Raw genomic sequence first — 226,308 nt, 5'->3', positions numbered from 1 at the left:
CTGTGGAATCCTGAGGGTTGAAACCCACATCACTTAACATTGCTGAAGCTGACAAACATTGACTTCAGTCATCCATGGACACATAGAAATAAGCCTTATTTACACACCATTCAAAGGACATGATAAAAATGCTAAGAAGGAAACAAAAAGATCAGAACACATCCTCTCCAACAACAAACACCCAGATAAGCAAGAATTAATACCAGGAAAACAATCAAGCAGAAAACAATACCCATATCACGGTATTACCAAGGAGAAAACTATCCTCCCACCAAAACTGGCAAATGAACTACTGTATATAAACATGCAGCTAACTCCACACTCACTAGTATTGATGTTGTTACTTAGTTGGAAAATGAAATATTTACAAGCAAACAACAAAACTCAGAGAGCACCAAGAATTCTACTGTTTGTCTCTGAGCTACATATATTCTGTTCTATTGGCAAATCGGGACGCAATGGCACAGCGGCTTAATGACACTGGAACTACTGGCTAGAAATGGTCTGCACTCCAGCAGTTTGACCCAAGCTCCATGAGACAGAGTGAGCTCCCACCACTCTCTCCCTGGCTCCTGTCCATCCAGGAGTTCAAAAGCATGCAATATTGCAAGTAGATAAATGGGTACCCCTTTGGTGGGAAAAACCTAGCTGTGTTTGTGTGCATGGAGAATGGAAGCCAGTGCCGGACCTGGCTGAACGTGAGGCAACACAACACAAGGCGAGACAAGGCAAGACCGGAAGAGTTAGAAACCCAAGCATTGCTAGTCAGCTGGTATAAGCTAGTTCACCCCCTGCAGTGCACCAAGGAGAGCACCCAAGCGCTAAACAGAATGAACTAGCAATTTAGGCTAGATCATGGGTGTCAAACCCGCGTGTCACATTGCTGTCACGTGACATATCGCGACATTTTTTTCCCTTTGTGGAGCTGGGGAGGGCGTGGCCACCAGCCACGCAGGCCACCAGTCTACCCCTGGGCTAGACACCGCATTGTATGTCATACGCTAAATAAATAATACTTAAATGGCAGTAAAGGAATATTAAAAACTGACTTTGTGCTGCTATCTAGTGATCATCCAGTTATTTGTAGCCAATGATCTGATAGTCAATCAACTCCATTTAGTCAGACATGTTAGGAGAACAGCTAAATCTTGCCTATTTTTTCCAAGATTTCTAAGATCAAAAAACAAATCCAATTAAAACCTCCATCTGTAGCAAAATTCTCATAACCAAACACATTTAAAGTAGGTACCATTGAACACAGAGATATTTACTTCTGAACAAACACATGCTAGAAGCATTACACAACCTTGTACATCAGGGTTGAGAAGCTGCTGAATTTCAACTCTCAGTGACACCCATCATATAACTCATAATCAGTAACTAGGAATTTTCATTCAGCCACATTTGATTCAGATAACTCTGTTCTTGCAGTACAAAAGTATTTAGGCCAAAAGAACAAAAAAATATGAGGGCTATATGTGGCTGCCAGTTCCCATTTTCTCTCTGAATGCAACTATGACTTCAGGATCACTTTGTTCAACCATTCCCAACCTCTTGTTCCCCAGGATATGTTAATTTTCAAGTTCAATACTCTCTGGACAACATAAGAAGCCCAACACACTTGGGGAGTCATCAGATTTGGAAAAGGCAAACTTAGATAAGGAATGTATTGACATACCCATATATTAATTAATTTTTGTAAAGAATTATCCAAAGGCATAGTTAGACTGAATTGAGTACACCCCCTCACATTTTGTAAATGGAATGGAACGGAACGGAACAGAACAGAACAGAACAGAACAGAACAGAACAGAACAGAACAGAACAGAACAGAACAGAATAGAATAGAATAGAATAGAATAGAATAGAATAGAATAGAATAGAATATTGGCCAAGTGTGATTGGACACACAAGGAATTTGTCTTTGGTGCATATGCTCTCAGTGTACATAAAAGGACAAGATATATTCATCAAAAATCATAAGCTACAACACTTAATGATAGTCATAGGGTACAAATAAGCAATCAGGAAACAATCAATATCAATATAAATCTTAAGGATACCAGCAACAAGGTTACAGTCATACAGTCATAAGTGGGAGGAAATGGGTGATAGGAACGGTGAGAAGACTAATAGTAATGAAGACTTAGTAACTAGTTTGACAGTGTTGAGAGAATTATTTGTTTAGCAGAGTGAAAAAACTGTTCTTGTGTCTAGTTGTTCTGGTGTGCAGTACTCTATAGCATCGTTTTGAGGGTAGGAGTTGAAACAATTTATGTCCAGGATACGAGGGATCTGTAAATATTTTCACAGCCCTCTTTTTGACTCATGCAGTATAAAAGGTCCTCAATGGAAGGCAGTTTGGTAGTAATTGTTTTTCCTGCATTCTGCATTACTCATACATACTTTGGGTATAGGACTGTTTACTGCTTGTAATAGTCTTCCTAAGGCAGTAATGCCAGGATTCTCTTCACAGCTCTTTAATACATGAGGCCTACTTGAAAATGGCCACAGAGGGATAATCATCACACTTTCCAAGTGCCCAATTTAAGGTCAGATACCAGAAAGAAGAGCTCTAAATTCCTCAGTTTCCAATTACGGTCATTGCTCTGCTACTTAGAATTCAAAAGCACTGAACCCTTTCTTGATTCTTCTAAGGAGAGTGATTTCTGTTTGCATCAAACATGAATCCCCAATTGGTTCCATTAAAACACAGCAAGCTTTGCATCACTGATAACATATTCAGGAGGCTAAGAAAATAAGACAATGCAGACTAAGGAAATAATCAAGAAGATTGCTGCAACTCCAGCCTCATTCACTCTCCTGCAAACAACAGGTCCACCATAGAGAACCATTGAGTAAGTATTTGATTGGGGTTGGGTTGACATTAAAGGCAGGTCAGGAGGCAATATACCTAGTGCAGAAGAAAAGGAGATCTTGGTTGAGAAAAGAAATACATTGGTGGACGGAAATGGCAAAATGTTTTGGACAAAGCCTGAAACGTTATAAATCAGTAAGACAGAACAAATCCAAAACTAATGGGGAAAGTATCAAAAATGATTTCTTTGCCAAAATATGTTTCATATTGCTTTAAATCAGAGATACAGAATTTCCAGTGGACAAAGGATTATATCTGAACATGGTGTGGCATGGCAGAGGCCACAGTCCAAATATTAAGTATATTGAACCAGAACAAAATAAATTTGATTTAAATTACTATGGTTGTTCCCCATGTGTATCATAGTATACATAGTATCAAATCTTAACTCATAACTCATTGCATTGAACAAGGATATACATTCAATTTTGCAGGTATTAAGATTGTTGGCCAAGCAGGTACAAAGATAGCCTGCGAAATGGGTCCCTTGTCAGTCAACAGGAATGCTGATTTACTACCAGTTTATCAAGTACTTAGGAGCCAAGGAACTTGGCAACAATAGGAAACAAAAGGAAACAATAGCTGGACATCAACACCTCAATCAACAATTTTTTAAAAAGCCACTCATAACCAGGCACCACATAAATACTATGCATAGAATAGCCCAAAGCACATATTCTGGTAAAGGGAAGTTCCCTGAGGATGGGTTCCAGCATGAGTCCAAAAGCTTGGAAGACTAAACCTCTGGTCCTGGTGACTGACTCAGATTGGAATCTGCAAATCTAAGCCTTAGTGATATTTTGGAGAATTTCTGTGAGGTTTTGTCAACCAGCAATTGTCAACCAGCAAAACCAGAGGCTTCAAGATGTACTTTCTTTTAAATGCTTTTAGTACCAAATAGTCATAGAAGTGCATCTTTAAGTTTTCACATCTTCCTGGAAACAGTAATTATAGATTACATATAGGCTATGTTCACAGAATAGAGTTACCCAGTATTCTGAACCATGATTTATCTGATTAGACCAGTTTTCTGAATTGGAATGAGCCATAAATTAATCCCATATGCTAGGTTAAATTGTGCTTATGGTTCAGTGTGTCATGCAAATATAGTCATACATTGCAAACTGCAGTTAAGTTTGATGGGACTTGCTTCCATATCAGTGTTCACCGTGCAATACTTTGGAGATATGTTCACCAAAGGTTGCACAAAATGGAGGTTAAGCGCCTTTTGCAACCACCGAAAGCAGTTGGATCTTTTCCTAAGATCACATGGCAGCTTTAAGGTGTTGCAAACAGGTAGTCCTGAAGCAACCCAAAATGTTGTAAATGTCCTGGTATTCATAGGTCTGCAGACTTGAACAAGTGCAGGCTTCCCGTACCCATAACATCAGAAAGCCTTGTTAAAATGAATGAGTCTTTTCTAAAGTTGCTAGCACTTGTAACATTTCTTCCATCTTCTTGTTCTCAGTTTCCCAGCAACAGCATGAATGCTGAATCCCTGGGTCAACAAACAGCATCAGAGCCAATAAGAAATTGCTCTGGATGCTATAATCAAACCCTACAAACCAAACAATAGTTCAGGTAAGTAAAGGTTAAATGTCACCTTGGGTAGATTGCTTTTAAAACAGCAATGAACTCAGAACTCTTTTGAAAATCCAAATGATTTTGCTTCATCTAAGCAGTGGATAACTTTTTTTCCACTTTTGTATAAATTTATAATGAGTTGTTTGCAAACCATTTGATTGCTTTGAATAATGTTAACTGCTCTAAACCAAAGTGGCTTGATCTCTTTAGAAACCGTCTGTTTATTCTGCACAATCCTTCAATAGAATAGAAGTGTTTCCTATTCGATCAAGATTGATGGGCTCAGCATTCTGTAAGAACAACCAGTTTCTAGGAGCGGCCATAACATGCATACATAGGCATGCATGCATACATGTATACATATTGATACATACATACAATCTCCTTTATTTCAAGGCAACAAATGTTGTTATATGGAGATATTGTTCTAGAGCAAATAATGTATGCTCAGTCTGAACAGAGATGATCTGATCTTAAGTTTCATTGAGCATTAAGTTTAATGCCTAATGACAAGGTTAAAATGTATGTCAGAAAACATTAATTGATGTGCTATAGATTAGTGTGGTGCATATGAATGTAGGAATTTTGGGGCTGCTGATATTTGTATGTTATGCCCAAATGGATGGTAATTATAGAACAGTGATGGCTAACCATTTTGCCATTACTTGCCAAAAGCGGGGGGAGCATGGGGGGGTCACGCATGCTCGTGCCCACACCCATAATTCAATGTGCCCTATCCCCCATGCATGTGCATGTGATCCCCCATGCTCCCCCTGCTTTTGGCACGCGGTGGGTCCGGTAGGCCTGTTTTTTCCTAGAAAGCCTCTGGAGCCTGGGGAGGGCGAAAATGGCCTTCCCCACCGTCCAGAGGCCCTCCAGAGGCTGGAAACAGCCCATTTCCCAACTTCCGGTGGGCCTGGAAGGCCCAAAAATCAGCTGGCCGGCATGCACATGGCGCTGGAGCTGAGCTAGGGCAACGCTCACATGCCCACAGATATGGCTCCATGTGCCACCTGCGGCATGCGTGCCATAGGTTCACCATCACCGTTATAGAAGAACCAGAGTTGAACTTTGGAGAAAACTCTGCAAGTTCTTCAACGAATGTGATCCTGAGGAAAGATTCTGTTAAATGATATGAATGGGTGATGGAATAGAATGGAATGAGATGGGGGAGTTCAGACAAAGTGAAAACATATTCAGATGGTGACTTTTGAATATGCTTAGTAAAAGCCTATTTCATTATAAAACTGTGGTCAAAGCATACTGTAAGCCTATTCATTTGTACATATGGAAAAGAATGTATCAAGAGCAAGATTGACTGAACTGTTTTGATGAAAAATGAGAGAATTAGTAAAGGGAACAATAGTGTTTAAAGCGTCAATGTGGAACAGACTATTATTATCTGGGCTTGTGTGTGAAGAGTGAATCCTGTGGATATGGATAAGGAGAGAAAGGGAAGGGAAGGAAAAGGAAGGGAAGGGAAGGGAAGGGAAGGGAAGGGAAGGAAAGGAAAGGAAAGGAAAGGAAAGGAAAGGAAAGGAAAGGAAAGGAAAGGAAAGGAAAGGAAAGGAAAGGAAAGGAAAGGAAAGGAAAGGAAAGATTTTTTTATGCTCCCTGCAAGCTTCCCACAAGGAAACTCAATAGGAAAGCCAGCAGGAAGTTCAAAATTGCTCTTGGTACCTTTGCTTTTTGCCTCAGCTGTGGTAATTCTGTCTCTCTATTGAGGTACGGAAATAGCTTTGAAACAACGATCCAAGGGGCACAGGTTGTCTAGCTTCTTCTATGATTTCCTTGCCACAGTAGAAAGTGATGCTTCTTTGATGTGCAATGACCTATTCCAGTTCATTTCAGCATACTGATTCCCAGAACATCAATATTCAGTTTGGACATTTCTACTCCGACAACATCAAGTTTGCCTTGCTTTGTGGTTCTGACATGTTATGGCTGTCCAGATAGTTGGCGGTTGTCCAGGTCAGGACAGGAGGAACAAGCTGAAACTCAATCCGAGCAAACTGGAGTCATTATGGGTTCTCAGGTTGGCAGGTTTCCGTTCATTATTAACTCTAAGTTAATAATAATGGGTGGAATCAGCTCACAATTTGGGAGTCCTCTTCAACTTGCAATTTCTGTTCCAGGAGCAGATAGCAATTATGGCTTATTTCACTTGTAATAGGATGAGGGGATGACCTTAGAAGACCAAGAACAGCCTCAGCCAGGACAACAGTCAGAAAAGAGGCATATGGGCATGTCAAACATTCCTTAGCTTCTTGGGCTGTAAAGGTAACAAGGGAGAAATGTACTTTCAGACTTGCAAGATTGATGTCAGCTTTGCAAAATGGTCCAGACAAGAAGCACACCCAGATGAAATAATTCTACTTTACTGTAAAGTTACATGAACAGAATCATGCAAGTCTGAAGTACGTTTCTTCTCTGTCACCTTTACAGCTCAAGAAATAAGTATGAGCCACAGTGGCGCAGTGGTTAGAGTGCAGTACTGCAGGCTATGTCTGCTGACTGCCGTCTGACTGCAATTTGGCAGTTCAAATCTCACCAGGCTCAAGGTTGACTCAGCCTTCCATCCTTCTGAGGTTAGTAAAATGAGGTCCCAGATTGTTGAGGGCAATATACTGGTTCTTTAAACCGCTTAAGAGAGGGCTATAAAGCACTGTGAAGCGGTATATAAGCCTAAGTGCTACTGCTGTATTTGCCAGGCCTACATTTATCCAATTGCCCTGACTGTGGCTCTTTCCCCTGTCTTCCAAGGCCATTCCCACATAGCAATAGCACTTAGACTTATATACCTCTCCATAGTGCTTTAAAACACTCTCTAGGAAGTTTCAATGTCAGCATATTGGCCCCAGCAATCTGGTTTTACTGACCTCGGGAGGATGGAAGGCTGAGTCAATCTTGACCTTGTCAGGATCAAACACCAGGCTGTGGGCAGGGTTAGCCTGCAATAGTGCATTCTAATCACTGTACCATACCATAACAGCACTCTATCTGGAGCTGTTCTTGAAAAGTTAGAAGTTAGCAATTAGTCCAGAATGTAAGCAACTCAGGAAGTTCTGGGTTCATCTATACTTCAATAGATGCCTAAATTGTCACCTTTAAAGCCCTTCATGATTCAAAGCTTGAATATCCACAGAACCACTTTTCCTCTTCAAAATCATCCTGCCCTATGAGTAGGACAGACCAGTGGTGAAATCCAAAAAATTTTACTACCAGTTCTGTGGGCATGGCTTGATGGGTGTGGTGTGGCTTGGTGGGCATGGCAGGAGAAGGATACTGCAAAATCTCCATTCCCACCACACTCCTGGGGGAAGGATATTGCAAAATCTCCATTCCCACCCCACTCTGGGGCCAGCCAGAGGTGGTATTTGCCAGTTCTCCGAACTGCTCAAAATTTCCGCTACCGTTTTCCAGAACCTGTCAGAACCTGCTGGATTTCACCCCTGGGGCAGACTCATTTCATGTCTCCTTAATTGGACTGTCACCCTTGGATGACATGTACGCTTGCCTTTTAAGTCACTGCCCCTCTCTTTTGGAAAAGTACTTTGTCTGATGGGCAATCAGCCCCTTCTCAGATTCAGGAAGCTGATGAAAATCTGATTGATCCATCTGGCTTCTGCTTTGTGGTAGATTTTAAGACTGTATGAGACAAATATCAGGCAGCATGTTTGTCATGTTGCAGACAAAATCTAACTTTCTGACATGCAAGATCCTCTTATGAGCCTATAATTCTATTCCTTAAATACCAAAGGTCAAAATGCACTAAAAAGAAAGTAATCACATCATCCTTGAATTTTGTCTACAGGTCTTTGATATATCCAGACCAGGTAAATTGTAGAATGTATCAGAAACGAGCTATGATTAACTTCAAAGTATTTAAAACATAGGAACATTTGCATTAACAACTTCTGAAGCAAAAAGGAGGAAATATTTAACTCCGTGATAAATTGGTTTTTGTGGTATCATGTTGCCCTGCATATAAGCGGGTCACAAAAAGAGAACCTTTTTCTAGCAGTCTACCTCATGCTTAGTATTGCAAATTGTATTAGAACTATACAGGCTGGAGGCTAGAACTACCATATCTAGGACACAAAACTTCAAAGACTCATTAGATATCAGCAAAGCTTTACCAAAACTATAATTCTTTGCTTCCATCTAGTGGAATTTTTGGATTTTTGCAAGCCAACTCTGAACATCCTAGCACAGGGGTGTCAAACTGGATTTCTTCCAGGGCCGGATCAACATAGTAGTTCTCTCCACGGGCTGGCTGGTGGGGGGGGGCAGGGGAAAGTCGGGACAGATGCCTGCCGGCCCCCTGCCGGCCAAAATGGGTTGCTGGGGGAGCGTACATGGGCACCCCCGTGCCTCCTTTTTGGCCTGGACAGCCTCCTGCAGCACTTTGCCAGCCAAAATGTTTTGGCTGCCAAAGGAACTGCAAGCCAGTCCTTTGCTATTTCCAGGCTGGTTCCGTGGGCCAGATTTAAGCACCCCGCGGGCCAGATCCAGGCTGCGGACCTTGAGTTTGACACCCCTGTTCCTAGCGGAATCAATTTTCAATTTCCCTCCTTAGACCTCAAGTCAGATGAATTGTTTACTCTGCTCAAATGGTGTTTAATTATTTATTTGTAGCAGGACAAAAGAAGTTGTGAAGTTGTAATGTGGGAGTTGGGAGAGAAAAGAGTTCATTTACTATAGGCCCGTGATGGCGAAATTATGGCATGCGTGCCAGAGGTGGCACGCAACGCCCTCTCTGATGGCCCACGAGCCGTCGCCCCAGTTCAGCTCTGCCACGCATGCGTGCCTGCCTCCCACCGGCCAGTTGGTCTTTGGGGCTCTGCCACACATGTGCGGGGGTGGAGCATGGGGGCACACACATATGCATGGGGTGGAGCACATGCATGGGCATTGAATTTTGGGGGTTCGGGGGCATGCACGCGCACATGCACTTTGGGCACTGGGTCAGGAAAAGGTTAGCCATCATTGCTATAGGCTATGAGTACCCAGTCATGCAGAATTATTCCATAATGTGCTAAAAACTGTACAAACCATAGTTTTCAGGACCATGTTTCCCTAAGGACTTCTATCTGTCCTACCAGGTTAGATCGGGCGGGCATGCTTGTGGTTCCTTCCCCCAAATATTATCATCTAATGGGAACTAGGAAGCATGCCTCTTTCATGCCAGCCTTTGCCCTATGGAACATCATGGAATTTCAACATGATTCCATCCTTTATGCCTTCCTTCTATAAGTCTTTAAACACCTGGCTTTTCCTCAAACATTGAGACATTCACTGATGGTACATTAGCATGGGATTGGCACTATGTTTTTGTTACTTTTTAACATTTTATGTTTTAGCTCATGTGTTTAATAGTTTCAAAAGGATTTTATATTTTTTAAATCTTTGATCAGGAGCATCCAAAGTTTGCCGAAAAATGGGCAGCTATTTAAAAAATTAAATATATTTTAAATATTTTAAATAAATAAACAGCTTCTTAAAGATAACAGGAACAATAATGCAACACACTAGATATAACAACGACTGAAAAGAAAATTAGTACAGGGGACAGGAGAATTGAGAAAAAAGAAGGGGGAGATATAAAATATAAAGATCTAACAATTAAAATAGGAAAATATCTTGCAATGTTTATTCCTAAAGTTATTGGCATATAAAATGGAATTACAAACAGATTAAAATGTTTACAGAAACTAAATATTTCAACTACATCAGCTGCAGATTCACAATCCCCACACATAGACATTTTTCTATGGACATGTTATAGCTTGCAACACTACTTGGATAATTCCCAGGTTCCTGGTTGGAATTCAAAGTTCCCAAGAACATCAATCCAAAATGTGATTCTTTTTGTTTGTTTTTTGTTTCTTGATGAAGAAAAACAAAGAATAACAGCAATATTTTATATTGCTTTTGTTAAATAATAGAAGTTGTTCAAACCAATTTAGATAAAAAGAGTACGAATCACATTTGTCTTCATTCCTGAGGACTTGTATTATTTACTTTTTTAAAAAATATAATCTTCAGAAATGAATTGTTCAATAGCAACACAATGTTTAAGCTTATATGTATTTCTCCAGTACAATTCTTCATATTCTTCATTCCTAAATCAACATACAAAAGTGTCTGTTTGTATACTAATATATGCACCCATATATTTCATGTCATTAGATCACGTATTATTTATATATTTATTTATATTAAAAATATGTAAAGGAGATTTTGCACATTTTCCCTTGATAAAGAAAAGCAGAATTTGCAATTTGGCTTGAACAACCGAACTTTGTATTTACATTTTTAAAAAATACCTCTTTCAAACCTATCCTCCCTGCTCTATCATGCCACCTGCTGGCCAGAAACAGCATTCAAAAACTGGGAAATAACTAAAAATCAGAAAGTAGGAGCTTTAGAAGAGGATAGCTATTAAAACAAGGAGAAAGGACATTAAGCTTATAGAACAGTGGTTCTCAACCTGTGGGTCGGGACCCCTTTGGGGGTCGAACGACCCTTTCACAGGGGTCGCCTAAGACCATCAGAAAACACATATTTTCAATGGTTTTAGGAATAATTTTATGGTTGGGGGTCACCACAACATGAGGAACTGTATTAAAGGGTCGCGGCATTAGGAAGGTTGAGAACCACTGTTATAGAAGATAATCTGTGCCTGTACTGACTTGATGTTTCCTTTTAAATAGTTAATAGCCTGTTTTGGAAGAAACATAAAGGCCAACCTGTTAAAATCTTGGGCTCAAAAGACAAAGAACCAGGCCTGAATATATGAAAAGAAAGAAAGAAAGAAAGAAAGAAAGAAAGAAAGAAAGAAAGAAAGAAAGAAAGAAAGAAAGAAAGAAAGAAAGAAAGAAAGAAAGAAAGAAAGAAAGAAAGAAAGAAAGAAAGAAGGAAGGAAGGAAGGAAGGAAGGAAGGAAGGAAGGAAGGAAGGAAGGAAGGAAGGAAGGTGAAATGAAATGAAATGAAATGAAATGAAATGAAATGAAATGAAATGAAATGAAAGTGTTTGTTTATACAGTGACAGCTCTGAAGAACGTCATGACTCCATTAAAGGTCCTTAGGAAGTTGGGCTTAGCCAGTAAAACCATTTCTGATTGATAAAAGCCAGAACATTTTCCTCAATCAGACAAAGAAGTCCCAAAAGAGGCTAATTTTTAATGATCTTATATATTCAGAATAACAGAGTTGGAAGGGGCCATGGAGGTCTTCTGGTCAGAGGTGGAATTCAGCCGGTTCATACCAGTTTGGGTGAATCGGTAGTAGAGATCACGGATGCCCACCAGCCCCGGCTCTATGCCATCCTATTTAGGCACAGTTTTGAGGCCGGGCGCATGCACAGAAGATGCACGCACATGCAGAAGGGTGGGCACATGCACGGAAGATGCACACGTGTGAGAAGTAAGCATGCACACATGTGGCAAACCAGTAGCAACAAAATGTGAAACCTACCACTGCTTCTAGTCCAACCTCCTGCTCAAGCAGGAGACCCTGTGCATTTCAGACAACTGTCTCATCTTAAAAGCCTCCAATGATGGGGCATCCACAACTTCCAAAGGCAAGCCATTCCAATGGTTAATTGTTCTCACTGTTAGGAAATTTCTCCTTAGTTCTAGGTTACTTCTCTCCTTGATTAGTTTCCATCCATTGCTTCTTACCTGGCCTTCTGATGTTTTGGAAAATGGGTTGACACCCTCTTCTTTGTGGCAGCCCCCGAAATACTGCTATCATGTTATCCCTAGTCCTTCTTTTCACTAGACTAGACATACCAAAGTCCTGCAAACGTCATCTATTGTAGCCTCCAGCCCCCTAATCATCTTTGCTGCTCTTTTCTACACTATTTCCAGAGTCTCAACATATAGTGATATGGTTACCAAAACTAGATACAGTATTTTAACTGTGGTCTTAATAAGGTTTTATAAAGCAATACTACCATATTTCCCCCAAAATAAGACCTAACTAGAAAATAAGCCCTAATGCATCTTTTTGAGCAAAAATTAATATAAAATCCAGTCTTATTTTCAGGAAAACGCAGTAGTATTTCATTGAGGGAAGTATTTAAGGAAGGGGTGAGGAATAAAGAGCAAAAGAATCTGCCTAATAATATACAAATGAGAGGCCCAGAAGGTCACTCTCCTACCATCTTCTCTGCAATGAACCGAAAGCTATGAGTTAATTCAAGGAAATGTTCAGTAATTAGTTTAGCTGATACGATTGATTTTGTTTGAAAGTTTGTGTATAATTGTTGCCTTCACTCTTTCGGGGTTATTTTTCTTTTCCTACTAAGCTCCCATTTGTACCTAGCAATCCAGTTCTGTAAGTGAATCTATCATTAATATCTTTATATTCAAAACAGCTTATGTTAGTTCAACAAATCTGCTTTGTAGTTTGGGATCGGCATAAGGTTTGCTCCATTCTGTACTGGTAGCCTTTGGGTTGTGAAATGCAAATACTTCTTTTCAGGATTGAGCTCAATTTGTATGAATTCTAGAAATACTGCAGCTAAGGAACAAAGGTGTGTTCAGTGTTCCAGCCTGACTATGGACTGCTTGCTATAATTAGCCTTGAACTGCCTGTTTATCTCCCCTCCTGATTTGCAACAGAGAGAAAAACTTCACTACTTCTCCTGTTATGATTGACTGAGCCCCGGATAAAGGAAGACATGTTTTGCTCTCACTGGGAAAACTAGACTATACCACAAAGGATACTACCTTTGTATTCTGAAATATTGTACATCAAAGGGGAAAAGGGTAATGATGTACATGCATATTTAAATTTCCTAAGTACACATGCAACTTGATAGTTAAATCTTTGAAGCTTGATCTTGATACTTGAATCAAGATTTTATTCATCAGGCCCATCCCCACCCCAGAAATACAAAAAGAATTGGATGCAGCTGTAGATCTTGATATAGATAATAGGAAATGTTCAGAGGACCGATTGGATACTTTTCCCACTACATCTGTGGCTGAATTGTTCAGTTCCATAAATTGACAACATTGAGCAGTATTTCAGAGGATGGACTAGAAGACCTCCAAAGTTCCTTCAGCCCTATGATTCTATGATTCTCTTCATCCTATATCCAGGTCAAAATCACAGTCTATCAGTCATTTATCAGATATGCAACCTTTACTCCAGTGATCAAGGGTTTGCACTTTCACTCAATAATAATTAGGGAATCTATTTTGCCCTTTACAATATCCAACATCTTAAAAGATCAGTGCGTAAGATGATGCTTTGGTTGAGCCAAAATCTAATAAGATTTTGGAAGCTCTGACTTTGTGAAATAAATGGCAATATATTACGAATGAGCTGCAGGTTTCAATATATAGTGGAGAAAGAGACTGAAAGATTTTAGTTCAAGTTCATCATAAAGAGCAATAGAATGTGTGGCTAAACGTTTTGTGGCATGGTAGCAAAATATGAAGAAGTTGTTGCTTTGAGAAATCCGCACGGGGTACTACTGTATGCATAAGCACAAATACATCAAGTTTAGAGGCAGTCAAAGCTGTGCCATAAATCCAGAAGAACCCTTTCAGCATGTTTAGAAGAATGCGGAATCAAAATCTTTATTATCTCTTATTCTGATATACAACAATTTCACTGGTCTGGCTTTGGAACAACAACAAAAATCACATTTACCCAAAAGAAAAGTTATTTCCATACAATAATTATCTTATACAATTTTCATCATTTATTAATTTGTGTTTATTAAGTAATCATTTGCTGCCAGCTTGAAACTAGAATCACAGAGAATAACTTACATAGTTTTGCTCATTAGCTGAGGACAAAGCCAAGGCAACCTGTTGGGACCACAGCAGAATTCAGAGGTTACATGGACTTCTCTGAACTGTGATTAACATACGTGGAGATGCAACTACAGATACCTTCCTGTGGGTGACCCCTGCATCTTCCTCCCGCACTTGGCATATCTTTACAATAAAAAGACTTTTTTTTTTGTTTCACAGTATACAATGCTACGGGCGTCATTATCACATTGACTGTATAATCAAGGTGGTGATCTGATTTCCATGGGAAGCATTGCTTACCACCTTGCCATCTTAGACAAGAGCACCTGCCATCCATTTTCTTCTCTACCCCTCCCCCTGCAGGTTTGGCATCTTGCTTATGGAGCTTCCATTAATCCATATCTGTATGTATGCATTGCTTATATGTGATCTTCTTTTATCCCTTTCTACCCCAATTCTACAGAGGAATTATTGAGTCTGTCATCTGCACTTCTATAACTGTCTGGTTTGGTTCTGCAACCCAAAAAAGACAGACACAGACTTCAGACGATAATTAGAACTGCAGAAAAAACAATGGCTACCAACCTGCCTTCCATTGAGGACCTTTTATACTGCACGAGTCAAAAAGAGGGCTGTGAAAATATTTACAGACCCCTCACATCCTGGACATAAACTGTTTCAACTCCTACCCTCAAAACGACGCTATAGAGCACTGCACACCAGAACAACTAGACACAAGAACAGTTTTTTCCTGAACGCCATCACTCTGCTAAACAAATAATTCCCTCAACACTGTCAAACTATTTACTAAGTCTGCATTACTATTAATCTTCTCATCTTCTCATCGTTCCCATCACCCATCTCCTCCCTCTTATGACTGTATGACTGTAACCTTGTTCCTTAAGATTTATATTGACTGTTTCCTAATATGATTTGATTGCTTATTTGTACCCTATGACTATCATTAAGTGTTGTACCTTATGATTCTTGACGAATGTATCTTTTCTTTTATATACTCCAAGAGCATATGCACCAAGACAAATTCCTTGTGTGTCCAATCACACTTGGCCAATAACGAATTCTATTCTATTCTATTCTATTCTCTGCATCTTCAGACAGACATGTATAGGCAGTCCTCAACTTGTAACCATCTGTTCAGTAACTGAAAAAATGCTTTATAACTGGTCCTTGCATTCATGACTGTTGCAGCATTCCCACCATCACATCATCAAAATTTGGCCACTCACCAGGCTCAAGGTTGACTCAGCCTTCCATCCTTTCGAGGTAGGTAAAATGAGGACACAGTTTGTGGGGGCAATAAGCTGACTTTGTATAAAAAAGAACACCACTTTTGGGGGGGGGCGAAAGCCGTACTAAGCAGGTATATACAAAAGTATGAAGGCTATTGCTTAACGCATTGTAAGCCGCCCTGAGTCTCCGGAAAAGGGCGGCATATAAATCGAACCAATAAACTATAAATAAATATAATTGTAATTGCACTGTTAACAAATCTAGCAAAATACATGGATTGGGATGAACAGCCCTTCTGAGAGAGAAAGAGAGAGGGTAAATGGAGATGGAAGTGGACAAAAGATTTGTTGTTGTTGTTGTTTGTCTGTATGCAGGACCAATGAAAAGCCTCAAGGATATTCAACTGTTGGCCACTTTGGATGCAGCTAGAAGTAATATTGATTTGCTGAAGTTTAAACTTGGAAAAAATAAGACATCATTGTCATGATTATAAACTTATCAGCAGAAATCGGGGTGAGGGGGAGAGGTAAATATTCCAAATTCATTTAAATACGTGTAAAGCTTCAGAAAGCAGATGAGTTAGCAGTCTGATATTCCTTCAGTCGTTTAGAACTTCAAGACTTTAAACTTTGAAGTGTGGTGGGAAAGAATTGGCAGCTAATATATATTTTTCGATACATAAATGTAAATGGTTTCAGAGTAACCTTTTTATAAATTCACCTTGCCAAGCATGATTTAAAGGCGGGGGGAGTAAGGGCAAACTACGTTCACCATGTTGCCAAGATAACTGCATGGATCCTTCCATGAAGTCATCAGGAATCAAGATTTGTTGGAAGGAACACAAACAAAAAAGTAAAGCTAAAGAGAGAATACATCCCCATCTAGCGGTAGGGATAGGTAGTGCAGTGTTATTTGCATAATTATGATAAGGAATCCCTGAAGAGAACACAGTATTGAAAAATGACCACTATGAAGAAGCAAAATGAGATTTTGCTTAATCATGATTCGCTATTCAGACAGCCAATTTGTAGATCAAGAACTAAGGGCTACACTGAGGAATATCACAAACAATTCAATAACAAGAAATCTCTGCTTTTACAGATAACCTTGACTTATATTGGAGATGAGGCAAGCAAAATTATCAATAATTTTGATTCTACTATTTCAGTACTTCCCAAAGGGGAATCTAAAGACAAATTATCAATAAGTGATAAAGGTCATTAGTCTGATTTTTTGCTAGTAATGGATTAACATTAAGTTCAACACTTATTTTGTGAAGCATAGTAAACCCGTGAAAAATGCAAAAAAAACTTTAAATGAATGTTACCTGATCTGATTAACAGAGGTCCCAGCTAGGTGGCATGAAATAAGATATAATAGAGCTTTTTCCATTCCAATATAAAATAATTAAGGAGAGGATTAATTCAGAAGCAATTTGTGTTTGTCTCCATTTCTTACCCACAGGTCAGGTTAGGTCAGCGTCTATAAAATAGTAAGCAGTGGCTCTCAGAGGTCAGGAATTACAATTGCCTAAGTTAAATTAGAGCGCGTACAACTGAGAGCTTCAGAATCTAATAAAAAGAAGGAACTCTCTCTTATTTGTTCACTCACCATGAGGATCAGACTGACCAAACTAATTTGATCCAGAATCTGAAATTCTAATAACATTCCAACATGCTTTTAGACAGCTTGGATAGTATGCTGCAAAGTCGTTAAAGAAAATGCAATTAAAATTCCTCTTTTTAGTGGATTACAGAGCTTAGACTGATGGTTGTGCAGATACATGTAACTTCTGACTTGCATTCTTATTGGCATTACAATTTATATTTTGGGAAAAGTAGCAAAACAAAGAACAAATCCAGAGGAAACAAGGAAAAGAAGAAAAGAACCCTCAGGCATCCTTACCAAAAGCCTGGGCAAAGAGTCACATCTTTCAGGGCACTTAAAAATATATGAAGGATGAGGACCAGTGGTGGGATTCAACATTTTTTACTACCGGTTCTGTGGGCGTGGCTTGGTGGGCAGGGCAGGGCTTGGTGGGCGTGGCTTGATGGGCGTGGCAGAGGAAGGATACTGTAAAATCTCCATTCCCTCCCCACACCAGGGGAAGGATACTGCAAAATCCCCATTTCCTCCCGATCAGCTGGGACTCAGGAGGCAGAGAATAGATGGGGGCGGGGCCAGTCAGAGGTGGTATTTACCGGTTCTCCGAACTACTCAAAATTTCCATTACCGGTTTTTCAGAACTGGTCAAAACCTGCTGAAACCCACCTCTGATGAGGACCATTTGTATCTCAGGAGGAATTCATTCCAGAGATGCAGCTCGACACACATCCTACTCTGTTCATGAATTGCATATGACCAATACTATTGCAAGGTCTGTCATCTGTATAACACAACATCTAAGAACTCTTAATGTTATTTTTGTATTATTCTGTATACTTTGCTTAACTATCTCCCAAATGCATGTCCAGTTTGAACTCAAAGGGATTACTCCTTGAAGTCTCTGGCTATTTCCAGTGTTCAAATTATTGACTGCCTTGCAGCATTTGTTTTGAAATCTGTAACTGCCCTTTGAGTTTGGAAACCTAGCAGTTTTTGTTCTTTTGGCATACATGTGTTGGAAGGAAAATCCATCTGGTTCAGTTCCAAGCTGGAAGAAAGACACTAGAAACAACATGGAGGCTGATTGGAAAGAAAGGTTTATTGATGAAGCAGAACCACCAGGGTTTGTGGTTTTGGTGCAGCTGACAAAATGGTTGGATGAGTGGATGGATCTTTATAGGTTTCTGTGACTTTGAAGTTTGAACTGTTCGGGGGGAGTGCAATGAAGGGGCTTGTGTTCTAAAAGGGTGTTGGACAATTCCTGTTGTGGCTAATGGCTTTTGTTCTGTGTTGGATCTTAGGTGAGGGGCTGTTTTCTAATTCTACTTTATCCCTTCTCTATGGCAACTTCTTTCCATAAACTACCCTTTCTAATCTTCAAATCCATAAATTACAAGTTCATTTTCCTCTTTTTTCAGCAAAAGATTCATAAGGGGCTTCCAAGTACCATTACATCTTGTAATATTTTTTTTTCAAGTCATGGTCAAAAAGCAGAGGTTCATAATTTGCGATCTTACAAGCTTTGGATATAACTTCCAGAGACCTATCCAAAGTTGCCATTAAATTGTACATTTTAATAAATGATAAATGAGCCTTGGTGGCACAGCAGACTAAAGCACTGTTAAGTAACACCAGCTGCCTGCAATGACTGAGAGTTCAACTCTCACCAGGCTCAAGGTTGACTCAGCCTTCCATCCTTTCGAGGTAGGTAAAATGAGGACCCGGATTGTGGGGGCAATATGCTGACTTTGTACAAAAAGGAACACCGCTGGGGGGGTGGGCGAAAGCCCTACTAAGCAGGTATATACAAAAGTATGAAGGCTATTGCTTAACGCATTGTAAGCCGCCCTGAGTCTCCGGAAAAGGGCGGCATATAAATTGAACCAATAAATAAATAAAATAAATAAATAAATAATCCATATCAATTTCTTTTAAATTAAATTTAGTTTTTAACTTATCAATTCATTTAACTGATTTCTGTCCATTTGTTGATGCTTGGGCCCCCAGCATCTTTAGCAAAAGTTATGTATATAGTATTCGGGGGGGGGGGATACAAAGTAATAGTTATGTTAAATAACTCTGTTTCTTTTTAGCATTTGTTCCTCTCTCATTTCACTAGCACAAAAATATCCCATTTCAGCCTTTCCAAGTCCTGCTTGCCATTTCCACAGCACTATCTCCATTCCTGATTCCATAAGCGCTGATGTTTCCACCTCTGTCTTCTTCCATTTCTGCTTTTCCAATATTACAACGGTATATTCACGATGAAGTTAACAGGGTAACTTCATCTTAGGTAAAGATGTAGAGGGTAACCTTTGGCCATTCGTTCTGTCTCAGCTCAATTACCTCAGAGTGTAGTTGTTGTGGGAAACATAGGAGGAGAAAGGAGTATTAGGTATGCTTGCTGCCTTGAGATGTTTAAAAAATAATAAAAGAGGGAAATAAATAAATAACACTATTTATTAACCCAACAACATTTTTTTAAAAAATTAGATTTATATGCCGCCCTTCTCCAGAGACTCAGGGCGGCTTACACTGCGTTAAGCAATAGCCTTCATACTTTTGTATATTTATACAAAGTCAGCTTATTGCCCCTACAAACTGGGTCCTCAAACTGGGTCCATTGTTTTTGTAAGTATTTTTCTTAAAAATATAAACTGAATGAGTTGAAGTTGTAGGTGGTTACTCAGCTATTTCTCCCCATTTTTAGACAGCAGTAGATAATTTCTGTCTGTATACCTCACCTGTGTCATCACCTGTGTATAAATATAAATTGATGCAGGTGGTCTACTGATCATGCACATTACAATATTTGCAGGCATGAAAGGTTCTGTGTTTACATATGTTACTAATTTATATGATTTCCTGCATAAGGCATCTATGAGGTTCTACTTAGAAGAAATGTAGAATAGATTATCATTTATCATGAACTATGAATAGAAATTTGCACACTAAGAAATTAGATATTGCAAATCTTTTTTTGATGGGCAAATGAAAAGACAAGCTCATTATCATTCTTTAATTCCGTGTAATATAGGACTTGCTTATGAGTGATTGATATATAAATCAGGTTAACCTTTAATTTTCAGGAGCAGGTCTTAAGAATCATTGCAAATGTTCAGACCTTTAAGCATTTTCCCTCTGGATTCAGTGCTGTCCCATATCTGAATGCCATTCTTCTTTACAGCCTATCTGAAATACATTTCCAGATATAAAAGAGACAACATCAAGTAGAAACATTGGGGCCTATGGGGGCCCGGGGGCCCTATTATGACATGTACAAACTAACCTAATCATGTAAATGCCATGAATTATGTATCTGTGTCAAATATCCTGATGCAAGGACATAATTGTGGCATTTGTACAATTACATCATCACATATTTTGGTATTATCAACATTTGCTACAGATATGTCCAATCACAGGGTAATTCCTCATAGATGGAAATATAAAAGCATAGTTAATTGAATTGATTATATAATCATTTATGGAACAAGTATTCCAAGGAAAGGGGATATCTAAGAAATCAGAAGTCAGAAAGTTGAGCACATTCAAGTTCAATCACAAATTGGGTTTCAAATTTTTTTACTACCGGTTCTGTGGGTGTGGCTTGGTGGGCATGGCATGGCTTGGTGGGTGTGGCTTGGTGGGCATGGCAGGGGAAGGATACTATAAAATCTCCATTCCCTCCCCATTCTGGGGGAAAGTTACTACAAAATTTCCTCTCGATCAGCTGGGACTTGGGAGGCAGAGAATAGATGGGGGCGGGGCCAGTCAGAATTTTTCCAAACTACTCAAAATTTCCACTACCGGTGCTCCAGAACTAGTCAGAACCTGCTGAAACCCACCTCTGGCCAGAAGGAAGGAAACTAAAACATTGAATAAGATTCATGCTGAGTGGTGGTGAAAGATGGTTCAAATTAACATCCTGCTAGCCACTATAGAAGCATCATTTTGGCTGCAACACAGACTGATATCTGACAGAAAGGAGAATCAGTTTGTGCCAAAGTCAATGTTTGCTGACTAGAACAATGGCGTCACATGAGCCCAGTTGTTGGAGAAAATGAGACTGAATCCTCTGATTTAAAGAAAACAAAACTTAATAGGTGAAAAATAAAGAAATAACCCCAGTACACAGTCTTAGGTCCTAGTCCTAACCCTAACCCTAACCCTAACCCTAACCCCAGGAGTGGGTTCTACTTACCTTTACGCAGATCAATTATGACATCCGGGCGGGTGGGCGGAGCCTCCCGCCGCTTTTACTACCAGTTCTAAAGAACCGGACACAACCGGGAGCAACCCACCACTGCCCTAATCCTAACCCTAACCTACAACGGGCGACACAGTTTAGGGATTGCAACTATCATATAGTCAGACCATGTATAATTCACACTGGATTTTATTATAAATTTTAGTTGTTATTTATTATTTTATACTAGAAGTTTTAAGTGTATATATACCGAGTGCTTTTATTTGTTCTGATCTAAGACTGTAATAATAAATAGTTGTTGTTGTTGTAGTCTTAGGTCCTAGTCTGGGATTTCTGATGTTCTCCAAACGAATTTGAAAATGAAAAAAAAAAAAAATATGAAAAATTTTCTAGTCATAGCCACCTCAAGGTCACTTTGAACATAATGGAACAGAAGTATCCCCACACTCTACAATAAAAGTTGGAAGGAAATGCCTCATGTTTACATTCTGTTAATCTACTTGTTTGCATATGATACCTCTAAATAATTATGGTCCTGTCCAGGGTAAATCTAAAATTTGTTACTACCGGTTCTGTGGGTGTGGCTTGGTGGGGGGGGTGTAATGTGACTGGGTGGGTGTGGTCAACTTTTTTTTTTCACTTTTAAAAGCATTTTTTCTACAACCTTAAGAGGTTGCAGAAAATAATGCTTTTAAAAACCTCTGACAATCAAGCAACTCAGCTGGGATCATCAGAGGCTTTTAAAGGCATTTTTTTTCCTACAATCTCTTTGGCCAAAGAGGTTGCAAAAAAAGATGCTTTTAGAAGCCTCTGACAATCAGGCAACTCAGCTGGGATCGCCAGAGGCTTTTAGAGGCATTTTTTTTTCTACAACCTCTTCGGCCAAAGAGGTTGTAGAAAAAATGCTTTTAAAATTTTAAAAAACAGCCTCTGATGATTGCGTGACTCAGCTTGGCATGGGGGGGGAGCAGAGATTTTTGCTACCGGTTCTCCGAACCACCCACAGCCATCGTTACCGGATTGGGCGATCCGGTCCGAACCGGGAGCATTTCACCCCTGGTCCTGTCCATACAGCATGTCCACATGTATTCAACAAGCAAAGGGTGATGTAATTATATTAAATGGCTCCTTGCTGATTTTTTTAAAAATGTAGAATGACATTATAGCATAAAGCCTATGCTTGTTCACATTAGGTGAACATGCAGAGTCCCTTTATGTGAATGTGACTTGCAAAAAAAACCCCAATATAAATCTAACTACATACATAGACACACATATTCTCTCTCTCTCCCTCTCTCTCTCACACACACATACACACACACTCCATTAATATCTAGGGATAAGACTCTCTCTCTCCTTCATTCATTGTATTCTCAACATATACTTTCACAGATTTCTACCTAAACATTTAGCTGTAGGTACACTGTTTCCCCAAAAATAAGACATCCCCTGATAATTAGCCCAATCGGGCTTTTGACTGCATGCGCTAAAATAAACCTCCCCCAAAAAATAAGCCCTCCCTGAAAATATTTAAATGTAGAACTGGAAATCAGGTAAAACCGCAAGAGAAGCCCCATCTTGCTCCATGCGCCTCAAAATAATAAGAATTCCCTGAAAATAAGTCCAAGCGCTTATTTTGGGGTTCAAAAAAATATAAGACAGGGTCTTATTTTTGGGAAAACACAGTACTGAGAGATTGCCTTCTATTCCTTCTATTGCCATCGTAAACATGTAGAAGTCTGAATGGCCCAAATACATGCATACGCCCAAACTTATGTGACCAGGAAAGTCCCCAGCAATTCAGAGTCCCCTAAGGTTGAAAAATACCCCTGCCTGACAGCAAGTTTCTGGACACTAAATTATATTTGGATTATAGCTTAATCCATCCTAGTCTCAAGATCTTTCTCAAATCCCTTTATCTATACTATATTTCACCTCAAGCCGTCTCTTCTTCTTTGTCAATTAAATCGAAATAATCAACAGTGGCAGATAGGTGTCAGATTCAGCTGGGTCATCTCTTGAATCCCAGTATATTCCATAGAGATTATTTTAATATACTTTTTTGAATCTTTACAACTAAAAAACTAAGAACTAATTCAAACTGAAAGAAATAAAAGAATTATTAAAAATAGAAAGTGCAGAAAAGAAGGGGAAATAGAAAAAATAGTTAAAAATAAGAGAAAAGGAAAGGAAAAGGAAAAGGAATGTGTTGAAGAAATGATTCCTCCCTTCATAACAATTATACAATAAATAGTTTTAGTAACTTATCATCTTTTCTTAAAATACAACAAATGATGTTTCGTTCTATATGTCATCTCTTATCTATAAGCAAGTTTTTAAAGCTTCATCATTCAGTCCTTATGAATGCATCTTTTTTAACCTTGGTCAAATAAACCAACTTTATATTCCTTCCTTTCACAATCTTTCAATTACTGCCCTAAAACCTGATTTCTTTTCACTTTTTCATTTCTGAAATTCTGACATATCTTATTACAAACTTCTTTCTTGAGAGTCTAACTAAATCGGTGCATCTGTCATAAATCCTTGCCCTGTTAGATGTCCCACCATTCCTAAAATCCTCCCTACAGTGAGGTGCAAAAGCCAAAGAGAAAGGCAGTAGTAGAATTTCTCCTCTTCCTCGGGACTATTTTTTTTAAAGAATTTTCTTCCCATTGTAAGAGCAAGAATTTAGCTACATCAGTTTCATGCCTGGCAAAGTTTTTATGCCATTTTGTAGGAGCATAGCTTGGACTTTCAGCATGTGACCTTTTAGCCTTCCTGATCCATCTCTTCCTGATCAGAATTGCACATTCAGGAACTAAATAACAGCAAAATCTTCCCAGACACAAACCTGTTTGATAAGTTATTTTATTGTCGTCAATTAAGAAATCATGATATGAAGATCTACCCATTAGAGAACACAGCAATTGAGAGATAGAGATACTGATATAGGAATGTCAGCCCCAGCATGTACAGCAGGGGTGAAATCCAGCAGGTTCTAACAGGTTCTGGAAAACCAGTAGCAGAAATTTTGAGCAGTTTGGAGAATCGGTAATGGAAATTTTGAGTAGTTTGGAGAACTGGCAAATACCACCTCTGGCTGGCCCCAGAGTGGGGAGGGAATGGAGATTTTGCAATATCCTTCCCCCAGGAGTGGGGAGGGAATGGGGATTTTGCAGTATCCTTCCCCTGGAGTGGGGTGGGAATGGAGATTTTGCAGTATCCTTCTCTTGCCACGCCCACCAAGCCACGTCCATCAAGCCACACCATGCTCACCAAGCCACGCCCACAGAACCGGTACTAATTGGATTTCACCACTGATGTACAGTAAACGTTATGGTTTTCTTCCTGCCCTTTCAAGTAAATAGACCCTTAGCCATTCCTTGCCCACTCATGAAATTGGGAGTATGTGTTCAGTATTTGTACAACAATTCAGGCGGACACCACCATCACCCTCACCAAACTCAGCATTACAGTGGGATATAAATATAGTCTACCAAATAGATGAGGGATAGCCAAATTTACAAAATAAGCCAATACAAAGCTTTAATGTTTTGCTTGAATCACACTTATGAAATAGATTCACAAATCAAAGCAGAAACTTCTGCTTCTGAGGCTTCTAGGGGCTTTGTAGTATTTTGATACAGATTTGCAGATTTGGTGGCTTTTCTACTGCTTCTCTGGGCTATTACAAATAAGGTACAACATTACAACTTTTCTTTTTTCTTTCAGAACTGACTAGGGTGATAGCTCTCTGATATTGACATGAGTGGCCAGACAATGAGATTTATTATCTCATTAAATTCAGCATCTTCACAGCAGCCAGACTAACGTTCTTTGGGCTTCATTCGGTTTCTACTTTATTCAGCATGATCAGCCAACAGTTTAATTTTGCTTTGCTCTTAAGATGACAAGTTATCCTTCAAATAACTAATTTTTCAATAGATAATGTACCCGTTAGAGTGGATAATACAGATGTTACTAAGTTAACTTCTGTGCAAGACAGAAGACTCAGAGACCCCAACCAATACTCCAAAATAAGATGTGACAGAGGGATTCTTATCAGTGGTGGGTTTCAAAAATTTTTATTACCGGTTCTGTGGGTGTGGCTTGGTGGGTGTGGCATGGCTCTGTGGGTGTGGCTTGGTGGGCATGGCAGGGGAAGGATACTGTAAAATGTCCATTCCCACCCCAATCCAGGGGAAGGTTACTACAAAATCCCCATTTCCTTCCAATCAGCAGGGACTTGGGAGGCAGAGAATAGATGAGGATGGGGCCAGTCAGAATTTTTACTACCGGTTCTCCGAACTACTCAAAATTTCCGCTACCAGTTCTCCAGAACTGGTCAGAATCTGCTGAAACCCACCTCTGATTCTCATTCTCATTTTCAATTCTTTGATTATTTCTTTAATAAGTAATGTTCTAAGGTTATGACAGATGAATTTTCTCTTGGCATCTAGAGAAGAATGGCCTTATCAATGAAATAAAACTTGAATAAGGAATGTTTCAGGAAATATGTTAGACCCATATATATGGACTTAAAAAAATATATATTTCCACAAATAGGGAAATGTGAAAACTGCAATACACTGAGTCCATAAAAGTTTAACTGTTCATTTGGAATCATTTTTTTTGCATCTACTAAAGGTATATCTTTTTTATTTCATTTTAAATTTATTTACTTGAATATGTGATGGAATAGATTTATGAAATTTCACTCTTTAAACCATTTAAAAAGTGGAATATGTCTCATAATGTAATAATAAATCCAAGACAATTATTGTTCTCCAACCTTCACTTTTTAGAGAGTAGTTAATTTTACTATTTTTAAAGGCACCTTCATCGAACAAAAATATTCTTCTCTTTTCTAAAATTATTGTTTCCTTTATCTGTTTAAAACTTTCTTAAATCACAATCTTGTTAAACTTTTTGCTTTTTTGAAAGATAGTTCTCTATCTATCTATCATCTGTCTGCCTGTCTGTCTGTCTGTCTGTCTGTCTGTCTGTCTGTCTGTCTGTCTGTCTATCTTCTTAATGCCATACAGAAGACAGCACACTCAGTCTTCTGTCTTTCCTGCTGGTCATAAGATCTGTCTTAAGTTGTAAATTAATTGTATCTGAAAGTGTTTAAGAAAATGAGGCTTTTGCAGGTCAAATATCCACAAGGCTGTACAGTGGTTTTGACTGCATTAGAAATCCTTCCGCTCTCAAGCCACTCAACCGACAATCAACCATAAGAAATTTGATTTCTGTGGTGTCCTAATAAGGAAACACTATCCAGAGCACAAATGGGTGATCTCTCGAGTTCTTTTCTGGAGAGAATGTTGTTAGCCAGAACTTGCTACTTGGCCATCAGGCTTTGCCACAGTGTTGTTCCTGGTTGCAGAGAGGCTTGCAGGGACTTCTAACTCACCATAAGTCCTCACCCAGAACCCCCTTTTTAGGGAAAGTTATTGAGACAGTAGTTGGCACTCAACTGCAGAGAACCCTAAATAAAGCAGATCATCTGATTCAGGCCAGAGTAAAGTGGTTACACTTAAGACAAAGGTGGTGCAACTGTCCTGCCCCTCATAGACCTCTGAATGGCTCTCAGTATCAGCAATCATGGTAACCCTCTGGCTTTGAATAATGGGAATGGGAGGCACTATCTTACAGTGGTTCTCCTTCCACTCTGGCTAGTTCTAGTCAGCCTTATGAGGAAAGGTCCGGCTGCAGACCTCTACAGCATAGGGTAGGACTCAGGACTCATTTCTCACCTTTCCTCTTTAATTTCTGCATGAAACTTCTGGGTGACATCATTTTTTAGTACAGGATACAATATCATCAGTGAGCTGGTGATAATCAATTATATATCTTTATCCCTGATCAGTCAGGTGATGTTGACCCAGGGCCTGAAGGCTGCAAGGGTCTGGATGGGGAAGAATTGACTCAGACTCAATCCTCTCAAGACAGAGTTGCTTTGGAGTTTCGGCCTCCTAGGGTCCAATGAAATGTCATCTTTAATCCTTGATAGGACAACCTTTCCTCAGACAAAGCTGGTGAGTAATTTGGTCCTCCTGGACTCATGGCTGTTGCTTGAGCAGCAAGTGGCAGTTGTGGCTGGGAGTGGGAACTCTGTGATTTGAAGAGATTCATATGGGTGCACCGACTGCGCCCATTCCTGCACCAGTAGGCCTTGCTCATGTTCATACATGCCTTGGCTGGCCTATTGCAATACATTATATGTGGAGCTGCCCTTGAAAACCACCCAGAAGTTACAACTGTTCCAGAATGCAGTGGCATATGTAGTGTTAGATACCTCTCAGCTTGCCAATCCTATATCACTACACAATCTGCACTGGAAAACAGTCTAGTTTCTAGTGACATTTCAGAGAACTCCAGTTAAAAAATGGCTTTCATGAAGCTATCTTTTTCAATCCTTTTGAATGGTTCGTTATTTATTTATTTATTAGTTAGACTTCTATACCACTTCAAAGTGCTTTACAGCCCTTTCTAAGCGGTTTACAAAGTTAGCATATAGCATATTGCATATTAACATATTGCATTAGCATATTGCCCCCAACAATCTGGGTCCTCATTTTACCTACCTCGGAAGGATGGAAGGCTGAGTCAACCTTGAACCGGTGAGATTTGATCTGCTGATCTGATCAAACTTTGCATTAAAAGCAGTGGTGGGTTGCTACCGATTCGCCCCAGATCGGACGAACCAGTAGTGGCACTGGCAGGAGGCTCCACCCACACACCCGGATGCTTCTGCAAACCGGTAGCGATGGGATTTGAAACCCGCCCCTGATTAAAAGCTAACTAGCTGAAATGTGGGAAGATATACATTTCAGCTAGTTATCTTGTTTGAACATGCTATTTGGGGGTGGGTGAGGGAATAGTTATATGTGAAAAAATGGTGGATGCTAATACATTGTTCTTTGTATATGAAAAAGCCCTGAATTTGGCTGATATTTTCTGCATGATATTTGATTATGTGCCAGCAAGCTGGTATCAGTCTTAGTGATCATATAGATTTTCTTCATGAACATGATATTTAATGTTCAGTAAAACAAATAACTATAGATTGATCACTTAATGATGACAATTTTTATTGCTTGCTTACAAATTCTGAGGTATTAACTAGTTTTATTCAAAATGAATGTGTACACTATATGTTAACAGCACAGAAATTCTTTTTTAAAATGATTTTTTTGCATTCCCCAGATTTAATTGGCTTGAATATATTGGCTTAGTATATTTCAGCTATACAGTTGTATTGGTCTTTAAAAATGGATTTCCCTTGCCAATCCTTTGCAATTTCTAACCTCTCTGCTGTAAACTGTTCAGCATGCTTCCATTATACCTTGTACCCAATAATTGTTTTCAATAATAAAGTTCATCAGCTAGGACTAAATGTATTTATAAGTTAACAGTCCTTTCCCGGCAATATCATTGTGAGAATCACTTGTTTTTATGTATTTTTAACATGATAAAGGAGACACTTCAGAGAACAGATTAAGTGTATCACAGAAGTTCAATGTTGTGGTTATATTTATTTTGCTACAGATTAATTCCTACATTAATTACCGTATTTTTTTTCCTCTTTCAGGGGACAAAATAATTTGGGCAGTCTTGAACCTCTAATCTAGACAGGCAGTGGGTCATCTTAGATCAGCTCTGTCTAGTTTTCCATTCTTTTGGTTATAGCAAAAGAGTTTTCAAAGGCCAATGTTCCTGACATTTTATTTGAAAAGAAGCCACAACAGCCATAAATCTACCATTCTTTAACCTTCGCAAAAAAATTATTTCACAGCCAAAAAAAAAAAAAAAAAGGCAAAAAACCCACTTCCCTGCTAACCCAACCAGCTGCTGTCAGATCAAGAAGTGGTCTTGCAGGAAGAATGGGACCGAGATGAATAAGGAGAGCATTAAGCAAGTTGCAAAGTCTGGGTTTTTCTCTCTCTTCCTGGTTTAAGACTTTTTTTTTCTGCCTTGGAACAGAGGCAGTACTGTCATACACACAGGGGTGAAATCCAGCAGGTTCTGACAGGTTCTGGAGAATCAATAGCAGAAATTTTGAGCAGTTCAGAGAACCAGTAGTGGAAATTTTGAGCAATTCGGAGAACTGGCAAATACCACTTCTGGCTGGCCCCAGAGTAGGGTGGGAATGGAGATTTTGCAATATCCTTCTCCCAGGAGTGGGGAGGGAATGGGGATTTTGCAGTATTCTTCCCCTGGAGTGGGATGGGAATGGAGATTTTGCAGTATCCTTCCCCTGCCACGCCCACCAAGCCACACCATGTCCACCAAGCCACGCCTACAGAACCGGTAGTAAAAAAAATTAGATTTCACCACTGCATACACGGCTCTTCTAAAGGCTTCTGAGACCATATTGGAGGATTAGCCAGCAAGCTGAGCCTAACATTCATTACAGAGATGAAAAGAAGCCAGGAACAGGACTTGTGTTTGTTTGTTAGATTTATAGCTCACTTTTCTCCCACCATGGTGCTTCAAAGTGGCTGATAAAAATAAAACAGCATTAAACTAAGCAGAAATAAATCAAGCCAAAAAGCGTGAAGCATAGCAATAAAGCAGTATGAAACATATCAACCAAAGGAAACAAACAGCAGCCAGCCTGTTAAAAGCTACTGTACATCAATGCACAAATGGACTTAAATGTCTGCCTAAAAAGAAGTATCTTAAAGGGCAAAAAGTCAACAGTGAAGGAACTAATCCAACCTTTTTTGGCCACAATTTCCAAATTCCAGGAACAGCTTCTGAGAATATGCACCGCCTCTGCTACTATTGTATATTCTGCCATTTCTCCAGGAATTTAAGAGAATTTTTTTTTTTTAATTTGATTTATATGCCGCCCTTCTCCGGAGACTCAGGGCGGCTTACAATGCTTTAAGCAATAGCCTTCATTCTTTTGTATATTTTATACAAAGTCAGCTTATTGCCCCCACAAACTGGGTCCTCATTTCACCTACCTTAGAAAGGATGGAAGGCTGAGTCAACCTTGAGCCTTGGAGAGATTCGAACCAGCAGAAATTGCAGGCAGCTGTGTTAATAACAGGGTGCACTAAACCCTTGTACTATCAAGGCTCTTTATATAACATCCCTTCCTATTTTCCCACAAAAACCACCCTGAGAGATAGACTAGGCTGCAAAATAACAACCAGCTGTAAGTTACCCAATGAATTTCTATGGTTGAAACCAGATTGGACCCTGGGTCAGAAATAACCATGGTTGAGTCCCAATCCTAGACTCAGTGGTGGGATTCAGCCAGTTCGCATCACTTCGGGAGAACCGGTTGTTAACTTTCTGAGCAGTTTGGCAAACTGGTTGTTGGAAGAAATCATTAGGGCAGAGAACCGGTTGTTAAATTACTGGAATTCCACCACTGCCTAGACTGACAGTTTCATCACTAACTGCTCTGGTTAGGTTATTGTTATTGGAGAAGTAGAGTTGTGTCTCCTCAGCCTAATGATAGTGATTCCCAGATTCCTGAAGGTCATCTTCAACAGTTTAATATAGATGCTAAATAGCACTAGGAGCAAAATAGTGCCCGGTGTAGCCCACATCGAAACTTCCAGGATCAAAAGAGAAAGTCATCTAGTACTGTTAAACACCACATACACACACAAATCACAGAAGACCCATCCAAGAAATTCATGTGGTCAATGGCATCGATGTAGTGTTGTGACAACAAAGAAAATTACAAGTTGACAACTCAAACTTAATATTCAATCATTATGGAATCACATAACACCCTAGCCCAGGCTTGTCAAATTGGTGGCTCGTGGGCCGGATACAGCCCACACAGGCCAAACCCACCCCAGCTCCGCAAAGGCAAAAAACATTCCAATGCATCATGATACAGTCTGCGATGCGATCAGGTTTGACATCCCTACCCTAGACCAATGCCTGACAAAAAACAACATTAGACACATCTATACATTCTGTATTAAAAGGAGGGTTCAAATTATTATGAGGACAAGTGATTTTTACCCTCAAAGTGCCTTACAAATCTATCACAGCAGATATTTGATAGATGGCAGCAAATTCCTTACTTAAAAGCTTCTGTTGACTTCTTGAGGATGCATGGATCCATCTCTTTTTCACAACTTTTCCTTCCCCCACTATCCGGGCCAATGTCCTCTTGATCTGAGGCAAACACTAAATTACAGATGTTCTTGGCTCTATGGACAATTTAAACAGACTCGTGGTTATTATGAATGATATTAAGTCCTGAACTGGCCCTGTTAAATCAATCAAGATCACCATCCTGGAGTTATTCAATACCATGCTAGAGACTACCACATCTAATTCAGTTAGGAAGATTGCTATATATCAGAATAAGTAGTACACCAACAGTCTATCTTGTTTACCCAACATCAAGTAAAACCCCTTATAATCACTCCAGTTTGTACTGGTAAGTAAGGTATATTCCTGTGGACCATAGTGAATCTGCAGCCTTTATTAAGTCCTCAGCAATGTGCCAATATAAGGTGCAGTAGACAAGAGCTGTCAACTAAGCTTCTTTCAGAGTCTGTGGGATAGCTTCAAAGCCTGGAAGCTTTGAGATATCTGTGGCATCAACTTTATGGCAATCTATTTTGTTTGATGGGATTCTTATTTGGGAAGCTACAACAAAGATATGGATGACTTGATATCACCTTTATAGATTTAAACCAATAAAAATGTCCATTTGGACATTTTAGATGTTTATATATTGGTAGGGATCTCCAAAGTTTCTCAGAAGCTAAGTAGAGTTGGGCCTGGCTAATGCTTGGGTAAACACTTTTAGCTAGCCTGGAAATTTCAAAAACATACTGGAAGAAGACAGTGAGCAATTACTCCTTCTGTATTGCCCACAAATCTGCATAGAGTCAATTAGCAATCAAGGTCAAATCAAGAACAGTTTACATTTTTTTTAGTCCCAGTAATTCTAGAACTCTGTGGTTATTATGTAGTATAGAACCATCATCATCATCTATCAATCAACCTAGTCAACTGACAGTCTTGAAGTTTATGTTATCTTAAAAACCTGCACTAATTCTGAGAATATGTCTCTAAAAAGGATTTGCTTATATTTACATGTCATTCTATTGTTTTCCTTTCCTCCCAAGATGCTACTGAAAAAGTCTTAAAGAAGTACAGAAGAGAACCACTGGTGAAAATTCTGCATCCAACCCTAGCAGAATCTTTCAGCAGATGGTACTGCATTCTGTATGCTCTACTTTGCGGTTTGGTATTTATTTGGAAATATATTCAAGACAGTTTCATAATGAAACCAATGAAAGCAACTGCAAAAGAACTTCAAAAAGAACACAGAAAAAAGAGAAGTATGTAAAACATCTGTAAAGGACTGCAAGTTGGCACTTTGTTATTTTCAAAATGGTCAGAGTTGCAACATTTCAGCATGCAAACTTCCATGCATACGCTAAAACATATATATTCTTACTATGAAAAAGCATATCTATCAATCTCAAATCTCTCTGCTCTGTTGGGGGGGAGGGAGACAAAGACAATAGATCAGGCGTAGGACAATCCATACTGATTGTAATGACGTGATTGAGGGACGTTGCAAAGGTCATAAATGTGGACATTGGTTGTAAAGTTATTTTTTTTAGCATTGTTAATTTTGAGTAATTGCTAAATAAAGCAATCAGTAAGTGAGGCCTACCTCTATATTAAACAAAATGTTTTTAAATTTAAAAAATATTTCATCCTTTTTTTCTGCTTATAAAGTCATGTTTTACTGAAAGCTCTGGAACAATTGAACACATTACATTGTGCTTTTGTAGCTACAGGTTAGATCCAGAGTAAGCTCAATGAAATTAATGACTACCTGTCATATTTATTTCAATGATTCTCTTCTAAGCATTTAATCTATAGTTTAAATTAAGAAAAAGACCAAGAAGGAATCATCCTGAAAATTCATCTAATCCCATTCATGATCATTACTATATGTTTCCTCTTGCATGTAAATGTGCTTCATTTCCAAATGCATAAGAAATTTTGGAAGGAATCTGTGCAGGATTCTTTGTTACTATCTAAACAAGGAATTTGCAGATTTAGTCATTCAAATCTATTCACAATCAGTATTTGTTCCTACTGTTCGTTAAGAATTGAAATATTTGTCAGGGTGACATCAGGGAACTATGATGTGTCTCAAACAACAAGGAAGTAGCAAAGTTCTTTGTTATCTTATAAAATCTTTCTCAATTCTCAGCTATGACTTCCAATTCTCAAACCGTTAATTACTTGGTCCAAAAATGTTTCTCTTGGTTTTTATATGGAACTTGAAGTGACAATTTATGCGAATGGAAACACAAACTTGTCAGGGAGATATTTACTGTAGTATTAAAAGGATGTGAGTGTCTAAGAGCAAAGGAGGGTTTTTTTAAAAAAAATTCTGTCAATATTAAATGCACAAAGAAATCAGAAACAATATGGAAATGCAAAGAACTTTGTTCAAATGAATAAGTGATTCAGAATCATTGTGACAAAATATTAACTCAGTGTGACAGAACTTCCAGGCAGAATAATTTGTTCTGAGCATTCACCACAATTCTGCTGCAAAAATGTAAGAGGAAATGCAATGGACTGTCAGCATCTTCGAGAAATAAAGTACTTGTGTAGCTATGCAGTGTCTACACCAGTGTTTCTCAACCTTAACAACTCTCAAGAGTTCAGCTCCCAGAATTCCCCAGTCAATTTCCTTTTCATAAAGACTGAAGGCAAAGTAGCAAAAAGCTGATGTCCCTTCCCACAATAATTCATTGTATGCTTCATATGATCATTCATTGAGCAGGGTGGAACAAGAAAGTCATAATTATTATTAGTATTATTATGGTTGTTTTGGGCATCTTGCAACAATCAAACAGAGATAACCATAACATGATGATGATGATGATGATGATGATGATGATGATGATGATGCAATATTTTGTAATTGAGTTGAGTCAAAACTTTGGAAGTTGGTTAAAGAGACTCTGGGAACCAGGTAGAAGAGGAAGAATTCAGTGATGTGAGAACCCAAATGTGGGGGCTGTGGGAAGGAAACAAAGAAAACCTCTGACTTAATTGGCTTTCTATTAGTCCACCTGGGAATTTACTCTTATAGTTTTCAAGGTTTTTTTCATGCTAATTAGCACCCAAAATATTTCTAAAATAGTTAGAGTTTTCACTTCTTGGGTTTGCTAACTACATGGGGCTTCACACTCAGACTGGGTGTAAAAAGAAAATTTGAGTAACTCCTTCCTTCCAGCGTTTAAATAGCTCTAATCAGATTTAGGATGATTGGGAAGTTTGCAATAATTCCTCTTTTTATTTGTGGAATGAATAAAAGTTATACTGGAAAACATGCAAAAAGAAGTTGTTGTTGCTCATAACTGTTTCATGTTTCACCAGGAAGTTGAAAGTAAATCTGGAGATCCAGCATTTGGTTCTGAAACTTTTTTCCCATTAATAATGAGAATCTCTATCAGGCTGGTTTCAAAATGAGTAAAGTAAATTGTTTGTTACTTGAAGAGCCAATTTACATTGCATTGGTCTGCAACAGAAAATGAGCAAATGATATGGAAAAGGAGGGACATTCCTGAAACATCATCATCATTCATCGTTATACATTTATGTTCCACAAGTTCTCTGACAGCTAAAGTAGTATAGACCACAGCAACAGCAATAGCAATAGCACTTAGGCTTATATACCACTTCACAGTGCTTTACAACCCTCTCTAAGCGGTTTACAGAGTCAGCATATTGCCCCCAACAATCTGGATCCTCATTTTACCAAGGATGGAAGGCTGAGGCGACCTTGAGCCTGGTGAGATTCAAACTGCCAAATTGCAGGCAGCTGGCAATCAATAGAAGTAGCCTGCAGTACTGCATTCTAATCACTGTGCCACCAGAGCTCATTTGGAGAGTAGGTCAACTGATGTCAATTTAGGTTTCTGTGATTTATTTATTTACTATGTACTAAATTTATATGATGCCCAGCTGCCAGTGACTCTGAATGGTTTACAAATTTTGAAAAAAAAAATCTTTTAAAAATCATTAAAACAAGAAAATAACATGAAAGCAAAAAATAACAAAGATGGCAGAAATAACAGGTCCAAGCGATCCGGTCCAACAAATGGTGGGACAATATTATCTGGACTTTCCCATAAATTCCATAAATCCCTTCTAGTTCCTTCTTGCTAGGAGTTTCCACATCATATGCATCCTTCTCAGACTGTCCTTGCAGATTAAGAGAGCAATGGGGAAACTTTGTGGTAAATTATGCTCAATCATTCAATATTTCTCAACCTTACCTGCATTACAGGATAGTTATAAGGGGAAATGAGATAAGACAGGGGTGTCAAACTCAAGGCCCGGGGGCTAGATCTGGCCTACGGGATGCTTAAATCTGGCCCACATGGTCACCCTGGAAACAGCGAAGGACTGGCCCACGGTGCCTCTGCCAGGAAAAACAGAGCTCCATTTTCCCTGGCAGAGGGCATAGGAGGCCATCACAGCTGAAAACGGAGCTCGCCAGGGCTGCATGAGGCCCTTCTGAGCTCTGTTTTTGTTGACCGGTTTGCAGGAGGCCATCATAGCCAGAAACGGCGCTCAGGAGCCCATTTTCACTGGCAGAGCACTCAGGCCACCAAAGGCGCCCTTGACACAAGTGACATCAATATGGCCATGCCCACCCCGGCCCCCTAAGGCCGTGATGTGGCCCTCAATGAAATAGAGTTTGACACCCCTGAGATAACACAATCTCCATGTATACAAACATCAGCTACTTGGAGGAAGGGTGGTCTTATAAAGAAAGGTAAATAAGAAACATAACATTAAATGTCCTTTGACCAAGCTTCCACTTAACTCCTCAGAAGCCTTCAACTGTCCTTGGGGTGAATCAATTACATACATTGAATTAATGGAGATCAGGTCTGCCCTAGAGTCTCAGCAGAGGCCAACACAGATCACTGCTTGGTTGGTTGGTTTTTTCTTATCTAGCACTGATTGAAGCATTAGACTTCTATGGCTGAATTCAGTATTACCATTTTCACTTTGTCCAGAAGAGTGGAATGGTGTGTGAACTTCACATCAGAAGGGAATTAAAATGGTGGCATTAGCATTCCTTTCTGGATAACTTGTTTCCAAAACAAATTCCTTCTGACAACTCTCCCCTGCAGACCGTGATTGTATAATGTAAATCTCTCTTCCCCAAGATGACCTAAAAAAGATAAAAATCAAGTGAGTGTACAATTATACAAAATAAAGGCATAGTCCCAATATTATCTGTAAGATCACTGTGCAGTAAGACATGCATGTTATTATAAGAAAAGGGTATATAATAAATAAGTCTATGTGTTCAAGAATGTGACAAATAGTTTTCTAATAGGAATCTGTTTTGCTTTGTTACAATGTTGCTGGAAGAACAAGTTTGGAATTTCTTTCTAGGGAATATATAAAAACAAATAAATAAAAACTTAATTAAAAATTAATTTGAAAATATAGATTGGTGTCTTGAAAAGTGATTAAAATATGTCTCTAAGGTCCAATTAACAAATCTTATTTGTGCGGTAGTGATGATTGTCTTTAATAATATGCTAAATTTTAATAGGCCATTTTTCTTTAGTCTCCAATCTGATTTCATAACTGCTTCAGGTCATAAAAATGTCAAACAAATACAGCAACAAAATGTTTAACTCAAGTCAGGAAATAGTTTAGCTTCCTACATTTAAAATGAGCACAGTCTGGAAAAATTTGAGGACTCAGTGTGATTTGTTCCAGAAGAACATGGTGGAAATATTTGACATTCCTAGTATCTTATTTTTCTTAGAAACCTTTCTTCCATGCCCCTTTAAAGCTGAGACTTGATCCAAACTCTGCTTGTTTACAGAAGCATCACACATACTCACACTCACAAACATAGATGTCACTTAGTTTCTGGTCCTAGAATTTCTTTCTCTTGGCCACAGTAGGTGAGGTTACCAGAGGTTACTAGAAGCATCATAGCTTCCCTATCTTGTTTCCTTGGAAAGGTCTCATTTCTCATCCAAGAAGCTTCTTCAGTTTTCATCTAAGAAGTTTCTCCAGAATTGAAGAAGCTTCTTGAATGAGAAGCAAAACATTTTCAAGGGAAAAAAAAAACAAGAACATCCAGCTGCTTTTTGAACAACACCTTTAGGGCTACCAAGCTATGAGCAGGATTATATTTATTTATTTATTTATTCAGTTTCTATAGCCACCTATCTCAATTGTAAATGACGGTTTACAATAGTTATATCTGTTAAGTGGATCCATCACTAGTCTGAAAACACTGTTCAGAGAATGCTCGTCAACAATTCTACATCAAACTGGAATGAACTCCCAAGCGGTGTTGCTTCTTGTATTTTCAACATTATTTCTAATGGTTTGGGTTAAAAGATAGAGGGAATGGTTATCAAATTAGTATATGAAATAAAATTAGATGGGTAATTAAATTATCTATAAGAAGGTTATAGGACTGAAAATAATTACTTTGCTAATAAAATACATGAAAGTGATCTTGAACACTATAACTGATTGCAAGATGATGACCAGAGGAATGGAAAATGTCCTGTAAAAAAGAGATTAAGGATTTGAAAAAGATTATTAAGGAAAGTATGATTATATTCTTCAAGTATCTCAATAGATCTCACTCAGAAGGAAACCATGGTCTGTTTTCCATTTCCATTTCCATTTCCATGAGGACAATAGAAGATGTTTCTATTACATGATGAAGTTACATGATGTTAGAAATAACTACCTTTTTCAAAATATAATCAAGCAGGATAGGGATATTTAATCTGGAAACCTGCACTTTATGACTTTATGAAGCAGATTGAAAAAGAATCAGAGAGCCCTTCAACCCTGGAAACACAAAACCTTTTAAAAATGAAAAAATTATTATGAGAAGGCTAAATTCAGAGGGGTGCCCATTTTTTTTTACTTGCAGTCCATCTAGAACAATTGGAACTGGATATAAATTCAGTTCTCAGTTACCAAATATACAAAAAGAAAAAAGTAACATTGATTAATAGCTGTAGCAAAATGCTTGGAAGGAGACAGTTATCTACTTAGCTGAGCCCCAATTCTAGAAACTAATAATCATTTAAACAAAATATGGCCATATTTTTTATAATACAGAGGGCACTACCTCTTCCCAACTACACAGAAAGCTGGCTGTAGATATCTTGGGTAATTTTAAAGAGCAAATATTCTGTTGCTGGGAGACAGCACACGCTGATATAAAAGATGCAGGATATTGGTGGACTTAATATTGAAGGATTGTGGTTACAGAAGGAAAATAAAGACCAAATTCAATCTAGTCAAACAATTCAAATTTTACTTTATTTTTAAAGCAGATAGAGTAATCATGGCATTATTAATCTTTCTGTAACAGAAGTAAGGGTTTTAAAAGTTACCACTGAATGCTACTTAATTCTGAGATCCATGAAATACAACAGAAAAGGAAATACAATTGAGAAAAGGAAAAGCCCAATAAACCAACTTCAGAAGTGTTTCTCTCTCTTTCTTCATTTCAATTTGTAATCAGTTACAAATCAAGAATTGAAAACAAATGGTCTCTAGTTTGATTCTTATTTTGCCACAGCAACAGATATCTCTGTCTTCATGTTCATATTCTACATTCTTTTTTTAAAAAAAGGAGTCAAAATTTTTAAATCCAACTCCCTAGATATATAAACTGTTTTCTATTTTCTTTTGAAAATGTACTGCTGCTGCTAAACATCTCTGTTCACATGAGTGCAAACTAATGTTTGCAGCAAGTCCCTTCCTCCTCTTTATCCTGGATTTCTAAATGTTCTGGGTTAATCTCAGTCAGGACATTGCAAGAGAATTGTGAAGGAAAGAATGCCCCTTTTTTTGGTAGTATTTAGGCAAGAAACAGAATTGTTATAAAACTAAAGGCTCAAAATATATAATCCAAAAAGTCATAGGATTTTTTAATTTTTCCTTCTGAGTTAAAAACTATACTTAGCTGATACAACTTGACACTAGATCTCGACAAGCCTTTACAGCTGACTCTTTTTCTTAGAAAGCCCCAAAAGGGGATATGTCATGCTTGACAATTTGTTTCTATTTCTATCACAAAATTTCACAGAAAATAACATTATTTATTAGAGCATTGGTCTCTTAACAGTGGATTAGCTTAATAATCATCCAGAGTTGCTTGACATTCAGATGTGTGACACATAAATGTAATAAATATAAATAAATAACCATGAAAAAGCTAGAAAAAAAACATTGGTTAAAATATATGACTCACCAACTGGGCAGTGAGAAAATACTGGGGAAATATCATGAATAAGTTTATAAATGTTTTCATATATTGTCTGTAATAGAATCTTGAATATATGCAAAAGATTTTTGATAAAAGACCCTTGCCTACTTTTATGCACTGAAATCCCACTCCTTAACAAAACTTGCAATTAAGTTTCTAATCTTGCCATCCACTTGCAATCCATGTAGAATTAACCAAAGTAATTATAGCTTCACGTTTGATCCAAGCAAGGGTGGCAGAGATGCAAATGTCATTCAGCATTCTTAGCAATTTCCTCCAAATATAAATCTTTGGAAGGGGTCCTTCCGCAATCCTATTTTATTCTACAGAAGAGTATTCCTGCTAATAGTCACAGAAATATACATACAAAATTGTAATATGTGAATATTTCTTATTGTGTCTACATACAATTATGATCACAAGATAACTATTTTATTAGCAAAAGAGCAGGGACTTGAGCAGGGGGCTGGACTAGAAGACCTCCAAGGTCCCTTTCAGCTTATTCTGTCCTAAAGATTAAAAGCTAACTAGACATAATGGAGAATTACAGGTGCCTCTGATTCATGTTTTGACTTTTCATTCTTTCACTCGTTCAATTTGTATAGTTCTCCATTCCATATTTGTGACTCTGGGGTGCTCACATAATTAAAAACAGCCAAATAGTAAACAACAACAATAGAGAAATCAACAACAAATAACTCTCTTTAAGACCAAATTAAAAACCAAATCAAAAATCAAAAATAAAACCAAGAAACATAAAAAGGAGGCAGGGAAAAGTCATAGATCAATCCATATACTGTAGCCCTCTGGAAGTTTCAAGCCAGGGGTGTCAAACTCGATTTCATTGATGGCCACATCAGGGTTTGACCTCGGGAAGCCCGGGTGAGCATGGCTGGGGTAGGCGTAGCCAGGTTAGGTGTAGCCAGCTCGACGTCACTCGTGTCGGGGGCACCTGTGGTGGTCAAGTACTAAGGCAGGACTTACCTCAGTCCCTCAGATCTGGCCTGTGGGCCTTGAGTTTGACACCCCTGCTCCAAGCCATCCCCAGATCCCCAGACAGGTTGACACAACCATGTCTTTAGAACCTTTTGAAAGGCAAACAGGGTGATGCCAACCTCACTTTGGGGGGGAATGATGCTCCAAAGGGTGAGCGCTGCAATAGAACAGGTTCTCCTTCTGGGTCCTATGAGATGACACTCCTCATTAGATGGGGCCAGTAACATGCCCTTCCTGCCACATTTGATGGAATGAGGATATGTAAATGGGGACAGGCGGTGTCTCAGATAATTTCCACCACAAGTCCCTTGATAATATCTAATAAGTAAATATCTGCGATATTGGGGAAGCATGTTTGGGATTTTGAAACCCTATTCTTTGTACTTTTGGAAGCTACTATGGAATTGAGGTTTGACAGTCAAAAAATGGTCACCTTGGGAAACATATCCAATCAAAAGGACAAATTAGCCAAGCTGTCAAGTAGTGTTTATTTTTGTCTTCTTTCTGGATGTATGGACTTTTTTTTCCAAATAAAAAACTGAAGTCCAGACACTCCATTTTTATTCTCTCAAACAGTTGTTTGAGTCCAGAAATCTTTTTTAGACTTAGACTTAGACTTAGAATCAGGGCCGGATTTAGATGAAAAGAGGCCCTAGGCTATTCCACTTATGAGGCCCTTTCACCAGTGGTGGGATTAAATTTTTTTAACAACAGGTTCTGTGGGCGTGGCTTAGTTGGGGGTGTGGCTTGGCAATCATGTGACTGGGTGGGCGTGGCTAGCTGGTCACGTGACTGTGTAGGCGTGGGTAGCTCATCATGTGACCGGGTGGGCGTGGCTATGTGCATAGACTTTTTTCAGAGGGCTGAAAAAAGTCATTTCTGACTGGGCCTCGCACTTTTGACCGGTCCTCACACTTATGACCATCTTCACATTTATGCCCGTGCAGCTTTCTTAACAACCATGTCACTCATTTCACAACTGCTTCTCTTCACCATGGTGACAAGATAGGGCAAAAACGTAAAATGTGAGGACAGTCGTAAGTTCGAGGACTGGTCAAAAGTGCGAGGACCAGTCAAAAATAACTTTTTCAGCCCTCTGAGTAGTCCATATGCACAAAAGGACTACCCAGAGGGCTGAAAAAAGTCATTTCTGACTGGGCCTCGCACTTTTGACTGGTCCTCACACTTATGACCATCCTCACATTTATGCCCATGCAGCTTTCTTAACAACCATGTCACTCATTTCACAACTGCTTCTCTTCACCATGGTGACAAGATAGGGCAAAAACGTAAAATGTGAGGACAGTCATAAGTTCGAGGACTGGTCAAAAGTGCGAGGATCAGTCAGAAATAACTTTTTCAGCCCTCTGAGTAGTCCATATGCATAAAAGGATACAGCAATAGAGAGGGATGAAGGAAGGGAAGGGAAATTAGAGTAGGAGGGAGGGTAAGAGAGGGAGGAAGAGAGGAGGAGAAGGAGAAAGGAAGAGGAAGTAGGAAGGAGAAGAAGAAGAGGGGGAGGAAGAGAAAGTAAGAAGGAAAGAAAAGAGAGGTGGTAGGTTTGAGGAGAAAGATTGCTGTACAATAAAAAAGATGAAAGGGAAGAAAACCAACCCCAAACAAATATAAAGATATTAAGATAAAGAATGAATTGTTAAACTTTAAAGAATAAAAGAGAACAAATATGAATAAATAACAATAATTAGAAACACACATACAAACATACAATGTATTTTCTTTGAACAGAGTATTTGGCCGGTTCACAAATTTAAACAGTGTTTAGTCATTTCAATTAAATTTACAATTTCTATATTTCCTTTTTGCCATATTTATTCCTCATCTATTTTTGTAAAAAACCAATATTACCCTTCATCCTCATCTCTAATCTTAATCAAATTCAATTTTTCCCTTCTATTCTATATTATACCCCTTCCCATTGTCATCTATTTTTATATCCATCCTCACATTGGTTAATTATGTAATATTAGTTGTTTAATATAAATTCAACATTTTAATATAAATCAATTAGTTATATAACTACCTTTTTTGTATATTAATAAATATGAACATGAATATTCCAATTATTTCCATGCAATCCAATTTCTTACAAATCCATTAATTATATTTACCAATAATAATAAACCAAATAATTTCCCCCATATATTCCTCCAAACCACAACTTAACCATTTCTGCTTTCAGAAATATACAATTAATAGTATCTCAATTATTACAATTCCCTAGTTAAATAGAGCTTTTTTTCTTTTGTGTTTTAAAATCCTGAACTCTCCTCTTTTTCCCTAAATTTCCCATTGTTTGCACCTACCTTTTTTGGTGAGGAAAAAGAAAAGAATTCTGCCTGCCTAATTTTCCAACCTTGCAGCAACAGCAAAGCAGTTTCAGTTTCGTTTCTCAGAATAGCTAGGGGGAAAAAAATCAGCACTCTTTGCAAGGAAGCAGAAGAGCCCTGAGCAAAACAGCTGAGACAAATCAGCTGAGAGCCGGGAGGCCAATTAGCCTATGCTGAAGCTCCATGGGCCAATAAAATTACAAAAAAAAGCACCGAACCCTTTGTTAAATTGCTGGCTCCCCCGCCCCTCGCCCACCACTATTTATTGGCAATTTAACAAAGGGTTCGGCTGCACCACTGGCTCTAGGGCGGCCCTTTGAAGCCGCGCGGCAAGAATTTGAAGTTTTTTTTTCCTCTAGCCATCGGAGGCAGCAATAGATTGGGAGTGGGCGGGGTAAGCGAACGCCCGGCGATCCAACAGAGCAGAGAGTAAGGGTGAGTGAAGGCGTGGAAGCTGCTTTCTCCATCCTGCTCTCTTGCGTCCAGAGCCGGTGGGGAACCACGTGGCAGCCCACGTGGATCCCAGGCAGCGGAACTCAGGCTAGGGAAGGGGTGGGCAATTGTGGCTCTTTTACAACCTGTGGCCTTCAACTCCCAGAATTCCTGAGACAGCCAAGCTGTCTCAGGAATTCTGGAAGTTGAAGGCCACAGGTTGTAAAAGAGCCACAATTGCCTACCCCTGGCTACGGTAGGCTGGCGCCGCGCGGGTGGGAGGCGAGGGGCAGGCGAGCCAGCAATTTAACAAAGGGTTCGGCCGAACCCCTTAGAACCCCCAGAATCCCACCACTGTGTAGGCCCCTCTTGATCTTGAGGCCCTAGGCTGAAGCCTAGTTAGCCTATAGGAAAATCCGGCCCTGCTTAGAATAACTTTATTGTCACTTTGCATGTACCCTAATAGGCATATATTAAAATGAAATTTCATTGCATACAACTTCCAATATACATTACATAAACATTATTATTATTTATTTATTATTTATTAGATTTTTATACCGCCCCCTCTCCCGAAGGACTCGGGGCGGTGAACAGCCAAAGTTAAAAACATACAATATAAACAATTAAAATACGTTTAAAACAGAATTAAATCTAAAATGGCTCCCCAATTTAAAATGCCTTACCCATACCCCTATAAAAAGACGAATTTAAAATTTAAAAATTTAAAATTTCCACATTTAAAAAGGGGGAAGATTTAGGCCAGGCCAGCTTGATAAAATAGAAAAGTCTTAAGCGCACGGCGGAAGGTGCGCAGATCCGGGATCCTACGTATCTCCGGGGGGAGCTCGTTCCAAATCGTAGGTGCCCCCACAGAGAAGGCTCTCCCCCTAGGAGCCGACAGCTGACATTGTTTGGCCGACGGCACCCGGAGGAGCCCCTCTCTATGGGAGCGTACTGGCCGGTGGGAGGCTATTGGTGGTAGCAGGCGGTCCCGTAAATAACCAAGTCCTAAGCCATGGAGCGCTTTAAAGGTGATAACCAGAACCTTGAAGCGCACTCGGAAGACCACCGGGAGCCAGTGCAGCTCGCGCAGGAGAGGTGTCACATGGGAACTCCATGTCGCTCCCATCACCACCCGCGCGGCCGCACTCTGCGCCAGTTGGAGCCTCCGAGTGCACCTCAAGGGGAGCCCCATGTAGAGAGCGTTGCAGTAATCCAGACGAGAAGTAACGAGGGCATGAGTGACTGTGTGTAGGGAGTCCCGATCTAGATAGGGACGCAACTGGCGGATCAGGCGAACCTGATGAAAAATCCTCCCGGACACGGCCGTCACATGCTCTTCTAACGACAGCCGTGAATCCAGGAGGACACCCAAGTTGCGAGCCCTATCCGTGGGGCCACTGATTCACCCCCAATAGTCAGCGATGGCATTAGCTGACTATATCGGGACGTCGGAAACCACAGCCACTCGGTCTTGGATGGGTTGAGCCTGAGCCTGTTCCTCCCCATCCAGATCCGTACGGCCTCCAGGCACTGGGACATCACTTCAAGGGCATCGTTGGGGTGGTCCGGGGTGGAGATGTACAGCTGGGTGTCATCCGCGTACTGATGGTACTTCACCCCAAAACCACGGATGATCTCGCCCAGCGGCTTTACATAAATGTTGAACAAAAGGGGCGAGAGGACCGATCCCTGCGGCACCCCACATATGAGGGGCCTCGGGGTCGACCTCTGCCCCCCTGTCAACACAGACTGCGACCGGTCGGAGAGAAAGGAGGAGAACCACCTTAGTACGGTGCCTCCCACCCCCAACTCTTCCAACCGGTGCAGCATGATACCATGGTCGATGGTATCAAAAGCCGCTGAGAGATCTAACAGGACCAGGACAGAGGAGCAGCCCCTGTCCCGAGCCCTCCAGAGATCATCAACCAACGCGACCAATGCCGTTTCCATGCTGTATCCAGGCCTGAAACCCGACTGGAACGGATCCAGATACGACGCTTCATCCAGGTACTGGGGAAGCTGTCCCGCAACCACACTCTCAACAACCTTCGCCACAAAACGAAGGTTGGAGACTGGACGATAATTAGCCAATATTGCCGGGTCCAGGGAAGGCTTCTTGAGGAGGGGCCTCACCACCGCCTCCTTAAGGGCGGCGGGGAAGACACCCTCACCCAATGAAGCATTTATAATCCCCTGGAGCCAGCCTCGCGTCACCTCCCGGGAAGCCAGCACTAACCAGGAGGGACACGGGTCCAACAAACATGTGGTCGCGTTCAATCTACCCAGAATCCTATCCACGTCATCTGGGGTCACAGGATCAAACTCATCCCAGATAACAGTCTCAAGACCTGCCTCCGTCACTCTCGCTGGATCTACCCAGTCAGAGTCCAGACCTTCCCGAATCTGAGTGATTTTGTCATACAGATACTGAACAAAGTCCTCGGCTCTTCCCTCCAAGGGGTCCTCCCGCGCTTCCTGGTGGAGCAGGGAGCGGGTCACCCTAAACAGGGCGGCCGGGCGATTATCTGATGACGCAATAAGAGCAGCAAAATGCGTACATTTTGCTGCTTTTATCGCCACTAGGTAAGTCCTAATATGGGATCTAACCAGTGTCCGGTCCGATTCAGAAAGACTAGCTCTCCAACTACTCTCTAGGCGTCTTTTGACATGACTAAATAAATAAATAAATACGAAATTAAGCATATTGCCCACATATTTTATATGACATGGAGAAACAACACAGTCTAGTTTGGATGTATACATGTACATGGCAAGAAAAACAAATCTTGCAAGTTTACCAGACGGATGGCAGAGGGAACAAAGCTGTTACAGAATCAGGGAGTCCTGCTAGAAATACTTTGAAATCTCCTCCCAGAGGGGAGCAACAGAAACAGCCCGTGAAGTGGGTGTGTGGGGTCTCTAACAATACTTGGAGCTCTAAGCACATAGCACTTATAAGCAGTATCCTGAATAACAGGAAGCGAGCTTCCTATAATCTTCTCGGCTGTCCTTACCACTCTCTGAATGAACTTTCTCTCTGAGGCACTGCAGCAGGGGTGGGTTCTACTTACTTTTAGTACCGGTTTGCATCGCACCCACACAATTTGGCACAGCAGTCGTGGGTCATCAAGGTGAACAGTAGCGGACTCAAGACACAGCCCTGTGGGGAACCTGTACTCAAGGAGATGGAGTTGGAAACTTTTCTTCCAACTCACACAAATTGGGGCCTATCAATAAGGAAATCCAGTATCCAATTAACATAAAAGAGTATTAAAACCTAATAGGCCCAGTTTATTCACCAAATGCTGAGGTGTTGAATGCCAAATTAAAATCAACAAACAGCATTCACACATGAGTATTCTTCTCCTCCAGGTGCATCAAGCTAAGATGAAGCACATAGGAAGTGCATCATCTATAGAGCGGTTCTTCCAATAGGCAATCTGTAATGAGTCAAATGTAGGAGGAAGGCATGAAACTATATAGTCCAGATATATAGTTTTGGAAATAAAGGTGATACTAAAGGGTGTTGCTGTATGGTTTTGAAATGTGCCATACTGATGTTCTAAATTAAGATTTTAAAAATATTAAAAAGATAGATTAGATCCAAAGGAGCCCATATAATTATGTGCTATTGGTGCATTGAGAACTGTCCTGTCTGCTCTCTCCAGTTCATTGGTTCTTTTTTCCAAAGGAACAAGGAAATGCTGAGTAAGCTCCCTGCTTTGTGAGGTCCAGTGGACAATACAATCTCTGGCAAGAGTTATGTCCAGCCAGTCTCTGCACGTGGAGAGTGAATGGGACACAAGTGTGTCACGCATCATGCAATTTACACAACTAGTATGAGCTTTAAAATTCCCAATTTTTGAAATGCAATGTCTTTTCTGCAACAAGGATAGCAATAGCAATAGCACTTAGACTTATATACCACTTCACAGTGCTTTCCAGCCCTCTCTAAGCGGTTTACAGAGTCAGCATATTGCCCCCAACAATCTGGGTCCTCGTTTTACCCACCTCAGAAGGATGGAAGCCTAAGTCAACCTTGAGCCTAGTGAGATTCGATCTGTCAAACCGCTGGCAGCCAGTGATCAGCAGAAGTAGCCGCAGTACTGCACTCTAACCACTGCACCACCATGGCTTTAGGATGCCTTTGAGGAGGGAGAGCAGAGCCATCCTCTCTTTTGCTTCACATAGCAAAACATCCTGGGTCAGGCTTGAGAAGATCATAGCCCATCCCTTCTTGTCTTTGAGAAGACTATCACAACCAAGCAAAGCGAAGATGTATTTTGCATCCTGTTAAGCTTAATGGGAGGCAGAGGAAAGAACCCTGAGGAGCATTTGTTTTTTTGTGATTGACACACTTTGCCATTAAAATTTCCTGCACTCACTGTTCCTTGTCACAGTGGCTCTTGCCATGCTGAAAGAAGAGCTGGCATGTAGTCTGCATCCCAAATGACCTGCAAGTGTAAACGTTCTTGTTTTGCTTGACTTGTATCTTTCTCGGTTCACAGACCAGCTCACCTAGGTGGGCTTATGTGATTTTTTTTTATTTTTTTTTTTTTGTTCCTTCTAAAATAGTATCTTGTTTATGTAGCTGTTAGGAATCCAGTTCTGGGTGCTTTGAAAGCAGCTCCTTTTGCTAAGGATAAGAAAGTAGGAAAAATAATAATTTTTAAACATTTTAATTATTAATCAAATATGTATAACCTTCAGCTCAGTAAAAACAATTTTGAAAAGAAAGTAAAATTAAAATATGAAAGGAGGTTACATAAACCATAATAGAAATAAACTTGCTGAGCTTAGCTTGCCTCTCTATTTTTCCTTAGAAGAGATTATATAAAGATCACCCTCCGAGAGGACAAGATACCAAAAGATCACCTACAGCTTAAGATTTTAATCAAGTACATTCACATTATATAGTAATGAGAATCTTAACCTAGCCAGTTACCTGGGGAAACCTATGTTTGTGCTCAGATTTCACCTGCTGAAAATGTCATCAAATAAAGCAAATGGGCATTTTTTTCCCCAAAAATAGAAAATGTGAAGACTTTGATACCTAAAGTCTACCAGGAAATGCATTTTGAAAGGCTGGGGAATAAAAGTTTCAAAGGCAGCAAGTGTGGAATAATAGCAAGGTAACCTATTATCAGTTTTTTTTTATTAGTCCAGTGCAATGTGCAGATCTTAAAAGAGGTAAATGCAATATAAAATGAGTGGTTATGCTTGAAAGAAGACTCGCATTATCTGTGGGATGTCCTAAGTCAAACATTTCATACTTTGGCCTTAGATCATGGTATTTCTGATAGTTTCCACCATAGTTTAGAAGGATCCTGGTCTTTCCTTTGGGATGTTCTTCCAAGTCAGAGTTATCTGCAACTTCAGATAATTTTCATCATAGATTAGGGTTAAGGTTAATGTAAATGGGTGTTTTTTAAAAAAGCTTCTAATTCATACTGAAAATAACATCCAGTTTTAAAATAAATAAATAATGGGCAACTTAATCTAAAGGCATCTAACAAGGCAGCCTGTGTGGCATTCTTTAGGCTATCTAAGTACAATTTATATACATTTTTACCTTCATTTCTCAAAAGATACAGGCAATCAAACAAAGCCTGGTGCCCTTTTCAGTTTATAATGTCACCCAAGATTATATCTATGTAACAGATGTAGGCTCATCATTTCAGCTTTTAGTTTACATTAAGGAGCTTCTTCTGAAGCTAACTGATCCCATGTGTATCATACAGATGCTGCAGATTCCCAGCAAAGCCACAAAATAAAGCTTTTTGTCAAATGCCAAGGCAGTCAGATCCTCCTCCTTCTGCGCTAACAGAAATGGGGCCCTGATTTGGAACTTAAATAATTGTGCTGATTAAAAAATGCATCCCCAAAGAAAATGGTGTATGGGAGAAGCTGCATATTAGGATTCAAATCTTCTACAGATTACTAAAGCAACATGATTTTTCGAAAATGCTAACTACGTAAATAACATTATTTAGGGTTTTTTTTTTTTAATTTGATTTATATGCTGCCCTTCTCCGGAGACTCAGGGCGGCTTAAAATGCGTTAAGCAATGGCCTTCATACTTTTGTATATTTATACGAAGTCATCTTATTGCCCCCATAATCTGGGTCCTCATTTTACCTACCTTAGAAAGGATGGAAGGCTGAGTCAACCTTGAGCCTGGTGAGATTTGAACTTGCAGTAATTGCAGGCAGCAGATGTAAGTAGATGTTAATTAGTCTGCTGAGCCACCAGAGCTCCTTGTGATGATGTTTGTGATACAATCATCATGATCATGCTAAAGATTCTTTTTTTTTTCTTTTTAAATTAACATTTTTATTGAGTTATAAAGTAATATAAAATACAAAACTAGAAACTAAATAGGAAAACATTGGGGAGGGAAAGGAGAAGGAGAGGTGAGGAAAGATAAGAAAAAAAGAAAAAGAAGCATTGACTTCTAACTCTCTCTGTTACAGTAAAATAAGGCATTAACATCAAATCACAACTTTTTGCTTTTTCATAATAATATGAACAAGCCATTTCTATAAAGATCTATCAGCCTAATCGGTAAAACTCAAAGTCAGAGTTTCATTCTTCTCCACATCACGAAGTTCAGAAGTGGTCCCCATGTGGAAACAAAAGTACTTATGTTCTTTTCTTTAATCAAAGTGATCAATTTTGCCATTTCAGCCAATTCCATCAACTTCTGCAACCATTTGACCATAGTAGGAACAACAGTCTTGCTGCTGTCAACATATATACTGTAATAACAACATTCCAATTTTTTAATCTAGTTCTTTGTCCATTAAACCCAAAAGGAAAAGTTCTGGTTTCATTTTTATCTCCATTTTCAAAAAAAATTGTATTAAAATATTAATCATACTCCAGATTTTTTTTTTTGTTTTATCACATGTCCACTATGAATGATAAAAGGTCCCCTCTTTTATCACTTCCAGCATTCATTTGACATACCTTTACACATCTTAGATAACTTATATGGTGTTGAATACCAATGATACATGATTTTATTAAAAAATTCTTTTAGATTGTAATTTAATGTAAATTTTAAACCCTTCATCCACATATTTTTCCATTGTTCAAGCATTGTATTGCATCCAAAGTTCCTTGCCCACTGAATCATACAATGTTTTACATGTTCATTTTCCAAATTCAATTTCAATAATATTTTATAGATTTTAGCAATAATATGTTCACCGTTGCCACTTAATGAAATTTCCAATTCATTTTTAACAAAGGCCAAATCCATAACATTTTTAATCCAGTTTAAACCTTTCTTTCAGTTGTTGATAGGTAAACCAGGGGCATACATAACCTTCTGATTCAAGTTCTTCCCTTGGCTTTAATATTGGGTCACCAGACTTGAAAGATAAAATTTTACCATACGTCAGCCAGTCTGGCTTTGCCACCATTTCTTTTCTGAAAAAGGCTTCCTGTGGTGACACCCAAAGAGGCAACATTTATGTTTTTCTGCACACATAAACATTTCCAAAAATTTCAATTAACTGGTGAATTTATTGGCATAAGACATGGTAGCTACTGTGGTAGCACAGTGGTTAGAATGAAGTATTGCAGTCTAATTCTGCCAACTGCCAGCAGTTTGATTCTGACTGGCTCAAGGTTGACTCAGCCTTCCGAGGTCAGTAAAATGAGAATCCCGATTGTTGGGGCAATATGCTGACTCTGTAAAACTGCTTAGAGAGTGCTGTAAAACACTATGAAAGCGGTATACAGGTCAAAGTATTAGATAGATAGATAGATAGATAGATAGATAGATAGATAGATAGATAGATAGATAGACAGATGATAGATGATGGATGAACTATCGGAACTATCAACATCATATCATAAGGTTTTCATAGAGAAACTCAGCCTTCTTTTACTATTTTATTTCTGGAACTGTTGTATTCATACTGTTTTCTCTGATTCCCGAAGATACTTCTTAATGGAAGGAAAAGAGGGGAAGTTCACTAGTAAGCTCTCCAACTCAAAAGATGATGGTGCTTATACTGTACTAGTTGTTGTATTCAACTAACCATGCTAATTGAAGCTTTACGTGACATACAGGTGCCTATTAATAAGGAAGCTAATTACATTTCTGCCAATTTACATAACAAATGTATAGTTTATTTCAAAGTGAAAAATATCCCTCTTCAGACAATTTGGGGACTACAGAGACATTACTTAACCTCTATAAAGAGAAAAAATGAATGATACATGCCTTATCAGGCAACAATTATGACATAAATCTTGCCTTTTATACTCTTATCCTAAATCCTAATCCAAAATGGGACTGAATTCCCACTTGCAATATTTCCTATCATCTTATTCTGCACAGCCAGAATTGAAAGTCCATTTGCAAGGAAGGAAATATTGCCTTTCTTTATTTTATTTTTTTTTAATATAATGCACCTGGTCCTTAAGAAGCACTAAAATAGGACAAATAAGTTATCTTTAAACTAATGCTTGTTCAACCATTCTTTTCCGTTCACTATAATTAGAGCTATCTAGAATTTCCAACAGCCAAAAACAAAAAAGAAAAGACATAACATTTACTTATCAGCTTGGCCTGAGATCTCTAACACTAATTTTAGAAAGCCAGCCGGTTTCTCCTTAGCATTTACGTCAGGTCCTTTTCTAATAACGAGGCTGATTCTCACCGCTCAATGAAATAAACATTAATTCTCAGGTGGTATGAAAGAAATTAAATGTCCAAAGCCCCAAAGTAAGAACGGAAAACAGAATGAAATTAGATCTGAATATATTTGCAGGCACACCCAAATCTCCATATTTGTTCAGTAGTCAGAGTAGGAAGAAGTTGTTCTAAATATTAAATGTAACAAGAGAACTAAAGATCTAAGATACAAAATCTCATTAGGTATGTGAAACCTGGTAATGATAATGATCCAAGAGCTGCATCATATTTAGAGCTGCTAACAGTGATGCGATGATTTGCACAGAATTTTCATTAAAATATTCCAAGAATATGTCTAACAATGTTAGTGACTCCAGCCTGTATGGTGTTGGATAGCCAATAGCGGGCCCAGTATTAGGCAAGCCCATAAGTATCAGTGCAAAAAATGATAACAGAGGCACGCCATTCTGGGCTGTCATTTGATTCACAATGCACCCCAGGTACAATGCACAATATAACAGCCTCAAATGTTATATTATCTCAGGGGTGTCAAACTTGCATTGCCATGGTGGCATCACATGACGTATCGCGACTTTTTTTCCCTTCGCTGAACCGGGTGTTGGCATGGCCAGCATGTGACGCATCCGGTCCGCGGCTACAAGTTTGATAGCATTATCTCATCAAAGCATTTCACAGCCACTATGAATTCAGAAAGAGAGCTCAGTAGGCTTGGTTGCTAAACTATTGATGCATATATTTAAGGTGCTGATTGTCATCTTTAAATCCCTTCATGGCATGGGGCTGGGCAATTTTGGACCACCCCTTCTGAAGGGTTATCTGTCTGTCCCATCAAGGAATAGCTACGTGAACTTCAAGTCTCTTCCCTTAAATATTGTCACCTAGATCCAGCAAATCTTCAGTCTACTAGCCTTCTGGAAGGTTTAAAAAGCTTGATTTTCCCTCAGGTACAAGGAGAAGGTGAAACTGGATTCCAACAATTATGTTTGGGATTTTGTTTTGGAAGTTTTGAGTATTAGTTTTATTTTTGCCTTTGGATTGATTATGGTTTTGTGAGCCATTCAGACACATAAGATAGGCAGTGTACAAGGCTTTTAAATAAAGAAATGAAATATGGTTTTGAATCCTCTAAAGTCAAGGATTCATAAGGGAATAAATAAACTAGTCTTCCATACAGTTGGGACATTGAGTACGAAATTAAACATGAATATATTATATTGCAAAATGAATGTGCACATCATTTTATAATCCGTACAATAATAATATGACATCTGTTAGGCCCATGGGCCATCTCATTGTGACTTCTGGTTTTTATATCTGCTCTGGTATCTTTGAATTTTTCCTTGCGACACTGTATGGAAGCAAACATTTGACTTTGAAGAACACGATGAGTATTGATGCTTTTGAACTTTGGTGTTGGAGAAGTCTCCTGAGAATACCATTGATAGCCAAGAAAATAAACAAATAAATTATGGAACAAAACAATCTAGAGTTCTCACCTGAGGCACAAAGGTCAGATTCAAATTATCATATTTTGGATTTATAGTGCAAAGACTAGCTCTCCTGTCAAGTCTACAAAATTGGGAAAGCTGTTCTTGCTAACATTTAGTTAAAGTTCTGCTGTGGATATATACTGTTAATTTTGCCATTGCTGTGTATTTTTTTTATGATTATGTTTCCAATCAGAAGTGTTATATCTTTCTTCCAACAGTGGGCAATGTTTATTCTCATAGCCCTGAGCATGTACGGCAGTAAACTGTGATATTTTCTGTTTATATTCTGGAATTATACTTAGTAAAATAATTTGTGGTTTCATTTCAAATTTAATTTCCAAAATTCTCTGAATGATGCTACTGTATGCATATCTTTCCAATACTTTTGAGTTTTTGAACATATACCATAATATGTGGTAAAATGTTCCTTCTGTTTCATAGTATTTCCAACATTTGTTACTGTATACACATTGGACACACAAGGAATTTGTTTCCAGTGCATAAACTCACTGTGTACATATAAACAGCAAGTCATAGGTTGTAGATCATAAATTATAATTACAATCATTAATCATAAGTTACAAACACCAATTGATAAATCATAAGAAACCAATAGGAAAAGATAGTAGGAAAGATGAGAGGATGAGAAAAGATGAAAAATGAGACAGTGCAATGGGAATTAAGTGTTCAGCAGAGAGATGGCACAGAGGGGAAAACTATCTTTGGGTCTAGTTGTTTTGGCATGCAATGCTCTACAGCAGCATTCTAAGGTGAGAACTTGTTATAGATTATGTCCAGGATGTGAGGAATTTGTAGATATTTTCTCAGCCCTCTTTCTGGTTCGTGCAGTGTAGAGAACTTCAATGGAAGGCAGGCTGGTTGCAACTGTTTTTTCTGCAGTCCTAACTATACGTTGAAAACCTGTTTGGTTGCTCTGCCAAATCAGACAGTTAATGAGGTACAAGTGACAGACTCAGTGATTCCTCTGTAGAATTATATCAGCAGATCCTTGGGCAATCTGAATTTTCTGAGTTGGTACAGGAAGAACATTCTTTGTTGTGCCTTTTTAATGATGGTTCTAATGTTAGGTGTCCATTTCAAGTCCTTAGAGATAATAGAACCCAGAAACTTGAAGGTCTCTACTTTTGATATTGTGATGCCTAATATTGTAAGAGGAGGTAGAATAGGAGAGCTTCTTCTAAAATATACTATCATCTCTACAGTTTAAAGAGTGTTCAGCTCCAGATTGCTTCGGTTCCACCACAAGGCCGTTGATCTACCTTTTGTCTATATGCAGACTCACCATTGTCTCAAATAAGACCAATTACTGTTGTATCATCTGCAAACTTCAGTATTTTAACCTTTGAGATAGAGTCATTGGTATATAGAGAGAAGAGTGATGGAGAGAGCACACAGCCGTGGGGGGCTCCTGTGCTAATTGAATGGGTATTCAATGTGATTTTCCCTAGCTTTACCTGCTGTTTCAAAAAACACGTTTGCCTGACTACAAATGTTCAGTCTTCAAATTTCTTCCTGTTTATATAGCTTAAGCCTTGTTAAATGCCTATAACTCAATGAGTACTGTGGCTCCTTGAGACTAGCACAGGGGTGTCAAACTCAAAGCCCGAGGGCTGGATGTGGCCAGTGGGATGCTTACATCTGGCCTATGGGGCCACCCTGGAAACAGCGAAGTACTGGCCTGTGGTGCCTCTACTAGCAAAAACAGAGCTCGGGAGGGCCGCGCACAGCCCTCCCGAGCTCCATTTTCACTGGCAGAGAGTTGCAGGAGGCCGTTGTAGCCGAAAACGAAGCACAGGAGCCCGTTTTCACTGGCAGACCGCTCAGGCCACTACAGGGGGCCCTGACAGGAGTGATGTTGAGCTGGCCACACCCAACCTGGCCACACACACCCAGCCTCCCAAGGTCCAACACAATCCTGATGCGGCCCTCAGTGAAATTGAGTTTAACACCCCTGGTCTAGCATATCCTTAATGATGAGATATTCTCCTCACCATTGAGGTTCATAAGAATGTTCCCCATGTCATTGTTTTGATTGTTCCCTTTCTTCTATTCATTTCTATTCTATTCATATTTCTCATTTGAGTTTAAGCTTTCTTGTGACAAGCAATATACTAAAATCTTGTACTTAAATCTTGTATAGGAAGAATGGTCAGCAACAAGATAAAACAGATGCTATTATGTTATGCTTCTCCCAATATCAGATTATTTTTTTAAAAAGAAACCATTATCTTTTACCTTAGCTGCATGTGCTACTAATATTTCCTTATTCAAAGCAGGTATCATCTCTTATTCCAGTTTCCCAGAGTAGTAGTAAATTCATCTAAAATTTCCCACACTCAATTTAGGGTAGCAGTTGTCTGTTTATATTCTTGAGAGTCATGCCATGAAAAATCTAGCAACTAATTTATCCCCAGCATAAATTGTTTTAAGTCTAGGTAGAGTCTGTTTCAGCAAATTAAAAGCTTTATGTTGTTAAGCAAACAAGTCCTCAAATGATGACATCATCTTTAAAAAAAACTTCTCAAAGAAAGTTTGTTATCTATCTGTAAAGGGCTCTACTTAGTTCTGATTATACAATCAGTTCATAAACTCTAACTTAGACCGGCTTTATGTTGTGTACCTTTTACTTTAGAAATCTAGTCTAATTTTTAGACTTTCTCGTTTCTTCCCAATCAGTTAGTTAGTTAGTTCAATTTGTAAACTGCTCCATTCTAGAAGGCTGTGGGTAACTCACAGAATTAAAAACAAAATTGTACAAAACAATAGCATCAATTAAAAACTACAATCATTCAGAGAATTAAAGGCATCCACCCATATCTTTTACAGGCCACAGGGCCCATCCATCTATCAAACCCAAGACCTGCAGAAAAAGCCAAGTTTTTAAAGATTCCTTGTTGCAATATTTTCAGGATCAGACTCAATAAATCATTTGAGAATTAAGAGTTCAAATATATCTCTCTTTATTTACATGAGGCATTCTATATTCACTGAATATTCACAGATAGAAGCAAGGAATGGGTGCGTGCAGCTCCTTATATATACAATGGGTGGAGCTAGATATGGGAGTGGTGAAGTATGAATACATTAAGAGGTGAAGAATAAATTAACCCCTGATATCCCGTTCATATACTATTTACATAATGGAGAATAAGGCATTTACTTGTGACAAATCCCCCTCTAAATGCCGATTCGATATGCTACACCAATTACATTCAGATTCAGAACAATACAAAACATATAACTTAGAAGTCAGGTATTTATGTTGTTTAGATGGCAAAGGTTTTGTTAATATGTCAGCTATTTGTTCTGATGTCTCACAATGCACCGCTTTAATAAATCCATCCTGAGATAACTGTCTCACATGTTTAAATTTTATATCTATATGTCTGGACCTTTGTCCAATGGCGTCAGATCTAGATATTTCGATAGCAGCTTTATTATCTTCATGCATGATAAAAGGCAAAGTGGGTTTTTTTCCAAATGTCAGAAATTAAGTCATTAAACCATACAAGGTTATTTGCTGCTTTAGATAGACAAACATATTCTGCTTCTGTTGTTGAAGTGGCCACTAAATCTTGTTTGCCAGTGTACCAGTAAACTGGACAACTGTTAAGGAGGAATATATAACCAGATGTACTTTTTCTGCATGAAGTGTCTCCAGCCCAATCCGCATCGGCGTAACATGTGAGGCTTGGCTCCTTGACATTATTAGTCTCCAATATCAAACAAAAATCTAAGGTATTCTTTAAATATCTTAATATCCTTTTGACAGCTTCCCAATGGTACATTGTTGGTTTGCTGACATGTCTGGACAATAAATTGAGGGGCAAAGCGATATCAGGTCTGGTCCAATTGGAAATGTAAAGAAGGGAACCTATGATTGATCTATAGAATGTATTATCTTTGAATTCAGGGGATGATTCATCTGCATTCCTTAGAAAGTCAGTCTGCATAGGAGTGTCACAGGGTTTAGCATCTCTTAAATTACATTTATTCAAGAGCTCTATGATCTTATCTCTCTGAGAAAGCTTGAATCCTTTTCTAGTTTTACTAATTTGAACACCAAGATACTTATTTACTTTGCCTAAAGATTTCAGTGAGAAATGTTCATTTAACTTTGTTACAAATGTTTCTCTTCTTTCTTTATGCTTACCTACGTACAAAATGTCATCCACATAGATCAATACAAATTCTATGGAATCATCACTTTTTTTTACAAAGAAACAGTTATCAGCAGTAGTAGCACTGAAATCCATAGTTTTAAGCACTTTTACTAAACAATCATACCATCGTTTACCAGATTGTTTTAACCCGTATAAACTTTTGTTTAATAACCAAGTCTCATTCTTGTTTGTGTATTGACTGTGAGGTGCTCTTACATATATTTCCTTATCTAATTTTGCGTGTAAATACGCAGTCTGTATGTCATATTGGAATACATCGAGATTGAGTGCTGATGCTATAACTAGAGCTGTTTTGACACTCTCAGTTCTTACTGTGGGGGAGTATGTGTCAGTATAATCCTCGGGATATTTCTGTGCATAACCTTGTGCAACTAATCTAGCCTTGTATAGGGTGTTGCCTCCCTCTAAATTTTTAATTTTATATATCCACCTAGTGCCAATAATAGTTTTGTCCTTTGGTGCAATTGCAGGTGTAAATACATCTAATCCTCGTAAACTTTCCATCTCTTTTGTCATTGCTGATTCCCATTTTTCTTTTTCTTTAGGAGGAAGTTTTAACACTTCCTCATATGTATTAGGTGTCGTTGATTCTCCATCCATATGCATTATATAATCCTTGTACTTATTTGGCATTTGATTTCTGGTATTTCTGATTGTTTTTTCAGGTTTACTATCATTATCATGTAAATATCTGGCTTCCTTTTTTGTTAATGAATCTGTCTTTATTTTGTGTTGACTGTTTGTCCATGTTTTGGTTTTGTTTCTATGTTTGTTGTCATTTTGCTTTTCTATATCTCTTTTCTCTTGGGGTTTAGTATCTGTGTTGTTGCTTGGGAATATTTCATTAAGATGTATTTTAGACCAGTTGGCCTGTTCATGGAACACAGCCGTTCTGGAAACTATAAATTTGTTATTATTATCGATGAATCTGTATCCTTTTGTACCTGTCTCATATCCCATAAATCTAAGTCTTCTAGACACATTTTCCCCTTTTCTCCTTAATTGTTTAGGTATGTGTACGTCTGCAGTGACTCCAAATATGTGCATGTGTGCTAATTTTGGTTTCCTATTATACATTACTTCATATGGTGTCTTATTTACAATGCTGGACCAAGTTCTATTTTGTGTGTAATTGGAATATTGTAGGGCTTCTGACCAGAATTGTTTGCTTAAGCCAGCATCTTCCAATGTGCATCTAATCATGGTTTGTAATGTTGAGTTCTTTCTCTCTACCACTCCATTCTGGAATGCAGAAAATGGGCTAGATGTGTAATGTAACATTCCTTTGTCCTTCAGCCATTGGGAGAATTCCTTAGACATGAATTCACATCCTCTATCTGTCATGATTTGTTTTATTTTAATATTGTGCTGTGTTTCTATGCGTTTGTAAAACTCTTTAAATTTCTGAAAAGTTTCATCTTTATGTTTTAATGTGTAAACAACTCCATAACGACTATAATCATCCACAATGGTTAGAAAGTAACGTTTTTTATAAGTGATTGATGGTGTTAATGGACCAACCAGGTCCATGTGTACCAAATCAAAAATTTTGTTGGTTGACCTTGTTGATTTTCTAGGCCTGGGACTAGTTTTTAGCTTTGTAGACTTACATACTGAGCATTCCAAATAGTTTTCACAATTTTTTATTTTAACACCTTCTGCGTGTTCAGTCATCTTTTGTACTACAGGAAAACTGGCATGTCCTAACTTCCTATGTAAAACATGAGCACACTCATCATGAATTGGCTTACCTATTTTTGGTTTTTTCTCATTATGTGTATCTTTGTGATTATGAGTTACTTTACATTCATCATTGTCACTGTTACTAATGTTTCCATTATCTATTTCAATACAATCTTCCATATTTGAATCAATGTTGTGTAACCATTTCTCCTTTGTTATTAAATAAGGTAGGCCTCCTTTAATCATTACTGTACCTATATCTATTTTATTTTTCTCCAATGTCGCTTTTCCTTTTGAAAACACAATATTAATATCAGAATCTCTGCTTAGTTTTATGGCACTAAGTATGTTATGAGGTATTTCAGGTATTAGTAATACCCCCTCTATTTTTCCTAGGCCAGGTAAGGTTACATTCCCTCTACCTATTACTTGGACTTTTTCTTGGTTAGCTACCTTTATTACAAATTTATCTTCTACAAATGAAGATAATATACTTCTATTATTAGTAGTATGATTAGTTGCTCCAGAATCAATAAGCCAATTATTGTTCTCAGTTTGTTGTATGTTAGTGTTGTCTTGTTTGTTTAGTCCATTCAGTGAACCAGATTTTCTATCCTTTGAATTATCTCTGCCCCCTCTATGTTCTTTATAAATGGGTGGACTTCTATACCTATGTCTATCAATGGAAGACTGTCTGTTGTTGTATTTATTTCTATATTCTGACCTATGTCTTTCTTTTGAAATTTTGGGGCAATCTCTCCTATTGTGTTCTTTGGACCCACAGTTGTGGCATCTAAATGTTTCATGATATCTTTCTTGAAAAGCTACTTTTCTATATGGTTTGTGTTCTATGTGGTTGTTAGAGCGACTCCTCCTTGAATTGTCTTCAGCTATTAACTTATTGGATAGGCTTTCTATGGATAAGTATCCTAGATTGATTGTGTCTAAATGTGACATATAATTATCCCATGATGGGTCAAGTGAGTTGATGATAACACTTTTCATCGTTTGGTCTGAAATCACCTCCCCCCTTAAATGCAGTTCAGCTCTAATTTTGTTTAAAGATATTAAATGTTCACTTATGGAAACCCCTGGTTTTATCCTAGAAGAGAAGAAATCTTTAGACATTCTTGTGGTAGTAGCTACACTATCACTGTGAAACAAATTGAACATGCATTGAATAATTTCTGAGACAGTCAGATTTTGCTTAATGCTGTGATACATTGCAGGAGATACACTGGAAATTAATAAGAAAAATGCTCTATGGTGTAAGCAATCTAACTTTAGAGTCCAAGGTCTTTTTGGGGGATTAGTGATAAAAAACCGTAAGTTTTCCTTCATAAAGACAACCTGGAGCTGCTGATACCATTCTTGCAAATTAATGCCATCTATTCTCAACTTTGGGAAGTCACTGGGTAAGTTTCCAACATTATTGTGTCCATTACTTACAACCGGGGGTAGTCCGTGGTCTCGTAAATGCTGGAAATTACAAAACGGTGTGGGAATGCTCGCAACGAGTCTGCACGATCCTCTCAGCATCTCATGTCTTCCTGGACCGTCTGCGTAGTCTTGCGCATGCGCGTTGCTCATTTCATTCCTGGAGTCGTCGTGAGAGGTTCTCGTCGCTGCAGCTCGCTCGCTCTGCTCCTCCTCAGATGAATCGGTCTCCGGCTCGATCTTGGGAGTCCTGATGATAGCGGTTGTTCATTTTCTTCTGTTGAGAGCGTTGGTCCTTGGATCGATCTGCGGTGTGGGGTGGTATCTGCAGGGTTCTCTGGGTTCAGGTGTCAGTGCTCTCGTCGTCTGGATGGGAGCGGGTAGATTTTGAGGCGTTGACTTGCTTGCTTGCTTTCTAGTTGATTTTTTAGTAATCTTCAGTTTCGGTCCAAATGCAGCAAAAAGCGTTTTCATTGCTGACTTTATTTGTGTGTCTGTTGAATCACCTTCACTTTCTGATTCCGATTCTTCTGAGGTGTGTGACTTTTCTTTTTCATTTTCTTTATCTAGTAATGTCTTTCGCGCCAGAAATTTTGAATCAAGTTTTCTGATTGGCTCTGCTTCGCTCTCCTTGGAGGTCTGTTGAAACCAAGATGGCTGCCATTCGAAATTTTGCGCGGGATCACCGTTTTTCTTCTTCACTGCGTTTTTGTCTGTAATCGTATCACTCACTATTTTTGAATCTTTTGGCTTTTCAGTAGCGATGTGCTTCTCTCTCGCTGCTCCGCTGTTTTTTAGCATATCTTGGAGGTTCGCGATGAGGCTTTCATCGTTCTTTTGGCTTTTTAAAAGTTTTAATATCTCTGACCTGAGTTCGTTGTTTTCTATTTTGTTTTCCTCTCGGTCATCATTTTCATTTATTATTTCTTCGTCTTCTGTGGTGTATTCTTCAGATTCTCTCGAAATTGCATTTGTGGACTCATTGATTATTTCTTGATCCGTTTCCATTTCTTTGCTGTATGCCCTGGTGTTGGGCCTATCTCTCTTAGACATATTTAAGTTTTTATTGAGTCAATTCAACCATCCTCTGCTACCAGCTTGTTGCAATATTTTCAGGATCAGACTCAATAAATCATTTGAGAATTAAGAGTTCAAATATATCTCTCTTTATTTACATGAGGCATTCTATATTCACTGAATATTCACAGATAGAAGCAAGGAATGGGTGCGTGCAGCTCCTTATATATACAATGGGTGGAGCTAGATATGGGATTGGTGAAGTATGAATACATTAAGAGGTGAAGAATAAATTAACCCCTGATATCCCGTTCATATACTATTTACATAATGGAGAATAAGGCATTTACTTGTGACATTCCTGTTCTGTTAACAACTTGACTGATAAAAAGTTCTGAAATTCTTTAAAGCTTGTACATTCTTTTAACTTAATCTGGTCGAACCTAATAAAGACACCACCCAACTATTGATTTTGAATTTTTGAATTTTGATATTTAAAAAAACATGGACTAATATAATTCTAATCGTTTTTTATACACTCGAAAGATTGTTTGGTACATGGATGGATGTTTATTTTTGTTCAGTTTCTAATGTTCTGCATATTTAGGCTAATTTCCACATCAGATTGCAAATTTATTGGATACAATATATATTGAAATTTTAATGCATTTTTATAGTCATCACTAATATTAAAAGTATCTTCGTGTGAGCATTTGGAATTTGTTGCACATTTCCACTTGTTCTAGTCTGAATTGGTGGACTTCATATAATAGTTCAAAGCCAAGATCACAATCACCAAGGAAGACTCTAATTTTATCATGCAGCTCAAGGAAGAAAAAAACATATACAATATATCAAAAACAACTCCCTAGTTTATGGCCATACCTTTCCTTTCAGAAATATTTCCTCTGGAGCAGTTTTCTCTGGAGCTTTCCCAGGATTAACCATGACTTGATTTTAAAGTGTTACTCATCTCCATAAAGAAATTAGATTTTTTTTTTAAAGCTTTAAAATATATCTTCTGATAACATGGAGTTTATATATACACATTACTGAATTAATGTCAAAGTTCAATCATAGACAGGTTTTTATTAGATTTTGTTTTATTCCTTCTTTTGAATTATTCACCAAGTAACTATAATTTCCCAAAGAATAATTTTCTAAAGCAACAAACAGATCCATAGGCTGCATGTACCCCATGTAGATGGTATTTATTAAGCTCTTACAGGGGGGAAACAGCTCATTATATAACCTATATGAAATACTGCAAACAATTATTTGAATACTTTCCATTAGAAGGTAAGACACAGTCAGAAATCCACTGCAAAACCTGTGTGAAATGAAGGATTGTTCTTCATGTTTCTTGTAACAATACACATAACTAGTCTTTCCAGGGTTTGCGGTGGGGGGTGGGGGGCTTTCCCCCTGGAATGCCATTCCGCTGTCCTATTCTTTCTGAATGTTGATTTTTTTACTGAATCTCGTTGGCTTAATACATTTTTATTTTTATACAATATTTGGGGGGTTTACTCTGCTTTTCATTTTTCAAAAGCAGCATAGCAGGGACAAACACAGCAGAGAGGATGCGCCTGCTATGAAAATGCAACATTGCCTAAATGAATCATATGTATATACACATGAACTACAGTAGGTTCACATATCACCTTAAGCCATAATTTATTTAACCATGGTATATTAAATACACCACAAGTAGATGATTCACAAAACATACTTTAATAAACGATGGTTCGTAAACTACCAATAGCTGGTTTCAATAATACATTAAATCAAAAATAAACAAAACATATTAGGAGTTATTATCTTATTTGAACCAGGATTAAAGATGGAAGCTATGAACATGATAGAAAGGAGTTTATGAACTGGCTCAGTGACTTCATTCAGAGAGAAAGGCCATAGTATACCAACACAATAAACAACTGTTATTATCTTCCAGACCAAGGGCACCTCGTCTGTAGGGGAAAAATGGAAGGGCAAATAATAAATGTGTAGCACATTTGATAAATATCTGATAAATGAGATCTGAGCCCGAAGAAAGAAAGATGGAGAATCACCTCTGAAGAGACCCTCCCTAGTTTTCAGGGGAGGAAAAATGAGGGATGGGAGGAGTATTTTTGGATTTGCAAGATTCTGTTAACGTAACCTTACATACTCATGGTTGTGTTTCTTATCTGGGGTGCCTCAAACATTACCTCTCACTCTGACTGCTCTGTGTCTATGAGCTAGCTATTCTCATGATGCTTCCGTATTGCCTTGGTCTTCACAATATGTTCATTCTCTCATTCTACGTGATAGGCTGTATCTAGGTAAGAGCTAGGCCTTGTCCACTCCAGCTCTTTGTCCCAGGTAAGAGCTAGGCCATCTCCACTCCATGTATTTCCAGTAATAACCTTCTATAACTTTTTAGCAATATCCTGTTTCACTGCTCCTTGCCCTGGCTAGATTCCTACACTCGGGAACACTCAAACCACTTCCTCCAACAAAGGCAGGGTTGATTTTTCACCAATGCTACACAGGAAAAAAAGGCACAGGGTTATCGGACCAATCAGCCTAATATCAATTCATGGGAAGATACTGGAAAAAATAATCAAAAAACAGATCTATGAACATCTAAAAACAAATAAAATTATAAGTAGTAGCCAGCACAGGTTTATTAAAAAACAGATCATGCCAAACCATTATTACTTCATTCTTTGACAAAGTGACTAAATTAGTAGACCAGTGAAATGCTGTGGACATAGTATATTTAGACTTCAGCAAGGCATTTGACATAGTAGACCACAACCTACTTCCTGGTAAACTAGAAAAATGTGGGATAGACAGCATCACTACCAGATGGATTTGTAACTGGCTGACAAGCCATAGTCAACAAGTAGTTCTTAATGGCAATACATCTACATGGAGAGAAATAAGCAGTGGGGTACTACAAGGTTCTGTCTTAGGCCCAGTACTCTTCAATATCTTCATAGATGAGGGAATAGAAGGGGAACTCATCAAATTTGCAGATCACACGTTGGCAGGACTAGCCAACACCCCAGAAGATAAGCTCAGGGTCCAAAAAAATCTTGATAGACTTGAACAATGAGCCCTATCCAACAAAAGAAATTTCATAAAATGAAATTTAATGTGGAGAAAAGCAAGGTTTTACACCTGGGCAGGAAAAACAAGTACAGATTAGGCAAAACCTGGCTCAAAAACAGTAACTGTGAGAGAGACCTTGGAGTCCTAGTGGATAATCATTTAAACATGAGTCAGCAGTGTGCAGCAGCAGCAAAATAGCTAATACAATCCTTGGTTATATAAATAGAGGCATAGAATAAAAATCACATGAAGTATTAATACTGCTTTATAAAGCCTTAGTAAGACCACAACTGGAATACTGCATCCAGTTTTGGTCCCACATTACAAAAAAGATGTTGAGACTTTAGAAAAAGTGCAAAGAAGAGCAACTAGATGATTAAAGGCTTGGAGATTAAAATGTATGAAGAACGGTTGTAAGATTTGTGTTTGGCTAGTCTAGAGAAAAGGACTGGGGGGACATGATAGCAGTATTCCAGTATTTGAGAGGCTGCCACAAAGAGGAGGGGGTTGATTTATTTTCCAAAGCACCAGAGGGCAGGACAAGAAACAATAGATGGAATCTAATCAAGGAGATAAGCAACCTTATCTATTAAGGAGAAACTTCTTAACAGTGAGGACAATAAACCAATGGAACAGCCTGCCTCCAGAAGTTGTGGGTGCTTCATCACTGAAGGTTTTTAAGAAGAGACTGGACAGTCACTTGTCTGAAATGTCATAGGATCTCCTGCTTGAGCAGGGGGCTGGACTATAAGACCTCCAAGGTAACCGTTCTATTCTGATTCTGATTCTGATACTTAGCATATCAAAGTACAATGTATTAAGTCTGCTGAAGTAGGAAGTAACATTCTGTTCGTTGATTGGTTAAAGTAACGTTCTGTTTGTTGATTGGTTAAGCCGCCTGACAGCTGGCTAGATAAGAGCTGTCAGGCAGAGTTCCAAGCAGTTTCAGTTATAGCTGTGGCAGTTAGCACAGCTGTTGTTAATAAACAGTTAATTACATGATCTTCGCATTGTCCATTGTCATTAATTAAGCCAATACATTTCACAAAGCTTTATGGTCACCAAGTAAGATACAGCCCCTCCCTCATTGGTCTAGCCAGAATAACTTCTCCAATCTTGTTCATAGATTTCATTGAGGTGAGACTTCCTAATGAGCTGCAGTTTGTTCTTCTCTTCTCTCCCTCCGTGAGGTGTTGAAAGCCATTATATAGACCACTTATGGAAAATAATTGGCAATCAGAAACATTAAACTAGTTTCTACTAAGTTTGAAATCTGGTGGAGATAATATGACTTGTAAGCATAAAAAGCAAGCTTGCCTACTGTTTGTTGGCCCACTCCAGTGACACTTTCTTCAATGGAGACAGAAAAATCCCTGCCAGTTGTTGATCCAGCTGTTTCTGTGGGACAGTTTGGCTTCTCCTGAGGATGACGGCTCAATTCAATATCAGATGTGAGATGTATAAAGAACATTTTTAACTCCCAGGTCGGCATCTGGAATTGAACCAAAAGAAAGAAATGTCTGTTCTGAGCTTCTTGTCATAAGGAGATCAATATGTAAAACTTTAAAAATTATGCATAATGAAAAAGGCGCTTGAAAGAAAATGTGATTCAATATAAAAAGACAATGAATTTAAGAAAATATTAAGAAAAGGATATCAAAGCATGAGACCAAAGCAGAAGTTGTCAGCCTGTGAAGAAGAACTGATTTGCTATCATAAGTTTTGGGTTAGCATATTTTGAAATTCAGTGTCTTTAGTCTCTATCTAATGATCAAAGGGTAAGTATCAAAACAGCAGCTAACATGGCATACAAGTCCAGCCTACTCATGATGATAATCCACCATTGGTTATTTAAAGCTTTTACACAGAGTAAGCTATACTCAGTGGTGGGTTGCCCCCGGTTCACACCGGTTCTATAGAACCAGTAGTAAAACTGGCGGGAGGCTCCGCCCACTGACCCTGATATCATCAGAATGCTTCTGAGCATGCACAGAAGAGCGTGCGGCCCCTTTGCGAACCGGTAGTAAAGGTAAGTAGAACCCACCCCTGACTATACTGCAGGCTTCACAGAAGAAGGAAAAGAAAGAACATTACCATATCAATTCAGAAAATTATATGAAGAAAGTTTTTACTACATATGAGGAAAATCATACTCTGGAAACATATTATAATTTGTATACTGCCTTTAAACCTGTTTAGGTGCCATTTGATCAATTGTGTGCTTTAGATATTTATTAACTTATTTAACCAATTTATATAATCATCCAACTCACAAACAAGTGACTCTGGACAGCATACAGCAGAACTAAAAATAGTAATAAATACATTAAAAAATATAAATTTTCAGGGTTTGTATTTTTATATATCACTTCATAATTCAAATTTAGATTTACCCATTAATAGATTTACCCATTAGCAATTAGTTAGCTTTTTTAATGAAATAATTTTTTTCAGGATTTCTTTATTAAACCGATTTAGCCACACCATTATCATTGCTGAAGGTGTTTAACACAACTGGATCAATGAAATCCAAAAGGACACTGAGACAGATAGGCATGCCATAGAATAGTATAAATATCATACCAAGGGTTTGATTCCTATTCAGTTAAAGATGTATAAATAATCTTTTGAAAAAGGGACTTTTCCTTTATTATTTTAGGATAACTATTTAATGAATACCTTGAAAATGGATAAGGATTGTTCAAAGTGTGTGAATCATTAACTATAGATTTGACTTTGGCACACAGATTACAGTGGATATTATCCTCAATAATTCTTCTTGCACAATCTGATGTTATGAAAGGACATAAAACTCCCTAGAATCTTAGCATTTCTCTCACCCAATCATGAAATAGCTCTAATAGCTTTGTTGCCTACAAACAAAAAAAAAAGCTGATATGGTATAAATTAATTTTTTAGAATAAATTATAGAAAAATATATTTTCTTTGAGATTATTTCTTGGATTAGAATGTATTATTCTGGTCTTTCTGATGAAGTAATTACACACAGGTTTATTTCTCCCAAATAGGATATATCTTTGAAACTTATTTATGGTATCTTTAATTGCTGTTATATTAATTTAATGTTGGAAATGTCATAATGTTGTGATACTCAAGGTGGCTAGAACTCAACAAATGATATTATAGTATGCTATTGATAATTAGGAAATTTTTTACAGTTATTGACTCTCTCTACTAATTTTGTACAAATAGTGCAAGATATTCTGGTTATACAATACATTGGAATAAGTCTAATATTTTGCCAATTGGCCACATAATTCTTAAGGAAACAGGTAAACCATGGTGAAGGGAGTATTTAGGTTCTATTGAAGGTTAGGGGATAATTATTTTCAGTAAATTAACTTTGTTACTAGAGTTGAATATTTCAAGTTGTATAACATAGGAATGTGGTGACATTCCAAGCAAAACTGCCTTTTCCAATGAGGAACTCACAACATGGCCAAAATAAGCAAGCTGGAACGTTGTGATTTTGCCTTCCAATGTATGTCTAGCTTTATACATTTTATTGCTTGCTTGTTTGTCACTTTTGATGTCCCAGGAATGCATAGGAATCTTCTCCAACATCACAGCTCAAATGAGTTGATTTTACTTAATTTTTTCATGGTTCAACTTTCACAATCGTAGGTGAAACACAATAGTGTAGAATAATGTAAAGGAAAGCTATTGGTGGATAGTGCCTAGAAAGCTGATTTATACTGGGAAAAAGAGCTGAGTTTGAGTGAGTCTCTGTGGCCACTTACTCCCACCAAAGACCGCTCATTTTAATGTATTGTTTTTATTTCACAGCATTTTGTTTATATTGTTGCAAGCCACATGATAGTTTACATCATGAGAAATAGTACATCAAATATTTAAACTGTACATTTACAAATATTAAAACTGAATAATAGTCAATAGATCTTTCTTCTGTGGCCTTCTCATAGAAAACTAGAGATTAGTACTGGTTGAACACAGAAGGCTAGAAAAAATATCCAAGATTTTGGGGACCTGGCTTATCCTTAATCTTTAACTGAAATTCTTGAGTCAGACTGAAAACAAAGGCATAGTTAGACTGAATTGAGTACACCCCCTCACATTGGTGTGGAATGGAATGGAATGGAATGGAATGGAATGGAATGGAATAGAATAGAATAGAATAGAATAGAATAGAATAGAATAGAATAGAATAGAATAGAATAGAATAGAATAGAATAGAATAGAATAGAATAGAATAGAATTCTTTATTGGCCAAGTTTGATTGGACACACAAGGAATTTGTCTTGGTGCATATGCTCTCAGTGTACATAAAAGAAAAGATACATTCGTCAAGAATCATAAGGTACAACACTTAGTGATAGTCATAGGGTATAAATAAGCAATCAAATCATATTAGGAAACAGTCAATATAAATCATAAGGATACAAGCAACAAGGTTACAGTCATACAGTCATAAGTGGGAGAAGATGGGTGATAAGAACGATGACAAGATTAATAGTAGTGCAGATTTAGTAAATAGTTTGACAGTATTGAGGGAATTATTTGTTTAGCAGAGTAATGGCGTTCGGGAAAAAACTGTTCTTGTGTCTAGTTGTTCTAGTGTGCAGTGCTCTATAGCGTCGTTTTGAGGGTAGGAGTTGAAACAGTTTATGTCCAGGATGTGAGTTGTCTGTAAATATTTTCAAAGCCCTCTTTTTGACTTGTGCAGTATACATGTCCTCAATGGAAGGCAGATTAGTAGCAATTGTTTTTTCTGCAGTTCTATTTATTTGTTGAAGTCTGTGTCTGTCTTGTTGGGTTGTAGAATCAAACTAGACAATTATAGAGGTGCAGATGACAGACTCAATAATACCTCTGTAGAACTGTATCAGCAGCTCCTTGGGCAGTTTGAGCTTTCTGAGTTGGCGCAGAAAGAACATTCTTTGTTGTGCTTTTTTGATGACGTTTTTGATGTTAGGTGAGGTTCTACCATCTTGAGATATAGTAGAACCTAGAAATTTGAAGGTCTCTACTGTTGATACTGTGTTGTCTAGTATAGTAAGAGGTGGTAGTATGGGAGAGTTTCTCCTAAAGTCTGCCACCATTTCTACGGTTTTAAGTGTGTTCAGTTCCAGATTGTTCTGGTCACACCGTGAGGCTAGTTGTTCAACCTCCCATTCTGTATGCTGTTTCATCGTTTCGAATGAGACAAATGTGCTGTCCCTTCAAAATAGCGCAACACACAGCCATTAATGTCTAAACTGGTGGCAACAAAAGTGAATACACCCCTAAGTGATAATGTTCAAATGGGGCCCAAGTAGCCGTTTTCCCTCCCTGGTGTCATGTGACTCATTAGTGGTACAAGGTCTCAGGTGTGAAGGGGAAGCAGATGTGTTAAATTTGGTGTTATCACTCTCACTCTCTCATACTGGTCATTGGAAGTTCAACATGGTACTTCATGGCAATGAACTCTCTGAAGATCTGAAAAAACCAATTGTTGCTCTACATAAAGGTGGCCTAAGCTATAAGAAGATTGCCAAGACCCTGAAACTGAGCTGCAGCACGGTGGCCAAGACCATACAGGACAGGTTCCACTCAGAACAGGCCTTGCCATGGTCGACTAAAGAAGTTGAGTGCCCGTGCTCAGCATCATATCCAGACGTTGGCTTTGGGAAATAGATGTATGAGTGCTGCCAGCATTGCTGCAGAGGTTGAAGGGGTGGGGGGTCAGCCTGTCAGTGCTCAGACCATATGCCGCATGCTGCATCAAATTGGTCTGCAGGGCTGTCGTCCCAGAAGGAAGCCTCTTCTAAAGATGATACACAAGAAAGCCTGCAAATGGTTTGCTGGACACAAGCAGACTAAAGACATGGATTTCTGGAACAATGTCCTGTGGTCTGATGAGACCAAGATAAATTTATTTGGTTCAGATGGTTTCAAGCATGTGTGGCGAAAACCAGGTGTGAAGTACAAAGACAAGTGTGTCTTGCCTATAGTCAAGCATGGTAGTGGGAATGTCATGGTCTGTGGCTGCATGAGTGCTGTCAGCACTGGGGAGCTACAGTTCATTGAGGGAACCATGAATGCCAACATGTACTGTGACATACTGAAGCAGAGTATGATCCCATCCCTTCGGAGACTGGGCCCAGGGCAGTATTCCAACACGATAACGACCTCAAACACACCTCCAAAACAATCACTGCCTTGTTAAAGAAGCTGAGGGTAAAGGTGATGGTCTGGTCAAGCATGTCTCCAGACCTAAACCCTATTGAGCATCTGCGTGGCATCCTAAAATGCAAAGTACAGCAATATACTTTTATAGGGGAAACTTGTCCTGATGTAGAAGTGCCTTCTGCTGATTCTAGGATGACACTTGAGGGACATGTGTGTGTGTGTGTATGTCTATGAAGCTTAGTCTTGTGAACATGGAGTTAGGAGACCTAATTTAATTAACTCTATTTGTGTTTGTAACTCTTATCCTTTGATATGTGGATTAGGTCTGGGTAACTTACTTGGGGGTTTGAGGAAGTAAAACATTTTTCCCTGTTTGCTATTTCTACTTGATTAATTTAGTTTCAGCTTGACTGTCAATTATCTAATGGAGATGCTAATTCTCAGATCATTGTGGATTCTGATAATGTTTTAAGGGAAGATGAAAACAGTATAAGAATAAAATATATTTTGATATAAAACTTCTCACAAAGCATTGTTTAAAAGCACTCCCTCTCCCGAGTCAAAAATATAGCTGCAAAGCATTGCAGAGGTAATTGGAGCGCTCTTAATCTGAGGAGGTTATTAACTCATTTCTGCAGGTTTTTTCCCCTGATCAATATCCACACATTCGCATCTACACATGTACACAGCTGTCTTCTTGCTTGCCAGGGAAAATACACTACCTTATGTTTTCCAGTATAATAAAAACAGCAGAGAGCAAATTTAAATGGAGAAATAGACCACAAAGAAAGGGTCAGCAACCTTTTCCTCCACTGATATTCTGACTAGATTTTTTTTGGACTGACAATGCAAATATTTCTGGCTTAAAATAATTGTAAGGGGGCTTCCATACATTTGTCTTGGGTCAACTCCAAGCAACTCTAAAGCAGCATTTTATGACTGAGTTTCAATGCTTTTGTATAACTTTATAAAGTAAGTTAGAAATAGCAACATAATGTTTGGCACTCTCTGTAGAAGGAGAGCAGTGCTGGAAACTTAATTGGTCCATGCACTATTTGCTGAACAGCTTCCTGAAAAACTACATTATCTTCAAGTGTATGGATTTGTTTTGATTTTCTTACTGACATCTCGCATATCACAGTTAATTCTATTTTTATAATGATGTTTGCAGAATTGTGTCATTTTTTATCTTGGTATTGCAGTTGGTTGTGTTTTGTTTCAGTTGCTTTGAACTCATATTCAATGGAAATATGGATTATTTAAAAAGATCTGAAAGAATAACACTATCTTCTCTATTCAGAAATAGAAGATTCATTTGCTGGCTGGATTTAGTAGTAAATAATAGTAATAATAATAAGTAATTTTACCCCCCAAAAATATTTTACAAACATTGTTAGAAACAACCATCCTATCCTTGGTTAGGATTTGAATTATTACATTTCCATCAGTCTTAGACTGTGAATCTAACTGTAGATTTCCCACACATAATAGTAATATTAAAATAAAAATAATGATAACTGTAATTTCTGTATAAAATACTCAGGTTGTTGCTTGACTCACTTCTCACTATGGTCTGTTTCCCACTTGCATTTAATCACAGCCAAACCTACCCTGACCATTTATTTTTCTGCCATGTTCTCATAACATTGCCTTGAGGTCCTCCTCAACCCATAGGTGAGAGTTCAATTGTCCTCTTTTTTGTATGCCTTCAAGTCTGTCTTGACTCCTACTGATTGCCTGAACAAGTTCATGCTTGATAACATTTTGTTAACATGTTGATAACATTTTTCGGAATGCTTTCTACTCAAGGCTGAGCACGGATAACTGGCCCCAAATCACCCAGTTAGTTTTGTGCCTAAGATATGGTTAGAATTCAGTCTTCCAACTATGGTAGTAGCCATACTCTGAACCATGAGACCAAAGTGGCTGCCACAAGTTATCCTTATTCTGATATTGTCCAAGGCAACCTTAAGATGTATACAGTTTAATAAACTTTGTTGCCCATTACCTTGCAGGGAATTCAAATCACTATCAGGGACAGGGCTGAGAAGTGATAGAGGCAAGGGAAGGATTTGGCAATGGAGACAATCAATTTCATGCTGGCTTCATTTTTGAAGTTGGGTGGTTAACATTTGAAGTCAGCAGTGGAGAAAGACACTGTCATCCATCTGGATTGGTTGATAAAGAATGCCAGGTTGTTGACTGATTGAAGATGACCGATCAATTATGATCTCTGCCCTCCTTTCACAAGTCCTTCCTTCACTGCACTTGAACAACAGAAAAATGCCTTGGAAGAGGCAATGGCATGTTGCATTTTCCATAGCATCGCAGTTAGGAAAATAGCTACCAATACAGAACCAGTTCCCTCAAAGGGCTTGAAGAATTCAGCCAAATATTCAGTGACTTAAAAAAAAAAAAGAGGATAAAGCTTAGAATGCAAACCCAGGAGCTGATGTATAGTGCAATAGATGATAGAGATGATAGAGAGAGAGAGACAGAGAGGTGAAAGAGAAAGATATAGAGATTTTAAATAGGAATAGTTAGAAGGTAGACAGACAGACAGACAGACAGAAAGACAGACAAAAATATATATTGTGGGATGGGTGGATGGATGGATGAGGAATGCATGGATGCATGGATGGATGCAGTAATGGAGTGATAGAGGTTTATAGAGATAGAATCAGAAAATCACAGACAGATAGATATTGTGTGTGTGTATTCATACGCACACACGTCTTCCATTCCCACATCCCATGAGGATAAACTACATCTCAAGATCAAGCTTAAGTACAGTAATAGCTAGAATAACTGTTTGAAACCTGATTGTCAGTCAAGTCATCAATGCCTTGCTTGAGTATCAAAACAAAGTTGTGACTTGGAGGGACCAGTCAGATGAGACAATAAATAATGAGTCCAGCAGGTAAGACACAATATGGAGCTTGGTTTAGCTCAACAGACAGAAGCACTGTAATTTAACACCAGCTGTCTGCAATTAAAGTAAGATCGAATCTCGCCAGGCTCAAGGTTGACTCAGCCTTCCATCCTTTCTAAGGTAGGTAAATTGAGGACCCAGTTTGTGGGGGCAATAAGCTGACTTTGTATAAATATACAAAAGTATGAAGGCTATTGCTTAATGCATTGTAAGCCGCCCTGAGTCTCCATATCAGCCCCATTGCAAGATTCAGGAGTTGTTCCTGGAGCTCCTGCCGCAGCAGCAGCAACACTCTGATATTGAACACTTACCTCTATGTGTGATGAATATGATGGGAAACTTGACTAATTTATCTTTGTTGTTCAGTGTGAATTATACATCTCCCTAATACCTGAAGGTTTCCCACAGAGCAATCTCAGGAAGCTTTTATAATTGATATAACAACAGGAAGAGGTACAAAACGGGCAATCCCTTTTCTGATGCAGAACAACCTGACTTGGACAGCTATGCTTATTTTGTGACATGCTCGAGGGCTAATTGTGATGATCTAGTCAAGCGAGTGACTGCCAACTGTAAAATTGGTCACTGACAGAGTAAGCATTTGATGCAGGAGAATGCCATTGTCTTTCATATGTTAGCTCAGGAACTGGACTGGAATAAAAGAGGCAAATTCATTCATCTGGGCACCTCACAGACTTTGTCAACAATCATCTAAATCTGTTTGAGTACTTTTGGAAGAGTCAAGAAATTGTGGCAAAGTACAGGAAGAAAGGAAAGATCCCATTATTCTCTTTCTTTCCCTCTTTTTCCCTTCTACTTAGGGGTACATCAGGGGTTTTGGAAATTGGCCTCATGCAGTTAATAGCCATCAGAGCTCTGCCATCTACCTGAGAAAAGTTGTGTCAACACACACAAGGTCTAGACCTATATTACGGAAAACTACAACACTTCAGAGTACCTTATTAACACTACCTTCCTTACAAACAGAGGTGGGTTTCAGCAGGTTCTGACCAATTCTGGAGAACCGGTAGCAGAAATTTTGAGTAGTTCGGAGAACCGGTAGTAAAAATTCTGACTGGCCCCACCCCCATCTATTCTCTGCCTCCCAAATCCCAGCTGATCGGGAGGAAATGGAGATTTTGCAGTAACCTTCCCCTGGATTGGGGTGGGAATGGAGATTTTACAATATCTTTCCCCTGCCATGCCCACAAAGCCACACTCACAGAACTGGTAGTAAAAAATTTTGAAACCCACCACTGCCTACAAAGCATTGGTTATGTCATTACAAAGGAGATAGGATTATGTAAACAGATGCCATACCTGCTTCAGATCTGGCCCACCAGAAAACAAGACCAATGGCTCAGAGCTTGTGCCAAGAGCAATTGGAATTAAGTTCAACCCAGAACTACACATCAGTTCTGAAATACAATTGTTTCTAGGGGCAACAGACAACTTCACTGAAACATCCATCATAGTCTATTTGTTCAGTTTTTCTGTGATGGTTGCAATTATTGATTGCTAGCTCTGATGCTCAAGACCTACCACAGAATGTACTGGACCTCTTCAACTTCCCATTTGCAATCAGCAGGAGTCCCTATAATTTTATTTTGTCTCTCTATTAGATTTTCCAGTAGTCTTGGGAAGGGACTGGCTTCAGGCTAGCATTCCATATACTTTATTAAGCAGGACAAGATAAGATCAGCTAAGATTTTCTGACCTGCAAGATTCGCACCCTGTAGGGCTTCAAACCCCACCCCACCCCACCACACACACACACACTGCTCACCACTGCTCACCAAGTACATCTTCCTATATACATCTACCAAATATGCAGATTACACTGGCATATTTGGAGAGAAGGAAGTGTCCCTATCAGTTCTGAAAAATATATTATCAGTTATTCACAAAGCTTGGGTGCCTGCAAAACATCACTATCCGATGCCACCCGTAGAGCTAGTATGATTAAGGATATGACAACATACAGAAAGTTTTTATCCAGCCAGCCTCCTCCACTGCCAATACTCCTACCCAGTCAGTTAAGAAGAAAGATGGATTCCTGTGCATGGACCATGATTCCTGGTTCTGCAATTCTGTAACCATTTAGGATCACTGCTGTTTCCTCCCTCATTGCTGAATGTTTGGAATAGCTGCCAAAGGCATGCAGTTTTTTCCCCCCACTGAATCTCAAATCAATGCAATGGGAGTTGCATGAAAGTGGGTCATGAATACTAAATGCTTATAAATAATTGTGAGAAAGCTGGGGAGGAATCCACTGAAAGATTATCTCAAAAAAGCTAACTCGGCCCAGGTGATGAATGTTCTGGGAAAAAGAGATCCTGCCTTAATTAACTCAGAATAACTGAGGCTAGGAAAGACCTCTTTCAATTTCTAAGGTCTGGTATTTACCCCCAGCCTAAGCCCAGCCTCAAAGATCCCTTACTGAAATCTGCATTGTTCTTACTTTCTTGGGTTTTCCATTCACAGGGACTTGATATTGCCCTATGATATTCATTTATTTTCATTATCATTTTCATTTCATTTTCAGGATGTTTCCATACACAATAATTACATTCAAATTAATGTCCAACCCAAGTCTTCATATAGTTTATGAATCGTGTTTTCAGGATTTTTAAAAACATAATTTATGGATCATATTTTCAGGATTTAAAAAAAAGACAGAACTATAGTTGTGTAAATGTATGCTTGGCGGTTTTTTTTGAAAGACCCTGCTTTCCATACTGATCAGGGAGTTTTTCACAACTGAAGCCTTTACACTAAACTAGAACCATGTACTTTAATCTTGCTGTACTGGATTATTGGGGATACAGTATTTCCTTAAAGGGATATCCAGATGGATTTACATAAGTACAATTTGCTCTGTCCTGGAACTTACCCTCCCAATAACATCAGGGACATAAATCACATTTGGGACTTTCCCAATTTTTACTGTAATTGTTTCCCCTAATTTTGCTGCATCATCTACAGCATCATCCATTCATCTAGTATAACATACCATATGGGAAATGTATCTCCGCATATGAATAAATGGGTTCATGGCTACTAAAAGCAACAGCTGGACTTCTTTCTTACAAATAAATTCATAAGAAATTCATTTCTTAGAAGTTGCATCTGAAGATGTTGGAGGTATAACATTAGAATAGTGTTTCCAAAACCTACTTTAGCTTCAGAATGATTTCAGTCAATTCTATTGAAGCAATTGAATAATTTAAATTCTAGATTTTAATCATCTGTATTCCAGCTGTACGATTAGATTTGATATACCTATCATTGGATGATTCTTACAGTTTTGCTACTAGACATGCAATTAGGTTAGCACTAACACTTAGACATACAGTATATACCACTTCATAGTGCTTTACAGCCCTCTCTAAGCAGTTTATAAACTGCTTAGAGTCGACATATTGCCCCTAGGTCCTTATTTTACTGACCTCAGAAGGATGGAAGGCTGAGTCAATCTTGAACTGGTTAGGATCGAGTTGGCAGAGTTAGTCTGCAATACTGCATTCTAACCACTGCGCCACCATGGCTCATCTGATTGTTGTTAGTCCTAATATAGTTGTGCTTCTGCAATAACTGATTATCTGCTTATTGGATTATTTTTAACCAGATACAAGATGAAACCATAACTAAATAATGCTAAAGGTTCATACTTCCCATCAGCAAAATGTATTAAAGCAATAAACCAACCTTGTTGAGGGATTTGTTAATTTTAGAAATATTTTTTGGGGTTCTGTATTTCTTATACATTTCAGTGATCCAAACCATGCTCTTCTAAGTGTGGTTTTGCATGAGGACCAGGGGGCGATAAATTTTATTCATATGCACAAAAGAGCTTTCAAGAATGGGCAATATAAAATGTAAAAAAAACCAAAAAACTAGAGAATTGATTAGTACTTTCTAAACCACTAGATCGCAGTTATAACTATTCCAAAGGTGCAGGAGGCATTTTGCTTTGAGAAGGTGCTTTATGTACAAAGTCAGCAAAGGTGACTGATGTCATCACAATCTTTCCTGTCAGTCCAAGTCCTTGTCCCAGCAATTCCATTTGCCAGAAGAGGTTTGTGTCCATGTAGCTACTTACCTTGTAACAACGCAAAGGAGTAGCATCGCCACTTCACTTTTAGAGGTGAGCAGTATGGCTTTGCAAAGCAGTTTCAAAAGGAACTACTTCACACAAACTTTAATCAAAGCAAAGCACCTCTTGAAAGCTGTTTCATCTGATAAGTCCCTACCACTCTTGACACAATCTTGTCATCTTACTATCTACAAAATGGAAAGCTTTTTCTCTTAATAGTTATTCTGCAGACCTCAGTTTTGTGTTGGGATATGAGTGGCTGGGCACATCCCAATGAACTAAAGATTGTCATAGAATTCTGACTGTTGTTGCTTAGTAATTGTAGTAGTTGGATACGTTAATGGCACAAGATACTTTCAGGAGATTAGCCTTTCCCTCTTCCAATCATTCTGATTCCACCATAAAATGCATCTTGAAGCTTATCCAGGCTGTTTTGACCATTTCTTCTTTCCTTTGTTTTACTTTCAATGCGTGCAATAGCCCAGAAGAAGTGATCAAGGGTAAAAGTGACAAGAGTTAATTAAGAATGAACTAGCTATTAGCAAAATGCCAGACTGCTTGGTTTGGAGAGTGAAAGCTTGTCAATTTCAAAGAAAGCAACTGAAAAGGAATTCCCAATCCATTAAACTGTGTGGATATTTTGAGATTTTATTTTTATTCATTGTATTTATTTTTGCAACCCCTGAACCAGCATTGCTTGATTCCCCAGAGGGGTTTGTCTCATGCCAAACTAGGATTCCAGCTTTAATGGAAACAGAGTGCATGTAGGAGTGAAGGGAGGATTTTGAAGCAAGGAAGGAGAGAATGTATCTAGCATTAGCAAAAGATTGCAGAAATAGAATATATGTTGAACATAAAGCCCAGCAACTGCCCCCCCCTCCATTCCAGATGATTACTATTCCATTTCGAATCTTTCCTTTGTGGGTAAGGTTGTAACAGAAATGGTTGTACAGTACTTATAGACAGTCTTGGAACAAATAGATTACCTTCAGTCAAGCTTCACACAATTTTTGTCAAGTTTCAGACAGGCATGTAGTACAGAGGCAGTACTAGTCACACTTGCTATGACTTTTGGTGGAGCTGATATGGAGATGGCGTAGCCATCCTAGTGTTCCTTGATCTCTCAGCAGCCTTCAATATCATGGACTACAGCCGTGATGGCAAACCTATGGCACATGTGCCACAGGTGGCATGCAGCGCCCTCTCTGTGGGCACATGAGCCGTCGCCCCAGTTCAGCTCTGTCACGCATGCATGCGTGCCTCCCACTAACCAGCTGGTTGTTGGGTTGCTGCTGCGCATGCATGGGGGGCAAGGGCGTGCAAGGGGCAGGTGTGCATGTGTGGGGGGCAGGGCCCGTGCGGGGGCGCATGCATGCACGGGGACCACACACACATTGCATTTTGGGGATTCAGGTGCACACGCGCTTTGGGCACTCAGACCGGAAAAACTTACCCATCACTGGACTACAGTGTCATTATAGACCAGCTGCAGAATGGGAAGCACTGTCCTACAATGGTTCGATTTCTTCATCGGTAGTCAATTTCAGGCTGCTGACAAGAAGAGATCCTGCAGACAGCTCCTGCTGAGGAGTGCCTCAGGGCTTTATACCCGACTTTATTTTGTAATAAATACCCGGCTTTATTTTGTAATCCAGGCTGTCCAAGTGAAGCTGCCAATGGACTGACCCAGTGTCTGGAGGCTGTTCAGGTCTGGATGGAATCAATCCTGACAAGAATGAGTGGCTGCAATGGTTGCCAGTGTGGTTCTGGATGCAATTCAAGGTGCTGATTGTTACCTATACAGTCCTTCATGGCATAGGGCAGTGATGATGAACCTTTTGGGCTCAATGTGTCAAAAATTCAGAAAATGCCTGTCTTGACTCTGTTGATGTCTTTCCTCCCCGCCCCCGCACCCCAACAAAAGAGGCTTCCTCTCCAGCCTCTTCTCTCCACTTTTCCAGTCATTCTTCTCTGCACCCTCTTGAAGTTGTGCAAGAGGGCCCTGCTCTCACATGGCTTCTGGTGCCTCAGAATATCACTTGAAAACACTTACGCAACTTTTGGATGCCTCAGTAGCTGTGTGAAAGCAAGGCCCTCTTACATAACTTCCAAAGGGTCTGAAGGTCTGGGATGTCACCTGTGACATGAATGTCATAGCTTTGGCATCACTGGCATAGGGCCTGGATATCTGAGGCACATCCTATCTCTAATTGTTTCTGCCTACCCAATACATTTGAGCAAAGTGGGTGTGCTCCAAATTAAGCATTGTCATCTTATAGGATGTGATCCCTCTTCTCTGAGACACCAGCCTCTTTCTGAGATCCTGAAATGCCCTTAAGATCTGGCTTTGGTCTCAGGCCTAGGGTTAATGTATTAGTGGAACCTGTGGTGTGGTTTGTTATGGTTATGATTATTTTAGACTGACTTGCGCTTGTATGTTTTCAACTGTTTATATAAGTAAATCACTCAGTGTCTACTGGAATGAGTAGCTATATCAGATGATGATGATGATGATGATGATGATATTTAAACATAGACCCTCTTTCTTGAGCTTTGTATCTGTCCAAACACCCTATGCAGAACCATAACAGTTTCATAAAACATTTTGCCTTTCTTTAATGCTGCAATTTTAAGTGTGCTACAGTAACAGTTATCAAAAATCTGGTAATCCATCTAATTATTAGTAGCATTTTTAAAGGTCGGACTTCAGGAGTGGACATGTCTTCCTGACCATGTCTGATAGGGAATTTCCTTTTGCCTGGGAAGGTCTCCTGAGCTGCAGGTTTAGTGTTTGATTTTCTTCTACATTACATGGGACACCATTTCTTCTAATCAACTCTTGTAGAGTTTTTACAACTTACAATCTGCATGTTTTTTGCCTCTTATTGCACAGATCCATATTCCTGGGAAATAGGAGTCAAAAATATATCTTAAAGAAACCATTGATAATCAGTTATGGAAACAAGGAAGAAGATCATAACAACTAATATCCATTTGGAAACTTTTTATTCTAAGCCTGTAAGCAGGGTCTTTGCCCAGGGGCAATCCAAAGACCTTCATAATCTGGATGCCATATTCATAAGCAAAAGTAGTTTTATTCATGTACAAATTGCTTTATGGCATCTTCCTTGCTGAGGTGTGGATATTCAGCAACAGAGTTCTGATCTGCAAGTATTGTGTGATGCCCTCTTCATCCACACACAAGAGGGTTTACAACAGAATTACAATTCCATGCACAGTAATCAGAGACTAGCTCCCCTGAACACCCTGTGAAAATGGTTTGAGAACACAAATGCAGAGCCTACAGCTGCAAATGTCAGTGTATGCAGTTAAAACTTGGCTTTCCTGAATGTGTACTCATTAATGTTATTTATAACGTCCTTACTCTCCATAATGGGTATTTCCTTGAAAATCTACACATAACTCAACTTTAGTTGCCTAATTATTGAAATATCCATCATTTCTAATGCTGAACTTTCAGTTTGAACTTCATAAACTTTGTAAAATACTTGCCTGAATTGGGAAAAAAGTCCTTTTCTACTTTAATACATTTAGTGTGGGTTTTTTTTTTCTCATTGTAAATCTGTGTGTGCATATTTAACCTGTAATATTGTAGAAGAATATAATCCACCTTGAAGACTTCTGGGCCAAAGGTATTACAGATAGAACTTGCTTAGTGAGTGCCTCATTGAGCAGCTATTTGCAGTTACAATGTTGATTTTGAGATCAGCCCTTGTATATATTCCACCTTTGCAGATATGTGACACAAAGGAAAGCTGAAAGTAAAATCATAAACACCATCATAGTTTCACTTATCATTGAGTTGCCAGCCCCAGTTGTGATTGCTAAACAAAGACTATCTGTACTTAGAACTATTAGGGCTGCCAGATCTAAATTGCAAAAGCTCTGAACAACCACTAGATTGAAACAAATGACAATGTTGTAACCTAGAGATGATCAGGTTGTATTATAAACATATAGTACATATAACATCTAAGAGAGTACAGGTAATTCTCAACTTACAACCACAATTGAGCCTAAAATTTATGTTGCTAAGTGAGAAATTTGTTAAGTGAGGTTTGCCCCATTTTATGACTTTTCTTACCACATTTGTTAATTGAATCACTGCAGTTGTTACATTAGTAACAGAGTTGTTAAGTGACTCTGGTTGCCCTATTGACTTTGCTTATCAGAAGGTTGCAAAAGGGGATCACATGACCCTGAGACACTGCAACCGTTATAAGTGTGAGTCAGTTGTCAAGCATCCAAATATAAGTCACGTGACCATGGGGATGTTGTGTTGATCATAAGTGTGAAAAATGATCATAAGTCACTTTTTCCAGAGCCGTTGCAACTTTGAACCATCACTAAATGAACTATTGTAAGTCGAGGACTACCTGCATTGCATGAATCGGTTGGCCATCTGGGGCAATAGGTGCACCATTGGAAGATCTGAAAACTCAGGTTAGGAACAGATCATCCTGGAGAAAACCTACCGTATTTTTCGGAGTATAAGACGCACCTTTTTCCCACAAAAAAGAGGATGAAAATCTGGGTGCGTTTTATACTCTGAATGTAGCCCCACCCAGCTTCTCAAACGGAGGTTTCAGAAGCTGAAAAAAGCATCAGAAAAGAAGCTTCAGAAAAGAAGCCCCCAAACAGAGCTTCAGAGGCTTTTTTTCTGAAGCTCTGTTTCAGAAGCAGAAAAGAAAGTTTTTTTCTGAAACTGAGTTTCAGAAGCTTCAGAGGCAGGGAAAAAAAAGCAAAAAAAAGCAAGGCACAGAGCTCACAACCAAGGAATCTGTTGCTAAAATTCACCTCTGGGAACAGCTGATTGGGGGTATTCCAGGATGCCGATCTACCCACCAATCAGCTTTTTTCTTATTTTCTTCCCCAAAAACTAAGGTGCGTCTTATACTCCGGTGCGTCTTATACTCCAAAAAATACAGTATCTATCTGGTCAAATAAGAGTTGATACCAACTCAATGGCACACAATCAGTCAATAAATGCATGAGTAGATACTGCAGAAAAAGAAAAGAAAAGGGTTAATCTGGAAGAACCCTTTTCTTATTGCCTAATTTTCTATTTATCTCTTTGCTTATTCAGCTGGTATGCTCAGAAACAGGACTCTCCAACCTGGGCAACTTTAAGACTTGTGGTCTTCAACTCCCAGAATTCAGTGAGCTGGCTGAGGAATTCTGGGAGTTGAAGTCCACAAGTTTCAAAGTTACCAAGGTTGGAGACCCCTGCTCAGAAAAGCTGCAGGCTCCAAGAAACTTTGTGATCTATTATAATTACACTGGGCTGTTCACTCCCACATCAGACAAGAGAAGGAGCATGAGGAGCCTCTTCTCTTGATACTGGAGTTCAGCTAGAGCTGAAGTAGCCCAGGTTAGTCAGAAATTTAAAAAAAAAACCCATAACTGATAATATTTATATCCACCCTTTTCTTCAAAGAATTCAGGGTGACATTCTTCTTTCCAACCCTCTTATCTTCAGGATCTGGCTCAGTTGGCTGCAAAGCCAACTGCAATGTAATCCAGCATCTAGACAGTTTCCTGGTATTCCAGTCAGGAGGAATTAGTAAGAGACGATGAGAACTGTAATACAAAACATCTTGAACGCACCAAACTGAGTATTGTTCCAGTTACTGTACAAACTGTTTCAATCTTGTCCTGAGACCAGCTAATAAAAATGTAAATACACAAAAAAAAACCCACAAAGCACCACAAGAAAAGAAAAAGAGCCAGTAATCAAATTTTATAATGAGAGGTCTGGAAAAATAATAAATGAACAGGATTGCTAACATTCTCATCATAACAATGTTCCTATATATTTATTTCCACTTCCATTAAACAAACAAAAACTCTAAACCTGCCTATGAAGATCTATAATTGGACAGGAAATAACTCATTAAAATCAGTAGATATTTCATAATGTTATACTTTTCCTAAATTCATACTCATATAGTGTTTTTATCCACCATCACTGTAGAAATTGGAAACATTTTAGGACTGTGGTATACATTCCTTCTCTGTTTCTCTCTCCATCTTTTGTCTTAACAGAGCTATTTAATTTTCTTCTTTAATTCACATGTTTGCATCGATGAAATAATGCCAATTTCCTTTTGGACACTATGGAAAACCTATTAAATGTTATGGCTATTAATCCAAAACATGTCATTTAAAAAAAATAATGCATACTCCTTTTGTTTGAATCTTGTTATACATCAGCTTCTTATTTATTAAAAACATTTTAGCTACATAAGACTTTTTGTTCCTTGCTAGGAAGCCAAAACAAAGAATTTCTGGCCACAAACATTCCTACTCAGAAGATAAGCCAAGTTATTCCAGTTAAGACTGTTGTGCAAGATTGCTTTTCATTGGCCACATATATGGGAATAAAATCAGCTACAAATGATAATGAAAATATTGCTAATAATTGGTAATTAATAAATTCAGTATAGCATTTCTAGGATGATGCTATAACACAACATCAAAGCATGACAAGTGTTTCCTATCATATTATCAGAAGATTGCACAAACACATACTAATGGATAAGATAACTCAGAGTCAAATTCTGAAGGGTAGTTAAATTTAGCATGGGAAATACCTACAGCCTGGTTCCATTTTTGAGCTAGACTCACTGTGGACATGGCATACTTTGAATGGATTACTACTTTTTCCCCCCCTAGGCATTGTGTTTTGTCTAGGCACTGCAAAACTGTGGCTAAAATAGGACTCACTGCCATTGTGAAACAAATGAAAAACCTTCTCAAACGCCCTATACAATTTCTTTAACAGCTTGGTGCTCAGGCATTTAGTAAGAGAATGTTCTCATTTAGTAAGATAGGATGTTCTTCCTTGTAGATTTTGTAAAACGTTGTAAGTAGGCAGTGGCCATGAGTTAATGGGTTTATATGCAAAGTTTGGAAGGAGGAAAAGTGTTGGAAAGCTCTTTCGGTAACTAGGTAACTAGCCAACAGAATTTCCTGCTCCAACATCTGATGTGACAAGGTTATTCGGTTTCTATTTGTCATTAAAGAGTTTGGTTTAAGTCTTCTCATATATTCTTGTATCACTTAACTGCATTACATTTCATATATAAAAGTTGACACAGAAATCTCCTTCCACTGTGTAAAAAGCATTACTGCATAACAAAGAAAACAACAGGGAGACAATACTTTTTATTTGATATAATTGCAAAACAACCCACCCACCCCCTGCAAGAAGCAACATTTTGAACACAGTAGAAATCAATTATAGCTATGAGACATTTCCAGAACTGGAAATTTTAACGATGGCTACGGTTCAGTCTAATGTAATTTAGCACTGAGCTTTGGCAGATGCATTCAGAACTATAATGCCATCAACAGGATGAGTCTGTTGCTTCCAACCTTCAATAATTTTCCAGTAGCATATGCAACAGGATTTAAACATTTCAAAGGAATTATTAAATATATCATTGATAAAGTAAGCAGATCTGAGCTACAAAAACACAAATGATCATAACAGAGCTGCAAGGAGATACAGAAAAATACTATTTTGCTGCCATCTCAGGGTGATCTGGATTTTTGCAGCCCTTGTCCAGACGTTCTCCTGAGTAAAAATGCTACCAACCATCCTTGAGATGACAGACAAGTACAATAGTTTTCAGAACCCAATTACTATCCTATCTCAATTGTCTCTAATCTCATTCACTGCTTAGGACAGCCAACACTGTTCTAATTATACATGTATAGCTCATGAAATGCAAAAACATTGGCTGATCCCTCAGTCTTTGCTGCCCTCCTTCTTTTGCACAGGGAAAAAAACATCTGCCGGTTGGATTGCAAGAAGAATATGGTAGGTATTCCATTTTGTTGTAAAGAAAGTAAAAATAAATAAATTTATAAATATGTATTTATATGTAACATGTATTTATAAATAAGGAAACCATTCAGAATCACAAGGGCATAATAGGATTAACCCACTACCATTTAGCAGAAGACACGAAGTTCACTACATTGCACAATCTCCTAAGGGCATTTCAGACATTGCACAACCCCCCTAGCAGCATCTCTGAAATTTGTAAAATCCATGTACTCATCAAACCAATTGGTCAGCTGATCCAGAACTGCTGTTGGTTCTGTTCATCATTAAACTTTCTTTCCAATCGGCCTCCATTTTATTTTATTTCTGGCTTGGATCTGAACCAGATGGATTTTCTTTCCAACAGTGATAACTGATGTATGTATCATCATACTGAGAGCTGTGGTGGCCTAGAGGTGAAGACTGTTGCCTCGCACTCAGGAGGTTGCATGTTCAATCCTAGCTAGCGACAGATGTTTCTCACTCAGAACGCAAAGGGAAAATATCTGCTGTGAAATCCACATTGGCATCAGGAAGAGCATCTGGCCAGTAAACACTCAGCTTCATTCAATCACCCTGACTCTATCACAAATAAAGGGATTACACGATCATAAAAAGAAAAAATAATAATCATGCTGCAATATTTGCATTATATTCATTAGCCAATTCAAAATTTGTGAATTAGAACATCTGACACTACAGGAGGCTTCTCTGTACATTATAGCTGCTTCATCATATGTATCTAAATGCATTCAGTTCTGAAAGAATTGGTGTCATAACTGCTGATATAGAATATAGTCCATTCTATAGGCATCTATAATCTTCAGCACTCGATCCTCTATTTGCCCCCCCCTCCCCACATGTAAAATGTGATGAGTGGAAAAAATCTGCAAACAAGTTATTGGAAAAATAACTTAGATATATAGAACCAGTTGGAAACAAATGTTTGTCTTCAGTTGAAGGAAATGATCGAATGTTTCAATGTAGTTTTTAAGAAGCCAGACAAAATTGTGATTCCTAAAATTAATACTGTGAATCAATGGCAGACAGAAAACATGTACAAACACACAAATACAACATACCGGTACAATGGTTTGACTACATTTAAGTCAACTGAAATTAATGACAAGACAGTCTATTCTTTAAGATTTAGCAATATTAACTTCAACAGGAAAAAAACTTGACTAACATAGTCTGGATTCAATCTGGTGTTCCTTAAGAAATGGATCAATGCTGCATGGGATTCTATATTGTAATTTTTTCTGTTGGATGTATGTGGCTGTGTGGCTGTGTTTCTTCCATTTAATACTATAATCCTGTTCACTTTGAATACTATTTATTTTTGCACAGAGTGGTACAACCTGATGATTTTTGAACCTTGATGATTAAGCGATCAATTCCTAAGGATACTATGTTCTATCCAACTATTATAGATTCATATGCCCCATCTTATTATTTTTCGTTGCACGGTCAGCCAGATGTTTAGACTGGATCTGGCATTTTTATTCCCCTATTGACTCCTTGTCAAGGACCTGAGATAGGTAAATGTTGCTCTTTGATACTGTTAAAGTATCCTTGCAGGCTGTTCCAAGTACAGCTAGCTTTTGCTATTGACCAATGGTAATTTTTGTCAATGCCAATGGTGTTCAAGTGGCGCTCGAATTGTTTTCAGATTGCACCCAAGCTGCTTATTACAATTATTATTATTTGATATTATTCTTTTACCATGGCACAAATCAGAAAAACACAATAATTAGAAAATTCATCCAATAAAATTAGATCATAACTTATCAGCCAAACCAATAAACAAATACTAACCTGAAAGCAAGCCAAATGCAACTATCATATATGTTTACAACAATGCCCTACAATACAATTGAGAAAGTATACATCCATCATTAAATTAAAACAGGTATGAATCTAGGTTATGTCAAGATTAATGAGAAATAAGATGGAATAACCAAGCCCTACACTAATCCTCTAATCAAATAAAAAGGTCTTTAAGCCCCTTTTAAAGGCCATCGAACTTTCAGAGACAAGGGGAAGAAAAAACTGGTTCCAGAGCCATGGAGCCAGGATTCACAGCTCAACACACACACACCCCATCCTAGCCCAATGTTTGAGGAAAGAGCCAGGTCTTCATAACCCTCTGGAAGTCTAAAAGGGTAGGAGTCCAGGGGTGAAATGCTATCGGTTTGGACCAGTTCGGTCAAACTGGCAGCGGCAGCAGCGTGAGGCTCCGCCCACCCGCCCGGTCGTCATTACTTCCTGGTTTTAACCAGGAAGTAACCAGGCTTTGCACATGCAGAGGGTCCAAAATGCACATGTGGTGCGCACACGCACACGCACATGAGCAGAGCAAGCACACACGTGCAGAGTGTGCACTTCTAAACTGGTAGGGAAGGTAAGTAGATTTCACCCCATAGGAGTCCCTCTGATCTTTGATGAGAGGCTAATCCAAAGGATTGGGGTGGCCACCAAAAAGGCATGACACCGAGGTCCCATCAGATGGCAACTTTTAAGGGAGGGGGACCTGGAGTGTATCCACTCTCTCTAATCTAGAAGGATGGGCTGATATCCTCAGGGAGAAGCAGTTCTGCAAATAACTTGCTTGAGAGAAGTGTCATAAACTCAGGAAGATTAAATGCTGAAAGAAGAGAGATTTTGTATGATAGCATGTTCTGGGATAATCACTACATAACACAGCAAAGCACCAATTTTTTTAACATGCTCATTTTGCAGCAAATATGTAGAAGTTGGAAGGATACCTAAGCATAAAGTTGTGCTTCTATTAATCTCTTTAAGAGTTATTTTTCTGTAAATTAATATTTTCTTTTTTCATTCTGATAGTATGATTTGGAAGTGGAATAAGAAAGTGTTGTCATTTGTATACAGCAAGAGGGGGGGAATTGATGGAGTCTCTATTTTTACAGTGTTGTTTTCTGCTGTAAAAATGTAAACGTATATTACATTTATTAAAGGTATAGTATTAATACTTTTAATACTATAATAAAATTTATCTTTAAATACACTTTTATTTCAATGAAGGCATTAATTTTTCAAAATGATGTTATTCAGATATATTGTTTGAGGACTTAAGAAGAAATCAGTATTATGTAAAATACTATGAGAAGAGACTCTAAATTGAATAGGTAACTACTACAGTGACATCTAATGGAAAGTCTTATGTTCTGCCCAATCCCTCATACAATTACAGAACATGGCAAAGAACTGAAATTGCCTGGCCTAATCTCCTGTTTTTCAAATATATCCAATTCCTCCTCCCAGAATTCCCAGTCAAAATGCATAGTTAAGCATATAGACAAGGAATTCTGGGGATTATAGCTTAATCCATCTAAAAAGGACTGGCTGGAGAATGTTGAAGAATAAAAACCAGGTAAAGAATAACAGTAGGAAACATTTCTCCATATAGTGTATCTTATGTTATGGAAAGAGTTTTTTCCATAGGTGATATGGTAGGCAACTTGATATATTTTTAAAAAAATTAATAAAATTGAAAGGAGATGCAGTTATTACTGTACATCAAAAAGAGCATGCATATAAATACAAGTCGGTATCAAACTTCCAACTGTAGTCTTTTTATTAGCATTCAGTTGGGTCCTGTGGGGCTTGATTGGATAACCCTTTGGTCAAATTCAGTAAGTATTACTCTTCTACTCTAAAAAAGCAACTGATTGTTACCTATGTCCACTAGTATCTTCTCTGTTTATTTGATATAATTGAAAGATAACTTCCTATTTCATTGCACCTGTTTCTGGGCTAATTTTAACTCATTAGAATAATATTGAATTCCTGATACTGAGACAAAACTTCCTTGAAGCTAAAGTTAAAGATCCGACAATAAATGTTGACAAGCAAGAAACCTGACTGCCAGAAACCACCAGTCACAGACACTTCAAAAATAATTCAGAATATATATCTGAGCTCATATGAGCCCAGCATCTCTGCTATTCCTTAGGTGTGGCTGGAAATCTATTGATGAGCTATAGGATTAGTTATTTACCAATCATAAATACACACCACTTGAACACCATCGGCATTGACAAAATCACCATCAATCAACTGCAAAAGGCAGCTTTACTTGGAATAGCTTACATCCTGCAACAGTACCTTTAACAACATTTAACAACATCTGCCTCGTCCAGGTCCTTGGGAAACACTTGATAGGTAGACAAAAATGTCAAGTCCAATCTAAATTGACTGAATGCTGAATAATTATAGTGAGATGGGATACTTTAAGAAATAGCTTAAATGAGATCTGAATCATATGTTCTAATTGTCCAAAGTACAGCCTGACTTACTACTCACAAAAATAAAAGGATATGAAACGTACTTCTTCCCTATGAAAGATCTTCGAAAGAGGTGCTTCATATGCACTTCATCTCCCTTCTAAAGTTCTCCAGCCCTGGGATTATAACCAATTAATTGCTCTCTAAAAACATTTGAATCAACAGATTCATCATTTACCACATTGTTCCATTAGATGGCAGCGAAACTTCATTCTGCAACTGATGGTATTACCTGTTACACAAACCAGCCTAGAAGATTTAAAGGAAGTTCCCCACGCCCAGGATTCTTGTTTGGTAAACATCTTAAGAAGAGAAAGAGAACCTTACTGCAGTTAGAACAAGGCACGGGCTCAATCTTTCATTTAGATGACTCATAATGTAGGCGCTTTTAGAAGAAAGGTTACACGGATCACCATGCAAAATTGTTGGAAGATATGATTCGCTCTTCTCCTAGAAAAAGGAAAAGAAACTCAAAAAATATTAAAAGAGCAGGAAAATTCTTCTAAAAGAAAATAAGCAGAAACTTAGGCAGAGTTTCAGCCCCCACCTTTGTCAATAGGCCATTAAGAAGCTGAAGCCACCCTATTTGCCACAACAAAGGAAGGACAAAATTACAGGAGCCTGCAACATCCAAACAGGTATGGGACACAGAAGAAAGCAAACACCCAAAAAGGAAAAGAAATCATGCCAAAGTAATTAGAATATTAAACACATGAGAAAAGGAGATATTCACTAAAACAGTCATAACAAACTGATTAATTATAGGGAACGAACAACTACAAAGGGCTAGGAAAAACAGAAATTGGACTATAAAACAATTACTTATTTGCCAGATCCAGGACGGAAGAACCCAATCACAAAAAAGCAGGATTTAAACACCATAAAACAATCACACACACAAATCAAAGGATTCACATGCCAAATCAAAAGAATTTCAAAAGACTTTAAAGGGTCACATAGAAAAATCAAAAGACCTTTTAGGATATAAAAAAGGGTTTTTCATACAGCTCAAAAGGGCTAGCCTGGGAACGCTGTGTTTGTATTTGTTTCTTGCCTGCCTTCCTATAAACAATAAACTAATTCTGCTCTCAAGCAGCTGACCTCCAATCATTTGGAAGTAATCTCCCAGCAGGGAGTTTTGAATTCAGGAAGGGAAAGCTGTGCCTGCCAACAATCCTTAAAGGGAAAGGCTTCTTTTTCCTTCCAACAAAATATAAAACAGTAAAATATTTGCACGTGAAATCAAAATGTATTATTTCGGACGGTTCTCCCCCCCCCTTCCCTCCATAACACGTCATCACTAAGGAAAGGTATTCGGGCCCATTTCTTTCATTTGGGCTTTCAAAGGGAGTTATGGTTTGTTTTGACACCAATGTTATGTTGATACAAACTGATCGTTCTGCTGGGTTTTAGTCAAAGGCGGCGGCGGGGGCGGTAATAAGAAAAGCGGTGTGTGTAGGGAGGACACCAAACTCCCACCAGTTTCGATGGAAACGGAGACGGTCTCCCAGGAAACCTACTGGGAAATAAACCTCATTAAACACAAGTGAGATTTCTTCCGAGGGTTTTTTTTTTGTTTTTTTTTTAAACTGATAAAAAGAGTCCGGCAATCGGGGAGAGGCCACCCAGAGTAGATCAACGGCAGGGAGATAGCAATGCAGGGCAATTACGTAAACTTTCATTCAAGGAGCTTCTTGGGGTTTTGCTTCTGTTTACCGAGTTTCGGCCGCCAACTCGCAGCGCCACTGCCGGAAGAAGTCCTGGGGCTCCTGGCTGTGACGGGTGTCATATGACCCAAGGAAAGATGGCCGAAGACGGGCAGAGCGGCGAGGAACTTGCGGCTGGATCGAGAGAAGATTTTGAAGTCGTTGATCGCGCCCAGATCCCCAGCGCCTCTGAGCTGAAAAGCGATGGCAAAGAGAAGGGGGGCCCAGATGCCAGCTGGTCTGCTCCCATCTTCTCCCTGGCCAAGAAAGCCTCGGAAAACTTAGCAGTGAGCTACGGAAACGCTCTGAAGTCTGCAGCCTCGGTAGGACTCATTCCCAAACCACTCAGCAATGACAGCCCAGCAAAACAAAGTATGGCTATGTTTATTGCTTGTCTTTGGTAATGGTGGTGTGGGGTGTAAAGCGAGTAAGTGGCTTTTCTCACCGTAGAGGAGGGGCTGGGGTAAAGAAAACTTTCAGGGCGAGTTGACTTTCAGGGTCCGACTAAGAATGTATTCTAGAGAAATGCAGTTTCTAGAAGAAATGCCCAGGTCTTGGCTTTGGGAGTCATTTTTCCTTGGATCTGGAGCTTTTCCTTGTATCCTGTCTTCATTTTGTTAAGTTTTCTGCACATGCCTGGAAATGATCTTCACATGTTGAAGGTCGAATCTATAAAAATAGATTCAGTGGCAAATTCTAGAAAACATTTCTAGTTATTTCTAGATATTTCTAATACAGCTTATTGTGAATTGATCCTTGAATGCTGGACAAAAAGGTAGGGATTCTCTGTTTTATACTCATCTTCCCCCCCCCCCATAACATGACTTGGGCTTGTTTTCTTTATATGACAGTACAATTCTATAGTACAGTTCTACTTGAATTAAAATACCAAAAGAAAACACTTCTGTGTATAAATTGGCAATTTATATTTATTTGCTAAATGTTGAAGCCTATCAAATTATAAATAACGCTGGGAAATGTATGTTGTAAATTACATTGTGTCTAGGCTTACATATCACAGTACATTTCCAAAGAGAAATTTTTAATATACAAACTTAAATAAACTGAAAAGGAATAAAGTATGAGTTACTAATGGGAGAGACAAAACCTGGTGCTTAAGAAGATATGGTTTAGCTTAGGCCCTGCACTTTAGGATATAATCATTAGATTGTGCAGTGATTCAGATTCAAAGGGATTATTTACAGCAGGGGTGTCAAACTCGCAGCGTCACATGACATATCGGGACTTTTTCCCACTTCGCTAAACCAGGCGGGGGTGGAGCTAGCACATGACGCCATCCGGCCAGGGGCCGCGAGTTTGACACCCCTGTTTTAGAGTATGTCAGCCTCCTTAAGTCAAATACAACTTTCATGGGATAAATCCCAGGGACCCTAGGAAAAGGTACAGCTTCTTTAAAAGGTGTTGGGTGCAACATGAACACCCCCACACATTTTCAAATCAAATTCTCCTTCAAATGTATATTGCTGCACAGCCCTAATCTCTCCATCTGGAAAAATAGCAGTCTGGTCAAAAGTGCTCAGTCTTAGATTTCTACTTTCATGGAGGAAGATACATTGTGTTTATTAAGACTCCCATGTAAGCATTATTTAGAGACAGTTGGTGTAGTAATTAAGGCAACTGGATAGAAACCAAGAGACCATGAGTTTTAGTCCTGCCCAAGGCATGAAACCATCTGGTTGAAGCCAGTCACTTTCTCTCAGCCCTAGGAAGGAGATTATGGCAAAGCAATTCTGAAAATCTTTGCCAAGAATATTGCAGGGACTTGTGGCAGTCCTAAGAATCTGATGTGTTTGATTGGAAGAAAAAAAAAGGTTTATTTGCTTCACAATAAATAATGTGTTAACAATAATTAACTTCAAAAATAAATTTGATAAAACTGATTACCTACAAGAATTTTAGTATTGTCCTATCAATGCAAATTTTCTAGTGAAATGATTATATAAATATATTTCTAGTCCTAAAGGCATGAGTAGAATGAATTAATTCCATGTATAAATTATGTGGCAGAAATAAAGCATGTTAATGATGCAGAGAAATCAGTTGAATGGAATGTAAATTCATATACATATATTCATCAGAATCTGAGAATTAAAGTAGTATACAATAGAGTATTTCAGAAGTACTAGTACTTACCAAGATTTAATGGGTATTAATGATTTTAAGTGCATATGTATGAAGCATATCCTAATTCCTGGAACATTAAACTATAAAGTTGTCATCCCAATGAAAAGTAATGTACTTTTTTTATAATAAGAAAAAAAGCACATCAAGGGTTTGAGAAAAAATGTAAATATATTAATAAATTCAACTTTATCAAGGGAATCATAATTCTTTAATTTCAATTCAAAAAATTTACTTTGAGATAAAAATATAATACAACTAAAATGTTTTATTCTTCATACTTCAGTCAGAAAAAAATATTCTTTCAATAATTTTCTTCTAAACATTGCTACTTTCCTATTTATAATTTAATCCTTTATCACTTCATCCTATTTTATAATTATGCTTTCCAATAATAGGAAATATTGAACAACAGATTATTGTATTTATACTTTAGCAAATATGCAGTTGAATGTATAGGATTACACTAATACCTTATTTTGGTATTGTTCTTATGTCTAAATTTGCAGGATATCTTGCATTAACTGATTTATGGATTTGGGGAAAATTCGTATTAACAATGGTAGCTAAATCATAGTTTATTCAGTTAAGCCAATGTTCTGGGTTTGAATGAGACATTAAGTTATAAGCTAATTCCCTTCCCCCCAAGCTGGGTTCATATAACATACATTATTAGACTAACTAATTAGAATGTTTTGTCTTGAAGAACCAGTTTGGTATAGTGGTTTAAGATACCAAGCTAAAAAGGAGTCCAAGTCCTGCCTTATGCACAAAGTCAGCTGGGTATCCTTGGGCCAATCACTCTTTCTCAGACCTAGGAAGCATACAATAGAAAACCGCTTCCCAAAAAATCTTCCCAAGTAAACTGCAGATAGCTAGAATCAAGATTGACTAAAAGGCAAAAGAAAAGAAAAAATTATCAGGAAGAGTTTATTTTCACCAAATAGTATTGTATTCAAAGAACTTCACATTTATCAGAAATAGAAAAATGTTTTCAAGTAAGAGAAAACAAGATATGCAAAAAATATATACTACATCTCAAATTCATATTTTTTAAAATTGATAGTAACCTCTCTGAAATAGGTTCTTGGTGGAGAATATGGTTTAAAAGACTGAGTCATTACTTTATAATCAGCCACATTTTAAGAAAATACTCAGCAAGTTTTAATACATTAAGATTGATATGCTGTGCACAATGATGCATAAACTCCAGCAATGAAAATTGCTTCTAAACAAAGCAGCAACTACACCCATACTCTAGAATAAACTATATTAAAGTGACGATTTAGCATAACATCATGCTACAAATATTTTTAGGATTAAATCTGAAGTATATATTCAGATTCCTCCTGGAAAAACGGATCATCTCCCTGCACATCCATCACGTCTGTTTTAGAGGTTTTATGTATTTTATTTAAAGTTTTAAAAGTAACATATGACCTTTTATAGATAGGCTTTTAACAGATAGGCTTTTAAAGATAAGACTTTTAACAATTTCAAAAAGCTTGCAAGCTTCTAAAATCAAATTTCTGATTTCTGCTCACCTTTCAGTTTGTCCACTGCACAATCCACATGCGTACCAATACACTTGGTGCATCATATAACTGACAGAAATGGTACTTCTCACTCATGTTATCAATCTGGCTATACAGTCTGGCAGGAAAAATAAATCGATAGCTGTATCCCAGCCACAGATTATAGGCAAAAATCAAAACATCATTGCCACCGTAGGTTCTGTCTACGATGTCTTACGGCTATTATTGTAGTCCAGGTGGTCACATTCGCCCATGAGTCGTGCTTGTGAAACGAATAGTGCTTGTGAAGTGCTTTAATTTAGGCTGCTCAGGGTACTTATGTTGTATTAAATCAGGTTTTTTTAAAAAAAAATTGGCAACTTTAAAACATATGGACTTCAACTCCCAGAATTCCCCAGCCAGCATGCTAACCTAGCTAGAGAGATGGTTCATTTTCAGAAAAAGGAGTGGGGGAGTATAAGCAATCCTGCAAGACACAGCGCAAATAATGGAGCGAAGTCCCACTAGTCTAGGGGAAGGAGGGGGGACTCTCCTCCCAGCCTGTCTTAAGTAGAGGCCGGCGAGAGGTCCGTCAGATATGCTTTACTTTGTATTGAGCAGGAGGTGGCACAGAATGGCCCCTTCCAACTCTGTGATTCCGAGATCCTTAAAATTGGGGAAGCAGAACTGAACTCCATTTAGAAAATGGATTTTAAAACGTTCCGTTTTCCCAGGAAAAGGGAAGCGACTCTTAATGGGAATAGAAGCTAAAGCCCGCCGCTTATTGCACCACCCGCCCCCAGCGGTCGCGTGGGGAGAAAGCCTAAAAAGCGACAACCCCCAGAAGCAGGAACAACTAAAATGGCGCCTCCGCTTTCTTGTTTATAATGGCTCGGGTGTTTATTGAGCCAATTTGCCTCTGTGTCCAATGAGAAGCGAGTTTGGGGGTGGGGGGGGTGAGAATGTGAACATTTTTCTCCCCTGTCAAAACATAAGAAGGCAAACGAGAGAGCATGGCCAATCCGGGCCCTTGGAATGGTTGATGCAGAGTTGTAATTGGCTCGCTGAAAGGGTATAAGAGAGGCGGTGTGTTTTGTCCAATGAGAGGCCTCTCTTTGAACGTGGAGGGGGTGGGGAGTGTTGCTCCGGTAAAGTAGGTGCAGGTGAGAAGCCAGTTGGGGTGGGGGAGGTGGAAGGAAATGACAGTTTTGCCTGTGGGAAGGCTGGAGTATACACGTGATCCACTCCGGGAGGTGGAGACGGGGATTCGCCGCCGGGGAAGGTTTTCAGGACTGAGTAGCCCGTTGTACGTCTGTAAGTGTGAGACCCTGGAGAAAACCCATGCACGAGGAGGCCCATGACTCTGCCTTCTTTGCTATGGAAAACTGCTTCTGCTCCCGATTTTCGGAGGAAATTGCAATGCTTGCTTACTCGCTGTAACGTCTGAATAAGGCCGAGAATGAATCATGGGGGTTTCTTCTGTAACTTTGACTATATTCTATAGCCACGACTGTTTTTCGTACTAACATGCTTACAAAGATTTCTTCTCTCTCGTGTTTATAAGCAACCATGATGGCCATTCCTGTAGGGAACATGAAATGGGATTAAAATGTTGCACTGCAAGCATCCTTCTGGGGAGAGTGGAACAAATGTACCTGTGCGCTTTTAAGGATTGTTGCACTAGATACCGAAACTTAATGATAGTGACATAGTTCTTATTGTTCACATTTGGGTATGCATTGCACACATGTACCTGGGTACGTTTTACCATATTGATTTAGAGTCCATTATTGTTATGCATTTTTGCTGCATAAACAGGAACTAAAAATACTTGCAGTCTGTGGGCTTTTTTATGAATAGTACCTTATGTATGTAATTCCAGGTGCTGGGGTGTTTTTTTTTTTTTTAGCATGACAGGAAAATGCTTATTTGTGTGGATTCACATTTTCAAAATAAGCCTACAGATCTATTACAAGACTTTGCTTTCTTATACACACGTCTGCTTGTCTATATGTGTTTAGCAGCCAGATCCCACACAATGGAAGAGCGTTCCAATCTTGTGAATATGATGAAATTGAGCATTAAAATCTTAATCCAGTCAGCTTTGAGTTTGGGGAGGACTCTTGATTCTGACTTCCCTCCTCTGCAGCAGTTCTTTATTGTTTTAGAACATTGTCTCAAGCATGGACTTAAAGGTGAGTTTGCTTCAAATCTGATTTTATGTTTGTATGGTTGAAAGCATAATATTTTTCTTATTTGTTCACTTTATTTTTATTGGTTAAGAATATTTGAAGGACACCAGGCTTTTTTTATTATTTAGCTGTCCCCATTCAACCGAAATAGCCACCAGATATTTGCAGAACTTACCTAGAATGGTGTAGTTAAATTCCTATAATTGAACCATGAGAAAATGCATAGAAGCAATGGAAAAAAGAAAAAAAACATATTTAAACCTGACTGCATAGCTTGACATATTTGCCTAATTCTGTGCATTAGGGAAACAAAAGTTATATTAAGGCATATATGAAAATAGACATTCCAAGTATGTTACTTGTATATTAAATTCCTTTAAAATATAGGACAGTCTGATGTATCCACTCAGAATATATCACGACTTTTTTTAGTGTTTGTCTAAAAGTACAGTCCAATTAGGTTGCATCTGTAAATATCTGCATTATATGAATTGAAGTAGAATAATATGTTTTTCCTTCCATTCTACCTTTATCTAGCTAAGAAGAGTTTTATTGGGCAGAACAAATCATTTTTTGGGCCTTTAGAATTAGTGGAGAAACTTTGTCCAGAGGCATCAGATTTAGCAACAAGTGTCAGAAATCTGCCAGAATTAAAGTGAGTAGACACAGATAATATAGTTCTTTAATTGGAATTGTTTAAAAGAATGCATGCTTTTTATCTTTTTAATACTGTTAGTAGTAATAATCAGATGGTCTTTGCTGATCATCAGTTAAAAGCAAAAATTTTTTCACAAGAATTCAGAATATTATTTAGACTAAAACTACTAACCTGTATTTTTATTGTCTTTCAAAATCATCTGTGTAAAGTATTAATACTAATGATAGAGTGGCATAATTATTCAAACTAAAGAAAAAGTATTAAGTTAAAAATGGACAGACTTTAAATATTTTAAGGTCTTCTGACAAATTATCTTCTGTGGGAAATGGTTTATATTTTTAGCAATTATTCATATTTAACCTGGCAATATTTTGTTTCTCATTCCTTTTCTATGCTGAGCGATTTGACATTTAATCAATGATTTTCCTGTGGGGTTGTAGGACTCCAATCGGAAGAGGCAGAGCTTGGCTTTATCTTGCCGTGATGCAAAAGAAACTGGCAGACTACTTGAAAGTACTCTTGGACCACAAGTGTCTCTTGAGGTACTTTGGATTTTTCTTCAAGAAGAACATTTATTACTGCGCAGAAAGAGAAAGAGTTAAATTAGATCTAGAAATCAGTTTGGATCAGTCCTGCCAAGTGAAAAATAGGAACAGGCTATTCCCTCTCCCTATCACTCTTATGCAGACAGAAAAGTGTTGTTGCAACTAAAACTTCTGGCAAAAGAAGAAACTCTTCCATTTGGGCTAAATCCAGCCCAATGTTTATATTCAGAATATTAATTGGATAAGAGGCATTTGGTTTAGAAGAAAAAAAAAAACCTTTTGAATTATCGTCAAGTGAATCTTCCACTGTGATGACCAGTAAAATATTCCTCTCTAAATCATTATATTTTCCTTTCCTAGTGAATATTACGAGCCTGATGCCTTGATGATGGAAGAAGAAGGAGCTGTGATTGTGGGCCTTTTAGTGGGACTAAATGTCATTGATGCAAATCTCTGTTTAAAAGGCGAAGACTTGGATTCTCAGGTGAAAATGGTCTCCTGTAAACTAAGTCTCAAGTGACAATTGTAGGCCTGAACCAAGGATAATCAGGCTGAATTCATATTGTTTTAGATGATTGTGAAAATGTAATAATTCATTTACAACTGGCTTATTTAAGTTCTGTCCCAACATAAAACCACGAATAATAAATAGCAATAGTTTGAATCTATGCAAATTACCGTATTTTTCAGAGTATAAGATGTACCTTTTCCCCCCCTAAAAGGGGGTAAAAATTTAGGTGCGTCTTATACAACGAATGTAGCCCCGCCCATCCACTGGCCCCCACCCTTTGGCCTCTGCCTCGCAGTAGTTACCTCCTTGCAAGCAAACAGCAAGAAAAAACAGCTCCTTTCAGCTTCAGCATAAGCTAATTAGCACAAGTTGATTGGATCAGCCTCCCAACTCTCAGCTGATTTGCTCTCGGCTGTTTTGTGCAGGGCTCTGCTGCTTGCTACAAAGAGGTAAATTGCTGGAGCATATTTTTTTTTTCCTTGTGCTAATCAAGCTATGGTGAAAATGAAAATGAAAGTAAAGCAGGCTGTTTGCTGCAAAGAGGCAAAATTGCTCAGAGGCAGAGGGAGATTTCTTTTTCTTCTTTTCCTCACCAAAAAAGGTAGGTCTGTCTTATACACCGGTGCATCTTATACACCGAAAAATACAGTAGGTGGCCACATTTTGGATCTTGTGCTCATCCTCTTCCTCCTGCAGAGTTCATTTATGCAATTTATTGACCCTTTTTCTTGCTTGATTGTAGTGAGTGTCATTGGTCATGTCATGTTTTCCTTCTTTGGAGCAGTTCTGCTTAGCTAGCTGGTGTGCTCTATGATTGTTACCAGCCTTTCTGTTTGCATGGCTCTTTGCACTGGACACTGGTGTTTTCCAAAGTACTATATCAGGAAAACAAGCATTTGAGCTCATCTTGGAACAATGACAATCAATGGACTATGTTAATGGCCTGAATCCCCTTGCATTTAATTCCCTTGAATGTGAAAATGGTATGAAAAGTACATCACAGTGAATTGTATTAGAGAGACAATATAATTTAATGAAATTTATCTTTCTTGTCAGGTAGCAGTGATTGATTTTTCTCTGTACCTTAAGGATACACAGTGCATTGATAATGACAAAGGGTATGTATAGTTAAGTTTTTACTTTTCAAAATTGTGTAGCAGAAAACTATCAGAGATGAGCTAAGTCTAAACTTCCCTAATTATCTTAGAAAGAGAAAAATTGAAACCAGAATAGAAATTAAAAAAGGAAAAACCTTTAAAATGCAGTAAATTAGGCATTAATTAATGCCTTAGGCATGAAAGTCAGTTGGGCAACTTTGAACCAGTCACTCACTCTCAGCCCAACTCACCTCACAGTATTGTTGTGAAGAAAATAAGCGGAGAAATGACTGTTAGGTATGTTCAGTGCCTTGAATTGTTTATAAAAATAATAAAGGGCGGGATAAAAATAAATTAATATACCTACTTATTATGGTGTTCAGGATTTGTACTTGTAGCATGTACAATGAATATATATCTTCTTATGCAACAACCATTCTAAATATAAACATAGCACTTGAAAGAGTTGGCTGTTTTGAAAAGACAATGAACTTTCTTTTAATGTTAGAGATGAAGGAATTACTGCTGTGCTTGACCAGAAACATTATGTAGAAGAACTTAATCGACATTTAAGGTATAGTTTGTTGGTTAATACTTTATTCCCCCCACCCTCATATGAAGACCACAATTCTTACATAAAGGATGTTGTACTACTTAGAAAAGCTTGCTTTTTCTCTTACTATTCTGAATTTTAGTATCTCTAGATCTTATATCCTTCTTCCCCTTACCTCTAGTTAGATCCCCAAATTTTGCCTTGGATTACACCATTTTATTAGTTTGGGGACCCTAATTGTTTTGAGAAACATATTTTTCTATTTGGGATGAAATGGTTAGAATTATTATACAGCTACTCAGTCTCTTTCATTATAGTTGCACTGTTGGAGATCTTCAGAGCAAGATAGAGTGCTTAGAGAAAACGAATTCCAAGCTCCAGGAAGAGGTTTGTGGACACTGTGACATATTTTCAATTACTTTTTAAATTAAATAGCTCAGGCATGTATCTGAAAAAACCTAGAGAATAAAGACAGGATACAAATAAAGAAAGTAACATATTGCAACTTGTAGACCGATTGTAACTTTTAGGTACAGCAACAGTAGGAAGCTACTTTTATAACAAGCTATATAGGTCCATCAGGCTTTTTAGAAAACATATACTTTGTGTTTAAAAAGTTCAGGTCATTAAGTTATAAACCTATCTTATTAAGTGATTATTAAGAGCAGAATAAGTTCTTGTTGTCATCTGAATCAGCCTTCCATCCTTCCGAGGTAGGTAAAATGAGGACCTGGATTGTGGGGGCAATAAGCTGACTTTGTATAAAAAAGAACACCACTTGGGGGGGGGGAGCCCTACTAAGCAGGTATATACGAAAGTATGAAGGCTATTGCTTAACACATTGTAAGCCGCCCTGAGTCTCCGGAGAAGGGTGACATATAAATCGAACCAATAAATAAATAAATAATTGTGCTTTATGAAAAAGCGTAATAGTAATTAGTTCCTATTTTGGAACAGGAACATAATTACTCAGTTAAATCTTGAAATGCGGTCTTGTCAGATCTTCATTTGAGGCACTACTGAGTAGCAGAGTTTTATGAACAGCAGGATAATATATGAATGTTTTGTTTGGGGAAAGGCACTTTTCTCATTTTTTAATCACTCTCCCTCTACCATCTTTTGGCCAGCTGTCAGCAGCAACAGATCGAATCAAAGCTCTTCAGGGAGAACAACAGGACCTGAAACAGGAAAATGAATTAATTCGTGAACGCAGTGAAAAGTATGCTGAGGTCAGATAATGAAAAGCCTACATAATCTCCTAAGACTATACTTAATTGTTTGCTTATTGTTTGCTTATTTATTTTTATTATCTGTTTTTTCTTTCTAACATAAAAAATGCACAGAACATACATATGTAAAATCTCTTAGGGCAGAAAAAGGTACACCTATATACGTGACCTGCAACAAGATAATCCTCATTTTGATAAAGTAGTAGTAAGTTAGACACAAGTTTGTGCTCAGTTATTCCTTTGATAAGAAGAGAAAGACGATGACGATGCTTTCAATTCATATGCTCTGCACATCTGACTGAAAAGAATGGACTCTTCACTGACTTTCCCTTCCATTAAAAGCCCCATTGGAATGTCCCGTGTTATTTGAGCAATTAGAGAGCCAAGTGCCATAGAGGATGGAGGAAGTGAAGATAATTATTGAGCTATCTCCAGATGGATAGCTCCTTGTTTCCTTCTGTAAATTGAAGAAGGGCAATCCTGTATCCAATGATGGCATGCTTAAAATGTTGGACTAAGACTGGAGAGACCAAAGATCACCTCTAGCCATGGTATCTCTTTGGGGCACACTAGTCACACTCTTTTAGCCCAACCTATTTCATAGATTAATTATTATGGGGACAAAGTAAAGAGCATTCTCCATGTAAATTACCTTAAGTTCTTGAAAGAAAGGCAAGATATAAATCTAACAAATAAATACATCTCATTAAAACTAATACCATTAAGTATACATTGAAAGGTTTAATTTCCAGCTACTTTCCTCATCCATAGTTCTTCTGTACATACTGAAATGCATAACAGCTCCTATAAAAATGGGCTTCCCAGTTCCCTCTTGCAGAAATCAACTTTCTTTGACATTTTCCCAGGAAAATGAATGGATGGAAATGAGTATTTTGCTTTGTTTCCCCAGCTAACTTCAACAGTTTCATAAATTAACATAAATCAGTGTCTTTGAGTCTTTAGCATTTTGTTGCTCATATTGTTCACATGTATAAAATAACTTGTTGATTGCAGTATCCGTTGATAATCTCACCTCTGATTTCTCTAATAGAAACATTGAGTCTTCACTCTATTAGTAGATTATTCATCCACTTTTTAATCTAGGTAACTAAACTGGACACCAAAGTGGAACTGGAAACTTATAAACAATCACGACAAGGCCTAGATGAAATGTACAGTGATGTCTGGAAGCAATTAAAAGAGGAGAAAAGAATTCGAATGGTGAGAGCTTATAATTTAACAAATGGCAGTGGAAATGTTAAATAGTCCTTAGACTTCCCTTTTAAATTTATTTTTATATAATAAAAATATATAATAAATATATCTGCATATAAAATAATGATCATTTACAAATATTGATTGATGTAATGAAGCAAAAAATGGACTTGTGTAAACCTGGCTTTTTTATTAGGACTGAATGTAAGAGTAGATTTTCCAGTTGGTTGCAGGAATATATTAGTAAAGGTTCAAAAATTCTTATGTCCCTTTAGGCAGAGGTCATTATTTTTGCTTGTCTCTGGAATATATGTTGTTGTTTGAACATAACCAATTATGCCTGGGAGGTACTAGAAAGAGTTGAAAAGTCCAAATATGCATATAAATCACTTTGGATCCTAGCCAAAACAATTTGGGAGGAAATGTACTATGTAACTAGTAAATATAAAAGATCCTTTTATTTATTTAGTGTAAAATCTCCTTCCCTGATTGCCTTGAGCTATAAAAGGTAGGCCAATTCAGCAGTCCAGGAGGGCATAAAATTGAGAAGGCTGCCCTAAATAATACATTGAGCTTTCAAGATGTACATGAAGTGTTTTATGTATGCAGCTTGTATTGTAATTTTAAGGAGTTGGAAAAAGAATTGGAGCTTCAGATTGCAATGAAAACAGAGATGGAAATTGCCATGAAACTTCTAGAGAAAGATACACATGAAAAACAAGATACCTTGGTTGCTCTTCGCCAGCAGTTGGAGGAAGTTAAAGCTATCAATTTGCAGATGTTCAATAAATCTCAGGTATTCAAGAGTCTCTTTGCTATGGCCACAAATAGTCCTAAAATTCAGGAATTAAAGTGTCTGGTCTGTTTGATCAAGTTTGATACAATATTCACTCTTATTTATGAAGCTGAAAATGTGCATATTCTTTTCTGTCTCATCTCATCTTCACTTCCATTGCTAATTTTAACTTAGAGATCCTAATTGTTATATTCCAAATAGGGAACTCTGGCTTAAGATCAATTTACTAATAAAGATATTAAGTTAGGATAACTCTGGATTTTGTGCTAGAATTCTTTTTCATGGAAATACCAAGGAATTATGACTTGTTAATATATGGTCATGTGAGAGGTAAGAGAAAGCATTCAGGCCAAGAATTCATTTCTAGTTTCATAAACTAAAGATTATGAAACCAGGATCATTGTATCTAACCTGGTCTTCAATCTCACCTGTATGATGTCTTCTGTTGGCAAACAAGGAGGTTCTTCACACATAGCTGAAAAGCAAATAATTGTTCAGTTCCCCAGTTTTTTTTAATTGTGATATTCTCATGACAGAAGCAAAAGGGAGCAAATGTGTGTTTTCCTAACTTCATTGTTTTTCTGACTGGAAAAGATGAAAATTGCAAGAATTAGATCCTTATTCTTGATTTGGGGAATGATTTAGAAGCTTAATGTGGGGATGCCCTATTCAACATCCATCACTCATCTAGCTAAGACATTACTAGAAGCTTTTATGCACTATTTTCTTTTCAGGTACTGTTTTAAATAGAATACTTGAAAAGGCAGCAGATGGCCAAAGGCTCTGGAATAAGGTAGCCAAACAAGCATGCAGTCCCAAAGCTCCTAGCAATCGCAAACACGTGATATTGTGGCTTTCTGCCATTTGCTAGAAGGAAGCACAAATTCCTACTGTCGGTCTTAAAAAGCTAAATGGAGGGGTTTTTTTAAAAAAGTTTTTTAAACTTCCCCTCAAGGAATACTCCACTCATATTTATCAGGTAGCCCTGTGATATAAATTAAAGTTCCACCCACTTCAGACCTTTTGCCAAGCAAACAAAGACAAGTATGTCCTTCAGCCATCAATTAAGCACTCATTTCTGCACTACAAACATAAAGTTATTTTTATTGCTACAATCTGGGTATAAATGTAGGTGTATTGGATTAATTCCCTTTTTTTTCTTTTGAAGTACTGCAGCTAAGGCAGTTCCCTGGTTTTTGCCATCAGGTTTATAAACTCTGCTATATTAGAATTAAGAGAACCTTTGAAGAGACAGGAATATGAAAAGAGATGTGAAAAAGGATCTTTCTGAACTGTTACAGCTCTCCAAGCTATAAGAAGTTATTAATTTAAAGTGACCTGATTGAATTTGTTTTTGCTCCAGAGTGCAGAGAGTTCTTTACAACAGAAAAAAGAAGCAATATCATCCTTTGAAGGCAAAACAGATCAAATGATGTCTTCTGTGAAACAATTGGAGGACAGGTGATTTCTTCCACATATCTGGTCAAGGTGTGACCTTAGCAGTTTTGCAGTGTTCTGCATATCAGAATTCAGACAGGTTGTTTTCTAGTGAAGCATGAATGCCAGTTTTTCACAGTGCTTCTTGACCCTTGACCTTTGTGGATTTTTTCCACAAAGTCTTGGAGAGTCTTGTAAGGCATATTCTGACAAGAAGAAAACCTGGAAAGGCCTATTGTCCTACTTGCTTCCCTGTCAAATGGAATGGGTAATGGAGAAGTATTTTAGGCAGACTAGTCTCTATATTGTAATGATACAGAATTTCATAGATCAGAATGCACAAATGAAACTGGAGAGGCCAAAATCTTAATTTGATATGATGAAGATTGATACATGGAAGAGAAGGGAAAAGGGGTCAAAGGAGGATGAATCAGTGATCAGCACTGGGACAAGAAACTGAGACAGGGCTGAATCAGAACCATATCCATATCTTATAAACATTTATTCAATGTTATATCTGTTTTCAACCAAGGCATTTATATAGAACTGGGGGTGGGTTACTGTAATTAATCATAACATTTTATGATAGGAACTGTTGTGGTGAGTTCTTTTCTTCTGCACTCCCTAGTAGTTTCTTGAAGCTACTGTTGGCCTATTTAGAAGCTCCTGGCAGACCACCTCAGGATTTTAGTATGGTAGAACCCAAAGGTTCATCTCAAATAAAGATTATCAGAGTCATATATCAATTTGTTTGGTGTTTTTTCCTGGAAACTTCTTCCCATCAAGAATAACACTTTTCCATGATGAGACATGAAATGGCCTTTTCTTTAAACTTGTCCTTTTGATGTGGTACAAAAAATAACATTCACAACCAGGTTGGTACAGTATATCTCTTTTTTGTACTTTAGACTGCAGCATGCAGACAAGGCCAAGAAGCTTGCAGAAGAGAAAAATGTCAAATTGAAACAAGAATTGGGGAGCAAAATTGAGGCTCTGAAGCAGCAACTACTCCAACTGGATAACAACTGGTACTGTTATTTTATATAACCTTAGCTTACCCTTATGTTCGTATTCTTTTGAATAGAAGAAACACATTCTGTTTACAATTAATGGTTCACAAAATCAATTAGACAGCAGAAGTGTTCTTCCACCCACAGGGATAAGTACTCCTGATAAGAAGGAATCTCTGCTCTAGCAGTGCCCACCTAATAGAGGCTTATGCATGTGCTACCATAGGGCAGCTTCAATAGGAGGTGTTCCAAGAGTTGGGGGGGGGGGGACTTCACTTCCTTAAATTGTATTCTCCAAAGATTGGGTACTTACTTTCTTAAACTGGAACCAGTAGAGTTAATACTTTTGTCACTGAAGCTACAAGTAGTCTTCAACTTACACAATTGGAACCAGAAACTGAGTCACTAAGTGAGGCAGTCATTAAATGAGACACCCACACGTTTGCTTCGCTCAGTGACTGTAATCCCGGCAGTCCAGATTGTGGTCATTAAGCAGTCTCCCAGGTTAAGCAGACAGAGCAGAAGAACTGCCTGTCAAGTTCAGGTCCCCTCCAAACGCAAAAGTGAAATCCTCTGAAGGATGGCAGGACCGGAGCTCAGATCTTAAAGGTCTGAGCTCAGTTCTTGTAGCCCTTCAGAGAAGTTCTCCTCCCCTCCTTGTGCAGTGGAACTCCTCCAAAGAGCTGCAGGAATGGAGCTCAGATCTTAGGGATCTGCTCTCCATTAGCGCAGCCCACCAGACTGTTTGCTCCTCTCAGCAAACAGCCCTTTCACTCTCAAAAGGGCTGCTTACGGGGCAGGGGGGAATCTCTGCTCCATGCAGAGCTAAGATTTCCTCCAGGCATGTGGCAGACAGCCCTTTCACTCTTAAAAAGCTACCTGCTAGGAGGGAATCTCAGCTCTGCAGCAAGCAGGCAGCATCTTACAGTCTTCCCTGCTGTATTCCCCATTGACTTTCAGGGGAAGTTGGCAGAGAAGATTGCAAATGGCAATCACACGATTGTGGAATGCTTGACAACTGACATTCAGATTACAATCATGTGACCTCAGGGTGGTGGTACAATGTTTTTTTGACAGCAGTACTTTGCAAACACCCGTTCCCTGGCTGTCGTAATTCCAAACTCTCATTAAACAAATTATCATAAATTAAAGACTACCTGTAATAGGGCAACAGGTTTGCAAATCATCACCCCAAAATTTTTCCTCTTTCCTTCACTTAGCAATCCTTTTGTTTGATAATGTGGTTCTTCTTGTTACATTGCCAAGTCTCTGTTCTGAGGTATGAGCAATGATTTTTTGGGAAATATCATTTCTAGCAATCTTATCGCTATGTTTAAACCTAAGAAATTTAGTGTTTCCTACATCTATTTGGAGATTATGGTAATGTAACCATTAGTTTTAAAAATATTAATTTTGGGGGGGGGGGGGATAGTCAGTCTCAAAAGTAATTTTCAGAGGATTTTTCAGATAGGTAAAACTTGTAAATCAATTCTGGTTCCTGATTCCACACCATGTATTCAAGAAGTAAGAAGAGATTTTGGATTTTGATTCAAAGTTGCATGATAAATGAAAATTCTAGAAGCAATTTTAAAAAGGGTTTTGAGGGTATGCTTTTGAACCAAAATGAAAGCCAGAATCTCTCTGGACAAGCTCTTGAACATGCTTGAAATAGCTATCTGGATCTTACTGGCTATTTTCACAGACCCCCTCCCCCCCAAAAAAAGTTCTTTTTTTTACCTCAGGAAAAGTACAAATTCCTGCCATTTTTCAAAATTATTCCATAATGCTAATAAGGTAAATTCTTTTTGAAAATAGGTTTTGTTTCTAACTTCATTGTGCTTCTTTCTTTTAATTTGCACAGTTCAGTTATTGAAAGAGAGTTAAAATCTGAGAAAGAACAGCGACAGAATCTGCAGCGAGAGTTACACCATGAGAAAGACACGACAGCTTTGCTGAAAGCTGAACTGCAGCAAGTAGAAGGTTTGAAAAAAGTAAGGCACGTCATGATTTAGTTTCTTTCAAGAGAGAGAGGGTAGGTTAGGTTTATGATTTCATAGTAGCTGGATTACTTTCTACCTAGAAATGATGGTCTTTGTTTGCTTACTCATAAGGGAATCGCTGCCTCCCCCTTCTAGCCCCAAGCAGAGTAAAGGGATGTGCAATAAAAAAAGAGAACAAGAGAGATCAAAAGGATGGGAGAACTGAAATGGGAAATCACAGTGTTTTGGAGATGGTGGGATGCTTAAGCCAGCAAGATATTTCATGAAGAGAGAAAATGTTCTGCCCTGGAGTGAAAAAAGCAGGGGGGATTTTTCTAAGAGAGGTATAGCAGGATTACGTTGAAGGTCAATAGATTACATCACTCCATTCCTTTCATTCCATCCTCTCACTTTTAATGTTTTATAGGACATTTGCTAATTACAATGTAATTTGGGGAAGGATCAATCACTCTGAGCCAGTGTTTCTGAATCTCAACTTTTAAGATGTGTGGACATTTGCTCCCAGAATTCCTCACTCAACACATTTATTGGGAAATTCTGAAAGCTGAAATATAAAAAAAGTTGCCAAGTTTAAAAAAATACTAGATGATAAATAGCTTCATGTTTTAAAAAGTTGTATTGCATTTGTGACCTTTTGTGGCTAGTACAATAGGCCTATCTACTTACAGGTTCTTTGGCCTATTTGAGTTTTCATGATAGAAACCACTAGTCTTTCATTACTGCTATAGGAGCATAGAATAGGCTTTCCAGTAAAATATATCAATTCATAAGTGAGAGAGATTATCTTTATTTTTAACTTCAGTAGGTTTTATAAAAGACTTCATTTAAAATAGGAAAAGTGGGGAAACTAATTAATAGAGTTGTAGTGTAGTCCATTTCATTTGTCTGTGTGTGTATGTGTGCGTGCGTGCGTAGGAATTGCGAAAACTGCAGGAAGAGAAGCAACAGCTAGAAAAGATATGTGAAGAACAAGAACAAGCCCTTCAAGAAATGGGGCTTCATCTAAGCCAGTAAGTATATTTCAATAATTTGTGTCATTAATTAATTAATTAATTGTACCACCATATCTTGCAACTGTTTGGTCAACAGTTATTAGGTACAATTAAAGTATTCACAAAATAAAAAGTTAATTAAGATCACATAAACAGTTCTGGCAACATTGCCTTACTATTCCAAAGCCTTTCATGATAATTTCTGAAAGATTTTTGCCAATGGAACCGAATTGTCTCCAGGGAAAGGCCAGAGAGAAAAAGAGCCATGGCGTTTAGCCTCCTCCCTTCTGAGTAATGGATTGTTACCAGAGACCCACCTCAACAGGGTGGATCTTGCTGCAAAGTGGTACCATTTCAAGCAGCAGCTTGAGACTAAGGTCACCAGTAATCTGATAACCCTAGAATCACCAGGAGAGAGACCTATTGTAACAAATCAGTAAATTTAGTGAGTGATGCTCTGGCTGTAATTGAAGTATGAAATGGCCTAAATGTTGTTTTGAAGTTAATGTATTATTAATAAAGAAAATGCAGCTGCGATTGGTGATTGTTATTGGGCTTTTGTCTGTTGGACTTGGAATTGTTCCTGGTAGATACTTTATTGTGTCAAAAAGTTAGTGTAATATAATAAAGGAAGGATCTGACTTGTGAACTCCTTATTTGAATTTTACCTGTGCTGTATCAGTAGCAGTGATGTTTCTTTAGGCGAGTCAATATTTTAATGGGAAGAAACGTTGTAGTGGTTAATATCAGGCAACTAAAAATATCACTAGATTCTTTTTTTTTTTTCAGATCAAAACTTAAGATGGAAGATATTAAAGAAGTAAATAAAGCATTAAAGGTACTGTTGATTCAGTAATACATTTAGGTTCATTTAAAAAATGGTAACTCGTTTTATTAACATCTTTCCCTTTATCAGTGTGTGGCATAGGGAATATCATGGACAAAATAGTAAAACTAGAAAAGTATTGACGTAACATCTTAATATCTTCTGTTCTTTAAATATTTATTTATGGGTCAGTCAACCAATTTCTGGCATGTAGTTGTCTGTATATTCTTTCCCAATGTGCAACACAATCCTGTGCATGTTTATTTTGAAGCAAATTGCCCAACATTCAATTGGGCTTGTTCTAATGTATAGCTAAGGGTTGATATAAGTCTATTTGGGGAGTTAGATGTGTAATTAATTTACAGAAACTTTCAAAAGTTTGCCTAGATCTTTTTCTTTTGTTATAAGCCTATATAAATTCAATTAAGCTAATATTTTTAAACATTAGGGCCATGCATGGCTAAAAGATGATGAAGCAACCAACTGTAAGCAGTGTGAGAAAGAGTTCTCCATTTCAAGAAGAAAGGTAATACCAGGCTCCGTGACAGGAGTTATTTTTTATCATTGCTTTTCTCCACTGATAAAATAGAATGAGTAAGAATCCTAAAGATGCCTTCCAAAAGACAACTAGGCTTTCTTGGTTTTTGTTTTTGTTTTAAACGTTTTGCTTCTCATCCAAGCAGCAGTTTCTTGGATGAGAAGTGAAACATTTTCAAGGGAGGAAAAAAAAGTCAAAGTTGCTTTTTGGAAAGCACATTTGGGACAACCATGACCTGGATGATTGAATCGATAGAATGGGTAAGAGGTACAAACAGATAGTTCGTTGCTACTTTCCAGGAGCTGTCTTAATCCTCTTGATGAAACCCAGTTATATCTTTTGACTCTGGGTCAGCCAAATAGTTCTGTCCTAATGCCTGGAGTCTTTGTGGGATTGGATGGAGAGAAGCTATCTCCAACTCATTCCAACCAAGACCAAGTAGTGGTGGGTGTTCCGATACAACTCAATCCAGCAAGGTTGTTTCACTCTCAGTTCCAGGACTATAGAAACATACTTTCTCTATAGCAGTACCTGTCCTCTGGAATAACATTCTCCTAAAATTTTGAACAGTTCCCCACCTTGAAATTTTGAAGGGACTTAAAACATATGGCTCTTTATCTAGGCCTTTAGCAAGGACACCTCACATTCCTTTTTTGATCCTGAAATGTCCCTTTGACTTCAATTCAATCCAAGTTTCTTCTGTTTCACAGTCCAGAGAAATCAGCAGCACGTTTCTTGTGCACTGGTCAGAGCCCAGTACTATATCCCCCTGAATTCCCCACTTAAAGCTTCAGAGAACTGGAACAGGTTCAAAAAGTGCAATGAGGATTATCAGAGGACTAAAAGCAAAGTCCTATGAAGACAAATAGATGTATTTGATGAAATTTACAAGGATGACCAATTCTACATCTATTGGTGGCAAACTATCAAAAATACACATTCAAATGACATAAAACAGAAGACAAGCATGCAGGACTTGACACCCACTCTAATCAAAGGCTTGGGAAAAAGCCAGATTCTTAGGTCTTTTGAACATATCCAGTGTGAGCAGGAAGACGGGATGGTGTCCCAGATGACATTGAGAGAACTAACATGTTTATTTAGAAGATTGAAAGGGATAAAAGCATTCCTGGAATATTCTAATTTAACATGTATGTGGGGACATTCTGGAGGTGGTCCATTTCCAGTTTATGTTCCCAGAATATTTTATTTGGAGGCCTACATTGAACAGAGGATGACCAAAGCAGCACTTGAAAATTTTCTAGTTCCATTGTTTTTATGGGATTACCATGCAAATTTTTCAGAGCTGGAGCTATTTTTGAAATCATTTTGGTTTATGTTAAATCTAAGTTAATATTTTAAGATATTAGTAGTACTAATCTTTTCTGTATTTGCAGCACCATTGTCGAAACTGTGGCCACATCTTTTGTAACACCTGTTCAGGCAACGAACTTGCACTTCCATCATATCCAAAGCCCGTACGAGTTTGTGATACCTGCCATACGTTACTGCTTCAGAGGTGTTCATCAAATTCTTCCTAAAATCTATATTCCAGAATGTTAAGACCAGGGAATGAACCTAACATGAAATAGTTTTTTAATATTCTAAATTCCATTAACATATATGGCACTGTATATTGTATTCAAACAGGAAGATTTAATTTATAAAAATGGGATACCAAAATCATGGAAACTATTTTTTATAAATTAAGTGCCAGCAAAATGTCATATTCAAAAATACACTATTTCAGATGCACACACTTGTTATTTTTAAGCTCAAAAATCTATTGTTTGAATGTTAACTTTATACTTCAGGTTTATAGATTTGCTCTAAAACAAAATAATTTTCTGAACACTTCATGGATCTATCTTCTGTAACAGTTGACTAAAATTTCTGTTGATCTGTATATAGTAAAAAAATGAAAATGTTATCTTAAATCTATGGAAGCATTTTTAAAGAATGTATGCTTGGATGTGCCTTCTAAATCTTTCAAAAGTGAACAGAATAACATACTGTAAGTTATCTGTGATTACGCAATAAAGTTGATCCATACTTGTTACATGTTCCTTAATGTATTCATCAGTAAATTTCCTTCTTGGTTGTTAAATTAACAAAGTACTGCACACGTTTAAGGTGTATTATCCGTGAACTTCAAAGGGGATGCTGCAGAAACTAATGGATCTCTCCTTCAAGGGTTTATAGAAATGCAGATTTTTAATGACCAAAATTGGAATGGAATTCTCTGTCGGTAAATGAAGCAGTTTTGAGTTGCGCTTGATTGCCAAAGTCAGTAAATTAATCACTCTCGCCAATTGAATCATTTGGTTGTTAAGCAATTTCAGCTTCCTCCATTGACGTCTGGGAAGGTTGCAAATGGTGATCATGTGACAACCCCCCCCCCACGATGCTGCAACCATTGTAAATGCATGTCTGCTGCCAAGCACCCAAATTTGGATCACCTGATTGCACAGCTGCTGCAACAATGAAGTCATTTTTTTCAGTACTATTATAACTTCGAATGTTTTTTTTTTTTTACAATTAGGCAGGAATTACATAGCTTTACAGAGTAACTGCAAAGCATTAAAAGCTGCATAAATCACATATGGTAAATGTTGTCATGTCTTTGTATCTTAAGAGACTTAGACAAGAATGACTATGAAACGAACATCCTGAAAAAGCAAGCAGTTGAGTCTTCAATTACTAATTTGGATCTGTTAGATGGAAATCACTAAAAGGGGTAAAGTTAAGTAGCATCATTATAAACATTGCCTGTATGTTGTACTAGTCCAGGGGTGTCAAACTCGTGTTGGAATAATTAAAGATTAATAAATAATCGCTATGTATTAACTCCAGAATCAAGTTGGAAAAAATAAAATGGGAAATGCCATTTTGTACAGCTTGAAATTGAAATAAAACAATTTGAGGATAAAAAAAATATAGGCATATTTGAAATTCAATAAGGCAAAAAGATAAATTTAAATGGCTGAAGCAATAACATGGTTCAGAGGAAAGGTTGGATGAGGAAGACACAGAATTAAAAAGTGATGGTATAGAAAGAACCACAACATGAACAGGAAAGGTAAAATAAATTTCATTACTAAGAGGCAAACTGGAATTCCTTCCTCAGATACAGTATACATGTAAATATATTGGAGACTAATGGCCTTCAAGCTTTTTCAGGTACAACCAGTTCAGGGTTTGGTACTTCGTGCAGCAGTCAAACAAATCTTTGATTTAGAAGACCTCTGTTGAATGCTCTTCAGATGTAATTGGTAAGTCTAAACTCTACCATGTGTTAAAACCCAATGTCCAAATAATAGTATTCCTTAGCTCAATCCTGCATTTCTTATTTGGCAAAGGTTCTCAATGCACCCACCCACAACTCTTGTAAACAATTGAGTATTACAACTACCATTTGTATATTGAAGAGAAATTGATAAAACTAGAAAAATCCCATTCAGATTTACAAGACATCGTTTTTAACAGATAGCCATTCCTTTCCCCATCCCCCAACATTTAACACACTGTATTGATAATCCTTGCTTATTGACAGTAATTGGGACTAGGAATTCTTGACATCAAATGATGCAATTGTAAGGTACATTATCACATAACCATGTCAATTTATGTTTATTCTAAGAGTCCCAGTTGCCACTGTTAGGCTAATCCCAAAGTCCCAGTTTCCCATGGTCATTTGATCCCCATTGACATTGCCTGTCAGAAGCCAGCAATGAAGATCACAATAGTGATCACATGACTGTACCCTATACAACGGCCGTAAGTACAAGGACCTGTGTTAAGTACTCATGATTCAGCACCACTATAACTCTGAACAGTTGGTGAATGAGCAAATGTTAAATGAGTACCTGTACATGTATTTCACAACCTGTGGGGACGCCCTATGAAATATTTGTATTTCAAAATATTGTTAAAGTTCCATGTCCTTTGTGCACTATTTTTATCAGAAAACATGTAAGTTTGCATCAAGTGGAAGGAGCTATGCACCAACATTTTACACATCTCTTACTTTAAAACAGTACAGTAATCATGTATTTTGGTACTCTTAAATGTCAATTTTAAAAAATACTATGTGGGCAAAAATGTTTTACAAATTATCTGTTTTCCTTAAACTATGCAAAACAATTTCATACACAAAGTATATTTCCTATTGATAATCCGTTTTTGTTTTAGTAACATTTACTTTTCTATGCAGTTTTATTTTAACTGCCATTTATGACTAACTTGGCTAAGATACTTTCTTCATGATCTGATCTCAGTGTTGTTATGCTGGTTTCACAGATTAAAAACTCTTGCAGCAAAATGCATATGTAAAAATTGTTGCCAGGAAATATAATGCTCACTTAAATCAAGAGATGTTCCCAGTTTTTAAAAGGAAGTTTTATTTGAACAAGTTTTACTTAGCGCAATACACCTAAAAATAAATCACAACACAATGAAAGATTAAACCAAGGTCTCAGATGTCATCTGAACACTAAGACCAAAATCCTAAAGGTAAGCTGTATTGCACCTCACATTTCCCTATTAACTTAAAAAGCGTAAATGTGCCTTACAAGATATTAAAAGAAAAAACTAGAACATGCCAAAGGTTCACTTGAATTTCCAACACAGCTCCTATAACTTGTTTGTACAAAAAGCATGTTCCTGAACATGCACTGAAAACAGTGTTTGGTGTTATGTGGTATAAGAGCAACATTTAACATAATTGAAACAGCTTTAACCTAAATACACTTACTGCTCAAATACATTCCTACAACAAAAACTGGAAAAAGCTGAGAGTTGTTTAACAGGAACTTCTTTACTGGACTTACACCCTAGATGAATGTTTCAGCATATTCAAAAATACTGAACCTGAATGTTTTAAAATGATCCTGATTTCACTTACAAGTAAAGCATAAATCACAAGCTTGTATTGCAAAACTGTTAAACTTAGTTTTTTGTTTTCTTAAAAAAGTTGACAAAAAAAATCAGGTGACAAGTTACATTCCCCAGCCACCACTCATGTTGGACATGTTAGACATTCCAGCCATGCCATTCACCCCCATGGATGCACGATTACCACTGCTGTAGTAGCTGCTGTTCATTGCACTCTGGTTACCTAGAGCAGATAACATATTATACAATTTAGTACAAAAGTGCAGTGCTATTTCCAAGGCAACATGCTCTTCCCAAGTTTCCCCTCTTATATCACCTTGCATAATCCTGTACTATTAAAAAGACAAACTTCCTTCTATGTCATTGTATGTTTTAAGATGTCTATAAAGCCAACTGCAAACAATTTCCCAGATTTTTGCAAAACAGAATAGAATCAAATCCTGGAATAGCTTCATGCCCTCCCTCTACTGCACAAAATAATACACATGACCACATTACATACCATTAGATGCCAGAACTAGTTTCATGTGGATTGGATCCAAATCTTGATCACTCGGCATTTGCCAAACTATTTTCAGATTTAAAAAAAAATCTATGCTCAATCAGTGGCTCTCCATTGATCTTGCTCCTCTAGATTTTGATGTTCTAAAGCTAAAACCAAATACTTGGGACAAACTCAAAATATCTGCACTTGTTTGCTGAAGCATGATGACCCTCATATAAATGGCTAAATAATTCAAATGCAATTCTAAATAGCCTCTAAAGATTAATAAAAACATCTTACCATATCCACTCATGCTGCTTTGACCACCGTAGCCTCCTCCATAACCCCCACTTAACTGCTGGTTAGCTGGACCACCATAACTGGATTGGCTTCCTTTAAAGTTAAGAATATTGTATGTTAATTACTATCACTGTATTTTATAAAGAGTATGAATTATAGTCCACGTAAACAAATTTCATTCATTTGCCCAGAGGTCTACATGAAACACAAAACTGTCTTCTTGTAGCAATTCGTTGTAAGCTGCCCAGAGTCACTGAGAGCGAACTTGGGCAGCCATATAAGCTTTGTTAATAAATACTTTCTCTTCCTTAACTGTCAGGGAAGACCTCTCTAAACACCAGCATTCAAATAATTTACTTTTGTGGCTTCTAAATTCAATATTGCCAGCTGGTCAATTTGTAAGGAAAGTGATTTTATTGTTCCTTATGAACTTTAGTTTTCTTAACTTTACTTGGCAAAATAAAATCATTTTGCAAAGTGCTATAACAACAGCACACATACCCTTTACACCAGATGAAACAACTAAGAATTTCCATAAGCAAACTCAGCATTTGAAATTGCCTCTATGCAATACTGAAAAGTATATGCTGAAAATCAAATAGATCTAGGAATTTAATAGGACATTACTAAAATTAATATCTGCTGTAAATTAATAGCTGCTAATCTGCTGTAAGGAATTAGTGGTGATATAAGCAGATGTCAATTTTTATTTTCCTTGTTTCATGTGCCAAATATAGTACAATTTGTGTTTTATCATAAATTCTTAATTCAACAAGGAAATAGCAACATTACTTCTCTTGTGATGAGTGGCAATATAAATTTGATAAATACCAACATTCCCCACTATTACCACTCCCCAAACTAGAACTATTCTTTGCTCCATTCATACACACACAATATTTAACTTAATTGTTGGAATGTATATCTAAAAGTTGTATACCTGCCAATGTGTTAGTGTTCCAATCTTGAACCACCCCTTCAGTTTCTTTGACTGTGATTAAAACAAAGTTGAATTTCAGTTTCAGATAATTTAGAACGAACAGGAACTTCATAAATCACTACATCAGCCAGTTTTGTTAAATATCAGCAGCACTAACGTGAAACTAAATTGTTTACACCTACCCATTGCTCCCATCATTTGACTTCCATATGCACCACCACTTCCTCCAGCTGTAGAATTCAAAAAGAGTTCTACATATCGGTGTTCTGTAGAAATACAAAGACAAAAATGCACTTCGCTCACACAAATCCATCAAATTTTCAATGAAGACCTAAGTAACTTTAGGTTTTTCATTGCAAATATATTGTTCAACATTAAGAAATAATACAATTTATTCAACTATCTAATATTGATAGAAATAGTGTAATGCTGTAGATCAGGGGTGTCAAACCCGATCGCATCACGGGCCATACCATGTGACGTATCACGATGTATCGGGATGTTTTTTGCCTTTCTGGAGCCAGGGTGGGTGTGGCCTGTACCAGCCCGGTCATGGCCTACGCAGGCTGTATCCGGCCCGCTGGCCGCCAGTTTGACAGGCCTGCTGTAGATCAAGCATACAACTTACGCATATTTGCTTTGTCTTTTGACATTGCAGCAACAGCATCTTCATGAGTAGCAAACTCAACATCCGCCTCCCCAGTGACTCTGCCATCAGGTCCAATTTCAATGTGTACTCTTACCGGATTAAGAGGCGAAAAGAACTAAATAACGAACATCATACAGAAGCTGTCAGTCTATGAAAAATTCTTATACATTAAGAATCAGTTTGTGATTCAATTAATGGAACAAATCAATTTTAAAAACCTACTTACATTATAAATATCATTCTCAGTAGCTCTGTAAGGTAATCCTCTCATATGTACACAATGACCAGTTGTACTTTGGAAAGTAGAGGATCCATCACCATATCTATGATCTGACATTCCTGCAGAGAGGAGAGTCCACTCTAAATCTTTTGTATGTATACTATGTTTCTTCACTACCCGTATAAAGAATACTTACCTCTTCCAAACCTATCAGATCCAAAGCCATAGCCATCATTATATCCATTGTAGTCATCATAGCCACCATAGCCTACAAACATAATTCAACATTTATTGAAATGAACCAAATACTGCACTCATTGTAGACAATTTGTACAGTAAAAAAAGTTGTGCTTCCTTACCTCCACCGTAAGCACCACGTCTCATCCTTTCAAAACCACTGCCTCTGCCAAGGCTGTTATAGCCTCTTCCCACACCTGGCCGGTCATAAGGACCAGGCCGCTGCATGGCCATTAATTTGCGAGGAGGGTCATAATGAGTGCGCACTTCTGCTCTGCTACTCTTGAAGATTTCAATGTACCTAGAAGGTTTACATACATAAAAATAGTTCAGTTTTTTTTTATAAACACACACACTAAATTACAAAAGATGACCCTGCAGCCTTGGAACTGACAATTATAGGCCAGATTTTAGTAAGAATTATCCAAGGCTAATTTTAAAAAAAACAGTTTGAAGTATGTGCTAATTAAGCTATCCCAACCTTAAGGGTTAATGACAGCTAATAGTCAAAATATGCTCTGGAGGGAAACATGTCCACTCAACAGCACCCATGTTTTGCTCATATGGCAATTGAGAAGAGGGTTAAAAAGCTAGCCTCCGCCAGAACTTTAACCCATCAATACATTACAATAAGCTTTATGTGCTCACAAGACCTATGCGTTTGCATAGCAAATTAGCATAGGCAACAGATGCATGCTTTAATTAGTCACAAAATTTAGAATAACCCTTTGTGACATTTTTGAAAGTTAATTCTTTTATGTGAAAATTACACAAGAAAATGTTACATCATTGTATAGAACAAGTTTAGTAATCACATTTTCTTATGGTAATAAAAGGCTATGTGTATTTAGAACTAGAGGCATAATTGGTGCTATTAAAGAAATGTAAAGCCATAATCTCTCAACTTCTGTAAATAACTTTAAACTAAATCAGAATTAACAAGATAATGTGAAATAGGGAAGAGCAAAACAAGCACATCAGCCAGTCTGCACATGAATTAAAAGAAAGTAATATTTATGAAAACAAAGGAGGTGTTAGAATATGAAAGTATATATTGTAAAGTGAGCACTTAAGAAGAGAGAATATGGATTTAACAACAGTTTACCATAAGAAGAGCGACATATCCAACCAACCATCCATCCCCACCTGTGCCCTATTCTTTCCTTGTGTTTCTTTAGAGCCTTTTCAGCTATTTCCTGTGAAGCAAACTGCACGAAGGCCTCCCCCGTACTCCTCCCCTGGAAGTCCACCGGCAATGTTATCCCATTTGGCACGATTTCCAACCCTTCAACCCAAGGACAAATAACCCCAGTAGGGGGTAATATTAACATCACGAGCCCAATCAAGATTTTCTTATAGCTTTAAAAATATACCAGAAGTTATACTTTATATTTAGAATCAGTACACCGTAGTATTAACTCTATAACAGAAACATGTCAATATAAATGCAGCAAATATAACATTCTTAACTTATCCTGCTTATATAAAGCCACATTTCTGCAGCTTTAATAACAATACTCTCTCAAGTTAATGCAGGATATGCTAAGAAAAGCAATAGTCCATTTTTATATAAACAAATTAAAATTTTCAATTAAAATTAAAGCACAGCAAGAATAATTCTACAGAATACATAATTCAAAAATAGTTATGTAAAATATTTCACAGTTCTAAAATGACAATGATTTGTATATTATTTCAAGTAACTAAAATGTAAACATTTTTAAGGTTTGTAGCAAGACCTTTAGAATAGACATTTTTCAATAAAATCTGAAGTTAATGCAAGTTGATCTCATATTTCAGAAATACATTTAAGATTCTTTGGACTACTGCGTGCATTCAGATCATTTAAATGTAAAACTAATTTTTATATTTGTTTTACTCTTAATTTTTGCTATATAAATGCATGAACTTTTAAGTCAATTTTATACAACTATAAAGACATTGCAAAACATGAAACCAGTCCTTTTTATAAACATAGAAAAATAATTTTATGTATTGATATTTAATGTCAGAAAATGTTCTATTTCTTATTTTAGAGTAGATAAATGTAAACAAAGTATATCAAAAAGAAAATATTTCAAAATATTCAGCTCTGCAAAGTAATATATCTTTAGCACATAGCAGAGATTATATTAAATCAAAAATTTAATACAGATGTTTACACTACATATTATCTTATTCTCACTTCCCCACCCATCTCCCCTCCTCCCACATTGTAAACACTTCATCTGATTAAAACTTCTTTGATATTCTTTGATATTTTGATTGATATATTAACAATATCCAAAGTTGGGCACTACAATGTTTTCCACTCTTTCAGCCAATTTAAAATCAACTGTTTAGTTTAATTAACTAGAGACTCAGGTCAATTTTAACAAGCATTTACAATACTTGTCTAAGTGGAGTGAAACAATTAAAATAATTTTCCCTCCAATCTATCAACATCAAACAAGAACTGAAGTTTTAGTAAATGTTTCAAATTATAGTTCAAGTTTTTGTCTTTTTGAACACATAAAAGGAAGAACCATTCAATATTAAGAGTTTAATAAGCATGGTTATGGTTTACTTTATTACTAAATTAATACTTGGCATTATTTCAGAGCCACTACATTCTAATCTTTACCCATACTTACAGCTAGGACTTATACCCCACATACCTGAGAAAAACTGAACAATTTCTTCCTTGCTACAACCAAATGGAAGTCCTCTAAGACGTACAAAACCATCATTAGCAGTATCAGGGCTGTTAGGACCAGTATGCTTCAGAACCCAATCCATTTCAACGTTGTTTGACTTGAAGACTGCAAGAGGCACTTAGAATTAATGAATTCTGGAATCTGGCATAAAAAGGCTAATGCACGACAATCATTTGGAGAACAGGATCACATTTATATACACAAAAAATACTCATGCATCTAAATTCCACCCAAAATAACTGATCAGTTACTAGGTCAATTTAATCCAAACCTTCAACATATCTGTGTCCCATTGTTTCTCTGTCTTTTTTCAATGCCAATTTCACATCTTCTTCTGTTTCTAATTCAACAAATGCTTCTCCACTTGGTCTTCCTTCTCTTGTGTAGATAAAACGGACCCCTGAAGATCCATTTAATATTTTGCATTCTAAGAAAAAGTGGAGTGAGTTAAACACACAAGGAGACTTCTAGCAAAAGTCAAATGTATATAACAGTGCTTAAGGCTATTATCCAAACCATAAAACTGGAAACAAAATTAAGCAAAAAAGAATTATTGTCAAACAATTCTGAAATAGGAAGAGGAAAAGATACTATTTACAGTATATATTACAGGCTACATAAAGAACAAATTAATTAACAATTTAAGCCGGTGAGGAAATGATTCTAATTAACAAGGTAATAGGCACAACCCATTAATCACAAAGTACATTGCTATCAAAAAGATTATATTCTCGAAACAGGAATTTCTTTCTCACCAAGGGAGGTATACTCAGAACCACCACAATTCTCTTACTTCCCTAAAATAATGTCTCCATCCAACATAATGAAATATTATACAACGAAAAAGGAGTATTTCACATTTTACCGGATCTGAAAAGGAAAACTCCCCACAAAACTCGCCCCCGGAAATACCAAGCTGCTCCGGGAAAAGGAAAGCTTTATTGTACGGCTTAGCCAGAACAAGAGACGGAAAACTTACCAGAGAAAAATCTTTGCACTTCATCTGCAGAGCAGGACCAGGGCAATCCCCGCACTTTTACGACATAACCATCACCGCCTTCCGTGTTCAACATCATGCCAGATGTGAGGGTGGTCTCTGTTTCGCCTTCTGTTGCTAGGGGCAGACAAAAACGTCGCCACACTGAGTGGGGTAGAAATTTCGCAACCCGGCCCATATAACGCCCCCCAGACTTCGCGTTTGCCCATCTCCGCTTTTCCAATGCCTACCCCACGTACACATGGCGACCGATATCCTCGTCCAGGACACTGGAGACGGTTTGAAGAGTCACTTCACCTCTCCAAACACAGAAAGCCGGGCGGCTGTAGCGGTACGCGCTGCGTTCTTAGGAAATGGCGGCGAACGAGTAATGCGTTTCCGCTCGGCCAGGCCCTAGTGCCGCTTTCACCTCAAAAAACGCGCTTCGACTGCTGCTAGTAACCTGAAGAGAACAACCGGCTGAAGAGATGGATCCCAAATTCGGAAGTCCTTCGAACTAGTCTGCAACCAACAAATTACTAAACTAAAAGTAAGCTCACCTTCTTCTAAGTCGGCCGCGGCGTGGCTGAAAATGGAGCCCAAAACGCACGCGCGTACATTACCTCCCGTAGTGCGCATGCGTACTTAAGATTGTTTCTTCCCTTTTCCCTTCCCCCCCCACTCCCATCTTTAAGCGCCACCCCGCCCTCTACAGCACAAATCCGAAGTCGACTTTGCTTGGGAAAGAAGGCCCTACTGAATATAATTCGAAATAAAACTTCCCCGGAATTAAACTAGAGTCGCTTTCACCTTATTTGAAGCATTTGCTAGTTCCTGCAATCATCCTCGTTCCCACTGCGAGGAACCTGCCGGACAGGGGAAAAACTACTCGCGCAGCTCTGAGGACAAAGCCCGCCACGTTTTTATCCTGTCACCGAAACTCAAATTTTGTATTCTCCGCTGCTCAATTTAATAAACGCATCCAAAGCCTTTTATCAAAGCTGCGTTTAGCCTTTTCTTTTATAACCTTATCTTAAAGCAAGTTTTAACACATTTGAGCCAATCGCTAACTTCTCAGAATAAGTGTCGATCGCGAGACTTCGCAACTACGTTCACAACTAAAAAAAATAAAAAATGATCCGCTAAGCATGCGCAACAAATTTTAGACTTTCAAGTACCTCTAACACTGCACTCAGAACGTAGCCTATACGCCCATATACGGCGTATATAGAAGACTAAGTAGACTTGATCCTCCAGAGAAAAATTGCGAAAGTACATAGAAACGGGGAAAAAATGGCGGCTCTATAAAACGACACTTAAGAGAAATGGGCGGCGACTTGAAGTTTACTCAAATCCGCATCTAAGATCCGGTGACGGGTGAGACGCTAAGGAAGCGGGAAACGAAGGCAAAAAGTTATCTGTAGCCAAAACAGATAAGAGGAGGGGTTGGCTGTGCCGTTAGAGATTGGCCCAGTAGAAGCGGTATCCTTGAAGAAGGCGCGAGAGAAACTCATTTCGGTTCCGCTCAGCGGACAAAGACCTTAATCATGTATCCTCCCGCCAAACGACACTGCCTGAGTCTTAACTCACTGAATTACAGCTTTCAAAAAGCCTCAATTGCATGAAATATACGTAAGTAGCTTCGCGTCTTATAATAGATTATCTTCTAGGCCAAACAACAATGTATCTATTTATTTATTAATCCTGCAAATGAAGTCCTGCAACATAGGTCCAAGAAATATTTCTTCTTGAGAGCCAGACTAATTGTTCTATTAAGAATTTGAGCATCACAATTCTTCCCCACCTTACCACGACCAAAATAAAACATGCAAGTACCAAATAGCTAGTTCGCTTTGGGTGAACTTTTTAAAATTATTTCTAATTAACAAGTCATAAATTTACTTAGTTAAAAAAAAAATCAAGGAAAAGTTTAAATGTGTTTCCAAAAGCTTTTTATACTGAAAAGTGCCCATATTTTTTTAACACCGACATCTCTAAGTGCAAGGATAGGGATTATTAAAATGTATTTTAATAATGAAGAAAAATCTTGTCTTCCACCCCAACTTCCACACAAGCTGCATTGCAATTACAGTATTAACCTCTTGGAAATTGCCAATTCTCATTGCCAATTTTAAGTTCAATCTTAGTAATTTTCAAGAGTCAGATTTTTAGAAGACAGTCATGTACCAGAAAATCCTATTACCTTGTATATTACATTTGCTGTATAGCTAAATATAAATGACAACCTTTTACACAGCTGCAGTTGTCCAGTTAAATGTCTATGGAGATTCATACGTCATGGTTATCCCAAAGGTACTTTTTCAAAAGGCAGTTGGACTTTGTTTTTCCTTGAAGACATTTTGCTTCTCATCCAAGAAGAAAAAGCACATTTGGGACTACAGTTGTCCACTTAATTAAAATATTATGATGAATTGGAATAATTCCTGAATCAGTTGCTAAGTGGTGAACATTCAAATACCTGAAGTTGAGTATCAAGAAAGTTTTGACTGAAATGAGAATGGGACTAAAGATCAGTTCCTAAAAATTCAAACCAACATGAATTATTTCAGGATTAGGCATTGACACATATGAATTGCCCAAGTCTATAGATATAATAATTTAAGTAATTTTATGTAGCACCTTAACATTGCACATGTTTTGTTTCATATAACTTAGCAGAAACAGGTTTTAATTGTGCTTATATGTATGTTCGCAAGTCCCTGCAGTTTTCTTGGGAAGGTTTTTCAAAAGTGGTTTTTCCATTGGTTCTTTCCAAGAGCTGAGGGGGAATGACTGGTCCAAGCTCACCCAGTTGGCTCTGTGCCCAAGGCCAAATTAGAATCATGGTCTCCCTATTTCTAGTCTGGTGCCTTAACCACTACGTCAAACTGACTCTACTTCAGAAATAGTTTTGCTAAATACCAGCATGAAGTCCAATCCATCTGGAAGGATTGGTTCAGCAAGCATCTTATTTTGAGTTATTTTTATAAATAACTCAAAGCAGCAAACATATCAAACACATCTTCCTCCTCCTATTTTTCCCACAATAACTATCCTGTGAGGTGGTTGGGCTGAGAAAGAGACTGGCTGACCCAAAGTCACCCTGCTGGCTTTCATAGCTAAGGCTTGATTTGAGCTCATGGCTTCCTGCTTTCTAGCTTGGTGCCTTAACCACTAGACCAAACATTTACTTGACTTGATACAGGGAGAAATCTAAAAAGTATACTTTAATACTACAATATATACTTGCATCTATTTTACTTTAGGTTATGTGTTTGCTCTCAACTCATTTTAATCAAAAGACATCACTGAAACAGTGGCAATTTATCTGGACTGGCTTGCCTGGCTATTGAAAGTTTTGAGTCTGACAAAACTAGAGGGAATTATCTATCTCCATACAATTCCTGAGATATGTTTCTTTCTGCCAAAACTAGTTATGATTTTAAATATGTTATTGGTATTAAATTGAGATTACAGCCATATGTAGATAATATAGACTACAATCTGATGACAACTGAAAGATTTAAGCAAACTTGAAACTTTTAGATTTCCTCTTGGAAGCTCTTGAAGTTAGATCTTTCAAAAAGTATATACAAACCAGGATATATACGCTGGCAGAGATCCCATTGAGGCACAAAGTTAGGATCATATATTCTCTTAATCTAGATGCAGTCACTTCCCAAAATGGATTAACACAAAACAAAATCATTGAATTGTACCGGTATGCATAGTACATTTTGATTTCACCACCTACTATATCTGTGTTATATATAGATCATAACCATCTTTCGATTTAAAAAAGTTGTTTGGACAGTGGTGGCAGGATACAAATGTAATATACCTTCTTCCTAGTCAAGTATTTTGTTTCCCTTTTCTATCTCATTAAATTATAATTTGGTGATAACCTTTATAGATTTGAGATTGTATCTTGACCTCCATAGAGTTCCACATCACCATCTTGCTACACCAACACAATTTCTTAATTCAACTGATACACATTTAGAGAATATCTTAATTTTAGGTATATAGGCAAAAAATCGATTATTGCTTACAGCAATTGGGAGTCCTGACAAGTCTAAACCGTAGACTCAAGTCTTTTGATGGTTCTGATGTCAAGATTCCATATACTGTACATACTCACTGTTGCCAGGAAACAACAATGGAGATTCAGTTAAGAGATTCTGATGTTGATTTAAACATTGAAGGTAAAATATTGCTATTAAAATAGAAATTTCAATACTTAGCCTAGTTTGACACTTATATTATCTTTAATAGATATGTTAAAGCTAAGGTATCTGCAATCTATTCACTGATAATTCTAATTAATTAAATATTAAGACTGCAATCCTAAATCTATACTTAAGCAAATTCATCCACAATTCAATTAGGTCCTATTTTCAAATGTACATACTTTATCCCAAAGGTGCTTTTTCAAGAGACAACTGGATTTTCTTTGAAGACATTTCATTTCTTATCCAAGAAGCTTCTTCAATTCTAACTGGATGGTGGGAAATGGAAGGATTTATATTCCTTGCAGACAGCTGGACATTTGCATTCTTTTAGAGAGTTGTTGAAGCCACTTGGGAGTTTTGTCCATTTCTTCAGGATCACCCGATTATTAGTGCAAATGGGTGTGGAACCTTATTGGAACTGCTGAAATGACTGTGTTCCTGTGGTCTGCAGGAATCATTTGTGTTTAAGTTTGAGATGCAGACAACAGACTCATCCCCAACAGCCTGCGCCTGTGTTCAACAGTGAAGGGACACAGGGCAGAAAACTTCCTGCAGAAAGCACAGCTCCACAACCACAGTCTTTTCAACAGTTCCAAGAAGGCTCCACACACATATCCACTTGCACTACTCAGGTAACCCTGAGGATACAGATAAACCTCCAAGTGGACTCTTGTGATGGGTGGGAGTGTGTTTGGGGATTGTTATGTGTTGGACCTGGTCTTTGGGTGTTAAGTGAATTTCGTTGTATGGGTATACTGTGTATACACATACAATGACAATAAAGTTATTTATTATTTATTTATATAAATCCTTCCATTCCCCAGTCAGAGCTGAAAAAACTTCTTGGATGAGAAGTGAAACATCTTCAAAGAAAAACCAGAAAGTCCACAGTTGCCTCTTGAAAAAGTACCTTTGGGACAACCATGACTGAAAATCTCAATAGACATATATGCTTTATATTAGGCTCTAAGTAAGTAGAAAGATGTAAAATGTAGGGAAGAATTAGAATTAGATGCACTTGAAAGCATTTGCAAAACATTTAATTAGTATACTTTCTATTCTCTATTTTTAAAATATAGAAATGCATGAAGTCACTATAGGATAAAGAGAAGAAAAGGAATTCAACTGGAATATCTAGAAAACCTTCACATGAAATCTGGCTTTATGAGAGGACAATGAGGTATGTATTTCTTGCTACTTAAGACCTTTTTTTAATGCTAGAGAAAAAAAATTAAAAAATCCTTCAGAGAAGAATGTAATCATGTATTTGAATATTACATATTCAAGGTTAGCTCTCAGTGCCACTTTGTAAGGAATATAAATGATATATTACAATGCCATAAATGCTTATATACTCATGAATCTTTAAAGATTCAGGAACAGATGCATTTGGTAGTTTATAACAGCAGATCTTAGCAATGTTTGATTGAATTTTAATCAAGCTTAAGAATTCAGTGTATGCAAAACTCAAGGCTACGACAGTTTTAAGACAAAAAGTAATATGGACACAAGAAATATTTTCTAATTCTAATATAAGTTTCTGAAAACTACGAATTCCATGAATATTTATAAAGAATGAAATATGTAGAAATACATTTTAGTTAAAGGGTTTTGGAAAAAGTTCCAATAACATGAAAATGAGGCAAGTACTAAGACATGAAAAATATATTAAAATACTCATCTGAGAGAGTGCAATCCTAGTTATTAAGTGAAAACAATTAATTGAACTCAAAGTGAAATACAATCTAATTTTCGTTTGCAGAATGGATTCTGACAATCTGAAAGACATACTCATTTTGGTCTTAGATGTGAATGAAAATTTCAGAAATGATGCAATAAAACAAGAATACCAATTAGAGTAAGTAAGCATTATTTCTCCTTAATTTACACTGTCATTTTTAAACTCATTACTAGGGGTTCAGTTCATAACTTTGTAGCGTGTACCTATTCTTAGAATAGATTTGTTTATCATGCCATGTTAAAATACATCTCATTTTGAAGCAGAATGATACATGAATAACCATAATAAATCATTTTATGTTTTGTAGCCAAAGAAACTTCAAATATCTCAAGGCACTCCATCCTTTTCATTTTTATATTGGCAAATTCTTCGGTTTATAATCTGCACTATATTTTAATTATATTCAAAATTTTCATGAGTATCTTGCCTACTATCTCCATTTAAATAGAGACTTGTTTATAAATGTATCTATATGACCAACAGTAAGCAGATGTTTTAGAGGGCAGTTCTTAGGAATTTGATGCAATTTGCAATAGTGGCTACTTATAGGTCCAAAGTGGAGGAAACCATCTTATAAGACATAACAGTTGTCTTTTACATAGAGATACATTAACAAACTTATTTTTTATTGCAAACACACAACACAATATTAAAGTATATTACTGAAAATGTAAGGACAATAGTTTCTACTTCTCTTGTGGGTATAGTACAAAAACAAAAAACAAAAGCATACTTATTAAAATATAAGACCAGTTCACCAACTAATGAAGGCCCAGAACACTCTTGAATAGATTTCCTTATCTGACCAATCAGTCAAACCCATTTTCAACTGGCTACTGAATACACAAACACAATTCTACCCTCAATATTCCCATTAATAAGCTTCAAATATCTTGGCTTGAGTACCTTTGTTTTCACAAGATCAAGGCTTTTTTGACTGCTTAGTAAATCAAGATATTGCTCAGAGAACACACTAAGTATTATCTAATGAGCACAAATTACTACACTAATAATAGATTTCAACATGCACAATATTTTCAGTGAACAAATCCAATTATTACCATTTTATATGTACTTTAATTTCAATAAAGATTTGTTAAGTACAACATCTTTACCTTTTTCATTAGGGCCAATCTGACAAATGCGTTTTGAAACTAATGTCACAAGTATGCTATCAGCCATATTAATTCTATATTCAGTTTGTCTATTAATGGGCAAGTTGAGGAAGACAATTTCTCAGAAGGAAAAACTGTACTAATCCAATATACCATTAAAACATTTTTAATCTAAATTCACAGATTTTTTCATCAGCAACAGTTTTGGTTTATTGTTGATTCACAACATATGTACTTGTCCATTAAGGCTTAATGTTATGCCCAAACCAGGCTGCTGTGTTTTATATAAAGAACCAAAGTTAAAATCCTAACTTGTCAGAGATTCTTACAACTGATTAACACAGCTCACTGCACTAATTAAATTGTAAGAGCACAGCTCTTCTTCAGGTAGCTGAAGGATAATACACATTTAGCCTCTACTATAGCATTCTTAATCCTTAAGGCAGTGGAAACTTTCGCAAGATTAAGAAAACTTCTTAAATTACCCCAAAACTGGGGTAGTAGTACTTTTAAAGACTTACTTTAGACTTAAAATAGTAGACTAAAATTAGCAGTTGGAGTATTGTAATTCTCATTTGGAATTTGATCAATGTTGATTAATGTAATAGAAATAGAATCAAGCTTTATTGAGGTGGGGAACTATGGCCCTTTTATGACTTGTGGACTTCAACTCCATGGCTGGCTCAGGAATTCTGGGAGTTGAAGTGCACAAGTCATAAAAGGGCCATAGTTCCCCATCCCTGCTCTATTAAGAGCTTTAAAATAAGGGACCCCTTCTTGACATTAATTTGTACGTTTTCTTACACAAGAACCTCGGTTTCCACAACAAACAATTAGCTTTAATGGCAACGTGGTTGCTCTCAAGACCATCTGCTGGGAGACTAGCGGGCTTCCTTATACAGCTGGCTGGTCAGGTGAGAGCAGTCCACTGGGCTAGACGGCTCAAGAGCCCGGTCCAGCAGAGCATTGCTTACGAGGGAGCCCCACGATTCCATCTTTTTACCATTCCATCATTACTCCCATTACACGGCCTAATTACGAACAGGGCAGTTCGTGGGAAGAGCAAAGCTTTCGTTTCTTTGGGCGACACGATACATGAGAAGGCCGCTCAAAACAGAGCTCGACCAAAGGGCGTTATATTGCGCAGTGGGGCGAGGGTCGACCAGAGCTAGATCCGTTCGCTCGGTTTTGTTATTGCCGTCGGTCACGTGTCCCGTTGCCTTCCATTTCGGGGATTTCCAACCTAACCACCATTGCAGATCTTTCCTCCGTCCAGAGATCCTTTACCTCCGCCCTCTTTTTACTACAATCCGGTATGGAACAGAAGGCCGAATCAACCCTAGCCGCCACTTCCTCGCTGCAGCCGGCCAGTCGAGACGCGAGGGGCGCCTCGAGGAAACACCCACGACAATGGCGGAGGCAGGACGTGGTCAAAAGAAAGGGCGGGGGAAGGGAAGGAATAGGCGCTCAGGATAATTGGGAGGGAAGCCCCCCACCCCTCCCCGGTGCTTTCTTTAAAAAGCCACGCGGGACAATTCACCGACGCGAGGAGGGAATCCCTTTCGCCGGCCGCGTGTTTGGGGAAAGGAGACTTCGCATCGGGCCGAAGTGTGTGAAGCGAGGCCCCTCCCCCTCCCCGATCTGCGCCAACGCACGAAAACCCGCAGCAACGGCCTCAACCGTCGCTAGGCCGCAGATTCCTTCCTCCCTCCCTCCCTCCCTCCCTTCGCTGCTCAGCGGCGCCCTCTCACCAAGGCCGGGGATTTCTGGGCCAGTCTCCTCGGTGTGACACGGATCCATCGCTTTCTCTCGTCGTTTCTCTTCTGCTTTGCGGCCGGGGACGATCAAGGAGGATGCGAAGGGCGACGAATAAATCAGTCAAGTGGGATGCTAAAACAATACCCGGAAGGTATGAAGCGGTTAAATCAACGGCGCCGCTATCGCGGCTTTCTGGGAAAGGCTCGGTTCCGACCGCCGAAGTTACCCCCTCCCCCCCCAACCTCCGAAGGCCGCCCCCGAGCGCCCTTCGCCCCGCCACTCACCGAGCGTCCGCGCAGCTGCTCTCCGCCTCTATAAATAACTCGTTCCCCCACTTGTAGGCTTGTGACATCAGATTAAATAACCCCTCCCCACGCCCGTCCTCTGCAGCCAACCAATCGCCTGGTTACGAAGGCACCATTTTCAGCCCCTCTTTCTTCCCTTTAAAGTCCCAGGGTCTTTGTATTTGGGCGCTGGAAAACCACAAGGGGAGCGAATAGTTTGGTTTCACAAGGCCGCGACAGACAACCGCTCTAGGAAGCTCTCCGAAGAGGGAAGGAAGTCTGACTAAATTCCAAAAGGCTGCCATGCAAATAAAACCTTTGTCTCCTTTCATATTTTCCTGGGAAATCTATATTCAAAACAATATTGTCAGTGCTGTCCTATCTTCTCTGGTGCACACCTTTAGTCTGCTTCTTCAGGTTCGCTTGTAAAGACTTTTTTCACTCAGGCTTATGGGGTCCGGAGTAGTTAACATCTGGATCCCCATTGCTATATTTTTCTTGCATGTTTCCAATATACTATTTCAAACATGCTCATAAGCCACATAAGACACTTGCAGTTGATTTGCTGCCAAGGCAATATATACAAGACTGTATTGTCCTTGTTTTGTCATGGTCTATAAAAGTAATTACCATGGCCAGATGAAGGCTGCAGTACTATTTTGCTAAAGCCTAAAGGTGAGTCTACCAAGGGGGACCCTGCTATAGGCCTAATCCAGTTGACCAAATAGCTCCAAGATGGAGGGCCTCCCCTTCCCATAAAGCCTCTATTTTCAAATATCCATTGTTAAACCATAATGAATTAAAATTAAAATTAGAATTAAAATTCTTTATTGGCCAAGTGTGATTGGACACACAAAGAATTTGTCTTTGGTGCATATGCTCTCAGTGTACATAAAAAGGAAAAATGGAATATGTTATGCATGAATTGAGAGATGATGGTTCATCAGAATAGAGGGTATTAGGATAAAACAGTTCATACTGTGGATATGGAGGTCTACAAATTACTAGGAGAAATAGTTTGCCACCTGGGAAGTTTGCAGATGAAGCATTGCTTCTTGCTTGGAAAAATAAAAGTTAGAAAACTCAAATTTTACAGAGAAAACTGCTTTCTTACCTCCAGCTCCAGTGTATGACACCACTCAACCCAAAGACAAATGGATGGAGGCTAGAGTGAATCCAGTATTCCATACTTAGTTTTTGGCAAAATTCTAGCATGTATGCCATACAAGACTCTAATTCATTTCTTTTTAAGATGCTAAAGCCTTTGTAGTAGTTTTGTTCCAACAGAGTAATACAGCAAATCTCTGCAAATTCCTCTATTCACTAGGAATAGCTTAGTTTGTTAATATTTTTCCTTTATTTTATTCTGATTTTTTAAATTTTCATTAGGATTTAGCTTCCATAATTTAAGATAAGGGGGGGAGTAAGAACTGAAAATATGGCCATCTTATTCCTTAACTGCAGCTAAATGGAGATTGGCCAGATTCATGGGTTAAGCTATTAATGAAAAGTTAGTCTGAAATCACAGAAACAGAGAACTCCTATCCTTTATCCATATTTGTGCTTACTCTGCCATTGCATAAACAAAATGCTAAACTGAATAAATTGTTCACTTGATCTAACAGGTTTCTTGAAATGTGTTATGCATGTCTCTCATCCTCTCCATCCCATCTCAGCTAATGCTAATATTTGGATATTTGGATCAGAAGCATAGATTTAGAACACAGTCAAGAGTGTCCAGTTTTTCCATTTTGCCAATCATCTACAACCCAAAAAAGAAAAGACTAAAAAAAGTTTCTGGAGGAAGGTGTGTGTGGCCTGTTTATCTATAGTTGATTTAACTATGGTGTACTCAATTAGCAAAATTTAATGGATCACAAAATCAACAATCATAAATGGACCACCAGGCTGTTTTAAAAAAATGCTCATCTAAAGTGATGTTTACTTTGCAGGGTGATGTGTTACCTTAAATATATATGTTGACATAATATAAATCACTGTCAGGTTTTTTATTTATTTTTTCAGTTAAAGATGTAATGATCCACAAAATTTTGGAAAATTTAAAAACTACACAAGAGGACAACACTAAGCACAGACATCACAGAAACAAAACTAATAATGTGTAAATATAAGATAGGCTTAAGATACAGAAGGATCCTGACAGACCTGAACATTGGACCCCATTTAACAAAATAAAATTCAATGCTGATTAAAGGTTCTACATTTAGACAAGAAATACGAAGTACACAGGTATAGAATATGTGATACCTGGCTCAATAGTAGTAATTGCAAGTGGGATCTTGGAATCCTAATGACAATCACTTAAATATGAGCCAGCAGTGTGCTGCAGCTGCTAAAAAAAGCCATTGCAGTTCTAGGCTGCATTAACAGATAGAATCAAGATCACATGAAGTATTAATATCACTTTATAATGCCTTGGTAAGACCACACTTACTGCATCCAGTTTTGATCATCATGGTGTGAAAAAAAATGCTGAAACACTAGGAAGAGTTCAGAGAAGAGAAGAGCAACAAAGATGATTAAGGGGCTGGAGGATAAAATATATAAAGAATGGTTGCTGGAATTGGATATGTCTAGTTTATTGAAAAGGACATGAAAGCAATGTTCCAATAACTAAGATGCTGCCACAAAGAGGGGGTCAACTATTCTCCAAAGTACCTGAAAGCAGGACAAGAAGCAATGGATGGAAACTAATCAAGGAGAGAAGCAACCTATAATTAAGAAATTTCCTGACAGAACAATTAATCAGTGGAAAGATTTTCCTCCAGAAGTTGTGGGTACTCCAACACTGGAGGTTTTAAAGAAGAGATTGGACAACCATTTGATGGGGTTGGACTAGAAGACCTCCAAGGTCCCTTCCAACTATTATTATATTGGAGAATTTCTGATACCAGAATGTATTCATATTCAGCCTTTCACAACATATTTTTAAAAATAAAGATATGTTTGAATTACTTTAATGTAACTAGAAGACAAAATATTGTTTCAATGGTTTTCCAAGATTTTTTCTTGCTACATTAATTTGAAGATAACTGTCAAGATTGGCATGTTTGTGCAATATACTAACTTCTGTTTACTTGAGCCATTAAATTAACTCAATTGCCTAACTCCTCACAATTTACTGAACCAGGAATTAACCATGTTGCACCATGAAAATAGTATTGGATTTTCTTCCATTGCTGAAGTTTCACATTATCAGTTGAAAATTCTTAGAAACACATAAGCTATTGAAAAAGGGGAATGTTGTACATTTTTCAAAAGGTTTGTTCCAGTAAGTGAGCCGTTTTCAGCATTAGCAGACTTATTAATGGACTTTTAACTTGCTTTCCTTACCAGAGGCATATCAGTTGTATGAACTGGCAAAAAAACAGTGTTCTTTACATTAATTTACAATCTTATTTTGTTCAGCTTCTCACAGAAATATCTATGTGCTTTTAGCATTCCTGCCTATATGATATGTAGTATGATATGTAGCTTTGAAGTGTCAATACAAGTGTATATGTTAGAAAAGTGGATTCTAGGAACATAAGTTGATGGTATAGTTGATATACCCAAATATTGAGTACAATGTTCAGTGCTGAACTTCCTAAGGCAGTATCAATGGCTACTCTATATAGTGTCATTTTTTCATGTGTGCAAAGGAATGAAATACCGTATTTTCCGGCGTATAAGATGACTTTTTAACACAGGAAAATCATCTCAAAAGTCGGGGGTCGTCTTATATGCCAGGTACCCGAATCTGAGTTGCTGGCGCTGACCGATGATCAGGAGCGCCAACAACATTGAGGGGAAGCTGTGCCGATCTCAAGGCTGCATGCTGCTGAATGCTGGAACCAGCTGGTTGCTGCGCGGAGCTTCCCCCAGGCATCCAGGGGGATATTACCGACCCTCCGACTTCCCCAGACCGGTGGGGCTCGCCATCAGTGGGGGTCATCTGGGGAAGTCAGAGCATCGGTAATATCCCCCTGGATGCCTGGGGGAAGCTCCACTCAGCAACCAGCTGGTTCCAGCATTCAGCAGCATGCAGCCTTGACTAGATCGGCACAGCTTCCCCTCAATGTTGTCAGCGCTCCCGTAGCATCATCGGTCAGCGCCAGCAACTCAGATTCGGGAAGCTGTGCCGATCTAGTCAAGGCTGCATGCTGCTGAATGCTGGAACCAGCTGGTTGCTGCGCGGAGCTTCCCCCAGGCACCCAGGGGAATATTACCGACGCTCTGACTTCCCCAGACCGGTGGGGCTCGCCATCAGTGGGGGTCAGCTGGGGAAGTCAGAGCGTCGGTAATATCCCCCTGGATGCCTGGGGGAAGCTCCGCTCAGCAACCAGCTGGTTCCAGCATTCAGCAGCATGCAGCCTTGACTAGATCGGCACAGCTTCCCCTCAATGTTGTCAGCGCTCCCGTAGCATCATCGGTCAGCGCCAGCAACTCAGATTCGGGAAGCTGTGCCGATCTAGTCAAGGCTGCATGCTGCTGAATGCTGGAACCAGCTGGTTGCTGCGCGGAGCTTCCCCCAGGCATCCAGGGGAATATTACTGACGCTCTGACTTCCCCAGACCGGTGGGGCTCGCCATCAGTGGGGGTCAGCTGGGGAAGTCAGAGCGTCGGTAATATCCCCCTGGATGCCTGGGGGAAGCTCCGCTCAGCAACCAGCTGGTTCCAGCATTCAGCAGCATGCAGGCTTGACTAGATCGGCACAGCTTCCCCTCAATGTTGTCAGCGCTCCCATAGCATCATCGGTCAGCGCCAGCAACTCAGATTCGGGAAGCTGTGCCGATCTAGTCAAGGCTGCATGCTGCTGAATGCTGGAACCAGCTGGTTGCTGCGCGGAGCTTCCCCCAGGCATCCAGGGGAATATTACTGACGCTCCGACTTCCCCAGACCGGTGGGGCTCGCCATCAGTGGGGGTCAGCTGGGGAAGTCAGAGCGTCGGTAATATCCCCCTGGATGCCTGGGGGAAGCTCCGCTCAGCAACCAGCTGGTTCCAGCATTCAGCAGCATGCAGCCTTGACTAGATCGGCACAGCTTCCCGAATCTGAGTTGCTGGCGCTGACTGATGACGCTATGGGAGCGCCAACAACATTGAGGGGAAGCTGTGCCGATCTCAAGGCTGCATGCTGCTGAATGCTGGAACCAGCTGGTTGCTGCGCGGAGCTTCCCCCAGGCATCCAGGGGGATATTACCGACCCTCCGACTTCCCCAGACCGGTGGGGCTCGCCATCAGTAGGGGTCAGCTGGGGAAGTCGGAGCGTCGGTAATAACCCCCTGGATGCCTGGAGGAAGCTCCGCTCAGCAACCAGCTGGGTCCAGCATTCAGCGGCATGCAGCCTTGACTAGATCGGCACAGCTTCCTGTCAATGTTATCGGCACTCCCGTAGCGTCATCAGTCAGCGCCAGCAACTCAGATTCATGAAGCTGTGCCGATCTCGTCAAGGCTGCATGGGTGAGGGCTACAAAATAGCCCTCTTGCCACTACACCTAGCGTAGCCCATTACCTTGACAGGCAGATGTGCAGCCTGGCTCATAGGTATCTCTACAGTACAGCAACAATACATACAGTACAGCAACAGTACATACAGTACAGTATACAAATAGCTAACAGTCAAGACCCCATCATGGCTCCACCAGCAAGAAGAAAGAAATATGAAGCCAGTTTTAAACTTAAAGTTGTAAACTTTGCCATGGAACATAATAACTGTGCTGCTGCAAGACAATATGGAGTAACAGAAAAGATGGTTCGGGACTGGAAAGCAAATGTAAAAGCATTAAAGAGTATGCCAAGGGGTAAGTGTGCATTAAGAAGAGGCACCCCACATTGGCCAGAACTCGAAAAACATGTAGCAGACATGGTGAATGAGCATCGCCAAAACGGTTATGTAGTGACACGAAATAAAATACGTTTGTTTGCACTTCAGTGGGCCAAATCTAACCCAGATCACAGCAACAGATTTAAGGCCACTGTATCCTGGTGTACTAGATTCTTGGAAAGGCATAATTTGGTACTGAGGCAAAAGACAAAAATTGCACAAAAATTACCTGCAGATCTTGATGCCAAAGTAAATAGTTTCCATCAATATGTAATAAAACAGCGCAATAAACATGGCTATGCGTTAAGTAGTATCGGAAATATGGATGACACTCCAATGAATTTTGATATGATTAGAAATAAAACTGTCCATCCAAAAGGTGAAAAAACAATTTTAATTAAAACAACAGGACATGAGAAGTCCAGTTTTACAGTGGTACTAGCATGCACAGCTGATGGCTCCAAACTGAGACCAATGATTATTTTTAAAAGAAAAACAATGCCGAAACTCAAGTTCCCTGTTGGTTGTTTTGTACATGTGAATGAAAAAGGCTGGATGGATGAAGAAGGGGTAAAGCTATGGCTTGATAATGTATGGAGCAGGCGACCAGGTGGACTTATTCAAAAATGTAGTCTACTGGTGTGGGATATGTTCAGGGTTCATTTAACTCCCAGCACCAAGCAAAGGCTTGCAAGAATAAACACAGATGCGGCAGTTATTCCTGCAGGATTGACATCGTTGGTACAGCCACTGGATGTGTGCCTAAACAAGCCATTTAAAGATCGCATTCGAGAACAGTGGAATGAGTGGATGATTAGCGGTGAAGTCATTCACAAAAGGAGGAAACATGCGTGCTCCACAGTTGGATGTTTTGTGCAAGTTTGTCATAAAAGCCTGGAATGATATTGATGCAGAAACAGTAATCAAGTCTTTCAAGAAGTGTGGCATATCAAATTCATTAGATGGTATGGAGGACAACTACTTGTGGCAAGATGAAGAGGAAGCCAAAGCTGAGACCACACCATCTGATACGGAATTAGATCCATATGATGACTGCCTTACAAATGTATCACAAGATGTCATTGATGTACTTATGATATCAGATGATGAACAGGAGGATTTTGAAGGCTTTTAAAGGGAAACTGTCCCGCCAGCAAAACCTGTAAAAATAGCTTGCAGTTATGATGGGCGTTGCTGACTCGCCAGGGACTTGCCCGGCACTGGCTCTCTATTGTTTGTTATCTTCCTCCTATCATCATCAGTTCCAGTTTGGTTGACAGCTTAGAAAACAAACAGCATGGCAGCTCCCATGGGTTTATTGTTTTATCCTTCCTTTCAGCTTTAGAGTGAATTAGGAAAAGTTTAATCCAATTGCACTGTTTTATGTTTACATGTTTGATGACAAACAGCCTTATGTTTATAAGTGACAGTTTTCCTGCTAAGTACCTGCATGTCATAAGCATTTGAATTAAAATTACCATATTGAAATCAAATCTGATGTTTTTTAATTTTTATTTGGTGTGCGTTGGAAGAGGGGTAATCTTATACGGCGAGTATAGCCCAAACCCTATATTTTAACAGGAAAAGTAGGGGGTCGTCTTATACGCCCAGTCGTCTTATATGCCGGAAAATACGGTAATGGCTCTATATAACATAGGGGGAGGGAGCTGCCTTGCGCCTTTCACAAAACAGCTTCCTGCTAATGCCTTGTCAGTGTATTTATGTACAGTATGTATATCATTTTCTCTGTCTTTATTCTCCCTGTATCTGGATTTTTCTCCTCCCATTTATTTCCTTCCTCTTTTTGTTCTCTTCTTCTCTTTGCATCCTCTCTCCTTGATTTTCCTCTCTCTCTACAATATCTGTCTAGCATAGTGTCTCCCAACCTTGACAATTTTAAGATATGTGGACTTCAACTCCCATTACTTTCCAGTCATTCTTAATTCGGCCAGCCAATTAAAAAACCAAAATCGTAAAGTACAAAAACAAGAAATAAAACTATACTAGCAGAAGAGCCACATTAGACTACGTTAGCCAAAAAGCAGAAGCTTTTGTGCACTGCAGCTCACTTCTACCACGTTATCTACTTAATGAAGTAAGCAGCAGCTCACAAACACTTATGGGTTTTAATAAATGTGTCAATTTGAAAAGATTCTACCAGATTGCTGATATTTCTACTGAACGATGTATGCTTCTTCGGTATTTAAATATCACAAACTTTAGCAGCAGGTTTTGCAGATCCAAAAATATCTCACAGTGTCATTATGGCAGCTCTTTACAAATTAGGTGAAAGTGTAGAAGAATTCAGATGGTGCTTTTTGAGCTTTATATTCAAACTTTCCAGCATTGTAATATCTCTGTTATAGTCATGGGCTAGAGAAAAGTTGGAGAAAACATGCAGATAGTTCAGTGAGCACTGCTGCTTATCTAATTGAGAAAGGAACAGAACCTGTAAAATTGTCAGCAAAAGATAAGCTTAGCATATGAACATACTTTTTTATCAGCAAGAACATTTTCAACAAAATATTACATAAACTCTAAGATGAAATAACCAGAGAAAAGCAGAACGATCACAAAGAAGGAAGCAAGAAGCTCACTGGGTGCATTGGAGTAAAGAACTAAATATATTTTACTGACTTGGACTTCAATTCACTTTATATACAGTATATTTTATTATAAAAGCTATTGCCTTATTATTTAGCACATAAGTGGAAAGTTAAGATCCTCCTTTTTGTTCTCCAGAACCAACTCATCAGTCATCTTTGTCAACTTAGCCACGCTTAAATCCTAGAACGACAAATAAAGCAGCCATGAATTTTCATGCAAATTGATTCAAGCCAAGCAACAACCACAAAAGTGACTTAATACCTTTCCACTAAAGTCAGGAAGGTCTGGTTGGGAATTTAGTTAATTTCTGTATATTCTGTATAAACATTACTCACCCTTCCCCCCCTTCCCCATCTAGGTAGTCCTCAACTTATGACAAAGTTAAGCCCAAAATGTGTTACTAAGCGAGGCATTTGTTAAGAGTTTAACCTTATTTTATGACCTTTCTTGCTGCAGTTAGATGAACCATTGCAGTTTTTAAATGAATAACACGGTTGTTAAGTGCATCTGGCTTCCCCATTGACTTTGCTTTCAGAATGTCACAAGAGTTGACCCCATGACCCTATGACAATGCAACCATCATAAATATAAACCAGTTGCCAAGCATTCGAATTTTGATAATGTGACCATGGGGATGTTGCAATAGTCAAAAGTCACTTTTTCAGTGCCATTGTAAATTCAGTCACTAAGCAAGTGACTGAAATAAGTCGAGGACTAATTGCAGAAGCTTCCTTTGAATCTTCCTGTGCAGATAATACCACATAACTGCTAGAATCAGGTTTATGTAAACTGGCTATAGTAATAAATGCTTGCATAAGTTACAGCCAGCTTATCAAGTCAGAAAAGAAAACAAGATATACAGTATATTGTCTGTGTATATACACACACACACACACACACACACACACACACACATACTGGGAATTCAGCTGAAGAAACATCTTCATTTGTATACATATCAATATGCTTGATTACAGTACACTTATCAGTACATGATATTGATGTTGAGCCTCATGTTTAATCTCCAGGACCCTGAATTAAAAGAAATCAGGTCACAGTTAATAAACAAGATTGTCTTTGTGCCAAAGAACCTGGCACAAAGCCACTGGCCGTAAGAGTGGACAATGCCAGTTTCCATGGACAAATGGAGACTTTAATTTGGTCTGGTCAAGTTATCTATGCACAAGCACGTAACTAGCAAGCCGCAGTGCAGAGGGGGAATAGGCAGGACATTGTTGCATTTTCTTCAAGTCTGCTGCTCTAATTGCATTGCTGTCTGATAGCAGATACTGGGTTCTTAGGAAGAGAAAGGTGACAGTCACACAACGGAACAGCTGACTTCTAGAAGTGGCCCATGAAGCAATTTGCTAGGTGGCACTGCCAGCCTCTGCTGTTAGCCTATCGTAGACCATTTATGTATATCTGCTACGAAATAAGAAAAAAAAAACAGTGGAATTGGTATCCTGAAAGCCATGCTGGAGAGTTGCTTCTGGGACAGGTGGTCACATCAGAAGCAAAGACTATTCAAGAAGCAATTGCTGCTGATTGTGAGTCCAGTCATCATCAGAACTGAATATATATAGACAGTTTTCCTCTCCCCCCAAAACCTCAATGAGTTGAAATACAGTAAACACAATCAAAGCCATTGCAAAATTATTTTTTTGCTAGATTGTATTAAGTGTCTAGATATCAGTACTTCAGAAACACAATTAGGTCTTATATCTAAGCTGTTCATCAAAGCATCAGCACCTTATTATTTGACTCTCATATTTGAATGCAAAGCAGTCATGTCCAGTTTTTTTCCTACTGAGTGTAGTTCTGCTCTGGTCTCTATCAGCATGTCCATAAGCAGTTCAAGCTGTAGCTACAAGTAATTGTTCTCTTCCAGTAAGGCTTTGTTTGCTTTCTTCAAGGCCTTGTTGCGGGATTGCTTCTCTGGAGGGGAATAAATGTAATAAAGGCATCTGTTGGGGGATGCTCTCATTTTGCCACTCACCATTATGGAAAACAAATTTTGTTTTCTTCAGCCTAGCACAGGGGTCAGCAACCTGTGGCTCTAGAACCACATGTGGCTCTTTCACCCCTCTGCTGCAGCTCCCTGTCACTCAAAATATGTGTCATAACTACCAATGCGCCGGCATGTGATTTATTGAGCTTTTCTACCCCGGTAGGCCAACCATGGATAAATCCAAGAAAAGTTTCAGAAGAAAACAGAACGTTTAATTCAACTACATATGCTAGTTTTGTGGCCGCTCAGGAAATAGTCAGGCAAGGGAAGGGTTTTGTGGCTCCCGGTGTTTTCTTTTCTGTGGGAAACGGGTCCAAATGGCTCTGAGTGTTTAAGGTTGCAGATCTCTGGCCTAACACATTGATGACCATAGTGATAGTTAATCCTTTTATGTGAAAAATTACAGAAGAATTTTATATAGAACAAGTTTAATAATCACACTTTCTTACGGTAATAAAAGGCTATGTGCATTTAGAATCAGAGGCATAATTGGTGCTATTAAAGAAATGTAAAACCACAATCTTTCAACTGCAACTGCACTTTCTTGTTTTTTTCTTTTGAAGACGTTTCGCTTCTCATCCAAGAAACTTCAGCTCTGACAGGATAGTGGGGAATAAAATGATTTATATTCCTTGCAGACAGCTGGTCATTTGCATTCTTTTAGAGGGGTGTTGAAGCACTTGGAGGTTTATCTGTGTCCTCAGGGTCACCTGAGTAGTGCTCAAGTGACCCTTTCAGTAGTGCCTGAAAAAGCACCTTTGGGACAACCATGACCTAGATGACTAAGAATCTCTACAGACTGTCACCCAACATAATGCAATTTAAAAAGGGGAAAGAGAATACTTCACACTTTTACAGCATCTGAAAGGGAAAACTCCACACAAAAGGAAAGGTTTATTGTACGGTTTAGCCAGAACGAGAAGACAGAAAACTTACCACAGAAAAATCTTTGCATTTCATCTGCAGAGCAGAACCAGGGCAATCCCTGCACTTTAATGACATAATTCTCAACATAATCCTCAACGCCTTCAGTATTTGAGATCTTTCTAGAAATGAGTATGGCTTCAGTTTCGCTTTCTGTTGCTAGGGGTAACAGAAACATGGCCACATTGAATGGAGCAGAAATTTCAGAACTCCCCCCTACTCCTGTCTTCCTGTTTGCCCTTGTTTTTCCAACGTCTATCCCAAATACATATGGTGACCCAAATCCTGGTCCAGGACACCGGAAATGGTTTAAAGTGTCACTTCACCTCTCCAAACACAGAAAGCCAAGCAGCTGTAGAAGTACATGCTGCGTTCTTAGGAAATGGTAACGAACTCAGCCGGACCTTATTTCTGCTTTCACCTCACATATACAATTGAGGTGAAAAACAGATTAGAACTATTGGACACTGCTGAGAGGACACCTGATGAACAGTGGCAGGAAATTCAATCGACCATTATTGGAATTGCAGGAGAACACGTACCATACAAGAAGCCAGAGAAAAAGTACAAGTGGCTCCCAGATGAGACCAGCAAAATAGCTGAGCAAAGAAAAACAGCCAAGGCAGCTTGGCAAACGGAAAGAAGCAAGACTGAATGCAGCTTTCCAGAGGAAAGCAAGGAAGGACAATGAAGTTTATTGGGACGAGCAATGTAAACAGCTTGAAGTGGACTATAGGTAGTCCTCGACTTACAACAGTTCATTAAGTGATCATTCAAAGTTACAACAGTACTGAAAAAAGTGACTCATGAGCATTTTTCACACTTATGATCACCCACTGCAGCATCCCCATGTTCACATGATTTACATTTGGATGCTTGACAACTGACTCACATTTATGACGGTTTTGCAGTGTTCCAGAATTATGTGATCCCCTTTTGTGACAAGCAAAATCAATGGGAAAACCAGATTCACTTAACAACTGTATTACGAATTTAAGAACTGTAGTAATTCACTTAAAAATGTGGTGAGAAAAGTTGTAAAATGGGGCAAAAGTCACTTAACACATTTCTCACTACGCAACACAAATTGTGGGTTCAATTGTGATCATAAGTTGAGGACTACCTGTAGATGAAGGATCAATCTCAGGAATGCATTTATGCAAGTCAAAAAGATCCAAACACCATTTATTGCTTTTATAGGCATTATTAAAAACAAGCAAGGGAACTGTTCAACCAACAAGGCATCAAGAGCAAATGGCAAGAATATACAAAAGAGCTATACGCAGGTAGCAAAGGGGCCCAGCCTCAAGATGATGAGGAAATAGAAGTAGAAATAGAATCAGCCATCATTGAGGAAGAGTTCATATGAGCAAGTTTCTACTTAAAATTATACAACAAAAAGTCTACCGCTAACCATCAAGAGAATTACCAGATGTTCAAGCCAGCTTCCGAAGGGATCATGGCAAATCTGTGCTGGATTATGGGAAAATCTTGTAAATATCACAGGATCATTTACATGTGCTTCATCGACTAAACAAAAACCTTCAATTGTGTTGATCATGAGAAGCCATGGATAGTCCTACAAGATCTGGGGGGGACCAGCATATCTGGTCATGTTGGTACAATCACTGTATACAAATCAGGAAGCCACTGTGCGAACACCATATGGAGACACCAATTGGTTTAAGGTAGAGAAAAGAGTGTGACAAGGTTTCATTCTCTCCCCTTTCTTGTTCAATCTTTATGCCAAAATGATCATGAGGAAATTAGATCTTGAAGAATCAAACATTAGGGTTAAGATTGGAGGAAGAAATAGCAACAATAGAAGAAGAAGGCCTAGAACATCTGATCAAGAAAATCAAAGAAGAAAATGAGAATTTTGGTCTTTTTCTGAACATCAAAAAGACCAAGCTCATCACCACTACAACCAATAGAAAAATCAAAATAGATATTGATGGTGAAGTTACAGAATGCGTGGGCATATTCACTTTCTTCCTAGCATTGCAGATCGCTCAAGGCGGTGAATGCAGCAGAAATAAAGCATTAGATTGCACTGGGTCACACAGCAATGATGAACATGAGCCAAATATTGAAAAGCAAGGACATCAACCTTGGAACAAAACATAGGTTAATCCACTGTATTGTATTCCCCATAGTTACCTATGGTTGTGAAAGTTCGACCTTAAAAAAGCTGTGGTCCTGGAAAAGGCTCCTATGTATTTCTCAGAAAGGAAAGGTGACTAACAAGCAAGTACTGGAGTGCATAACATCACTCCAGTATAACTGGAAGGCAAAAACCACAAAACTGCATCTCACCTATTTTGGCCATGTCATGGAGGAATTCTCTGGAGAGAATTTCCTTGGAAAAGTTAGCAGTAAAAGGAAACCAGGCCACCAAAGAACACAGTGACTGGACACTATCAAAGCTGACACGGACCACAACAACTCAAAGAAGTACTTGCAACCCTGAAAGATGTGGGGAGATCTAGCTCATAGAATCACAGAGTTTGAATGGATAATCAATCAGACAGAATAGACCTGGAAGGAACTGTAGGAAGTTAGCACCCACCCCTTTCCTAGAAGAATGAAATATTTTAGGAAATATTAAAAAGGCAGAATATATTTCCCTGGATGAGAAATGGAGAAACATGTTTTAAAGACACAGCAGCTCCCACTTTCCTGCCTCCTCCCCCTTTTGTCAATGGGCCAGAGGCAGAAACCCAATACTTTGTCAAAGGACCATCATCTGCAACACAATAGGACCCATCTAGCAACAGAAACTCACCACATGGCACCTAGGAAGATTACATCAGCCAGCAAGGCTAGCTAAGACCCCCACCCCCTGGGAGTCTGATAACCAATCGGGATACTCTTTCTGGGCCCCAGGAAGTTCAAAGCCAGAGAGAGCATATAACCCAGGGACTCGCTGCATCTTGGCCCCTTTTTTCTGTTCAGGAACTCAAACTATGTGATCCTGTCACCATTAAACCATCTTTCCAAGCAGTCTCCATGTTTCCAGTGTCTTTTTCCCCCACTTGGAACTCAACCCAGAAGGATAATTCTTCTAAGAGAACCTTGGAGGTCTTCTAGTAGTCCACACCCCTACTCAAGCAGGAGACCCTATCATTTCAAACAAGTGACTGACCAGTCTCTTAATTATGTGATTATGAAAAATGTGATTATGATATCATAATCATCTCAAAAAACATGTTTCTACTGTTCCTAGTAACTTGAAGAGATGGATCCCAAATTCAGAAGTCCTTCCTAGGATCAACAAATACTAAACTGCATAGTGGCTGAAAATGGAACAGAAAACAGACAACAGGTAAACTCCCATAGTGCACCTGTGTTCTGAAGATTGTTTCTTCTCTTCCCCACCCCCCTCCATCTTTACGTGCCACCCCACCTTACAGCATAAATCTTAAGTGGATTTTACTTCTGAAAGAAGGCCCTACTGAATGTAATTCGAAATAAAGCTTCCCGGAATTAAACTAGAGTCGCCTCCACCTTATTGTAGCATATACCCATTCCTGCAATCATCATCGTTCCCACTGGTGCAATCTCCCCATCCAGGAAAAACCATTCCCACAGCTCTTGAGGACAAAGCCCGCCAAGTTTTTATCCTGCTCCCGAAACTCAGATTTTGTCCTCTCTGTGTGTCAAAAAAGACACACATACATGATGATCTTTCATCAAAGCTGCATTTAGGCTTTTTTTTCTTTTTAGCCCATTTAGTCCAACTACAATCGTAAAAATAAGCAACTAGGTTCACATGCAACTGAAGACACGAACGGATCCATGAAATCATACACAAACGTTTTAGACTTTCAGAAGACGCTCAAAAGGCAAAAGAGCACTTTTATCCCATATGTAGAAAACTAATTTAAGCAGACCTTTTATCCTCCGGATAAAATGTACTCAGAAATTACACAGGACGGGGAAAAATAGCGGCTCTACAAAGCTTCACTTCGAGAAATAGGCAGCGACTTGAAGCTTACTCAAATCTGAATTCAAGATCCGATTACCGGTAGACGTCATAAAGCGGGAACAGAAAGCAAAATGTTATCAGTAGCCAAAACAAAAGAGGAAGGTTTGGCTGCCCTGTCTTGGATTGGCCGAGTAGAAGCGGGATTTTTGAACGGAGAATCATTGCGGTTCTGCTGAGTCAAGTGGGATGCTAAAACAATACCCGGAAGCTATGAAGCTGTTAAATCAAGGGGCCGCTACCGGGAAAGGCTCGGTTTTGACTGCCGGAGTTACCCACTCCAACCTCCGAAACCTGCCCCCGCGCTCACCGAGCGTCCACGCAGCTGCTCTCCGCCTCTACAAGTAACTTGTTTCCCCTTGTAGGCTTGTGACATCAGATTAAATAACCCCTCCCCACGCCCGTCCTCTGCAGCTAACCAATCGCCTGGTTACAAAGGCACCATTTCCACCCACTTTCCTTTTAAATCCCAGAGTCTTTGTATTTGGGCGCTGGAATACAAGAGGAGGAGAATGAATAGTTATGTGGTTACCATTTTCCAAAAAAAAAAAACAAACAAACAAAAGGAAATAAATCAGATCTAGGAAACTACAGACCAATCAGCTTGATATCAATACTTGGGAAGATCCTGGAAAAGATGATCAACAGATCTGTGAACGCCTAAAAGTAAGCAAAGTTATAACCAGCTTGCCACCTGGGAAATTTGAAGATGAAGCACTGTTGTCTGTTTCTTCTTGCTTAGAAAAGTAGAAGTTAGGAAACCCAAGTTTTTCAGAGAAAGCTGCTCTCTTACAGTCAACTCCAATTTATGATACCACTCAACCCAAAGGCGGATGGAGGCCAGAGTGAATTTGCTTTTTTATTTTATTCTGAATTTTTTAATTTTCATTTGGATTTAGCTTCTGTAATTTAAGATAAGGAGGGAAAGGAAGAACTGAAAATATGATCACCTTATTCCTTAACTGCAGCTAAATGGAGATTGGCTAAATTCATGGGTTAAGCTATTAATGACAATTTTGAATGTGTTTGTTGTTTGAAATCACAGGCAGCAGAGAGCTGTTATCCTCTTGTTCATATTTGCGAACCTTCCTAAATGTGCCTTACTTTGCCTTTGTATAAACAAAATGCTGAACTGAATAAATTGTTCACTTGATCTAGCAGGTTTCTTGAAGTATGTGTTTCTCATCCCCTCCAATCCCTGTTACCTATGCTAATGATACTTGGGTACTTCTAGCCTTGGATCAGAAGCACAGTATCATGCTCTAGACTAGAGCCGAATTTGAGATTAGTTCAGGTATCTACATTTGCAGGATACAAATGTAATCAAGAGTGTCAGGTTTTTCCATTTTGCCAACCATTCATCTACAACCCCAAAAAAGAAGAGTTCAAGAGAAGTATCTGGAGTTAGGTGCATGTGATTTGTTTATCCAAAATTAATTTAAATATGGTGTACTCAATTAGCCAAATTTAATGGTTCACAAAATCAGCAGAATCATAAACAGGCTGAATATTTACAAAATGCTCATCTTAAATGCATTTGTTGACATAACAATATAAATCACTCTGTCAGAGACAGCTTTTTTTCAATTAAACATGTAATGATCAACAAAATATTGGAAATTTTAAAAACTGCACAAGAGCACAACATTGAAAACACAAATATTAAGAACAGAAAACAGGAGACACACACATATACATATAGTACATATAAACAATGGAAGTCCAGCTGAAGAGACATCTGCATTTGCATATAGTATGTTACTATACTTGATTACAGTACACTAAAGTACATCTCTACAGTACATGATGTTGATGATGAACCTCATGTTTAATCTCCAGCACCTTGATTTAAAAGAATCAGCCACAGGTAATAAGATTGCCTTTTCTGCCAAAGAACCTGGGAAGCCATTGGCCATAAGGGTGGACAATGCCAGTTTCCATGGACAAATGGGGACTCTAATTTGGTCAAGTTATCTATGCACAAGCAGGTAACTAGCAAGCCGCAGTGCAGAAGGGAATAAGTGGGACATTGTTGCATTTTCTTCAAGTCTGCTGCTCTAATTGCATTGCTATCTGATAGCAGATACTGGATTCTTAGGAAGAGAAAGGTGACAGTCACACAACGGAACAGATGACTTCTAGCAGTGGCCCATGAAGCAGTTTGCTAGGTGACACTGCCAGCCTCTGCTGTTAGCCTATTGTAGACCCTGGAAAATTCCCATTTATATCTGCTAGGAAATAAGAGCAGAAACAGTGGATTCAGTATTCTGAAAGTCATGCTGGAGAGTTGCTTCTGGGACAGGTGGTCACATCAGAAGCAAAGACTATTCAAGAAGCAATTGCTGCTGATTTTGAGTCCAGCCATCATCAGATCTGAATATATAAAGGCAGGATTTCCTTGCTCCCCAACACCTCAATGAGTCAAAACAAAAACACACTAAACACAATCAAAACCATTACAAAATTATTTTTTGCAAGATTGTATTAAGGGTCTGGACGCCAGTACTTCAGAAATACAATTGTTTTAGGTCTTATATCTAAGCTGTTTATTAAGCTCGAAGCATAAGCACCTTGTTATTTGACTTTTTCGTATTTGAATGCCAAGTAGTAGTGTCCAGCTTTTTTTCTACTAAATGTAGTCGTGCTGTGGTCTCCGTCAGCATGTCCATAAGCAGCTCAAGCTGCAGCTTCAAGTAATTGTTCTCTTCCAGTAAGGATTTGTTTGCTTTCTTCAGGGCCTTGTTGGGTGATTCCTTATCTGGAGAGGGGAATAACTGTAATAAGGGCATCTGTTGGGGGATATTCTCATTTTTCCACTCACCATTGTGGAAGACAAATTTTGATTTGTTCAGCTGAGCACATGGATAGTCATAGTCCATTCCAAGTTCAGCTTGTCGAGTTTTGTAGTCCAATAAATAAAAGGTGGATAATGAAGTTGCTTGGCGAAGTGTTGGCCTTCTTGGATAGAATTTACGAGAAAAATGATCAGCCCAGTAATCACGTACATCTTGTAGAATGTTAGAAATGGTTTCCATGACAAGGAGAATTAGAGATGGAGGATACCAGTAAGAATCCTAGAGAAGAAAGTTCTGGAATAGAAAACCAACATGTCCAATGTTAAAGAGAAGACTGGGATATTATATAGCTTTATTAGATCAGAAATGAAGTTGGCTAGATGTATAATTTCATAATTTCTTTATTTAAAATGCTGCTTACCTTTTCCCATAGTGGTTTATAAATTTGGAAGCATGCAATATATAACACGGTATTATATTTTTAAAAGTCAGTCAGATTCATCCAAGCCATCTATTTTTAAAAGCCCAGGTAAAAAGAAAAATGCATGCTGAAACCAGGATATAAAAAGGAAATATATCATCTAAAAAGAAGTCAAGAAGGAATATATGTCTTTTTAAAGCTATACTATAGATGCTAAGCAAGAATTCCTAAATGTGACCTTCCCAATGATATTAAATTGCATCTCCCAACACTCCTCAATATTGGCCAAATCTGCTAGAAGATGTGGTTTAACCATGCATTCATTTGCTATTGGTGGACAAGATTCTGATTAGATAACAGTTATGTATTTTCAGTTTGCTGCCAGATGATATGAGCAGTCAATTTCAAAGCCTTCTTGTTGCTGTCCTTGTTGGGTTGGAAAGCCTCTAAATAGTCAATAAAATGAAAGCTGTCTTTTGACAGCCTTTCAATCACAGAACTAGTTTTGTTCTTAGTAAACATTCTGTTTAAAAGAATGGTGGAAATAATTTCTGCAAGCTTCTCCGGGAACAGTTTCATAGTGGGGATGCCAAACCAAGGAGAACTGTCACCTTGTCTCACACTGTACAGAAACCGTCAAAAAGGCCACTCATGATCTGACAGGATTGTGTAGAAAAAATAAGTCTTCAGATTACTGAAATAACAAAAAGATCCCTTATAGTAATATACATAGGGTAATGTTTTCATTGTGATCATCCTGATTTAATGTTGGATGAAGTGACAACATGATGGGATTTGAGGCAAGAGCCTTTTCTATCATCATACCCACCCTTTAGAACATCATTCCCCCAATTTAATACCATTTGCTTAATTTATATTCTCCCAGAAGTACTCTATTAAAAATAAGAATTTTCTATATTTATTTGTTTGTTTGTTTATGAAGTTTATTGGCCCTGCCTATTTCTGTTTTTTTTTTTTTAATTAAAAGCATAAACAACTATCTAAAGACTCTAAATGGAATACAAAACTTAGTTTCAGGTCAATGGTTCCCAGAACGAGAATGACTATTAAAACCTTATGGACCATACCTTCTCCTGTATCTGTTATTTCGTCTATCAGTGTTATTGTGATTGCTCATACTAAGAACTGTTTTTCTGTTTTCAGTAACTGAAAACTGTTTCAGTAACTGAAAATTTCCTTGTCGTACTATTAATATCCTATTCTTTTCCTTGTCCCAAGCTCTATTTGAGTATAATAGCAGCATGACAATAATTATACCATAATTGTTTCAGCAAATCATAGGATATTGAAACATGAATAAGAGGTGTACCTTTGGTGTCCTTCAGATCTGTTGAACTATAGCTTAAGAAGGGTCATGATGATGGAAATTCTAGGAGTTATAGTCCACATCTGCATCAGGTAGAGAAAATTGTCCTGGTCAATAGCTTCTAAATGAGAGAAAGAAAAATGAGTTTGACCTGGATGTGTAGCCATTAGTCTCAATATTCCAGAAACCTGATTGCTTGCTTTATTCTTCTCTTCTTTCCCTTTTTCCAGTATTTTAAAGTTTAAATCATAACATTAACTATTGGTCTTGGTGATCCTTGGCACAAGTAGAAGAATAGATCATCTTTCTCAAAGAGTTGCCTCACAAGGAACTTTGAAATGATCTATCACAATGCTATCACAATGAATAGTTAGATGGGCCCTCCCTTCCCCCTGTATGGTCTTCTGGAAAGAAGAGGACTGCACTTTTCTGGATATAAGCAGTTACCCTGGTTATTAATACTGAAGTATTAATAACTGTAGTAGTCTAATATGTAGTCCCAGGCTGTTGTTGAGGGCTTTGGAAGAAAGCATATGGAGACAGATTGTAGACAGTACTAGCCATTAAAATAGGCAAAATGTTCTTCCTGTTCTCAGAAAGCTATGCTCACCAAATAGTATTTTGTTGTAGCTGTTCAAGTTCTTGTTTCAGCTAAAACCTCAGACATAAACAGGTTTGGCAAGAGAGATAAACTATTCCTTTTGAGTGTATTCACATACGTATATACACTCTCACTGAAATTATGCCTCACATCATATTGTTAACTTACCTAATGTCACTATGTGACTTGCAATGTCTCACAATTGCTGTTCTTGTTTTATCCAATCATGTTTTTGCATGCAATAAATACTTAAATGAAGATGGTTTTGTTTTATGACTGTCAAATGACACTTCAGTGTTTAGCTGGTTACATTAATTGGTATTAATTAACCCACTGCATACAATTAGTATTGTGCAAGTTGATACAAGTTTCATGTGTCAAGTGCACATACCAAATGGCCTATTAACAAAGAACATGTTTATAAGTTAAACAATTTTACCTCCTATTTCAGCTTCTTCCCAAAAAAACTTACTTTTATTGAGACTTTGAAGTCATTAATATAAACTGTACTCATGTATGCTTTACTGAACCTCAATGTACTACATTAATACAATTTCCTGGTTTCACACAGCACACTGTGCAAAATTAAACAATACATTTTAGCCAAGTATATTGGATGAACCGAGTCTTACAGTACAGTAGTAACTTTCATACAGGTACCACTGTTCAAAATATGTTGAGAATTCACTGTTCAGAACTGCAATACAGGAATGACAATTATATTGAAACTTAAATATGTATAAAATAAGCACAGTGACTATTTACAAATTCTGCTGATGATTGCACAATCCGGAGTAGTTTATCTAGGGTTTCAAATAGAGAAGGGACTTAATTCAATTGCCATTTGTAAACTGCTAATTCTGAAATATATAATTAGAATGTACTTGTGAAATACACATTTTGCCTGTTAATGCTATTAAAATTGTTTTTGGTAGTAAGACAAGTCTAGTAAGTTGAAAAATAATCAAATATCACTTTGCAGTACATAATAAGAGATAAATTTGTTTTGAAGTCCAGTGACGTATCCAGACTTATCTACGGTATGTAGCAGATCCACTTCTAGACCCCTTGAAATTTGCCTACTGTGCAAATAGATCAGCAGATGATGCTGTTAACATGGCACTGTACTACATCTTACAATATTTTGAATCCCAAAGGACCTATGCAAAGGTTCTTTTTGTAGATTTCCACTTGGCATTCAATATCATCATTCCAGAAATTCTTCTCTCCAAACTGACTCACCTACCTGTGCCTGAAAACACTTGTAGGTGAATTATCTATCTATTAGAAACTTGAGCCTGTCTAAGTAAGACACATACAGGGTCTATAAAATTATGAAAATTTAGAAAATATTAAAACAGGAAGCATATATAAAAGTCTAAGAATCTAAAAGAAGGGTAGGAGCATTAGTTAGGTAGGCATAAAGGTAAAGGTAAAGGTTTCCCTCGCACATATGTGCTAGTCGTTCCCAACTCTAGGGGGCGGTGCTCATCTCCGTTACAAAGCTGAAGAACCAGCGCTGTCCAAAGACGTCTCCGTGGCCGGCATGACTAAACGGCAAAGGCGCACGGAACGCTGTTACCTTCCCACCAAAGGTAGTCCCTATTTTTCTACTTGCATTTTTTATGTGCTTTCGAACTACTAGGTTGGCAGAAGCTGGGACAAGTAACGGGAGCTCACCCTGTTATGCAGCACTAGGGATTCGAACTGCTGAACTGCCGACCTTTCAATCGACAAGCTCAATGTCTTAGCCACTGAGCCACCGTGTCCCATTAGGTTGGCATAGGGGAGCATAAAGGGAAAGACTATATATAATTAAATACAGTTTAATAATATGTGAACTAGGTGCTTAAGTCTTGTTTATGTACAGGTCATCATTCAATAAATTTTGAATACTGCAGCATAGAATCTGACATATGTTGTAGCAATGTTGGTATCTGAAACGAGTAGGGAGATGTAGGATTATCCTATATGCCATGACTATATATGAAGTAATTATACTGCAAAACCATTTCTGAAGGGTTGAGAAATATCCTTAAAGATATAGGCAGCTTTTTCAGTCTATATCAAAAAGCAACTTTCCTCATAAGGAATTGCAACATACTGCATTAGACTGAAATAATGGAAAACACCATCAGTCTACAGATATAAATTAAATTATCTCAGGAAAGCCTCTAAGGAGCTCACAGCTGTGGACTGTACTACAATTTATGAGTCTGCTAATTCCTTATTACCCATGAGAATTGGAACACCTCTCATATAGCTATGTCATACTGAAAGAGCATGACTAAAACCAAATTCATCTAAGGCACTATTTGTATTCATATCTAGACCAGGAGACCCTTAATAAAGTCACCTATGCTTTGGTCACCTTCTAATTGAACAATTGCAATATATTCTATGTGGGATTGCCTTTGAAAACCACTGAAAAGCGGCACCAGGACCAATTATGGCCCAGCCACAGCATCCAGATGCAATTGAAGCTGCTGATTATTACATATGAAGTTCTTTGTGGCATAAATCCTGATTATCTAAGGGACTACCTATCACCCATTGTTTCTACTCAATCAATATGAATTGAGAGAGTTGGGCATACTCCAGGTCTCCTTATCCCCAGGCCCTGGGTTAGAGTGGGAGAAGGGTTCCTTGCCAATTTTCTTTCTTTTTTTTTTTTTTAAAAAAAGTGATTATTATTTTTTCCAGACTTCTTGATAATATAGCAATATTTTTGTTTTTACTGTATTTTTCTTTTTGTTGCATGTAAGCATCCAGTCACAGGCTCTGGGCTTACATCTCATAAATAAATAAAATGTAAAACTACATAACAAGACTATTCTGCCCTCTTCTGTGAAGAGTTCCATGTTTTCTAAAAGAACATTGAAAGCTGTTCATTTTAAAATCGTTTTCTAAGTATATGTCTAACTGTGATGGTGATGATTTTGGTACTCTTATTGGAGTGACCACAAGTACCCCTTCATCGCTGTAACTGAGTCATCCATTTGGCTGCTAATCATTTCCTTCTTTTTTTTTCCCGTCATACTGTGTCAAAAATATTTAATGCGAGCCTGTCTAAGTAATGTCTAACTGCAGGGGGTAAAGTTATACAGTAGATGAAATAATAAAGAAGGACTCCGCTTGCGGGTTGAAACTAAAACTAACCGTCTAAGGAGTTTCATGTCACTTTAATAATGAATCGGAACTCTTCATTCAAACATCCCCTTATCTAACCGACTGCCAATCCGGGGCCACTTCCTCTCTCATAACCCTCCAATGGAAGCGCTCCACGAAGGTAGCGTCGTGGGGACGTCGCTTCAGGATAGACCGAAGTTAAGTGACAGCGCGGGCTGACCAATGGAGTCCAAGAGCGATCCTATGGGCGGAGCTTCCGTGCCCCTCTGAATCAATGGGGTAAGGAGTCTCTTAGCGTTAGAGGCGGGGTTTGTGCTAGGGAGAGAAGAGGCGAGTGGGTAGCGGCGGCAGCGCTCTGGAAGCGACCACGTGATAAAAGGCACTCGGGCCGCCTGGAGTTCTTTGCCCGGTGGGAGCGCGAGTAAGGTGAGTTGGGGCTCGCCCGTCTCTGTCAGGAGCCGGAGGGGAGTCCTCCCCACAGAGCCTTGGGCTCCTGCTGCTTCTTTGTCGTGTGCGGGGGGAGAGGGGGGGATATGGGGGAGGGGGGGGCTGGGACTTGCAGCGGCCAAGGCGGGCGTCTTGGCTGAGGGAGGGCGACGGGTGGAAAAAGAGCCCGAAGGCGGCGAATCGAGAACTCCTGGAGGGATTCCGAGACTTAGAGGGTCTGAGAACGGTGGCGAGGGCCTAAAGGCGGCAGACAATTGCCGCCTTTGCCCCCGTGAGGCCTAAGCGGAGGAATTGAATGAGGAGAGTCATCCCCGTCGCTTCTCTTTTTTTCTTTTTCTTTTTCTCTTCCTTTTTTTCGCTCGACCCCAGAAGGAACTGGAGGGTTTGTGGGTGCGGCGCTCAGGAGGAGTTGGGTGGAAGGTGCCCGAGGCCGGCTCTTTAGCCCTCGGGCCTGTGGGGCCGGTGTGACTGCTGGTGGAGAGGACCACATGCGTGTAAATGACTTAGCATTTGCAGTCGCGGGTGTGTTACGAATAGCCGCCGTTAAGGGCGAGGAGGTGTCGCTGCAGGGCGAAGGACCCCGTGAAGCGGGTTGGGCAGAGAAGGGAACCCTAAAGTAGGGAGAAGATCCGGACACGCATAGCCGTGAAGTGTAGGTAACATTCCCTCGTGTGAAAAAAAAAATAATTAAAAAAGCCCTCCAGAGCCGTTGGGAGTCTGAAAATACGCGTGACTTTATACGGAAGAAGTTTGCTCTGTCATGAGGTGAAAAGGAGAATGAGTGAATTTGGCCCAGGGCCCCTTCAGTAAGGGATGCGCAGTGGACGGGAGCATTTGAGTGAATGAAGCGGAAAACGGATGTTGTATTTTCGTGGGATCTTTTATTGTGGTTATTGTGAAAATCGTATAATGTGGCATTAGTACTGATATCAGTAGCTGCATCAAAAGTGGGTTCTCTGCCTGTGCAGCCCTGAGAAAAGTGGAAAGAAAAAGGTATTTTATTCCTATTTGAGATGAATTGGCCTTTTGCCAGTTAGGACTTAATGACAAATACATAATTTTCATACAATATGGGTAAATTAAATTTTGGATCTGTGTTCCACGGAATCTAGATGGCGCTAGGGAGAGAAAAATTGATCGAGTCTATCCTACTATGAATTGAAAAACCAATATGATAAGATAGAAGGATAAGGGCATCTGCTCAATTTGAATTGATTTTACAATTTTGAAAAGCTAAACGGAGTTGGACTAATTAAAAAATGGTCTAATTAAAAAATGAGCTAATGTAATCACAGTTTGAGCATGAAGAAATCTAATTTTTGTGTGTGAGAATGATTCTGCAGGTCGAAGGTTAACTTGTGAGTGCAGGATATAGGTGGTGTAATGAGCTAACAAACCTTGAACTTCAAAAGGATAATGGTCACAAGAATGAGGAAATACCTCTTTGTATTTGAAAGTAGCAGTTTATTTAAAATCTGCAAGTCAGGCATATAGCCTTCCATAATTACATTTGTCATTTTCCTTGTGTCTAAGTTATAAATGCCTTTTTTACATCAAAAGTGATGTTTGAGTGCTATAAAAACTCCTACAGAAATAAAAATACAAGTGTATTAAGTGGCACAATATTAAGGAATAATTCCCAAATGACCATAAAACAGACTGCAGAAGAAGTCATATTGTTCATAGTGGACTAAGCAATTCTATACCATTCTCAACAAAAGCAATAATGTTTTCAAAACAGTATTCTAGTTCTTAATGGAATGATACTGAATTGGAAATGACAATTCAGTATATATGAAATATCTATGTGTTGTCTTAAATGTGATTGACAGTTTTTTAATTTGGCAAAAGATTTTGTAACTACTGTACTGGGTATTGTGTTCCAAAATTACAGAATAGCATAAAGGCGTTCCTGTTCATGTTGAAATTTTTTTTGTTCATGTTTCATTGTGATTTAATGTAATTTTTAATTTTATTACATGAATAAATGATTTTAACAAAAAAGCAGGCTATCGTGATGCATATATATGTCAGTCAAATATTTAAAACACAAGTACTTGCCTTATTCGACAAATATTTTGAATACAGACAAATGTGTGTTCTAGCAGGTGTTTGGCCCCTAGACTAGGTAAAAATGCCATACTTGTATACCGTATTTTTCAGACTATAAGACGCACTCTTTCCCCCCCAAAAGTGGGCAAAAATGTCTGTGCAACTTATAGAGTGAATATTGTAAGGGGGGGAGAAGGGGGTTTGGTGTAGCGCTGATCAGCTGTTCTAGGCGGCTCTACAAAGCATTTTTTTAAATGATTTCCACGGGCCCTATTAGGTGATATTTGGTAACTTGCTCATTTGTTTGAGTAGTAGTTTGAATGTACTGGTAGCTAAATAATAGGACTGTGCAACACTTCAAGTTGGAAGGCACAAAACTGCTTCTGAAGATATGGTCTACTTGAATGTATTTCTTTTCAGCTGCTTAAATTAAGACTTGGAGTAACAGGACAAAGATGGACTGTTATTAAAGAGTTTCACATAGGCATTATGTTCAAATCTCTGCACAAATTAAGGCATCATTTAGTTTTCTAGTCCAAAATGCAGCATAGCTGTGCTAAAGATAAATGCCAAGGGACCCTCATCAAACCTCATTTCACTTTAATTGTTTACCTTCTGGATTTCAATAACAAATGTGATCTTAAAAGTGGAAAATGTTTAATTATTTAAATATGCTGATACAACAATATAATCTTTTATTTAAAAAAAAAAATCCTCATTTTTACCCCTTAGTGTAAATTTCTAGTATTGCAATTTACAGTTAGTTCTCAGATTACAAGAACAGCTGGAACAGCAATCTGTCGCTAAGTGATGCAGTTGTAAAACATAACATTACATGATTGCATTGTTTAGCGATAGCAGTCCCAGTTACCATTGTAACCATTGGACTGCGTGGATCATTAAGCGGAAAGAGGCTGGAGTCCCAGGCATGGAGTCCAGGGTGTGTGTGGGTGCTGCAGTCTTTTACCATGAGTGAGTGCTGTAGAGTGCTGGTGGGTGCTATGGAACGCAGGAGGGCCATAGCAGAGCCCTCCTCAGGGCAGAGGTTGCTACAAGTGGGTGCATGCTACCGACTGCGGGCAGTGTTTGCTATGGAATACAAGGTCCCTGGGATGTCTTACGTGGCTACTTCAGGAGTGATTTGTAACCTTCCCGTCTGATGTCTCCATTGAATTAGTTTGTGGTAAGTCAGGAGGGAAGGTCTCAAATGACAATCATGGGACCAGGGGATGCGACTACTGTTGTGTGATTTATTTGCTAAGTACCCCAATCACATGACTACAGGGCTCTGAGATGGCTGGAACTTTGAGGAGCGGTCATAAGCTACACTCATTCAGTGCCATCATCACTTGAACACTCATTGAACAAATGTTCATAACCTAAGGGACTACCTGTATGTGAAAGATAGTCATGAACTCAATTTCAACAAGAGTTCTTACTGTTCTTCAGTCATGCCAAAGTAGTTTCTACTCTCCTGTTTACTCACACTATCCATAACACAACATTACTCCAAACATTAAAAATGTGCATAATATTTCTGTAAGTATTCTCAAAATAGGCAGTTTTTGTGATCTTTTCAGTAGCTTTGATCTTTTAACATTTAACACGGATAATTAGGTGATAATTTGAAAAAAATACTTAGCTGCTTGGTAAAATTCTATTTACAAGTTGCTAAAAGGAGCATTTATTACGTATTTTTTTAAAAATGGTTTGTATAGTTGGATCGCTAAAGGAAGAAGATAAATAGTTTAGAAGAGAAAAATGGCAATAACAATGTAAAACTAAGCACCTTTAAAATTTTTATTCATTTAAAAAAATTAGAATAAAAGTGAAAAAAATGAGTAAATAATCACAGTTTTCAGTTACCATAAAATTTAAAATTTTGACAGAAAAGATGACATTGTTGGACATATTGCAGGAACTTCTATTTGTATGATATAATTGGTAACTTTCCTGAACCCAGTAATGTTTGTACATAAATTATATTATGATTTAAAGTATAGTAGGCAATTGAGTAATGTATAACATCTGTGGCTGTATATTTTCAATTCTTCATATCTAGTTGTTCCCCTAAATTATGTTACTTTCCTTAAACAAATTTAAGATAAGGTAGAATTTTCTGAAAAGATTGAATGCTATAAATATCTCTTTCCAATAATTGTTAACCTAGTGTCTTAGGAAAACATCCATGGAAGTTTGAAAGCCATGTCCTCTCATGTGTGTTCCCAGTATTTGATATGTTTTATAAAACTGTAACTCATGTAAAAATCAGATCTCATTTACTCAAAGTCCAAAATTAAATATTACAGTAATGTAACCTCTTTTTAATAAATGTATTAACATTTATTTTAAAGTTTCCTATTTTTCTTATATTCAAATGTTATTATTAATCCTTGTCTAGAAAGAATGGATACCATGGACAATACAAGATGAAATATCTGCATCACACCTAATTTGGTGTGTAAATTCTTTGTTATAATAATCAACATTAAAGCAATTTATTGTACCCAGCCATGGTGCATGCCTTGTATTTGTAAAGGTTGGGTTTAGAATAGAATAGAATAGAATTCTTTATTGGCCAAGTGTGATTAGACACACAAGGAATTTGTCTTTGGTGCATATGCTCTCAGTGTACATAAAAAGACAAGATACACTCGTCAAGAATCACAAGGCACAACACCTAGTTATTGTACCATAACACCTAGTCTTACGGTACAATAAGCAATCAAATCATACTTGGAAACAATATCAATATAAATTGCAAGGATACAAGCAACGAGTTACAGTCATGCGGTCACAAGTGGGAGGAGAAGGGCAACAGGAACGATGATAAGACCAATAGCAATAGTAATGCAGCCTAATGTGAATAGTTTGACAGTGCTGAGGGAATTATTTGTTTAGCAGAGTGATGGCGTTCGGGAAAAAACTGTTCTTGTGTCTAATTGTTCTGGTGTGCAGTGCTTTATAGCATCATTTTGAGAGTACGAATTGAAACAGTTTATGTCCAGGATGTGAGGGGAGGGGTCTGTAAATATTTTCACAGCCCTCTTTTTGATTCGTCCAGTATACAGGTCCTCAATGGAAGGCAGGTTGGTAGTAATTGTTTTTTCTGCAGTTCTAATTATCCTCTGAAGTCTGTGTCTCTCTTGTTGGATTGCAGAACCAAACCAGACAGCTATAGAGATGCAGGATTAAATAAGACAAGCAAAAGGTCATAGTCTTGGCAGTTAAACTGCATTTTATTGATAAATTTAACACTCTTCTCTCTTTGCCATAGACCATGAAGCGAAAGTGCTTGCTATTTGCTTTATTGCTAATAGCTGGAACATCCAGTCTCCTGGCACATGACGGTGATGATCACGATCATGATCACGATCATGATGGTGAAGATGTAATAGATATAGAAGATGACTTGGATAATGATGCTGAAGAAGTAGAAGAATTAAAGCATGAAACCAGTGCGCCTCCATTACCTAAGGTTTGATTAAATATTTTTCCAGTTAAAGAATCAGCAAAAGCTACAAAAAGAAAACCCAGCTTTTGTCTTGTAAAATTAGAATTAAGCTTGCATTTTTTAGTATTTTATATAAGATTTCATGAAGGATTAGGAAACAGCATGCATAATTTGAGGATTTCCCATGCAATCAAATCACACAACATTGGGTGCTCTCACAGGATGTTGTACAAATTCTTATGTGAGTTTGCATTATAGCATCTATTCTTAAAAAGATCTCTAATGCCTATTTTCAAACCAAAGGAATATCAGTGTTCCATTATCATTCAAAATTTAGGAGAAATCACCTTCTGAATCATACATTTAAAGACTGAAGTATGGTGTGTGTGTGTGTGTGTGTGTGTGTGTGTATAATCCATCCATACTGTAGCTTGGTTTTTGCTTTTTAGAAAACCTCTCATCAAACATAACTTTACCTGATGTGTAAATCCCAAGACTATATTTTATTACACAGGTATTCTGGTAATTCTGATCTTAACTTGGAAGTTGAATGATTAGGAGTTTTAACATATAACTATAACTTTTTATATTGCACTTGATTATAAACACACGGTAGTAAAAAAATTATTCAGAATATCATCTAATATTGAATTTCTGTCTTCAGGTAACTTATACGGCCCCAGTACCAACAGGAGAAGTTTATTTTGCCGAAAACTTTGATAAAGGAACTTTAGAAGGGTAAGCATTCATCTAAACAAGTACTAGTAGATATACATGAGGAAAGCTTGAATTAAAATATGTTTTAAAAAATTTTTATGAATCAATTCATAAATCAAGGAAATGAAATCAGTGCAACTAAAATACCTAATACAGAGTACATCTGATAACAGTTGAAAAAAATGGATCATATAGAACAGGGGTGACAAACACAAGGCTTGCGGGATCCGGCCCGCAGTGTGGTTGGATCTGGTCTGCAGGGCTGTCCTGGAAAATGTAAGGAGCCAGCCCACGTTGCTTCACCCCGGTTTACCCAATGCGAAGAGGAAACATCGGGCCAGTGTGGCTTCGGCCAGTCTACCCAGTGCAAAGAGGAAACATGCCAGCACACCAGGGGAGTGGCATCAAGCTGGCGATGCCCACCCAGTTGGCCATGCCTAATGCGTGGCGTCAAGCTGGCCATGCCCACCCAGTAAGCCACGGCCTCCCGAGGTCAACCACAGCCCTGATGCGACCCTCAATGAAATTGAATTTGACATCCCTGATATAGAAAGAAGAAAAACACATTTAAACATTTATGAAGAAATGACTTGTTCACTAATGTCTTAGTTAAGAGTGACTTTCCAGAGATAACATTCCAGTCCAGATACTAAAATGAAAATGGCTGTTATGCATGCCTACCAAACTTTGACATATTATATGCATAAATAATCTGGTAAATTATTTTTTTTTTAATTATAGGAGATTATAGTCTCTCTTAAGTAATTTGAGTTGAGAAGTTTGGCAGTACACATTTACTATGTTTTGAAATGTATCAATTGCAATGGTGTGGGATCAGAGTGTAGCCTTTTCTGTCATAACATCTGCCTTCTGGAAATCTCTCAAAACCTTTTTTTTTCTAGCAGGCTTGGAAAAGGTGCAAGGTGATTGTATTTTGTTTTAATACATTGATCCATTCTCCCACAATCTTTCTTATTATTTAAGTTGATTTTAATTTTTTTAGATTTGTTCTTAATTGTTTTATTGTGTACCATCCAAAATCAAAATTGTGCAATGGGTAGCTATATAAAATTGAAAAATAAATTCTCCTTGTTCTACAATACCTTCATGTAAACTTTTAAAAAACATTTCAGGTGGTTTCTGTCTAAAGCCAAGAAGGATGATACGGATGATGAGATTGCCAAATATGATGGTTTGTATGACATCTTATTCTTTATATAGGAAGTTTTATTGCAATATGTTGCAATACAGGTGCAATACAGAAAGAGTATTAGAGAGGATTATTCAGTTATATAAGGCTCAATTTGCAATCTGTGCAGCCCAGATACAAATTTATTTCCTTAATATAAGCTAAATCAGAGTTCCGTTAGAGCATATAAACTTAGTCTAGATGTTTATTAGAAAATTTGTTTGGCCAATTTGGCCAATTCCCAAAGTATTTGTTTATGTACTTTTTTTGAGGTAGGTTTTTTTCCCCTAGTAAGAGGAAAAATTCTTGTCCTACACTTTATATAAAATTATACTAAAAGTGATGGTTATTGCAGTCTTAGAAAAAATGATTCCATGAAAGTAGAATACAAGCATAATTTTTCACAAGTATCCAGATTAATAATTCTAACAAAATCATAATGTTACTTTGCAAAAAGCAGTTATGAACAGATAATTATGCCTAGTTCTCACATAAATGTATCGATATTCAGTAGCTTCTAACAATATAAAAACCATAATTTTATCGAAGAAAAAACTACTGTCTGCAAAAGGTATTGCTGATAAATTTCTGAAGGAAAAAAGAGGGAGGAGCATTTAGTGCAAGCACATGATAACTGTGAAGAGTTTGAAAAATGTTGTGTTTGACATATCCATCATATTTGTTACAGAAACAAAAGAGCAAAGTTGTGTTATTTCTGTCTTGTTTCTATAGGCAAATGGGAAGTACAGGAAATGAAGGATACTAAACTTCCTGGGGATAAAGGACTTGTGTTGATTTCACGGGCCAAACATCATGCAATTTCTGCCAAACTTAATAAGCCTTTTATCTTTGACACCAAGCCTCTCATTGTACAGTAAGTATGTTTTGCTGTCTTTTTCACTGAACCAGCAATACTGTACCAATGCATAAACAATAGATAAGGGCTCACAATGTAATTTAGAGCCACTTTGGTCTAATGCAGGGGTCTGTAACCGTAAACACTCAAAGGGCCATTTGGACCCTTTCCCACAGAAAATAAAACATTGGGAGCCAATAATTTAACAATCAGTATGACTGGGTAGGCGTGGCCAACTCAACATCACTCACTCCCACCCAGTCACATCACTCACACACACACACACACACACACACACACACACACACACACACACACACACGCCATGCCTATCCAGCCGGTCATTAGGCGGAGAATAGTTGTTAAATTATTTGCCATGCCCGGCCCCGCCTGACCCTTCCCCAACCACTTCTTGCTACACCTGGTCTTGGGTGTGCGTGAGACACTGGCCTGACCTCTGTCAAACCTCACATGGCTTTGCCATACCTGGGGGGGAGGGAAGGAACCCCTGAACTGGTGCTGAGTGGTGGGAATTTGACATCTGCAGGCCGACCAGCCTATGAGCAGCATGCCGACGGATCACCTAGTCGGCGGAGAGGGGGCATCATAACACCGGCAGCCTGCCGGTCCTTCAGGAAAAGCAACTGACATCCTGGAGGCGAGAACAAGCTGTCGCCACTGGTGTTGCCAGGGGCAAGTGGGGCAGGGTCGCGGTGTGGCTCCACGTCGTAATGGGCTCAGAAGGAGTGGACCCTGTCTCCCCCATTGTGAAGCGTACTAAATTTCACTGTGCTACGCAAGGCACTGCAAGAGCAGCAGACAGGCCATGGAGGTGGCAACAGCAATGGTGTCGAGAGCCGCAGCAGTGGGCTGAAAGAGCCACATACTGCTCTGGAGCCGCAGGTTGCCGACACCCGGTCTAGTGGTTAAGGCACCAGGCTAGAAACCAGGAGACTTTGAGTTCCAGTCCCACCTTAGACATGAAAACCAAGAGGGTGACTTTGGGCCAGTCATTCTCAACCCAACTTGCCTCACAGAGCTATTGTGGGGAAAATAGAAGGAGGAATAGTGTTAGGTTTGTTCACCACCTTGAGTTATTTATAAAAATAATAAAGGCGGGATTTAAAAAATTTAAAAAATAAATAAGAAATAAATTTAGTATCTCATTGTTTGTATATGCATATTATACCATTATTTTATATGATAGAATTGGAAATTGGAGGGGGGGGGGGGTGTATGTGTAAGGAAATAAGTAAATGTAATTCCCTAGGAAGGAATTGAGAGGAGGGAAGAAAGCAAACGAAAATGTAAGCTTTGTTAGTCAAATGTTAATGTAGTGGCGTGTGAAATCATTTCCAATAGGATTTTTTTTTAAATGACTGTAACCTCTTATATTGCAAACTTAGGTATGAAGTCAGCTTCCAAAATGGAATTGAATGTGGTGGTGCATATGTGAAACTGCTTACCAAATCAAATGATTTAAACTTGGTGAGTATTGTTAATCTTCTCATTTTGAGATCTTAATGTTTATTTGTTTGGTTTACACTCTTGCAAATCATCTTATTACTTTAAAATGATTGCATGTCAGTTTTCTGAACACTAAGCACTGTTTATCATAAATCCTATTATTTCAATTACATTCAGGTTATATATGCAATTTTTATGAAAACTGCTAAGAAATGAAAACTATTGCTCATTAGTTGGAATAGCATTCTTTTTTGATTTGGGCACTTGTGGCTTATTTTGCATTAAAAAAGGGATCCTAACAAAGAGTTCTGCCCCCCCCCCACAATTGATTTAAAACTGTTATCTTAGAGGTGGTTGGTAGGCTCAATTAAATATAATCTAGGTGTGCAGTAAAGTGTAAAATGAAAGCTTTGTTAAAAGTTAATTTATATTTTGAAGGTTTTCCTATCTATATCTTTCATAGGACCAATTCCATGATAAGACTCCATACACAATCATGTTTGGTCCAGACAAGTGTGGTGAAGATTACAAGTTACACTTCATTTTCCGCCACAAGAATCCAAAGACTGGCCAATATGAGGAAAAACATGCCAAACGTCCTGAAGCAGATTTAAAGAATTTTTTTACTGATAAGAAGACGCATCTTTATACGCTGGGTAAAGCAGACACATATTTAGATACTTTTGTGGGTGAAATTATAACATACTAATTATTGAAGGCAAGAGAGGAGGAGCATTTTCAACTATGGTATAGTGAGTGAATAAGGAAGGTGACCTTGATGAAAATATGCAAAAATGTTGCCTATGAAAAAAGGAATGAAACAATTTTAATGACTGAGAAACTCAGGCAGAGACCTCTCCGATTCATGGGCGTATAAGAAGTATAGCACAGTCAGACTTAAACAATTCTGTTATGGCTCATCTCGATAAAGCTAGTTTTTGCCTTCATGGAGAGTTGATTTCCTGCTCTGGTTTATCAGTGGGCCTAACATATGGACTATATTGTAGAGAATAACTTCTTTACATTCTCATGATTCTTTGATAAGGAGAACTGGGGATTCTAATAGATTATAGGTGGTTCTCGACTTACAATCACAGTTAAGCCCAATATTTCCGTTGCTAAACAAGGCAGTTGTTAAGTGAGTTTTGCCAGAGTTGTTAAGCAAACCATTTTATGACCTTTTTGCCAGTTGTTAAGCAAACCACTGCAATTATTAAGTGAATCTTTTGGCTTCCCACATTGACTTTGCTTGTTGGAAACTGGCTGGGAAAGTTAAAATGGTGATTGCATGACCCAGGGACAGTGCAGCTGCCATAAATAAATGCCAGTTTCCAAGTGCCCAAACTTTGATCATGCCACCATGGGGATGTTGCAATGGTCATAAATGTGAAAACTGGTCACAACTCAATTTTAACTTCTAACAATCACTAAAAAAATGGTTGTAAGTCAAGGACTGACTATATATGATTTCCATGAAATTTTTGAGTAGTCTAGGAAACCAAAATATTATTTCTTGCTTGAATTTGGGTGAAGTATTTTTTTAATGCTGCATTCCATTCACAAGATCCCTTCACAATGCTGTATAAATAGGAAGACAGTAGACCAAAAGATAATGACTGTTTTTTTTGAACTCATTTTATCTTTATATTTCTGGATTTTTATCATAGTATTGAATCCAGACAACAGTTTTGAAGTTTTGATTGATCAAACTGTTGTAAACACTGGGAATCTACTATCTGATATGACCCCTCCTGTGAATCCTCCACGTGAGATAGAAGACCCAAATGATCAGAAGCCAGAAGATTGGGACGAGAGAGCTAAGATTCCAGATCCAGATGCTGTTAAACCAGATGATTGGTAAGTAGTTGTTGAAAACCCTTTGATTTTTATTATAAAAGGATGAAAGAAGGTGAGTCTGGAGTTCATTTTTTTTGTAGCATAATCCTATCTCTTCTATAATAGCCTTCTTTGGTATAAATTATATTATGGAATTGGAGGCAATTCCACTGTGTACTAATTGATGGACTTGCTTAATAGCTTCATTAGTGAGATGCACTGAGCCCAGTTTTATCCTGCAATCTGGGAAAGGCTTTTGTAGGATGAGAATATTACGGTTGTGATTTTACATTTTTTCATGAATTTTGTAAATCAGCACTGTTGTGTTTCCCTTTGTTAAGGGCATTAGCAAACAAGCAAGCTGAGAATTTTTCAGAAATGTTCTTATATATATTGCCTTGCAGTCCTTGCTGTAGTGAAGGTAAAGGGAGTAAAAATACTGAGTGTTGAAGCTAGGGAGTTTCATCTATCAATTAAGTAACTCTTTGCATTTTTTTATTTAACTTTATATGGCTACTAATTGGAAGCAACTGTGGACAGGTTATAAGACAGTGATAAAAACAAATACAAATGTAAACAAACATTGTACAAATGGAATACAAAAACTAAGGTACCTGAGACGTAGTTATTTTCAATCATAGACTTATATGAGGCTCTAGGCTTTTACAGCTTTCAAGAAGGTCAACAATGTCAGGGCCATCCAATCTCCAGGAAGAGCCTGTTCCACAGAGGAGCTGCAACAAAGAAGGCATGTTGTCTTGTTGCTGCAAGATGATAGTGTTTCACTGAGGGAATCTGGAACGTAACCACTTTTCCTAGTATGGTGGGATCACAGAAATAATTGGAAATAAGGTCCCATGTCATGTAGGGACTTAGAAGTGATAACCAGCCCTTTGAAGTTCACCTGGAAATCTATTGGAAGCTAGTGCGGCTTGCACAGTAGAGATACTACTTTGCCAAACCTCAGTGCATCCTGAACTGTCTGTGCTGCTGCATTTTGAACCAGTTGAAGCTTCTGAGTCTTCTAAAGGACAGTCCTATATAAATATTGCAATAATCCAGACAGGAAGTGTCTAAGGCATGAATGACTATAAGCAGAGCCTGCTGATCCTGAGCACAAGTTGCATGTGAGATGGATCAGTGCAAAGGCTGTCCTAGCCATTGCTCTAATATACTCCTTGAACAGTAGTTATGGGTTCAGGAAGACCCCCAGATTGCACACCAGCTCTATTTTGAGGGAGCGCTATCACTGAAATGGCTCCAGAAACAGCACCAAAACACAGTGACATTCAGTCTTGCTAGAGTTGAGACACATCTATTCACGTACATCCAGTCCGCAAGCACCTTTAAGTCCTTGTACATCATCACTTGTACAGGTACCCGTTGAAACCACAAATAGAACTAGCAATTCAGTAAATAAAGCAGTTGCTAGGTGAAACTGCAATTGTTCTTATGATCGTACTTCAGCTTTCCTTTGCTTTACAGTCCTGTGAAGGTTTGTACACGTGAGGATTGGTTGCAGTTATTTTTTATCACTGTTGAATTGCAAACACTTGCTAAAGTAACTGTACAGCTCTTGGCAGAGTTAGGGTGTACAACTGGGATATCGTCAGCACACTATTCTGGCTTTTCTCTTTAGCAAACATAGTTTCTCATAAATCTGTCATTCCTGTAAATTGCTTGTATTCTGATAGCTTTTTCCCTCCAAGATGGGTATTGTGGCTATGGCACCCACAATACCCATCAATTTGAGGTGGTCACTTGCATACACACTCTCCCATGAACATGCTCCATCCATGTCTCCGCAGCCATTTGCACACGTTCCCCCACCATGCAGCAGCCACCTCCAATCTTTTTGCATCACTCACTCACACACTCTTCCCCATCTGGTAACAGTCAACCCCACTACACTCTTCTGTTCCTCAACAGCCAGTCCTATACCTGGAAACACCCACTCCAGTACTTGTGCAAGGAGATGTATCAGTCACTCAGTCACCTTTCCCACCTAACAGCATCCACCCCTGCTGTGCTCTCATTGGACCTTGAGAATCATCTGCGCGTTTGGCAGAAGCTATTCCACTTTACCACATAATCACATAATCACATGTTCATACTCCCCCGGCTAGCTGTGCCATGTCATGCCATACTTTGACATCCACCTGCACATTCTCATGCATATTCCCCCACCTAACAGCAGTCACTTACTGTCTGACTTGTAAGCAATTTGTAAGGGGCTTGCAAGTTCCTGTTGGCTTCCCCTTGGCTTGGCCTGTTGGAACCTGGCTTGCTGGAAATTAGAAGGTCCTTGTTTAACAATGGCAACAGGGAGTGCCAGGATTGCTGTCACTAAATAATGTCATGACATTGTGGTTTACGACTACATCATTTAGCCACAGAGGTTAAAGTTAACAATTCCAATTGCTATTGCTAATACCCTAAGAGGAAGGTTAGCCATCACTGCACTGGCTGTTTGCCTAATGCAGTGATGGCTAACCTTTTTGTCGTCGCATGCCAAAAGTGGGGGCAGCACGGGGGGTTTGCATGTGTCCGTGCCCACACCCATAATTCAATGCAGCCCGCACATGTGCGTGTGACCCCCCGGCGCTCCCCCCGCTTTTGGCACATGATGGTACAGTGGGCCCGGTAGGCCTGTTTTTCACCCTCTCCAGCTCCAGAGGCTTTCTAGGAGCCTGGGGAGGGCGAAAACTGCCTTCCCCACCTCCCTGGAGGCCCTCCGGAGGCTGGGAACAGCCCGATTCCTGACTTCTGGAGGGCCAGAAGGGCAGAAAATCATGCTTGCTGGAGCTGAACTAGGGCAATGCTCGCGTGCCCACAGATACGACTCTGTGTGCCACCTGTGGCATGCGTGCCATAGGTTCGCCATCACGGGCCTAGTGTGTTCTCTGCTGCCTCTTATGTGCCTCCTGATCATTTTCCCACTCTTTGGAATGCAGGAGTGCTTGCTTACCAACATCAAAAGCAATGCAGCAAACATGCTATGCAAACAGCTTAAAATACATTCATGATCCCTCTCCAATCATTGCTCTGCAAGGTTCATGGTTGAAGCAAGTGATTTCTGTAATCGGTCTTTTCATGCTGGTGGTGCATTTGCATTGCTTCCAGTGTGTGGAAAAGCAAATAGCTTACTCTTCCAATTCGTTCCTCCAATCTCTTTTCTGCAAGGGCTAAAAAAAACCAGGCAGGTATAGGACAGCATGTACTGACTAATAATCACATGACTAAGGGACACTTGGAAGATTGTACATGATTGTAAATGGCCGTCAGATTAATTTTCAGCATATTATAACTTCAAACTGTTACTGAACAAATGGTCAGTAAATGAGGACTAATTTAGTTAGAACAACTAATATTTGAAAAAGCTAGCATTTTGGTTTTAAACCATGTTATATTGTAAATAAAATAACATAATTTTGATTATTTAATTTTTTATAGGGATGAGGATGCTCCTGCTAAAATTCCAGATGAAGATGCTGTGAAGCCAGAAGGTTGGTTGGATGATGAGCCAGAATATGTAGCTGATCCTGATGCAGAAAAACCAGAGGATTGGTAAGTTAATATTGGTCTCACAATATATTTAGCTTTAGGGCATGGTCCTAACTATACACGTGCAGTGATCATAATTGTGAGGACCAGTCATAAGTCTTTTTTTAGTGCTGTTGTAACTTTGAACGGTCACTAAACAAATGGCGACTACATGTCCACACAAGTTTATAAGAACATTGAAGAGTAACAGATGTAACGTTTTGAAATGGCCAAATCGAAGTCCACAAATGCCAGAAATTTTGTAGCATAACTTGAAATGAATAGTTTGTGCTAGCTTGTGCTCTCAAATGCTTCCATGTTGGAGCAATTTACCAGGACAAATGATCAAAACTAGTACATAGCAAAGTTGAGTGACTGATCACCAATTACTGGAAGAGTTGTGTTGCAGTTGTTGCAGTTAAAGCTGATTGCAAACAGTTACTAGATACAGAGTAACAGAGTTAGAAGGGACCTTGGAGGCTTTTTAGTCCAACCCTCTGCTCAAGCAGGAGACAACTATTTTATCATACTCAAATATCATATGATGGATGATTTAGTTTGTGAAATAAATCAAGCAAGCACCTAAGTTTAGTGTTACTTGTTAACACAAATTTTCTCTATTTCAATAGGACCCATGAGGTTCTGGTAATAGTAGCAAAGATACAGAAGACTGAAAAGGGCAAATACTTTCTCATAGCATAGGCCAATATAAATTGAATTTCAACTGTATATTATAGCACAAAGTTTCTCTCTGATTATGTGTCAGTAAATGGAAGCAATCCGTATAATACTAGTAAATTATTTTACATGATAATTTTTCAATGATGATGTATTTTATGCTAACCTAAATAAAATTATAACATTTCAACACAGTAATTTATATTGTATTTTTATGTTGGATTTATCACTATAACTTTAATTGCTATTGATAGTGTCTCTCCCATGCACATACTCTGCATTTATGAGAAAGAGAAAATCCTAAAGCAGAGATTCATGTTTTAGGGATGAAGATATGGATGGAGAGTGGGAGGCACCCCAGATTGCAAATCCCAAATGTGAATCTGCTCCTGGCTGTGGTACCTGGCAACGACCCACAATTGACAATCCAAACTATAAAGGCAAATGGAAGCCTACTATGATTGACAACCCCAACTATCAGGTATATTATTTTAAAAATCTCTGTCAAGGAATGTTTCTTTAGGTATTATTTCAATGTTAAACTAGGTATATTGTCAGGTCATTATGCAGAACTAAATTATAACACTTTTATACAGGTGGATGATTATTTATAGAGAGTAAGCTTGTGAATTTACCTCTACATCAGCCCTGGGCATTGTATAGTCCACAGGCCACATCCAGCCCTTTGGCTATCCATACCTGGCCTGCAGTGGTGCCACGGGCCGCAATTGCAGCCCTCTTGATTCAGCCCTCCGTAACAGTCCCAGTTCGTCCCTTCAGAAAATTTTACATGAAAAAGCAGAAATAGTCTTGTGGCATCTTAAAAGTTGCTACAGCATAAATTTACAAGACTACTTCATCCAGTGTGTGAAATTCTGCTCTCAGATGTTAGTATGTTTATTCATGTGGTTTGGAAGGTGCGAGGCCATAGGGAAGTGAATGGAACAAATATAATCAGGGACCATTCTGTTGTTGAATGTACGCATAAAAAGTAACATTTGTTTACAAGCAACTAGGTGACAACACAATCAGTGTACCAATGGTGAGATTATTCACTAGGCTAGAAACCAGGAGACTGAGTTCTAGTCCACCCTTAGGCATGAAAGCTCTCTCAGCCCAACTAACTTCACAGGTTTGTTGTTGTGAGAAAAGTAGCAGAAAAATGTATTGGGTATGTTCACTGCAGTGACTTAAAAAATAATAAAGGTGGAATAAAACAAAAATATAAACTAAAATGAAGCCATTGTCTCCTAAGGGAAGAATGGGTGGAAAAAGCGATGGGAGATGGCAAAACAAACTACTTAAATAATTAAAGAAAGGAATCTATCCAGTTTTCTTTCTACTTGAAAACTGCTTCTGGACTTTATATCCAAAAGAGAAAAAAAAATAAAACTTTGTTTCTGAGTTTTGTTGATTAGATTAATTTGTTGTGGTAGAAATTCCTAGTACTTACTAAATATGCAAGGGAAAATTTTCAGACTATTTTAAATTTTACTGCATTGAAAAAAGTTAGAAATCACTGCTTCCCCTCCCCTTTTACCTTGCATTCTTTTTCCTTTCTTTCCCTTCCCCTGTTCTCTTACTATCTTAGTTTCTGTTTGTGTTTGTATAATACATTCCCATACAAAATATAAAATAAAGCTGTTGTCTCCATTAAAATCCAGGTAACTTCTCAATGAATTGTAATTAATAGTCTATAAAGTGCCACAAGATTGTGATGCTACAGAGAATAATTTAAGTGCCTCTATAGAAGCTGCCTTATATGGCAGTAGACTATGATTTATATTTTGTCAATGTCTGCTCAGGCAATGTCTCCCCAAATATCACCACAGTGTTTTTACAGCTTTCTTCATAACATTTTAATTGGATATTAAGATTTCTATTAATCTATTCAGTTTAGGAATTTTTGAAGTATTAATTAAAATGTCTGAGTAATTAAAACTTACAGAATTGATTCAGTGATGTCTGTGCATTATTTAGGGCATCTGGAAGCCAAGGAAGATTCCAAACCCTGACTTCTTTGAAGACTTACAGCCATTCAAAATGACCCCCTTTAATGCTGTGGGACTTGAATTGTGGTCTATGACTTCAGATATATTCTTTGATAATTTCATTATCTGTACTGAGCGAGCAGTAGCAGATGATTGGGGTAATGATGGATGGGGCCTGAAGAAAGCAGCTGATGGTGCTGCTGAGGTGAGAAAGAAAAGTTTAATTTTTTTCTAATAGTGCAGCATAAAACGGAATTCAGAAATTCTTATTTTTTCTTTTCTATTAAACAGATTGATTTGTATTTTTCTCTTTGAGAAAAGAGAAACAAAACTTCTCTTTGTGGCCAATAGAAGCACAGCTTTATTCAGTTTTTTCATAATGTTCGAGTGTTGTTAGTTGGAGTGTGCTAACTCATTTTCATTTTTCATTATTTTTTAATGGCTAGGTTAAGTAACTTTGGCATTTTTTAAAGATTTGTAGCCTTAGATAAAGTACTAGTTTAATACCAGATCTTAGGATCAAAAGTATTTTCTTTAAACTTAAGGCAGAAGAAAGCTGAATCCTATCAGGTGAAAGCTGCTAGACTATTGGCCAATTGATTCAACTGGCTGTGAAAAACCATCGCTAGCAATAGCTTTACAGATCTTCAGACCTGAGTTTTTCAGTCAGCATGCTCTAGCATTCTTTCCATTAGGTATTTTCAAGAAACACTAAATGGTGAGATAACTCTCAAATATGCATGCTTAATCTTCTTGAAAAACCCTTAAGATTGCTCTCATAGAATATATTAGTTACAACAGTGCGGAAACTGTTGCAGTAATTAATATTTGGAAATGTTAGTGATTAGATTTAGAAATTACCAATCATCTTAAATATTTAATACACTTTAAAGCTGCATAAATAGGGTGAGGGTTCTATAAATATATTAATTTATATGACTTAAAGTAACTATGTAACTTTGAGTACCATGCTATAAAAGTTGTAGTAGGTATGTGTTAATAATTCAATGGACTTATATCTCTCTGGCAACTATATTGTTTACTATACCAAATGGATATGCATATATTTAGATTTAAATTTATCTTCTAGCCTGGTGTTGTGACCCAAATGATGGCTGCTGCTGAAGAACGTCCCTGGCTTTGGATAGTATATATCTTGACAGTGGCTCTGCCGGTTTTTCTCGTTGTTCTTTTCTGTTGCTCTGGAAAGGTGTGTATGGATGTAGTTGATTTTAAACATTTTGTTTGATAAACTGAGAAAGAAAACAGACCATTTTAGAAGAACTGAACTTGAAAACCCTTTCAACATCTTATTTCAGACAAAACAACCTAGTGCTGCAGAGTACAAAAAGACAGATGCTCCTCAACCAGATGTAAATGAAGAAGAGAAGGTGGAGGAGAAAGAAAAAGAAGAAGAGGAGGAGGAGGAGGAGGAGGAAGAGGAAGAATCAAATGAAAAAAAGCCTGGTAAATAAAAGTGTCCCAAGCTTGGAAATGACTAAAAGCGTTCTGGAAAATTCCCCATCTTCAAAAAACCTCTCGATTTCTGAGAAAGGGAAGATGAATATTGCAGTACAGCGAAAGCTCGAAGGTGTTGATTATTCCCAGTTATCTGTTATATCATCCATGGTATAGTTACTACCCAAATTCACATAAATGACATAAAATTATATTAACACATCAGGAATTTTGTCTGTTGCATTGAGGTCTGCAAAACTGACACTTTTGTTGTAAAAAATATTAATACCCTTGTGATACTTTCTTTAGAAGAGAAGGAGAGGAATGATGGAAATACAGAAAATGTGAGCCAAGAGGAGGAAGCAGAAGAGGAAGAAGAAGAAGAGGTAGAGATGGAAGAGGAAGAAGAAAGCAGAGACATTACAGAGGCAAGTATTTAATTACATAAACTTTGTATGAGACAAATATTAATACAAGCTATTAGGCCGTTAGTATATTTAATAAGCCTAGTTTACAGTACATTGCCTCCTAAATCTATAACCACAACTTTATAATGAAACAGTAAATATTTATGTACTAACATCACATGTTGGGATACAAATTTGTTAAGGCAGATTAGCATTTGTTATTTTTTTTCCCAACACTGTGTGCAGCTGCAGGGTTTGAGTCCATATATGCATTATCCATATACTCAACTGACAGGTGTCCAATTTTACAAAATTCTGAAAGCCAATGAAGCCATTATTTTTTTAAAAAATATTTGAGTTTAGGCTGCTTGTTTGTCAAATGATTCTGAGTGGCTTATAAAGAATTAAGAACAAACCATTGCAAAGAGAAAAATATGAAAGAATGCAGCACATACACCAACCGTCCCCACATGCGCCCCCCCCACCCACCCATGCTGTGTGTAAAATGCAAATTCATATTATTGGATGGTTTTATCCAATAAAACCTTTGCCAATGCCTGCAGGAAGACCCAAATTGGGAACTCAAGTGGTGAGAGGATATTCTTCAAAGAGCAAGTGCAGCAGAGAAGGCAGGTCTCCTTGGGTCTTAACAAGATGACATTGACCGGCTGGCTAGCTGGCTTGCTTACTTACTTACTTATTTACTTACTTTACTAGTTTCTATAATTTGCAGATAATCAAGGATTGAATGTTTTCTCTGTTCTAAAGTTGATAATTCTAAAAGAAAATATAGAAACATAGAAAACAGACAGCAGAAAAAGACCCAGTGGTGCATTGAGTCTGCCCTTTGATTTTTGGATTGTTCATTTGTTTTTCTTTTTAATTTATTATTTATTGTTTTTTATTATTTTTATTTTTGTTGAATGATAGACCTATGTTTATCTCAGACATGTTTAAAATCAGTTATTAAAGATTGACCCACTACCTCCTCTGGAAGTTAGTTACAAGTTTCCACTACACTTTCTGTGTAGTAATATTTTCTAACATTTTTGAACTTCCCTCCTGTCAGTTTGAGATTATGCCTCCATGTTCTTGATTTTTGCTTAGTATTGAAAATCCTAAATCTTATTCATGCCCTTAATATATTTAAATGTTTCAATCATCTCCCCTTTCCTTTCTGTCCTTCAAGCTGTACATATTAAGTTCCTGCAATCTGTCTTGATAATGTTTTGTCCCTCAGACTTTGCACCATTTTTGTTGTCCATCTCTGGACTTGTTCAATCTTCTACTTTTTTGTAAGTTAGGTTTCCAGAACTGGACACAATATTCCAAATGGGGACTGACTAAAGCCTTATATAGTGGGATTAGGGCCTCCTTCTTCATGCCGGTGATCGTCTAACAATGCATCCAAGAATTTTGTTTGCCTTCACAGTTATCTGGCCACATTGTTTACTCATTTTGCAGACATCTGCTATGAGTAAATCTAAATGCTTTTCTTCTGCTGTTCTAACACTGTACCCCAATACTATACTCTGCCAGAGGATTCTTTTTCTCCAAGTTCATGATTTTATATTTAGAAACATTGAACTAGAGTTTCCACATATTTGACCAATTTTCCAGCAGTGCCAAATCATTTTCCATGTTATGAATACTTCCAAGAACATCAACTCTATTACACAAATTTGTGTCATCAGCAAAAAAACAAATTTACCAAGCAATCCTTCAGTCCTTATAACTTACAAACATGTTGAACAGAATAGAATCTAGAACTAAACCTTGTGGCACAGTATGTGTGATTGGTTTCTGTTCAGACAGTACCCCATTAATAATCACACACCGGGCTCTACCCTAAGTGAACTTCCTATCCACTGAACCACCCATTGGTTAAGCCCTAGCCTGTACAACTTTTTATGAGCTCATTACATGAAGTTGTAGCAAATCAAGATAGTAATTCAACTTTGTTACCTTTCCTACACTTTTAACTTCCTACTAATCTTCACAAAATTTTATTTATAGCAACTTTTTCCAGTTAGTAATATTTCTAAATGAAGTTACATATAACTGTACAAATTATTAGAAGATTATTCTAACATTGAACGCTATCAAGTGCAATCTGATATATTCACAGAGTTCATTCCCATATGAGCGTATTTGATATTTTTTGAAGTATACATTGTTGATGCTAATGTCAAATGTTAAAAATATTAAATCTTAAGGTTTTGTAATGCCATTTACAAAAATAACCCTGAACTTGATTTTTCTGTTACCCTAATATGTATGTTAGAGTTGAAACATTTTTATTGTTTTAATATTGAAAGAAATAAGCATGTAGGATAATAGTTCAATATGATTGATATCTTAAAAGTCAGGCTTAGGGTTTTAAGAAGTAGCTTGTCTCTGTTCAGCACTGCTAACAATTGTTAAAACAAACAACATATACTGATGTACATTACTCTTGAGATCTCAATAAATTACCTTTGAAAATATCTACTTATTACTTTTAAAGCTAAATATCTGAATGTAGCTAGATTATTTATATGTTGTTTTATGTTTGCAGGAGGAAGAAACTGTGAATAGATCTCCCAGAAATAGAAAACCAAGAAGAGAATGAAATATCCTAAAAACTTAATCTGATGATTTTTTCTGATATGGTTTTGGGAGAGGACCATGGATACCTTTTGCTGAAAATCAAAAATCTTCAAAATTCACCATCCATAGGTTCCTGTCAAATACTCTGCAGTGAAAAGTGTTTAGCAGTCAAATATTTGCAATTGTGTTTCTAAATAATATTCCTGTAGAAAAAGAATGCGTTTAACACAAGCCGGCTATGAATTTCTGGAATGTTACAAAAACTAACATTTTTATTTTGTTTTTAAATAGATGATAGAATTACCAGTCTCAAAACTTTTGGCTTAAATTAATGTATTAATCTATCAATGGAAGTGAAGAGCAAACCTTAAAGACAAATGCCAGATGTAAAGTTTTTATAAGTCTTTTCTTTCTTACAAAGATGGAAATTCTTATACAACTCTTATTTCTCATAGTATGATCATGTTAAATGTAGGATAAAGTTAAAATCCATTTGAAGCAATCTTCAAGTGCTCAAACTTTCTTATTGATGAAAAGCCTGTGGCCATGAAATACTCAGATTGGTCATAGATACAGCTCAGTTAAAACAGTGTTTGCACTAGTCTGAATTTAGGAGCAGATTTTAGTGAGACTGGATTGTCTTGTTCATTTAGATTTTGAACTTTTTCTCAATTTGGAATTTGCTTTCAGTTTTTGTGGTGTCCCCCCTCCCCCAGTTTTTTTAAACATTTCCTTCTGTTCCAGCTGTTGCTTCTCCTGTACAGTTTTTTCAGATGCAGCTTTCCTGCTAGAGAGTACACTTGTTTAGCTCACTGTTAAAATTGTGTTTCTTATTCTCAGAAGGTAACACTACTTATTTCTGGGTCCAAACGTTGAAACAGGACAGTGTTGCTAACCTTCCTATTGTTGCCATCTTATGTACATTTATGCACAGGATAAAAGGCACAGGCAAGCTGATCTTTCAAGTTTTATTTGTGCTGAAAGCAAATGTCAGTATTTGTGGCTGAGGAATAAGCATGTGAAAACTTGGCATATGTAACATTTTGAATCTCAGTGCTCTTCATGTATCAAAATGTTGTGAATCTAGGGGGTTCCAGATGAATAAATTTTTAAAAAATATGTTGCATTGAGTATCTAGCTATTCAGAAATCTTATGTAGAATACAGAGTGTTTACTTAAGAAAAGCATAATCCTCTATATTATATTGAAGTGCATGATGGAGGAAAGCGAAAAAGAAATATTTTGCCACCTGTTGTTCTTTATTTAAATATATGGCACTGAATTAAAACACTCCCAGTTTCTACTTGGTGGGTAAGAATTTTTCAGAGTAACTAAGATTTTATACTTTTGTTCAGATATAATTATATACATAGCTTTTTCAAAACAAGACTAACAGCTGTCTTGCAGATTATTTTGCAGAACCCTCAGTTCTGTTATCTTTCCAAAACAGCAGAATTATCCTCATTTGAAGCTACAGTGCTTGCAGCCTTTGGCTTGCATTCCAGCATCATTCCTTGCACATCTATAATAGTTGTGCGAGAGTTTTTATTTTTCTCCTTGTGTCCTCCAGAGAGCTTTATAAACTTGGCATCCATTCCACTGGTAGATTCAATTTAATACAGTCAGTGGCTTGCTTCCATAGTTTCTGTTGTCTAGTCAGTATGTTTAAATGAAATTATTCCCCCTAGTTTCTTCTATTTTTTTCTACATCATTGACTTGCAGTGGCTATTTAATACTAGTACTAATTTTAATGTGCTTGGGTTAATGTTTTTTGATCATCGTCTTCACTTTTTGTGAAACATATATTCCTTTCTCCAGGATATTGGGAAGAATGAATCTGAACTCAAGACCTCTTCAGAATACTCCTCTGTTTGCATGTTTTAGCCTTTTTTCATGTTAGTGAAATGTACTTTTTTAAATGCCCAGTGTAACCTCTGAAGCCTTATTAAGACTACTTAGTACTGGGAGAAGATTGTCATCTGCTATTTAAGAATAATAAAGCAAAAAATTAATATAAAAAGTCATTTGTAATTTCCAAGTAATTTGGGGTGCTGAATTGGTAACTTAATGGATGATTTTAAAAAACTATGGAAAACCATTCCGATGCAGGAAATATTTTTACACTGACATAGTTGAACTCTTGGTTGGAAAGAAATAGACTTATAACAGACTTTTAGGAAATGTTCTAAAGAATTTTAGAATGAATAATATATTTGACTACTTCTGTTTGAAAAAGAAAGTGCATTGTAGCCATTTCAAATCAGTCACAGTTCATATGCAACATATGAAGATATAGATGCTTTAAAAAGATAAAGATCTTAACTAAATGTGTGTTCTGTCTTAGGATACTTACCCCATTTCATATGGGGATGTTATGGTTGACAGGAGAGCAGAACATGATTAACCATAAATGACAAAGGTTATCCTAGATCTCCATAATGTGGCCCAGCTCTCCTGTGACACTAAATATGGTGCTAAGAATACATTTCTTCGCACCTCTTTGCCTTCTCTATTATAATTTTCTAAATGCCAGTATTGTTTGACGCAGGGTTCAAGTGTTGGTAAACAAGATTGTGACTTAAGTCCTGACTGTTGTAAAAATCTGAAGATGCAGTATGCATATAAATATATTGGTTAAGTTATAAACAAATGTAAGCTTACTTGATCAATAAAGAAACATAGATCACTATTTTTCTACTGTCTAGTCTGCAATATTTTGGGGGATTGGCTTTCATAATCTAAAGAGTTGATAGAAGAGTTGATAGATCTTCCTTCAGAACTATTACTATGTTGTGAAAAAACTGAACAAAATGCAAAGTGATTAAATTGTTTGCATTATGTTTTAAATATCCTACTGAGAATATTTTGAGTCAGGATTGTTAAAAGAGTGGAAATTTAAAAGGTATGAATAATACCATATTGAGGTAGTGGTTCCAAATTGGTTTCATAGTGAGCATCTTGCGTTTAGAAACCTGAGCCTTCATGAAATGTGTTAATCTTTGTGAAGTGTTCAAAGTACACGTTCATATCACTGTTTATAACCTTGTTGTTCTAGTATAACATGCACAATTTCAATATGAAAATTGACTACCATAGAAAATATTTTAATTATTGATACATAGTTAATACACATTTGATTTACATAGCACATATTTCTAAGATATGAACCATTAATTATAGAAGAAATGGAATGATTATCAATGAATAGCCTTTCTTACGTTTCAAACTTTCTGCTACTGGTAGTTACAAATTTGCTTCCTAGAGTAATTGTGACTTTAAAAGTATGTTGTGATAGCTTGGTGCAAATTTGTATGCCAAAATAATTCTATTTATTTGGAATATTTTTATGAAATGAAATAGTCTTCATTTCAGGAATGTTATGAAATACCCCAAGAATGTGGCCTTAAAACTTTCAAAAGTTGTTTGTGTGTTAAACGTATAAGATACTTTTCCTTAAGGAAAAGCAATAAATTGCTTCTTTTAATCCAATAAATTGTTGGATTCATTCTTTTTTTCAGCGTTAGGTTTAAACACACAAATGTTCTCTAAATACATTGTAACATAAATCACAAGTAATATGCTTAAACTAGAAACAACACTAAAACTTACCAGCAATTTAAAAAGCCTAAATTATAGATACACTGGAAGTTACATAAATGTATGTATACCTGTTCAAGAGTTGACACTTTCACTAGTATTTTAGAATCTCGTCAAAATCTGCAGATGCTTACACGTTTCCAAATACACTGGGGCTTTTTTCCCCAAACATACAAAAGAGTTTGCATTCTGACCTGATCAAATTTCTTGCTGGTAGCTGGTTTTTGAGGTTGTTGGATGGTCTTTTGACCTAGTCTCCATTGGTGTACTTAAGCCCTTTGAGCGGAACTGCACCATCAAGCAAGAGGAAAAGAAAGTTTTTTTTAATATTTTCGTGCTTTCCAGTGAGAGGTGAAAACTTTTCTCCTTTTCTCCAGTTAGCATTTATTTTATCCCGTGGGTTAATCTAAGACTATTCTCAACGCCCAGGATTGTTGAGAGTTGGGCGGCACTTAATTTATTATTGTCGGGGAAAAGCTTTACTATATTACATAATCGGGAGATTAGTAGCCGTAAACATTTCTGTGTTTTAAGAGGAATCAGACTTAGGTTATTTTTTTTTATACCCTGTTAATCGTTAGTCCGGTAAAGAAAACTTTTAAATCAGAGAATACATGGAAGAAGCCACTTAAAATGGCAGTTGTCCTTAATTTAAAGGAAAGGCTGGTGAGAATTCAAACGCTTGGTTCGGCCTTTATTGCTCATTTGCATATTTTCAGTGTAAAACCCAACTACCGTTCAGTATTTACTTTTATGTATTCCTACACTTATTGCCCAATACGTATGCGAGGGGCAGGCCTATAAGTTTCAGCCATCCCAGCACAAGCTGCATACGGGGACATTTCCTGTCAATCATAAAGTTCCGCCCCTTCTACTTTTCCGGAAAGGTCGTAGAGAAGTGGGGGGAGGAGAGAAACGGAAAGGGAAATCCCCTCCCCCAGCTTTTCCCCCGCCCTTTTGTTTTCCATTCCTATCTCCGATTGGCTCTTTGAGCAGTCTGTTAACGCCTACTGCCAGTGAGTGCGTGCGCCGTGACGTCTGCCACTACCTAGGAAAGGCCACCCGCTCCGGACTGGGCAGGCTTCCCAAGTGGGGGAGAAAAGGGGTAAAACAATTTCAAGATGGCGGCGGCTGAGGCGCGGATAACAATGGGAAACGGGAGGTTTGGGTGGCTCTGGGCCTGAGCTAGATTGGGGCAGGGGATTGAAATCACCGGGCCTGCATCGGGAAGGCGGGCTCGGTCGGGTCGGGCGGCATTGGGGCGCCCCCGCCTGAGAAAGGTAGTGGTGACGGCAGAAGAAGAGGGAGAATTGGGCTCCGAAGTGCCCGGTGTCCCTCACCGCCAGCTATGGCGGAGTGAAGAGCCGGCTGCTCCCGGTGCTCCCGTTTTTCCGCTCGCGGCTCATGGTTCTGCCCCCTTGCCCCATGGCGGAGTTCGTGGTGTCGCAGCACAGCGCGGTGATGGAGCGGCTCCGCCGGCGCATCGAGCTTTGCCGGCGACATCACAGTGCCTGTGAGTCCCGCTACCAGGCCGTGTCCCCGGAGCGCCTGGAGCTGGAGCGCCAGCAGACCTTCGCCCTTCACCAGCGCTGCTTGCAGGCGAAGGCCAAGCGAGCGGGGAAGCACCGCCAGCCGCCCCTTCCTCCCCCCACTGCGCCACCTCCGACGGCTCCTTCGCATCCGCCTTCCTCTGCTCCGGCCCCTGGGGCCGGGGGCTCTGCGTCTACCTCCACTTCTTCCGACCGGCCTGGAGTCAATGGTCTGGACGGTGACACCGCGGGCGGTGAACAGCAACAGCACGGCCGTAGCAGCGCCCTCATCGCGGTAAGCTCCAGATGTCGGGGCCAGGGGTTTGTTTCAGCTCGCAGACAGCCCACCCGCCCTTAAAATAAATTGTGTGTTTGTAGTTTGGATTTAGGCGGGTTCCTGTTTGTCAAAATATTAGCATACTTTAGGAAAGTTGCGAAACTTTTAAAATGGAAAAGGTTTACACTCCCGTGTGTATGGGTTTTTTTCCTTCACATTAAAATTTCAGAATTGTAGCAGTAACATTTTTCCCCGTCTTCCACTTGATACTTGGAGCAAAAGATACTTTAATCACTGTTTGTGCTTGTTTTACTTATGCATGTTATCTCTTCACTTTGCTGCTTCAAGCAGTTTTAAATGGCCCGTGAGATTTTTTTTAAGAACTTGAAAAATCAACAAAGTAGACATCTGTATTATTTAATATAAAATTAAAAGTAAACTGAAGCAGATTTATTTTATTTAAAACTGCAAATGAACGTATTTGCTTTTAAGTATATGACCTCTGTAGGAAGGCAGAAATAATACATAATGGCTTTATTTCCTTCACTTAAATACAAATCTTTCCCCAAGGATCGGAAAGTGATTCACCTGGGAGTTATTTTGGTTTATTTTTACGACAATATGAGCAATAGGTTTGCCTGAAAGTGTATCTGTTCTACTTACAAGAACCTCCAATAGTTGCTCAATGACAAATGATTTGAACCTCTTCTGCTTTTTTGCACTAGATAGGCTATAAAGTAGGATATATATTACTAGCATCTTGAGAAAATAAATGGAAAACAGAAACGTAATGTCTATGTGGGATTTTCAAGGAAATCTAGTTTCCTTCTTATAGCGTTCTAAACAAATATTTCTATAATATTTTGTAAGAGTAATTGATAAGGCTGTTTATGCCTATTTCTCTCCTAAATTAGGATCTAAAGATGTATTTGAATGTGTCTGTATCAGCATATATTTATTCACTTTTTCTGGTTTGCTAGAGGAGCAGCACTATATAATCCAGAACAATTAGGGAGGATTGGTTATCTACAGCAACTTTATTGTAGTTTGTTATCTCAGACAATATATATTCCATTTTCATTTTGAACTATTTACCTTTGAGTTAGGTATACTAAAAATAGAGCAAATTCTGTGGTTTTTTTTTAAATTGTACAAGAACAAATTATAAGATAATTGTCTTTTAGATAGATACTTAGGTGTTCTAGCTAAAATTGTTAATTCATGTGACAGTGCTTCAGGATCCAAGCTTTCAACATGTTTTCTAGATGAACATTTAAAGTTTAATATCTACAAATACTGGAGATAGAATATAGGCATTTTATTGATCAATGTTTTCTCTAAATTTAATCAAATTTATTTTGGAATTGGAGGACTCACGTAATGTCTGTACTGTATTAATAGCACAACTCAGTATATTTCAGAATACACTGGAAAAGTGGAATGCTGTTAATTTGTTAAAAATTGATTACAAGTAAAATCCTATATATTCTTCCTGTCAGTAGTGAAGGAAATATGTAGGTAAAGTGGAAATGAGCTGGAATAGCTGCCTGTGATTTTAAAGCATGTAAAATTATCTTTATGTTCCTAATAAATTAGGGTACAAGAAGGGAAAAAAGTTTGTTCTGTCATTTTAAATTGTGATATTTTCACATGGTAGAATCGGAAGTTGTCTGATCTATTAGTCATTTCTTTGTTTAGAAGGTAGCTGGACAGAGATAGGTCACAGTCCAAATGATTGGTCACAATTTTTATTTGAGAGTGAAAGTTATATGGCACTTCTGTGCTTAAAAGAGGAAAACAAAACAAAATGTGGCAATACATTTTATAAAGTTAATGTAAGATAATCAGTGTTAAATAGACTAGTCATATCTTCAGAGGAAAACATCTCTCTCTGTCTGGGTTCCTTTAGCTGAGATTTATGCGTTGTTACATTCAGTGGCTTAATGGCCTCTTCCAACCCTATAATTCTATAATCCACACTGGAAAAATCAGGCCTATCTAGTTCAGCTATTCTGTGTCACATAATGACCTATCAAATCTATTCAGGAAAGTTTTTTTCTATATTTTTATACCTATCTATCTAATATTCCTGTCATTGGTCAGGATTTCCAAGCTTTTCTGATAACTTACTTGAGATGTTGAATTTTTCAATTAGTTATATATTGGGAAAATTGAATAAAACCTGGCTAGATAATATATTCTCTGACTGTACATGATACTTTATAGATGAGTTATTTTTAATGCAGCATTGAACAGTTTGAGAGTGCTATATCCTTTAATAGTAAAGTTTAGGCTATGAGTAATATATGTCAGTGTTGTTTCATTCATTTGCTATTGTGGTTAAGGTGCTGGCCTAGAAATCAGGAGGCTGAACTATAATTGGTAAATCTTACTTAAATTTAAAAGAAATTGGCATCAAATAATAATATAAAGAAAATATCAGAATTCTCTTTCTGTTAACTGTCAATAACTTTTCAGAATGTTTAATACAGAAGATAAATTCAATATTTTTATTAGGTACAGTATATACAGTCCCTTACGTATGAACAGGTTATATTCTGAGAGGCTCTTCATAAGTCCATTTTGTTCTCAAGTCAGTAAGCATAAAAAATTGTGTACTTCAGTTCAGTACTGGATGGTGGTCCAGTAGGTTTGGGAGGCAGGTTGTGGGAGGACAGGGGAGGTAGGTTTCTGGTACACAGCATACATGTGCAATGTGCCAGAAGCTGGCCTTCTCTCAACTTCTTTTCCCATCTTCTCCCACTTCCACCCAGGGTTTACTGGACCCATCAGGTTTGGCTTCAGTGCTGCCATGCGTGGAACTCCCAACCTAGAGGGTCCTGGGAATCAGGAGAGGACAGGAAGGATTGGTTTCTTGCACGCTGCATATATATGCTGCGTGATGGAAGCTGGCCCTTTTCTGCCTTCTCCAACCTCTGAATGTGGACATGTTAGTTTGAATTGGCAAATATGTACAATTAAAAAATTCATTAGTAACGTCTGTAGTCAGATTTCTGATAATTTTATATTGAAAGAACAAAGCAAACTATGCTGATGGATAGTCTAATGACAAAATGCCACCCCAATTGAAAATGTAAAACTCAAACTTGCCTTGAATCCAGAGTTGTCTTTTTACTGTCTAGAGTAGGGGTCTCCAACCTTAGCAACTTTAAGCCTGGCGGACTTCAACACCCAGAATTCCCCAGCCAGCAAAAGCAAGTACCAAGTACCTTTTCCCCACAATAAGTGGATTCTGTTTGTGGGAATTTAAAATCCAAAGTGTTCACATTTTTTTAGAAAAGCTAGTACATTTTTGGCATGCTAACAATTATTGAAAATTTTGCATAAAGAACAATTAAAATGTTACTTTGTATTTAGCATTTCAAAAATGAACTCTGGATATCCAACTTTTAATAGGAACCATTGTTTGATTACATTGTTAGGAAGAAAAATCTATTCTTAACTTGCTTTGTATTAGAAATATCAGGAAAAGAGCACTGAGGCACTATGTGACTAATTTAAAATAAAACTTTTTTACTTCTCTCTTCCCATAGTGTAGGCAGCTGTGTTCAGATGGTATCAAGCATACCTGGGGGCCAGGTACAGGTACTCCTCAACTTACAACTGTAATTGAGCTCAGAGTTACGGTTGTAAGTCGTGCCTTCAATGAGTCACCATGTGACTGCACGCAATTTTATGAGATTTTTTGCAGCAATCATTAAGGAAACACTGCAGTTGCTAAGTAAACATGATGGTCATTAAGCAAAACCATTTTTGCCAGTGGGCATTTTTTTCTGGAAACCAGAAGTAAACACAGATTTCTGACAAAAAAACATAAATTGCGGTCAGGTGACCCTGCAACACTGCAATCAGCTGTAAATGCAAATCAGGTGCCAAGCATCCAAATTCAGGCATGTGACAGAGGGGAGGACCACCAACGGAACTTCAAAACTGGCTCATTAGCTCTAGGGAACCCTGTCTTTGATTGGTTGCTAAGCCACCAGGTGTAAGTCAAGGACTATCTATATTGCAAAAATAATGGTAACATCCCAGCAGCCAGATGTCTTCATTGGAAGATATTGTAATTAATTAAGATCTTGAAACATGGCTATGTTAATAACAATTATATCACTTATAAGTCTGTGATATCTGGGGCTTCCAAGTCCATGTAATATGCCTAGGACAGTGATGGCTAACCTTTTTGCTGTCACGTGCCAAAAGCAGGGGAGCGGGGAGGGAGTCTCGCGCGCATGTGTCCACACCCATAATTCAATACACCCTGCTACCCCATGCATGTGCGCGCAACTCCCCCGCGCTCCCCCCGCTTTTAGCACGCGATGGCATGGTGGGAATGGTAGGCCCGTTTTTCACCCTCCACAGGCTCCAGAGGTTTCCTAGGAGCCTGGGGAGGGTGAAAATGGCCTTCCCTACCCCCTGGAGGCCCTCCGGAGGCCGGAAACAGCTTGTTTCCCAACTTCCGGTGGGCCCAGAAGGCCCGAAAATCAGCTGGCCTGCATGCATACGCGTGCTGGAGATGAGCTAGGGCAACGTCCACGTGCCCACCAATATGGCTCTGCATGCCACCTGTGGCACGCATGTCATAGGTTTGCCATCACGGGCCTAGGATGTGTGCATATTATGGATATAAAATGATTTTTTTTCTTTTTTTGACTGCCTGAAGTATAGTGTTTTTAATACAGCATATCTATCTCTGTGTGTGTGTGTATGTATGTGAGAGGTTATTTTTATTGATTTATTTATATCCTATCTTTATTATTTTTATAAATAATTCAAGGTGGTAAACATAACTAATACCACTTTCTCCTGCTGTTTTCTCCACAACAACCCCATAAACTGCACTGAGAATGACTTGCCCAAACTGGCTTTCATGCCTTAGGCAAGAGTAGGACTTACAGTCTTCTACTGTGTTTCCCCCAAAATAAGATATTCCCTGATAATAAGCCCAATTGGGCTTTTGAGCGCATGGCAATAAGGCCAAGCACTTATTTCAGGGTTCAAAAAAATATAAGACAGGATCTTATTTTAAGGGAAACATGGTAGCTGGTGCCTTAACCACTAGACCAAACATTCTCCTGGCAATAATGAAAATGTATGGAAGTCATAACTTTTTTTCATTTCATTGTGACTGAGTATTTTTAGTCTTCTAATATTAATGCTTGAATCTGTCATGTACTTCATGTACTATATTTCTAGAATACATAATACATTATAATACTATATTTCCAGATACATAATTTCTTTCATGTTGAATGCTGGTAGAAACTAAGATAATTTCATATGAATGATGGAAATATAACAAGTGATACAATTTGATTGCTTTTCTAAATATGTTCTATATTTCTCTTATTCTATTCAGTGTCCTTAAGAGAAGGTTTTCCAATTTGTATATATGCCCACTACTTTTTCATTCAATTTGTAGTTATTTATGAGCTAAGTCTAAAATAGAATAAAGGTTTTTTTATAGGTTGACAAATAGTATTGATTTCTTTTTGAGAGTTCCCTTTCCTTTGAGATTTTGTTCTACAACAGGTTTTTCTTGTCTTGACGCTACTTTGGTGGGGCGGTAACTGACTCATTTACTAAGCTTTTGTAAACTCTTGTTTCAAGAGAGGCTTCTTATAACTAGGTTGTGTCAAATTGTGTAGTTTACCAATTATGAATCTAATGTAAGCACAAAAGTTAAAAATGTAATACATATCCAAATAGATAATCAAAGTTCACAGTATACTTGCTAAAGTGGAAAAAATAGGATTAAAATCCTGCTTCATTTCTTTTTAAATTTGTAGTTTAGTTGTTTTGCAATGCTGAACATAGAATTTGCTACAAAATGTTTCATTATAGAATCTTTTTATTGAAGGAGCTGGCTAGCAGTACCCTCATTCAGTCCCCCTTAGTTTCTCCCTTTCTCTGGATTTCTCTGGGTTCTGTGGCTACTGTTTTTGGTTGTTGTGTTCCTTTCTTTTCCCCTTTCCTTTTGTGTGTGTATGCTTTTGAAACATTTGATTTCTTCCCTACCAGCTGTTAGCTTCCTCTTTTCATAGATTGTGCTGTTTGCTAATAGTATATATTCTTGTGCTGTTGTTATTCAGTAATGAGCTTTTATTTGATTGTGAAATTATTGCATGTTAGTTTCTAAATCCAGCTTGAACATCTGCATTTCCCCTCCTCATAGAGAATGTATTTAGCTCAGGATTGAATTGTGGAGTCCTTGATGTTTTCTGATCGTGATTACCTAATCTAGTAACGAAGCATCTGGAAGTAAATAACTAAGCTCAGAGAGCACCAAAGGGTCCACATTTCCTTTCTGTGTAGAACTCTAATAATCCACATTGGATGATTTTAAGTATAATTTTGCTATTGTGTGAAAATAAGGATAGAATACAATAGTTTGCACAGACTATTAAATCTCTTAGATATCAGTATGTAAATTGACCTCTTCCACAATTTGCCACTGTATAATTTTGCAGCTTTCTTGACATAGTCTTGAGTAGAGTCTTTACTGATTTTTCTTCTGTTGCTTGTTAGAGTTCTGAAGCTATTCCAATAATTCCTGTAATCTTCCAATTAGTAATGATCAGAGCACTGGTCTAACTTCATCTTCTAGTATTGGAGGTTCTTGTAAGTAGAAAATATCTAAAGTATCTTAGATGTTGATATGTTTCTTAAACAGAACTTCACTATACTCTTAACGATTTTTGTTCGATCTTGTTTGCATTGGTTCACTGGATAACACATTTTTTCAAAAGTTTTGCTTCTTGAAAAACTTTTGGTGATTGTGATAGATCCCTTCAAATTGAACACAAATATAATTTCAGAATGACTATCACTAGGAATTTTCAGAAATATGAAATTAACTTTTAATTATTATAATGTACTTAATCACATGCTTCTAATACATTGCATAAGTTCAATAGGGCTAAAAGTATTCTGCTGATTTTCAATTGTATTCAGTGTATTTTAGTGCAGTGTCCAACAATAGTCAGCCAACACTGATGGATTCCAGTTGCCCTGATACTGTTTTTCCATTGGGCAATGTCCTGGTGAAACCTTTCACCGTATTCATCACTGACTGTCGAAATTTTTAGGAAAGAACTCCAAGTGTGAATGCAGAAATTGAATCTTCAATGACATGTTGCACTTCATGGTCTTGAATGCTATAAGAAGTTTGTCAACCATCTGAATTTAGTTTTGCTGTGTAGTTGCCAAGAAAATTCTCAACAATATTCTTGAATGCTTTCCAGGCAAATTTTCTGTGGCCCCAATAACAGATCTTTGCACCGCTTACCATTGACAGTGTATCTGATCTGTGGACTAACTAAAATGCCTTCTTTAACCTTGGCAGCATCTCTCAAATAACAAAAACCTTTACCTTCCTTGTTCATCGCTTTCCCAAAATTTTCCATCAGTCCAAATTTTATGTGAAGTAGAAGCAAAAATATCTTAGTTGGGTCGACAAGTGGTTCATGTGCCACATTTTTCTGTCCTGGGACCAAATTTTTTTGGATTGGGCATTTCTTTTTAATGTTATGTGACTCTCTTGCCCGGTTGTTCTGTTTGCATATGTAACAACAATACTTGGTATATCCAAGCTGCATTCCAGGCAGAAGAGCCACTGCTTTTAGATCTCTACAGATATTCCAGTTGTTCTTGGTATACTTGATTTGCTTCAACAACAGTTCATGTTTCATATGTTTCAAGTGTGCAGCATAGCCAAAAAATGCTGAAGAGTGTGTACATTGTCATTGTGTAAAAACAGAAGGTTGCTATAAAACAGTATGTGATAGGTTAAATTATGGGGTATTTTTGTGATTAGCAGCCAAAATCTATAAGTTTTACCTAAAAATGTCCAGGAAGCAAAATCTTTGTTGTCCAGTGTTATTAATGGCCCATTACCATCCTTTACATAGTTTGCAGTACCCTAACATGGTAAATTAATTAATGTGATTTTCCTCATTTAAAAAAATAGGCTAGGCAAGAAATAAATATACCATATTTTAGTAATTACAGTGTGTGTGTGTGTGTGTGTGAATAATAGGATCTTATACTCATTTAAAAAATCTCATTGCAAATAAACAAAAGCTCTTAAATCAAAACACCTTTTAATGAATAAGAGGAACTTACATGTGTTTTAGAATAGGAATTGGCAAATTCTGTTATTTTTAGTAAAAGCTTTTACAGAGAAGACAAATCTGTCAGTCAAGCAGTGCTGTCAGCCTTCAAAGTAGGCCAGGTCAGAAATCAGAATTTGGGACAACCACAGAAATACTATTTTATAGAGTATAACAGAATCTTGAAAAATGGTCAAGATTTCTTCTGCCTTCTCTTAAGCTTGGGTTTCTTTTTCATCCCCTCTTCCTTCCTAGGACTAAGTTGACATTTATTTCTTGTATTTTTCTTCAAGATTATCTCCATACTCTTTTACACCAATTAGCCCATCAGAATTTGTCTCATCTCCGATACATGAAGAAGATACTTACAAGTTACTATGTAAACCAACCACTGACTCACTCCCCAGGCTCTCACTTGGCAACTCCTCAAGGTCATCAGACAAGTCTTGCCAGCACACAGTCAAATGAATCTGGAAAGTCCTCCCTTCTCTTCCTATTGCACAGTAACCAATATCAGAAAGTCTATTATATTGGAGAGCACAGAGTTTTCTTCATCCTGGGATTCACTGTCTATTGATAGTGGGAACAGATCACAGGAGCAAAGTTTGTGCAGGAATTTCATATAGAACTAATGTATCAGTATGAGGCATGAACATCTGTTGTGTACTGTCACAATCTCTCAGATTCAGGTGGCCTTGAATTAGATACTCTAAATGACTCCTCTTAAATGTGGAATCCAGAATATATTCTGCATCATGGTCGTCTCCCCCAACTATCAGTATAGGATGGGAGAGGAACAGTTTCAGAAGTCAAGTATCAGGGGAGTTCAAATTCAGTTTTTTAGACGAGCAGGCATAAGGTACAAATTTAGTGGAAAGCAACACCAAATCCTCAACCACTATCTCTGCACTTTTACGAGACCCACACCTGACCCCCTCACAAGACCCAGCATAAGACCTTCACCTGACCCCTTAAAAGACCCATCACTGTAGCCTCACCTAACGTGACCTCCCATCACAAGATCTATTGACCACATGAAACCCTTAGAAGCAGCAGAACATCAACACTGGCATTCACTAAATTCTGCTGAAGATGTAATCTAGCCTGGTAATGAAACGTTCGTAAACCAACCCACAAGGTCAGAGATCGAACCGCCACTCTCATTATTTCACACTCTGACATACAGTTGAAACCGCAGTTTATATTCTGCTGTAATCTTGTTTCAGCTTGCAAATTATTAATTTGTTGTCTGATTGTCAAATGCAATTCAACATTTGCAAGACATTTTGGTAATTATCATTAATGGAGCGTTGTCTTTGATGCAGGGCATAGCCCATTTGACTACTACTCCTTTCAGTGACCTTGAAAGTTATCTGGAATGATTTGTAGAAAATCTTGCTGGCTGACTCGCCATAAATAATTCATGTGGAGGAGAGAAGCTTAGAAATTGATCCTGGGCTCCCTCAAACTTCTCTGGTAAACTTCCATGAAATTGAAGGGGTATTGGTTGACCTGCAGTCTGTTAAAATGCTCTTGAATGAGACAAACCTTGTTCAATTGCTCTGATAGTCTTGCATAGCATTGTGTAGATTTGCCATTTATATATCTATTCGCAGTGGGTCTCCAAGTATCTGCTACTGTCTGCACGATCACAGAGTTCAGTGCCTCTCTGATTAGAGAGCAGTGAAACTTTGAGCCTTTCAAGGTATGCCATGTCAAGAATCAAACCTCTCACTTCATCTCAGTTGTAATTCACTTTACAGAGTGGTTAGGACAGATGGTCAGAAGCTTTCATAAGAATTTTATTCCCTCCAGGCATGATAACACGGTGAAAGAAAAGAGTTTGTTTTACTGAATCTTGTGACTAATTATTCAGTACCAATAGAAGAGAATATTTGTGGCTCAAGGTTGAATTATGGGATCTTTGACTTTCTCTAAGTTTGGTTGTTTTCTTGCAGACATGTCATTACCTAACTAGTTGATATCATCACTGCTAGTAGGGAGTGGGGCTTGCTTTCATTTTACTGTATATATTAGTGGCTTACTAGTGTTGGTGGGAGTGATCTTAGTGGTTCCTTGATTGGGCTATTGTTTACTGTTAGCTTGTTTGGTAGTTCCTTGTTTGGGATTTTGCTTGCTTTTTTATTGTTGGTCTAATGTTAATCTTAGTATTTATCACTGTTCATTTGGATGTTGATCACTGGTTGAGGAGGTATTTTGGTCTCTTTGTTTCCTTTTTGGCTTTTTTATTGTTTCTTTTTAGTGGTGTGTAGATGTTACATACGTCTATGTGCTTGTTGATGGCCAATTTGTCTGAGTGCCAGGTTTCCAATAATTCTCTAGCATTTTTGGAGTTTGGACTTTAGAGGATTACGGCCTGAGGGGAGAGCAAAAACAACACAGATACTGTTCTGTCTTCATTACACAAAAGAAAATGCCTCCTATGATCACTGATGACAAAATAGTTAGAATGAATTGCAGAAGTGATATGCTCCATGCTTTTCCTTAGTCAGTAGCTTCTTTTGCTGAAGAATCCTCCTTATCACCATTCTATTTAAATCCAATTCTTGAAGTTCAGGAAATACATTCAGTGACATATAATGTTAGCTGTCTTGAAAATCTTGACATTTAACATTGCACAATTATTTCTCCCAATTTTTGTCCCTGTGCTTTAATTTTCTCAACTACATCCTCCATATTGGTTAATAAAAAAAGCAGCTGATTTGTGTTTGTGTGCACATGTGTGATTCATTCTCTGAAGGAAAAAGTTGTCAAAAAGACAAGTTAGGAATTTCCTAGAAACTCTGCTTGGCAAGGTTGTTTCTCAACAGATGTCGGAATAAAGTTTGGCTTTTATCACTTACTGAAGAATTGCATTTTCATACTGGAAATATCCTATTATATTTTTCTTTGGCTGGGCAAATAATAGTACAGGTTATTTAACATTCAAAATTATAACTGACCTCCCCACAAGCTACTCATGACCCCATTTCAAAATTGTGATGGCTGCAACAGGCCTGCAATTGTTTGCCCTTATGACCCACCACACGGTTGCTGCAGCACCCTCCTGCCTCTCTCCTGCCCTCCCATCTCACCAGAAGCTTACAGCATTTGGGCCTTCTTGCCACATGCCCATCACACCCCAAACTTAACTTCTGAAGCACTCCAGATCTCATGGAAGGTGGGCAAGCCATGTGTCCCTAGGCTGTGCAGTGTGACCGGAACAGACACCATTTTGTGGGCAGGGCAAAAAGGTGGCCGCACAAAGAATAAGTCATCCTAGCACTCCAGAAAGGCTTAGAGCTCTTCAAAAGGTAACATGTGAGGAGGGTGTTCTTCCTTATGGACTGAGAATCATTTTACATTTCACTGGGGAGAGCAGGAATGGAGGGTTGTTAGGCAATACATTTCACCTAACGCAGCGGTTCTCAACCTGGGGGTCATGACCCCTTTGGGGGTCGAACGGCCATTTCACAGGGGTCGCCAAAGCCCTCTCTCGCCCCCCCCCCCCCCGCCTTCACTCACCCTCACCCTCTGCCTCTGTTGGATTGCCCGGTCGCCGTTCGCTTACCCCGCCCGCTCCCAATCTATTGCTGCCTCCGGAATCCCAGCTGATGGCTAGAGGGAAAAAAACCTTTAAATTCTTGCCGCAGGGCTTCAAAGAGCTAGCTGCAAAGAGGTAAATTCCTGGAGCAGATTTTTTTCCCCCTAGCTATGCTGAAAAAGCGAAATTGAAAGTAAGCAGGCTGCACCGTGACAAAATGAGGCAGAGAGATTTCTTTTTCTTTTTCCTCACCAAAAAAGGTAGGTGCAAAACTGCAAACAATGGAAAATTTAGGGCAAAAGAGGAGAGTTCAAGCTTTTAAAACACAAAAGAAAAAAAGCTCTATTTAACTAGGGAATTGTAATAATTGAGATACTATTAATTGTATATTGTGTTGAAAGCAGAAATGGTTAAGTTGTGGTTTGGAGGAATGTATGGGGGAAATTATTTGGTTTATTATTATTGGTAAATATAATTAATGGATTTGTAAGAAATTGGATTGCATGGAAATAATTGGAATATTCATGTTCATATTGATTAATATACAAAAAAGATAATTATATAACTAATTGATTTATATTAAAATGTTGAATTTGTATTAAACAATTGTAATATTAAATAATTAACCAATGTGAGGATGGATATAAAAATAGATGACAATGGGAAGGGGTATAATATAGAATAGAAGGGAAAAATTGAATTTGATTAAGATTAGAGATGAGAATGAAGGGTAATATTGGTTTTTTTTTAAAAAAAAAATAGATGAGAATAAATATGGCAAAAAGGAAATATAGAAATTGAAAATTTAATTGAAATGACTAAATACTGTATTGGAAGAAATATCCTTCTGGGTTCTGCTCCAAGTGGGGAAAAAGACACTGGAAACATGGAGACTGCTTGGAAAGATGGTTTAATGGTGGACAGGATCACATGGCTTGATGGGGCCCATTGTGTTAGTTTCTGTTGCTATTGTGTTGCAAATGTCCTTTGACAAAGGATTGACTTTCTGCCTCTGGCCCATTAACAAAGGGTGGGGGGCAGGAAGGTGGGAGCTGCTTTGTCTGTAAAATATGCTTCTCCATTTCTCATCCAGGTAGGGAAATATAATATTCTGCCTTTTTAATATTTCCCAAAATATTTCATTCTTCTAGGAAAGGGGTGGGTGCTAACCTCCTACAACTGTTTAAATTTGTGAACCGGCCAAATACTCTGTTCAAAGAAAATACGTTGTATGTTTGTATGTGTGTTTCTAATTATTGCTATTTATTGCTATTTGTTCTCTTTTATTCCTTAAAGTTTAACAATTCATTCTTTATCTTAATATCTTGATATTTGTTTGGGGTTGGCTTTCCTCCCTTTCATCTTTTTTATTGTACAGCAATCTTTCTCCTCAAACCTACCACCTCTGTCTTTTCTTTCTTTCTTACTTTCTCTTCCGCCCCCTCTTCTTCTCCCTACTTCCTCTTTCTTTCTCTTTCTCCTCCTCTCTTCCTCCCTCTTTTACCTTCACTCCTACTCTAATTTCCCTTCCCTTCCTTCATCCCTCTCTATTGCTGTATCCTTTTATGCATATGGACTACTCAGAGGGCTGAAAAAGTTATTTTTGACTGGTCCTCGCACATTTGACCAGTCCTCGAATTTACGAGTGTCCTCACATTTTACGTTTTTTGCCCTATCTTATACCATGTTGAAGAGAAGCAGTTGTGAAATGAGTGACATGGTTGTTAAGAATGCTGCACAGGCATAAATGTGAGGATGGTCATAAGTGTGAGGACCAGTCAAAAGTGCGAGGACCTGTCAGAAATGACTTTTTTCAGCCCTCTGAGTAGTCCCTATACATATAGCCATGGCCACCCGGTCACATGACCAGCTAGCTACGCCCACCCAGTCACATGACCTCCAAGCCACACCCACAAAATAAGCCACACCCACAGAACCGATAGTAAAAAAATTTAGAACCCACCCTTGGTTGGGGGTCACCACAACATGAGGAACTGTATTAAAGGGTCGCGGCATTAGGAAGGTTGAGAACCACTGACCTAACGGCTGCTGCGAAATGCAACTGTAATGGGCAGGCTCCATTACAATTGGATCTCAAGGACTACCTGTATAGTAAACTAAAACAGTTTTGGCTTTACTTTTTTTCCCCACTTATTTTAATTCAAATATATAGTCTACAACAGTGGCCCCCAACCTTTTGGCACCAAGGACTGGTTCTATGGAGAAAGGTTTTTCCCGGATTGGAGGGTGCATGATTTTATGTGCTGCTTGCATCATGGGGTTAAGGTTTTGCTAGTTTGCGCGGCCAAGGTGCTGGCATGTCGCGGATCTGTGCCAGTCCATGGACTGAGGATTGGGGACTCCTGTTCTATAATATTCCATTCATTTGAATTTGTTACTGTGTAGATATGCTTTTGTTTAACATACATTACAAATTCTGCCTTTAAACTTTCCCTTTGAGCAAATCATATCCTTGAATTGCAGTATTCCGGGCATGGAAATTATCTTAGCTATAACCAGGCCACTGTTATATTTTTAAAATTATATTTCTATAAATATAATGTTATAATAAACTTAATAAATGTATAATAAACTTAATATTTATTTCTTAAGAGTTCAGACTCATCCTGTTTATTTCCTATGCTCAATATAAACAATAGGTGTCATAAACCTTGTCCAATAATGCTCTTCCTGATCTTTTATTGAATAGTTTAATAGGCCTGTTACAGCAGCTGTTTCACTTCCTGAAATAGTGTACAAGTATTTACCTGAGGTTATTATTTCATGGTTTTTATCTTCTGTGAGGCTCAAGATCTAGCTTCCCATTCTGATTGAGGCTCAGATTATTGCCAGTTATTACCAGTTCTTTTAAAGTACAACCCATTTTGTAACAACACCAGTCATGCAGATAACTTGGAAAGGGTCCCAGAAACTTTAGAAGAATGTTTGGTGAAAGAAGTGTATATTTCTGCCCACTTTGGTACATGGAAGCGAGAGTTGGGTACATCGAGTAAAACATAAAAGTGAATTGAATCTATGGGGGTAGATTATCTCAGAAGTATGTATGATGAAACAGATAAGATCAAGAATGAATGGGTGATGAAGAAATGTGGATTAAATGCAAAAATGTGTGACTGGTATATAAAAAACATAATAGGTCTTCTAGTCCAATCTCCTGCTTAGGCAGGAGACTCTATACCAGTGATGGTGAATATTTTTGGCACCGAGTGCCCAATCCGGACCGTGCGTATGCACGCCGGAGTACCGGAAACCAGAAGAGCAGCTGGCGACAGTGCGTGTGCCCACAAAGAGGGCTCTGCGTGCCACCTCTGGCATGCGTGCCATCGGTTCGCCATCATGGCCCTATACCATTCTGAACAAATGGCTGACGAATCTCTTCTTGAAAACCTCCAGTGATGTAGCACAAAATGTACATTCATTTGGGAAGAAATGTCAGAAGAAGACTGCTCTTCTAAAAGTGGAGCCAATGACCTCAGAGGAATGAAGAGCTGGCAAGTAGACTGGCTCTTCGTAATTCTCCCTGGATAAGGAGAGGACTTGAGTTTGCCCAGAAGTGCTCCAGACAATTGTTCCTCATGATGAGACTGCAGGACAAAAATCTGCAATAGGTTTAATGCTCTGCGTGATAAGGGAGCAATCATCTTTCTCAAATGGGCAAACACCTTCAAAGTACCTTCAAAAAGATAATAGGTTCACATACCTCTTTTCTAATCACTTTTGGAAGTTGCTTTGAATCAATGTTTTATAGCACTAGATGAGTTTTATGTGTTTTATAGCATAGCTTGAGTTTCCTTTAGTCGTTAGGAAAAAATGTTTTAAATGCAAGTTTAAAGACAATCATAAATTTGAAATAAACAGCAAAAGAGTTGGGTCCAGATAAATGTGAAATAAGATTTTGGAAATAATTATACAGTAAGAATATTTCCTGTAGGAAAATGCTTTTCTTTTGAATTCTTAAAAAATGGTGTATAGTTTTAAAAATTAGACACTAGAAGGAACTAAAGATTACAATTAAAAAAAACCACTTAAATTCAATTTATAAATACAGAATGAATCAATATATTTTAACATTTGACATATTTTTAAATAACGAACCTAGAAGTTTCTTTTAAAGAGTGTCCCACCTCTATAGATAATACTGTTTAAAAGACATCATGGAAAAAGTTTTAACTAGCAAAATTGAGAGCTACTTGAAAGTGGTTTTTAAAATCACAGGCCATAACAATGATATGAAAAATATGATACATACAGGACATTCAAAAGAAACTAGCTGACGTCTTAATAATTAAAAGAGGTATACAAATAAACCAAGAGAGTGGCTTAGATAATTTTCCTATATTGGATTTACAAAAGAGGCTTGTTTAAGGCTTTGAAAAAATGTATGATAAGGGACAAAAAAAAAGGAAATCAAATGGTAGAATGTTATTTGAAGGGACTAAAGATCAAGACTGTTAAATGTAAAAGGAAGGAATATAAAGATGGTTTCTTTGATTAAAAAATATATGATGTTATCTCTGGTAACTTTAATGGACTTTTGCTGACATCAGGACCAAAATGACTTTCACTTATAGTAGTTTCATGTTTTATTTCCAGTACAATTATCTGTTTAATTGCCCATGCCAGATTTAGGAAGATCTCAAATGAACAACTATAAAATTTATATCTGGTATCAAAGAAGAGGGTAGAATTTTACTAAAAAGTAGAGGTTTTGAAGCATCAGATACATTAAGGCTTGATTTATGAGAGAGATGCTGTTTGTTATTTCTAGAAAAGCAACTCCACTGCTAACTATAAAATAAAAAATAAAAATGTTTTTAAAGAATTCTGAAGAGAGAAAGTTTGCTGTTTTTTATTATTATTATTTTATTTTAATTTTTTAATTATTGTTTTGGGTTTTTTTTTAAAGCTCGAGTTTTTCTTTATTTTTTAATTATGAAAGCATAATCTTTACATATCAATTTGATTGACGTTTGCCTCTTAGTTTGGATTATCCCCAGAAAGTAGATGGTTTACAGCTGAATTTGTATTGCATGCAGTTTGCTTTCTCTATAGAGAGCTCCATGTTAGCTCTGTTATATGTGAACTGTTATAGTACATTCTCTTCTGTCCTTAAAGCCTGAGTAAGAATCTTAGAGTAATTGAATCTTAAGAGCATATTGTGAGTACAATTGTTTAATTGTTTATCACAAAAATGTTTTATGGAAGAATCACGTGCAATCGTGTTACCACATTTAGCATAAAGACTTTTAAGAGTACAAAAATTTGCTTATATGTTTTTAAACTATTTATCAATATTTATCACTTTTATATGATGTTTTCAGTCATCTCCCATTCCACATCTGATCAGTTCAAAGCCATTTCAGCATTACTATAATTTAGATGACCTCAGAATTTTCCTTGAGTACCTCGGCTGCAAGGAAATTTAGTAGTAGCCCTGGAAGTGAAGTATAGTGAAAGAGTTAGTTAATATTGCCAAAATAATATTTTATTTTTAAAAAAATATTTTTACATGTGTAAACATCCTTCATTTCCTTACTGCAGAATGTGCATAATTTTTTAATCATCTAAGTTAAAAAATAGTTGCTTGAAAGAAGTGTTAATCCATTGTATATCTGTGAAGATTGCTAGCCTAAAAAACTAGATTATTTAGACTGCTGAAGCAATAAACTAACCTAACTTTATTTTTCTTTCAGCAGCTTCATGAAACTGTAAAAAGGAAACTTGATAATTCTGTTTCACCTCAAAATGGCGACCAGCCAAATGGCTTTGGGGACATATTTCCCGTGCCCAAGAAATTGTGTCATGATGATGGTCTTGGTGGATTGAACGGCTCCTCCAATGGAATACCTCCTGTATCCCCTCTACATCAGCCTGACAGCAAACCTTCCAGTGGAGAAAATTTACAGCTTAATGGAAAACATTCCATAAGCCTAGATGGAATGAGCAAAAAGGATCTGCCAGATACTACACTTCAGTTGAATGGAAGCAGTGATGCTGATGACTCATTTGCTATGGTTATTAACAAAGAACTCAAACAAGAACCAGATGATCTTCCTTGTATGATTACGGGACCAGGAAGTTCGATATCACAAAACAATTTGATGTCTGATCTTAACCTTAATGACCAAGAGTGGGAGGAGCTAATGAATGAACTAAACAGGTCAATGCCTGATGAGGATATGAAAGACCTATTTACTGAAGACTTTGAGGAAAAGAAAGATGCTGATCCTTCAAATTCAACTGCACAAACTCCTTTACCACAAGATATCATTATAAAGACTGAATTTTCCCCGGCAGACTTTGAACAGGAACAGATAGGGTCTCCACAAGTCAGAACTACCTCTACTGGCACAACATTTATTGGTACATCTTCTATCCCTGTTACTGCTGCTTCTCCAGCAATTAGTAATTCTCAAACAATGTTTCAGCCTTCAAATCAGTCCATGCCTGAAAATCCCAACCAGTCAATAATGCAACCAGCAAGCCAGGCCCAAAATGTTCAGAGGCCTCTATCTAATTCATTGTTATCTGGACAAACTACAGGGAGTGCCAAAGAGATGTCATCTGCTAAACAGCTACAGCAAATAGCTGCTAAGCAAAAGAGAGATCAGTTGTTGCAGAACCAACAGCAGGTCCACCCATCCAATCAGATTTCTAGCTGGCAACAATCTGGACCTTCTCACAGTCCACTGGCTGTCTCATACACTATGGAAAATCCAACTAGTCCTTCTGTTTACCAGCAAGACTTCAGTAACCAAAAACTCCTGATACCCAATATGCCAAACAAGAGTTCTAGAATAGGAGGTAATTATCATGGTGGAAATATGCTAAGCCATCAGCCAAGCAACATAAGTCAGAATTCTGCATCTAATCAAAACTCTGTGCTAGATTATGGGAATACAAAACCTCTTTCACATTACAAAGAATGTGGGCAAGGAATCACAGTACCCGGACAAAACAAGTCTTCTATGTTAGCATATCTTCAGCAACATCAGCAGCCTACACTGCCTCATATGAGCGATGAGCAGAGTGGGATATTTGTAATGAAGAAGTCTGGAAATATTGCTTATAGGCCTTTAGTACCACACAATCAGGTAAGTGTTTCTAGCAGCTGGTTGGGTGTAGTAAATGAGATAGGCTGAATAAGCTGAATAAACATACTAACTAATTTCATATATATGCTGTAAATAGCCTTATAAGTTTCATTGTAAGAGGATAATGGAATTACTAAAATCAGCCTTTCACTTCAAAAACAGCATGTTATACCTTGTCCTTTAAAAAAGTTTAATCTTTTAATGGGAAAAGTTACTTAAAATGCTTTCTCAGTATATAGTTTTTCGCTCTTCTTTCTGAATTGTTCTTTCAGGATTAGTATACAGTTCAAAATCTGTTAACCAAGATGCAATGTATATTAAGGAAATTTCTTTTTTTCTGATAGTTTTTTTTAAAATGAAGATTATTAGTCTTGTAGAAAACAAACTGAATTTTGACAGTTGATTATAGTTTTTTATTAATTGTAAAACTCAATATATATGCTTTTTATTAATTGTGAAAAAACTCCATGGATATTACCATAATCCTACACATGTCATTAAATGTTATTGATGAAGCAAATGTTCAAGACCAAATGAAATTTAGGGCAAGGAAACTATTTGTTTCAATTGCTGTAAAATTTCATTAGATATCTACCTCTTGTCTACCTTGAAGAATGAAGTGCTTGTGGTAATCAAGGAAATGTTGGAATAACATATCCGTGTTTACATCTCCTATTGAATGACACACTAACATACATATTGTTGTTATTATGCATTCATTGCATGTATACTTCTCGCATAGCTCACTTTCCTGTTCTCCTATTGCCCCATGATAAGATAACAGAATAGGGAATATATAATATAATAATATATAACATTTTATTAAATCTGATTAACAAAAGAAGAAATACACAAACACAGAGATATCCTTCATTGCCTCTTGCAATGAAATCTTTTTAGATTGCCTCTAGGTGGCAGCTCTTCTGTACAAGCCATTTCATTCACCTTGGCTCATTTCATTTAGAAACAAAGTTATGCTAGATTATACTTTTTCATGAATTGCTGTGTAGTAATAAACACTGAAGAAGTTTTCCATTATTGTGGTCATTAAAAATGTGGAGATACTGCTTTTCTCAAGTGATGTCCTTGTTGCATAGCCAATATCTGTCTCTGCTTTTATAGGATCAAAATCATTCTGCTGGTGTTCCTCGCATTCCTGTTTCTGTTCCTGGCACTGGTGTAAATGTACAGCCTCCCAATGTTTCCATGGCAGGTAACCATGGTAATGCAGCTTATCTCAACAGTCAGCAGCAAGCTGCTGTAATGAAGCAGCACCAGATGCTACTAGATCATAAGCAGCAACAAAAGCAGTTGTTAATAGAACAACAGAAACAGTTTCTAATGGGACAGAGGCAACTTCTTGCTGAACAGGTAAAACATATTGCTGTCACAAAGATTGTGCCAATGTAGTGGAATATTCAGTACTTGATTATGTTAATCAGGTTGCATATTATGTTTACCACATGAGAGTAGCCTAGTACTGCTTATTGCAAATTTTGTAGGATTCCCACCCACCCCTTAAACACATGCCCTTAATTCAGAAAGGATTAGGAAGACTTGCACTCAGACATCCTTGGGGATAGGTGCTCATTATTGTGAGCTGCCTTGAAAATTGGTCTAAGCAGAAGGTTAGGGTAATTGCTACATGATCCCTCTTTCCATAATTTAGGGATGAGTATGGATTCTTATCTGGCCACAATTGCACATTTCTGCTGATAAAGGAAGTGTTAAGAAACCAAAGAAGAAACTTTAGGAGTGAACAGTTCAAAAACAGGTTAGGACCATGATGGCGAACCTATGGCACATGTGCCGGAGGTGGCACGCAGAGCCATCTCTCTGGGCTTGCGAGCCATTGCCCATTGCTCTTTTGGGTTCCGGCATGCTGGCCAGATGGTCTTCACACGCGTGGGAGCGCCAGAAAAACGGAAGAGCAGCTGCCTGATGCACATGCGCGTGCCAGGAAGATGACCTTCTGGTTTCCAGCACACGCATGCGCACTGGCCACCTGGTCTTACGGTTTCTGGCGAGCATGCGTGCGCGAAGACCAGATCATCTTCCCAGCACATGCATGCGCTCGGTGCCGAAAAAGTTCGCCAACACTGGGTTAGGACAACCCTAACAAGGGGCAGGAAGGGAAATGATTGAGAAGGGAACAGAATGGGACAATTCGCTACTGACAATTCACTTTTGCCAATTCACTGGTGCCAAGTTGTCACAGGACAAATCAACACAGCCAATTTGCCATGGGGACTACTTGCCGTGGGTAGCTGGAGGGAGAGCCAGTTGGGTAAGCGAGCAAGTAGGCAGAACGCAGAGCGACGGACAGGGGCTTCTGGCCCGAGGGAAAGCTGGGCAGGTGGATGAGAGCGGAGTGGCAGCCAGGGGCTTCCCCATTTTCACACACATATACCCTGCTACAGCTGCACCAAACTCCTGGCCATTCAGAGTTTGGAACATTTGGGCCATTTGGTGACAGTAGAGGCCAGGTGTGTCCCATTTTCATACATCTCGCTGCCACTCCAAATGGCCCAAATAGTGCCGCCACCTAACTCCAAGCAGTTCAGGGCAGCGGCAGTATGGGTATATGTGAAAGTAGGAAGCCCCCAGTCACCACTGCTCTGCCCATCCATTCATCCACCTGGCCAGCTCTCCCTCTAGTGGGAAGCCTCTGGCTACTACTACCACCCTGCACTTTGCCAACCTGATCGCTCACCCACCTGTCCAGCTCCTTCCAGGGAGAAGTCCTCAGCTGCTGCTCTGCTCTGCCCATCTGCTCTCTTGCCTGCCCACCCAGCTCTTCTTCTGGCTGCCCACAGCAAGTTGTCCCTGTGGCAAATTGGCTGTGTTGACTTGTCCTGAGAGAACTTGGTGGCTGGCCGCACTGAGTTGTCCTAGACCCAAAGTGAACAGTTCACTGGCTAGAATGCTGAATAAGATTATTGCAGATTATTGCTTTTATTGCAAAATCTGCTGTTCTTCCTGATTTTTTTAGATAGACAAGGAGAAACATAATCAAAAAAGCAGATTGATTAAAGTAAGACTGTTAGTTATTGAGAAAGATAGCCAGTACCTAATTGTAATCCCCATCATCTATCATTGCATTCAGAAAGAGCAAATACAAAATAATAGACTATGTAGACAGTTCACAGTACCAAATGTAGTCAACTACAATATTAATCCTTCTGTTAAGCAGTTCTGTGCTTCTACTATGAAACCAGAGACTAATAAGTCTCATTTGAACATTGAGTGGAAAAAGAATGCTGGAGGAAGGCAGTGACAAACTACTAAGAGAACTGCATGGAGGAAGTTATTCCAAATGAATCTTGACCCAAGGAATGTTTACACTAATTTCTTCACATTAAGTATAATGTCACATAAAGTATTTTTTTTTTCTCAGAACATTTTCTGATCCCTTTTGTTTTGCATGTTTTAAAGAGCACACATTACCTTTTACATATAAACTATATTTTATTTTCTAAAATTGGTGTTATATTACAATCAAAGCAGTGGTTGGTTGGTTGGTTGGTTGGTTCAACAATAAAGCTTCATATCTGATGCTTTGTGTGGAGAAACATTCTTCTGATAACCTGGCTTTCCATTTTAGGAGAAACAAAGGCATCATCAGGAGCAACAACTCCAGAGGCATTTGACACGACCACCTCCTCAGTACCAAGATCAGACACAAAACACATATCAACAACAAGTTGGCCAGTTCCCAGGTAAAGGGGATGTGGGGTTGAAATATGAAGGACTAGTATGGACATGAATTCTATTTAAAATGCTCTTTTGTAGTCAAAATATAGTCTGATACTATTATTTTATTTATTAAATACATGTGCTATTACAATGTGTGATTCCTAATGATTGATAACAGCTACAAAATAGACGGTTAAAATATCCAAAATAAAATGCAGATTAATTGTTCAAGTTAATAAAATCATATAACAGCTCTGATAACATGACATTCACCCCAATGCCTTCCAAGATAATTAGATTTTAATTAGCTTCCAAAAAGCTGTTCCCAAGTGAGTCAATCTTTTATCAAAGGACACAAGATAGTTCTATTGTTCTCTTTCCCCCCACCCCACCCCACCCCACCCCACCCACACACAATATCAACATGTTCTCCTGAGAAAAATGTCTTGAATGAATCAAGGAGCTACATTTTCTGGTTGGAGGAGATGATCCTGATGTCAAATCATAAAGGGCAGAACTTCATACCTTAAAAGTATGGTTTAGCATTGTTCTTGGAAATCTGGCAACCAGTGTAGTTTTTGCAAACTTGGTTTAATGTATTTATTGTGCTAAATGCTTGCCAGTATGCAAGCCATTAAAGATGGGTCAGCTGGAGTTTCAAAGTGTTGTTTGAAGGCAGTCCCATGTAATGTGCATTGTCCTCTTATAAGTAAGCAGTGTTGAGGGCAGCCGTTGTAAGAAAGTTTTGTGTTCTAGTTCAGTCTATAATGGGAACACTAATGGAGCTTGAAGAAAAGAACTTCTGATCATGACTTTTTCAATAGGTGCTACCCACCCAAAGAGATCCAAGAAAATCATCCAAACATGGGCTTGCTCTGCAGGGGCAGCTCTACCATTAGAGGTGGCAGAGAGCCATGGTGAACAAATAGCAATGTTGCCTTCTTTGGGTTCAATTTAAGCTTATTTTCTTTTATCCAGGGTCTTAACAGCCTCATTGGCAGGCCCCCAGTGGCAGTAAATAATTACCATATTGCTGATACCTTACACCAAGTGACCAGATAACCTGTCTTTAACATTACATAGATTTTAAATAGCGAAGTAGAGAGAATCAAACTCTACACCATCCCACACAGGAGTAGCCACTGGATCAATTACTCTTCTCCCTCGATCACCAACTGGAAGTGGAAGTTCTTACTCAGGAAGCTTTAGAATCCCTCCAAAACAGAACCTCCCATTTTTGCATGTAATCCAAAAGGACCCCCTGGCCCTAAAGATTATCTATCACAGTGCCAAAGGCCATTCAGTAATTAGTCCAGACCTGAACCCTGACTTTTCCTGTACGGTGCCTCGAGACGCCAGGCATGGGTATCACTCTTGTCCTATAGCTCTATAAACTGGGTCTAAACTGAAGACACGTCCTCTGCTGATGCTCCCCAGTTTCAACTCAATCTGCAGCTCTGGATAGATGTGGCAGAGTGAGCTCTGCCAAAAAACAGCTTTTGATTCAGCAGTAATTTGGAAGTGCAAGGAAGAGAGGAAGAAAATTACAGCATGAAGAGCCCTAGGTTTGAGCCCGCTGTTATTGGAGGCTTGGTATTGCAGGAAAGGAAGGCTGGAAAAGGCTCTACTAACTGCGGCAGCCATTTTCAGTGGCCTGCATGAAGAGCCAGTGGCTCAAGCCCGCTCACCCGTAACGAGGGAGGTTTGGAAGGCGTCGCTGGAAGGAAAGATTGCTAATGGCGCATTTTGACTCCTCGTGGCTGCCAGCACCATTGGATGCGTTCTGGAGGCTCGGGCGGCCTTTTTTTCTTGTCGGCACAAAACGGCAAAGAAGCCAGGTGCCATTTTGAAAGTGGAGTAACATGGGGGGGCAGTAAGGCAGGAAGCTTAAAAAAAAAAAGAAAGAGAAAAAGAGAGCTGACTAGTAGACCAGGTATTACGCAGTGTCTGCAGTGTTTTCATGTGCACAGAGAGATGGTTGAAAGAGCTCAAGCAAGCAGAGCTAGCAGTCGCAGCTCTAAGCATGGATCATCTAGATATAAGAGTGGGGCCAGGGGAGTAGCAACCACGATAAGATCCAATGCTGTCCCCAAAAAGAAGCCTTCTAAGGCCCAGGAGAAGGTGGAGCAAAGGCTTCAAAGGGCCTTGGAGAAGCAGATGGAAAAAGGGGCAAAAGCAGCAGAGAAAAGGAAGCACCTAAGCCCCTTTGTAGAAGAGGATGTTAGGGCTGGACCTGCTTTCAGCCAGATATTGGAGTCTGATAATCTCAGCGCTGCAGGAGACTTGATTATGCAGGAGGAGCCAGGTTCAGTCTCTATCCCAGATCCTGGGCCATCTACAAGTGGCATTTGGCATCCAGAAGGGCCTCACACCTTTACCACAGGAGAGTGGGGTGGCAAGTCGGAGAAGGCATCCATCTGAGGCTACCTTCACTCCCACGGTGGTGGGGCTCCGTCCACTGGGGGAAGGTTCTCCGTTCTCTGTCCATTTCTAAAGGAGAAATGCCTCCTTTAGTCCAACAATGAATTTCTGAGGCAGTTAAGAGAGGTTTTGAAGCTGGCACCGATAGCATTGGAATAGCACCGATGGCATCGGAAATGCAGGTGCAGGAGAGTTTACCTCAGCATCCAAGGGAGTTGCCGAATTACCAGGCTTCCAGTTCTCCGGACTCTTCCTCAAGGAGTGAAGATTCGGTTTCGGAGGAAGAGGGCCTAATTGATCAGGAATTATCAGAAGATGAGGGTATTGCGCAACCTAGCTTCAAAGTGTTGTTCCGGCCTCATTTGTTTAAGGCACTGCTTTTTAAGGCTAAGATTTCAACCCGACTAGGGACGGATTCGTCAAAGCCTTAGGCTTCTCAGGAGCTTGCAGATCCCTCTGATCTGTTTTCAGAACCCATGGCTGAAACAGAGGCCATTCCAGCGCCAAGATTATTTATGGACGTAATTCAGAGGCAGTGGGTTTCTCCTGGGGCTTATCCCAATCCCATGTCCTTTGACAAAAAATTCTACAATGTCATCCTGGATCTCATTGAGCTTCTACAGATTCCAGAGGTAGATGAGCCTGTGATGGCGTTGGCATCCACCTCAACTTCTCTCTGTTGCGGAGGACGTGCTTAAACCAGACAAGAAGAAGGTGGAGCTTAACGCTTCGCAAGGCCCACCAAGCGGGTGGTCAAGTCTGCCAAAGCCGCTTCATTTTTCACCAGAGTGCCATTGCTTTGGTTGAAGCAGGAAAGAGTCCATAGATCAGGTCTATCCCTAGAATTTACCTCCGTCCCGTCCCCCAAAATTTTTTATCCGTTGTCCCGTCTCCAGAGACGTGAACAAGAGGAAAAGCATGGAAGCCGCCATCCAGCATTTGCTGGATATACAGGCCGTGGAAGTGGTCCCAGTCGATCAGGAGGGACAAGGTTATTATTCCATGCTGTTCGTGATTCAGAAAGACTCGGGGGGGGGGGGGTTGAGACCAATTCTCAATCTCAGAAGCCTCAACAAATACTTACGGTACCGGAGGTTCAAATTGCATTCTCTACAATCGATTTTGGAGAATGTCAGAGAAGGAGATTTCTTGACCTCCATCGACCTCATGGAGGCGTTTCTTCACATACCAATTTCACCTCTAGACAGAAAGTACTTGAGGTCTGTTACAACGGCAGACACCTGCAGTAGAGAGCCTTACTGTTTGGATCGGCATCAGCACCCAGGGTGTTCACCAAACTATTGGCAGTGCTAGGAGCCTTTCTCAGGACACTACCAGTCAGGATACAATGTTATCTTGACGACATATTAATACAGTATCTCAGACGAGCAGAGGAAGACCTGCGGTCATGGTTCAGCTCTTGCAGAGCCATGGCTTTTCCATCAATGTGGAAAAGAGCCACTTCAAACTAGCTAGTTGCCTTTTACACCTAGGGGTGATAATAGTTACCTTATCAGGGCAGGTGTTTCGATCTCCAGATCGCCTGGAGAGCATTAGGGCATTAGCAAGGCAGATCAGATCAGATTGGAAAAGAGAGCCCCCCGCCTGCCCCCCATCTTGCTGCCCGCACTGCTCGGAAAGATGATACCATGTATAGGAATAGTTCCTTGGACTAGGTTCCATGCTAGGCCATTACAGTAATTCCTGCTCCCTTTCCAGAAAAAAGGCAGAGGCACATCACCGGTGAAAGTTAGGGTCCCAAGGGCGGTCCTGAGGTCGCTTCTCTGGTGGACTTGTATGAACAAGAGTTGCATGTACAGGGACCAGAAGCGTCTGACTATCACCACAGATGCCAGTCTGGGGGATTGGGGAGCCCATTTCCAGAATCTGGTGGCCCAAGGGTGGACACAGAGAGACTTTCATCAAAAGATCAATTGGTTTGAGCTGAAGGCAGCTCACCTGGCCCTGAGAGAATTCAAGGAGCAGATTGCCAGACAGCATGTCCTCCTCCTCACCGACAATGTGGCGGCTAAGACGCACATCAGCAGGCAAGGGGGCACGCACTCCAAGGTGCTCATGAAGGAGGCAGAGCGACTTTGTCACTGGGTGGAAAATAACGTGCTTTCCATAAGGGCTGAGCACATCTCAGGGGTGAAGAATGTATGGGCAGACTGGCTGAGCACAGCCACCATTGACTATTTGGAGTGGTGTCTGCACCTGGACTTATCCAGGAAATAACAAATCAGTTTGGCTCTCCAATATTAGATCATTTTGCTTCCCCAGCAAACAGCCAGCTGCCCTGCTTCTTCTTGAGGTTTCCGGCACAGGGGGTGGAGAGAATCGATGCCCTTCGTTGTCCGTGGCCTCAAGGGCTTCTTTATGCCTTCCCACCACTGGCCTTGATTCCACAGATGCTTAGGAGGATGTTAGCCGAGAGGGAGGAGATGATACTGGTAGCACCACACTGGCCCAGACAGATCTGGTCAGCCTGTCAATTGCCAGGCCATGGAAGATTCCTCCGGACAAAGTCTCCCTCAGCCAGGGGCCCTTATCCCATTTAGAACCACAGTGGCTCCATTTGGCTGTGTGGCGCTTGAGTAGAGACTTCTGATGGAGTGAAATTTCTTCACCAGTGTCATACAGACTATCCAGGCTGCCAGACGACTATTCACTACTCGGATCTACAACGGTACGTGGAGGATTTTTTGTAGGTGGTGTACGGGCGTAACTTGGAGTCCACCACAGTATCAGTTCCTTAATTGCTTGACTTCCTTCAGGAAGGCCTGGATAAGGGGTTAGCCACTCATCAGAGGCAGGTAGCGGCCTTAGCATCAATTTTATCCTGTGGGAATCTAGAATCCATAGCTAGTGCACCACCTGGAGGTGCAGAGATTCTTTAAGGGAGTCACCAATTTAAGGCCACTGGTGGCTCATAGATATCCCACCAGGGATCTCACCAAGGTGCTGCAGGCCCTCATCAGCGCATCCTTTGAACCCCTAAGAACTACCCACATAAAATTTCTCACTTACAAGATGGTGTTTTTAGTGGCCATAACATTGGCCAGGAGGATATCGGAGTTGGCCGCTCTTTCTGTAAGGGAGGATTTATGCATCTTCCACGCTGATAGAGTAGTATTGAGACTGAACTCAGTTTTTATGCCCAAGGTCAACTCTCTATTTCATAGAGCGCAGAAGTTGATTTTTCCAGATTTTTGTCCCAATCCATCTCACTCCAGAGAAAGGGAGTGGCACATGCTAGATGTGAGGAGGGCCTTACATATCTATGTTTGTTTGTTTGTTTGTTTGTTTGTTTGTTTGTTTGTTTGTTTCAATTTGTAAACCACCCTTCTCCAATAGGACTCAGGGCGGTGAACAGCCAGAATAAAAACAAAACATACAAAATTTAAAAACAGTTTAAAATAATTAAATATATTTGGCCGCAATTTAAAACAAACCCAATTTAAAATCAGTTAAAATTTAACCCAAAACTGTGGGATCAAGCCAGCCCGGCTAGTTGAAATAAATAAGTTTTCAGGGCCCGACGAAAAATCCGGAGGTCTGATATTATACGTACCTCTGGGGGGAGGTTGTTCCAGAGGGCGGGCGCCGCCACAGAGAAGGCTCTCCCCCTGGGGGTCACCAGCCGACACTGTCTGGCGGACGGCACCCTGAGGAGGCCCACTCTGTGCGAGCGTACTGGCCGGTGGGAGGCTATTGGTGGCAGAAGGTGGTCTCGTAGATACCCCGGCCCTAAGCCATGGAGCACTTTAAAGGTGGTCACCAACACCTTGAAGCGCACCCGGAAGACCACCGGGAGCCAGTGCAGCTCATGCAGGAGAGGTGTAACATGGGAGCACCCCGTCGCTCCCATAATCCCCCGCGCGGCCGCATTCTGGACCAGCTGGAGCCTCCGGGTGCACCCCAGGGGGAGCCCCATGTAGAGAGCGTTGCAGTAGTCCAGGCGGGAGGTGACAAGTGCCTGAGTGACCGTGCGTAGGGAGTCCCGATCTAGAAAAGGGCGCAACTGGCGTATCAGGCGAACCTGATAAAAAGCCCTCCTGGCCACGGCTGTCAAATGGTCTTCTAACGACAGCCGTGCATCCAGGAGGACGCCAAAGTTGCGAGCCCTTTCCGTGGGGGCGAGGGATTCGCCCCCAATAGCCAGCGATGGCACCAGCTGGCTATATCGGGACGCCGGAAGCCACAGCCACTTGGTCTTGGAAGGGTTGACTTGGAGCCTGTTTCTCCCCATCCAGGCCCGCACGGCCTCAAGACACTGGGACATCACTTCAAGGGCATCGTTGGGGTGGCCTGGGGTGGAGATGTACAGCTGGGTGTCGTCAGCGTACTGATGGAACTCCACCCCGAAGCCATGGGTGATCTCATCCAGCCGGCTTTACATAAATGTTGAACAGAAGGGGCAAGAGGACCGACCCTTGTGGCACCCCACAAGCAAGGTGCCTCGGGGTCGACCGCTGCCCCCCTGTCAACACAGATTGCGACCGGTTAGAGAGGTAGGAGGAGAACCACCGCAGAACGGTGCCCCCCACCCCCAACCCCTCCAACCGGTGCAACATGATACCATGGTCGATGGTATCAAAAGCCGCTGAGAGATCTAACAGGACCAGGATAGAGGAGCAACCCCTATCCCGAGCCCTCCAGAGATCATCCACCAACGTGACCAATGCCGTTTCCGTGCTGTGCCCAGGCCGGAAGCCGGACTGGAGAGGGTCTAGATAGACAGCTTCATCCAGGTACCGGGGAAGCTGCTGCACCACCACACTCTCAACAACCTTCGCAACGAAGCAAAGGTTGGAGACTGGACGATAGTTAGCCAAAACAGCCGGATCCAGAGAGGGCTTCTTGAGGAGGGGCCTCACTACCGCTTCTTTCAAAGCGGCCGGCAGGACCCTCTCACTCAGAGAAGCGTTAACAATCCTCTGGAGCCAGCCTCGTGTAACCTCCCGGGAAGCCAGTACCAACCAGGAAGGACTCGGGTCCAATAAACATGTGGTCGCGTTCAGCCGTCCCAGGATCCTGTCCATGTCCTTGGGAGTCACAGGATCGAACTCCTCCCAGATAACGCTCTCAAGACCTGCCTCAGTCATCCCGTCCGGACATACTCAGTCAGAGGCCAGCCCTTCCCGAATCTGAGTGATTTTTGTCATACAGATACTGCACAAAATCCTCAGCTCGACCCTGCAAGGGGTCATCCCGCGCTTCCAGATGGAGGAGGGAGCAGGTCACCCTAAACAGGGTGGCTGGGCGATTATCTGATGACTTGATAAGAGTGGCAAAATAGCTAGATTTCGCCGCTTTTATCGCCACTAGGTAGGTCTTAATATGAGACCTCACCCGTGTTCGATCGGATTCGGAGCGGCTGGTCCTGCAACTACTCTCCAGGCATCTTTTCCGGCGCTTCATCTCCCTCAGCTCCTCAGAGAACCAAGGAGCTAGGTGAGTTCAGTGCCGGGTCAGAGGCTGCAAAGGCACGACCCGGTCCAAGGCCCCGGCGGCCACACTATCCCAGGCGGCCACCAGGTCTTCAGCCGAGTCATGAGCCAAAGTCTCAGGGAATGGGCCAAGCTCCATCTGGAACCTATCAGGATCCATCAGACGCCTGGGGCAGAACCACCTGGTCGGTCCCGCCTCCCTGCGGCGGAGTGCAGCGGTTAGAAAGTCCAGTCGAAGGAGCGAGTGGTCAGACCATGACAAGGGTTCGATGGCTATATCCCCTGTATCAAGGCCACTCAACCACTGACCAGAGACAAAAACTAAGTCCAGAGTGTGTCCACCTGTGTGAGTGGGGTCATGAATTAACTGAGTAAGGTCCATGGCCGTCATGGAAGCCATGAACTCTCGAACCATCTCAGACGTTTCATCGATGGATGGCAGGTTGAAATCCCCCATGACAGCAAGTCTGGGGGTATCAACAGCCACCTCGGCTATGACATTGAGCAGTTCAGGCAGGGCCGTTGCCACGTGGCAGGGAGCCAGGTACATGATCAACAAGCCCATCTGTACTCCACAACCCCACTTCACAAAAAGGGATTCACATCCGGCTATCTGTGGAACAGTGGTCTCCCTTGGATCCAGACCTTCCTTTATAATAACTGCCACCTCCCCCCCCCCGCCCCTGCCCTGAGCCCTCGGCTGATGAAATGCACGGAAGCCTGGTGGGCATATATCCACGAGGGGAACTCCCCCCTCCTGGCCCAACCAGGTCTCCGTAATACCCGCTAGGTCCGCTTCCCCCTCCCGAATAAGATCGTGGATGAGGGGAGCTTTATTAACAACGGACCTGGCATTGCATAACATCAGCCGAAAGCTCTGGCCCTGAGAATCTGGACAGCCTGGGGAACAAGAAAAGCCTTGGGGACCGGAGTGCGCAATCGCTCTAAGATAGCGAGTGTGCATTCCCTGAACATGATGTGGTCCCCGGCTTCCGCCATATCTGCCCCTCCCACTCACTATACTGATGGAACAGCCCTCTCCAAGTTGAACTCCAACCCCCTCCCCGACCTCCGGTTCTACATCCCTAGTGTTGCAGCCCTCTGCTGAGGCTGGTCTTGAACTCGGTGGATTTCCCCCCAAACCCACCCTAATCCCCCCCGAACCCCTTAAAATTTTTGTTAAAAACCCACTAAAAAACCCACTTAAAAAACCCCTCAAACTCTTCTTTGCCGCATGCCATCTCTCGGGGCTCCATATAAAGTGGACACAGATATTCAGAAAGTCTGAGGCACTTTTTCTATCATTCCAACTGGCTATGATGGGAAAGAAAGTTACAGTATCTACAGTAGACAGGTGGCTTCACACAACCATTTCCAATGCATATGACTTACAGGCCCTTCCGAGACCCAAGGCGCTCACAGCACATTCTACCAGGAGTGCTGCCACAATGGCAGCCTGGGCGACACAGGCTTCGGTGGAGGACATTTGTCGTGTGGAGACCTAGTCTTCGCCATCGCCTTTCATTCAGCACTACTGACTGGATTCATTTGCCTGGATTCATTTACCTGGATTCAAAAGGCAGCTTTTGGCAGGAGAGTTCTTCAGTGAGTACTGGGAACGACCGGTGAGCAGGACCAGATAGGTACCCTCCCGTGAGGACAGCCAGCTTTGGTATGTCCCATGCTTGGAGTCTTGAGGCACCATACAGAAAAAGGGCCGTTGGTCTTACATGATATGCCCATTTTCTGTCGGTGCTGAGAGACTCCAGCCCCAGCCTAAGTAGGGTCTGGTCCGGGGTATACTTGGGGTGTCGTTGCAGGTAGTACGTCATGAGACATTGCTGTAACCTCATCGAAACTGGGAAGCGTCAGCAGAGGGCTTGTGTTCAGTTTAGACCCAGTCTATAGAGCTATAGGACAAAAGTGATACCCATGCCTGGAGTCTTTTAGCACCGACAGAAACTGGGTCTTTCAGGTAGGGCCAGTGCCCCTTCTGCAGCTGGATCTCCATCACTCACTTAATAACCCAAAAGGGAAGGTTAAAAACTAGGTGATAGTTTTTAACTATCCAGGGATCCAGGAGAGCTTGAGTAAGGGGCACACCACCTTTCAAGGCCTCTGCCAGATTCAAGTTGTCATATCTCCTTCCCCCAGAGGGCAAGAATCAAGTAAATGTCATGCTTTTAAATTCTTAAGGTTTTAAAAGCAGCATTCACAAAACTAACAAATCCTTTATATTGCAGCATGTGTGAATAAAGAACGTTACATTGTTTGGGACACTGTTAATATTTCTGTAATAATTGATTCTCTCCTTGTTAGCACACAAGATATTGGTTTACACAAACATTTCATATTGAGGCTCTTTGGAATAATTATAGTTGTCATACTCCTGTTTGTTTTCTAAGAATTTTAAAGCTGTGTTCATTTGTCTAAGTTAACTTTTCAGTGTGAAATAGCACACTGCATGAAACAGAGTATCTTTATATAAGTATACATCCTTCTACATCAGGGCTGTCAAACTTGCAGCCTGCGGGCTAGATGCATCATGCCCTGGCCACGCCCATGCCTGGTTTAGCAAAGGGGGAAAAGTCTTGATATGTCACATAATGACACCATGATGATGCGAGTTTGACACTCCTATTCTACATGAAAAGTACTTTTGAAACCATCTTTTGAATAAAGAAAATGCACTATTACTATCTCTCTCTTTGCCCTTGTTTAATAGTTTTAAACAAACATGTACTAACAGATTTGTTTTGCCTGCTAACCTCTCTGTTTCCTAGCTCTGGACTAAGTATTAGATTCATAATTAAATGCATTAATTTGTAATAGAAAAAGTTGTCCTGATCTCAGTGCTGCTTCATTCTCCATTGAAAAAATGCCTCTATCAGTGTCACAGCAAGCATTGTCCAATACAGCTAGTTCTCACTTATCGATGATAATTGGAACCAGGAACTCTGTTGCTAAGTGATGCAATCATAAGGCATGACATCATACAACCACTATGAGTTACAGTAGCAGTTTTGGCAATCTCAGTTGCCATCAAATAACTCTCACATGGTCACAGCATCCCATGGTCAATGATTGTCATTTGCAACCTCCTATCAACTTCCCCATCGATTTACTTGTAAGAAACTAGCAAGGAAAGCTACAAATGGTGATCACATGACCACAGAATGCTGCAACATCACAATTGGTTGCTGAGCACCCAAATTGCAAACATGTGATTATGAAGACGCTGCAATGATCACAACTTGAGGTCCAGTCATAAATTCAATACCATCATTGCTTTGAATAGTTGCTAAACAAGTCATTCAACAAGGAATCTCTGTAATATTGTTTTGCATATTTAATCATTAAAGATATTCCTGCTTTCTTGCAGAAGTGTGTGTGTATTTCATAGGTAGAGTAACCACAGGTTGTACAAGCTGGAAGTGATTTGCAGAACTACTTTTTAACTCTACAATTCCTATTCCCCATGTGCCATGTGAATCCTTTTCCATAGAATTGGAACTCTTCTGAATAGTTATAGATGAAATATAAATGCATGAAATGAATAGTAAAATTATTCCTGCTCCCTAGTGTGGCTTTTGGTTTTTAGAGAGTGGGGTAGAGGATAACTAGATGGTTCTTCTGTGTACTCTATCATCAGCTGCAGTCCTTCTTATCTTAAATAACTAAGACTGGTTAACACAGCTACTTTTTCACCATGAGCACATCTTTTAAACAGCTTTTGAAATTCTCATTATTGCAACAACTGCTACAATTACAAAAAGCATTGGAGCAATATCCCTGTATGGCTCAGTTTGCAGATATGCATTCCTACATATATATGTGTTTAAGGATGGCTAATAGTAATTTGACCCACATATGCAGTATAGATTAATCTTCTATCTGAAACAGATTTAAACAGAATGCCCATCTAACTAGTTGGAACAGAAATCAACATTGTTAAATAGTTGTATCTTTGTACAATATATTCCAGATTAATCAGTTGCATTTAAAACAGTAAATTTTATGAAAAGTCATGTTTTTTGAGATGTGTATGACACATAAAGCATGCCATTATGATAGAAGGAAAGATATGCTCAGTAAAGCTACCTTTGTTTAATATTTGACTTCTTCCCTTAGCCTCCAGAGTCACACAAAACATTTAAAGGAGGCTATTCAGAAGGCTGGCAGGCAGAAGAAAATAACCTTCCTAAGTCCCATCCCACTGGAATTTTTCAGGATCTAAGCCAGCAAGCCCTAAATATAGCTAGAAACTACTCTATTGCACGTTAGGTATATAAAATGTTGCATCAAATATTCTGAGAATGTTTGGATTGATATTTAAAATCACTAACGTTGGTAATCTTATATTACAGGCTCATCTCCATCAATAACAGGGGTAAATAATTTAGGCCAGTCCAACTCCAGCAGTCCACGAGTGTTTTCTCAGAATCAGAACATGATTCAGATTGGAACAGGGCACAATTCTGTCTCATCAAGCAGTAATCCGCAAGATCGAGCGGTTAATCAATATACTGGTCTGCAGAATATTCAGCGAAGTAATTTATACAGCATGGCATCTAGTATGACCCAGATGGTTCAACAACATGCAAATCCAACTGCCAATGGTCAGCCACAGATGCAAAGACAACCCAATTTGGCTCAGGGCACTGCTCTTCCTGCTGGATACGGACAGAACACACTAGGAAATTCAGGCATTTCTCACCAACATAATAAAGGAGCACTAAATGCTACATTATCCAAGCCTCAGATGGCAAGAATGCCAGCAATTGGGGCCCAAAATTCATCTTGGCAGCATCAAGGTATATCAAACATGAACAATCCGGCTCAACGAAATAATGGTTTAGCGACGTTTACTGCCAGCTCCACGTTCCATATGCAGCAGACTCACTTAAAGTTGCCTAGTCAACAGTTTGCCCAAGGAATGCCTCAGGTAAGCCTCAACACCAGCAGGACAATAGCACCCATGAATTCAGCTGTCTCTGGACAGATACTGCCATTAGGAGCCCAGCAGCGGACAAACCCTCCTACTCAACAGCCAGTCCAGTCACAACAGGTCTTGGCAGGCATGAGTCAAACTGTCCCAGATCTGACTTTCAGCCAGAATCAGAATCAGCAGCTGTCCAGCAGAACCAACCTACACTGTACTCAAGGTTATCCTGTGAGGACAGCTAATCAGGAATTGCCTTTTGCCTACAGTAACCCATCTGGAGGTAATGGACTACAGAACTTAACTGGGGATACAGACCTCATAGACACTTTATTGAAAAACAGGACTTCAGAAGAGTGGATGAATGATTTGGATGAGTTATTAGGGAATCACTGAAATGAGATTTGTTTTTTTCTTCTTCCCTGAGTCATTTTTTTAAAATTACAAATTATCTTTGGACCAAATACCTGTGTCATTGAAAACTCACAGGCTCTAGTGGGAATGTATTGGAGTTGCTTCTTTCTGGGTCTAAGAACATAAAAAAGATGCACTGGCTTGCTAGGAAAAAATGTCATTTCTGTAGTGTGTCTGGAACACAACATATGCAAACAGTTTGGTGCATACCCCAAACAGCCCAGCAAAAATGTAACTTTTTTTTCCAGTGTTTTACATTTGAAGACTTAAATGTGAACCCATGCAGTTGCAGTGCAGAAAGTAAGCCAGCAAGAGATAGGCTGTAAGTATTCAGTGTTAAGGTATTCTTTCCTACAGGTAGTACTTGATAGATTTCATTATCTTAATTTGGATCTCTAAATAGTAAAAAGTGCCACCTTGCCACCATTTTCAAGGAAAATGTGTACAGCCCTTGTTCTTTTCTGGAATCCTCCTTAGTTTAGGGAGGGTAATCTTCTAATCAGTGTGTGCCAACATTCTTAGCAAACCAGATATAAGAATTCACAATAATCGATAATGGGTTTACTTACTGGAGATCCTTAACTATTACAACATTTCCAGCAGCAGGTTGCTGTAGATCTAAACTGGGGAACCTGGTCTTAATTGGCTTATGGCTTACTGAACTAAGCAATTTGCACTCTGCTATGGGGGGAGGGGCGGGGCGGGAGGGAGTTCTTTCTTTTTTAGTTATTTTTTAATTGGAGAAACAGACTTAAAGTCAAGTGTGTGCACTTTTTCTATCTCCATTGCTGCATTCATTAAAATTGGATTGATCACACCTCATTTCTCTGATTCAGAGGGCATTTATACTTAGCAGTGTTTTTGTTGCCACGTGCATACAGTACTATGTGGATAGGATGATTTAGTCTTTGTCAGGCAGGTGAAGCAAGTTTTATGCCTTGGAGTTATTGACTGAAAACTTTGCAATAATGGCACAGGAAGATGGGGGCACACTATACTTTTTTAAAAAATTGAAGAATTTTAAGACCCTTGGGGAAAATGGTGATTGAAGCTCTTTAGAAATATAAAGATGAATCTCCAATGAAATAAATGCTGCTAATTCATCATGTTCCATGGAGATACTTTCCTGGATGTGTAAAATTAGTTCTTTTATGGCAAGGAAAAGATAATTATTTTTTAATGTGTTACCAAAAAGAATTTCTGCTTGCCAACAAACCACCTTTTGCCTTAACCTTTAGTTATAAAGGTAATCAATTTGAAAGTTGTTTTAGATGCATAGATACCTCTCTGTTCCTTCTCGGGGTTTTGTTTTGTTCTTTATTGAACACGGCTATTTACCTCCTGTTATAAGGATTCTTAATTTACTTCATAACATTTGCAATTGAAAATCATAGAATTTCCTTTGCCTCAGATACATTCAGGAGAGTTTACAGAGATATTTGAATCTGGGATATTTTGGACGGGGGAACAGTGAAGAGATTAAAAAGATGAACAATAGGAAAATATTTTACTGTATCTGCAGTGTTCCTCTCAAATGTGCACTTTGGAAAACAATCTGCTTTAACACTACTTTTAATTTAATTTTCCCGTTCCTTTCATTGTATATGGTTGCCATCCATGATCAAGATAAGTATGCCGCGTTAAAGAGACATTTGTGTTTTGGTGGATAATTGATAGGGGATAATGGTGAAAACTGCATGTTAATGAATGGTTCCACTACTGATATGTCCAAACTGAAGCAAATTGCATTGAGTGTATATTTTTAAAATGTCATTTTATAATAAGAGTTGCTTAATTTAATAATTAAAATATAGGTGTCACTATATTGTAAGTAAATTAGATTAGAGTTAAATTTACTAATCTTTTCCATAAATCAGCAATTGAGTTAATTTTTTTCAGTGAATTCAATTCAATCAAAGATTTGATCCAAAATGAATGTCAGCTGGAAAATATTGTAATCTTTGTAGCTGCTTTTTTTGACCATGGAAAAATTATTGGAGTCTGGGAGGAAGAGATTTGAAATGGAGATAAAGTATATTTGTTATGTGTTTTGGTAATCTTGCACCAGTGTGCCTTCCTTTTGTTTGTGGAGGTACTTGGAGCCTCCTACTTCTTAATTATTTGAGTTCTTATTTCTTCTTTAGGTGCAGAAAAAAAATTACAAGTTTTATATCATTCTAGCTTAATTATCAGATAAAATTTTGGTCAGAAGAAAATGTAACAGACACTTTGTGTTTCAAATGCTATAGGCAGATACCTCCTGTCTTTGTTTATTTACATAAGGTTTTATCAGCTGCAGCACATACAACTATGGATAAACCTCCTGTTGCTTTTTAGGTATCCTGGATTACAACTCCCCACACAGTTGCCCTGCTACTGGATTTATGAGAATTGTAATCTGGAACCTTTCAAGAGTAACAAATGCCTTCTGGTGAAATAAATTAGCTGGAAATAATTTTGGATTGACTGTGCCCTTTCAAAATTGAAAAAAATTAAAATTTTCTTAAAATTTAAGTCAAGTTGTATGTTCAACTTGATTTCAATTGTTGCTTTCAGTCGATGCAAAACTCTTTCAGATTTGAAGATGTAGCATAATGTTAAAAGAGGTAAAATGTGCCGTGCAGTGATCCTTAAACACGGAAGCTAGCTGGGGCTAAGTGCAGGGCACTCCCATCAATCACTAGTAGCAGTTCATAATTGAATTGCACTTGTGTTTTCTATTTGCTGCAGCTTTAGAGCAATAAGACCCCCTCCCTCCCCTCAATTTGCCTGGCCTGTTGCCTCAGTTTTATTTATAGGCTGCAGTCCTGGGCTGGTGAAAAGGTGTGAAAACAAATCATACCTGTCCAAGATTCTCCACCCCCCCCCCTGCCTTCCTAAACCCCGGCAAAATGGAAAGGGTGCTCAGTTTTTCTATTCTACACATTTTCTTTGTGTAAATAAATGTTTACAGTTTTATATTAAAGACTGAATAAGAGTTAGATCTTCTGAGTGTATATTTTTTACTTTTTATAGATTCTAAAACTTTAATTCTTTATATATATATATGTTGGGGGCGGTTATATGTTTTACATTTGTTTAAATGGTGAACAGTTGAGATTTGATGCTAACCTTTTTTTTTTTTTTACATTAAGATGTATAAAGAGTCCATTAATCCCATTTTTTTTTCTTTAACTACAATTATTGTGGCACACCAAAAACCTTTCACTTCTGTTATGTCATTATTAAAAAAAATAAATATTTTGCTAGTGTACTGAACACATTGTTGTGTTTTTTTTTTTAAAAAAATATCCTGAGATGAATCTTTGGAACTGTATGGATCTTGATCCTTTTTTTTTTTCTGCCAGAAGCCAATTCCATTCCATTCCATTCCATTCCATTCTATTCCTTGGCTGATCTGAAACTGAAAGATGCTGCAAGGCCAAATGCAGAGCACTGGCTTAAGGCTTCCATTTGTCGTGTATGCATTTCCATGTCAACATTGCGTATATATTTTAAATATGCATTTTTATTTTTTAACAGAGTGCTAGACAATTATTAATGCCAATTTCTTATATCTTTGGCCATGAAGATTAATGCAACTGTTTTGGAAAAGCCTTGTTTTGCATTTTTTTTTTTAAAAAAAACAAACCCTGTACTTCAGAATGTAAGGAAGGGAAATAATCAGAAGATAACTATAAATGAGAACTGCTGGGGGGGGGTTCTCGGAAACAGAAACTGGCTCTCATTTTAAACTTCAATTAATATAGAATGCAGTAATTTGCCTTTTAGCATTGCTATATGCATGTTATACCTGTGCTCTAAGCTCTGTGCTGGCTTCCTTTTAGACTCCAAATGCAATTCAATGTGCTGGCTGTCATCTCTGAAATATAATAACATGGTTTGGCATCAGGGCATCTGCAGGACTCCCAACTGGAATCGTAAACCCAACTCAGATGTCCCGAAAAAAACTTGGTCTCCTATTTCTGCGAAGTATGGGCTGGAAGAGCTTTGGGACGGCTTCTCAGTAGCAAATGCCTGTATTGTGAATATCCACACACACCCCTTACAAGTTATGTTGCAGACCTAATACTCATTCTGACCTTCCTTCAGGACACTCCTGAAAATTAAGTATGCAGTACAGCTTGTACTGTACTTTCATCCATTATTTCCTGTTTCAAGCTGTGGAATAATGTTTTGCATCGAAACAATGAACAATACGTACTATTTCTTTTCTTTCTATTTAGACCATTTGTATAGCCATCCAACTCTGGACAGCACGCAAAAGATTAAAAGCAAAAAACCATAACATAACATGCAAAATAACCCACATCCACATCTAAACTATTCCATTTTCAAACCATAAACAAAATAAATTCACCATCAGGGCTGGTTCAAACTCCCAAATCAAATGCCTGAGGGAACTGCAGCTAAGCCTGGAAGGCATTGCCGCATCCATCCTTGTGCTCCTTGATCTTTTGGTGGCTTTGGATACTCTTGACCATAGTATCCTTCTGACCCAGGAATAACTTCCCATCAAAGAACACTTGTACATTTCTTTTTGTATGTATTATGCATGCCAAGGGCCACAGAGAAAGTAGCCGCTAAAAGGATGGCATCATAAGGTGAATCAAGCTTTTTTTTAATCCATTGGAACATTTAAGGCTTAAAAAGCTACCAATAAAGGAAGAATATTTGTAGTTGAAATGAGGAGTACTTGGTGTTCTCTGAGCTTGGTTATTTTCTTGCAGACATTTCATTACCCAAACTAGGTAACATCATCAGTGCTAGTAAGGAATGGGGTTTACTCTCAATTTATATACTAGTGGCTTGCCCTCTCAATATTGGTGGGGATGGTCTCCGAGATTCTTTGATTGGACTGTTTGCTTGTTTGACAATTCCTTGATTGGGTATTGTTTATCTCTTGATTGTTGGTCTGAGGTAAATCTTGGTGTTACTCATCTGGTGTTGATTACTGGTCAGGAGGTGTTTTGTTCTTTTTGTTCCCTTTTTGGCTTATCTCTTTTGCACAATATATATACATACATCTACATACTGTGCAAAAGAGATCATTAACAAGCCACAAAGGGAACAAAAAAAAATTAGAATATAAAATGAAAGCAAACGCCATTCCTTACTAGCACTGATAATATTACCTAGTGTGGGTAATGAAATATCTGCAAGAAAACAACCAAACTCAGAGAGCAACAAGGACCCCGCACTTAAAAAGATGTAAGGTACTTTATCCCTTTAACCCTCCCCAAAGGACTGTGAAACTGCTTATTTTGAGAAAGTATGACCACTGTATTATATTTTAATTAAAAGGAGTAAAGGAAGAAAGGAACAAACAAATGTGAAAAATCCCATGCTATACTGTTAATTTCATGAATTAATAACAAGTATTCCTTGCTTCTCCTTTCAGAAGAGAGTCAATTTAAATATTCATTAAATATTTGTTAATTATTAATTGCTACAAATGAACAATAGATTGTTTTCTTCCAATGTACTAATATCTTAGATACAGCTTTTACTTGGAGCCATAACTTGTTCTTCATTTCCTAGAACTCCATTTAACTGGCTTGAGATGAAACTGAAAACATTTTAATTCGGACTTCACACTTGTTGGAGAGAAAACTCCGGATAACCACAGCTACCTTTTCCTTTTCAGCTATTTTTACAGTGAGGTTCATTCTGGTTCATTTGCCTGCTCAGTGAAAACCACAAACCCAACATTCAGTCTCCAAATTGTTTATTTGTGAAGGTCTGCAGAGCCTCACACACAAAACACATTAGCAACATTTTCAAGGTGAAAGACTCCCACTGTTAACCAAATACAAGCTACATCTACTTTACAGGAACAAAGGGACTCACATTAGAAACAGATAATTGGCTACAAGTAAAGTGTCCAGCAACTCTGTACTCAGATACATTTGAGTCATGGTAAAATAAGCATACATATTAGAAAAAATATGTACTACATTTTAAAAAATCTACCGTGCTATGTACTAGGCTGTGCAGAAACTTCTCCATTTTTCTCAACTCCTAGATGACAACGTGGACAACTTACATAATTTATTTAACTTGCGTAAAAAAATGATGTAAAAGTTTGTAATAATGCAATTGACAAATTATGTAAATAATGTCAGTTACAGACATTTTCACTTATGGACATTCTTGTTCAAACTTTTTCCTCTCACCTTGTCTGTAAAACCAAGATTTTATGGCATTGATCAATTCCATATATTAAGGATATACCTTGAGAAAAATATAAGTATCTTTAACAACTTACTTTTTGTACAGCAAAGGAGCATAATCTGTGAGTCTCCATATTATTAAAGAAATAAGTGAGAAGCAGCAATATTTAATATACCTAATTAACATAATACTTATCACTCGGGGTGGGTTCTACTTACCTTTACTACTGGTTCGCAACAGGGCCGCACACGCGCTCTTCGGCACATGCGCAGAAGCATTTTGATGACGTTGGGGTCAGTGGGCGGAGCCTCCCGCTGGTTTTACTACCGTTTCTATAGAACAAGGGGCAACCCACCACTGCTATCACTCCATATTTCCTTCTTTCCGGGCAGATAGATACATTCTCAAACTCAATGTGTCAAGTTATTACCACTTTCCAATTTTTATTTTCTAAGGATATTCACTTTTGGTTTGGCTAATAAGAACAGAATTAAATTCACCGCTTACATTGAATTTACTGGAACCTATTTAATGTGCAACACAAACTTGAGAATGTTTCTATCCAGCTTCTTGTTTATTTCTTGTTTATTTATTGGTTCGATTTATATGCCGCTCTTCTCCGAAGACTCAGGGCGGCTTACAATGCATTAAGTAATAGCCTTCATACTTTTGTATATACCTGCTTAGTAGGGCTTTCGGGGCCCCCAGGCGGTGTTCTTTTTTATACAAAGTCAGTTTATTGCCCCCACAATCCGGGTCCTCATTTTACCTACCTCGGAAGGATGGAAGGCTGAGTCAACCTTGAGCCTGGTGAGATTTGAACTCACAGTAATTGCAGGCAGCTGGCAGCTAAGTGCTACTTAACAGCACTTTAGTCTGCTGCACCAC

At 38.6% G+C, this 226,308-nt stretch overlaps 5 protein-coding genes and 1 long non-coding RNA gene across 22 annotated transcripts; 4 read left to right on the top strand and 2 right to left on the bottom strand.

Annotated features, from left to right (window-relative positions):
- Positions 1-92,059: 92,059 nt before the first annotated feature.
- RUFY1 (RUN and FYVE domain containing 1) lies at positions 92,060-113,356 on the top strand. 5 transcript variants are annotated; one of them, XM_070937255.1, is made up of 18 exons: positions 92,060-92,414; positions 97,723-97,893; positions 98,428-98,545; positions 98,989-99,090; positions 99,454-99,577; positions 100,661-100,722; positions 101,210-101,275; positions 101,572-101,641; positions 102,382-102,483; positions 103,588-103,704; positions 104,327-104,494; positions 105,858-105,955; positions 106,840-106,959; positions 108,803-108,932; positions 109,857-109,951; positions 110,723-110,771; positions 111,208-111,285; positions 112,695-113,356. In XM_070937255.1, exons 1-18 carry the CDS (start codon positions 92,126-92,128, stop codon positions 112,836-112,838), a joined length of 2,103 nt encoding a protein of 700 aa, XP_070793356.1. In that variant the 5' UTR covers positions 92,060-92,125; the 3' UTR covers positions 112,839-113,356. The 5 variants fall into 5 exon arrangements, with proteins under 5 accessions (XP_070793356.1, XP_070793355.1, XP_070793358.1 ...); XM_070937254.1 differs by having other exon boundaries at positions 97,720-97,893; XM_070937257.1 differs by having other exon boundaries at positions 92,314-92,365; positions 97,720-97,893.
- A 2,324-nt stretch (positions 113,357-115,680) lies between these two features.
- HNRNPH1 (heterogeneous nuclear ribonucleoprotein H1) lies at positions 115,681-131,617 on the bottom strand. Of its 10 annotated transcripts, none has more exons than XM_070937247.1 (15): positions 123,871-123,945; positions 122,944-123,214; positions 122,696-122,830; positions 121,988-122,143; positions 121,678-121,821; positions 120,167-120,305; positions 119,143-119,321; positions 118,980-119,051; positions 118,790-118,923; positions 118,543-118,678; positions 118,097-118,180; positions 117,915-117,965; positions 116,975-117,067; positions 116,693-116,758; positions 115,681-116,413 (listed from the first exon to the last, which is right to left on the bottom strand). In XM_070937247.1, exons 2-15 carry the CDS (start codon positions 122,954-122,956, stop codon positions 116,295-116,297), a joined length of 1,521 nt encoding a protein of 506 aa, XP_070793348.1. In that variant the 5' UTR covers positions 122,957-123,214; positions 123,871-123,945; the 3' UTR covers positions 115,681-116,294. The 10 variants fall into 10 exon arrangements, with proteins under 10 accessions (XP_070793348.1, XP_070793351.1, XP_070793352.1 ...); XM_070937250.1 differs by having other exon boundaries at positions 122,696-122,824; XM_070937251.1 differs by having other exon boundaries at positions 122,953-123,214.
- On the top strand, positions 123,961-129,248 carry LOC139312452 (uncharacterized). 2 transcript variants are annotated; one of them, XR_011599999.1, is made up of 4 exons: positions 123,961-124,324; positions 128,004-128,104; positions 128,687-128,782; positions 128,973-129,248. It is a non-coding gene; the product is annotated as an uncharacterized lncRNA (long non-coding RNA). The 2 variants fall into 2 exon arrangements; XR_011600000.1 differs by lacking the exon at positions 128,973-129,248 and having other exon boundaries at positions 123,974-124,324; positions 128,687-128,786.
- Positions 131,618-149,720: 18,103 nt separating the features above from the next.
- On the bottom strand, positions 149,721-150,206 carry CBY3 (chibby family member 3). The gene has a single exon (XM_070934394.1). It carries the CDS (start codon positions 150,204-150,206, stop codon positions 149,721-149,723), a length of 486 nt encoding a protein of 161 aa, XP_070790495.1.
- Positions 150,207-155,774: 5,568 nt separating this feature from the next.
- On the top strand, positions 155,775-180,820 carry CANX (calnexin). Of its 2 annotated transcripts, XM_070937241.1 has the most exons (16): positions 155,788-155,870; positions 160,345-160,400; positions 161,221-161,421; positions 162,062-162,135; positions 163,248-163,306; positions 164,036-164,177; positions 165,566-165,647; positions 166,090-166,282; positions 167,294-167,483; positions 170,916-171,029; positions 172,008-172,164; positions 173,664-173,879; positions 174,765-174,884; positions 174,994-175,141; positions 175,442-175,560; positions 178,097-180,820. In XM_070937241.1, the coding sequence occupies exons 3-16, from the start codon at positions 161,224-161,226 to the stop codon at positions 178,148-178,150; spliced, it is 1,866 nt and encodes a 621-aa protein (XP_070793342.1). In that variant the 5' UTR covers positions 155,788-155,870; positions 160,345-160,400; positions 161,221-161,223; the 3' UTR covers positions 178,151-180,820. The 2 variants fall into 2 exon arrangements, with proteins under 2 accessions (XP_070793341.1, XP_070793342.1); XM_070937240.1 differs by lacking the exon at positions 160,345-160,400 and having other exon boundaries at positions 155,775-155,870.
- A 2,022-nt stretch (positions 180,821-182,842) lies between these two features.
- On the top strand, positions 182,843-222,504 carry MAML1 (mastermind like transcriptional coactivator 1). 2 transcript variants are annotated; one of them, XM_070937239.1, is made up of 5 exons: positions 182,843-183,550; positions 200,923-202,320; positions 203,443-203,691; positions 205,925-206,039; positions 218,258-222,504. In XM_070937239.1, the coding sequence occupies exons 1-5, from the start codon at positions 183,131-183,133 to the stop codon at positions 219,226-219,228; spliced, it is 3,153 nt and encodes a 1,050-aa protein (XP_070793340.1). In that variant the 5' UTR covers positions 182,843-183,130; the 3' UTR covers positions 219,229-222,504. The 2 variants fall into 2 exon arrangements, with proteins under 2 accessions (XP_070793340.1, XP_070793339.1); XM_070937238.1 differs by having other exon boundaries at positions 200,920-202,320.
- The last annotated feature ends 3,804 nt before the right edge of the window (positions 222,505-226,308 follow it).

Source organism: Pituophis catenifer, unplaced genomic scaffold (assembly GCF_029215685.1).
Source record: "Pituophis catenifer annectens isolate HBS135680 unplaced genomic scaffold, rPitCat1.0.hap2 SCAF_2, whole genome shotgun sequence".
NCBI classification, from domain to species: Eukaryota; Metazoa; Chordata; class Lepidosauria; order Squamata; family Colubridae; genus Pituophis; species Pituophis catenifer.
Note: the sequence above shows the minus strand (reverse complement) of the source record. Positions and strands in the feature narration are given on the sequence as shown.

Excerpts from the sequence above, each read along its gene's own strand:
- MAML1 (XM_070937238.1), top strand. The coding sequence starts at position 183,131 with ATGGTTCTGCCCCCTTGCCCCATGGCGGAGTTCGTGGTGTCGCAGCAC. Across the intron at positions 183,551-200,919 it reads GTAGCAGCGCCCTCATCGCG|CAGCTTCATGAAACTGTAAA; the intron begins GTAAGCTCCAGA and ends TTTTTCTTTCAG. Across the intron at positions 206,040-218,257 it reads ACAAGTTGGCCAGTTCCCAG|GCTCATCTCCATCAATAACA; the intron begins GTAAAGGGGATG and ends CTTATATTACAG.
- RUFY1 (XM_070937254.1), top strand. The coding sequence starts at position 92,126 with ATGACCCAAGGAAAGATGGCCGAAGACGGGCAGAGCGGCGAGGAACTT. Across the intron at positions 105,956-106,839 it reads GTGAAACAATTGGAGGACAG|ACTGCAGCATGCAGACAAGG; the intron begins GTGATTTCTTCC and ends TTTGTACTTTAG. Across the intron at positions 108,933-109,856 it reads AAGTAGAAGGTTTGAAAAAA|GAATTGCGAAAACTGCAGGA; the intron begins GTAAGGCACGTC and ends GTGCGTGCGTAG.
- CBY3 (XM_070934394.1), bottom strand. The coding sequence starts at position 150,206 with ATGGAAACCATTTCTAACATTCTACAAGATGTACGTGATTACTGGGCT.
- HNRNPH1 (XM_070937243.1), bottom strand. The coding sequence starts at position 131,580 with ATGGATCCGTGTCACACCGAGGAGACTGGCCCAGAAATCCCCGGCCTT. Across the intron at positions 117,068-117,914 it reads GAACACTAACACATTGGCAG|GAAGCCAATCCAGTTATGGT; the intron begins GTATACAACTTT and ends TTAACTTTAAAG. Across the intron at positions 116,759-116,974 it reads AAGCAGCATGAGTGGATATG|TTTGGCAAATGCCGAGTGAT; the intron begins GTAAGATGTTTT and ends ATCTGAAAATAG.
- CANX (XM_070937240.1), top strand. The coding sequence starts at position 161,224 with ATGAAGCGAAAGTGCTTGCTATTTGCTTTATTGCTAATAGCTGGAACA. Across the intron at positions 167,484-170,915 it reads GCTGTTAAACCAGATGATTG|GGATGAGGATGCTCCTGCTA; the intron begins GTAAGTAGTTGT and ends AATTTTTTATAG. Across the intron at positions 172,165-173,663 it reads TTGACAACCCCAACTATCAG|GGCATCTGGAAGCCAAGGAA; the intron begins GTATATTATTTT and ends TGCATTATTTAG.